General features: G+C 44.4%; 1 protein-coding gene across 8 annotated transcripts; it reads right to left on the reverse strand.

Annotated features, from left to right (window-relative positions):
• Positions 1 to 1,757: 1,757 nt before the first annotated feature.
• Positions 1,758 to 226,069, reverse strand: gdpd2 (glycerophosphodiester phosphodiesterase domain containing 2). 8 transcript variants are annotated; one of them, XM_068047952.1, is made up of 19 exons: positions 225,983 to 226,069; positions 204,008 to 204,159; positions 164,389 to 164,515; positions 131,234 to 131,381; positions 109,904 to 110,007; positions 85,024 to 85,117; positions 67,496 to 67,555; positions 64,901 to 64,999; positions 57,983 to 58,076; positions 56,529 to 56,609; positions 55,677 to 55,822; positions 54,429 to 54,511; positions 49,711 to 49,861; positions 48,636 to 48,860; positions 31,620 to 31,765; positions 29,857 to 30,004; positions 23,858 to 23,940; positions 20,694 to 20,719; positions 1,758 to 1,962 (listed from the first exon to the last, which is right to left on the reverse strand). In XM_068047952.1, exons 4-19 carry the CDS (start codon positions 131,339 to 131,341, stop codon positions 1,922 to 1,924), a joined length of 1,689 nt encoding a protein of 562 aa, XP_067904053.1. In that variant the 5' UTR covers positions 131,342 to 131,381; positions 164,389 to 164,515; positions 204,008 to 204,159; positions 225,983 to 226,069; the 3' UTR covers positions 1,758 to 1,921. The 8 variants fall into 8 exon arrangements, with proteins under 8 accessions (XP_067904053.1, XP_067904054.1, XP_067904051.1 ...); XM_068047953.1 differs by lacking the exons at positions 204,008 to 204,159; positions 225,983 to 226,069 and adding an exon at positions 208,969 to 209,038; XM_068047950.1 differs by lacking the exons at positions 164,389 to 164,515; positions 204,008 to 204,159; positions 225,983 to 226,069 and adding exons at positions 139,777 to 139,833; positions 148,383 to 148,569.
• Positions 226,070 to 288,358: the final 62,289 nt, after the last annotated feature.

Genomic DNA, 288,358 nt, shown 5'->3' on the forward strand with positions numbered 1-288,358 from the left:
CCGCATCTACCACCTCCGCTGGCAATGCGTTCCAGGTGCCCACCACCCTCTGCGTAAAGAACTTTCCACGCATATCCCCCCTAAACTTTTCCCCTTTCACTTTGAACTCGTGTCCTCTAGTAATTGAAACCCCCACTCTGGGAAAAAGCCTCTTGCTATCCACCCTGTCTATACCTCTCATGATTTTGTACACCTCAATCAGGTCCCCCCTCAACCTCCGTCTTTCTAATGAAAATAATCCTAATCTGCTCAACCTCTCTTCATAGCTAGCGCCCTCCATACCAGGCAACATCCTGGTGAACCTCCTCTGCACCCTCTCCAAAGCATCCACATCCTTTTGATAATGTGGCGACCAGAACTGTACGCAGTATTCCAAATGTGGCCGAACCAAAGTCCTATACAACTGTAACATGACCTGCCAACTCTTGTACTCAATGCCCCGTCCGATGAAGGAAAGCATGCCGTATGCCTTCTTGACCACTCTATTTACCTGCGTTGCCACCTTCAGGGAACAGTGGACCTGAACACCCAAATCTCTCTGGACATCAATTTTCCCCAGGACTTTTCCATTTACTGTATAGTTCACTCTTGAATTGGATCTTCCAAAATGCATCACCTCGCATTTGCCCTGATTGAACTCCATCTGCCATTTCTCTGCCCAACTCTCCAATCTATCTATATTCTGCTGTATTCTCTGACAGTCCCCTTCACTATCTGCTACTCCACCAATCTTAGTGTCGTCTGCAAATTTGCTAATCAGTCCACCTATACTTTCCTCCAAATCATTAATGTATATCACAAACAACAGTGGTCCCAGCACGGATCCCTGTGGAACACCACTGGTCACACGTCTCCATTTTGAGAAACTCCCTTCTACTGCTACTCTCTGTCTCCTGTTGCCCAGCACAATGGCCCCGATAATAAGGGGAGGTGGGAAGGAAGCGGAAGGGACATTTAGTGGCCAGAAAACCCATATATCTGTATAACCCACAATAAACTATTTTCAGGATGGAACAGCCTCTGGAGAGCAGGTTAGTTTTCCACCTCCCAACCTGCCTCCTTTAAAACTGAAAGTGGAGGTTGGTTGAAAGATAAATGTTGGCTGGTGCCCTAAGAGAACTTCCTGGTCTATTTTGACAAACTACTATGGGATCTTTTATGCCAACTAAGTAGGCAGAAGGAGCCTCAGTCTTCTCACTTGGACTAGGGTATACTGTCAGGCAGAGAGGTACCACTGAGTTGCGGATGCACTGTCAAACAGGAAAGCAGACTTTTAGAAAATTCGTTCTTGGGATGTGGGTATCACTGGCAAGGCTGGCATCCTTCCCTAATTGTCCTGAGAAGGTGGTGGTGTGCCGCCTTCTTGAACCACTGCAGTCCATGTGGTTCTTGTTATTCTTTTTAACAGTTTGATATTATTGATTGGGTTACCACTTCAGAGTCAACCATGAGGATTCAGCCATTGGCTAGGTTAGGGAATGCTGCCAAGGGGCAGGTGTAGTGGCTATATTATGGACACATATAAAGCAGGGAGGTACACAAATAGTGCTATCATGAAGGGAGGAGACTCAAGCTACATTGGGATGTGCTGCTAGGGAGGGATGCTGGTCCTGCTGGGTTGGCGCATACTTGTATGAGGGAGATGGAACTGAATAGCTGAGGGATCTTCTGTCAGGCAGGGAAGCAGGATCGAGATTTTAAGATTAAAAAATAACAACATGCATTTTATTATAAAAAAACCCACTCTGAGATGAGAGGCAGATATATTTAATTTATTTTTAAACAAAGTTTTCAAAAAATGTAGGAACAATTTTCCATTGACCTCGAACTTCAACCCTCAGAGGCCACTATCTAGTCCCTGTGACATCATGAAGTTAATGTAGTTTCATCAGTACAGAGAAATGCTACCTCCGAAGCTTAATCACAGAACAGCGTCCTCAGTATTTTCTTGCATCTGAACCCCTGCAATAGAGAAACAATAAAGACAATTTGAAAGGTTATAACGTTTTTTGACAGAAACCAAATATAACAGCTTAATTCTTACACTGGAGAAAGTTCTGGCTCATTCATTACTTGATGATGGATAAATAATTTGACAGTCATGAAGTCAAGGATGATGGCAGAGGTAAGATTGGCTGTTGTCAGAAAAGAAGCTGACTCCATTCCCACAGATATTGCAATCACTGTCCCTGGGTATGTCCTGTCCCACCAGCAGGACAGACCCAGCAGAGGTGGCGGCACAGTGGTATACAGTAGGGAGGGAGTTGCCCAGGGAGTCCTCAACATCGACTCCGGACCCCATGAAGTCTCATGGCATCAGGTCAAACATGGGCAAGGTAACCTCCTACTGATTACCACCTACCGCCCTCCCTCAGCTGATGACTCAGTACTCCACCATGTTGAACACCACTTGGAGGAAGCACTGAGGGTGGCAAGGGCACAAAATGTACTCTGGGTGGGGGACTTCAATGTCCATCACCAAGAGTGGCTCGGTAGCACCACTACTGACTGAGCTGGCCGAGTCCTAAAGGACATAGCTGCTAGACTGGGTCTGCGGCAGGTGGTGGGGAAACCAACACGAGGGAAAAACATACTTGACCTCGTCCTCACCAATCTGCCTGCTGCAGATGCTTCTGTCCATGACTGTATTGGTAGGAGTGACCACCGCACAGTCCTTGTGGAGACGAAGTCCCGCCTTCACATTCAGGATACCGTCCATCGTGTTGTGTGGCACTATCACCGTGCTAAATGGGATAGATTTCGAACAGATCTAGCAATGCAAAACTGGGCATCCATGAGGCGCTGTGGGCCATCAGCAGCAGCAGAATTGTACTCAACCACAATCTGTAACCTCATGGCCCGGCATATCCCCCACTCTACCATTACCATCAAGCCAGGAGACAAACCCTGGTTCAATGAAGAGTGCAGGAGGGCATGCCAGGAGCAGCACCAGGCATACCTCAAAATGAGGTGTCAACCTGGTGAAGCTACAACACAGGTCTATCTGCGTGATATCAAGAAACGACTGAAGGAACTGGGTACTGCAAAAGCAATGGGCCCTGACAATATTCCAGCAATAGTACTGAAGACCTGTGCTCCAGAACTAGCCGCGCCCCTAGCCAAGCTGTTCCAGTACAGCTACAACACTGGCATCTACCCTGCAATGTGGAAAATTGCCCAGGTATGTCCTGTACACAAAAAGCAGGACAAATCCAACCCGACCAATTACCGCCCCATCAGCCTACTCTCTATCATCAGTAAAGTGATGATGTCATCAACAGTGCCATCAAGCGGCACTTGCTTAGCAATAACCTGCTCAGTGACGCTCAGTTGGGGTTCCATCAGGGCCACTCAGCTCCTGACCTCATTATAACCTTGGTTAAAACATGGACAATTCAAATATATCTGGATTTTTAAAACAGCAACTAAGTTAAGGACTTATTAAAATCTACTTCAGCCTTTAAAGTGACCTGTACGAGGTTTATGTAAAAATACAATGTTCATCCTAACCACTTCATAAAATCCTACTTGCAAAAATTTAAAGGATGTGCACGATATACAATATTAGGCTGGATAAACTAACATCTAAACCTTTTTTTAAAAAAGGTTCTCAAGAGGTGAGGTGAGAGTGACTGCCCTTGACATCAACGCAGCATTTGACCGAGTATGGCATCAAGGAGCCCTAGCAAAACTGAGGTCAATGGGAATCGGGGGGAAAACCCTCCACTGGCTGGAGTCATACCTAGCGCAAAGGAAGATGGTTGTGGTTGTTGGAGGTCAATCATCTGAGCTCCAGGACATCACTGCAGGAGTTCCTCAGGGTAGTGTCCTAGGCCCAACCATCTTCAGCTGCTTCATCAATGACCTTCCTTCAATCATAAGGTCAGAAGTGGGGATGTTCGCTGATGATTGCACAATGTTCAGCACCATTCGTGACTCCTCAGATACTGAAGCAGTCCGTGTAGAAATGCAGCAAGACCTGGACAATATCCAGGCTTGGGCTCATAAGTGGCAAGTAACATTCGCGCCACACAAGTGCCAGGCAATGACCATCTCCAACAAGAGAGAATCTAACCATCTCCCCTTGACATTAAACAGCATTACCATCGCTGAATCCCCCACTATCAACATCCTAGGGGTTACCATTGACCAGAAACTGAACTGGAGTAGCCACATAAATACCGTGGCTACAAGAGCAGGTCAGATTCCAGGAATCCTGAGGCGAGTAACTCACCTCCTGACTCCCCAAAGCTTGTCCACCATCTACAAGGCACAACTCAGGAGTGTGATGGAATACTCTCCACTTGCCTGGATGGGTGCAGCTCCAACTACACTCAAGAAGCTCGACACCATCCAGAACAAAGCAGCCCGCTTGATTGGCACCCCATCTACAAACATTCACTCCCTCCACCACCGACGCACAGTGGCAGCAGTGTGTACCATCTACAAGATGCACTGCAGCAATGCACCAAAGCTCCTTAGACAGCACCTTCCAAACCCATGACCTCTACCAACTAGAAGGACAAGGGCAGCAAATACATGGGAACACCACCACCTGCAAGTTCCCCTCCAAGTCACACACCATCCTGACTTGGAACTATATTGCCGTTCCTTCACTGTCGCTGGGTCAAAATCCTGGAAATCCCTTCCTAACAGCACTGTGGGTGTACCTACCCCAAATGGACTGCAGCGGTTCAAGAAGGCAGCTCACCACCACCTTCTCAAGGGAATTAGGGATGGGCAATAAATGCTGGCCTGGCCAGCATCTTCCACATCCTATGAATGAATAAAAAAAAAATATCTGATGAACTATGAATTAAAGACAATTGTTGAGGACTAATTGAAGGCCTAATCTGGATGCTATAACCAGTCCATTAGAGAGAGCGACAGAAATAGCTCACTACAGAAGATTATTTCAACACTGTCCACATCCAATAGTGGCTCTGTGTGTCGTCCCCATTGCAAAGTTATGCAGCATACAGAAAACCACCATCATTTGGGAGACTCTTGGTGGGCTGCATTGCAGGATGCCAGCAGACTTGTTCAGAAATTGGAATCATTGTTTCAGCACTCAATGATCTGCTCAATGAAGGTTTTAGTTGACCCATCGATTTGATTGTAGTGCAGTTTGGCTGCTAAATGTGACTTCCTGAGAGGAGTCATCAGCCAAGTGCGCATGGGTCCCCATGTAACCATCTTCTCAAACTGTGCAGGGACGAAGAGTCGGGGATGGGTGAGGGGAGGCTGGAAGATGGCTGCAATATAAGACCATTATGGCAGCTTCCAGGAAAGCGGGCACAGACCTGCATGATGCACGGCTAGTGATCACACTCCAGTTCTACGTTATGGAGTGGAAGCCCTTGCGATTTATGAGGGCAGTGGGCTTGTGTGAGGAAGCAACATGGGTGCAGTCAATAGCAGTCTTTACTTGGTGGAACCTTGCAATCTGTGCAAAAAATGTTATCCTGCTGCTTTCAGTTATCCATTGAGGAAGTGATGAATCTGTTTGCTATAGTAAATTGGGCATCAATCACCTGCTAAAAGCAAGCATGAACTGTAGACTGACCAATGCTACTGATGTCCCCTGTAACAGACTGGAAGCAGCTGCAGGCAAATAAGTTCAGGGCTGCAGTAATTTGACTGTAACATTTGGCAGCTAGTTGTCGGTATTTTTGCAGGAGGTGACACAACTCCACCATATTCTCCCTAGAGAAGCAAAGCCTCCTTGTGCACTACTCCTCAAAGAACTGCAGGTATATTGCCCTGGGGTTATAAACTCTGTTGGGAGGGTAAGGATTCCTGCATGCATGACTCCTTCTATTTGGTCTACCTGCAGCTTTGTTTGATCCTTCCTCCTGCAGCTGCTGCCTCTTCTCCTTTTGCCAGAGTGAAATTCCCAGAAGGAAGCCCATGAGGAAAAAAGTGCATTGCTTCGAGCCTTCTTTAGAGTTCAGAATGTTCTCCAACTAAAAGCACTTTGAAATCATTCAAGTAGAAAAAATCACTATTTAATAAAGGCAAACTGTCCCCAATATTTCTAGTATTTTACAGACAAGCAGCTGAGGATCCCTTTAAATAAGGCTCAAAATGGCCAACTTTCAACTTGCACCACCCTTCTTTTGTGGGCAGATTAGGAACTAATGGTAGCCATTCATTCTGTGACAAAGAATGCATTAAGAAGATCATAACTACATCATCTGACACTCATTTAAATTTACTAATGAGGCCCACATCTGATTCTAATAGAACCTCTGGGTGTCCAAATTGAGTTTCACCTGAAAATTAGAATAAATGGACAACAAGTGGCAAGTAAAAGCTTTAATTCTACTTGTAATTTTGGTCCCACTACTGTACTTAATTTTAGGTGGAAATAGGGCAGTAGGGACACGAGAATTGCTCCACCAACTCTAATCACTGATTACCTTGCTGGCTCCTCTTCGCAGCTGGGTCACTCTTTAAAGTGTTCATCATGCTCATAATTTATCTGCTCAGTAAAATTTACTCAGCAGAGATATTATTAGCACAATAAGCACTTTCAAAAATGAACAACAGGCTTCCCAACTTCAAAGGTCAGCTAGCACTGTTGCAAAAACCAGAAAGGGGTAGATAGAGGGGAGAAGGGGCAGACCTATTAAAAGGAGCAAGTAATTATGAAAGGGTAAGGGCAGGAGGCTAAGGATAATGGTGATGAAGGGAGAAAGGGGAAGGATGAGGAACATCCTTAAGGTAATAATGAGGGAAGAGGGGGAAAGGAGAGAGGAATAAGGAAATAGTGAGGGATCCAAGGAGGTTAAGTTAACCTGTGAGGTTGGGAAGAGTGAAAAGGAGATCAGGAGCAACAGGAAGGGAAGAAGAAGAGGGAAATGGTGAGGAGAGACGAAAAGAGATGTGGTGAGGGAAGAGAGAGGCAACAGTAAGGGTAGAGGATGAGAGCTGTCAAGAAAACATGTTATGCCAAATGAGGATTTTTAATTCGTTGGTTGGAAACTTACATTAAACTTAAGAAAAGGAAAGCTGGAATATTACAGACAACTTTTACAAAGACTTGGCCACAGCTAAAAATGGCCACCACCCTTTGCATTTTAACACCTTGCACATTCCAAGGCATTAAAGTGGAGACACATGTCTGATTAGCCTACATCCAAAACAATGGCTTGCTCTAGTGATTGAACGGCCGGAGATTGCTTTCATTAGCAAGGCATTCAATGCCATCCTGGGACATTAACATTGAAAGGGCAAATCCCTCCAGGTGAAAACATTGATATCCTGAGGCCTGAGAGACTTAAATTCCTAAACTTGAATCTCATAAGAAGGTACCAGAGAATACACTGAGGCAGTCATGTGACAATCTGCCTATCTCTGTGAAAGCTGGGAGTTTCCCTTGGACAAGGCAGACAAGCCAGAGACTCAAACTATGCAGAAGCCAGAAGGGCTGTCTCTCTCTTTCTCTCCAGAAGGACTGATGGTGTATGTGAAACCTAACTGCTGGTTGCCAGATCCAAGCCAAAGACCCTGGGAAGGACATCCTCTGCTCAACTGTCTCTAAGAACAACTATCAACCCAGAACTTCAGGATTACAACCTCAGCCGGAGGACAACGGAATCACCCAATCCCACAGACTGTGTATTAACTTTTACTTGATCTGGACTGTAAACCAAACCAAACTATTCCTCATCACTCCATAATCTATTTGTGTGTGTGTGATTCTTGTGTGTGTGCGTGCCTAATCAGGTTTAGATTTTTAAGCATAATAAACTCACCTTTTTCTGGTTTAAACTCAAGAAAATCTGTCCAATTGTTCTTCTATGATCTCTACACATCACGGATAAAAGAGCTGAACTCCAGAGGTGAGGTAAGAGTGACTGCCCTTGACATCAAGGCAGCATTTGACCGAGTATGGCATCAAGGAGCCCTGGCAAAACTGAATTCAGTAGGAATCAGGGGGAGAACTCTCCGCTGGTTGGAGTCATACCTGGCACAAAGGAAGATGGCTGTGGTTGTTGGAGGTCAATCATCTGAGCCCCACGCCATTACTGCAGGAGTTCCTCAGGGTAGTATCCTAGGCCCAACCATCTTCAGCTGCTTCATCAATGACCTTCCCTCCATCATAAGGTCAAAAGTGGTGATGTTCGCTAATGACTGTACCATGTTCAGCACCATTTGCGACTCCTCAGATACTGAAGCAGCCTGTGTCTTTGTGCAGCAAGACCTGGACAACATCCAGGCTTGGGCTGATACGTGGCAAGTAACATTCGTGCCACACAAATGCCAGGCAATGACCATCTCAAACAAAAGAGAATCTAACCATCTCCCCTTGACATTCAACAGCATTACCATTGCTGAATGCCCCACCAACAACATCCTGGGGGGTCACCATTGACCAGAAGCTGAACTGGACCAGCCACATAAATGCTGTGACTACAAGAGCAGGTCAGAGGCTGGGAATCTGCAGCAAATACATACGAACATACGAATTGGGACCAGAAGTAGGCCATTTGTCCCCTCGAGCCTGCTCCACCATTCAATAAGATCATGGCTGATCTGTTTGTGTCTCGAATTCCACACTCTCATCTACTCCCAATAATCTTTCATTCCCTTGCCTAACAAGAATCTATCTACCTCTGCCGTAAAAATATTCAATGACCTGGCCTCCACCACCTTCTGAGGCAGAGAGTTCCAAAGTCGCACAACCCTCTGAGAGAAAAAATTCTCCTCATCTCTGTCCTAAAATGGTGACACATAATTTTAAAACAGTACCCCATAGGTCTGGACTCACCCACAAGAGGAAACATTCTTTCCACATCCATCTTGTCAAGACCGTTCAGGATCTTATATACTTCAATCAAGTCTTCCCTGACTCTTCTAAACTCCAGTGAAAACAAGCGCAGTCTGTCCAAACTTTCCTCATAAGACAACCTGCAACTCATCTCCTGACTCCCCACTGCTGGCCACCATCTACAAGGCACAAGTCAGGAGTGTGATGGAATACTCTCCATTTGCCTGGATGGGTGCAACTCCAAGAACACTCAAGAAGCTCAACACCATCCAGGACAAAGCAGCCCGCTTGATTGGCATCCCATCCACCACCTTCAACATTCACTCCCTCCACCATCGACACACACTGGCAGCAGTGTGTACGATCTACAAGATGCACTGCAGCAACTCACCAAGGCTCTTTAGACAGCACCTTCCAAACCAGCCACCTTTACCACCTAGAAGGACAAGGGCAGCAGATGCATGGGAACACCACCACCTGCAAGTTCCCCTCCAAGCCACACACCATCCTGACTTGGAACTATATCGCCGTTCCTTCACTGTCGCTGGGTCAAAATCCTGGAACTCCCTTCCTAACAGCACTGTTGGTATACCTACACCCCAAGGACAGCAGCGGTTCAAGTAGGCAGCTCACCACCACCTTCCCAAGGGCAAGTAGGGATGGGCAATAAATGTAGGCCTAGCCAGCAACACTCACATCCCATGAACAAATAAAAAAAATCAACAAAGGTACTGAGGTGGTAAACACATCCAATGTTTAAAGAAAGGAATAAACGCTGTTGCAGTCAAATAAAAGGAAGGATAAGACGGGAGCCTTGTGACCCCTCCTTACCTGGCCCTAACAGCGGGCAGAAGGGTTAATGCAAAAAAAAGGGTAAAGGGACAGAGAAAAATGAGGGGAGAGCAAAGCAGAAAGAAAGTAAAAGAACAGGCCAAGAGCAGAACAGCAAAGAGTGGAACGGCAAAATAATGCAAGAGGTGGATAGCAGAGATTGGGAGTGCCAATGGTAAGACACCGTAATAGGAACAGCAGAGAGAACTATATTATAGAGTCATAGAGTTATACAGCAAACCAGCCCACCGTAGGAACAGCAGAGAGAACTATATTATATCGAATTTACAGCTCAGAAACAAGGCATTTGTCCCAAATGGTCTAAGCCAGTGTTTATGTTCCACATGAACCTCCTCCTACTCCTCTTCATCTAATCCTATCAAAACATCTGTCTTCTGTTCCATTCTCCCTCATTCTTTTCAAGTTACCTCTTAAATGAATGGAAAAGAGTGACTGGCGAAGGGGTACAATGTAACAACAATTAAACAAAGCAAACAGTGGAGGCAAGGTTTGGAGATGTTGACGTAGTGGTAATATCACTGGACTAGTAATCCAGAGACCCAGCCTAATACTCTGGGGTCATGGGTTCAAATCCCATCACAGCAGCTAGTGGAACTTAAATTCAATTAATTAATTTTAAAAAATCAGTAATGGTGACCAGGACTACTGTCGATTGTTGTAAAAACCCATCCAGTTCACTAATGTCCTCCAGGGAAGGAAATCTGCTGTTCTTACCTGGTCTTGCCTACATGTCCCCTTTTGTTGCAGCAGCTTTTTCTGAAGCAGCGATAGTGCGAGCGAGCTGTCAGCTGGGAAGGTGAGTTTCAGTTTAAAATAACTTACCTTTTGTTTTCGGCAGACAAGGGGACTGCTGGGTAGGTAAACCTATATATTCGGGCAGTTGCTGAACCTGAAACACTACACATGTAGTGTCTCCCACCCATCCTCCTCCTCTAACCAAAAAAAAGGCCTCTTATGTGGAGGGTTTGGTAAGGTAAGGTTTTCCTTTTTTTTAAATCTCTGTTGTCAATTTAGTGCAGAGGGGATGGAAGCTAGGGCAGTTGCATGCTCCTCTTGCAGGATGTGGGAGGTGAGGGTCACCACTGGTGTCCTGTGAGAGGTGCACCCAACTCCAGCTCCTCGCAGACCGCGTTAGGGAACTGGAGCTGGAGCTGGATGAACTTCAGATCATTCAGGATGCTGAGGGGGTGATAGCGAGCAGTTATAGGGAAGTAGTGACACCTAAGTTACAGGATAAAGGTAGCTGGGTGACCGTCAGGGGAGGGAAAGGGAATAAGCGCATAGTGCAGGGATCCCCTGTGGCCGTTCCCCTCAATAATACGTATACTGTTTTGGATACGGTTGTGGGGGGGGACCTACCAGAGGAAAGCCACAGTGGCCAGGTCTCTGGCACTGAGCCTGGCTCAGTGGCTCAGAAGGGAAGGGGGGAGAATAGGAGAGCGATAGTGATAGGATTCAATGGTTAGAGGAACAGACAGGAGATTCTGTGGTCGCGAACGAGACTCCCGGATGGTATGTTGCCTTCCGGGTGCCAGGGTCAGGGATGTCTCGGATCGAGTCCACAGGATTCTTAAGGGGGAGGGGGAGCAGCCAGAGGTCGTGATACATATCGGTACCAATGACATAGCTAGGAAAAGGGATGAGGACCTGAAAAGCGAATATAGGGAGTTAGGTTGGAAGCTGAAAGGCAGGACAAGCAGAGTAGTAATCTCAGGATTGTTACCAGTGCCACGTGCTAGTGAGGCTAGAAACAGGGAGCGAGTGCAGCTGAACACGTGGCTACAGAACTGGTGTAGGAGGGAGGGATTCAGATATGTGGATCATTGGGATACCTTCTGGGGAAGGTGGGACCTGTACAAGAAGGACGGGTTGCATTTGAACTGGAGGGGCACCAATATCCTGGGCGGGAGGTTTGCTAGAGCTCTTCGGGAGGGTTTAAACTAGTTTGGCAGGGGGATGGGAACCAGAGCCACGGATCAGTGGATGGGGCAGCTGTTGAACAGGCAGATACCGAGTGCAGAGAGTCTGTGAGGAAGGTTAGACAGTTGACAGGGCAAAGTTGCAGCCAGTATGATGGGTTGAAGTGTGTCTATTTTAACGCAAGAAGTGTCAGGAATAAGGGTGATGAACTTCGAGCATGGATCAGTACTTGGAGCTACGAGGTTGTGGCCATTATGGAGACTTGGATATCACAGGGGCAGGAATGGATGTTGGATGTTCCGGGGTTTAGATGTTTCAAAGGAATAGGGAGGGAGGGAAAAGAGGTGGGGGAGTGGCATTGCTAATCAGGGATAGTATCACAGCTGCAGAAAGGGAGGTCGTCGAGGAGGGTTTGTCTACTGAGTCATTATGGGTGGAAGTCAGAAACAGGAAAGGAGCAGTCACTTTGTTGGGAGTTTTCTATAGACCCCCCAATAGCAACAGAGACATGGAGGAACAGATTGGGAGGCAGATTTTGGAAAAGTGCAGAAGTAACAGGGTTGTTGTCATGGGTGACTTCAACTTCCCTAATATTGATTGGAACCTCCTTAGTGCAAATAGTTTGGATGGAGCAGTTTTTGTCAGGTGTGTCCAGGAAGGTTTCCTGACTCAATATGTAGATAGGCCGACTAGAGTGGAGACTATGTTGGACTTGGTGCTTGGCAACGAACCAGGCCAGGTGGCAGATCTCTCGGTGGGAGAGCATTTCGGTGATAGTGATCACAACTCCCTGACCTTTACTATAGTCATGGAGAGGGACAGGAGCAGACGGAATGGGAAAATATTTAATTGGGGGAGGGGGAATTACAATGCTATTAGGCAGGAACTGGGGAGCATAAATTGGGAACAGATGTTCTCAGGGAAATGCACGACAGAAATGTGGAGGTTGTTTAGGGAGCACTTGCTGCGACTGCTGGATAGGTTTGTCCCAATCAGGCAGGGAAGGGATGGTAGGGTGAAGGAACCTTGGATGACAAGAGATGTGGAACAGCTAGTCAAGAGGAAGAAGGAAGCTTACTTAAGGTTGAGGAAGCAAGGATCAGACAGGGCTCTAGAGGGTTACAAGGTAGCCAGGAAGGAACTGAAGAATGGACTTAGGAGAGCTAGAAGGGGACATGAAAAAGTCTTGGCGGGTAGGATTAAGGAAAATCCCAAGGCGTTCTACACTTATGTGAAGAACAAGAGGATGGCCAGAGTGAGGGTAGGGCCGATCAGGGATAGTGGAGGGAACGTGCCTGGAGTCGGAGGAGGTAGGGGAGGTCCTAAATGAATACTTTGCTTCAGTATTCACTAGTGAGAGGGACCTGGTCGTTTGTGAGGACAGCGTGGAACAGGCTGATATGCTCAAACAGGTTGAGGTTAAGAGGGAGGATGTGCTGGAAATTTTGAATGATATGAGGACAGATAAGTCCCCGGGACCAGACGGGATATACCCAAGGATATTACGGGAAGCGAGGGAAGAGACTGTTGCGCCTTTGGCGATGATCTTTGCGTCTTCACTGTCCACTAGAGTAGTACCGGATGATTGGAGGGTGGCAAATGTTGTTCCCTTGTTCAAGAAAGGGAATAGGGATAACCCTGGGAATTATAGACCAGTCAGTCTTACGTCGGTAGTGGGCAAATTATTGGAGAGGATTCTGAGAGACAGGATTTATGATTATTTGGAAAAGCATGGTTTGATTAGAGACAGTCAGCATGGCTTTGTGAGCGGCAGGTCATGCCTCACAAGCCTTATTGAATTCTTTGAAGATGTGACAAAACACATTGATGAAGGAAGAGCAGTGGATGTGGTGTATATGGATTTTAGCAAGGCGTTTGATAAGGTTCCCCATGGTAGGCTCATTCAGAAAGTAAGGAGGCATGGGATTCAGGGAAAGTTGGCTGCCTGGATACAAAATTGGCTAGCCCATAGAAGTCAGAGGGTGGTAGTAGATGGAAAGTATTCAGCATGGAGCTCGGTGACCAGTGGTGTCCCACAAGGATCTGTTCTGGGACCTCTGCTCTTTGTGATTTTTATAAATGACTTGGATGAGGAAGTGGAAGGCTGGGTTAGCAAGTTTGCCGATGACACGAAGGTTGCTGGAGTTGTGGATAGTGTGGAAGGCTGTTGTAGGTTGCAACGGGACATTGACAGGATGCAGAGCTGGGCTGAGAAGTGACAGATGGAGTTCAACCTGGAAAAGTGTGAAGTGATTCATTTTGGAAGGTCGAATTTGAATGCGGAATACAGGCTTAAAGACAGGATTCTTGGTAGTGTGGAGGAACAGAGGGATCTTGGGGTCCATGTCCATAGATCGCTCAAAGTTGCCACCCAAGTTGATAGGGTTGTTAAGAAGGCGTATGGTGTGTTGGCTTTCATTAACGGGGGATTGAGTTTAAGAGCCGCGAGGTTATGCTGCAGCTCTATAAGGCCCTGGTTCGACCACACTTGGAATATTGTGTTCAGTTCTGGTTGCCTCATTATAGGAAGGATGTGGAAGCTTTGGAGAGGGTGCAGAGGAGATTTATCAGGATGCTGCCTGGACTGGAGGGCATGTCCTACGAAGAAAGATTGAGGGAGCTAGGGCTTTTCTCATTGGAGCGAAGAAGGATGAGAGGTGACTTGATAGAGGGGTACAAGATGATGAGAGGCATAGATAGAGTGGATAGTCAGAGACTTTTTCCCAGGATGGAAAGGGCTATCACCAGGGGGCATAATTTTAAGGTGATTGGAGGAAGGTTTCGGGGAGATGTCAGAGGTAGGTTCTTTACACAGAGAGTGGTGGGTGCGTGGAATGCGCTGCCAGCGGTGGTAGTAGAAGCAGATACGTTAGGGGCATTTAAGCGACTCTTGGATAGGTACATGGATGATAGTAGAATGAAGGGTAGGTAGTTAGTTTGATCTTAGAGTAGGTTAAAGTTTCGGCACAACATCGTGGGCCGAAGGGCCTGTACTGTGCTGTACTGTTCTATGTTCTATGTGATTCCAGACCCACAGCAATGTAGTTGACTCTTAACTGCCCTCTGAAATAGCCTAACAAGCCATTCAGTTGTACAAAACTACTACACAAAACGTTGAACAGGAATAAAACCGGACGGAACACCTGGCATTAACCTGCCTGTTGACCCTGCATACTAACATCTGGGGGCTTGTGCCAAAATTGGGAGAGCTGTCCCACAGACTGTTCAAGCAACAGCCTGCCAACGTCATCTCGCGGAAACATACCTTACATACAATGTCCCAGACACCACCATCACCATTATTGGGTATGTCCTGTCCCACGGCAGAACAGACTCACCAGAGGTGACAGCACAGTGATATACAGTCAGGAGGGAGTTGTCCTGGGAGTCCTCAACATTGCCTCCGAACCCCATGAAGTCTCACGGCATCAGGTCATACATGGGCAAGGAAACCTCCTGTTGATTACCACTTACTGCCCTCCCTCAGCTGATCAATCAGTACTCCTCCATGTTAACACCACTTTGAAGAAGCACTGAGGGTGGCAAGGGCACAGAATGTACTCTGGGTGGGGAACTTCAATGTCCATCACCAAGAGTGGCTTAGTAGCACTACTACTGACAGAGCTGACCAAGTCCTGAAGGACATAGCTGCTAGACTGGGTCTGCGACAGGTGGTGGGGGAACCAACAAGAGGGAAATAACTACTAGAACCTGTCCTTGCCAATCTACCTGTTCCATGACAGTTTTGGTAGGAGTGACCACCGCACAATCCTTGGAAAACAAAGTCCCGTCTTCACACTGAGGATACCTTCCAACGTGTTGTGTGGCACTACCAGCCTGCAAAATGGGATAGATTCAGAACAGATCTGGCAGCTCAAAACTGTGCATCCATACGGTGCTGTGGACGACCACCAGCAGCAGAATTGTATTCAACCACAATCTGTAACATGACCTGGTATATCACTCATTCTATCATTACCATCAAGCCTAGAGATCAGCCCTGGTTCAATGAAGCGTATAGGAGGGCCTGGCAGAAGCAGCACCAGGCATACCTAAAAATGAGGTGTCAACCTGGTGAAGCTACAACATAGGACTATATCCATGCCAAACAGCAGAAGCAGTATGCAACAGACAGAGCTAAGCAATCCCACAACCACATCCAGTTGCGAATGGTGGTGGACAATTAAACAACTAACAACAGGAGGCTCCACAAATATCCCCATCCTCAATGATGGGGGTTCGCAGCACATCAGTGCATAAGGAAAGGCTGAAGCATTTGCACCCATCTTCAGCCAGAAGTGCCGACTGAATGATCCATCTCGGTCTCCTCCTGAGGTCCCCAGCGTCACAAAGATGCCAGTCTTCAGCCAATTTGATTCAGTCCACGTGATATCAAGAAATGGCTGAAGACACTGGATACTGCAAAGGCTATGGGTCCTGATAACATCCCGGCTATAGTACTGAAGACTTGTGCTGCAGAACAAGCTGCACCCCTAGCCAAGTTGTTCCAGTACAGATACAGCACTGGCATCTACCCGACAATGTGGAAAATTTCCCAGGTATGTCCTGTCCACAAAAAGCAGGACAAATCCAATCCGGCCAATTACTACCCCATCAGTCTACTCTCGATCGTCAGCAAAGTGATGGAAGAAGTTGTCGACAGTGCTATCAAACGCCACTTAAACTGCAACAACCTGCTCACTGATGCTCAGTTTGGGTTCTTCCAGTGCCACTCAGCTCCCGACTCCATCACAGCCTTCATCCAAAAGTGGACAAAAGAGCTGAACTCCAGAGGTGAGCTGAGAGTGATTGCCCTTGATATCAAGGCAGCATTTGATTGAATGTGGTATCAAGCAGTCCTATCCAAATTGAAGTCAATGGGAATTGGGGGAAAACTCTCCACTGGTTGAAGTCATACGTAATACAAAGAAAGATGGTTGTGATTGTTGGAAGCCAGTCATCTCAGCCCCAAGTCAATGCTGCAGGAGTTCCTCAGGGTAGCGTCCTAGGCCCAACCATCTTCAGCTGCTTCATCAATGACCTTCCCTCCATCATAAGGTCAGAAGTGGGGATGTTCGCTGATGATTGTTCGATGTTCAGTACCATTCGCAACTCCTCAGATACTGAAGCTGTCCGTGTCCCTGTGCAGTAAGACCTGGACAACATCCAGGCTTGGGCTGATAAATGGCAAGCAACATTCGTGCCACACAAGTGCCAGGCAATGACCATCTCCAACAATATCCCTTTGTCATTCAAAGGCATTATCAACACAGAATCCCCCACTATCAACATCTTGGGGGTTACCATTGGCCAGAAATTGAACTGGAGCACCCAGATAAATACTATGGCTGCTAAAGCAGGTCAGAGGCTGGGAATTCTGCATCGAGTAATCCACCTCCTGACTCCCCAAAGGCGCTCCACCATTGACAAAGCACAAGTCAGGAGTGTGATGGAATACTCTCCACTTGCTTGGATGAGTGCTGCTCCAACAACACTCAGAAAGCTCAACACCATCCAGGAAAAAGCAGCCCATTTGATTGGCATTCCATCCACCACCTTAAATATTCACTCCCTCCACTGTGGCAGCAGTGTGTACCATATACAAGATGCATTGCAGCACCTCACCACGCCCCCTTCGATAGCACCATCCAAACCTGCAACCTCTTCCACCTAGAAGGACAAGGGCAGCAGACACATGGGAACATCCTCCTCTGCAAGTTCCCCTCCAAGCTACACATCATCCTGACTTGGAAATATATCGCCGTTCCTTCACTATCGTTGGATCAAAATCCTGGAACTCCCTCCTTAAGAGCACTGTGGGTACAGCCACACCAGATGGTCTGCAGTGGTTCAAGAAGGTGGCTCACCACCAACCTCTCAAGGGCAATTAGGGATGGGCACCAAATGCTGGCCTTGCCTGTCACACCCATATCCCATGAAGCGAATAAGAAAAAATGCAGTAAGGAAATAAAAACAGGAAAACAAAGATAACACAAACATGTAAGATAATATGTTCAATTACTTACAATGAGCAAGCAGCTAAAAATATAAAAAATATAACTTTTTAGACATTTAAATGGATTTTAACTTATCTAATTTTCGATTGGGATATGAGACTGCTGCCATATCAGCAAGTCGAAAAATCTAAAGGCAGAATCTTAGTACACAGCAAAATGCTGAAAATTATACTTTCGATTTTTTTTCCTGATGGGAGTTTTTAAAAATTCTTTCATGGTATGCGAGCGTCGCTGGCTATTATTGCCCTCCATAATTGCCCTTGAGAAGGTGGGGGTGAGCTGGAAAGATGGAAAGAGGAGGGAGGAGAGGGATAGGGCGAGGAGGTGGGAGGGGACAGGATGAGGAGAGTAGAAGAGAGGGAAAGGGATGGAGAGGAGGGGAAAGGAGAGTTGATGGGGAGAAGAGAGAGGAATGATGAAAGGGGAGAGATGGCAAAAGAGGAGAGAAGCTAAGGTGAGAAGAAAGATGGGGGAGGAGGGGAAGGATAGAGAAGGGGCAAGAACAGGGGGGAAACAGCAGAGGATACAGCAACGGGAGAAGTGAGAAAGAGAGGGGCTTAATGGTGGGGAGAAAAGATGGTAGGAGAGAGGCAGACTGGAAAAGTCACACTGAAGTAATGGGGAAGGAGCACACGCATTTGCCCCTTCTAGATGTGTGGGTGGAAGGGGATTGCCAGGTTGTTCATTTTTCTTCGGCAGTGGTTTTTGCTGGAGGGGGCGGGGAAACGACAAATTACTGTTTCATGGGGGAATGTGGAGATTGTGAGGATAGATGAATACTTCAGTGAAGGGGGTTTAAAATATCTGCCTTAGTGATGGAGGGGCAGCAATGGATTTCTACCTCAGCAACAGCATTGTTGAGGGGGGGGGGAGGGGGTTGGTGGAAACTCAACTAGTTTCTCCTCATGAAATGGTTTGTATTTCCCAATGTTCGACTTTTGACTGATAGACTGGTGCTTTGTCTATTGCATATTAGCTTTTTAGGTTGGTGTTTGGTTCAAGGCGTGGGTAATTTATCAGCCGATGGGAGAACTTCATTCAGAGCCTGTCATTGCAAAATTGAGCACTTTTAACACTTTCAGAATGGGCTATCATTTCTCCTGAAAAGTTTATTCATTGTTAGTGAGTACTGATTTTGTTCCACTTTCATGATATCTTGGCCTTGTTTTTTGAAATGCCACATTTGTCCATGTTTGCCAACTGGTTTCTTTCAGTTTGTTACAAAACTTACTTTTTGATTTTTTTTCCCCCTTAATACAGCAGATAATGTCAAGGAGTAATTTAATAAAGGGGTTCAAAATTATAAAGAATTTTGACAGAGTAAATAAGAAGAAACTGTTTCCACTGTAGAAGGGTCAGTAAGCAGAAGACACAGATTTAAGGTGATTGCAAAAGAACCAGAATTAAGGACATGGTTTTTACATAGAGTTTTATGATTTGAAATGCACTAACTGAAAGCATGATGGAAGTAGACTCAATAGTTTCAAAAGGGAATTGGATATATACTTGAAATGGAAAAATAGTTAGGGCTATGGGGAAAAAGCATGGGACTAATTGGATAGTTCTTTCAAAGAACCAGTATAGGCACAATAGGCTGAATGGCCTCCTTCTGTGCTGTATGATTCTATGATTTCTCTAATGTTCTATGTGTTTTGTATATGAAACAATTTTTCACATTTTTGTTTGTTTCATTATACCAAAGGTGATTTTCTATTTATATTTTGCTTCACATGGGCCAGTCATGTTACATTATGTCAACATTATGATCATAATATCACCGACAAGTGCAGTACTTTGAAATGTTGCCACCTTACAGCAGTTTCAATATATAATAAATAATGCTCAATGTGGGAATATTGAGTAGAGCTACAGGTTAAGATGACAAATTAATGTACCACCCAATGAACTCTTTTTATATGTCATACATGAGGCCACTGGGTTTCAGTGTTCACAGGAAAAACAACTGAATTACAGAATGTGACCTCAAAACACTTAATAATATCTTGAAATCTAATGTAACAAAAATGCATTTAGCTTATTCACTCGTCCTGATGCAGTGGTATTGGTCATAGGCCTTTCTTTATTCAGGGCTGTTTTTCAGATGTTAGTTGCTTTTTGAAGCTATCTTGTCAGCTTTTCCGAGTTTTGTAGGTTGGCACGCAGGAGGGCAATTGTTATGGGTGCTGAGATAGCCCTATTTCTATAGCCAACTCTTGCTCTTTCTTGCTCACAAGCAAAAGAAAACTCAAGGTAATGTGGACTATGAAGAGAAAGTCAAAAACAAGAGAAAAATCGGGATAAGATAAAAAAAGAATATATTGATGAAGCCCCTATGATGGGAAGAGCTTGCTGCTTTGGCTCTGGTACATGTTTCTGACATGAGATGATCATCAGGTATATAGCTTGTAACTGAAAAATCTCACATCTAGGATTTACCCAATGTTGCCAGTTATGTATAACCAAAATATACATAACACCATCAGAAATGCATTATTTTATGAGATGTGAATATGGTGCATTGTCATAGAATTCACCAGGCTTACAGGCTGGAATGCAATCAAAGTGTTTGCGGGGTGGTTTATATGATAAATAACAGATACCTGTGAGTGAATTATAGACTGGAATCTCATTGAACCATTTGGACAGATTTTATGTAGAATAACAGATACACAGGAGTGAGTTATAGGATGGATTGATATAATAGTTTATACATGGAGTAATGAATACTAGGGAGTGATTTGCAGGCTGAAATCTAATGAAGGATTTGGATAAAAGTAGATTCCATGATCCTGAATTTCCAATGGGGAAGTCATGCTTGAAAGGAGCACTCGTTTGACTTTCTGGCCTCTGCTACCTATGACCTTGGCTCCTTGTGGGAGAGTAGGAATGCAGAAATTACCCTATAGATTGATGGATGCTAGGGCTTGAACTACTGGCTGAAATCGTATCATGGGATTCTGATCACGTATGTATAAGATGGAATAATAAACACCCAGGAGTATTAAAGTGAAAGCTAACTGAGGAGCTTTCAATTTAGTAAATAGTAGGTATGAACACTGCCAGCATTATCATGCTGCATCATAGCCCACTGGCAATCTGTGCCATCCCACCACAAAAGATTATTTTACCTTCAGGTATTTCTCTGTGTTTTGACCTATGAAAAAGGAAACAGGTGTTAATCCTCCAACATTTAAACAATATCCATAGACATAAACCATGCAAGCTTTATACAAAGACAATAGCATAAACACATCCTCCACTCCTCATATTACTCAGCTTGAGTTTCAATAATTCTCTCAATGGATCAATGTGTAAATGCACCATATAAACTAGGAAAGTCCAGTGGCTGTACTGAGTAAATTAATTTCAAATGGAACTGTGGTAGGGATGCTAGAGTTGACCCAGCACGGAGTCAGAAAAGGAAAATCAGCCACATTTCCCACCTTTGTTCACTATCCAGTGATTGCTGCTAGAAAGTGGATGTTGGCTGAGATGCACAATATGATTGAACAACCTGCCAACACTCATTAGTTGTAATGGAAGATGGAGGGGTGTGGGTGGAGGACAGGACTGAGGCAACTCCTTTGGTGTTTTGAATCCACCAATGCAAAGAACATATTGAGGGATCTCACAGTTGCATTGTAAATTAGGAAACCACTGCACGTTGGTGTGGACTGTACAAAGACCTTGCATCCAATATCAGCCTGATGGGTGCAAGGATGCTTTGGAGGTCAGCAGTATCCTAGCTGAGCAGGATGTAGAAATTAAACATATGTGCCCTGAATCTCCATGGGGGTGGAGGGTGGTGGGAGGGGGGCATGTTCTCCAGATTACTTGCCATAACTTCCATGGGAGATCAGTGGAATGCCCAGACAAATGGCCATTTTTAGCCATTTTTCTGAGTTCTGCTGAACTTGCATGGACATTCCAGATGACAAAATCCAATTGTTTACAACTTCAGTCAGGAGTCAATGAGAACAGTGGCACCTTTGGGGTGGGGTGAGTTGGGGGGGGATGTCTATGTCCAGTTTCCTAATTCACTGTCTTGGAGGAAGTGTTTTTCAAGGATAGGAGCAGTACAGCAGAAAGAGGTGCAGGGTAACAGAGGGCATTTATATGGAATGTCCAGGACTGGTAGTCCCAGTATCTAGGAAATACATTCAATTGTATTCATTATTCTCCTATCAAGCTTTTCTCCAGATACTAATCCAGGTCTGATTTGAACTTGCTGATATGATCAACCTTCTTTGCTTCTCTTAGCGGTCTGTTCCATCCATTTGCCACCCTCTGTGCAAAGTAGTTAAATCTATTTGTACAGCATGTGCAATTGACTTTATTACTCTGAGGATAACTAAATGTCACTAGTCAGGGGCAGTAGCAGCTGTAATGCTTTCTTTTGCTAGGTTTAATATGTGATTTCTTTCCTTATAAACATCTGGGTTTTGTGACAGATGCAAACAACGACTAGGGTTCAAACCTCATTGCATTGAAACATATAGTGCTGGAACATTGTACAGGGTTTCCCACCTGTAATTGCTCACATCAATTCTCCTTCTAGTTCAATGGGTAAATGTGCTGCCTGTGATGGGCTGCATGGCCTCCTTCTGTGCTGTAAATTTTCAACGTTTCTATGTCTATGTTTTTACATAGTGTAGAACTGAACGGTACAGACCAGAAAGCTCCAGATCCGATTTCTGGTTTGTACTGAGTTTGTTGAATTCAGCTAGGGCAGCAAATATGACTCTATGGCATTTGGATTAAAACTCTATTTTGTTTGTTATTTAAAGATTCTGAAAAAAACTATTCTGTGATTTAGAAAATGCTGGCACAGTTGATGAGCAAATGGCCAAATCCTATGCCACTTAAACAAACAAGGAATTAACTGGCCAGATATACCACAGGGACACAAGAGGAATAGATGTTTGTGCTGTACCCAACTAAAGGTTTGTAATCTGTGAGAACAATTCAAGACAGACATAGATAGATTAGCAGAGTAGGCAGATAGATGGCAGATGCAGTTTTCTGAAATGTTAATTAGCACATTTTGGAAAAAAGAACATTGAAAACATATATCCTAAACTGTTAGACTTAACAGATTGGAAGAACAGAGAGATTTGGAGGTCCAGCTCTTCAAAGGTAGCAATGCAGGTAAAAAAGACCATAACAAAGACAAGAGGTATTTTATTTTTATTATATAGTGGTATTAAATGTAAAAGTAAGTAACCAATATTGATACTGGAAATCTCATAGCGGAGATTGTAGAAGAGACAACAGGGGAATGAATGGAAGACGGCAGACAGAAAAGTAGATTTTGAAGCATTAGTTTGCAGTGAAAAACAAAACCAAAAAAAGAAATTTGAAAAACTGGACTTTCAAAATCCCCAGTTGAGGTCCTGTAATGTTGCAATTTCGAGCTATGTATCCTGGCATTGAGAAGTGATTTGAATTTCACAATCTCAATGTTTAAGGTTCAATATAAACATTAATCATTCTTACAGAGACCTCTGGGAACACTCACTGGGCTGGATTTAATGGGCCCCCCCAGAGACGGGCTAGGAAGCAGGGCGAGCCCATAGAATTGCGATGGGAGGCAGCGGGGCGGGAAAGGCCGAAGTAGCCGTCCTGCCCAGAGGCCAACTAAGGCCCTTAAATGGCCTATTATTAGCCACTTAAGGGCCTCTTCCTGTCATCAACGGAATTAAGCCAGCGGCGGGGTGGGGGTGGGTGGGGGGGTGGCCACCCCCACGGGGGGAAGTTGCCCAGTGTAACCTCCCTCTGGGCTTGCGGGGGAGGGGGCGGGGGTTGCCTCCTTTGTGGCTCATCACCATCCCACCCGCCCCCGCCCCCCAGTCTCCACCATCACCAGGACCTGCTGGACTGGCCCCAGTGACCCCGCCTCACTTACCTTCTCTCTGTATCTCTAGTACTGGGCCTGGTCCCAGGCTTCCTGTAGTACTGGCAGTGGCCACCACTTCCAGTGACGCTGCCGATATTACTGAGCTGCTGGCCCTTTGTTGGCTGGCAGCTCTTGGAGGTGGGATCTGGCCTTAAAGGGATGGGGATCTGGGTGCTAGGTAGTTAAGTGCCTGAATGCCTTTGAATTGTGCCGGGGGCAGTGGGTGGGGAAGCGGGGGGAGGCTCCGAAATTCCAAGATGGAGGTTCCCTTCACCTTTTCAGCCCCATGGCAGAAGCACCACCGGCACAACTAAATCCAGCCCAGTGTTCTTGCTTACTGCCTCAAGGTTAACATTTCTAGTGTGGCTATAGGCTAGTAGAATTGTTATTCCTTACCTTTGTATAAGATATATTAGAACAATCAGCAGAAAAGATACAAGGTCAATGATTATCCATATTGCTAAATAGGTGTTAGGAGGCTGAAAACAAAATATGACAAAAGTAAACAGAAATTAATAAAATTTGCTTACAATTACTGTGACTGAGATCCTAGGAGAGAGCAAGAGCCCGTACTGGTCACAGTGGGATTGTAACAGTTGGTAATTATCAACGCCAACACTAAACAGCAAAGCTAATCTGGTTCCCAATTCTCTGGAGCTAATGGGAGGAGTCAGATGGATACTTGGTAAACATGATAATAGCAGGTAAATACTGAACACCCCAGAATAGATTTTTAACTCACCTTCCAGCTGTAAAATTGGCGGAACATTGTATAATGAGCAGATGATGCACAAGGCCATTTTTATGCCTGGATGGCAAGTTAAAAATCCAACCATCCATTTAAATATTAAACACTTCAGCTCTGATTTTGCAAACGCAATTAATTAGCTCTGAAGAGCTTTGGGACATGTTGTGTTCATGAAAGGGTGCATTATAAATGAAAGCTCTTTCTCTGTCTCTCTGTCTGGGTGGAATCCTACTGCCTACTAGTCTGGAGCAAGAGTGGGTCAATTTCTGGGTCACAAACCTGACTCTTGGATTAGCGGGTCTTCCAGTTGCTCTTTCCCAGAGCCAACCAATTAACAATCTGCTTCCCGGTTTGCCAACCAATTAGGGATAGTTGGAGGGATGATGCATCTCATGTAGGATCTCTATTTAAAGGGATCCTGGCAGCCCTCACAATGGTGCAGTGTGAATCACTCAATGTAAGGTAGAAAAGAGGAGGACAATGGATGGAAGGCGTAGAAAGGCTGCCTCTTTCACAGAGGTATTGCTGGAAGCAGTCAGGGCACGAAGAGAAGTCCTCTTTCCCGAAGATGGCAGGAGACCAGCCAGCCTCACCAAACAGGTTTGGCTTAAGGTTGCAGAGGAGGTAAGAAGCTAGAGTTTGGTGCAGGTGCAGAGGACGTGGATCCAACGCCATATACATTTCAATTACCTCATGAGGTTTGGCAAGGTGAGTGCCCTGCAACTCAGCTGGCAGCCATCACTCTCTCACCTCCTTAGCAGTCTTCTGCACATCAATTCTCTGAGCTGCACACTTTGCTGTCATACACTGTCCTTTCTTCCCAGGCTCCCCCTCAAGTTTCCATCTCAACAGGCAGAAATAACACTCACCCGCAACCTGGTATCCTCTTGCTCTACAAGCCCACACCCCCTCAGATGTCTTAATTCCATCCTCAGCAATCACTTAACTACTCACACTCATAACTCTGCCTTTTCTCTTTGCAGGAGAAGAGAATCCCACAATTCCCGGGAGAGGCAGGGAAACATCCTGGTCATGATGGAGGAGGATGCCCTGGAGATCGACAGCGTAGCAGCAGTGCCAGCCATTGCTGATGGAGAGATAGCGGGTGGCATAGAGACTTGGTGAAAGCATTAGATATCACAGTGCACTGAACTGTCACTCATGTTGATTCGATGTCACTAGTATTTTAGTGTTCATGATCTGCACTATGCCAAGTTGGAACCCAATTTCACCTACATGCAGCACTAAAGCCTGTCTTTCATCATTCGCAGGTGCATTGCCGGAGCTGGCACAGGCGCAGGAGTTGAGGAAGGAGGCACTGGATCCTCAGAGGAGGAGCATCATATGATTCATGCGTACCTTCCACCAGCACAGATACACACACCTCGGTGGGTCCAGCATCACAGATAGAAAGGTTGGCACAAGGTGAGGAGCACATCACATGAGCAGGAGCAGGTGCTGGAGGCAGGGACAGCTGTGGAGAGTCCCCGTCATAGGGATGAGAATACCTTATGCTGTGCTCCAATGGACACAAATGCTGAGCCTTGGGGTTCATACACTAAATGGGTACCGAAGAAGCAGCAGAGGGAAATACGTGGGCATCTGTCAGAATTTTCAGAGGCTGTGTGCACCCTTGTACAGAAGATGGAGGAGTCCATCTCTACAATGAGTGCCGTGATGGCTCAGGCATTTGCACTCATCACAACCTCTTTTGAAAGAGTGGCTAACCTCAAGGAGAATTGTATGTGGCAGACTAATGGGTGGATGCTGGCCCCACAACAATGGGCTGCACACTATGACTATGACTTTGTAAAGAATTGATAAAAGAATTGATGGTTGAACGCCACACTCAACTAAAGCCAGGTATTCATCCGTTCCTGGTTAGCAGCTGGGCTCTAAGAAGGAAGTTCTTAGTTGGGGTTCTTCTCAAGGCACCAGCAGGTCATGGCCCTCACCCTGGGCTGCTCTGACAGAGCCCCACTAACTGCATCCTGCCCAAAGGACCAGGATTATCCTTGCACAGATGCAGGTGGGGCCCTCAAAGGCTCAAAAACCCAGAGGACGTCCACCACTGGCTTCTCATGTGTCAGAGCAGGGGAACGAGCAGCCTGCCTCTGCTGAAGCCACAGGTAAGAGAAAAAGGATGTGAAAATGGTTTTGGTTACACAAAGGGAATTATTTGGATGATGTTTCTTTTAATGATGGCATGAATTTATGTGACCTGATAATTGCCATGGTGTAGTCTGTGCTCCATACCACATTGACCCTGTACAGGAAAATGCCAGTGAATGGCCTAAGACTCATTATTGAGGATGTAATGGGTGGTCGCCCGTCTGTATCAAGGAGATTTGTTGCAGGAAGGCGGGGGGATAGACGCTGTTGATTCCACAGGGGTCATGCTGGAATGAATACAATGTTGCATGCACAGACCTCAGCTGAAGCGTGCCTGGATGAGGGTCTTGTGGGCTTCTTGGGCATGTAGGTCTATGGCTGCAGGAATCATTGTACTTCAAGATGTTCGTGTTCCCCCTCCTCCTCCTCCTCATCCCCTTCCTCTGAGGATGCTGGATGCTCTCCACCTTCCTCTAGTGCCAGCTCCAGTCCTTTGTGCAGTGCCAAGTTATGCAGGGTGCAACACACCAATACTGTCCGGGATACCCTTGCTGGGCCGTATTTAAGGGTGCCCCCAGATTGATCGAGGCAACGGCACCTCGTTTTGAACAAGCTAATGCTTGCTCTATTGTGGCCCTGGTGGTAAGATGGCTCTGGTTGTACCTCTCCTTTGCCTCTGTGGTGGGGTTCCTTACTGGGGTCAGAAGCCAGGCTCTGAGCGGGTACCCCTTGTCCCGCAGAAGCCAACTGCTGAGACTGTCTGGTAGAGAGAAGAGCTGCGGTACCTGAGACTGTCAATACTTGGTGCACACTTTCAGTATCCTCTTGCAGTGGTCACATACCAGCTGCATGTTAAAGGAGTGGGACCCCTTCCGATTGACAAATATGCCTGGCTGTTCCGAGGGCACCTTGATTGCCACATGGATGCAGTCTACAAGCCCGGACCTGTGGAAATCCTGTAAGGGAGGCCAAGTCAACAGCCCTCTCGGTTTGACTGGCCACATCAGTCTCCAAAGTTAATGTCGTTAGAAGTCCTCGTAAACAATGCATCCATAACCTGACTGATGCAGTTGTGTGCTGCAGATTGTAATATCCTGGATATGTAAGCAGCTGAGCCCTGGACTGAACCGAATGCAAAGAAATTGAGGGTTGTGGTCACCTTGACAGCCATAGGCAATGGGTGGCCACCTGCTCCTTTTGGCCTTAGATCTTCTTCCAAGAGAATGCAGTAGTCTGCAACCACCTGTCACAAGAGCCACAACCTTCGAAAATTCTGCTGCTTTGTGAGGTTGAGGAAGTTGACCTTTGACCTATAGACCATGTGCTGAGGGTATATCACCTCCTTCTAAGTGCTGCCCTGCTTTCTATTATGTCCATGTGGCTGTGGAGAATGCTGCAGCTACTGTTCCTCCTGGAGTTGGTGTCCTTGCCGCTGTGGGTGCTGAGCTAGAGGACGCTGCACCTCCTCCTCAGTGGTGCACTCAGCTTCCGAATATGTGGACCCCATGCCATTGTGCAATCTCACAGGTGTTAAGGTGACTTGCCCCTCAGAGGTGTCCAAGGCATTTGAAATAATTGGCTCTCTGTTGCTGCCCCCACACAAAATTACTGAGTTTAGGGTGAAGGAACTGCTCCTGTCAATGCAAGCCTATGACTTTGGCTGACCTCAGGCTTGTTGGTTCACCCTTTATATTGCTGATATCAGGTCAGTTTCAGTCTTTAATGACTTCCTGCTGTGCACCCGTCTTCTCCAATGTGCTGAGTTACAGACATAGCTCGTGACCCATACGCTGTTGGGAAAGAGGAATTTCTTGCTGAAAATGGCTTTTAATTGCTTTTTTAAGTACCTCAATTGGCTTTGTGCCACAGCCACTGGGGTTCCATGCTGCATTTGCAACCTGCCCCTGGAAAAGCGGGCAGGAGGCAGGATCATGTCAGCATCCTGACCCAGTGTCATTTTCCGGAATTCTCCCACCTTGCTCACTCCCACACCCCCCTCCAATGTCCTGAGAAAATTTCCCCCTCCACTTCCAACAGTGCAGCTCTCACTCAGTACTGACCTAAAGCATTGCTTACAGCTGGCGTACATTGTAAAATCATACATCCAATTTTCTGAGAATTCTTTAAGGTTATAGTCATTCATGGATTCTAATTACCATGGTTCTAAGCACTGGTGTAAAGTGGAGCTAAACAGTTACACAGAGGGCCATCGACCTGAAACATTAACCCTATGTTTCACACTCCACAGGTGCTACCTGCTTTGCTGAGTACTTTCAACATTTTCTGGTTTTATTTCATTCTACACTACCTCTACTTTGCTGGTCATCAAAAAGGAACTCAGCGTGTTGTGCATTCTTTCACTTGTTCAAACTTTCATTTTGCTGCCTATGCATTAACAGTATCAGCACTGAGTTTTGCCAGGTACTTTTGCTCCCCAAACAAAGTTGTTAATGCATTCAAATGATTGCAATTGTTACTCACAACCTTGAGAGTTATTTACAGGTCCCATTCCCTCTGCTGAACTGTCAATGGCAGATCCAGTATGGACCAGGAGTTCAAGCATACTCGGTGAATGAAGCTAACGCAGCAAAATTAAGTGGGATCAGCACACCAATGGTTGGGCAGGTAATAGTAATGTACCATTTGAGTAACGACAGATGGAATATTTACCACAATGCTTGCTTATTGCTATCATACAAACATGGCGGCCCGAAATACGTGGGGCCTTTCTTTGGCAATTCATGTGTGATGGGGTACCCATTTTAAATTGTGCGTACAGGTTCATTTAAAATATTATTTTATTTAAAATATTGGAGTTGGTACACAGAAGGTGAGTCGGGGCACCCTGATGCCCTTCTAGGGTCAAAGAAAAACTTTCAGTAATGTTATTAATTTGCCCAGAAGCAATTTGTAGGTTTTATAATAATTGATCTCCTCTGGTAGCTTGGTCGCTATTCCAGAAGCATTTCCTCAGGCTTCAACAATTCTCATATCAGCTCTCACTGAGGCCTTTGGGAATGGAATGGGCAGACCTTCCCAGAGAGGCCTGGGACCTCCTTTAGATACAGCCTCTTGATGCCAGGGAGATGTTGAAGAGACAAGCCTAAGATCTACCCATCCCCTCTCCCTACTGAAATTAAAAAAATTTAACAATCTATATGGGGTGGAATCCCAGCATAACTGGACCCCACCCCAAATTCCTGCATCACTCCAGATAGAAATCTTGTTTCCTCCTTTATACGACGCAAAGAATTTCAGGGCAGGTATATTCATATCTGATCAGTTACCTATGAAACTCCATCACAGACACCATGTTTTGTCCTCAGGTGGTTGTCTTGAGAAAGACAAAAAGTTTCATTTTACTATGAAAAAGTTCAGAAAAATAATTTGCCTATTCCCTATATATATATCAAATAATTCAAGAATAAATGACGAAACATATAGTTTGAGCCAGGACCAACCTTGATCCATTACAGACCTCCCACCCTAGATCTAAAGGACCCATCATTTTTACTGGTTTAAAAGTCTCACTTACAATGTACCAGATAGGTTCCTGCATGTCTTTGAAGATATGACAGGCGTTGGTTGTGACAGAATTCACTCTGGCACACCACAGTGTGGAGAACAGCCAACGTTCATTGACAACATAAAGGTTTATGCTGATATTCTTCGCTGCATAGTTCCTGAAAGTACATAGCAATATGATAAAAAATTTTGATTAAATACTTCCAATAGATAACAAATTACTCTGGCTGAGAAGATCAGATCTTCAGTTCATGACAGAAATCCTCTGACCTTTGTTAGAATGAAAGTTTTTTTTCTAACGCCATCCTGTGGACAGGGTTAGAAATACAAAAGTTTCTGGCACTTAGCAAGACTTCCAGATTTATATAGGAACACAAAAGCTGCATTAGCTGCACTCCATCGTTCTGTCTCAATCTAAAGAGTCCAGGCAGAATACTAGAATACTAACAGCAAATCTTCTCTCATTCACCTTCTGTGCAACCCTCTCCAAGGCAGTGTCATTTCCTGATCCTTGTGTATGAAACTTCAAACACAAAGTTAACTGTGGCTCACTGAACTCGACTTCCACCAACTGGACTTTGGGAAATCCATAATGTGCCATTGATATCTTAGTACAATAGCACTGAAGTTCCTCTGGAGACTGTAAAGGGTGAATTGAGGAAGGGTTTACCTGTAAATACCTTTACAGCTTAGATAGTGCCACACCAATTGTATTGGGCTGGATTTTGCATTTAGCAGTGAAGCAATGGTACTCGTCACTAACCTCGAAGAAAGGTGCCCACAAAAATCTAGCAATCTCTGGCATGGATTTCCCTTTTCCGAACAGTAGTTTGAAATTGCGCCAAGTCAAGGGGATCTCCAGGTGTTCAGCAAGTGACACCAGCAAGCAAAGTAAGTATCCGATCACAGTGAAGTATTCTCACAGACAGTAAACCAGGAAGTAAAATGCACTGATTATCCTTTACAGTTAATTTAAATTTTCAGAAATGCAAATAAATGATTGGATTAAGATAGAAGCTAAAATATGATAAACAAACTTTAAAAATATTTTAAAATTATGGGAAATTATTTATCATAATGGAGAAATTTGACATTCTACAAATATAAAATTTATGGAGTTAGTACGCTGTTAACAACCGAGTCATACCTCATTCAACAAGGTGCAACTTTTTCAAGGATTTTTGCAGTGAGACCAACAGCATAAAAGTGGAATCTTTTGTCAATTTATTTATTGCTTGGGGATTCTGGGAGGACCTCAATAGTGCATCCTCCTGAGAAGTATAGAATTACTGACAGCAACTTCTGGATTTCTGCGTTTTCCTGAACATACACGGACTCCTGAAGTTATTGTCAGTTTCAGTGGAAACCTATCACTGCAAAATCTGGCCATTCAGTTTTGGGAGCAATTATACAAAATTGTATTCCTGTTGCACAGCATGATCATGTAAAATTTACATTCTATTCCGAAAGCATATATCAGGTATTCTGGCAGGTACTATCCACGATACTTTGTCCAGAACAAAAAATCATGGGGAGTGGCATTGAATTTCTGATATGTATGCTTGGATGTTGAGGTTCTGTGCTGGGAGCATTTCATAAAACTACCCTTATAGTACAATGGGCCACCACAAACTTCATTAATGCATCCCAAAGAAATGTATCAAACTGCAACATTTGCCATATTGGCTAGCACTCTTCTGTAATCTGTCTTTCTACATTTTCCAGTCAGGTTCTTGTTCGTAAGTGTGTTGTGGTATTTTCAAAGCAACTTACCTGATCTCCTCGAAGCTGATACTACTATAATGAAGGTTGATCGTGTGAATGTTGTTCCTTTGCAGTGTTTCTGGATCAAGTTTTACTCCCACAATCTGCTGGAAATCAGTGGGCGTGCTATTCTTATTGTTGGGCAGCCACAGGATCTACAAGGAACCAAGTGTACAAAGACTGTTCAGAAAGGAGCATATTTGCTCAATGTTCTGGTGCTTTACTTTTATCTATATGTCTGAGACTTTCAAGATATTTGAAGCTCCACCTCCTATATCCCACAGTTCTCCATTGTGTATCCTTCACACCTTCTGTGTCTCTTCTAAATTCCAGTCCCCAGTTTTTCCTCTATATCCTAATAGCTCCAGTATGTATCCACTATATTCAACTGTCCATCCATATGTATCCTTTATGAATCTCAGTTTCTGGCTATATTATGGATATCCATAAGTGGCATAATTTGAATCCTTCATGGTTAACCCATTTGCTAAAAAGTGACCTGATCTGACCCTTTGTTTTATTCCATGAAACAATAGTGACTTTTTAAACAGTTCCAGGTCCATCAACACAAACAACAACAACTTGCATTTACATAGTGGCCTTTAAACATAGAAACATAGAAGTAGTAAGTCATAATGTAGTAAGTCATGTCAGGGCGCTTCACAAGAGCATTATCAAATAAAAATTGACACCAAACCACATAAAATATTAATACAGATGGCAAAAGCTTGGTCAAAGAGGTAGATTTTAAGGAGCATCTTAAAGGAGTTGAGAAAAGTAGAGAGGTGGAGAGGTTTAGGGATGAAATTCCTGTTCTTAGGCTGAGGCAGCTGAAGGCATGCCTGCCAATGATGGAATGATTAAAATTGGGGATTTGAAAGAGGCCAGAATAGGCAGTATAGAGATCGTGAAGGGGTCTTGGGCTGGAAAGGGTTATTGAGACAGGGAGAGGCAGGACTGCAGAGGGATTCGAAAACAAGGATGAGAATTTTAAAATCATGCTAGAAGCTACAATTGAAAATTTGTATATGCACCCAAAACAGGTGGCAAGTCAGTGAACAATCTGTTCACACCGCTGGCCTTAGGTCCAAGCCAATTCAACACTAGGCCTCATTTGAACAAAATAGTTGAACTGCAGACGCATTTGGCAATGGCAGCGAGCCTGTGCTGGCAGCAGTCTCCAGTATTTTTGTGGAGCCAGAAAGACCACTCCTGACCCTTCGAGCTCCATAGAAATGTAACTTGAAAAATAATATTTGGTAAGTGTACCTCATGTCTGCTACGCACTGAAGTGTACACTAGTGCTCAATATCTAATTAAATGACCGGGTCTCCCTGACTGATTCACAGTGACCTTACAGAGAGCAGGAGAAAGATAGAGAGGAACTGAGCCAGTCCTCTGACTGTCTGAGTTGAAAATGTTCCTGTTGAGCTGCCAAACATATCACATTGAATGAAGTATTTCTGTCCTTTTATGCGGGGGGTTGTGGCACCTGTATGTCTGGTTCATCCAACTTCCTTGCTGGGCATAAGGAATAAAAAATATCCTATCACAATGGCAAGAACTACCGAGAATTAGATCTCGATGTCCTGCATTGTGAGATAATGTGGATACGTGGAAACTGATTCTATCCAACAGGTACAATGCACTTGCTACCTGTAATGATAAGGATAAAGACTGTCAGAAGGACAGCCAGAATGCAGATCATGGCACCTTGGAGCAGGAAGCTGTCCAAAGCAGGGAGGAGGAGGAGAAGCCTAATATGGTAGTTGTAGAGAATTCAATAATAAGGGTGACAGATAGCATCCTTTGTAAGCAGGTTCAAGAGTCCCACAGGGTATGTCGCTGACTTGGTGCCAGGGTGAGAGTCATCTCAAAGGCTTGAATATTGGAGAGGGAGGGAAAAGGATCCAGTCATTGTGATCCATGTTGGAGCCAACAACTTTGGGAAGAGTAGGCAAGAGGTCTTGTTTGGACAGTACCAGAAACAAGGAGCTAAATTTAAAAAAACAGGACCTCAAAGGTTAGAATCTCTGGATTATTAACTGAGCCACATGTAAATCATCGTAGGGATAAGAAAATTAGGGAGGTGAACACATGGCTAAAGGAGTGGTGTACAAAAGAGAGGTTCCATTTCATCGGACGTGGGCACCAGTATTGGGATAGGAAGGAACTGTTGGGACAGCCTCTACCTGAACTGGGCTAGGATGGAGTTCATAGCGGAAAGGATGAATAGGGCAGTCACAATGACTTTAAATTAGTAAGTGGGGGGCAGGGCTCAGGTGGAAAAAGTAGTATAGATAATAGATTGAAAACAAATGATGGGGAAGAGAGTAGACCAATGGTCAAAAATTGAGCTTTTAGGCACTACGGGTGAAGGAAAAACTAAAAGATGTAAAGTAATTAAACCGGAAGCGAAAAATGAGAAATGTGTGCATAAAACATTAGAGCAGAACGACAGTTTAAGGTGTGTGGCCCAAACAAGCATTTTTATGCAAATACATAGAATATAAGGAACAAACTGAATAAAGATCAGATTCAAATTCAACTGTTAAGTAAACATACCAGATTTTGATATTTTGCCCAGTAAAGACGTAAATTCCTACTTTTAAGATATGAACGTTACTCAATGTGGAATCTTTGAAATTGATTTTTCCTTTAACAAGTGAACAATGTGCTGCAAAATGGCCACTGAAGATTAGCTGACTTGGCCTGTATATTTGAACCGTCTCCCTGTCTTGAAAGGACAAAAGGATACATTCCAGACTAACAGGTGTCAATCACACCCATCCTGAAACCATCAAGAGTCATTCCTGAATTGAATGGGTTCTTCTGAAATAAAGAAGGTGTGAAGTAGCCACATTATAATGGGATCATACCCATCCAGCCATCAATGGATGGCCATGGATTCCACATCCTGGTCACACCAGGGAAGAAAAATCACGTAATATAAAAGCAAAATACTGCAGATGCTGGGAATCTGAAATAAAAACAAGAAATGCTGGAAATAATCAGCAGGTCTGGCAGCATCTGTGGAGAGAGAAGCAAAGTTAACATTTCAGGTCAGTGACCCTTCATCAGAACTCCATGTGTCAGCTACCAGAAATGCGAATGATGAATTGTATGCTTAAAAGGTAACCCTCTGGAGAGAGAAAGAAATCACAGCAACATCACAGAAAAGCAGTGCAGCGAGAGGTAATGGAAAGAGATGCAGCCAAAACAAGGAACCCTGCTGCTAATTCTACACTTCAACTTGGTGCAGCAGAAAACTGAAAGTGAACTCCACCTCCAGTCTGAAATCTTAACCACCAGAAATCTACAACACCTCAACAAGTCAAGACTACAAACAACCCAGGCGTGTATTTTTAAAAGAGACTGTTCTACTCAGAAGATTCAACAGGTTTACTGTAAACCACAAACACCTACCACACCTTGAACCCTTATCCTCTGCCTTCTATCTAGCTTCCCTTGAGTGCATGGGAGAGTGAATGCATGTGTGAGTGGTGTTGCAAACATTTCGGGGAATGAATATTCAATAAATAGTTAATCTTCTATTTTAAACCTACAAGGAAACCTGTTACTGTCTGTTTATTTGGCAAGTAAAACACTCAGGGGCTAACTCATTATTTTAAACAAACCACGATTGCAGTCAGTTGGGAGGTGAACAGTAGGAACCAGCCACACTCCTTACCACCTGGCCATAACAATAAGCTCTACAAGAAAGATAGGCAAAATGGTAGCGGGGGAGGAATAGCTTGACTGATAAAGGATGAAATCACTTAAATGACAAGAGAAGAGACTTACTGGGTAGAACTAAGAAATAGAAAAGCATGTAAGACTGTATTGGGAGTTGTTTACTGGCATCCTTCCCCCCATTGCAGCTGTGAAGTGGTAGATTGTAGAAACGAAGTGATTCCTGACACCCCAGTGGCCCGCTGATGTCATCAGAGTGCGCCAAGCTGCGCACATACGCAACTACATCTTGCCAGTACTAAGTGGAATGTGTGCGGGATGACATCATCATGCAGCACCAACGTCATCGTGTATCCACGCCTGGTCCATCTTGGCGCATGCGCGCTAAAGCATCATCGGGTATCCAGCCCCCCACTCGATTGGAGGAAGCGGCTGAATGGGAGACTTTGAAGCTGGAGCTCTCCACCCTCGGCAACTCGCTCCAGGCCTCGAAGCTTCCTCCCCACAGCCGGTCGCTCAAGGCCTTGCTGCTCGCACCCACCCCCCCCCCCCCCCCGCAACAACTCCCCTGGCCGAATGTTCCTCGCTTTCCACCACCCCGCTCCGCAGCCGTTCACTCCCCGCTTCCCCGCGTCCCCTCCCCAGCCGCTATCTCTAGGCAGTGCCACTTCCCTCCTCTCGACCACTCACTCCTACGTCACCCCTTGCAGCCTGCCTTGCTTCTTCGGACGGCGTGTGGAGACTGATCAAATGTGGCAGCAAGTGGTTGAGAGGAGGGAAGCAGTGTGGCTAGAGCTAGTGTCTGGAGAGGCTGGGGGGGGGCGGTGGTGCGCGGGGAGCGAGCGAGCAACCGGAGAACGGGGTGGTTCGAGCGGGGAACAATCGGCCAGGGGAGTGGGAGGGAGCAGCAAGGTCTGGAGTGAGTGGCTGGGTGGGGGGGGGGGGGGGCGTGAAGTGGTCAGTGGGGAGGAGGGGGAGAAAGCGAGTTGCCGAGGGGGGACAGCGGCCAGTGAGGTGGGAGCTAGTAGCTGCATTCAGGTGAAACCTGTCCTGGTCAGTCATATAAACAAATCACATAATGAATTGGCAGCACATTTTATACTCTGCCTGATTTTCGATTGGGATGACAATTCACTATCTTCCAATGGAAAGTCAATCATAAAATTCCTTTTGTATTTAATAGGATTACTGGAATATTAAATGGATCTGAGGATTACAGTTAATATCCTATAACAGCAAAGTAGCATATTACTGGGCTTCCATCCAACTTAATGTAAGGTTAGTTTGCTGGAATGAGCTAGGCATAAGCATTTCCTGTGATAAATTGAGCAGCGCCATCTTTAATCCTGGCAGCTTCCTGAACATTGCAGACACTTGCGTTCCAGTTGACGAACCTGCATTTGCGCATGTGCAAATACTGCGCCACCTAGTGGTTGTGTGGTCAGCAACCACAGCCTTGTAGAAATGCAGAAATTAGACAAGTTTGTAGCAAAGGTGAAGTGGTTTTAATGGGGGATTTTAACTTTCATATGGATGGGGAGAAGCAGACTAGCACATGTCAGAAAGGTAGTGAATTTCTTGAATGTGTCTGACATCATTTTCTGCAGCAATATGTTCTAGAACCAACAAGGGGCCATGGCATATTAGATTTAGTAATGAGTAATGAGACAGATTTAGTTAACTGCCTAACAGAGCATGAACATTTACCAAATAGTGATCATAATATGAATGAGTTTAAAGTAGTGTTTGAAAGGGAGAAACACGAAACAGCTACTAAGATTCTTGTTTTTGGGAAGGCTAACTTCAATGGGATGAGACAGGCACTGGACAAATCTGTTAATAGGAATATAGGAACATAGGAAGATAAGAACAGGAGTAGGCCATTCAGCCCCTCGAGCCTGTCCCGCCATTCAATGAGATCATGGCTGATCTGCGGCCTAACTCCATATACCTGCCTTTGGCCCATATCCCTTAATATCTTTGCTTAACAAAAATCTATCTATCACAGATTTAAAATTAACAACTGTTCTAGCTTTAACTGCTGTTTGTGGGAGAGAGTTCCAAACCTCTACCACCCTTTGCGTGAAGAAGTGCTTCCTAACATCTCTCCTGAATGGTCTGGTCCTAATCTTTAGACTATGCTCCCTAGTTTTAGAATCTCCAACCAGTGGAAATAGTTTATCTTTATCTAGCCTGTCTTTTCCTGTTAATATCTTGAAGACTTCCATCAGATCACCCCTTAACCTTCTGAATTCTAGCAAAAACAGGCCTAATTTGTGTAATCACTCCTCGTAACAACCCCTGGGTAGTCCAGGTATCATTCTTGTAAACCTACGTTGCACTCCCTCCAAGGCCAATATATCCTTCCTAAGGTGTGGTGCCCAGAACTGCTCACAGTACTCCAAGTGGGGTCTAACCAGGGTTTTGTACAGCTGCAGCATAACCTCTGTGTCTTTATACTCCAATCCTCCAGATATATGGGTAGAACAATGGAAGATCAGTGGGAGATATTCATAAAAGAATTTTGTGTGGTACAGAATCAGTTTATGTGTATAAAGGGCAAGAGTTTTACTTGCCAAAATGGACAGCCATGAACAATAAAAGAACATACGAATATACATACATACGAATTAGGAGCAGGAGTAGGCCACTCGGCCCCTCGAGCCTGCTCCGCCATTCAATAAGTTCATGGCTGAACTGATTGCTCCACATTTCCACCTGACCCGATAACCTTTCACTCCCTTGCTTATCAAGAATCTATCTACATCTGCCTTAAAAATATTCAAAGACTCTGCTTCCACTGCCTTTTGAGGAAGAGAATTCCAAAGACTCATGACACTCAGAGAAAAATTTCTCCTCATCTCTGTCTTAAATGGGTGACTCCTTATTTTTAAACAGTGACCCCTAGTTCTAGATTCTCCCACAAGGGGAAACATTCTTTTTTTTTTTAGAATATTACAGCGCAGTACAGGCCCTTCGGCCCTCGATGTTGCGCCGATCATCTGACCTACACTATTCCATTTACATCCATATGTCTATCCAATGACCACTTAAATGCCCTTAAAGTTGGCGAGTCTACTACTGTTGCAGGCAGGGCGTTCCACGCCCCTACTACTCTCTGCGTAAAGAAACTACCTCTGACATCTGTCCTATATCTTTCACCCCTCAACTTAAAGCTATGTCCCCTCGTGTTTGCCATTCTCATCCGAGGAAAAAGACTCTCACTATCCACCCTATCTAACCCTCTGATTATCTTGTATGTCTCTATTAAGTCACCTCTCCTCCTCCTTCTCTCTAACGAAAACAACCCCAAGTCCCTCAGCCTTTCCTCGTAAGACCTTCCTTCCATACCAGGCAACATCCTAGTAAATCTCCTCTGCACCCTTTCCAAAGCTTCGACATCCTTCCTATAATGCGGTGACCAGAACTGCACGCAATACTCCAGGTGCGGCCTCACCAGAGTTTTGTACAGCTGCATCATGACCCCGTGGCTCTGAAACTCGATCCCCCTACTAATAAAGGCTAACACACCATATGCCTTCTTAACAGCCCTATTAACCTGGGTAGCAACTTTCAGGGATTTATGCACCTGGACACCAAGATCTCTCTGTTCATCTACACTACCAAGAATCTTCCCATTAGCCCAGTACTCTGCATTGCTGTTACTCCTTCCAAAGTGAATCACCTCACACTTCTCCGCATTAAACTCCATTTGCCATCTCTCAGCCCAGCTCTGCAGCCTATCTATGTCCCTCTGTACCCGACAACACCCTTCGACACTATCCACAACTCCACCGACCTTCGTGTCATCCGCAAATTTACTAACCCACCCTTCTACACCCTCATCCAGGTCGTTTATAAAAATGACAAACAGCAGTGGCCCCAAAACAGAACCTTGCGGTACACCACTAGTAACTAAACTCCAGGATGAACATTTGCCATCAACCACCACCCTCTGTCTTCTTTCAGCTAGCCAATTTCTGATCCAAAGCTCTAAATCACCTTCAACCCCATACTTGCGTATTTTCTGCAATAGCCTACCGTGGGGAACCTTATCAAACGCCTTACTGAAATCCATATACACCACATCCACGGCTTTACCCTCATCCACCTGTTTGGTCACCTTCTCGAAAAACTCAATAAGGTTTGTGAGGCACGACCTACCTTTCACAAAACCGTGCTGACTATCGCAAATGAACTTATTCTTTTCAAGATGATTATAAATCCTGTCTCTTATAACCTTTTCCAACATTTTACCCACAACCGAAGTAAGGCTCACAGGTCTATAATTACCAGGGCTGTCTCTACTCCCCTTCTTGAACAAGGGGACAACATTTGCTATCCTCCAGTCCTCCGGCACTACTCCTGTCGACAATGACGACTTGAAGATCAACAACAACGGCTCTGCAATCTCCTCCCTGGCTTCCCAGAGAATCCTAGGATAAATCCCATCTGGCCCAGGGGACTTATCTATTTTCACTCTTTCCAAAATTGCTAACACCTCCTCCTTGTGAATCTCAATCCCATCTAGCCTAGTAGGCTGTATCTCAGTAATCTCCTCGGCAACATTTTCTTTCTCTACTGTAAATACTGACGAAAAATATTCATTTAACGCTTCCCCTATCTCCTCTGATTCCGCACACAACTTCCCACTACTATCCTTGATTGGCCCTGTTCTAACTCTTATCATTCGTTTATTCCTGATATACCTATAGAAAGCCTTAGGGTTTTCTTTGATCCTATCCGCCAATGACTTCTCGTGTCCTCTCCTTGCTCTTCTTAGCCCTCCCTTTAGATCCTTCCTGGCTAGCTTGTAACTCTCAAGCGCCCTAACTGAGCCTTCACGTCTCATCCTAACATAAGCCGCCCTCTTCCTCTTGACAAGCGCTTCAACTTCTTGAGTAAACCACGGCTCCCTTGCTCGACAACTTCCTCCCTGCCTGACAGGTACATACTTATCAAGGACACGCATTAGCTGCTCCTTGAATAAGCTCCACATTTCGTTTGTGCCCATCCCCTGCAGTTTCCTTCCCCATCCTACACATCCTAAATCTTGCCTAATCGCGTCATAATTTCCTTTCCCCCAGCTATAATTCTTGCCCTGTGGTATATACCTGTCCCTGCCCATCGCTAAGGTAAACCTAACCGAATTGTGATCACTATCGCCAAAGTGCTCACCTACATCTAAATCGAACACCTGGCCGGGTTCATTACCCAGTACCAAATCCAATGTGGCATCGCCCCTGGTTGGCCTGTCCACATACTGTGTCAGAAAACCCTCCTGCACACACTGGACAAAAACAGACCCATCTAAAGTACTCGAACTATAGTATTTCCAGTCAATATTTGGAAAGTTAAAGTCCCCCATAACCACTACCCTGTTACTCTCGCTCCTGTCGAGAATCATCTTCGCTATCCTTTCCTCTACATCTCTGGAACTATTCGGAGGTCTATAGAAAACTCCCAACAGGGTGACCTCTCCTCTCCTGTTTCTAACCTCGGCCCATACTACCTCAGTAGACGAGTCCTCAAACGTCCTTTCTGCCGCTGTAATACTTTCCTTGATTAACAATGCCACTCCCCCCCCTCTTTTACCCTCTTCTCTGTTCTTTCTGAAACATCTAAATCCCGGAACCTGCAACATCCATTCCTGCCCCTGCTCTACCCATGTCTCCGAAATGGCCACAACATCAGGATCCCAGGTACCAACCCATGCTGCAAGCTCACCCACCTTATTCCGGATGCTCCTGGCGTTGAAGTAGACACACTTTAAACCAAGTTCTTGCTTGCCAGTGCCCTCTTGCGTCCCTGTAACCTTATCCCCTACCTCACTACTCTCAACAGCCTGTACACTGGCACTGCAATTTAGGTTCCCATTCCCCTGCTGATTTAGTTTAAACCCCCCCGAAGAGCACTAACAAATCTCCCCCCCCAGGATATTGGTACCCCTCTGGTTCAGGTGAAGACCATCCTGTTTGTAGAGGTCCCACCTACCCCAGAAAGAGCCCCAATTATCCAGGAAACCAAAACCCTCCCTCCTACACCATCCCTGCAGCCACGTGTTCAACTCCTCTCTCTCCCTATTCCTCTCTTCGCTAGCACGTGGCACATTCTTTCCACATCCACCCTGTCAAGACCCCTCAGGATCATATATGTTTCAATCAAGTCACCTCTTACTCTTCTAAACTCCAGCAGATTCAAGCCTAGCCTGTCCAATCTTTCCTCATAAGACAGCCCGCCCATTCCAGGTCCTAGTCTAGTAAACCTTCTCTGTACTGCCTCCAACACATTTACATCCTTTCTTAAATAAGGAGACGAGTACTGTACACAGTAAGAGGTAAGAGACAACATAAAACTAAAAGAAAAAGCATACAAAAATGCAAAAAAAGCACAGATCCTGGTGAATGGGTAAGATACAAAGAACAACAAAGGTGTCAAAACAGATATTAAGAGCTGCGAAACGGGAGTATGAAAAAAATCTGCAAGGGATATCAAAATCAACACCAACAATTTTTACAGTTATATTAGGAAAAAGATGGTCAGAACCAACGTGAGCCCCTTGAAAGTTGATAATAGGGATATTGCCAATGAAAGTAAGGAAATGGCAGCACGTTGAACAATTTCTTTGTGTCAGTATTTACAACAGGTGAAGAGGTCAGCATGCCAGACATCCCAAGGAAATTAATTGAATCAGGGTTAGGAACTCAGCAAAATTAATGTAAGAAAAATAACAACAATGAAGAAATTAATGGCAAAGAGTGGCAAATCCCCAGGATCAAATAATTTCCATCCTATGGTTTTAAAGGAAGTAGGATCTAACATTGCAGATGCCTGAGCTATAATCTTCCAAAGTTCTGTCAATTCAGGAACCATTCCTCTGGAAAATTATGCATGTCACTCTGCTATTTAAGAATGGAAAGAGAGGAAAACCAGTTAGACCAGTTAGTCTAACATCTGTTGTTGGGAAATTGCTGGACTCTATAACTAAGGATAGAGTGACTGAACACCTTGAGAAATTTCAGCTGATCAGAGACAGCTAGCATGGATTTGTAAAGGTAAGTCATGCTTGGTGAACCTGATGGAATTTTTTGAAGCGGTGACTGAAGTAATGGACAGTGGAATGCTTATTGATGTTATTGATATGGATATTCAGAAGGCATTTGATAAAACCCCTCAGAAGGGATTGTTAACTAGAGCTGAAGCTCATGAAATTGAAGACAAATTATTGACCAGGTTAAGAAATTGGCTGAGGGGCAGGAGTCAGAGAGTAGGCATAATGGGTAGGTACTCTAATTGGCAAAATGTGACTAATGGTGACCACAAGGATCTGTGTTGATATTTCAACTGTTCACCATATTTATTAACAACTTAGATCATGGAATAGAAAGCCACATATCCAAATTTTGCTGATAACACAAAGATAGGTAGTATTGTAAGCAATGTAGATGGAATCATAAAATTACAGAGATATTGGTAAATAATGACAAAACTGTTGCAAATGGATTTCAGTGTAGGCAAATGTGAATTCAGCCACTTTGGACTAAAAGAAAAGAACAGGGTACTTTCAAAATGGTGAGAAGCTAGAAACAGTGGAGGTCCAAAGAGCCAGCACAATCATGATGGGCTGAATGGCCTCCTTCTGTGCTGTGTTACTTTATGATTTTTTTCAAAAGTAATGTTACATGCAGGAGTAAACAGTCTGTGTTGTCTGACTTGTCTGGTATATCACCCCAGGAATTTTTCTATCACCAGGATATGAACTGCTATGGCATGCTGTCTGTGTCTTTCCATTATTTCTTAATTAACATTCTAAATATTAGATGTTAAATTTACATCCTAAATGTACTGTTGTACTTCTGGGACTTAATTCTTTGTCAGCTGTATTAGCCTTTAAAACAATTTCAGTGCAGCAGCTTTTTCGGGAGCAGCGTGTGAGCGAGTGAGCAGCTGGGAAAGTCAGTTTGAAAGTAAATTTAATTTCCTTTTGTTTTTCGGCGGAGGCCAGGGGGCTGCTGGGTAAGTAAAACACTATATATTTGGGCGGTTTAAAATAACTTTCCTTTCAGTGCAGCAGCTTTTTCGGGAGCAGCGTGTGAGCGAGTGAGCAGCTGGGAAAGTCAGTTTGAAAGTAAATTTAATTTCCTTTTGTTTTTCGGCGGAGGCCAGGGGGCTGCTGGGTAAGTAAAACACTATATATTTGGGCGGTTTAAAATAACTTTCCTTTCAGTGCAGCAGCTTTTTCGGGAGCAGCGTGTGAGCGAGTGAGCAGCTGGGAAAGTCAGTTTGAAAGTAAATTTAATTTCCTTTTGTTTTTCGGCGGAGGCCAGGGGGCTGCTGGGTAAGTAAAACACTATATATTTGGGCGGTTTAAAATAACTTTCCTTTCAGTGCAGCAGCTTTTTCGGGAGCAGCGTGTGAGCGAGTGAGCAGCTGGGAAAGTCAGTTTGAAAGTAAATTTAATTTCCTTTTGTTTTTCGGCGGAGGCCAGGGGGCTGCTGGGTAAGTAAAACACTATATATTTGGGCGGTTTAAAATAACTTTCCTTTCAGTGCAGCAGCTTTTTCGGGAGCAGCGTGTGAGCGAGTGAGCAGCTGGGAAAGTCAGTTTGAAAGTAAATTTAATTTCCTTTTGTTTTTCGGCGGAGGCCAGGGGGCTGCTGGGTAAGTAAAACACTATATATTTGGGCGGTTTAAAATAACTTTCCTTTCAGTGCAGCAGCTTTTTCGGGAGCAGCGTGTGAGCGAGTGAGCAGCTGGGAAAGTCAGTTTGAAAGTAAATTTAATTTCCTTTTGTTTTTTGGCGGAGGCCAGGGGGCTGCTGGGTAAGTAAAACACTATATATTTGGGCGGTTTAAAATAACTTTCCTTTCAGTGCAGCAGCTTTTTCGGGAGCAGCGTGTGAGCGAGTGAGCAGCTGGGAAAGTCAGTTTGAAAGTAAATTTAATTTCCTTTTGTTTTTCGGCGGAGGCCAGGGGGCTGCTGGGTAAGTAAAACACTATATATTTGGGCGGTTTCTGAACCCGAGACACCACACTTGTAGTGTCTCCCACCCGCCCTCCTCCTCTAACCAAAAAAAAAGGACTTGGTGGGGTGTTTATAAGGTAAGGCTTTTTCGATTTCTCTGGTTTTATTGTGATTGGTAAAAACTTTTCGTTCCTTTTTCATTTAACTAAGTTTAAACTTAAGATTAAAAATGGCAGGAGATCTCAGACCCGTATCATGCTCCTCTTGCTCAATGTGGGAGCTCAGGGACATGGCTGATGACCCTGACTCCTTCACGTGCAGGAAGTGTGTCCAGCTGCAGCTCTTGTTAGACCGCATGACGGCTCTCGAGCTGCGGATGGACTCACTTTGGAGCATGCGCGATGCTGAGGAGGTCGTGGATAGCACGTTTAGTGAATTGGTCACACCGCAGATTAGGATTGCTGAGGGAGAAAGGGAATAGGTGACCAAAAGGCAGAGAAAGAGCAGGAAGGCAGCGCAGGAGTCCCCTGCGGTCATCTCCCTCCAAAACAAGTATACCGTTTTGGATACTGTTGAGGGAGATGGCTCACCAGGGGAAGGCAGCAGTAGCCAGGTCCATGGCACCGTGGCTGGCTCTGCTGTTCAGAAGGGCGGGAAAAAGAGTGGAAGGGCTATAGTCGTAGGGGATTCGATTGTAAGGGGAGTAGATAGGCGGTTCTGTGGTCGAAAACGAGGCTCCCGAATGGTATGTTGCCTCCCAGGTGCACGGGTCCGGGACGTCTCAGATCGGCTGCAGAACATTCTAAAGGGGGAGGGTGAACAGCCAGTTGTCATTGTGCACATAGGCACTAATGATATAGGTAAAAAACGGGATGAGGTCCTACAAGCAGAGTTTAGGGAGTTAGGAGCCAAGTTAAAAAGTAGGACCTCAGAGGTAGTAATCTCAGGATTACTACCAGTGCCATGTGATAGTCAGAGTAAAAATGAAAGAATAGTCAGGATGAATGCGTGGCTTGAGAGATGGTGCAGGAAGGAGGGGTTCAGATTTTTGGGACATTGGGACCGGTTCAGGGGGAGGTGGGACTATTACAAATTGGACGGTCTACACCTGGGCCGGACTGGAACCAATGTCCTTGGAGGTGCTTTTGCTAACGCTGTTGGGGAGGGTTTAAACTAATGTGGCAGGGGGATGGGAACCAATTGAGGTCAGTTGACAGTAAGGAGGTAGTAACAAAAGCCTGTAAGGAACTAGATAATGAAGTCAGTGTGACTAAGGGGAAGAGCAGGCAGGGAGCAGATGATGAATATAAAGGGACTGGTGGTCTGAGGTGCATTTGTTTCAATGCAAGAAGTGTAGTTGGTAAGGCAGATGAACTTAGGGCTTGGATTAGTCCCTGGGAGTATGATGTTATTGCTATTACTGAGACTTGGTTGAGGGAAGGGCATGATTGGCAACTAAATATCCCAGGATATCGATGCTTCAGGCGGGATAGAGAGGGAGGTAAAAGGGGTGGAGGAGTTGCATTACTGGTCAAAGAGGATATCACAGCTGTGCTGAAGGAGGGCACTATGGAGGACTCGAGCAGTGAGGCAATATGGACAGAACTCAGAAATAGGAAGGGTGCGGTAACAATGTTGGGGCTGTACTACAGGCCTCCCAACAGCGAGCGTGAGATAGAGGTACAAATATGTAAACAGATTATGGAAAGATGTAGGAGCAACAGGGTGGTGGTGATCGGAGATTTTAATTTTCCCAACATTGACTGGGATTCGCTTAATGTTAGAGGTCCAGATGGAGCAGAATTTGTAAGGAGCATCCAGGAGGGTTTTCTAGAGCAGTATGTAAATAGTCCAACTCGGGAAGGGGCCATACTGGACCTGGTGTTGGGGAATGAGCCCGGCCAGGTTGTTGAAGTTTCAGTAGGGGACTACTTTGGGAATAGTGATCACAATTCCGTAAGCTTTAAAATACTCATGGAGAAAGACGAGAGTGGTCCTCAAGGAAGAGTGCTAAATTGGGGGAAGGCCAACTATACCAAAATTCGGCAGGAGCTGGGAAATGTAGATTGGGAGCAGCTGTTTGAAGGTAAATCCACATGTGATATGTGGGAGGCTTTTAAAGAGAGGTTGATTAGCGTGCAGGAGAGACATGTTCCTGTGAAAATGAGGGATAGAAATGGCAAGATTAGGGAACCATGGATGACAGGTGAAATTGTGAGACTAGCTAAGAGGAAAAAGGAAGCATACATAAGGTCTAGGCGGCTGATGAAAGACGAAGCTTTGAAAGAATATCGGGAATGTAGGACCAATCTGAAACGAGGAATTAAGAGGGCTAAAAGGGGTCATGAAATATCTTTAGCAAACAGGGTTAAGGAAAATCCCAAAGCCTTTTATTCATATATAAGGAGAAAGAGGGTAACTAGAGAAAGGATTGGCCCACTAAAGGACAAAGGAGGAATGTTATGCTTGGACTCAGAGAAAATGGGTGAGATTCTAAACGAGTACTTTGCATCGGTATTCACCGAGGAGAGGGACATGACGGATGTTGAGGTTAGGAACAGATGTTTGATTACTCTAGGTCAAGTCGGCATAAGGAGGGAGGAAGTGTTGGGTATTCTAAAGGGCATTAAGGTGGACAAGTCCCCAGGTCCGGATGGGATCTATCCCAGGTTACTGAGGGAAGCGAGAGAGGAAATAGCTGGGGCCTTAACAGATATCTTTGCAGCATCCTTAAACACGGGTGAGGTCCCGGAGGACTGGAAAATTGCTAATGTTGTCCCCTTGTTTAAGAAGGGTAGCAGGGATAATCCAGGTAATTATAGACCGGTGAGCCTGACGTCAGTGGTAGGGAAGCTGCTGGAGAAGATACTGAGGGATAGGATCTATTCCCATTTGGAAGAAAATGGGCTCATCAGTGATAGGCAACATGGTTTTGTGCAGGGAAGGTCATGTCTTACCAACTTAATAGAATTCTTTGAGGAAGTGACAAAGTTGATTGATGAGGGAAGGGCTGTCGATGTCATATACATGGACTTCAGTAAGGCGTTTGATAAGGTTCCCCATGGCAGATGATGGAGAAAGTGAAGGCGCTTGGGGTCCAAGGTGTACTAGCTAGATGGATAAAGAACTGGCTGGGCAACAGGAGACAGAGAGTAGCAGTAGAAGGGAGTTTCTAAAAATGGAGACGTGTGACCAGTGGTGTTCCACAGGGATCCGTGCTGGGACCACTGTTTGTGATATACATTAATGATTTGGAGGAAAGTATAGGTGGACTGATTAGCAAATTTGCAGACGACACTAAGATTGGTGGAGTAGCAGATAGTGAAGGGGACTGTCAGAGAATACAGCAGAATATAGATAGATTGGAGAGTTGGGCAGAGAAATGGCAGATGGAGTTCAATCAGGGCAAATGCGAGGTGATGCATTTTGGAAGATCCAATTCAAGAGTGAACTATACAGTAAATGGAAAAGTCCTGGGGAAAATTGATGTCCAGAGAGATTTGGGTGTTCAGGTCCACTGTTCCCTGAAGGTGGCAACGCAGGTAAATAGAGTGGTCAAGAAGGCATACGGCATGCTTTCCTTCATCGGACGGGGCATTGAGTACAAGAGTTGGCAGGTCATGTTACAGTTGTATAGGACTTTGGTTCGGCCACATTTGGAATACTGCGTACAGTTCTGGTCGCCACATTATCAAAAGGATGTGGATGCTTTGGAGAGGGTGCAGAGGAGGTTCACCAGGATGTTGCCTGGTATGGAGGGCGCTAGCTATGAAGAGAGGTTGAGCAGATTAGGATTATTTTCATTAGAAAGACGGAGGTTGAGGGGGGACCTGATTGAGGTGTACAAAATCATGAGAGGTATAGACAGGGTGGATAGCAAGAGGCTTTTTCCCAGAGTGGGGGTTTCAATTACTAGAGGACACGAGTTCAAAGTGAAAGGGGAAAAGTTTAGGGGGGATATGCGTGGAAAGTTCTTTACGCAGAGGGTGGTGGGCACCTGGAACGCATTGCCAGCGGAGGTGGTAGATGCGGGCACGATGGCGTCTTTTAAGATGTATCTAGACAGATACATGAATGGGCAGGAAGAAAAGAGATACAGAACCTTAGAAAATAGGCGACATGATTAGAGAGAGGATCTGGATCAGCGCAGGCTTGGAGGGCCGAAGGGCCTGTTCCTGTGCTGTAATTATCTTTGTTCTTTGTTCTTTGTTCTTTAATATCATAAAATTAATTGAAACAAAATCCCATTCAGAGCAAGGAGTTACGAAAAACTGTGACAGAGCATTACAGAAATGATGATCTTATAATGCACAGGTTTTTAAAATTTCAATTATCTGTCATCTTTGAAAAGGAGACTCAATTTCCTTACCAGATTGTGATCAATCGAGGAATTCTGGATGGCTTCCACAACGACTTTGTCTGAAGTATTGTGATATGGATGAAATGTATTGTTTGGAGGTCGCAGGTCAAATATTATTTTTTTTTTTGTTCTGGCTGCAAGAGCCAGCAGCTCAGCCAGGGAACAAACACGCTGATTGGCAATTTTGATTTGTGATTCTATCGATAGCGACCTCACTGTGTTGTAGGGATCTTTCTAAAAGGAAGTGGAGCCAGAGAAAGAGACACACAAAGTCAGGCTGACCCTGAGAAATACGTTATTGTGACTAGACTATAGATAAATCAGCATATTCTGTTTAGTTGAGTCGAGCAGCACAGGAAGTTATAGAAGCTTTGAGATTTTTAATTGAAAATATTGCAGTAATAAATTTTATAGTCCCAAGGACAATGAAAACACCTATCACTTGCATTTAACGTTGATTTTCTTCTGACTTATCTGCTCATTAAAGTGAGAAATCTTACTGCTGCCAAATAAATAGTTTCTCATTTGAGGCACTCTGTCAGTATTGAGCACTCCAAAGTTAGGTGTGGCACAGGTTAGATGCAAAATAAAATTGCCTCAACACTATCCCATCCCAGATATAGCAGAGTTAGATGCAGAAAGAAGTTGCTTTAATTTTTAGACCCAACTTCAAAACAGTAACACATTCCAGTATGGCATTTCCATTTACCTTATCAGCCAACCTGTAGCCTTTCTGGCTGGGATTGCCACATTAGTGCCAAGTTAGGGGACCTTTATATTGTGGACCTAAGCCTACGAGAAACTGTACTGAAGCTGCTCTAAGTTCATTTATGACCTGTTGAGACAGGAGACTTTAAACATATCATTCACAGCTGGATTCAAACTCAGGGTCTTAAAGTTGCAAGGTTAATGTCTAACCTACCTGCTGTATATAGTCCCCAAAACTTATTTATTCTCTCATCTGCATCTTGTGAGCTCATTGGTTTTTATTTCCCACATGTGCCACAACTTTTCACAGAGCTTAGTAAGGAAACTGCTTTGATGTTAAAGAAAAAATAAACACATAAAGCTGTCATATCTTCACCTTCAAAAACCATTTTCCTGCATTGAGCTTCTGAATCTCCGCCCATGTAAAACTTGAGGCTTTAGTTTTAGCTTGCTTAGGAAAAGTCTCAGCTATGTTTGTTGTCCTTTCAAATGTGGAGTCATGCATTAAAAACGGGACTCCATCGGAACTAGGAAAAACAAAATGTAAGTTGTATCAATCTAGGTAATGGTATTCTTTAACAAATTATCAGACCACCCATGTTGTTGTTCATTGGTATTCTGCAGACCAATTTCAGTTGCATGTTTAACTATTAAGATAATCCCAATAATGTCACTGCTGTAGCATTCTCTGTGGTCTAAACAAGCACACCTAGGTCAACGTCAACACAAAATCAAGTAGAGGGCAATCATAGTTGTTTGTAAATTTCTGTTTCCATGCCAGAAGTAAGCTGGCCTTGATAGAATCAATCTTGTAGCTGAATAAAAGTGATTGTTTAACCACACCTAGTTGACGCCTGTGTCTAAATGTGAGGAGAAATAATGAAATGTGCATGTGCACTAAAATTTTCACAGAAATGCAACTGAGTCAACTCAGTTCATAGTAGAAATGCCTTGTGATGAGATGGGAACCCATCTGACACAATGCCCTGCCTCAAATGCAGTGGACAGGGCAGTGGTGGTGTACGGAGGTCCCCATACCACTGAGCAGGTGGAAAACCTGTACCTGATGGCACCAAAAGAGGGCACACAATGCCTGAAAGAGGCCAAAGAAGGGAAAAGCAGAAAAATCTCTAAAATCTTTCTAACAGACATGATTTCAATGACTTTTTTTATTCGTTCATGGGATGTGAGCATCACTGGCTAAGCCTGCATTTATTGTCCATCCCTACTCGCCCTTAAGAAGGTGATGGTGAGCTGCCTTCTTGATTCGCTGCAGTGCTTAAGGTGTAGGTACACCAATAGTGCTGTTAGGAAGGGAGTTTCAGGATTTTGACCCAGTGACAGTGAAGGAATGGAAGTATAGTTCCAAGTCAGGATGGTGTGTGGCTTGGAAGGGAACTTGCAGGTGGTGGTGTTCCCGTGCACCTGCTGCCCTTGTCCTTCCAGGTGGTAGAGGTCACGGGTTTTGAAGGTGCTGTTGAAGGAGCCTTGGTGAGTTGCTACAGTGCATCTTGTAGATGGTACACACTGCTGCCACTGTGCGATAGTGGTGGAGGGAGTGAATATTGAAGGTGGTGGATGGGGTGCCAATCAAGCAGGCTGCTTTGACCTGGATGTTTTTGAGTGTTATTGGAGCTGCACCCATCCAGGCATGTGAACAGTATTCCATCACACTCCTGACTTGTGCCTTGTAGATGGTGGACAGGCATTGGGGAGTCAGGAGGTGAGTTATTCGCCTCAGAATTCCCAGCCTTTGACCTGCTCTTGTAGCCACAGCATTTATGTGGCTGGTCCAGTTCAGTTTCTGGTCAATGGTGACACCAAGGATGTGGGGGATTCAGCGATGGTAATGCCATTGAACATCAAAGGGAGATGGTTAGATTCTCTCTCTTTGGAGATGGTCATTGCCTGGCACTTGTGTGGCACAAATGTTACTTGCCACTTATCAGCCCAAGCCTGGATGTTGTCTAGTCTTGCTGCATATGGAAATGGGCTGCTTCAGTATCTGAGGAGTTGTGAATGGTGCGGAACATTGTGCAATCATCAGCGAACATCCCCACTTCTGACCTAATGATGGAGGGAAGGTCATTGATGAAGCAGCGGAAGATGGTTGGGCCTAGGACACTACCTTGAGGAACTCCTGCAGTGATGTCCTGGGACTGAGATGATTGACCTCCGACAACCACAACCACCTTCCTTTGTGCTAGGTATGACTCCAACCAGCTGAGCGTTTTACCCTTGATTTCCATTGACTCCAATTTTTCTAGGGCTCCTTGATGCCATACTCAGTCAAATGCTGCCTTGATGTCGAGGGCAGTCACTCTCACTTCACCTCTGGAGTTCAGCTTTTTTATCCATGTTTGGACCAAGGCTGTAATGAGGTCAGGAGCTGAGTGGCCCTGGCTGAACCCAAACTGAGCTTCAGTGAGAAGGTTATTGTTAAGCAAGTGCCGCTTGATAGCACTGTTAACGAATCCTTCCAACACTTTGTTGATGATCGGGAGTAGACTGATAGGGCGGTAATTGGCCAGGTTGCATTTGTCCTGCTTTTTGTGCACAGGACATACCTGGACAATTTTCCACATCGTCGGGTAGATGCCAGTGTTGTAGCTGAACTGGAGCCATCTGGCTATGGACAGAGCTAGTTCTGGAGCATAGGTTTTCAGTACTATTGCCAGAATGTTGTCAGGGCCCATAGCCTTAGCAGTATCCAGTGCCTTTAGCCATTTCTCGATATCACTAAGCTGCTGAAGCCTTTCCTAGACACAGAACAGGGCCTATATTTGCACCGAGCAGGAGGAAGATCGACTGGACTGGAGTGTGACAATCTGAATTGCTAGCGTAGTCCAAGTAAGTCCCCAGATGCACTTCCAAAGTTGTATCCTGACATAATGGCCCAAAGTTTGGAATAAGAATAACACTGAGGCTATCAGCGCTCACCATTAGCATGGAGGAAATAGGACAGCAACTTCTAGCATCCGCATATATGCAGTTAAACATGGAAATCATGAATCTGATGTCCGATTAGCTCTCCTCCTCACCAAGCTTCACTACACCAGAACCCCACCAATAGATTCAGTGTAAAATACATGAAGGGCGTGAAGTTCTGATACTTAACCACTAGATACAAATTAAACTTGCCGGACAAAGTTAGGGCTGGTGTATTCAGATGTAAGTGAATTTTTAATGAGTGATAAGTCTTAATTACTGCCAAACAACCTCTCTGACCCTGAAAATTTAATTTTACAAATGTGGAGTCTCATTTCTTCATTGTTGGAGATTAAAAATTTTTTTAAAATTATAATAATGTTTAAAAACTTTTTCTTTTCTATATCTCTCTTAATCCCATGTTTTTGTCTCTCGATTTCACTTTCTGTACATGGATTTTACATTGGATTAAATATTCTGACTTATACTTCTTGGTTTAGATTCTGTAGGGGGAGCCAGAGGCAGCTTTGGAGACTGTTGGGTTGTCAAATTTGCACCAGAAGATAGTATGATATTTGCCTAATGTGTTGTCTCCTTGTGATTTTTCCGATTTAAATGATACTGGCAGAAAATGGCAAGTCTGATGGCTTCCTATCACTGACTGTGGAATTCCTGGAGACGGATGTCCCTGATCACCATGGGCATCAAGAGATCTGAGCTGCTCCCTTGATGCTGATGGTGGCTCCAGTGCTTCCCTGCTGCTTCTGCTGCTTGGGCCTCAGCATCGATCCCACTGGTCACACAGTGAGGGCTGCCGGCCTCCTTTGCAATGAGTTGTGCTGTCCTGAGCTCCCGCCCGACATCCCTAATTGGACGGTGAATGCACAGGTAGCCTATTAATTGGCTACTCTCCATAAAATTCAGTCGGCAGGCACGCTACGATGTCGGGAAGATTCCAGCCTGCGTGTGTCAGTGAGGATTCAGTTGAAGAGCTACACTGTTGCTTGCTCTGCCCACACAAGCCACAGTTTCCCTGCAGAGTGCTGCGCTGAAAAGGATCTCTAGTTATTGTAAGTTTCCGACCAAAAGACCACGAAAAGTCTGTGGGCAGTTGTAAGTCTAATGAACGGTGAGTGCTTTTCCTTTGCCAATGATCACAAAATCTGAGTCGATGAGGGTAGGAAGCAATTGCCCACCTCCTAAGCAAAATTTGGACATGAAGATGCACTTGGGAGAAAACTGTTGGATTCGCGGTTCCCCCAAGTTGTTTCTCACCTCACTGATATCCGACTGCAGGTTTCCCCTCAAACTAACCAATTGAAATATTAGCCTCTTATTTCCAGTATTATGTTCTTTAGTTTAGTGAGAAACCATGATGTTGGCTGAAAGGATTTTGAAAAAATATCTGGAGTAATTTCATTGTGTTTCCTTCCCTTTTTCTAACTGGTAGCTTTTGCTGACTGTTCATTGTTACTTGATTGTTTACACATGTCCTTAAGTAATTTTTCACCAGCAGTTTATCTGCCATTTTGTGTTTGATGATTTGTTGCTCTTTCATGGATGTGAAATTTGAATCAAACAGGTGGAAGCTTGATACAGAAATTTGTAAGTGTGATGCCCAAATCTTGCTGCTGTAGTGAGTTAGACAAGGTTTTGGATTTGGAATATTCTCCATCCCGATCCCAGTCATGGGCAGATTGAACCCCAAGGCATTGACACAAAAACTGTACCATGATGTATGGATTTTCCACCGTAAGGGGTTGAAATAGGGGATAGGGTCTCCTCCCAGGTCACTTGAATACATCAAGTAACAATATATTTGGGATGCAACACTGTTGACAAAGGCAACTGGGTTCCACACCAACCTGCATGAAAATGGAAGGTTGAGTAACTTCTGATGAAAAGTCACTGACCTCAAACACTAACTCTGTTTCTCTCTCCAGAGAGGCTGCCTGACCAGCTGAGTATTTCCAACATTTTTTGTTTATATTTCAGATTTCCAGCATTTACAGACTGAGTAACTTGCTTGATGGTGGTGGGGGTAGTTGGGGAGTGTCAGGATGATTGCACAAGGTCTATATAGTAAAAATTAGAAAATAATAAGATAAAATCTCTGAGACAACTCCAAGATATTTGTTGGTTAATAAAAGGCTGCTTGTCACATACCTGATCTGCACATCAGTTTCAAATGTAGATGCCTCACATTTCACAGTTTCCTCAAAAGACATCAAGGTGTTCTCTGGAGCCAACTAAAACAATATATAGAACAGTCACAATCTGTAATGCTCCTACATTGAGTGTCTGCATTAAACACCCTCAGGTCAGGTGCAGCATGGGTTTGAAGAAGAATAAATCTCAGTGTACACTATTCCATCAAAGCTCTTCCTGCACTGTCTCATTAAGCACTCTCAGGTCACCTACAGCAGGGGTTTAGATGGAGAATAAAATCCTCTCTGGACTATCCCATGGAACACACTCAGTCAAATATAGCACAAGTCAGGTGCAGGGTAAAGCTCCCTCAACACTACCCCATTAATCACTCCCAGATCAGGTACAGCATGAGGCAGGTGCAAGGTAAAGATTTTTCTGCACAACTCTTAAATGCATGATTTTCCACATCAAAAAGCTGTCAGGTAGACTGCAGGAAATTCTCTTAACTTCGTTTGTCCAACAAACCCAAATAGTGCAAAAACAATGGAGGGTTGTTAACTCTATCCGGCCAGTGGAAATTGGGCAAGTCAAGGTGAAAATGCCTTTGGGTTACTTATGTGCTAGAAAGCTGCCTGGATGCTGCTATTTTTGATTTTAATGAACACTTCTGGACAGGGAGCTAAGGTGCCCACCCAAAACTGGTGAGTTCTTATTCTCATGTGCTAATAGGGATTCCATTACATGTACCATACCAGATGGCAGATATTAATTGTATATTAATTGTGTTTAATTGTATGCAGGTTGTGGGAATTCACCTGAGCCCCTTACAAATCCTGGGAGGAGCTTGCTACCAATAGTTCAAAATGTTGAACAACTTGTCCATCAAGCTGCATTATGCTTTGAGTCCGAACGCCTTAATGATGAGGCAGAGTGGCAGTAGAGAAGGAAAGAAAAGGAAGCAAAGCCTGCACTCCAGAAGCCACTATCTCGTGGGATGTCCTGCTTTATGTGCCCAGAGATCTGCGGGTCGAGAATCAGCCTGTTTGGACACATGAAGACCCGTGGCAGAAACTGGTGACCTTGAGTAGACGTCATCTTCAAATTGAGGGACAGCTAATGACAATGAATGAGACAGACCAAAACTGTGGTTGTTGGGTTAGGAGGTGCATACTTCTATAGTGTAACTCTGTAAAGTTTGTAAAGATTGGCTCCAGTTCTATCCTTCACCAACTGGCAACCTGGAATAGAACAGCAGATACTCACCATGGGTGCTCCACGGTGCCCCATCATAGCTGGTCGTGGCGCCAGATTTTCCCTTTCAATAATACAAGGAGAGGAGATTGCAAGAGGAATGAAATAAAGAATTATCACCACTCCGAGATAGAATATGGGCATAATCATCTGGAAAACTGAAAACAAAAGTTTAAATTGGTGATATAGCCCCCATTCTAGAAATTCTGGCACTGTCACTGTATCCATTTCAGCAAACTGACAATCTGGCCCCAGTATTTATGGGGAAGTAGAGGCACTGGTGGTGGGGGGGGGTGGGGGGATTTAGCGAATCAGAGGTATGGATTTCCCAGAGGTCCTACCAAATTTAAGACCAGGACCTGATTAACATTTTTGAACTGCATTTCCTGGCCATGGACAGCCAGATTGAAAGCCTAACTGGCTGGCTGTCAAGTGGGTGGGCTTTCAGCACCGCTATAGCTGAGGAGTGGAGAGGAAAAAGGGAGGAAAAGATCATGGTTGAGGTGGATATTGGGGGAAGAGGGGAGGCGTGGAGATAACATGCATCAGGATGGACATTTCGGGGGGGAGCAGAGAAACCCTTTGAGATCGCGGGTAAGGATTGAGATCAGAGGCAGAGAGATCATGGATTTTTGTGGATATCGGGGGGAGGTGGGGGTGGGTGCCATTGAGATCATGGGTTGGGATGGACATGGTGGGTGGAGAAATTGTGGGTCACAGTAAATATCAGGAGGGGCCCGGAGAGATCAGTCGGAGGTGTGAGTTGCTGGGGGTGGTGGTCCAATCGACAGGTGAAGGAGGTTTGCTTGGGAGGGGCAGGGGCAAACACACCTGGTCCACAAGCAGTTCTGGAAAGGCACGTACCTGTTCGATCCAGCTGTTTTTTCATCTTTTCAGATGCCGGATTTCTTGATGCCTGGAAAAACTGGCCATTCAGCACTAAACCTGAAACACAGATAAAATCTTAGGCATGCAGCCTCATTAAAATTCTCCCAGTCCGCCTCCATTACAATCGGAAGTTGGGAGTCAGGTCTCCCATTTTTAAATTTTTAACCCACCCACCCTGGGGTTTCAAATTACCCCTTCTAACTCAAATCGTTATTGCTAGGCCTTGTCTCTGTTATTTGCTTTACTGGACTTTAGCATCATAAGAACATAAGAATTAGGAGCAGGAGTTGAGCATACAGTCTATCAAAGCTGCTGTGCCATTCAATAAGATCATGGCCGGACATCTAGATCAACTCCACTTTTCCGCCCTATCCCCATTTTGCTTGATTTCCTTAGTACCCAAAGATCTATCAATCTCAGTCTTGAATACATTCACCACTGACCATCCACAGACCCTTGTGGTACAGAATTCCAAAGAAACCCTCACAGTGAAGACATTTCTCCTCATCTCAGTCCTACATCCACTGATTCCCCATGAGAAATATTGTAACTTCATCCATACAGAACTTTGGAATCGTCAGGATAATTTTCCGACTTTGTGTTGTCGGCAGAAAGCTTCACCCACCAGGACCGCAAATGGAATATTCTGGCATGTGCAGTACACAATTTTCCAATTACTAATTAATTTAAAAGGGGAGTAGTGGTCCTGAGTTAGACAGTAAAAGGCTCAGGCCCAACTCCAGTGAATGGTGACTAGAATATTATCTCTAAATGCTGTGTTGATACCCAGTGAGGTAATTGTGTATGGACAGGGTGACCAAGGGTTCAGCGGTGGTAGTCCCACCTCTGAATCACAAGGGTTAGATTTGAATGCCACTCCAGAAAACTCCGTGAGTGGAAACCGCATTGCCATTAAATACTTTGTTGAGGTCCAGAGGGATTACTTGTATCCAGTAAGTGTGAATGGCTCCTCTCCCCTCCCAGTGCCTCCTCCCTTAAGGTTACATCGGGCTTTGCTGCCTTGGTTGTAACCCAAATAGGAAAAGGTACTTCAAAAATAAAAACCATGAGGAAGACATTAAAACACACATCAACTACTCATCCACTGTAGGCTCAAGAACCTCATGTCTGACTTGAATTAGGACCTGCTCAATGGAAAAACATAACTGCCAGATAAATTTAAATAGTTGAAAAATCACATGCAGCATGGACCTGAATTTTTGATATGCACTTCTAAAATGGCAAGACTCCCTGCCAGGAGTGCAAAGTTGGAAAATACCCATCACAGGAAATTTGGCAATGTATCTTCATCTAATATGGGACCTTTCGATTGTAACTTCTCATTTTAGAACCTTGACTCAAATACAGCTACTCACAGTCTTTTTACAGTGTCTGTTTGTCCCATTCTACTGTGTATATCTGTTACTCACTTCTTTTCTTTGATTGGAAAAATTGATCAATGACGAACCAAGCCACACTCGTCATAGTGATAACTACACCAATGTGGAGGAATGGAGCTGTTACCTGCATAAATAGAATACACCTTTAAATTCCAAAAATAAGAACTTAACTCAAAGCAAAAGCCAGTGAACTGGGTCTTCAGTTTTACAAACAGAGCAGTAATGGTAACATCTATCTGTAAACTTAGGTTACATATAGTTATGCTGAAATTAAAACTTGGAAGCTGTCTATGATGTCCTTGGGACTCAAATGAAGTTTAGCGGAGTTTAATATAAGGTATAAGGAAGAGACAGAGAGACAAAGACTACAGCAGATGAACATAAAGGCTTCTTCATTTATTATTCTGTCTTAGTTTCACTTTCTCTTTGCTAGCATGTTTGTTCGACAGCAGCCTCTAGAGTATACAATGCACAATACAATTGCAATTTCAAAGCACTACTCAGTCCATTCATCCCAAAAAGTAGTATATGTTTATGTATATTCTCCACACATAGCAGTCTTAATCCTATGTCCCCGTCCTGTTCCTATATCTCTTTATCACTCTTTCCTTCAAACAGCTATCAAAAATTCTGTAATGTTGACATGGGGTCTGCTTCAATCACAAATTCTGTTACAGCATTCCCCACCCTGATCTTGTGGGATTCCCTATAAATTAACAAATAGTTGAATCAAATATTTAGAAAAGATACGGGTATATGGGGCACAGATAGGCACTTCTGTGGACGTGAAAGAGACTCCAGGATGGTATGTTGCCTCCCTGGTGCCAGGGTCAAGGATGTCTCTGAACGGACAGGGAGCATTCTGAAGGGGGAGGGTGACCAGCCAGAGGTCGTGGTACACATTGGTACTAACGACATAGGCAGGAAGAGTGATGAAGTCCTGCAGGGGGAGTTCAGGGAGTTAGGTAGAAAGTTAAAAGACAGGACCTCTAGGGTTGTAATCTCGGGATTACTCCCTGTGCCACCTGCCAGTGAGGCTAGAAATAGGAAGATAGTGCAGCTAAACATGTGGCTGAACAGCTGGTGTAGGAGGGAGGGTCTCAGATATCTGGATCATTGGGATCTCTTCCGGGACAGGTGGGACCTGTACAAGAAGGACGGGTTGCATCTAAACTAGAGGGGCACAATGATCCTGGCTGTGAAGTTTGCTAGTGTCACTCGGGAGGGTTTAAACTAGTGTGGCAGGGGGTGGAAACCAGGGCAGTAGGACAGCAGGTGAAATAACTGAGGGGGAACTAGTAAATAAGGCCAGTAAGACGAAGAGGAAGAGCAGGCAGGGAGATGTTGCGGAGCACAGCGGGACTGGTGGTCTGAAGTGCATTTGTTTCAATGCGAGAAGTATAACAGGTAAGGCAGATGAACTTAGAGCTTGGATTAGTACTTGGAACTATGATGTTGTTGCTATTACAGAGACTTGGTTAAGGGAAGACAGGATTAGCAGCTAAATGTTCCAGGATTTAGAAGCTTCAGGCGGGATAGAGGGGGATGTAAAAGGGGTGGGGGGAGTTGCATTACTGGTTAAGGAGAATATCACAGCTGTACTGCGGGAGGACACCTTGGAGGGGGTCATGCAACGAGGCAATATGGGTAGAGCGCAGGAATAGGAAGGGTGCAGTCACGATGTTGGGGGTTTACTACAGGCCTCCCAACAGTCAGCAGGAGGTAGAGGAGCAGGTATGTAGACAGATTTTAGAAAGATGTAAAAGCAACAGGGTTGTAGTGGTGGGTGATTTTAACTTCCCCTATATTGACTGGGACTCACTTAGTGCTAGGGGCTTGGATGGGGCAGAATTTGTAAGGAGCATCCAGGAGGGCTTCTTGAAACAATATGTAGATAGTCCAACTAGGGAAGGGGCCGTACTGGACCTGGTATTGGGGAATGAGCCCGGCCAGGTGGTCGAAGTTTCAGTAGGGGAGCATTTTGGGAACAGTGACCATAATTCCGTAAGTTTTAAGGTATTTGTGGATAAAGATAAGACTAGTCCTCGGGTGAAGGTGCTAAATTGGGGGAAGGCTAAGTATAACAATATTAGGCAGGAACTGAAGAATTTAGATTGGGGGCAGCTGTTTGAGGGTAAATCAACATCTGACATGTGGGAGTCTTTCAAACGTCAGTTGATTACAATCCAGGACCGGCATGTTCCTGTGAGGAAGAAGGATAAGTTTAGCAAGTTTCGGGAACCTTGGATAATGAGGGATATTGTGAACCTAGTCAAAAAGAAAAAGGAAGCGTGCGTAAGGGCTAGAAGGCTGGGAATAGATGAAGCCCTTGAGGAATATAAAGAAAGTAGGAAGGAACTTAGGCAAGGAGTCAGGAGGACTAAAAGGGGTCATGAAAAGTCATTGGCAAACAGGATTAAGGAGAATCCCAAGGCTTTTTATACGTATATAAAGAGCAAGAGGGTAGCCAGGGAAAGGGTTGGTCCACTGAAGGACAGAGGAGGGAATCTATGCGTGGAGCCAGAAGAAATGGGCGAGGTACTAAATGAATACTTTGCATCAGTATTCACCAAAGAGAAGGACTTGGTGGATGATGAGTCTAGGGAAGGGAGTGTAGATAGTCTGGGTCAGGTCGTTATCAAAAAGGAGGATGTGTTGGGCGTCTTGCAAAGTATTAAGGCAGATAAGTCCCCAGAGTCTGATGGGATCTACCCCAGAATACTGAGGGAGACAAGGGAGGAAATTGCTGGGGCCTTGACAGAAATCTTTGTATCCTCATTGGCTACAGGTGAGGTCCCAGAGGACTGGAGAATAGCCAATGTTGTTCCTTTGTTTAAGAAGGGTAGCAAGGATAATCCAGGAAATTATAGGCCGGTGAGCCTTACGTCAGTGGTAGGGAAATTATTAGAGAGGATTCTTTGGGACAGGATTTACTCCCATTTGGAAACAAATGAACTTATTAGCGAGAGGCAGCATGGTTTTGTGAAGGGGAGGTCGTGTCTCACCAACTTGATTGAGTTTTTTGAGGAAGTGACGAAGATGATTGATGAAGGAAGGGCAGTGGATGTTGTCTACATGGACTTCAGTAAAGCCTTTGACAAGGTCCCTCATGGCAGACTGGTCCCAAAGGTGAAGTCACATGGGATCAGAGGGGAGCTGGCAAGATGGATACAGAACTGGCTCGGTCATAGAAGACAGAGGGTAGCAGTGGAAGGGTGCTTTTCTGAATGGAGGGCTGTGACCAGTGGTGTTCCGCCGGGATCAGTGCTGGGACCTTTGCTGTTTGTAGTATATATAAATGATTTGGAGGAAAATGTAGCTGGTCTGATTAGTAAGTTTGTGGACGACACAGAGGTTGGTGGAGTTGCGGATAGTGATGCGGATTGTCAGAGGATACAGCAGGATATAGATCGGTTGGAGACTTGGGCAGAGAAATGGCAGATGGAGTTTAATCCGGACAAATGTGAAGTAATGCATTTTGGAAGGTCTAATGCAGGTGGGAAGTAAATGGCAGAACCTTTAGGAGTATTGACAGGCAGAGAGATCTGGGCATACAGGTCCACAGGTCACTGAAAGTGGCAACACAGGTGGATAAGGTAGTCAAGAAGGCATACGGCATGCTTGCCTTCATCGGTTGGGGCATAGAGTATAAAAATTGGCAAGTCATGCTGCAGCTATATAGAACCTTAGTTAGACCACACTTGGAATATTGAGTGCAATTCTGGTCGCCACACTACCAGAAGGTTGTGGAGGCTTTGGAGAGGGTACAGAAGAGGTTTACCAGGATGTTGCCTGGTCTGGAGGGTATTAGCTATGAGGAGAGGTTGGATAAACTCGGATTGTTTTCACTGGAACGACGGAGGTGGAGGGGTGACATGATAGAGGTTTACAAAGTTATGAGTGGCATGGACAGAGTGGATAGTCAGAAGCTTTTCCCCAGGGTGGAAGAGTCAGTTGCTAGGGGAGATAGGTTTAAGGTGTGAGGTGCAAAGTTTAGAGGGGATGTGTGAGGCAAGTTCTTTACACAGAGGGTGGTGAGTGCCTGGAACTTGCTGCCGGGGGAGGTGGTGGAAGCAGGTACGATAGCGACGTTTAAGAGGAATCTTGACAAATACATGAATAGGATGGGAATAGAGGGATACGGTTTCCGGAAGTGCAGAAGGTTTTAGTTTAGGCAGGCATCAAGATCGGCGCAGGCTTGGAGGGCCGAATGGCCTGTTCCTGTGCTGTACTGTTCTTTGTTCTTTGCTCTTATTCATTGATGCCATTCTTTCAATGGGCAAGTGTGCTTGAAGGGAGCATGGTTTAGCATAATGGGCGATATGATGTTGTGGCTGTATCTCTGACCCATGCTTTTTTGAAGTGCTGGAAGTGCAGTGAATTTACCTCAAAGTTTATCAAACAACAACAATTTTCATTCATATAGTGCCTCTAATGTAGAAAAGCAGCCTCAGGTGCTGCCCGAAAATGTAATTAAAACAAAATGGGCAAAGAGCCAAAGAAGGAGATATTGGGAAGTATTAATAAAAGCTTGGTCAAAAAGGTGGATTCTAAGAAGGGCCTAAAACAGGTGAGAGGGCAGAAATTCCTCTGATAGTGCTTGAGCATGAAGTATTATCACGGCAGAATGTACAGAGGGAAATCGAATGGGGAGGATCGCACAGCGCTAATGGAGCATAGCTGATTTCTCATTGGACAGAATATAAAAAACAGCAAAGAATGACAAAAAGATTAATAAGGAGGGAAAAATTAGAGCATGAGAGAAAGCTAGCTAGAAATATAAAAACAGATAGTAAGAGTTTCTAGAGATATTTAAAAGAGTTGTCAAAATGAGCATTGGTCCTATAGAAAGTGAGTCTGGGGAATTAATAATGGAATATAAGGAGATGTCTTGCTGTAAATGAAGAAATGGTTTGCTGGTATTAGGAAGAAGGCAATGGTAAGTATTCTCGTCACTCTTGTGCGTATTTCTTCTTCATCAAGTATGGCACAAACCTAAGTTAGGAGTGTTGCACATGCTGCTTGGTATCATTCTTGCTGCAAAGCCCACCCCACAGGTTGCCATGCACCAGCTCAAATCAATTTTGTCTTTTGCACAGTCTATTTCATTATGCCAAAGTTGGATGACACACTTTTCTTGCAGGTGAGATTGCAGCCAATGAATAGCTAATAAAAGTTCAGGCTGCACTACTCCTGCTAGAGTGGAGTCACCAGCAAGAATGCAGTGGTTAGTACTTTTCTTTCAAGTTCCATTCCCCCAATCTTTCTTGTCATTCCAAAAACTAGGACTCGAATGCTTATTGCATTATGAAGGCATCCTGTATCATTCCTGGATAATGGCCTACGATGTGCAAAATGATGTTTAGATGTGGTCAGAGACTACGTGAGCATTAATTGAGTATCAATCCTTCCATTTCATGTTGGCCATGGGGTTGACACTTTACCCTTGAAGCATCCCTACCATCCTGTGAAAGTTCTGCCCCCAGTCCAACTGATACCTCTATTTCACAGGGAAATTGTTGAATACGTCATTTCTTGCTTGATGAAATATGTGCAATACACACTATCTAGTGTGGCAGATGTCCTCTTAGATAGCTTGAATAGATCCGGTAGCATGAAAGTTTCATGCTGTAGAAACCTTCATTTCTACAGGAAGAACCATCCCTGATCTAGATGTTATTTACAAGCCATCCTTAAACAGATGGCACGATTCTATCACATCCTGTCTTGTGAAGCTGAAATAGTAATGAATGGTTGCTTGACATACTGAGATATCTGTGGAGAGGTTTATAAATGGGAGTCCTGAGGTGGAGAAAGGTGTATCATAATGCCTAAGGTGTCACTACACCTGTAAATGGCAGATCCACATGATCTCTTACTTATCTCAATCTTGCAGAGCATTCAGAAATGGTGTGATGAAATTAAAGCAGCAATCAGGAATACTGAAAGAATGTTTTACTTGGAAAATATGAGTGCAAAAATGGGGGACTAACAAAATCAATTAATGTATGGAACAAAATACAGCAAGAGATAATTGAAAACTGAAAAAACCCACTATACAACAGAAAAGACCACCCCCTTTTGAGAAGTATATTGGAGCAGTCCAGGTTCTTGAATTCATCAGGCAGCCAGCTTTTTTGAGCAAAGCTTGCTCAATGGGTGGAGGTTGGCCCAATGACCTGAATTTAGAAGTGGGACATTTTAACAGGGTACTTAAACGTTGAAATAAGGCCACACGTGCTGTTAAGTAAAAAATGGTTTTATTCCATTTCAGCATAAGACACCCCCCCCCCCAACGGGCGGCACAGTGGCGCAGTGGTTAGCACCGCAGCCTCACAGCTCCAGGGACCCGGGTTCAATTCTGGGTACTGCCTGTGTGGAGTTTGCAAGTTCTCCCTGTGTCTGCGTGGGTTTTCTCCGGGTGCTCCGGTTTCCTCCCACAAGCCAAAAGACTTGCAGGTTGATAGGTAAATTGGCCATTATAAAATTGTCACTGGTATAGGTAGGTGGTAGGGAAATATAGGGACAGATGGGGATGATTGGTAGGAATATGGGATGAGCATAGGGTTAGTATAAATGGGTGGTTGATGGTCGGCACAGACTCGGTGGGCCGAAGGGCCTGTTTCAGTGCTGTATCTCTAATCTAATCTAATCTAATCAACTCCCTTCCAATCAGTTGTATGCCCAATTTTAGTCCCAAACCAACTTCCACTTGGCCCTATGTTGCCAGTGGGACACTGCAAAATCAGGGCTTAAGGTGTGAGAGCTCATGAGATGTATGTTATAACCTCTGTTCAATTCTCCTGGTGTGATTGAGGAAATTTCTGTTTAAAAATCTGACAGGGCTCTACTACTGCAGGCTTTATAGGAAGAAATGAAAATAGTGTTGTAAACTGCTTTAAAAAGTTTATAATTATCCAGGTCAGTTACATCACAGAGTAAACTTACTTGCAGTGACAGGCTTATGGTGTCCCATTCTTCCTTCCACTTTATTCTAATGACTATCATCAAAATTAGGATCAGCAGGACAGATATCAGAATGGCAACCTTGAGAGAATGAGAAATGATACACCAAATGACAGTATGACACTTAAAAAGAAAGCTGTTGCAGAATTATTGCAGGATTTCATGTTGTGCTACAGGACAAAGTCAGCAACTGCAGGTACAGGCAACACCTGGAGACCTGCAGTCTCAAGGCATTGTGTCTAGGATCACATTCCTTTGGTGTAAAACAAACTTAAGACATTAAATAGCACTCAGGCCACAAAGGAGATCATTTAAAAAACAGAAAATACAAATGCTTGACTTTCTTTAGGAAACTTTCCTAATCGTCTGCAACTTTTCACTGCCGAAGTATTCATACTGCTCTTCTCCAAAATTGATCTAGCTGTTCTCTTTTGCTCCGGTATGAATCCTACCTGGTTTTCTTTTACCCATTTTCTGCATTGTTTTTTCTTCCCTCTGGTAAGGTCCTGTCCAATTCCCTCTCAGCCCTTTCCTTAAGAAATGCTACCCATTCCCCTATCTCCCCTCCCCAGATGTTAGCTTGGTCTGTCTCCTCTCATCTCCCGGGTCTGACACTACGGGCTGGATTTTGTTTTCCCCCAGGCATCGGGTTCTGAGGTGGGGGGGGTCTGAAGGTGGCTCCAGTGGAGGCCCGCCATGGACCTCAATGCCGGGAGGGCCCGGCCTGATCCTTCTGGCAGTGGCAAGGCTCCGTGGCGGCCCCCCTGCCGCTGGGCGATGGGACTACACTTTAAATATGCAAATGATTAAAATTAATAAATTAACATAGACCTGTGATCTTGAGGGCCCGCCGCAATCTTCGGTGCCTTCAGATCCCTGTCCGGGGAAACGTGTGCCACACTGGTGGGGAGGAGGGAGGAGGTATATCTGTCAATGTGGGAGGTGGGGAGACGGGGTCAAATAAATGTAATGGGTGTCGGGAATGATGGGAAGGATTGAACCTTAAACTTTGTGCAGTTTGGGGGAGAAAGGTCAGATGTAAAAGGTAAGTGTTTTTTGGGAGGGAAGGGCAACTAGATAAGGCTCCTCCAGCTGTGCATATATACTTTTTAGTAAAGTTCTTATAAAACCCCACGTATTCTTTGGATGTTACTTGTATTCCTGTGAGTCTTACAATAGCTCACATACCAAAGGAACAAGTAATATTACAAGCATTATGCGCCCGTTTCTCCTGCAAGGACAAAAAAGAGAAACATAAGGCACTGCTGTCCTCTATGGCCAATGCCAGCTGCTCCAATTCTTTAGAAGTTACATGTATCAGTGCTGGCAGGTCCTCAGCAGTACTATGGCTCTGAGCCATTCTGAGGGGTCAGTAAGCGGCCTGTGAACACATCTTTCCCATATGCAGGAGCAGCATGCGCCCTGAGGATCCTCAGCTTGTGTGTCTGCTGGAAGGTGAATACCCAGAGACCTGATTTGAGGGTTGGGGTTAACACTCAACTTGCCAGGGTGTATCAGGCCATTGAAACTTTTCCTAAACTGGATCCAGATTCTTCTGACCACACTTCTGCCACTGACTATGGCAGTGATGCCCAGCCATGCCTGCTTGGTCTGGGAGGCATCCTCCTTCATACTTCCTTCCTCTCCCTCACGGCCTCCAACATGACCTCCAGGTTCACGTCTGAAAATCGAGGGGCTGCCTTGCTCGAGGATCCAGGCCTCTTTCTTTGCTGAGACATTCTGCACAATCAAAGGTGCTGAGATCTGTCAATCTGCAGTATCAGTACTCAAACGGCAGACACAGTAATGGCTGCCATGGTCAGTTTAAATCGGGCCTGTAGTTGAGTTGGCCTGCCTCCATTCCTGCCCCCGTGGCTGCTAATTGGCCGCCAAACCCATCTCCATATCAGTTAAGGGGTCATCGCTGTGAAACTCGGGGCCGATTACTGTTTCCCCTGTGGGCAGGTTCGGGACCCAGTAGTGGTCCCGACTTTCGTTTCCCACCTCCGCTGCGAAAATCCAGCCCTTTATCTCCCTCCAAATGATTCACATAATGCTAACACTCTATAATTTCTCCCTCAATTTACATTGGCAGTCTTCTCCCCATTTCCCTCCTAGTTCATACCATTGTTCTATTTCCTCCCTGCCCGCACTGCTACTGACAGTCGTATTTTTCTTTTCCTCAGCTCATCTTGGCACTCTCTCCTCTACCCTCCCTCAATGCTACTCCTAACTGCTCCATCGGTTCTGCTCTGTGCTCCACTACCACCATCAGCACCACTCCTGGTTCTCCTTCATCCCTGAGCACTGCTCCTGTTTCCTACCTGTTTTTGCTGCTGTTCCTGGGAATTAAATGCCACTGCGTACTGGTAAGAAATCCTCGATCTTTCAAAATTATTGAGAATTTGTGAGCATAGCATATAGTGTTCAGTTCCTTAAAGAGATAGTTGCAATTGAGAACCAGAAGTGGCGATGCTGCAGGAGCCAGAAATGGTGCTGAATTTTGTCCATGAATACCAAGCCAAAATGCTAACTTTTTGCATGAAAAGCAAACAGTCAGCATATATGTAATATTACCTTGTTAATCCAGTGTAAGTAAAGCGGTATTCTCAGAGCAAAGTGACATAATGCAAGTATCTGAAACAACAAAAGCAGTACAGCAATATCTTACTGAGAAATCAGCCTGCAACTATCTGATTCAATGCGACAATGAACAGGAAGGTCACCAATCAAAATCACCAATGAAATACAAGGACAATTACTGATGAGCAGTTTTTAACATTGGTTTCAGTTGCATGACATTAAGATGGCATTTTTTCTTCGGAGTGTATTATCTATATCCCGCTTTTCACAGTGTGTTTACTTCCTGTTGTTTATCAATGCGCCCACTTTAAAATTCTCTGTTGGAAGATTTTTCCTTGTCTATCCCATTGTTCCCCAGCATATGCTCCCATTTTGGATTTTCTGCATCCAACTGTTCCCACTTCTGTGTTCTACTGATCCCCACTGATTATCCTCTACATCTGGAGAAAAAATGCAAACGTACCCTAATTGGAGAGACAATATAACACAAAGGGTACAATTCTAAAGGGGGTGCCAGAGCAGAGGGACCGAGGTGTGTTTGTACATAAATCATTGAAGGTGGCAAGACAGGTTGAGAGAGCGGTTGATAAAGCGTACAGTATCCTGGGCTTTATTAATAGGGGATTAGAGTACAAGAGCAAGGAAGTTATGTTGAACTTGTATAAGACACTAGTTTGGCCTCAGCTGGAGTATTGCATCCAGTTCTAGGCACCGTGCTTTAGGAAAGACGTGAGGGCATTGGAGAGAGTACAGAAAAGATTGATGAGAATGCTCCCAGGGATGAGGAATTTCAGTTATAAAGATAGAATGGAGAAGTTAGGACCGTTTTCCTTGAACAGAAGGCTGGGAGGTGATTTGATAGAGGTATTCAAAATCATGAGGCGTCTGGACAGAGTAGATAGAGAGAAACTGTTCCCACTCGTGAAAGGATTGAGAACGAGAGGGCACATATTTAAAGTATTTGGTAAGAGAAGCAAAAGTGACATGAGGAAATACTTTTTCACGCAGCAAGTGGTTAAGGTCTGGAATGCGCTGTCTGAGAACGTGGTGGAGGCAGATTCAATTGAAGCATTCAAAAGGGAATTATATAGTTATATGAAAAGGAAGAATGTGCAGGGTTATGGGGCGGAGGCGGGGGAATGGAACTGAGGGAATTGCTCTTTCAGACAGCCAGTATGGACACGATGGGCTGAATGGCCTCCTTCTGCACTGTAACGATTCTGTGATTCTTGTGGTAAACTTCCGTTCAGGAGTGGAGAGCAGTCGGACCTGTGTGGAAACACCGAGAACCGGGAGCGGATAAATGCAGCTCGAGGCTCGGGGCCTTCACTTACCTTCAGGAGCGGAGAGCAGTCGGACGTCTTCCGGCGCGCCGGAGTTTTGAAAAAAAAAGCCAACAGTGACGTCATAGGAAAGCTGGAAGGTGATTGTTTGGTGAGTCACTGCTGTTAGGGAATAGCTCTAAATAGCTGGGTAAATATCTAAGGTAAGAAAGGTTTACAGTTTATTTCATATATAGTAAGTCGTTTTTTTTTAGGGAGTTCTGTAGTAAAAGGACCAGGGAAGAAGGGCCTTAGAGTAACTGATATTATTTGACATGAAGATCTTCCAAAAGGTTAATTTAAAGGGTTAAGTCATGGCAGGAGAGCTCAAAGCCGTGGTGTGCTCCTCGTGCTCCATGTCCGAAGCCGGAACATTTCCAGTGCCTGGGACCGGCATGTGTGCAGGAAGTATCTCCAGCTGCAGCTCCTGGAAGCCCGGGTTTCGGAGCTGGAACGGCAGCTGGGGACACTGTGGTGCATCCACGAGGCAGAGAGTATTGTGAATAGCACATTTAGAGAGGTGGTCACACCACAGGCTCAGACTCCACAAGCAGAAAGGGAATGGGTGACCACCAGGCAGAGCAAGAGGACTAGGCAGGCAGTTCAGGAATCTCCTGTGGCTATTCCCCTGCAAAACAGATATACTGCTTTGGATACTGTTGGGGGAAATGGCCTCTCAGGGGAAAGCAGCAACAGCCCAATTCGTTGCACCACGGTTGACTCTGCTGCACAGGGGAGGAGGAAAAAGTGTAGGAATACAATAGTTATAGGGGATTCAGTTGTAAGGGGAATAGATAGGCGTTTCTGTGGCCTCAAAAGAGACTCCAGGATGGTATGTTGCCTCCCTGGTGTTAGGGTCAAGGATGTCTCAGAGCGGTTACAGGACATTCTGAAGGGGGAGGGTGAACAGCCAGTGGTCGTGGTACACATTGGTACAAACAACATAGGTAAAAAAAAGGATGAGGTCCTCAAAGCAGAATATAGGGAGCTAGGAAGTAAGTTGAAAAGTACGACCTCAAAGGTAGTGATCACAGGATTACTACCAGTGCCACGTGCTAGTCAGAGTAGAAATAGCAGGATATATCGGATGAATACGTCGCTGAAGAGATGGTGTGAGGGGGAGGGTTTTAGATTCCTGGGACATTGGGACCGGTTCTGGGGGAGGTGGGACGAGTACAAACTGGACGGGTTATGCCTGGGCAGGACCGGGACTGATGTCCTAGGGGGAGTATTTGCTAGAGTGGTTGGGGAGGGTTTAAACTAAAATGGCAGGGGGGTGGGAACCTTTGCAAGGAGTCAGAGGAGGGGGGATCAAAGACAAGAACAAAAGACAGTAAGAGGAATAAGAAAAGTGATAGGCAGAGAAATCAAGGGCCAGAATCAAACAGGGCCACAGTGAAAAATAGTGGGAAGGGGACAAGTAATGTTAAAAAGACAAGCCTTAAGGCTTTGTGCCTTAACACGCGGAACATTCGCAATAAAGTGGATGAATTAATCACGGAAATAGATGTAAACGGGTAGATATAGTTGGGATTATGCAGACGTAGCTGCAAGGTGACCAGGGATGGGAAATGAACATCCAAGGGTATTCAGTATTTAGGAAGGACAGACAAAAAGCAAAAGGTGGTGGAGTTGCATTGCTGGTTAAAGAGGAAAGTAATGCAATAGTGAGGAAGGATATTAGCTCTGACGATGTGGAATCTGTATGGGTAGAGCTGAGAAACACTAAGGGGCAAAAAATGTTAATGGGGGTTGTATATAGACCCCCAAACTGTAGTGGTGATGTTGGGAATGGCATTAAACAGGAAATTAGAGATGCATGCGATAAAGGAACATCTGTAATTATGGGTGACTTTAATCTGCATATAGATTGAGTAAATCAAATTAGTCACAATACCGTAGAGGAGAACTTCTTGGAGTGTATACGGGATGGTTTTCTGGACCAATACGTCGAGGAACCAACTAGAGAACAGGCCATCCTAGACTGGGTATTGTGTGATGAGAGAGGAATAACTGACAATCTAGTGGTGCGAGACCCCTTGGGGATGAGCAACCATAATATGATCGAATTCTTCATCAAGATGGAGAGTGACGTAGTTGATTCTGAGACTAGGGTCCAGAATCTTAGTAAAGGAAACTACGAAGGTATGAGGTGTGAGTTGGCTATGTCGGGTTGGGAAATGTTACTTAAAGGGATGATGGTGGATAGGCAATAGCATAGAGCGCATGGATGAACTGCAACAATTATTTATCCCTGTCTGGCGCAAAAGTAAAACGGGAAAGGTAGCCAAACCATGGCTTACAAGGGAAATTAGAGATAGCATTAGATCCAAGGAAGGGGCATATAAATATGCCATAAAAAACAACAGACCTGCAGATTGGGAGCAGTTTAGAATTCAGCAAAGGAGGACCAAGGGATTGATTAAGAAGGGGAAAATAGAGTACGAGAGCAAGCTTGCGGGGAACATAAAAACTGACTGTATAAGTTTCTATAGGTATGTGAAGAGAAAAAGATTGGTGAAGACAAATGTAGGTCCCTTACAGTCAGAAACAGGGGAATTTATTATGGGGAACAAAGAAATGGCTGACCAACTAAATGCATACTTTGGTTCTGCCTTAACAAAGGAGGACACAAATATCATACCAGAAATGTTGGGGAACACAGGGCTTAGTGAGAGAGAGGAACTGAAGGAAATCAGTATTAGTAGAGAAATGGTGTTGGGGAAATTGATGGGATTGAAGGCCGATAAATCCCCATGGCCTGATGGTATGCATGCCAGAGTACTTAAGGAAGTGGCCCTAGAATTAGTGGATGTATTGGTGGTCATCTTCCAAGATTCTATAGACTCTGGAACAGTTCCTACAGATTGCAGAGTAGCTAATTTAACCCCACTATTTAAAAAGGGAGGTAGAGAAAAAGCAGGGAATTATAGACCAGTCAGCCTGACGTCGGTAGTGGGCAAAATTCTCAAGTCCATTATCAAAGATTTTATAGCAGAGCACTGGGAGAACAGTGGTAGAATTGGGCAGAGTCAGCATGGATTTGCAAAAGGGAAATCATGCTTGGCAAATCTACTAGAATTCTTCGAGGATGTAATTCGTAGAGTTGATGAGGGGGAGCCAGTGGATGTGGATTATTTGGACTTTCAGAAGGCTTTCGACAAAGTCCCACGTAAGAGATTAGCATGTAAAATTAAAGCTCATGCGATTGGGGGTAGTGGGGATAGAAAATTGGTTGGCAGACAGGAAACAAAGAGTAGGGATAAATGGGTCTTTTTCCGAATGGCAGGCAGTGACTAGTGGGGTACTGCAGGGATCGGTGCTAGGACCCCAGCTAGTCACAATATATATCAATGATTTAGATGAGAGAACTAAATGTAATATCTCCAAATTTGCAGATGACACAAAATTGGGTGGGAGGGTGAGTTGTGAGGAGGATGCAGAGGGGGTTCAGGGTGATTTGGACAAGTTGAGTGAGTGGGCTAATGCATGGCAGATGCAGTATAATGTGGATAAACGTGAGGTTATCCACTTTGGTAGCAAAAACAGGAAGGCAGATTATTATCTGAATGGCTATAAACTGAGGGAGGAGAATATGCAGCGAGACCTGGGTGTTCTCGTACACCAGTCGCTGAAGGTAAGCATGCAGGTGCAACAGCCGGTAAAAAAGGCAAATGGTATGTTGGCCTTCATAGCGAGAGAATTCGAGTACAGGAGCAGGGATGTCTTGCTGCAATTATATAGGGCCTTGGTGAGGCCACACCTGCAATATTGTGTGCAGTTTTGGTCTCCTTATCTGAGGAAGGATGTTCTTGCTATAGAGGGAGTGCAGCGAAGGTTTACCAGACTGATTCCTGGGATGGCGGGACTGACGTATGAGGAGAGATTGAGTTGGTTAGGATTATATTCGCTGGAGTTCAGAAGAGTGAGGGAGAATCTCATAGAAACCTATAAAATTCTAACAGGACTTGACAGGGTAGATGCAGGAAGGATGTTCCCGATGGTGGGGGCATCCAGAACCAGGGGTCATAGTCTAAGGATATGGGGTAAATCTTTCAGGACTGAGACGAGGAGAAATTTCTTCATCCTGAGAGTGGTGAGCCTGTCGAATTCGCTAACACAGAAAGCAGTCGAGGCCAAAACATTTATGTTTTCAAGAAGGAGTTAGATGTAGCTCTTGGGTCTAAAGGGATCGTGCGGTATGGGGCAAAATCGGGAACAGGTTACTGAGTTGGATGATCAGCCATGATCATAATGAATGGCGGAGCAGGCTCGAAGGGCCGAATATCCTACTCCTGCTCCTATTTTCTATGTTTCTATGTAAATTATGGAAATTATGGTTAAGAAGGCATATGGGATCCTGGGCTTTCTAAATAGAGGCATAGAGTACAAAGGCAAGGAACACTGGTTCTGCCTCAACTAGAATAATATATCCAATTCTGAGCACTGCACTTTAGGAAGGATGTGAATGTTTTAGAAAGAGTGCAGAAAAGATTTACAAGAATGGTTCCAAGGATGAGGGACTTCAGTTTCGTGGATAGATTGGAGAAGCTAGAGTTGTTCTCCTTAGAGGGGAGAAGTTTGAGGGGAGATTTGATAGAGCTGTTCAAAATCATGAGGCGTCTAGACAGAGTAGATAGGGAGAAACTGTTCTCATTAGCGAAAGGGATGAGAAACAGAGGATACCGATTTAAAGTGATTGGTAAAAGAACCAAAGACGACATGAGGAAAAACGTTTTTTTGCGTATCGAGTGGTTAGGATCTGGAAATGCACTGTCTAAGAGGTTAGTAGAGGCAGATTCACTCAGGGCTTTCAAAAGGAAATTAGATAAACACATGAAGGAAAAAAATTGCAGAACTAAGGGGAAAGGATGGGAAGTAATACAGCTAAATTGGTCTTGCAGAGAGCAAGCACGGACTCGACAGGCCAAATGGCCTCCTTCTGTGCTGTAATCATTCAATGATTCTATGATATTGGATAGGCCTGCTATCACAGCACCCTAGATAGTGTAAGTATACCATTAAAGTAAGGATATCAGAACTATGGAAAAGTTGCAGCCTAAATTCACTGGAATCAAACCATTGATGGGTGAGAGTAGATAGTTCTAATGAAAGATTTGAAAAGCTAGGGTTGTAATAACTTACTTTTTTGAGGTGAGATCCAATAGTCGTGTTTTAAATTTTGGAACAGTTTGAGAGATTAAGTAGTTATCTAGTACATATCCTCTATATCCTACCATTCCCCAGTGTGTGAACTCTATATCCTATTGTTCCTCAGTGTGCATCATCCACATCCCAATTCCCAAATGTCTATTCTCTATTTTCTATTGTTCTGTGTATCCTGTATATCCCAGTTCCCCACTTTGTATCCTCTATATACCTGTTACGCAGTGTGTATCCTGAGGGGTTGGATACCCCCTTCTTTATCCATATTGATCTTGTAATCCACATCTCATTGTTTCTTAATGTGTCCTCTATTGCCCACTATTGTTGGGTATGTATCATCTGTAACATCCCAGAATTATATTTATTATGTGCTGTGCAATAGGTTTGTTAAGGAAAAAGTGGAATTTTATAGGCTGCAAATAAATTGAGGGGTTTGGATGGTTTGTACATCGGATAATGAATCGCAAGGAGTGAATTACAGGCTATATTTAAGTAGATCAGATGGTTTACATGTATCTCTGTGGATCGGTGTATATTCATGACTGTTGCCAGTGGAAAAACATATGTTTTAGTACAATCCTGGTGGGTCAGTTTATTTATTATTTTCCAACTGCAAGGGTTCTGGTACAATTAAAGCCTGACAAACTTAGAGTCTCTTAGAATGTGATACATTTATTATCTGTGTCTTATTAAGTTCAGTGAGCATTGTGAATGAGGAAATGCTTCTGTGACTTCCTAAAATTCCCTGAATAGATTACATGTTCCATCCAGAATCTGTTTTCATGTCCAAACACATGTAAATTTGAAGTTCACAGGTGTTTTATAAATTGCTGCTAACATTGGACAAGGTTTTATTGACATTCTTTTGCTTCAACTGAAGAGAACTTCAATAATGAGGAGAAAGATTCCTAGGCAAGGGGTGAAGGGTTTGCTTACATAACAGGGAGTTAAATCCCCCAAAATTGACGTCAGGTTGGGATCTCGACATCTTCCCGCCCTCTTCCAGGTTTCTACGGTGGGGGAGGGGGATTAATGGTGAGTGGGGAACTCCCATGGATCTGTTGGGTAAGTAATTAAGGTAATTAAGAAGTCAATTAATAACTGTTTTAACCCTCAATACTGGATTTCTCACATCGTGGACCTTTTTCCCCCACACTGATAGCAACTTGCCAGGGTCACTGAGGCTAGTGCACAGTGGGAAGAGCTTCTGACAAGTGAGGAAGGCTTTGATCAGTGAAACTGAAGAGCTCCAGCCATGATGAGGTGAGAGGCTGCTGTTCAAAGCACTTCTTCTCTCAGAGGGCTATCACTGCCTGACAGGTGACTGTCAATTTCTGGGAAGGCACTTCACTTGTCTAGCACTTCACTCACTTTCAGCTGCACTTCCCTGCTGCCAGCCTTCAACATGGCATGGGATCAGCTTATGTAGCTGCACTTTGCACCTCTAATGAGGGGCAAGAGCAGAAGGAACACCATCACCATCAGCACCAGCAGCCTTCTCCCCATCCTCATGCCCCACCATAGTGCAGAGTACTTGGACACTAAGATCCAGCTGGAAGTAGGTGAGACCCCCCCAATACAAGGTCTATCGACAGACGATCAGCTCTCTTGACATATCTGAGCACCAGTGCCTCAAGAGGCTCAAGCTCTTACAGCAGGTTTCTGCTGACATCTGCAGTCTCCTGGAAAAAGACCTCCTTCCCAGGTGCATGTCACTGGAGGGCCAGCCCACCGCTGCCCTTCTGGGTCTCTGCCTGTTGCCAAGTTGCGTGCTCTCTTCTACAAGGAGAGAAAGCAGAGTCGCTTGAGTGTTCATAATGCCTTATATGGAGAGGAGGGAAGGACACCATTTGTGGAGGATGACCGGGTGCAAGAGGGCAATAGGCTGAGAGTGAGTGTGAGTGTTGGCTGCTCAGATGGTGATGTGAGGTGCCTGGAGAGAGAGGAATGAGTTTAGCTGAATGGTGTGTTGTCCTGAGGAGTACTGTGCAGGAGAATGTTGTGAAAGTCAGAGTGTGGGGCTTGGCACCTGAAAGTGTTATGTCACTCACTGGTCTTGCCCTCCTGGGATCCTGGATCCTCTTGGTGCACTGTTTCCAGTTTGCAGGGACCATACTTCAGCTGCTCACTTCCATCCATGCCTGCTTGATTGGAGAGGTTGTCCTCTTCCCCCTGTCCTTGGGAGAGCTGGCCTCACTGCTGTCCCTCAGATCCCACAGCAGGATTGTCAGGTAAGTGTGAGAGATCTGAGGAGCAGACTTCCCAGGTCTCCTATCCATTCCTGTGGTTGCTGCAGCCTCAAAAATCTAATTACTGGTGAGCGCTTGTAACCCATGTCACAGGCCCTTTAATTAGAAATCCTTTGGCAGATCCAGCACGTCATTCCTCCCTGATTGGTCAGGGAACCCGGAGGCGGGATGCTAATGCCGTAGCTCAGTGAAAGAGCTTTGGCAAAGCTGCCAATTAGTGAATCGGGTTCCCAACCCACAAATGTTCCCGCCATTCCAGAAGGGACTAAATGCAGAAGATTCTGCCCAATATGTCTTTCCACTGTTGCTGTACAATTTGTGGATATTATCTTGATTATATAATCATCTTGATGTAATTTATTTGGTTGAATTTTGTGGTCATCAAGTTGAGGAATGTTATTGGTGAAGAAAAGAACACTTCCCATTTCAGACACTTGGGGCAGAATTTTAACTGTCAAGGGTACACGGGCACAGGTGTGGGTGCAGGGTTAAATCCCTGAATAATGGTGTCAGGTCGGGAACCCGACATGATCTCATTCACTTTCAGGTTTGACCCAGGTGGGTTTGCAGGCAAGTGGGGAACCCCATGCAGCTGTCAGGAAAGTTATTAAAATATGCAAACAGGTAAGTAGTTTTGAATTTAACTCTATATTCTGACTTTAACAGGCAGTGTATGGGTTCCCAACCTGGGTCACTGAGCCGAGTGCACAGTGGGAAGTGAATGCTTAATGAAGTTGACGAGCTGGGAAGACTTTATAGACTGAAATAGCTAAACTTGTGGCCAGCCACAGTGAAAGGCTTGTGCTTTCAGGATTTGTTCTGAGAGCCTGAAATCACTACTTTGAGTTTCAATTTCAGTGTTCTGATGTTACTTTCAAGTGCTTTGGAGTATATTCACCTGCATCTCAACTTTCTTGCTGTCAGCCTTCATTACAGCATGGGAGCAACTTACGCAGCTGTAGCCTGGACCTCTGATGAGGAGCAGCAGGAGCAGCCACACCAAAATCAGCAGTACCAGGATCCATACCAACAGCTGCAGCAACAGCAGCAAGGACACCAGCAGTAGCAAAGATACCAACAGCAGCTGCTTTCTTTGCAGCCATATGCCACTCCACAAGATAGAGGAGATGGACAGAGAGCTCAAGCTCGAAGGAGGTGATACTGCAGCACAAGGCCTACAGACAGAGGGTTAGCTTGCTCAACATGACAGAGCAACAGTGCATCAGGAAGCTCAGGCTTTCATGCCAGGTCATTGCTGACATCTGCACCCTCCTGGAACAAGACCTCCTTCCAAGAGTACCAGGTGGGCACGCATTGTCAGTGGCCATCAAGGTCACCACAGCCTGGAATTTCTTTGCCTCCAGCTCCTTCCAGGGATCTGCTAGAGACATTTCCAGGACCTCTCACTCTGCTACCGATAAGTGCATCACCCAGGTCACCAATGGCTTGTTTTCCTAGGCCGCCAATTAAGTCCACTTTGCCACAGATGAGGCCAGTCAAACATAGAAGGCTGTTGGTTTTGCTGCAGTGGCTGGATTCCCACGGGTACAGAGACTCACTGATTACACACATGTGGCAATCATGGCACCCTCTGATCAGCCTGGAGTCGTCAATAATCACAAAGGAATCAGACGGTTCAAAGGGGAAGTGAAAAAACACATAAGAGAAGCAAAGAGACAGTATGAAACGAGACTGGCAGCTGACATAAAAGGGAACCTAAAAGTCCATTATCAGTATATAAATAGCAAAAGGGTGGTAAAAGGAGGAGTGGGGCCAATTAGGGACCTAAAAGTGGATTTATGCATGGAGTCACGGGACATGGCTGAGGTACTAAAGGAATACTTTGCATCTGTCTTTACCAAGGAACAAGATGCTGCCCAAGTCATGGTGAAACAGGAGGTGGTTGAGACACTGGGTGGGCTAAAAATTGATAAAGTGGAGGTACTAGATAGGCTGGCTGTACTTAAAAGTCGATAAGACACCAGGACCAGATGACATGCATCAAAGAAGACGGAGAGAAGGGTGGAATTTGCAGAAGCACTGGCCATAAGCTTTCAATCCTCCTTAGATACAGGGGTGGTGCCAGTTGACTAGAAAAGTGCAAATGTTACAACCTTGTTCAAAAATTGGTGTAAGGACAAACCCAGCCAGTCAGTTTAACCTCGGTGGTGGGAAAGCTTTTAGCTTTTAGAAATGATAATTTGGGACAAAATTAATAGTCATTGGGAGAAATGTGTATTAATTAAGGAAAGCCAGCACAAATTTGATAAGGGGAAATCATGGCTAACATATGCTTGAGGTTTTTGATCAGGTAGTGGAGAGGGTTGATGTGGTGTACATGGGCATTCAAAAGGCATTTGATAAAGTGCCACATAACAGGCTTGTCAGCAATGTTAGATAGAGCCCATGGAATAAAAGGAACAGTAGCGGCATGATACAAAATTGGCTGAGTGACAGGAAACAGCGAGTAGTGGTGAACGGTTATTTTGCAGACTAGAGGAAGTTAGATAGTGGGGTTCCCCAGGGGCTAGTGCTAGGACCCCTGCTTTTCTTGATATATATTAATGATCTAGACCTGGGGGTACAGGGCACAATTTCAAAATTTGCAGATGACACAAAACTTGGAAGTATTGTAAACTGTGAGGAGGCTAGCGATAAACTTCAAGAGGACATAGTCAGGCTGGTGGAATGGGCGGACAAGTGATAGATTGAATTTAATGCAGAGAAGTGTGAAGTGATTCATTTTGGTAGAAAAAATTATGAGAGGTAATATAAATTAAAGGGTACAGTTCTAAATGGGGTGCAGGAGCAGAGGGACCTGGAAATATATGTGTACAAATGAATAAAGGTTGCAGAGCAGGTTGAGAAAGCAGTTAATAAAGCATATGGGTTCCTGAGATTTATAAATAGGGGCATGGAGTACAAGAACAAATGAGTTATGATGAACTTGTATAAAACATTGGCTCAGCCTTGACTAGGAGTATTGTGTTCAGTTCTGTGTACCACACTTCCAGGAAGGATGTAAAGGAGAAGGTGCAGAAAAGATTCATGAGAATGGTTCCAGGGATGAGGAACTTCAGTTACCTGGATAATTTGGAGAAGTTGGGCCTGATCTCCTTGGAGAAGAGAAGATTAATAGGAGATTTGATAGAGGTGTTCAAAATCATGGGGTCGGACAGAGTAAATAAAGAGAAACTGTTTCCATTGACCGAAGGATCCAGAATCAGAGGACACCGATTGAAAGTGATTGGCAAAAGAACCAAAGGCGATATGAGGAAAAACGTTTTTTTACGCAGTAAGTGGTTAGGATCTGGAATGCTCTGCCTAAAAGTGTATTGGAGGCAAATTCAAATTGAGGCCTTCAAAATAGAATGGGACAATTACCTGAAGAGAAAAAGTTTGCAGGGCTTCGCGGAACAGGTCAGGGAGTGGGACTTGGTTAGTTGCTCTTGCAGTGAGCCAGCACAGACACAATGGGCCAAAAGGTCTCCTTCTGTGCTGTAGGCATTCTATGATTCCACTCCCTCAATGTCCACCAAGTAACTGCAAGAAGGTGGTCATGCATATATCGCTAGATAGCAAAGGAGCTGCTATGACTCATTCATTTTTGCGGCAATCACATCTCCAGCAGGGTTTCTCTCCTCCATGTAGTGCCAGCGGCTGGCTGCTGGGAAACCAGGGCTATCCTCTCAGGACCTGGCTGCTGACTCCTGTGAGGAACTCTACCAGTGAACCAGAAGAGAGATCCAATAGGAGCCACATCACCACCAGGGCAATCATAGATAAAGCAATTGGGTTGCTTAAAATGTGGTTCAGGTGCCTAGACGGATTTGGAGGCACCCTTCAGTATGCCCCATCAAGCGTCTGCAGGGTTGTTGTGGTCTGCTCTGCCCTTCACAACATTGTACTGCAGAGACAACTGGAGCTGCAGCAGGAGGAAGGCGCAGAACACCTGGCATTCTCCTCCTCCTCCGAGGAAGAGGACTTGGAGCCAGATGTGGCCATGGTGCCTGCAGTTGCACACTTGCTGCCAGAGAAGCCCAATGCAGACTCAGCAAGGCACGCTTCACTTAATATGTGGGCATAAAGCTATCTAAGTTTGTCATCAGAAACCCTGTGCCCCCCACACTCCCACAAGACACACCTCATTCCAACAGTCAACCATCACCATTTCCTCGAAAGGCTGGGCACACCATTCACCTGAAGGCTACTGTCCAGGGTAAATACAAATATACAAATTAGGAGCAGGAGTAGGCCACTCAGCCCTTCGAGCTTGCTCTGCCATTCAATAAGTTCATGGCTGAACTGATTATTCTATATTTCCACCTACCCCCAATAACCTTCCACCCCTTTGCTTATCAAGAATCTATCTACCTCTGCCTTAAAAATATTCAAAGACTCTGCTTCCACTGCCTTTTGAGGAAGAGAATTCCAAAGACTCACGACCCTTTGAGAGAAAAAATGTCTCCTCATCTCTGTATTAAAAGGGCGACCCCTTATTTTTAAACAGTGACCCTAGTTCTAGATTCTCCCACAAGGGGAAACATCTTTTCCACATCCACACTGTCAGGACCCCTCAGGATCTTATATGTTTCAATCAAGATGCCTCTTACTCTTCTAAATTCCAGTGGTACAAGTCTAGCCTGTCCAATCTTTCCTCATAAGACAGCCCACCCATTCCAGGTATTAGTCTCGTAAACCTTCTCTGTACTGCCTGCAATGTATTTATATCCTTCCTTAAGTGGAGACCAGTACTGTACACAGTGAGATGTGGTCTCACTAATGCCCTATACAGCTGAAGCATAACCTCCCTACTTTTGTGTTCAATTCCCCTCGCGATAATCAATAACATTCTATTAGCTTTCCTAATTACATGCTGTACCTGCATACAAACCTTTTGCATTTCATGCACTAGGACACCCAGATCCCTCTGCATCTCAGAGCTCTGCAATCTCTCACCATTTAGATAATATGCTTCTTTTTTATTCTTTCTGCCAAAGTGGACAATTTCCCACTTTCCCACGTTATAATCCATTTGCCATGTCTTTGCCCACTCACTTAACCTATCTATATCCCTTTGTCTTCTTCACAAGTTATTTTCCTACCTATCTTTGTGTCATCAGCAAATTTAGCAACCATACCTTCAGTCCCTTTATCTAAGTCATTTATGTAAATTGTAAAAAGTTGACCGCCTAGCACACCACTCATTACATCTTTCCAACCAGAAAATGACCCATTTATGCCTACTCTGTTTCCTGTTAGCTAACCAATCTTCTATCCATGCTAATATGTTACCCCCTACACCATGAGCTTTTATTTTCTGCAATAACCTTTGATGTGGCACCTTATCAAATGCCTTCTGGAAATCTAAATACAATACATCCACTGGTTCCCCTTTATCCAAAACACATGTAACTCCCTCAAAGAACTCCAATAAATTGGTTCAACATGATTTCCTTTACACAAAACCACGTTGACTCTGCCTGATTACCTGGAATTTTCTAAATGCCCTGCTATAATGTCTTTAATAATAGCTTCTAACATTTTCCCTCAGACAGATGTTAAGCTAACTGCAACAAAGTAGAGACCATTAAAATGACGGCCTGTAGTTTCCTGCTTTCTGTCTCCGTCCCTTTTTGAATAAAGGGGTTACATTCGCTATTTTCCAATCTAACGAAACCTTCCCAGAATCTAGGGAATTTTGGAAAATTAAAACTAACACATCAACTATCTCACTAGCCACCTCTTTTAACACCCTACGATGAAGTTCATCAGGACCCAGGGACTTGTCAGCCCGCACCTCCAACAATTTGTTCAGTACCACTTCCCTGGTGATTGTAATTTTTTTTGAGTTCCTCCGTCCCTTCCATTTCCTGACTTACAGCTAATACTGGGATGTTACTTGTATCCTCAATAGTGAAGACCGATGCAAAATATCTGTTCAATTCATCTGCCATCTCCTTATTATCCATTATTAATTCCCCAGACTCACTAAATGGGATATGCAACAAAGTAGAGACTATTAAAATAACGGGTTCAAATAAAATAAAGTCATTCATTCATTGAAATAAACATCATTATGACTCCATTAACATTGCTATACACACCCAAGTGAATCGCCTTGTGCAATTAATGTGCCTTTCTTATCTGCTTCCTCTTACTCCTATGTAGTGCAGCCCCTGTTGCTTTAGTTAAGCAGGAGGCAGGCTGCTCGCTCGCTTGCTCTGAGACATGAGATGTCCATGGAAGATGTCCTCTGGGTTTTGGATGCCCCACCTGCACCAGTTCAGGGGAAGACGAGGTCATCAGAGGAAGAGACAGCATGTGTGGCTCTGTCTGGGTGGAGAGGGGGCAAGGGATGAGAATTGGGGCAGTTGAGAAGAGTTCCCACTGCCATGAGCCCTTTCTAGATCTTCTTTTCATGGCCCACCTGTACTTTCCTACTAACTATGAGTGGAAGAGCAGTATGTCAGTGAGGCATCGAGCCACCAAAGCAAGGCTCTGCTGCATTCTGTGTAAAGTGGAAGTCAGAGTGTGCAAGCCATTGGCCTGGGACAGCATGCACTCGGTTGCCAGCCAAGTCAGATTCTCCAGGCAGGTGGCCACTCTTTGTATGGAGGTGGACATCAGCGCAAATACCTGAGACAGCATGGCACTCATGCTAGAGATGAACTCCTCCAATCTCTCTCCAAAAGTGTGCATGGTCTCTGGAAATGGTGACAGATGTGCACATATTTTTCACTGCTGCTCCACAAATTCCCTTTTCATGAATGACCCCCCCGAGGTTCGGCATCTACATCCAGCTGAGCAGAGCTTGGAGTGCCCTGTTCCCACTGATGGGGAGTCTCCACTGCTGTCCATCTCGAGTAGCTGCTCATATCTGATGTACCCCTCACCATGTGACAACCTAGCTATTTTTACCACATTACCCACCGAGGTGTGTGTATCTGTGCTGGTGGAGGGTGCGTATGCGTCATATGATGGTGCAGCCTCAGAGTGCTCGCCCTCCTCTGAGGACTCCTCGGCCTGGTCCTTCAGCAGCTCCTCTGTCACATACGAACATACCCATGAAGGACCCGTAGGAGATGAAACACATGGGTACTGCTGACATTGAGAAAGGGTGAAAACTCAACGTAGTGCATATCATGACAGCCCAGTTCGTGGTGACATCAATTCAACATAAGTGACTGTTAAGTGCCAAGTGGCAGTGCATCATCTAATTCTGTCACCAGGTCTCTGGGCCATCCCCATCTCTCTGGGACATCCCCATCGCTGACGCCTAGTGTTTGTGCTGCCCAGCTGATCTCCAGGGCATCCTCCTCCAATGCGGTCTGGATGGTTATGGCTGCAAGTCTACCCACAATTCTCCACCTCTCCCTGGAGTTGTGGGCTCTCTTCTCTTGCAGTGGTAAAGCAGAAAATTATGAGTCTGAGAAGTGGAATGTGTGCTCGGGATGGAATGAGAACATTTCTGGCAGGTGACTGTGAGGGCTGGTATGAGAGGGCAAAAGGCGAGGATGAGTGTGAGTGTTGTCCATTGAGATGGAGATTTGAGGAGGTGCCTGTAGAGAAAATATGGTGTTGAACTGCAAGGTGTGACAGTTAGAGGAATGCTATGCAGGAGAATGTTAGGGAGGTCAGACAGTGATGGATGCCATCTGGAAGTGGTCTGGCCCTCAAATTTCCAGACCAAATCAGGTTATTAAACTTTTCCAGCACTGAATCCAGTTCCTGGGCATTGCATTCCTCCTGCTGACATGACAGCCTCTGCTACTTCCAGCCATGTCTGCTTTATTTGGCTGGCTGGCCTCTTCCTCCCCTCCACAGGGAAAAAGGCTTTTCTCCTGGCCCTTACCGCCTCCAGCATGATCTCCAGGACAGAGCCAGAGAATCAAGGACGAGCCTTCCCACCTATTCCTTCCATTCCCTTGCTTTCAGATTGCTTCAGCACCAACCTTTTCTGTAGCCATTCAGACCCCTGCCAGGGTACCTTTAGATAGAGGGCCTTCATTCACAGAGTGTGGGTCGTCATCATGCCCACACTCTATGACTTGCCGGGAAATCTAGAAGTGGGATGAGTTAAACAGCCATTGCAAAGCCCGCCTCAAGTAGCAATGAGTTACTGACTCACTACTGGCCTCCCTACTGCACGCGGGTCAATTCTGCTGAGATTTCACTCTCAGTATCAGCATTAAACATTTACCAGCGGTAAATTACAGATTAGAAGCAGAGTTCAATTCCATCTATTGCCCCATCAAATACTCTCAAGTAATATGCAGCACAGAGTAGATGAAAAGTATAAATCTCTTTATATTGTTCCATTCAGCACTACCAAGTGAGGTAAATTATGGGTTAGGTGAGCCTACAGGACCCTTTATGCTGTCTTATCAAACACTTCTAGGTCAGGTATTACACAAGTTTCAGGCCAAGTAAAAGCTTCCTTTACACGACCAACAATATACCTCAGGCCCAACTTTAAAAGGTTGCACCAGTGTTCTATTTCCAAAACCAGCTATCTTTCACCCTCTCAAAATGAAATTGACAATTCTGTGCCAAACTGTAAGTCTTGTGATGTTCAGTTGGCCAATTTGCACCAAAATTTCCCAAATTCTATTCACATAAGATGTTGCAGCCAATAGACATCTAAGACTACCATGGGTTTAATTTGGGACAAATTTGAACTCAGGCTTCAAATTTTAACCCACTATATCACAGTGCCCCAGTAAATTTAATAACAAATAAGTCAATAACTTAAAATCAAATCTATAACTCATCAATACCTTACCATTAACAGGGACAAGTAGCTAAAGATGATTGCTGTCAATATTAGGAGAATCACTGACCAATCTAACCACCGATGCAGCTTTGCAAATAAATGCCTGTAATGGAACAGGAAGAGATTAGTCCTTGAACAGCCAATCCTTCATGTGTGATGCACATGTTGTACCTGGTAATTGTTCCAATTTGGTATGGTAAGGGTCAGATACAATGCAGTGCTCCTTCTATGTCACCCTTTTGGCTCCCTGATGCACTCGCAGGCATAGAATATTCAACTGAGTTGTATAAGGCTCAGACCAGAGACTTTTTGGAAGAAGGTAGATTATGAGGTCAAACAAAAAATAACTCCCAAGTGCTCAATTACCCCTTGCTGCTGTACTTTATGCCTTAATCAGGCTGGTTAGGGCTAGTTTGGAAGAGGCAATTTGTACAGACTCCCCCTGTTGTGAAATCATGAGGTTCTGGATACAAAGAATGAAAACAGGTTGTATTCATGATGTATATTTGAAATTGAATTTAATAGTGTTGGATCATATAAAACTCAACATAAAACGGCTGAAATAGTATTATTCAGAGGGATGGCAGGAGGGTGTTTCCCAGAGAAATACTGGAATCAAAAGAAAGATGCTGGAATGGTAGCTTGTAGAAGAACTCTGGAATGATACCTCACAGAGAGACAGTTAAAAAGCATTTTCCATAAAAGTGCTGAAATGGTATTTCCTAGAGAGATGCTAGAACTATTATGGCTTGGATTTTGCAGTCAGTTGTGAAGTGGCAGCATTCGCTGCTGACTGCACAAAGAAATCCGAATTTACCTGGTTTGTAGGCTGCAGCAGGATTGACACTTCTTGCTGCAGCATGGTCCAACGTCAAAAATATCAGCAAAGCCTAGCAATGTGGTGCATTATGACCATATGAATTAGGATCAGAAGTAGGCCATTCGGCCCCTCTAGCCTGCTTCACCATTCATTAAGATCATGGCTGATCTGTTTGTGTCTCGAATTCCACACTCCCATCTACCCCCAATAATCTTTGATTCCCTTGCCTAACAAGAATCTATCTACCTCCACCTTAAAATATTCCATGATCCCACCTCCACCATCTTCTGAGGCAGAGAATTCCAAAGTCACACAACACTCACAGAAAAAACTTCTCCTCATCCCTGTCCTAAAAGGGCAATCCCTAATTTTTAAACAGTGGCCCCTTGTTCCGGACTCACCCACAAGAGGAAGCATCCTTTTCACATCCACCTTATCAAGACCGTTCAGGATCTTATAGGAACATAGGAGCAGGAGTTGGCCATTCAGCCCATCGAGCCTGCTCTGCCATTCGACTCGATCATGGCTGATCATCCATTTCAATGCCTTTTTCCCACACTATCCTCATATTCCCTTATATCATTTGTATTTAGAAATCTGTCAATCTCTGTTTTACACATATTCAATGACTGAGCTTCCACAGCCCTCTGGGGTGGAGAATTCCAAAGATTCACAACTCTCTGAGTAAAGAAATTTCTCCTCATCTCTGTTTGAAGTAGCTTCCCCTTTATTTTGAAATTGTGTCCCCTGGTTCTAGACTCCCCAACCAGGGGAAGCATCTCACCTGCATCTACCCTGTCTATTTTGTAGGTTTCAATGAGATCACCTCTCGTTCTTCGAAACTCTAGAGAATACAGGCACAGTTTCCCCAATCTCTCTTCATAGGATAGTCCTGCCATCCTGAGGACAAGTTTGGTGAACCTTCGTTGCACTCCCTCTACGGCAATAATATCCTTCCTAAGTTAAGGGGCCCAAAACTGCACACAGTACTCCAGGTGCGGTCTAACCAAGGTTCTATACAATTGAAGCAAGACGTCACTACTCCTGTACTCAAATCCTCTTGCAATGAAGGCTAACATACCTTTAGCCTTCTTAATTGCTTGCTGCATCTGCATGTTAGCTTTCAGTGACTTATTGAACACCCAGGTCCCTTTGTACATCTACACTTTCTAATCTCTTACCATTTAGGAAATACTCTGCACATCTATTCCTCCTACCAAAGTGGATAACCTCACATTTTTCCACATTATATTCCATCTGCCACATTCTTGCCAACTCACTAAGTCTGTCCAAATCCTATTGAAGCTGCTTTGCATCTTCCTCACAACACACATTCGCCACTCACTCCCATGTTTGATTGTTCCCCGCTGCATTGCCCGAAGAAGCAAAGCGGGCCATGAGGGGTGATGTGAGAGTGAATGGCCGAGAGGAGGGAAGCGGAGCAGCCTGGAGCTAGCAGCTGGAGGGCTGGGGGGACACAGGGAATGTCGAGGCTGGGAGTGAGTGGCTGAGAGGGGGGAAGCGAGCCTGAAGCGAGTGGCAGAGGGGGGGAGAGTGGGTAGCTGAGGGGAGGAGGTGGGGGAAGGTGGCAGGGGTAGCGAGTGGCTGAGGGAAGGCAGCGGCATGGCGGGGAGTGAGCAGTCGAGCAGGGTGAAGCGGTGATTGAAGCAGGGAAGGTGGGAGGGAGTGGGGTACGGGTGAATGGAGACGACTACTGAGGGGTGCGTACGTCATTGCGCGGTGACGTCATGCAAGCGCACGCGCACATTCATACTGGCAAGCTGGAAAATGTTTGCATCACACTATTGACGTCTGCGATCGCTCTGTGCATGCTCTGTGTTGTCAGTATTCACTTTGTTTCTTTTATTTATTCGGGGGATGTAGGCGTCACTGGTTAGGCCAGCATTTATTGCTCATCCTTAATTTCCCTTGAGAAGGTGACGGTGAGCTGCCTTCTTGAACCGCTGCAGTTTTTGGCGTGTAGGTACACCCACAGTGCTGTTAGGAAGGGAATTCCAGGATTTTGCCCCAGCGACAGTGAAGGAAAGGCGATATGGCTCCAAGTCAGGATGGTGTCTGGCTTAGAGGGGAATTTGGAGGTGAGCGTTTTATGATGATTTTAAATACTGTTAAACATTTTGAGCACTTTTTAACTTTTTCGAGGGGCCCTGCTGTAATTATCAGCTCTAATTCCTTGCACAAAATATCTGTGCAAGTAATTGGTGAATTTAGGTTATTTGCCCACTATTTAGCAAATAGCCCAAATTCACCCACTGCTGGTCCCTGCCACTTTAAAGATCGGAATGGCGGGGCCAGCTTCATATGCTCCTCCAGAGCCCATTCAGGCACACTGCAACTTCCGGTTTCCAGCACCATTTTGGCTTGCAATATGGCAAACGTCTCAGCATTTTCCGCTATTGGGACGCCGCAAAATATAGGCCATTGTTACAAAATGCACTTGTTCATGGAATATGATTTTCCATCTTTTTGTTATGGTAACTTTGGATTAAAACCAAGCTCAGTTAAAGAAATGACCTAATCCTATAGGGAAGGAAATCTGCCACCCTTACCCGGTCTGGCCTACATGTGACTCCGGTCCCACCGCAATGTGGTTGACATTAAACTGTCCTTTGAACTGGCCGAACAGCCACTCAGTTGTACCAAACCACTACAGAAAAGTTGAAAAAGAATAAAACCGGACAGAACACCCGCGATCGACATAGGCACTGCAAACGACAACAGTACCCACTGCACGGACGACCCTGCAAAGCTCTCCTTACTAACATCTGAGAACTTGTGCCAAAATTGGGAGAGCTGTTCCACAGACTAGTCAACTGACAGCTTGACATAGTCATACTCACTGAATCATACCTTACAGTCAATGTTCCAGACTGTTCCAACACCATCCCTGGATATGTCCAGGACAGACCCACCAGAGGTGGCGGCACAGTGATATACAGTCCGGAGAAAGTTGCCCTGGGAATCCTCAACAGTGACTCTGGATCCCATGGAACCAGGTTAAACGTGGGCAAGGAAATCTCCTGCAGATTGTCATCTACTGCTCTCCCTCAGCTTATGAATCAGTATTCCTCCATGTTGAATATCACTTGGAAGAAGTACTGAGGGTAGCAAGGACAGAGAATGTACTCTGGGTATGGTCTTCAATGGCCATCACCAAGAGTAGTTCGGTAGCATCACTACTGACCAATGTGACCGAGATCTGAAGGACATATCTGCCAGACTGGACATGCAGCAGAAGGTGAGGGAACCAACAAGAGGGAAAAACCTGCTTGACCTTGCCTCACCAATCTACCTTTCACAGATACATCTATCCAGGTCAGTATTGGTAGGAGTGACCACCGCACAATCCTTGTGGAGACGAAGCCCCGTCTTCCCACCAAGGATACTGTCCATTGTGTTGCATGGCACTACCACTGTGCAAAATGGGATGATTCAGAACAGATATAGCTGCTCAAAACTAGGCATCCATGAGCCACTGTGGGTCATCAGCAGCAGCAGAACTATATTAAACCACAATCTGAACCTCACGGCCTGGTATATCACCCACTCTACCACTACCATCCACCCAGAGGTTCAACCTTGGTTCAATGAGGAGTGCAGGAGTACATGCCAGGAGCAGCACCAGGCCTACCTAAAAATGAGGTGCCAACTTGGTGAACCTACAACACAGGATTAACTGTATGCTATACAGCAGAAGCAGCATGCGATAGGCAGAGCTAAGCGATCCCATGACTTACGGATCAGATCAAGGCTCTGCAGTCCTGCCACATTCAACCATGAATGGTGGTGGACAATTAAACAACTAAGCGGAGGAGGAGGCTCCACAAACATTGACATCCTCAATGATGAGGGAGTCCAGCACAACAGTGCAAAAGTCAAGGCTGAAGCATCTGCAACCATCTTGAGCCAGAAGTGCCATGTGGATGATCCATCTCGGCTTCCTCCTGAGACCCCCAGCATCGCAGATGCCAGGCTTCAGCCAATTCAATTCACTCCATGTGATATCAAGAAGTTGCTGAAGGCACTAGATACAGCAAAGGCTATGGGCCCTGACAATATCCTGGCAGTAGTACTGAAGTATTGTGCTGCAGAACTAGCCATGACCCTAGCCAAGCTTTTCCAGTCCAGATACAACACTGCCATCTACCTGACAATATGGAAAATTGCCAAGAGATGTCCTGCCCACAAAAAGCAGGGCAAATCCAATCTGGCCAATTACTGCCACATCAGTCTACTGTCGATCATCAACAAAGTGATGGAAGATGTTATTGACAGTGCTATTAAGCGGCACTTACAGAGCAATAACCTGCTCATCGATGTTCAGTTTGACTTCCGCCAGGGCCTCTTGGCTCCAGATCTCATTACAACCATGGTCCAAACATGGTCAAAAGAATTGAATTCAAGAGGTGAGGTGAGAGTGACTGCCCTTGACGTCAAGGCAGCATTTGACAAAGTGTGGCATCAAGGAGTCCGAGCAAAATTGAAGTCAATGGGAATCAGAAGGAAAACGCTCCACTGGTTGGAGTTATACCTAGCACAAAGGAAGGTAGTTGTGGTTTTTGGAAGTCAAACATCTAAGCCACAGGACATCACTGTAGGCATTCCTTAGGGTAGTGTCCTATGCCCAACCATCTTCAGCTGCTTCATCAATGACCTTCCCTCCATCATAAGGTCAGAAGTGGTGATGTTTGCTGATAATTGTGCAGTGTTCAGTACCATTCGTGACTAGTCAGATACTGAAGCACTGTCCACATGCAGCAAGAACTGGATGACATTCAGGTTTAGACTGATAAGTGGCAAGTAACATTTGTGCCACAGGACAAGGGGCTAGCAAGCAGGACCTCAAAAGTAGTAATCTCCGATTGCTCCCAGTACCACGCGCACGTGAGTATCGATATAGGAGGATAGTGCAGATGAATGCGTGGCTGGAAAGATGGCGCAAGATGGAGGGTTTTGGAATCCTGGGGGACTGGGATCAGTTCTGGAGAAGATGGGACTAGTACAGGCTAGACGGGTTGCACCTGAACAGAGCTGGGACAAATCTCCTTGTGGGGCGATTTGCTAGTGCTATTGGGGAGGGTTTAAACTAACTTGGCAGGGGTGTGGGAACCAGGAGATAATAAGAAAGGAACACCAAAGAGAATTGGAAGAGACTGTTAGCACTAGCGTAGGAAATAGCAAAGTAGTAGATGGGGTCAGAGTGAGAGTGTTAGTGCTAGAGAAGGGACCAGTTCTGTATTACATGGGAGTGGACTGAGAAGGACGACGAGGAATGCAAAGACACGATTACAATGCGTGTGAGTGCTGCTTGTCTGCACTGAGTGTGAAGAAGGGAGTTTGGTAAGTGAGTGAATTTTAAGGGTTAATCTCTCAAGATTAGTTTTTGTTTGGTTTACATCTAGCAATTAATTGAAATTTCTATTTCAGTTAAGAGGTAAGTGAGGTTTCTTGCAGTTTTAAACAGGGGTATACTAATACTCTGAGAGCAGCTGAAGCTAGTTAATTAGGTAGCTAGCTTAAACTGGTTTCTGAGCGTTAGCAGAGCTCTAGAAGAGCTGACACAACATTGTTTTCAGAGTATAGATTGAGGGGACTGTCAGTGCTATTTCTCTGCACTGAGTGCGAGTGGATAGCACAGAGTGTGAAGAAGAAAGTTTGGTAAGTGAGGGGATTTGGGAAGGAGGGGAACTATAAATTAAAAGAAAATAAATTTGAATGCACAGAGTGTAAAGTGGGAGTTTGGTATGTGAGGAAGGGGCTCCTTTTTTTCTTACTTTCTTCTACCTTTTTTCAGCCTCCAGTAGCTGCCTCTCCCTTTGGTACAGGGGAAGCAGTTGATTGGTGAGTAACTGGTAAGTTATTTTACTTCTGATTGTAACAAAAAGCTTTTAAAGTTATGTTATGGCTGGTCAGCTCGGCCAGGTGGAATGTATGTCCTGTGGCATGTGGGAAGTCATGGATGCATCATGTATCCTAGACAAACACATCTGCAGGAAGTGACACTGGCTACAGAAGCTTGAGCTCTGGGTTTTGGAACTCGAGTGGCAGCTGGAGTCACTGTTCTGCATCTGTGAGGCAGAGGACTCTATGGATAGCACATTTAGGGAGGTGGTCACACTGCAGATGAGGAGCATGTAGGCAGATGGGGAATGGGTGACTGCCAGGCAGTTTAAGAGAACTTGGCAGGCAGTGCAGAAGTCCCCTGAGTCCACCTTGCTTGCTAATTGGTTTTCCATTTTGGATACTAGTGAGAGCAATGGTTCCTCGGGGTAGTGCAGCCAGAGAAAAGTCTGTGGCACCATGAGTGGCTCAGCTGCACAGGAGGGGAGGAAGAAGAGTGGAAGAGCAATAGTGATAGGGAATTTGATAGTCAGGGGATCAGACAGGCGTTTCAGTAAATGTGACTCCAGGATGGTGTGTTGCCTCCTTGGTGCCAGGGTCAAGGATGTCAGAGCAGCTGCAGGACATCCTTCTGGAGGAGTGTGAACAGCCAGAGGTCGTGGTCCACATTGCTACCAATGACATAGGTAGGAAAAAGGATAAGGTCCTGAAAGCAGATTTTAGAGAGTTAGGAAGGAAATTAAAAAGCAGGACCTCAAGAGCAGTAATCTCAGGATTACTCCCAGTGCCATGTGCTCGTGAGCTTAGGAATAGGAGGATTGATTGATTGATTGAACACATGTCTGGAGAATTGGTATAGGAGGGAGGGCATCAGATTTCTGAGGCATTGGGACCGGTTCTGGGGCAGGTGGGACCTGTACAAGGTGGACCTTCCAGGACCAGAACTAACATCCTCACAGGGAGATTTGCTAGTGCTGTTGGGGAGGGTTGAAACTAGCTTGTCAGGGGGGTGGGAACCTGAGGGGTAGCTCAAATTGGAAGGAAGTAAAGCTTGTAACAGGAGGTAGCAAAGTAGCAAGTGACATTAGAAGGCAGGTGAAACAAAGGCAAGCATCAACTAGGCTTAGAATGCAGAATGTCAAGAAGATAAGGTTAAGGGTACTCTACCTGAATGCATGCAGCATTTGCAACAAGGTAGATGACTTAAAGGCCCAAATGGAAGTAAATGGGTATGATCTAATTACCATAACAGAAACGTGGCTGCAAGGTGACCAAGACTGGGAACTGAATATTCAAGGATATTTGACATTTAGGAAGGAAAGGCAAAAAGGAAAAGAAGGTGGTGTTGTGCTGATAAGGGATTGGATCAGCACATTAGTGAGGGAGGATCTCCGATCAGAAGAACAAAATGTGGAATCTGTTAGCATGGAGCTAAGAAACCACAAGGGGCAGCAAACATTGGTAGAAGTTGTTCATAGGCCACCAAACAGTTGTGGTAGTGTGAGGCATGGCATTAGTCAGGAGATTAGAGAAGCATGTAGCATGGATACTACAGTAATCATGGGTGAATTCAATCAGTATATAGACTGGGTAAACCTAATAAGCACTAATGCTGTGGAGGAAGATTTTCTGGAGTGTTGGGGATGGTTTTCTAGAGCAGTTTGTCGAGGAACTGTCTAGATAACAGGCTATTTTAGATCTAATATGTAATGAGTAAGGGCGAATTAATAATCTTGTTGTAAAAGAACCTTTTAGGGATGAGATATGAAAGAATTTTACATTTATGTTTGAAAGTGAGGTAGTTCAATCTGAAGCCAGGGTGTTAAATTTGAACAAAAGAAATTATGAAGGTATGAGGGGCAAATTGATTGAGGTGAATCGGGAAAATACATTAAAAGGTATGACAGTACATAAGCAATGGATAGTCTTTAAAGAAATATTACATAATTTACAGCAACTATACATTCCTTCAAGTTACAAAAACCCCAAAAGTAAAGGCAGTCAACCATGGATAACAAAGGAAGTTAAGGATTGTATAAGATTAAAAGAAAAGGCCTATAAAGTTGCCAGAAATAGTAGCAAGCCTGAGGATTGGGAGGATTTTAGAATACAGCAAAGGATGACGAAGAAAGATAAAGAAAGAGATTATAGAATATGAATATAAGCTTGCAAAAATATAAAAACTGACTGTAAAAGCTTCTATAGGTACATAAAAAGGAAACATTTGGCTAAGACAAATGTAGATCCTTTACAGGCAGAGTCAGGAGTATTTATAATGGGGGAATAGAGAAATGGCAGAGAAGCTAAATGATTACTTTGCATCTGCCTTCACTGAGGGAGGGGGGGGGGGGGGGGGATGGAGAGGAATGAGAAATTGAAGAAAATTAGTCTTAGTAAGAAGTTTATATTGGAGAAATTAATGGGGCTGAAGGTTGATAAGTCCCCAGGACCTGATATTCTACATTCCAGAGTGTTGAAAGAGGTATCTATGGAGATAGTCAATGCATTGGTGATCACGTTCCAAAATTCTACAGACTCTGGAGTGGTTCCAGCAGATTGGAAGGTTGCAAATGTCACCCCACTATTTAAGAAGGGAGGGAGAGAGAAAACAGGGAATTTCAGACCTGTTAGCTTTACATCAGTCATTGGTAAAATGCTAGAATCTGTTCTAAAGGATGTGATCAATGGGAGGCTTTTAAAAGTGAGATAGGAAGAGTTCAGGGCTGGCATGTTCCTGTTAGATGGAAGGGCAAGGCTGGCAAGTTTAGGGAACTTTGGTTGACGAGGGATATTGAGGGTCTGGTCAGGACAAAGAAGGAGGTCTATGTCAGGTATAGGCAGCTGGGATCAAGCGAGTCCCTTGGAGTATAGGGGATGTAGGAGTACACTTGAGAAGGAAATTAGGAGGGTGAAAAGGGGCCATGAGATTTCCCTGGCAGATAAGATAAAGGAGAATCCTAAAAGATTCTATAAGTATATTAAGAGTAAAAGGGTAGCTAGGGAGAGAGTAGGTCCCCTTAAGGATCAGTGCGGTAATCTATGTGTGGCGCCACGGGAAATGGGCGAGGTCTTGAATGAATATTTCTCGTCTGTATTTACTATGGAAAAGATCATGGAAGCTAGTTCAAGGGAGGGAACAGCGATATCCTGGAGCATATCAACATTACAAAGGAGGAGGTGTTGGAGGCTTTGAAGCGCATTAAGGTGGATAAATCCCCAGGGCCTGACCAGGTATATCCTAGGATGCTGTGGGAAGCAAAGGAGAAGATTGCTGGGGCCCTGGCAGAGATTTTTGTATCATTGTTAGCCACGGGTGAGGTACCGGAAGACTGGAGGATAGCTAATGTAGTGCCTTTATTTAAGAAGGGCAGCAGGGATAAGCCAGGGAACTACAGGCCAGTGAGCCTTACATCAGTGGTGGGAAAGTTATTGGAAGTGATTCTGGGACAGGATTTATATGAATTTGGAAAGGCATGGTCTGATTAGGGAAAGTCAGCATGGCTTTGTGCGTGGGAAATCATGTCTCTCTCAAATTTGAGTTTTTCGAAGAGGTGACCAAGAGGATTGACAAGGGCAGGGTGATGGACGTTGTCTACATGGACTTTAGCAAGGCCTCTGACAAGGTCCCGTATGGTAGGCTGGTCCAGAAGGTTCGAACACATGGGATCCAAGGTGAGCTAGCAAATTGGATACAAAATTGGCTTGGTAATAGGAAGCAGAGGGTGGGAATGGAGGGTTGTTTTTCAGATTGGAGGTAGGTGACCAGTGGTGTGCCGCAGGGATCGGTGCTGGGCCCTCTGTTAGTCATGTATATTAATGATTTGGATGTGAATGTAGGGGGCATGATTAGTAAGTTTGCAGATGACACCAAAATTGGTGGTATAGTGGACAGTGAGGAAGGTTGTCTAAGGTTACAACAGGATATAGATCAACTGGGAAAGTGGGCAAGGGATTGGCAAATGGAATTTAACTCAGACAAGTGTGAAGTAATGCATTTTGGGAAGTTAAACCAGGGCAGGACATATACAGTGAATGGCAGGGCCCTGGGGAGTGTTGTTGAGCAGAGACCTTGGGGTGCAAGTGCATAGTTCCCTGAAAGTGGCAACACAGGTAGACAGGGTGGGGAAGAAGGTGTATGGCATGCTTGCCTTCATCGGCCGAGGCATTGAGTACAAGAGTTGGGATGTCATGTTACAGTTTACATAACGTTTGTTAGGCCGCATTTGGAGTACTGTGTGCAGTTCTGGTTGCTGCACTAAGGAAAGATGTGATTAAGCTAGAGAGGGTGCAGAAAAGATTCACAAGGATGTTGCCTGGTTTGGAGGGCTTGAGTTATAAAGAGAGATTGGATAGGCTCGGTCTGTTTATCCTGGAGCAAAGGAGGCTGAGAGGGAACATGATAGAGGTATATAAAATTGAGAGGCATAGATAGGGTAGATAGCCAGAGTCTGTTTCCCATGGTAGGGGTGACTAAAACTAGAGGGCATAGATTTAAGGTAAGGGAGGAGGTTTAAAGGGGATCAAAGGGGTAAATTTTTCACACAAAGAATAGTGGGTATCTGGAATGAGCTGCCAGAGGAGGTGGTGGAGGCAGGAACAGTAGCAACATTTAAGAAGCATCTGGACAGGTACTTGAATGAGCAAGGCATAGAGGGATATGGAATTAACGCAGGCAGGTGGTATAGATAGGCATTATGGTCAGCATGGATGTGATGGGCAGAAAGGACTGTTTCTATGCTGTACGACTCTATGACTCTATGACATTTGGATAATAATGGGCATGGTCAACATGGATTTATGAATGGCAAATCGATTATGAATTCGATGAACATGTTGGAGTTTTTTGAGGATATTATTAACAGAATTGGCAAAGGGGAGTTGGTGAACATGGTATACTTAGATTTTCAAAAGGCCTTTGATAAAGTCCCCCACAGGAAGTTGGTTAGCAAAATTAAAGCTCATGAGATAGGAGGTAATATACTGGCATGGATTAGGATTCGTTATCAGGCAGAAAACAGTAGGAATAAATGGATCATTCTCACGTTGGCAGGCTGTGACTAGTGGAGTACTGCAGGGATCAGTGCTTGGGCCCCAGTTGTTCACAATATATATCAATGATTTGGATGTGGGGACCAAATGTAATATTTCCAAGTTCGCGGATGACACAAAACAAGGTGGGAATGTGTTGAGGTAGGTGCAAAGTGGCTTCAAGGAGATTTGGAAAGACTTAGTGAGTTGGCAAGAATGTGGCAGATGGAATATAATGTGGAAAAATGTGAGGTTATCTACTTTGGTAGGAGGAGTAAATGAGCAGAGTATTTCTTAAATGGTAAGAGATTAGAAAGTGTAGATATACAAAGGGACTTGGTTACCCTTGTCAATAAGTCACTGAAAGCTAACGTGCAGATGCAGCAAGTAATTCAGAAGACTAATGGTATGCTTGCTTTTATTGCAAGAGGATTTGAGTGCAGGAGTAGTGAAGTCTTGCTTCAATTGTATAGAACCTTGGTTAGACCGCACCTGGAGTACTGTGTGCAGTTTTGGGTCCCTTACCTTAGGAAAGATATTATTGCCATAGAGGAAATGCAATGAAGGTTCACCAGACTTGTTCCTGGGATGGTGAGACTGTCCTTGAAGAGACTGGGGAAACTGCCTATATTCTCTAGAGTTTTGAAGAACGAGAGGTGATCTAATTGAAACCTACAAAATACTTAAAGGGATAGACAGGGTAGATGCAGGTAAGATATCTCTCTTGGTTGGGAAGTCTAGAACCAGAGGACAGTTTCAAAATAAAGGGGAAGCCACTGAGGACAGATGAGGAGAAATTTCTTTACTCAGAGGGTTGTGAATCTTTGGAATTTTCTCTTCCAGAGAGCTGTGGAAGCTCAGTCATTGAGTATGTTTAAAGCAGAGATTGACAGATTTCTGAATACAAATAACATAAGGGGATATGAGGATAGTGTGGCGGGGCGGGTGGTGGGTGGTGGGGGGCGGGGGAAGGCATTGAAGTGGATGATCATTCATGATCATATTGAATGGCAGAGCAGGCTTGATGGGCTGAATGGCCTACTCCTGCTCCTATGTTCCTATATTTCTATGTGTGTAAATGCATGTAAATTGTGTAAATTCTGGTGAATAAGGTTGGTGAGCTACAAACAGAAATAACAGTATGGGAATATGATGTAGTGGTAATAATGGAAACGTGGCTTAAAATGGCAGACTGGGCACTGAATATGCAAGGGTACAAAGTGTTCGGAGAAGGTAAAAAGGGAGGTTGTGTAACAGTCCTGATTAGGAAACACATTGCAGGGCTGGAAAGGAAGGATGTCCTTGAAGGGGCAAGGACAGAATTCACTTGGTTACAGTTGAGGAGCAAAAAGAGTATGATCACAGTACTAGGAGTATTCTATAGGCCTCCAAATAGTGAGTGAGATAGAGGAGCAAGTATGCAGGGAAACCAGAGATGTGTAAGAACTATACAGTTGTGATATTGCGGGACTTTAATTACCCAAATATCAATTGGGAAGATTTTAGAGTAAAGGGTAAGGAGGGGGGAGGAATTTTTCAAATGTGTTCAGGACACTTCCTTTCTCTGTATTTTCTCAGCCCAACTACAAAAGAGGCATTGCTGGATCTGGTGCTGGGAAATGAGGTGGACCAGTGTCTGTGGAGGAGCACTTCAGTAAGGGTGATCTTCGTATCATAAGTTTTAGACTAGTAATAGAGAAAAGCAAGGAACAAAATAAGGTAGAATATCCAGATTGAAAGAGGGCTAATTTCAATGCAATGAGAAGGGATCTAGCCAGGGTAGAATGGAACCAAAGACTGACAGGAAGAGCTGTATCGGAACAATGGTTTTTTTTTGAGGAAGAGATGCTTCAGGTACAGGCTAAGAACGTTCCAACAAGGGTGAAAGATAGGGGAACCAAGGATAGGGCAGCTTGGTTGACAAGGGAGATAGAGATTGGCAAAGTGAGAATATGGAAATAGAATGGCAGTCAACATAAGGGAACCCAAAGATCTTCTACAGGCATGTAAATAGTAAGCGGGTAGTAAGAGGTGGAGTGGGGCCTATTAGGGACAAAGTAGGTAATATATGCTTCGAGCCACTGGGCAAGGCTAATAAATTTAATGTGTACTTTGTATCAGTGTTCATTAAGGAAGTGGAGAGAGTAGAGGCAATGGATAGGATAAAAATTGAGGGGAGATTCTAAAGACTGGCAATGCTTGGGGTAGCTAAGTCACCTGGTCCAGATGATTTGCCTTGGGTTGCTAAAGGAAGTGGGGATGGAGATAGTGGAAGGGCTTGCCATGATCTTCCAATCTTCCCTGGATACGGGGGAGGTTCCAGAGGATTGGAGAGTGGCAAATGTGACACCCTTATTCAAGAAAGGGTGTAAGGACAGTCCTAGCAACTACAAGCCAGCTAGTTTAAAATTAGCGGTGGGTAAGGTTTTAGAAGCCATCAGGGAAAATATCAACAGGCTCCTAGAAGTTCGAGTTAATTAAGGATAGCCAGCATGGATTTTTAAAAAGCAGATCATGTTTGACTAATCTAATTGAACTTTTTGATGTAACAGAAGGTTGATGAAGGGAATGCGGTGGATGTTGTTTGTATGGATTTTAAGAAAGCATTTGATGAGGTACCACATGAGTGGTTAACAAAATTGAGGATCATGGAATAGGATGGTCAGTATCCAATTGAGTAAAAAAATGGCTTATGACAGAAAACAGTGAGTTGTCAGTAAATGGTTGTTTTTCAGACTGGAGGATGGTAGACCGTGTGTTCCCCAAGGGTCAGTGCTGCGACAGCTACTTTATTTTGTTATATATAAATGACTTAGACTTTGGAATACAAAATTTGTTGACAACATTAAACTTGAAGTACGGCAGTGAGGATGATGTGAACTGCCTGCAACAGGACATCGATAGGCTAGCAGAATGGGCAGAGAGGTGGCAGATGGAATTTAATTCTTACAAGTGAGGTGATGCATGTTAGCAGAAGGCATAGCGAGAGGCAATATATACTTAATGGCAGTGTTCTAAAGCATCTGCAGGAACAGAGGGACCTGGGAATGCATGTGCCTTGATCTTTGAAGGTGGTAGGACATATTGAGAGAGTAGTTAGTAAAGCGTATGGCATCTTGGGCTTCATAAATAAAAGAATTGAGTACAAGAGAGAATTTATGCTGAAGCTTTATAAAGGTCTGGTTAGACCCCAACTGAAGTATTGCACCAGTTCTGGTCACCACACTTCAGGAAGGATATGAGGGTCTTAAGAGGGTGCAGAGGAGATATACCAGAATGGTTCCAGGGATAGAGGATTTTAGTTACAAGCTTAGGTTGGAAAAGCTGGGTTTGTTCTCCTTAGAATAACAGAGATTGAGGTGAGATTTAATAGAAGTGTGCAAGATTATGACACACTTAGATAAGTTGGACAAGCAAAAACTGTTCACAACAAATGGTACAAGGACTAGGGAGACACATTGAAAGTTTTCTGCAAAAGATGCAGGAGGAATAGGAGGCCATACATTTTTATGCAACGGGGTGTAATGACCTGGAACATGCTGCCCACAAGGAGGGTGGAAGTGGAGTCGATCAATGACTTCAAGAGGAAGGTGGATGATCAACAGAGAGAAATAGATTTAGGGCTACAGGGATCAAGCAAAGGGAGTGGGATTGACTGCATAGTTCCATGGAGAGCCGGCATGGACTCGATAGGCTGAATGGCCTCCTTCTGTGCAGTAAATTATTTTGACTCTGACACAAGTGCCAGACAATGACCATTTCCAACAAGAGAGAATCTAACCATTTCTTTGACATTCAACAGTATTACTCTTGCTGAATTCCCAACTATCAACATCCTGGGGGTTACCATTGACCAGAAACTTAACTGGAGCAGCCATCTAAATCGGGTGGTTACACAGTCAGGCTGGGAATTCTGCAGCAAGTAACTCACCTCCTGACTCCCCAAAGCCTGGCCACCATTTACAAGGCAAAAGTCAGGAGTATGATGGAATACTCTCCATTTGCCTGGATGAGTGCAGCTGCAACAACACTCAAGAAGCTCAACACCATCCAGGCCAAAGCAGCCTGCTCGGCAATCTATCCACCACTGTGCAAAGTGGCAGCAGTGTATACCATCTAAAGATGCAATGCAGCAACTCGCCAAAGCTCCTTCGAAAGCACCTTCCAAACCTGTGACCTCTACCACTCAGAACAGCAAGGTCAGCTGACACATGTGAAATTCATCACCTGCAAGTTTCCCTCTAAATCACACACCATCCTAACTTGGAAATATCTTGCTGTTCCTTCACTGTTGCTGGGTCAAAATCCTGGAACTCCCTCCCTAACAGCACTATGGGTGCATTTACATCACATGGACTGCAAAGGTTCAAGAAGATGGCTCACCACCATCTTCTCAAGGCCACCTAGGGGTAGGTAACAAATGCTGGCCTTGCCAGTGATGCTCACATTCCATGAAAGAATAAAATAGTCTGGCTGATTCACATGAGAGGAACAAATGATTGATGCAGAAGGTGAGTTACTTGCAGCAGAATTCCCAGCCTCTAACCTGCTCTTGTAGCCACAGTATTTATATGGCTGGTCCAGTTGGGTTTCTGGTCAATGGTAACCTAAGGACATTGGTAGGGGATTCATTAATGGTAAGGCCAAAGAATGCCAAGGGGAGAAGATCAGATTCTCTTGTTGGAGATGATCATTGCCTGGCACTTGTGTGGTAAGAATGTTACTTGCCATATATCAGTCTTAAGCTAAATGTTGTCCAGGTTTTGCTCCATGCAGATATGGACTGCTTCATTATCTAAGGAGTTATTAATGGGACTGATCACTGCAATCATCAGCGAACATCCCCCCTTCTGACATGATGGTGAGAGCAACATTAATGAAGTAGCTGAAGATGGCTGGGCCTTGGACACTGCCCTGAGGAACTCCTGGGGGTTGAGATGATTGGTCTGCAACAACCACAACCATCTTCCTTCGTGCTCTGTATTAATCCAGCCTGTGGACGCCTTACCCCCGATTCCCATTGACTTCAATTTTACTAGGGCTCCTTGATGCCATACACATTCAAATGCTGCCTAAATATCAAGAGCTGTCACTCTAGCTTATTTCTGGAATTCAGCTCTTTTGTCCAAGTTTGGATCAATGCTATAATGCAGTCTGGTGCTTAGTAGTCCTGTTGGAACCCAGTCTGAGCAGCGATGAGCAGGTTATTACTGAGTAAATGCTGTTTGGTAACAGCATTGAAGATCCTTTCTATCACCTTGCTGCTGATTGGGTTTAAACTGATTGAATTTGCACTGCTTTTTGTGGACAGGGCATACCCAGGCAATTTTCCACAATGTCAGGTAGATGCCTATGATGTAGCTACACTGGAATTGCATGGCTAAGGTCACAGCTAGTTCAGGAGCACAAGTATTCAGCACTACAGCTGGGATGATGTCAGGGCCTGTAGCCTTTGCAATATCCAGTGACTTCAGCCATTTCTTGATACCATGTAAAGTGAATCAAATTGGCTGAAGACTCGCATCCCTGATACTGGGGATGTCAGGAGCAGGCCATTACGGATTATCATTCAGCAAATCTGGCTGAAAATGGTTGCAAACGTTTAAGCCTTGTCTTTAACACTAATGTGTTAGGCTCTCCCATCATTGAGGATGTTTGTGGAGCCTCCTCCTCCTGTTAATTGTTTAATTATCTACTACCATTCACAACTGGATATGGTAGCTTTGATATGGTCTGTTGGTTGTGGGATTGCTTAGCTCTGTCTATTGTATGCTGCTTCTGCTTTTTAGCATTCATGCAATCCTGTGTAGCTTCACCAGTGTGGTATCATTCTTATGTATGCCTGGTGCTGCTCCTGGCATGCTCTACTACACTCCTCATTGAACCAGGATTGGTCCCCTGGCTTGATGGTAATGGTAGAGTGGGAGATATGGCAAGGCCATGAGGTCACAGACTGTGGTGGAATAGAATTCTCCTGCTACTGCTAACTCACTGCTCCTCATGTATGCTCATTTTGAACTGCTAGATCTGTTCTGAATCTATCCCATTTAGTGCTGTTATGAAAGTGATTTTTTTTTGTTAAAATTATTTTAAAGGAATTTATAGTTAAACTGAATAAATGTTGGACCAGTTTTTTAAAGAGAAACATCAAGCAGGCACTGAAGGAATTAGATTGGCAACAATGTTACTGGTTGTCACATGACTCAAGCAAAAGATGGAATCGAAAACCTGGTAACAGGGGCAGAGAGGTGACAAGTGTCCCTTGATTGGACAAGCCCAGTTGCAGCAGAGCGCACCTGGGATGGACAGAAAACTCGCAAGCTTTTTGATTGTGATCAGTGTTTTACCTTCTGCAGTGAGCAGCTGATAAAGTCAAGTCTGCTGAAGTGTAAAAATAAGACCACAACCCAGCTCACTTTCCAGTATCTCTGAAAGACCGAGAAGTCCACTGTGTCAATTCATCGCATTTCCTGTCTTTGATGAAAGCCTGCTAAATTACTTTTCAACACTGCCTGAAAAGAACTGTTCTACTAGATCTGTGACTTGTCTACATGTATTCGGCAGTTAGAATGTATGCCAGTTTTGGAACAGCACATCTCATCTGCTGTTCTCTTCAAAAACGAGCAAGTAATCTCCCCAAGTTTTTTGTCTGTAACAGAGCTCTGAATTAAATAAATCCTTTCTTTTCCAGTTAACTGGCATATGAATGGGAGTATGAGGAGCTAAGGTAAAAAAGGAACTTTAAAATTTTTATTGTTGGGACTTTAAAGTTTTAATCCATTTATGCTTTACTTCATTACTAGTTAAGACTTGTTCTATAATAAACTGTTTTTTAAAAAAAAAACCTGGTTAGTGTGGTCTGGGAAAAATAGAGTATGTGATTGACTGTATCAGCAAGTGGGAACATTTAAAATGTATGTTATGACCTGTGGAGAAGTGGGACGAGAAGAAACAGTGCACTCCTCCCGCCTCGGTCATAGCAGTACGTTGGTAGAATCCATCCCATTTAGCACGTTGGTAGTTCCACACACCATAGAGGGTGTCCTCAGGGTGAAGACAGGACTTAGTCTCCACAAGGACAGTACTCTGGACATTCCTACCAATACTGTCATGGACAGATGCATCTAAGACAGGCAGATTGGTGAAGGTGTGGTCAGTTTAGTTTCTTTTCCTTTGGTTCTTTCACCATCTGCCGCAGGTCCAGCCTGACAGATATGTCCTTCAGCTCAGTCAGTATCAAGCCACCCTTGGTGATAGACTCTTGATTCCCCCATCCAGAGTACATTATGTCTTCCTCCAATTGGAGTTCAACATAGAGTACTGATTCATCTGTTGAGGGAGTATAGTAGGTGGTAATCAGCAGGAGATTTTCTTTCCCATGTTTCACCTGATGCCATGAGAGTTCATGAGGTCCAGAGTCAATGTTGAGGACTCCAAGGGCCACTCATCCCAACTATATACCACTGTGCTGCCATCTCTGAGGGATGGTGATGGAGGAATCCAGGACACTGGCTGTAAGCCTGATTCTGTGAGTATGACTGTCAGGATGTTGCTTGACTAATCTGGGACAGATCTCCTAATTTTGGCAGATATCCCCAGATGTTAGTGAGAAGGACATTCTAGGGTCGACTGGCAGAGTGTGCATTTCTGATCCATCTGCTTTTACTCTTGTTCAACGTTTCTGTAGCAGTTTAATACAATTGAGGGGGGCAGTTAAATGTCAACCACACATGTAGGCCAGATTGGGTAAGGACAACAGATTTCCTTCATTAAAGAATATTAATGAACCAGATGGGTTTTTCGGATAATCCAGTAGTTTCAGAATCATCATTGAGACTAGCTTTTCATTTTATTTCAGATTTATTTCATTGAATTTAAATTCCTCGGCTGCTGCAGTGGGATTTGAACTCTGGTTTCCATAGCATTAGTCAGACCTCTGGATTACTAGTCCAGTAAAATTACCACTATACCATTCCCTTATGGAAATAGGTTGTTTACCTTTGCTATTGTTTGTTTCTCTATTTAATGTTAATAATAAGGAACAAAAGAGCTACCATTATACTACTAGGTTTACTCTAAGCCACCGTGAAAAAGATGTAGAGGAGCAAATTTGCAGGGAATTTAGAGGTGGGAAAACTAGAGTACTATGGGGTACTTCAATTACCCTAATATAGACTGGGATAGTATAAGGGTAAAGCGAGGGAAGAGTTTCCAAAGTGTGTTTCCAGCCCAACAATGGAGACATTGCTGGATGTGGTTCTGGGGAACGAGGTGGATCAAGTATCAATTGGAGAACCTTTTAGGGAACAGTGATCATAATATCATAAGGTTTAGACTAACCAGGGAAAAAGACAAGGAGCCATCTAGGGTAAAAATGCTAGATTGGAGGAAGACAATTTTAGTGGGGAGAGAACCGATCTGTCCTAAGCAAACTGGAATCAAAGATTGGCAGGCAAAACTCTAACAGAACAATGGGCTGCCTTTAAAGAGAAGATAGTTTGGGTACAGTCAAAATACATTCCCACAAAGGGGAAAGGTTGGTCAAGCAAAGTAAGAACTCCATGGATGACAAGATAAAGAGTAAGTTGAAGCAACAAAAGGGTATGTATGACAGATGTCAGGTTGACAATCCAAGTGAGAACCAGACTCTCTGTTTTCTGCCAGCCAGCCAATCTTCTATCCTTACATAGAACATTAGAACATTACAGCGCAGTACAGGCCCTTCGGCCCTCGATGTTGCGCCGACCTGTGAAACCATCTGACCTACACTATTCCATTTTCATCCATATGTCTATCCAATGACCACTTAAATGCCCTTAAAGTTGGCGAGTCTACTACTGCTGCAGGCAGGGCGTTCCACGCCCTTACTACTCTCAGAGTAAAGAAACTACCTCTGACATCTGTCCTATATCTATCACCCCTCAACTTGAAGCTATGTCCCCTTGTGTTTGCCATCACCATCCGAGGAAAAAGATGCTCACTATCCACCCTATCTAACCCTCTGATTATCTTATATGTCTCTATTAAGTCACCTCTCCTCCTCCTTCTCTCCAACGAAAACAACCTCAAGTCCCTCAGCCTTTCCTCGTAAGACCTTCCCTCCATACCAGGCAACATCCTAGTAAATCTCCTCTGCACCCTTTCCATAGCTTCCACATCCTTCCTATAATGCGGTGACCAGAACTGCACGCAATACTCCAGGTGCGGTCTCACCAGAGTTTTGTACAGCTGCAGCATGACCTCGTGGCTCCGAAACTCGATCCCCCTACTAGTAAAAGCTAACACACCATATGCCTTCTTAACAGCCCTATTAACCTGGGTAGCAACCTTCAGGGATTTATGCACCTGGACACCAAGATCTCTCTGTTCATCTACACTACCAAGAATCTTCCCATTAGCCCAGTACTCTGCATTCCTGTTACTCCTTCCAAAGTGAATCACCTCGCACTTTTCCGCATTAAACTCCATTTGCCATCTCTCAGCCCAGCTCTGCAGCCTATCTATGTCCCTCTGTACCCTACAACATCCTTCGGCACTATCCACAACTCCACCGACCTTCGTGTCATCTGCAAATTTACTAACCCACCCTTTTACACCCTCTTCCAGGTCATTTATAAAAATGACAAACAGCAGTGGCCCCAAAACAGATCCTTGCGGTACACCACTAGTAACTAAACTCCAGGATGAACATTTGCCATCAACCACCACCCTCTGTCTTCTTTCAGCTAGCCAATTTCTGATCCAAAGCTCTAAATCACCTTCAACCCCATACGTCCGTATTTTCTGCAATAGCCTACCGTGGGGAACCTTATCAAACGCCTTACTGAAATCCATATACACCACATCCACTGCTTTACCCTCATCCACCTGTTTGGTCACCTTCTCGAAAAACTCAATAAGGTTTGTGAGGCACGACCTACCCGTCACAAAACCGTGCTGACTATCGCTAATGAACTTATTCTTTTCAAGATGATTATAAATCCTGTCTCTTATAACCTTTTCCAACATTTTACCCACAACCGAAGTAAGGCTCACAGGTCTATAATTACCAGGGCTGTCTCTACTCCCCTTCTTGAACAAGGGGACAACATTTGCTATCCTCCAGTCTTCCGGCACTATTCCTGTCGACAATGACGACATAAAGATCAAGGACAAAGGCTCTGCAATCTCCTCCCTAGCTTCCCAGAGAATCCTAGGGTAAATCCCATCTGGCCCAGGGGACTTATCTATTTTCACACTTTCCAAAATTGATAACACCTCCTTGTGAACCTCAATCCCATCTAGCCTAGTAGCCTGAATCTCAGTATTCTCCTCGACAACATTTTCTTTCACTACTGTAAATACTGACGCAAAATATTCATTTAACACTTCCCCTATCTCCTCTGATTCCACACACAACTTCCCACTACTATCCTTGATTGGCCCTAATCTAACTCTAGTCATTCTTTTATTCCTGATATACCTAGAGAAAGCCTTAGGGTTTTCCCTGATCCTATCCGCCAATGACTTCTCGTGTCCTCTCCTTGCTCTTCTTAGCTCTCCCTTTAGATCCTTCCTGGCTAGCTTGTAGCTCTCAAGCGCCCTAACTGAGCCTTCACGTCTCATCCTAACATAAGTCGCCTTCTTCCTCTTGACAAGCGCTTCAACTTCTTTAGTAAACCACGGCTCCCTCGCTCGACAACTTCCTCCCTGCCTCACAGGTACATACTTATCAAGGACACGCAGTAGCTGCTCCTTGAATAAGCTCCACATTTCGATTGTTCCCATCCCCTGCAGTTTCCTTCCCCATCCTCCGCATCCTAAATCTTGCCTAATCGCATCATAATTTCCTTTCCCCCAGCAATAATTTTTGCCCTGCGGTATATACCTGTCCCTGCCCATCGCTAAGGTAAACCTAACCGAATTGTGATCACTATCACCAAAGTGCTCACCTACATCTAAATCTAACACCTGGTCGGATTCATTTCCCAGTACCAAATCCAATGTGGCATCGCCCCTGGTTGGCCTGTCTACATACTGTGTCAGAAAACCCTCCTGCACACACTGGACAAAAACTGACCCATCTAAAGTACTCAAACTATAGTATTTCCAGTCGATATTTGGAAAGTTAAAGTCCCCCATAACAACTACCCTGTTACTCTCGCCCCTGTCGAGAATCATCTTCGCTATCCTTTCCTCTACATCTCTGGAACTATTTGGAGGTCTATAAAAGACTCCCAACAGGGTAACCTCACCTCTCCTGTTTCTAACCTCGGCCCATACTACCTCAGTAGACGAGTCCTCAAACGTCCTTTCTGTCGCTGTAATACTCTCCTTGATTAACAATGCCACACCCCCCCCTCTTTTACCATCTTCTCTGTTCTTACTGAAACATCTAAATCCCGGAACCTGCAACATCCATTCCTGCCCCTGCTCTACCCATGTCTCCGAAATGGCCACTACATCGAGATCCCAGGTACCAACCCATGCTGCAAGCTCACCCACCTTATTCCGGATGCTCCTGGCGTTGAATTATCTGACAAAATTAAGTCATTAGGGCAATTGTGGATTAATTAGGGGAAGCAAGCATGGATTTGTTCAAGGCAAATTGTGTTTAACTAACTTGGTTGAATTTTTTTAATGAGGTAATAGAGATGGTTGAGGGTAATATAGTTGCGGTGTATATGGACTTCCAAAAGGAGTTTGATAGTGTCACAATAGATTTGCCAGCAAAGTTGAAGCCTATGGATAAAAAAACAGCTGCAGCATAGATACGACATTGGCTGAGTGACAGGAAACAGAAGTGGTGAACGGTTGTCATTTGGACTGGAGGAAGGTATACTGTGGGGTTCCCCAGGGGTCAGTGCTAATACCACTTCTTTTCTTGAGAAATATTAATGAACTAGACTTGGGTTTATAGGGCACAATTTCAAAATTTGCAGATAACACAAAACTTAGAAGTTTTGTGAACTGTGAGGAGGATGGTGATAAACTGCAAGAGGACAAGTGGCAGCTGAAATTTAATGCAGAGAAATGTGAAGTGGTACATTTTGGTAGGAAGAATGAAGAGAGGCAATATAAAACTAAGGGTTCAATTCTAAAGGTGGTGCAGGAGCAGAGATCTGGGTGTATATGTGCACAAATCATTGAAGGTGGCAGGGCAGGTTGAGAAAGTGGTTAAAAAGGTGTATGGGATCTTGGGCTTTATAAATGGAGTACAAAAGCATTATAAAACCCTTATAAATCTTTGGTTTGGCCTCAACTGGAGTATTGTGTCCAATTCTGAGCACTAAAATTTAGGAAGGATATGAAGCCTTTTAGAAAGGGTGCAGAAAAGATTTACAGGAATAGTTCCATGGTTGAGGGAGGTCAATTACAGGGATAGATTAGAGAAGCTAGGGTTATTCTCCTTCGACATGTTCAAAATCATGAGTGGTCTAGACGGAGTAGATAAATGTTCCCATTGGTGGAAAGGTCAAAAACCAGAGGACACCGATTTGAAGGTGATTGTCAAAAGAATCAATGGCGACATGAGGAAAAACCTTTTTAATGCAACAAATTGATAGCATCTGGAATGTACTACCCGAGGGTGTGGTAGAGGCAGACATAATCAAGGCTTTGAAAAGGGAATTGGATAAGCACCTGAAGAGAAGATTTGCATGGCTTCGGGGAAAGGGTGGGGTGGTGGTACTTGCAGATAGCCAGCATAGACATGACTGGTTGAATGGCCTCCTTCTGTGCTGAAACCATTCTAGGATTCTAAATCTGGCAATCTGTAGTTCAAGTCATGATCTAAACATTTATTTTACTGCTTTCCAAAATCAAACCATTCACGTGGAAGCATTTGATAGTAACATATTGTTACAAAGATTTTGGATAGGCCCACTACAATTACCCAAAATTGGTTTGTAAAGGCACACTCCACTTTGATGGAAGTGAAGATTCAATTACAGGAATAGTCTTTGGGGTTGAGCAGGAGAAAAGAATCTGAGGTAAAAGCCCAAGAACTTTAATATGTGCACAAATCATTGAAGGTGGCAGGGCAGGTTGAGAAAGTGGTTAAAAAGGTGTATGGGATCTTGGGCTTTATAAATGGAGTACAAAAGCAAGAAAGTTATGACAAACCCTTATAAGGCAATCTCTCAGAAGGACACTAGCAGGTTATCTCCCAGAGAGACGCTGGAAACATTTCATACTTACTCATTTAAGTTGCTGTAGTCATTGCGCAGAGCCCACCAGCAGTAAAACCAGAAAACACTGATGCCAAAGGTACAGGACAGGATCAGATACCAGACACACTCCCTCTGCAATGACAGGATAGGGACTCTTAGACAAAGAAAGAAGCATTCTATTAGATGTGGAAAGACATGTGACTAGTTGGTTAATAGCTTGTCACCAGCTATTTTGTGTAGGTTTCAGATCCTCTTGAGCAATAAGCATGATAAAGCTCTGATATGCAGAATTTAATTTCATTTAATGTATACAAAATCTTCAATTTGAATCACACAATAAGTATATCAGGACTCTCTTCCACTGGAGAAACAAAAGGAAGACACTGGGGTAGAACATTGTCTGGACCCATTTTCAAGGTCTGGAATGCAGTCAAATGATAGCAGCACCTGTGTTCCCACCCACCAGTCACTTCTGGTGCACGCACATATGACAGAAAAAACACAGTGCCAAACTGCCCATGTAGTAGCACAAGAGTTACAGGTTGCTGCTAGTCCATCTCAGTACTTCTCTTCTATAAGAATCCCAGGAGGTTTTGGAGAAATGCAAATGCTGGGACTGCAGCCCAATCAACGGCAGATGAAGATATGGAACCGGGATTTAGGGTGAGTTTTGGTTGCCTCGCCGGGGGTAATTGGTCAGGCCCTGGTGAGGCAAGGGTGGTCGTTTGGGGGAAAGAGGCGGTATGTTGGGTCCTGGGGGTGGCACTTAATCAGGCATCTTGTGCCCAAATTTCAGGCCCCACCCCTGGGGTGCTGAGAGGCCACCAACTTTTACCAGGAGGCCTTTCCCAGCACAAGGATGCCCGCTTGCCGCGCACAAAATCTGCGTGAATGCAGGCGAATTGGCAACTTAAGGCCTTGTTTGGCCAGGGGCGGAGGGGGGTGTTTTTCTCCCCTCCTGCCCGACGTAAAGTGGGGTGGAGGCAGTAGCAGATTGGGAAGGCCACCTGGAGCCTCCTGCTCCATTTTACGCCACCATACCCCCCCCCCGCCCCCTCCACCCCCAGCCACCAACTGGCTCGTTGGGGTGGTGTAAAATTATGGCCTCCAGGTAAGCATGATGGAAAGACTCACTAGTATGAGGTGCCGGCTACACTCAGGAAAACCAGATCTGTTGACACCAAATAAAAACAGAAAATGCTGAAATACGCAGAAAATCAGGCCGATGGTCTGTTGACACTAGGTGAGTATGCAGGTTGTGTATGTTTATCACTGCATTCACGCTTCAACTTCTGCCATTTGAAAATTGTTTTTCTGATTGTACAAGATGACACTTGGATGTACAAGATGGCCCAATACCAACATGCAGAAAAGCCTTCATGGCCAAATGTGGATTTTTTTTTTTCTATTCTGTCATGGGATGTTAGCATCGCTGGAAAGGCCAACATTTGTTGCCCATCCCTAATTGCCCTTGAGAAGGTGGTGGTGAGCTGCCTTCTTGAACCGCAGCAGTCCATCTTGTGTAGGTACATCCACAGTGCTGTTAGAGAGGGAGGTCCAGGTTTGTGACTCAGTGACAGTGAAGGAACAGTGATGCAGTTCCAAGTCAAGATGGTGTGTGGCTTGGAGGGGATCTGGCAGTGGGTAGTGTTCCCATGTGTCTGCTATCCTTGTCCTACTTGGTGGTAGAGGTTGTGAGTTTCAACAGTGCTGTCCAAGGAGACTTGGCAAGTTGCTGCAGTGCATCATGCATATTGTACACACAGTTGCCACTGTGCAGTGGTGATGGAGGGAGTTACTAGAAGGCGGTGGATGGGGTGCCAATCAAGTGGGCTGCTTTGTTCTGGCTCGTGTCAAGCTTCTTGAGTGTTGGAGCTGCGCTCATCCAGGCAAGTAGGGTGTATTTCATCACACTCCTGACTTGTACATTGTAGATGGTGGACAGGCTTTGGGGAGGCAAGGATGTGAGTTACCTGCAGCAGAATTCCCAGCCTCTGACCTGCTTTTGTAGCCACAGTATTTATATGGCTGGCCCAGTTATGTTCCTGGTCAGTGGTAACCCCCAGAATGTTGTTGGTAGGGAATTTAGCAATGGCAATGCCGTTGAATGTCCAAGGAGATGGTTAGATTCTCTCTCTTGTTGGCGATGTTCATTACCTGGTACTTATCAGCCCAAGCCTGAATGTTGTCTAGGTCTTGCTGCATGTGGACATGGACTGCTTCACTATCAGGAGTCATGAATGGTAGTGAACACTGTGTAATCATTGAACATCCCCACTTCTGACCTTCGGATGGAGGGAGGTTATTGATGAAGCAGCTGAAGATGGTTGGGCATAAGACACTACCCTGAGGAACTCCTGCCGTGATGTTCTGGGGCTTAGCTGTTTGGCCTCCAACAACCACAACTATCTTCCTTTTATGCTTGGTATGACTCCAATCAGTGGAGAGATTTCCCCCTGATTCCCATTGATTTCAATTTTGCTAGGGCTCCTTGATGCCGTACTCTGTCAAATGCTGCCTTGATGTCAAAGGCAGTCACTTTCACCTCACCTCTTGAATTCAGCTCTTTTGTCTGTTTGGACGAAGGCTGTAATGAGGTCCAGAGCTGAGAGACCCTGGCGGAATCCAAACTGAACATTGGTGAGCAGGTTATTGCTGTGTAAGTGCTGCTTGATAGCACTGTCAATGATGCTTTCCATCACCTTTCCTGATCGACAGTAGACTGATGCGACGGTAACTGGCAAGATTGGATTTGTCTTGCGTTTTGTGGGCAGGACATACCAGGACAATTTTTCCATTTTGTTGTAGATGCCAAAGTTGTAGCTGGAACAGCTTGGCTAGGGACGCAGCTGGTTCTGGAGCAGAAATCTTCAGTACTACTGCCAGAATGTTGTCAGGGCCTATAGCCTTTACTGTATCCAGTGATTTCAGCTGTGGAGAGCTGGCATGGACGCGATGGGCTGAATGGCCTCCTGCTGTGCTGTAAACAACTATGACTCAATTTCTTTATCATGTGCAGTGAATCGAATTGGCTGAAGACTGGCATCTGTGATGCTGGAGAGCTCAGGAGGAGGCTGAGATGGATCATTCATTCAGCACTTCTGGCTGAAGATTGTTGTAAATGCTTCAGCCTTGTTTTTTGCACAAGTGCTGGGCTCCCCCCATCATTGAGGATGGGGATGTTTGTGGAGCCTCTTCCTCTGGTTAGTTTAATTGTACACCACAATCACGACTGGATCTGACAGGACTGCAGAGCTTTGATCTGATCTGTTGATTTGTGACATCGCTTAGCTCTGTCAATTGCATGCTGCTTCCACTACTTAGCATGCATGTAGTCCTGTATTTGCACTGCCAAATCTATTCTGAACCTATCCCATTGAGCATGGTGGTAGTTCCATACAACATGATGGACAGTATCTTGAGTCAGTCATTTACTGCATAGAAAGAGGCCATTTGGCTTGAGTTTATGCTGGGTCTCCACACAGCAATCCAGTCAGTCCCACTCCCCTGCTTGATTCCCACAGCCCTGCAAGTTTATTTACTTCAAGAGCTGATTCAATTTCCTTTTGAAATCATTGCTTCTGCTTCCACCACCCTCGTGAGCAGTGACTTCCAGATCATTACCACCTCTGTGTAAAAGATGTTCTTCCTCACATTCCCCCTGCATCTGTTGCCCAAAGACATATCTCCTCAAATGCACAAGTAACTCTGACAGAACTGGTTGACCCACATACATGGGTAACTGCTGGACTGTGCAACATGCCTTACGTGTAGCAAATCTCTGTCCAATCATTCTTCTGCAACTCATTCTAAAGCTTCCTAATAGCAAGAACTCCTTGAACACCCATCTGATCTGTGTAGGGCATTAAATTGAAAGCTCCCCTCAATAGTAGCATATTATAAAAAAAGTAAAATAGTTGAAAATTTAAGTGCAAAATAGTCAATGACTTACCCCAAATTTTTCAACCCCCAGGTACATAGCAGCAGAAAACTCCTCTTACTTTCTGCCATTTTATTTGACAGTATTTTATTTGCCTGTGGTGCATTATTATTTTCCTGAGATTACAAAACACTCAGAATTGAAGTAAAGTACTTCTAATTGATTCATGAATCTGGACAGAAAATGCATTATAACCTGATGTCTGAATCTTCATCAGCTTGCTGTGGTCATTGTGGATGAACAAAGATTGTTTGTTTCTGTAGCCACAAGATGGCCACTGTCCCTGAACAGGTGCCCAAATAACAGCTCAGTCAAATTATTTGGAACAGATAAACAGGTTTCTCAAGAAAGAATCAAGTTCATTCAATTCCAACATCCTACATGATTGATATTCTGGGCATCTTATATGACCACCTGGATTCAGATGACCAGTCAGTTTGAAGCTGTCGGGGTATGAGTCTAGTCAGAGGACACATTGGCAGTGAGTAGTCATATAATAGGCAAGCAAATATATTTCATTATTTATGTTGAGACTTTGTTATTGATATTTGGTGAAAATTAGTGAAAGTTTGTAATTGCTATAACTATACTATTAACACTGAATTCTGTTCTTCTACCTGATTTATGTTCAATACATTTGTCTGATAATTTATAGCCTGAGTAACTAAAGTGAGGAGATAATGTGGTAGTGAGCCTGAGTGTAGTGACAAGTGTTGCTTGTTTGGCCTTAGGTCTCCCTATACATTTACCTAGACACTAGGTATGGAAAAGGCATTCTTTGGTTCGCAAGCAAGATAAAATCTGTTTATGGGAGTGGTAAGTGGGCATTGAATTTGAGGAGAATATCCAGGGTATAAAACACAAAAACACTTACATTCCCTTATAATGCAGCTAAGCAGATTTAAAAGGAACGCCAGGAACACCAATGCACCCATGCAAAATGGCCTTCAGTGATAACATCTTTGCCCCTGATGCACGGACAATAATCAGGCAACGCAGTTTGCCCACCCATGTAGAACACACTTGATTTTACTAACACTGAAAATCATGGGGATCTATAACAGACATGTGATCTGCTCTACCAGATTACTACCCATGCGATGAAGATGAAAATTAGCCCTATTATACTCAAGAAGCAAACCATGAAAAATGCAGGATAAGAGCAAAACACTGTGGACACTAGAAATCAGAAATGAGATCAGAAAGTGTCGGAAATAGTCAGCAAGTCTGGCAGCATCTGTGGAGAGAGAAACAGAGTTAACGTTTCAGGTCTGTGACCCTTCATCAATCCTGATTGTCCTCAGCGAGGCCCTAAAAACTTACCTGTTTTCGGGCGCTGTCCTTCACCTTGCTTGCGATGGCTGGGTGTAGTCCCAGCAGTGGCCACTGCTCCCGGTAGTGCTGCTGGGACTAAGAGCTGCTGCCAGCAGCTCCATTCAGCATGGCATCCTGCCTCAAGGAGGTGGAAGTCCCGCCCAAAACCAATTAAGGAAATTGGGAGCGAAAATTCCCGGCCTGGCTCCCCAGGCCTGGCAGAGGCGGGCTTGATACAGAGTTTTCGGCCACTGGGAGGGACCTCCCGCCCAACAAAAAATTCCGACCTATGATTCTCCTGTTATTTTCCACGCCCCAGGTACATAGCAGCAGGAAACTACTCATTCTCCCATTTTATTTGATAGCTGCTTTATTTCTTTTTCTTTTAGTTGCAATAATTTCCCAATATGTTGTTTACTCTGTAGTATCCCTCATGAGGCAAGATCAGTTTAAATATTGGACTGAAAGGTATAGAATGAATTCATATAGACAGACAGATTCAGAATTTCAAAATGACAATGTCAATGATTTATGTATTTTTAAAAATTCTTTCATGGGATCGGATGTTACTGGAAGATGAGCATTTGTTGCCCATCCCTAATTACCCTTGAACTGAGTGGCTTGCTAGGCCATTTCAGAGGGCAGTTAAGAGTCACCCACACTGCTGTAGGTCTGGGGTCAGATGTCAGCCAGACCAGGTAAGGACAGCAGATTTCCTTCTCTGAAGGACATTAGTGAATCAGATGGGTTTTTATGATAATCAATGATAGTTTCTTGACACGATTACTGAAACTAGCTTTCAATTCCAGGTGTTTTAACCCATGTCCCCAGGAAATTAGCCTGAGCCTCTGGATTGTTAGTCCAGTGACTTTACCACGACACCACTGTCTCCCCCAGCTGCATACTACAGCAAGAAAACTATTAATGATTCATGTTAAGGCATAGCCATGTGTGTACACCGCACATGATAACTGGCACTTGATCAAGCATTTCATTTTACAAGAAAAATTCACACAGGTAAGAACACACCCACAACACAAACATATTTTTTCTGAAAGAAGAGGGAGAAAGCTATAGAATGTACAGTACTTACCAAGGCAAACCAATACATATTGTTTCCCACTGATGACAAGTCAAAATGACTGATGTAAACTGAACACAGAGAAGATTATTTGTATTTTTGGTGTACCTCAGGTAATTAAACCACCCACTCAATGTATCAGTGCAAATAATACCTGGCCAATTTGAGTCAACTGATAGCACTCTGCCAAAACAAGCCCTACCCAGAGTTGATCAAAGTGCAAAATATAAACTTCTTGCAATTTAAAGGGCATGTGTTGGCTCTAGGGCACTGAGCATTAAATTATAAATTAGTATTTTAAAGATCTCATTCAGATTACCCCTCAACCTTTTAAATTCAAAGTAGTACAAGTTATGTTTATGCATCCTGTCTTCATAATTTAACACTTTAAGCCCTGGTCTCATTCTGGTGAATCTGTGCGATACCTTTTGAGTTTATCTGAAGCATTCAACCCAGACCTGGTACAGCTCACTGTTTACATGTTTATTGGGTCTTACTAACTTTCAGGTATGGCATCCACAACTTGGGAATTCTAGTTATTCACACTCCGAGTTCCCTACATGCAGGTACCTGTCACTGAAATTGGTCACATTCTGCAGGGATGACTTATCTACAGGCCAGATACAGCAAGATATGAAATTATCAGGAATTTGGTGAGTGTGGAAATTCACTAGTAAGTTGTAGGTGAATAGAATAGAAATTAAAAGAAAAACTAAGAATGTTGTTGTTAAACTGAAATGTAACTTAGTTTTCTAAACATTTTTTAAAAATGCAAGTCAGTGGGAGTTATCAGTCAATTGGCTGCAGGTAGGCCCCTCTTAAGGTCAAAAGTTGATTAATCGCCTTTCTAAAAAGGATATATATTAGTGGGAAATCTACTGAGGCACAGCGCTTTAAGGAAATGGTAGCATAATGGTATAGTGGACTAGTAATCCAGAGGCATGGACTAATGCTCCAGATATATGGTGTGACGAGTGGAATGTACAGCCTGTGGCATGTGAAAAGTGATGGAAGCACCATGTGTCCTAGACAAACACATCTGCAGGAAGTGTCACCGGCTACAGAAGCTTGAGCTCTGGATTTCGGAACTCAGGTGGTGGCTGGAGTCACTATTGTGCATCTGCAAGGCAGAGGACTACGTGGATAGCACGTTCAGGGAGGTGGTCACACCACAGATTAGGACCATGCAGGCAAATAAGGAATGCCAGACAGTCTAAGAGAACCAGGCAGGTAGTGCAGGAGTCCCCTGATATGATGTCATTTGCTAATCAGTTTTCTATTTTGGATACTGGTGAGGGGGATGGTTCCTCAGAGGAGTGCAATCAGAGCCAAGTTTGTGGCACCACAGGTGGCTCAGCTGCATAGGAGGGGAGGAAGAAGAGTGGAAGAGCAGTAGTGATCGGGAATTCATTAAGGGAAACAGACAGACGTTTCTGCAGCAGTAAGCATGGCTCCAGGATGGTGTGTTGCCTCCCCAGTGCCAGAGTCAAGGATGTCATGGAGTAGCTGCAGGACATTCTTCTGGGGGAGGGTGAACAGCCAGAAGTCGTGGTCCATATTGGTACCAGTGACATAGGTCGGAAGGGGGATGAGGTCCTGAAAGCAGATTTTAGGGAACTAGAAAGGAGTTTAAAATGCAGGGCTTCAAAAGGAGTAATCTGAGGATTATTCCCAGTCCCACGTGCAAGTGAGCATAGGTATAGGAGAATTGAGTGACCGAACACATGGCTGGGGAACTGGTGTAGGTGGGATGGCATCAGATTTCTGAGACATTGGGACCAGTTCTGAGGCAGGTGGGTCCTGTACAAAATGGACGAGTTGCATCTTAGCAGGGCTGGGCCGAATATCCTCGCAGGGTGATTTGCTGGTGCTGTTGGAGAGTGTTTAAACTAAACTGTCAGGGGGATGATAACCTGAGTGGGAGCTCAGATTGGAGGAAAGCAAAACTGATAACTTGTCATGGCTGTGAGAACCAGCAGCAAGTATCAGAGGAATACCAAGGTGCACAGAATACTGGGGGAGCTAGCACGAGAGTAGCGAGTACTATGTTATTTAGTGGGGGTCAGAGTAAGGGAGGAAGTAATAAAGTCTGAATCAGGGTTAATGTGCATGTATGTGAATACAGCGAGTGTGGTTAATAAGACTGGTGAGGTACAGGCGCAGACAGGCATGCGGAAATATGATGTTGTGGCTATAACAGAGATCTGGCTCCAAGAAGGGCAAGATTGGGTGTTAAATATTCCTGGATACAAGGAGTTCAGGAAAGATAGGAAAGGGGGAAAAGGGAAAAAGGGGGAGGGGTGGCAGTATTGATTTAAGGTGAGCATTGCAGTGCTGGAGAAAAAGGATGTCCCAGAGGGGTCGATGACAGAATCAATTTGGCTAGAGCGAAGGAACAAAAAAGGTGCGATTACATTGTTCGGTATTGTCTATAGGCCACCAACTAGTTGGAAGGATGTGGTGGATTAAATTTGCAAGGAAATCGCAGAGGAGTGCAAAAATTATAGGGTTGTTATAACAGGGGACTTTAATTATCCAAACATAGACTGGGATAGTAGTAGTGTAAAGAGCAGTGAGGGGCAAGAGGTCCAAGAGTGTGTTCAAGGAAATTTTCTACAACAGTATGTTGCTAGTCCAATGAGAAAGGAGGCACTGCTGGACCTGGTTCTGGAGAATGAGGTGGGTCAAATGGATCAAGTATCAGTAGCAGAACATTTAGGGGATAGTGATCATTGTATCATAAAGTTTAGGCTGACTATGGAAAAGGACAAAGAGCAATCCAGGTTAAGAATAATTAACTGGGGGAAGGCCAACTTCAATGGGGTAAGAATGGAGCTGGGGCAAATAAATTGGAGTCAAAAACTGGCAGGAAAACTGGCAGATAAACAATGGGCTACCTTCAAAGAAGAGAGAGCTCGAGCACAGTAAAGGTATGTTCCCTCAAAGGGGAAAAGTAGGGCAAACAAATCCAGAGCTCTCTGGATGACAAAAAAGGTAGCGATTAAGATAAAGAAGAAAAAGTGTGCTTATGACAGATGCCAGTTAGAAAATACTGTTGAGAACCAGGCTGAATATAGGAGGTTCAGAGGGGACGTGAAAAAGCAAATAAGAGAAGCAAAGAGAGAGCATGAAAAGAGACTGGCAGCTAGCATTAAAGGAAATCCCAAAGTTTTCTATCGGCATATAAATAGTAAAAGGATGGTAAAAGGAGGAGTGGTGGTGATTAGGGACCAGAAAGGAGTTTCACACATGGAAGCAGAGGGCATAGCTGAGGTATTAAGTGAATACTTTGCATCTATCTTTACCAAGGAAGAAGATGCAACCCAGGCAATGTTGAAAGAGGAGTTAAGTCCGACATTAGGGTTTAAAATTGATAAAGAAGAAGTATTAGATAGGCTGTCTGTACTTAAAGTGGATACAACATCAGGACCAGATGAGATGCATCCAAGGATACTGAGGGAAGTGAGGGTGGAAATCGCAGAGGCACTGGCCATAATTTTTCAGTTTTCCTCAGGCTCAGGGGTGGTGCCAGAGGACTGGAGAATTGTAAACATTACACCTTTGTTCAAAACAAAGTGATTCCTGGCCACTGATGTCATCAGGTTGCGCCAAGGTGCGCACAGGCACAGACGGGCTCCTGCCCTGTGTTCCGACTTGCCAGGACTGGTTAGCGCATGCGCCGATTATGTCTTCGCGTGACGTGAGCATCTTTGGGCAACGCGCCTGGTTGGCCTCTGCACATGCGCTTTACGCGTACAGCAAAGCAACGCTAACTGGTATACCCTCATGTGTCAAGCTCAGCTCCCCCCCCCCACCCCCAACCACTCGCTGCTCCCTCCGGCTGCTCCGCTCCCCCCTCACTGTTCTCTTCAGCTGCTCCGCTCCCCAGTCCCCGTCCCACCCCGTTCCCGCCCGCTCCGCTTCCCCGTCCCTGGCCCGCTCGCGCTCTCCACCCCGCCATTGTGTGCTGCCATGTGTTTAGGTTGGGTTGCCTTTGGGTGATTATTTGAGCAGCGCTATCTTTAGTCCTGGCAGCTGCCTGAAGTCGCAAACTGTGACATTTTAGTGGCATATGCTGCATTTGCGCATGTGCCACTGCAGTGCCACCTGGTGGTAGCATTGTCAGCAAACGCAGCCTGTTCAAAAAGGGTGTAAAGATAAGCTCAGCAACTACAGGCCAGTCAGTTTAACTTCGGTGGTGGGAAAACGTCTAGAAAAGATAATTCGGGACAAAATCAATAGTTACATGGACAAGTGCGAGTTAAGTAAGGAAAGCCAGCATGAATTTCTTAAGGGAAATCATGTTTAACTAACTTGCTGGAGATTTTTGAGGAGGTAACAGAGGGTTGATGAGGGTAGTGCTGTTGATGTGGTGTACATGGACTTTCAAAAGGCGTTTGATACAGTGCCACACAACAGACTAGTCCTTTATGTCCACTAATGTCCTTTATGGAAACAAGTCTGGCTTACCTGTGATCCAGACACAAAGCAATGTAGTTGACTCTTAACTGCCCTCTGAAATACCCTAGCAAGCCATTCAGTTGTATCAAACCACTACAGAATAACAATAAAAAAATGAATCCAGACAGACCACCCGGCATTGACTTTGGCACCGGAAATGGGAAAGGCACAGCCTGCCCAGTTGACCTTGTAAAGTCCTCCTCACGAACATCTGGGGACTTGTGCCAAAATTGAGAAAGCTGTCTCACAGACTAATTAAGTAACAGCCTGACATAGCCATACTCACAGAATCATAACTTACAGCCAATGTCCCAGACTCCTCCATCACCATTCCTGGGTATGTCCTGACCCACTGGTAAAATAGACCCACCAGAGGTGGTGGCAATGTAGTAACTCATGGAATAAAAAAGATGGTATCAACTTGGATACAAAATTGACTGAGTGACAGGAAACAAAGAGTAGTGGTTAATGGATGGTTTTCAGGCTGGAGGAAGGTTTGTAGTGGAGTTCCCTAGTGATCAGTGTTGGGACCTTTACTTTTCCTGATATATGTGAATGACCGAGAACTTGCTGTACAGGCCACAATTTCTTGGAAGCATTGTGAACTCTGAGGAGGATAGTGTAGAACTTCAAAAGGACATAGACAAGTTGGTGGAATGGCAGACAGGTGGCAGATAAAGTTCAATGCAGAGAAATGTGAAGTGATTGATTTTGGTAGGAAGAACATGGAGAGACAATATAGAATAAAGGATACAATTCTAAAGTGGGTGCAGGAGCAGAGGGACCTAGGTTTATATGTGTATAAGTCATTGAAGGACAGGTTGAGAGAGTGCTTAGTAAAGCATACAGTATCCTGGACTTTATTAATAGGGGCATAGAGTACAAGAGCAAGGAAGTTAGGTTGAACTTATATAAGACACTAGTGCGGCCTCAGTATTGCGTCCAGTTCTGGGTGCTGCACTTTAGAGAAGACGTGAGGGACTTGGCGAGAGAACAGAAAAGATTGAAGAGAATAGTTCCAGGGATGAGGAATTTCAGTTAGGAAGATAGATTGCAGAAGTTAGGACTGTTTTCCTTGGGGAAGAGAAGGCTGAGAGGTGATTTGATAGAGGTATTCAAAATCATGAAGGGTCTGGACAGAGTAGATAGAAAGAAACTGTTCCCACTTGTGAAAGGATCAAGAACGAGAGGGCACAGATTTAAAGTAATTGGTAAGAGAAGCGAAAGTGACATGAGGAAAAACTTTTTCACGCAGCGAGTAGTTAAGGTCTGGAATGCACTGCCTGAGAACATGGTGGAGGCAAGTTCAATTGAAGCATTCAAAGGGAATTAGACAGTTAAATGAAAAGGAAGAATATGCAGGGTTATGGGGAGAAGGCAGGGGAATGGAACTGCTCTTTCAGAGAGCCAGTGCAGACACGATGGGCTGAATGGCCTCCTTCTGCACTATAACGATTCTGTGATATTTGAGTTCAAATCTCACCATTGAAGCTGGGGAATTTAAATTCAATTAGTTAATAAATCTGGAATTAAAAAACTAGCCTCTGTAATGATGATTATGAAACTACTGGATAGTTGTAAAAACCCATCTAGTTCACTAATGTCCTTTCTGGAAGCAAATCTGCTATCCTTATTCAGTCTGGCTTACATGTGAACCAGACCCACAGCAGTGTACTTGACTCTTAACTGCCCTCTGAAATTAACTAGCAAGCCATTCAGTTGTATCAAACCACTACAGAAAATAGTAATAGAATAAAGGCTGTGTTTGCTGACTACCCAGCCACTAGGTGGCGCTGCACTGATACATGCAGAAAAGCAGCCTGTTCAACTTAAACAACTTAAACGTCACAGTCAGTGATGTTCAGGCAGCTGCCAGGACTAAAGATGGCGCTGCTCAAATAATCACACAAAGGCAACGTAAACACATGGCAGCACACAATGGTCGGCGAGATCGGCTGGCTGGGGAATGGCCGGAGAGATCGGCTTGCTGGGGAATGGCCGGAGAGATCGGCTGGCTGGGGAATAGCTGGAGAGAGAGGGCGGGTGGGGGGGAACGGCCAGAGAGGGTGGACGGGCAGGGGGATGGGGGGAAACGGCCGGAGAGGGCGGGCGGTGTGGAGGGGCGGGGGTGGGGGGTGAATGGCTGGAGAGAGCGGGCGGGCAGAATGTATGGAGAGGGAGGGTGGGTGGGGAGGGGAATGGCCGGAAAGCACGGGGGAGGGGGCGGGAGGGGGGAAATTGCCGGAGAGAGCAGGCAGGGAGGCAGGAGAAGTGCACCTTCCGCCACCAAGGTCTTCGGCCGCTCTCTCCCCGCTTCCCCCCGCTGTCTCCCACACACCCCGCTCTCTCCCCCACACCCCGCTCTCTCCCCCACACCTCGCTCTCTCCCCGCTTCTCCACTTGCTCTCTCTCCCGCATTACGCGATGGCGTCATCTGGGCATGCATGTACCAGTCCTGGCAATTTAGGTGATGTCGTCATCCGCTCATGCGTCAACTGGTCCTGGCAATGCGGCATGCAGCGCACGCACAGACAGCAGGTGCCCGTTTGCGCATGTGCGCAGGTTGGTGCAGTCGAATGACGTCCCCGCCGGCTGCGTCGTCAAGAATCACCTGTAGAATAAATCCAGACGGACCACCCGGCATTGACCACGGCACCGGAAGTGAGAAAGGCACAGTCTGCCCAGTTGACCATGTAAAGTCCTCCTCACTAACATCTGGGGACTTGTGCCAAAATTGAGACAGCTGTCCCACAGACTAGTTAAGTAACAGCCTGACATAGCCGTACTCACAGAATCATAACCTACAGCCAATGTCTGAGACTCCTCTATCACCATTCTTGGGTATGTCCTGACCCACCGGCAGAATAGACCCACCAGAGGTGGCAGCACTGTGGTATACAGTCGGGAGGGAGTGGCCCTGGGAGTCCTCAACATTGACTCCGGACCCCATGAAGTTCATGGCATAAGGTCAAACATAGGCAAGGAAACCTCCTGCTGATTATCACCTACCGCTCTCCCACAGCTGATGCATCAGTGCTCCTCCATGTTGAACATCACTTGGAAGAAGCACTGAGGGTAGCAAGGGCACAGAAGGTACTCTGGGTGGGGACTTCAATGTCCATCACCAAGAGTCATTCAGTAGCACCACGACTGACTGAGCTGGCTGAGTCCCGAAGAGCATACGTCAGATTGGGCCTGTGGCAGGTGGTGAGAAAACCAACATGAGGGGAAAACCTACTTGACCATGTTCTCACCAATCTACTGTCGCACTTGCATCTGTCCATGGTGGTATTGGTAGAAGCGCACAGTTCTGGTGGAGACAAGGCCCCATCTTCAGTCTGAGGACATCCTTCATCTTGTTGTGTGGCACTACCACTGTGCTAAATGGGATAGATTCAGAACAGCTGAGGCATAGAATATAAGAGCAGGGAGGTTATGATGGAGCTGCATAAAACGCTGGTTAGGCCGCAGCTGGAGTACTATGTACAGTTCTGGTAACCACACTATAGGAAGGATGTGATTGCAATGGAGAGGGTGCAGAGGAGATTCACCAGGATATTGCCTGGGCTGGAGCATTTCAGTTATGAAGAGAGACTGGATAGGCTAGGGTTGTTTTCCTTGGAGCGCAGAAGGCTGAGGGGGGACCTGATTGAGGTATACAAAATTGTGAAGGGCATTGATAGGTTAGATAGGAAGAAACTTTTTCCCTTAGCGGAGAGGTCAATAACAAGGGACATAGATTTAAGGTAGGGGGCAGGAGGTTTAGAGGGGAGTTGAGGAAAATTTTTTATCCAGAGGGTGGTTGGAATCTGGAACACACTGCCTGAAGGGGTGGTAAAGGTAGGAACCCTCACAATATTTAAGAAGTATTTAGATGAGCACTTGAAACGCCATAACATACAAGGCTACGGGCCAACTGCGGGGAAGTGGGATTAGTTTTGGATGGGTGCTTGATGGTCAGCGCAGGCGCGTTGGGCCGAAGGGCTTGTTTCTGTGCTGTAAAACTCTATGACTCTATGACAGTTCTAGCAGCTCAAAACTGGGTATCAATAAGATGCTGTGCCCCTTCAGCAGCAGCTGTATTCAACAAAAATCTGCAACCTCTTGGCCTGGCATATCCCTCACTCTACCATTACCATCAAGTCAAAGGACCAACACTGCTTCAATGAGGAGTGTAGGAAAGCATGCCAGGTGCAGCACCAGGCATATCTAAAAATGAGAAATAAAAACAAGAAATGCTGGAATCACTCAGCAGGTCTGGCAGCATCTGTGGAAAGAGAAGCAGAGTTAACGTTTCGGGTCAGTGACCCTTCTTCGGAACTGACAAATGTTAGAAAAGTCACAGATTATAAGCAAGTGAGGTGGGGGTGGGGCAAGAGATAACAAAGGAGAAGGTGTAGATTGGACCAGGCCACATAGCTGACCAAAAGGTCATGGAGCAAAGGCAAACAATATGTTAATGGTGTGTTGAAAGACAAAGCATTAGTACAGATTAGGTATAAATACACTGAATATTGAACAGCAGCAAGTGCAAAGCTGAAAAAAAACAGTGGGTAAGCAAACTGAACAAACTAAGATGAAATGAAATAAATGCAAAAAAAAATTGTAAAAAATGTAAAAAAGAATGTAAAAACAAGGAAGAAAAAAATAACTAAAAATGAAAGTAAAATGGGGGGCTGTCATGCTCTGAAATTATTGAACTCAATGTTCAGTCCGGCAGGCTGTAGTGTGCCTAATTGGTAGATGAGATGCTGTTCCTCGAGCTTGCGTTGATGTTCACTGGAACACTGCAGCAAGCCCAGGACAGAGATGTGAGCATGAGAGCAGGGGGGGAGTGTTGAAATGGCAAGCAACCGGAAGCTCAGGGTCCTGCTTGCGGACTGAGCGGAGATGTTCCGCAAAGCGGTCACCCAGTCTGCGCTTGGTCTCCCCAATGTAGAGGAGACCACACTCTGAGCAGCGAATACAGTATACTACATTGAAAGAAGTACAAGTAAATCGCTGCTTCACCTGAAAGGAGTGTTTGGGGCCTGGGATAGTGAGGAGAGAGGAGGTAAATGGGCAGGTATTACACCTCCTGCGATTGCAGAGGAAGATGCCCTGGGACGGGGATGAGGTGGTGGGGGTAATGGAGGAGTGGACCAGGGTGTCGCGGAGGGAACGATCCCTTCGGAATGCTGACAGGGGAAGGGAGGGGAAGATGCGACTGGTAGTGGCATCACGCTGGAGGTGGCGAAAATGGCGGAGGATGATCCTTTGGATATGGAGGCTGGTGGGATGAAAAGTGAGGACAAGGGGAACCCTGAATCGGTTCTGGGAGGGAGGGGAAGGGGTGAGGGTAGAGGTGCGGGGAATGGGTCGGACACGTTTGAGGGCCCTGTCAACCACAGTGGGGGGAAATCCTCGGTTGAGGAAAAAGGAGGTCATATCAGAAGCACCGTCATGGAAGGTAGCATCATCAGAGCAGATGCGTCGGACACGGAGAAACTGGGAGAATGGAATGGAGTCCTTACAGGAGGTAGGGTGTGAAGAAGTGTAGTCGAGGTAGCTGTGGGAGTTGGTGGATGGGGACTGGTTGGGCCTCTATTCCAGGAAGAAGCGGAGAGCCCTCAAACCATCCTGGTGGGGGATGGAGGTGTCGAGCGATTGGACGTCCATAGTGAAGAGGAGGCGGTTGGGACCAGGAAACTGGAAATTGTCAAAATGACGTAGGGCGTCAGAAGAGTCACGGATGTAGGTGGGAAGAGATTGGACCAGCAGAGAAAAGATAGAGTCAAGATAGGAAGAAATAAGTTCAGTGGGGCAGGAGCAGGCTGACACAATGGGTCTGCCGGGACAGTCCCGTTTGTGGATTTTGGGAAGGAGGTAGAAGCGGGCTGTCCGGGGTTGTGGGACTATGAGGTTGGAAGCTGTAGAGGGAAGATCTCCAGAGGAGATGAGGTCAGTGACAGTCCTTTGGACGGTGGCTTGATGTTTGGTGGTGGGGTCATGGTCCAGAGGGAGGTAGGAAGAGGTGTCTGTGAGTTGGCGTTGAGCTTCTGCAAGGTAGAGGTCGGTACGCCATACAACAACAGCACCACCCTTGTCTGCAGGTTTGATGACCAAGTCGGGGTTAGACTTGAGAGAATGGAGTGCCTCAAGTTCAGAGGGGGACAGGTTAGAGTGAGTGAGGGGGGCAGAGAAATTGAGACGACCAATGTTGAGACGACTAAAAATGAGATGCTGACTTGGTGAAGCTACAGTACAGGGCTACATGCATGCTAGGCAGCGGAAGCAGCATGCTATAGACAGAGCTAAGTGATCCCACAACCAACGGATCAGATCTAAGCTCTGCAGTCCTGCCACATCCAGTCGTGAATGGTGGTGGACAATTAAACAACTAACTGGAGGAGAAGGCTCCACAAACATCTCCATCCTAATGATGGGGGAGCCCAGCACATCAGTGCAAAAGACAAGGCTGAAGTATTAGTAACCATCTTCAGTCAGAAGTGCTGAGTGGATGATCCATCTTGGCCTCCTCCTGATGTCCCCAGTATCACAGATGCTGGTGTTCACCCAATTTGATTGACTTCATGTGATATCAAGAAAGAGCTGAAGGCACTGGAGACAGAAAAGGCTACAGGCCCTGACAACATCCTGGCTATAGTACTGAAGGCTTGTGCTCCAGAACTAGATGTGCGTCCTAGCCAAGTTATTCTAGTACAACAACAACACTAGCATTTATCCGACAATGTGGAAAATTGCCCAATTATGTCCTGCCCTCAAAAAACAGGATAAATCCGATCTGGCCAATTACCACCCCATAAGTCTACTCTCAATCATCAGCAAAGTGATGGAAGGTATTGTCAACAAGGCTATCAAGTGGAACTTACTCAACAATGACCTGCCCATCAATGTTCAGTTTGGATTTGGCCAGGGCTATTCAGCTCCAGACCTTATTACAGCCTTGGTCCAAACGTGAACGGAAGAGCTGAATTCCAAAGGTGAGGTGCAAGTGACTGCCCTAGAGATCAAGGGACCTTTTGATCAACTGTAGCATCATGGATCTCTGGCAAAATTGGAGTCAATGGGAATTGGGGGGAATCTCTCCACTGGTTGGAGTCATACCTAGCACAAATGTAGATTGTTGTGGTTGTAGGGGACAATCTCAGCTTTCAGACATCGCTGCAGGAGTTCCTCAGGGTAGTGTCCTAGACCCAACCATCTTCAGCTGATTTATCAATGACCTTCCCTCCATCATAAAGTCATAATTGTGGATGATCGTTGATGATTGCACAGTGTTCAGTACCATTTGTGACTCCACAAATACTGAAGGAGTCTGTGCCCGCATGCAGCAAGACCTGGACAACATTCTGGCTTGGGCTGATATGTGGCAAGTAACATTTGCACCACACAAGTGCCAGGCAATGACCATTTCCAACAAGAGAGAATCTAACCATATGCCCTTGACATTTAGCAGCAATACCATTGCTAAATCCCCCACCATCAACATCCTGAGGGTTACTATTTACCAGATGCTTAAGTGGACCAGCCATATAAATACTGTGGCTACAATAGTAGGTCAGAGTCTGGGAATTCTGTAGCAAATAACTCACCTCCTGACTCTCAAAGCCTGTCCACCACAGCATGAGTCTGGAGTGTGATGGCATACTCTCCACTTGCCTAGATAAGTGAAGCTCCAACAAAACTCAAGAAGCTCAACACCATTCAGGACAAAGCAGGCTGCTTGATCGGCACCCCATCCACCACCTTAAACATTCACTCCCTCCACCACTGGCACACAGTGGTAGCAGTGTGTACCATCTACATTTTTCCAGAGGTAGAATGGGGGTACAGCAGGAATACCCTCCCGCAAGTGGCAGGTAGGCAAATGAGCTTGCATGGAGGTGGCCTCCTGCCGGCAGACCCCTGGTGTGGGGGGTGGGGGGCTGTGCTCTAGGTAGGCTTTGAGGCCCTCCCTGCCTGCCTGGCTTCAGTTGTAGCTGCAGGCCGCACTGTAAAGGGGCTCCCCCCTCCACACCGGTGGCCCGGCTACTCATTCCATTTTTAACTTGAAACTTTAAAAAGTTGGGCAGAGGGCACCTCAAAATGGAGGTTCCCTTTGTCTCACTTACTTGAAAAGGTTGTCTCTGTGGTGAAGTAGTGGAGAAAGACATTATGCTAAATGTTATGAGATCTCCAGCTTTGGGGTTGTGGCAGGGGGGCTCGGAAAATTCTGCGCCATGATCCCCGCACTGAGAAGGCCCTGCCGCATTTTAGCAGCAGCGGCAAGGCCTTGCTGCGGCCCCCCGCCGCCGAGCAGCGGGGCCTTCATTTAAATATGTTAACAAAGGTTAATGCATGCAAATAAACTTACCTGGTCCCGACGGCAGTCCCACACCAATATTCCCGCTGCTGGTCACACCTCACGCGCCTTCGAAACCTGGCTTGGAGTTCCGAGGCGTGACATTGGTGGGGAGGGGGAAGGTGTGGAAATTTCAGGGCGGTGGGGGGGGGGGTGGCATGGGGGGAGTGGTGAAAACCACTCTGATTGGTTGCGGGGATGGTGGGAAGGGGTTAACAGTCAAAGGGAATCAAGTTCAGGCGGGGGATAGGTCGTGAGTGAAAACTCACTTTTTTGAGGGGGGATAGGACAACAAATCTATTGATTGTTCATTGCGCGGTGTGGGAGAGGGGATTGGGAATGTTAATAAAATTTTATTTCACTGTTTTCACAACCCTGTCTTTTTAAATATTTCAATGGCACTGAAGGGCTTGAAGCCCTTTACAAATGGCGCCGGCGCCTGCGCGGTATCACCGGACACGTTGCTGGGGATGGAACAGCTTCCCCCTCTACGTCATCGGGGGCAGCTGCTCCACTCCCTCCATTTAAATGAGCCCCAGCGCGAAATATCGCGCGGGCTTACTGACGGCGCACCTGTGCCTGAAGGCCGCCAACTTCAAAGCACTCTGCCGCAATGTGCAAGCGCTAATAGAATTCAGCCCATTGTGTCGATTCCCCAACATGTCCTGCCTCCTCCCACCTCTCCTGGAGGGAGCTTCTGTATGGTGATGGCAACCCGCCCGAGAGTGGAGGGAAGCCAATTAAGCTTGTTAATTGGGCAATTAGCAGCAATTTTCCAAGGGCAATGCAATTTTGATAGCGTGTCGCATGGACCCCACGATGTTTCAGAACCTCGACTACTCAGAGAAGGAGGCTAAACAGCGGGAGGTTGGAATGGCATGAAAATAAGATGCAATCTCACCATTTAATAATGCAGCAATGATCCTGATAGCAGCAGTGAAGTGGTAGAATGTATTTATTCAGAGATTAAAGAGGCGTGTAGCAAAAGCAAAATTATTTTAATGGAACACTTTAATTTTCATATAAATTGTTATGAGCAGAGTAGCTCAAGTCAGAAAGATAGTGAATTTCTTGAGTGCATTCAAGATAGTTTTCTGGAGCAATATGTTCCAAAGAGAGCAGGCCATATTAGTTTTAGTAATCGGTAATGAGCTAGATTTAGTAATCTAACAGTAAGGGTACATTTATCTAACAGTGATCATAAAAAGATTGAATTCAATGTTAGGTTTGAAAAGGAGAAACTTAACACCATTACTAAGATTGGTAAGGATAATTTTAACGGGATGAAACAGAGACTGATGATAGCAAAGTGGTCAAAACTGTTATCAGGTAAAACTACAGGAGGTGTTTAAAAAAGCATTTAGTTTAATACATGACCAGTATATGCAAAGTCATGGTTAAATCACATCTGGAGTACTATGTAACGTTCTGGGTAATTCCCTTTGGAAAGTATATAACCGGTCTTGGAAGGAGCACAGGTCAAATTCACCAGAATGTTACCACGGCTCAAACGGTTAGTTTATGAGGAGAAATTACATAAACTAGGCTTGTATTCCATGGAATAAAGAAGGTTAGGGGTGATTTGATTAAGGCTTTATAATTTTGAAAGGAATTGATAGGTTAGATAGAGAAAAATTGTTTCTGCTCGTGGGAGTCTAGAACAAGGGAACATAAACTTAAAATCAGAGCAAGGCCATTCAGAAAGGAAATTAGGAAATACTTCTTCATGCAAAAGGTGGTAGAAGTGTGGAACTCTCTCCCACAAAAAGCAGTAGATGCTACCTCAATTAATAATTTTAAATCTGAGATGGGTGGATTTTTTGCTCGCCAAGTGCTTAAAGAGATATGGAGCCAAGGCGGGTGGATAGAATTTGGATGCAGATCAACCATGATCTCATTGAATAGGTTGACAGACTTGAGAAGCTGAAAGGCATACTCCTTTTCCTATGTTCTGTTGTAACTCAACTAGGATCCAATGTGAGAACAACAATACAAACTTGGGAAACAACAGGAAAAATCAATGAGCAACAGCAGTTGGTGCAGCAAGGCTTGGAAATTCTTCAAACAGAATGCACCTTTCAGGGGAAGAATGAGGCATGCAACTTGCATAAGAAGAATAATTACAGATAATGCAAACTACACTTTGTACTAAAACCATAAAGTGGCTGCCTTCTATTAACTAGGCAGTAATTGTCCTCTGGAGAACTCAGGAAATTACCTTTCTGTTGGGTTGTGGTGGATACTTTTTCCATTGGCAACCATAAATGCCAGTAATACAAGTCAAGCAAAGATTCTTCAACTGAAGTCGTGTCCGCCTTTCCATCATCAAACAATCTCTCTAGTTCTCAGGTATTAACTGCACTTTCCTAAGAAAAAAAAGAAAATTAAATAAATAATGAGACCTATCAGAACAAAATATTTCCACAATCTCTGTAATGGAATAGAATGATTATGCCCCATTCACTGTTCCTGATGTTGCAACCTTCCATATCAGCACTTCTGATATGTTTTCCTTTTCCCTCAACTGAAGAATTCCCCCATCATGACTAAAAGAGCCCTCGACCATGTCTGTCCCATTTCCCGCACTTCTACTCTCACCCCTTCCCCTCACTCCCAGATAGTATTCCGCTTGTCCACACCTTTCACACCACCAGCTTCCGTATTCAATGGATCATCCTTTGCTATTTCTGCCACCTCCAGCGTAATCCCACCATCAAATGCATCTTCCCCTCCCCTTCCTTTTCAGCATTCTGAAGGGACCACTCCCTCTGCAACACCCTGGTCCACTTCTCAGTCATCCCCAATGCCCACTTCCCTTCCTATGGCACCTTTCCATGCAAGCGCAGGAGATCCTCTATCCTCACCATCCAAGACCCCAAACACTTCTTCCAAGTAAAACAGCGATTTACTTGTACTTCATTCAATTTAGTATACTCTATTCGCTGCTCACAATGCGTTCTGCTCTACATTAGCAAGATCAAATGCAGACTAGGTGACAACTTGATGAAAAACCTCTGTTCAGTCTACAAGCATGACCCTTTATAATTCTCTACCTTGCTCTCATACTTTATGTCCTTGGCCTCCTGCAATGTTCCAATGGAACTCAACATAAGCTCAAGGAACAGCACCTTATCTTTCGGTTAGGCACTTTACAGCCTTTTGGACTCAATATTAAGTTCAACTATTTCAGACCATGATCTCTGCCTCCATTTTGTTTCCTTTTTTCTTTGCAGGTTTCAGTTTTACTCTTGTTTTCCTCCCCCTTTTTTTGCTTTCAAATGGCAGCTGTTCAGCATTCTACCACTCACACTTCCTCTAGACACATATTTTGTTTCTTTTCTTATCCTATTACCACTCCCTTTGGCCCTGCACCAAAATTCTTTTGTCATTTTATCTCCTGTCTTTCATCCTATCACAGCCCTTCCCTTTTATTCTTTTTCTACCCTCCCCCCATTCAGTTGCTTAAAACCTATTACATTTCTAACTTTTCCCAGTTTTGATGAAAGGTCATTGACCTGTTTCTCTCTACAGAGATGCTGTCTGACCTTCTGAGTATTTCCAGCAATTTCTGTTTTTATTTCCAGCATCCGCAATATTATCCTTTTTGCAAACTTTTCTCAATTAGCTACAGTGGGTAAGGGCTGTGCCCAACACTTGAATTGGTACTTCACAGCAGACAGATACAGTAGTTCCCAAATTTGATCTGTGCCATGTTTCATGGGTTCCATTTAAAAAATGAGAAAACGTGAAGAATATACTCATTGCTGTGCTTCTGATAGTTGTTCATTTGCAACCTTGTACATGGATCTGGAGTAACTGCATTTAGTTGGTTAGTGACCTTGCTTTATTTATCTGGCATCAGTGGAGTGCCTTAGGTTGCAGGAAGATATAGACGGGATGGTCAAATGGGCAGAAAAGTGGCAGATGGAATTTAACGCTGAAATGTGTGAGGTGATCCACTTTGGAAGGAGTAATGTGACACGGAAGTATTCAATGAATGGCCTGACACTGGGAAGTTCCGAGGAACAAAGGGACCTTGGCGTGTTTGTCCATAGATCTCTGAGGGCAGAAGGGCAGGTTAATAGGGTGGTGAAAAAGTCATATGGGACACTTGCCTTTATCAATCGAGGCATAGATTACAAAAGCAGGGAGGTCATGTTGGAATTGTACAGAACTTTGGTCAGGCCACAGCTGGAGTATTGTGTGCAATTCTGGTCGCCACATTATAGGAAGGATGTGATTGCATTGGAGGGGTGCAGAGGCGATTCACCAGGATGTTGCCTGGGATGGAACATTTAAGCTATGAAGAGAGGTTGGATAGGCTTGGGTTGTTTTCGCTGGAGCAGAGAAGACTGAGGGGTGACCTGATCGAGGTGTACAAGATTATGAGGGGCATGGACAGGGTGGATAAGGAGCAGCTGTTCCCCTTAGTTGAAGGGTCAGTTACGAGGGGTCACAAGTTTAAGGTGAGGGGCGGGAGGTTTAAGGGGGACTTGAGGAAGAACTTTTTTACCCAGAGGGTGGTGATGGTCTGGAATGCCCTGCCTGGGAGGGTGGTAGAGGCAGGTTGCCTCACATCCTTTAAAAAGTACCTGGATGAGCACTTGGCACGTCATAACATTCAAGGCTATGGGCCAAGTGCTGGCAAATGGGATTAGGTAGACAGGTCAGGTGTTTTAATGCATTGGTGCAGACTCGATGGGCTGAAGGGCCTCTTCTGCACTGTATTATTCTGTGATTCAGTTCTTTTACAAGACAGTGACATTTAGCCTCAATTAGGGTCATTGTCCTTTGGTGTAACTCCTTGCGGAATACATTCTCTCTACTCTTCAGCATCAAAGAAAACCAATTTGCACCCATGTGTCCACTGTGCTGAAGTGAACAAATTAATATGCTTTTCTGCTGTACAAATTTTCCCAATATTTTAAGCTACAGCCCTTTAAGAGCTGCAGCCTGACAGGAATTTGCACTCCCCAGCCAAGTGACCGACAGGTCAAACTCATTGGACAAACTATGCTTCAGCCTGTGGTCTGTTCAGAATAGGAACAGGTCTTATTTTGCAACTTTCCTCCCCTCACCCCACACACACATTGCGTGCACAGGTGTCCCCGCCCTAAGGCCATGTGCAGTTCCAGTTATTCTAGAATTGTAGAATTAGGGCATGTCAATAATAAATTAATGTTGAGATGATTTCAGACATCCTGTAAATACTTGACTAAACATGCCATGTCTGGCAGATTCTTCCTATGTGGTAAATAACATCAGGAAAGAGCCTTTCATGTGTGAATCATAGAAATCTTCAGATTTCACAATGTAATTTTTCATCAGTGGGAGCAGGAAAATGCAAATATTCATATAAATTTAGCTTCTGGGTTTTTGTTTCAAAAAACAATTGGCAACAAAATTGGCTTACCCAATGGTTCAGCTAGTCACTGCCTTAACCAGCTAAACCATACAGATTATATGGACCCCAATTTTGATCCTTGGTGTGTGCTGAGTTAGCTAATGTTAGCTGCGGAGATAATAGGAAATTTAATTTGGCTTCATCTACCCTGCATAGGGAGGGGCAAAGTTAGTGAGGGTTTCTCTCCTGATCACTTGCATCACTACTGCTGGAAAATGGGTGGGGACTGGATTGGTCTTGTTGATAGATGAATAGCCTGGGCACACTCACAGATCCAAAATAAAGAATGGCCCCTTGGCTCTTACTGGATGGCAATCAATGCTTATGGAGTTGCGGAATCAGAGAAATTGAGTACCTCCAAGATTGGAGGCAAGAAAATTGGAGGAAAATAAATCACTAAAACAGTTTTCAGTGTATATATCAGGTTCTCTAGCAGTGACAGATTTGCACGGGGAGGTATATGTACAGCTATATACAAATAGATAGCATTACATGAGGACAGGAATAGTATTAATTTTTGGGTGGTGGTTAGAGACTGAGCAAGGAAAACTTGGCAATGTTGTTCACTGGGAAGAGAATGTGCCTGTGTTAGCTGGTGATCTAAAATGTACCGTACAAGTAAAAATAAATCAAAACTCAAAGACAGTGAGCATTTACTGTCACCAGGTATTGCTCAAAGGAACTGCCTGACTTATTATCTCCAGCTTTTTCTGTTTTTGATTTGGATAGATGCTACACTTACTGTGGTAGACTTGACTATGGAGCACCCGTGCCTCTGAGTCATGGGTTTCAGACTTACTCCAAAGACTTGAGCGCATAGTCTCATCTGACAGTGCAGCACTGAGGAAGTGCTGCACTGTCAGAGATGATTTGACCAGATTTTGTGGCACCGGCACTGAACCAGAAAGGCAAGGGGAACCCCGCTTCGGCCTTTTCGAGCACACCCTGGCACGATCTTATGTTGTTCCGTCACATAAGTGCTGGCAGCTCAGTAGTATTGGCAGCGCCACAGGGAGCAGTGACCGCTGCCGGAACTGCAGAGGCCTTGGACCCAGGTCCACCTCTGGACAGCTGGACTCAGGTAAGAGAGGCGGTGTCACCGGGGCCAGTCCAGAAGGCCTTGGTGAGGTGGGGTGAGAGGGTGGTTGTTATGTGCAGGGACAGGGGGGAGTCCAGGGAGGTGGAGTTTTTCCTGGCAGGATCCTCCACTGGCCACAGATTGCCCACGGAGGAGGGATCCCGCCCAAACCCACAGGGAGGGTGTCTCGTATTACTGGGCCTCTCTGCTTGGCAGAGGCACCCCCCGTCACAGGTTATATCCCAGCGGCAGGGGGAAGAGGCCCTAAAGTGGCTGCTAATAGGCCACTTAAGGGCCTCTATTGGCCTCTGGGCAGAAAAGCCCTCGTCAGGCAATCTCGCCCCTGACAAAATCGCTTGGCGACGGGCCCTCTGCCTACTGCCTCCCCCACCCTCCCCGCCTCCTGTCGCAATTCTATGGGCCGCTCCGCCTCCAACCCTGTCCCGGGGTTGGTTGGGGGGGGGCCATAAAATCCAGCCCATCCGATATCATTCAGATGAGATATTAAACCAAGATTCCAGTGGCACTATTTGAAGATGAGGAGTTTTCCTGATCTTTGGGCCAATATTTATCTCTCAACCATCATCAATAAAACAGATTCTCTGGTCATTTATCTCATTGCTGTTTGTGAGCCCTTGCTATGTGCAAATTGTGTGCCATATTTTCCTACATTATAACTGTGACTACACTTCAAAATTACTTCATTGGCCGTATAGAGTATTGGGACATTATGAATGTGTATGTGTATGTATAAAACACCAGGATGTAGATGAAAGAATTTCAGGCTTGCCAACCATTTCCATACTACTGCCAATCTGCTTTCCTTCATCAAGGGATACCATTCCTCCAAGCTGGAAACTCTGACCTGGCCAATCAGTGTGCAGTCCTAGTCCTCTAAGGACATTGTTGCCTTGACAGGATGCAGAGTTGAGCAGAAAAGATAATTTTGAGTATCAGGAAATTTATTATGTGGAAAGATAAGGATCTGTTTTCTTTGGAAAAGGGAATGTTTTGAAGTGACCATATTTAAAGTTTTTAAGAATAATGAAAACAATTGATAGAATTGAATGTGACCTGTGTGGCATTGAATGTGGCTTGTTTGATACTTGAGCTAGGCAATGAATGCAGTTTGAGTAGCTTTTCAGTCAGGCAATGAAATTTGGAGGCCATTAGTAACATTAAATATTTTAGTAAGCATAAAGAGGATGAAACTTATGTTTATAGAGATCAGCAGTATAAAGAGTACATTAATCCATTGTTCATTCTCACTATATATTGGTTCTGGTGTGTAGATTCAACTGGTCATATCTATGCACAAGGATTGTTCATCAAGTTTGCATGCATACATGTGTGTGTGTGTGTATATATATATATATCAGAAGTTCCCATCACAATGCCTTACCTGCTGTTGCGAAAGCAGCTTACTGTTGTGAAGCTTTGTCATAGAAGACTGGGAATGAGACATAAAGCAGTGCTGTGCAGAGGTGTGCCAGATTTAAAGTACGAAACATACACCAACATCTGCCTTTTGGTGAGTTTCAAGAATAGCATTTGGAAGGTAAAACTGAGAGCATCAACAAGAGACTGACACAGACCTATTCAGAAGGCTATTACATTTTTTGATTCTTTCGTCCCAAATATGCCAACCAAGAAAACTACACTCAGGCATAGGAGGAGAAAAATGTTTTTTCAGGAACTCATTGTTTTCACTTTTAAATGACAATAATGAATTCATGTATATTGCATGTTTCAATAGTCTCTACTTTGTGACAGCTAACTTAATTATTTACCAAACTACTTTATGTGCATCCCCTCTAGTTATCTCTATTCATCGCAAATTACTGAACCAATCTGATCCGATCCAATCTATCCATCATTTTAAACATCTCAATCCTATCCCCTCTAATTTTCCTCTGGCATTTCTTCAAAGTAAATAGTTATCGCTCTTGGAGCCAAGAATATAACGGGGGGGGGGGGGGAGGGGGGGGGGTGGGGGGGGGGGTGCGTACTAGTGTATGCTGAATCTACCCACTCTTTTAGTTTTGAAGACTAAGATCCTTGCAACAAAAGTGCGAGTTAACATGACAGGCTCAGAGAACTGAGTATTTTTACTCTAGAAAAGCATAGACTTCAGGGTGACGTGATCGAAGTAGTTAAAATGAAGAATGGACTAGTCTGCATCCATATGGATTAATTATTTGAATTCGATAAGTTAGAGAGAACAAGTGAGAATGCACTTAAGTTACACAAGAATAGATCTTGGTTAGATCGCAGGTAGTGTTTATTTCACAGACAGTCATTGACCTTTGGAAAAAGTTGCCTATTTATGGAGTGAGTGTGGATTTGCTTCAAAAGTTCAAAAGGGAGCAGATAAGTACCTGAAGGATGCTGATATCGCTGTATAAAAAGGTGGGTGTTAATCTGTTAATTGTGTGTCAATTGTTCAATTATATGCAGGTGGAGGGTGTTAATTAGGGTCTTAGTTAAGCTGTTATAAGCAGACATTTACTGAGCCTGGTGGAGGTTTTTGGGTGAGGAGCTACATGTTTGTAATCCTTTTACTCTGTACAATAAATGTGAAACTGAGTATAAATAGGCTGCAGCATTATCCTTCCACAACAAGTTTTCTGAAATTTAACAGTGGGTAGAATGTTGTCTCCAAGAACTCATTTTTGATTGCCTTAGGGATTGGAGAGGAATGCCCCAGAATTTTTATTTCCACCAAATGGCCTGGTTTAAAAAAAATCTTTTTTTGCCCCTCGCAGGACATTACATCCCTGTTACTATTTGGGAAACACAACTGAATGGAGCAGACTCGATGGACCAGTTGGTCTTTTTCTGTCTGTCTTTTCATATGTTTGTGTTTGTAAGGCAATGTGGGCTGCCACCTTCAGATGGAGATCATTAAGCTTTGTCACATTTACTATAATGAGGGGATTTTTATGTGACTGCATTATGAGTGATTCATTTTAACACTGAAGCCTAAAAATTACTGATGGCAATGTTAGCAGATGAGCACTTATGCATCTGCATAGCATTCCTCTTCTGTAATTTTAATAGAGGCATCAACCAGTTTTAAATAAATGAGACAAAACTGCAGGCAGGAATGTCAGACAAATATCACTAACAGTAATTTCGAGACTGAAAAAAGTTTACTGATATAGTAAGAGTCAGGAAAGAAGTCTATTATATTATTAATAAATTACTATAATGCATATGAATCATTGTTATAGATTCTGCTTAGTGTGGTCAATATTTTCTGATATGGAGTATTATACATATCAGAAAATATTTACTGCCACATAAAAAGTCAGCTCCAAAATTTTGGAAAATGTACCAAATAAAAGGTCAAAAAATAATATTTGTATGGAAAAATATTCCCTGTGGGCGGCACAGTGGCGCAGTGGTTAGCACCGCAGCCTCACAGCTCCAGCGACCCGGGTTCAATTCTGGGTACTTCCTGTGTGGAGTTTGCAAGTTCTCCCTGTGTCTGCGTGGGTTTCCTCCGGGTGCTCCGGTTTCCTCCCACATGCCAAATGACTTGCTGGTTGATAGGTTAATTGGTCATTATAAATTGCCCCTAGTATAAGTAGGTGGTAGGGAACTATAGGGACAGGCGGGGATGTGGTAGGAATATGGGTTTAATGTAGGATAAGTATAAATGGGTGGTTGATGGTCGGCACAGACTCGGTGGGCCGAAGGGCCTGTTTCAGTGCTGTATCTCTAAACTAAATTAAGGACAGTATATTTGCTTTTAAGATTGCCGCTACACCATTAGTTGGAGACTATCTGGATAACTAAGAGCACTAAGGCTAGATATCATTTTGGTCATGCTTCTCTGCATGGTCTCTCGATAAACACAGCCAATTTTTAGCAGTATTGTAAAATTGGGTAGGGTGTAAAACAGGCTGCTGATTCATTATTGTCCAATTTGCTCTACTGCCTAAGACGAATTTCACCCCCCTCCAACCTCCTTAATCTTTTAGGTACCCTGCAGCTCTCTGGTCCTAACATTGACTGCAGACATTTTCAATCTTCTTTTAATTTTATACCTGACTACCAGATTTTCATGTTTTGTATTTTCCCCATCTCTCTCATTTTCTCCCAGTTTGTTAGCCATTCACAATTCCTTTGTTTCCTAATGTCTTAATATTTCTGTCTATTACTTAACTGAGATGTATCTTTCATTCCATGGATGCTTTCTCTCTGTGTTTGTTTGATCTATGCCTAAAGTTTTAGCACACCTTTTTTCTAAACTTGTAAAATTTTAATTTCTCACATTGCATCATCTGGACCGTCCACTCCAAAGAAATCTCTATGGATGTTGTCTATCCATCTACTGAAAATGAGAAAAAGATGGACATAAGTAGAAAGAGAGAGCACATTTTTGTGGTATGGAAATTCCTGACACATACTTCATGCAAATGAAAATAATTATTTTTCAATGTCTCTGTGGTGAGTTATTTTTGCACTGTTAGCCCATGGGATAAACAGAAATTATGCAGGAACAAGATCAGGCAGATTATTGAGCTCCTGTTGTCTATCACTTGATCTGCTTTGTTTCTTTTGTAGTTCACTTATATCCAAAACCTAATATCTACTTCAACCCTCAGGCTTGCAGCTCACTGGCTGCATACTCATACCTTACAGCCTGATCTTTTGAAGACTTTCAAGCCTACAGCCAAATCATTAACCAGTCTTTCTCTTTTCAGTTGCTGATGGACCTTCATTTCTACTACTTTTTATTTTTATTTCAGATTTCCAGCATTTATAGTTTCTTCCTTTTATCATGCCTGCCAATTGGTCTGGAATAATATAATACTGAATTTTCTGTTATGAGCCAAATCGCAGATGAAGCTTTACAGCTTTACTCAGCATGCTGGGTTAGGGAGGAAAAGATCATAAGAGTTTTCCAATCCTTTATTCCAGTAATTCCTGCTTGTGTGTGTGTATGTACGCTGAATAGCCTGATACACACCTACTAGGTTGACATATTGTTACGACCGAGGTGCGAAGCGTACACTGTCTTTTCTAGTTCCACTTCTCCACAGGTCACAACATATATCTAAATATTTACCCAGCCACCGATGCAGTCAATCAAATACTCTACTCTTTATCCCTGAATAAAATTAACAGTTTATTATAAAACAAGACTTAACCAGTAACGAAACAAAGCATTAACACACAGATTGAAATATGAACGTTCCCTTTGTAGCTTAGCCCCTCACATACAGACACACACAAACACACACACACACACACCGGTTAACCGAAAAATAGAGATTTTCTGTTTAGAGCTCTGTTATAAAAAAAGGCAAAAAAGAATACTTTTGCCAAATACTTGCTAACTCTTGAAGAAAAAAGAGAAGATATGGAAAGACGTCAGTTGTCCCTTTTTGGTTTGGCATCCCAAATACGCGTAGACGGCTGTCACTGGGATCTTTCTACAACAGTTCTTTTCAGGCGACGCTGAAGATCAGTTTGGCAGGTTTCCCAGGAGAAATGAAGCGTCAGGGGTTTCTGGCAGGCTTTTCAGGAGAAATACAGCATCAGTTTCTCTATTTCTTACACTTGATTCTCAGGAAGTTCTCAAAGAGATGGAAGAGGGTGAGCTGATGGTGACTGCTCTCAGCTGGTTTTCTCCAACTACCTTCAAAATAGTTCAGACTCCAACACGCTGTCCATAGTGAAACCAAAAACAATATCTCAAGAGTCAAGCCTCCTGACCTCTATAAATCTTGACCAGTCACTTCTCTGTAAACATCTTCTCCAAGTCAAAAAGCTCTTGCTGGGTATTTATCTGAAGACAGGTGACTTCCAGTAATGGTTTTATTTTACAAACCAAGACCAAAAGACCTTCCGATGACCCCAGTGAAAAAAAAATCCATGGAATCCTTTTCATTTTTCCCAAATGAAACAATGTCCATAATTCTAAAATACATGAGTCCTCAAAAAAAAATGAACAAAAAATATAGAAGCACTGTCATAACAATATGAAGAAGGAAGACTAGTGGTACCTGTGGAATTGAACTCCAGTGAATGTTAATGCCAGCAGCAGAGAAAGACAGAGGAGAGAAAAGTGGCAGAATGAAGGAGGAAAAAGGATCACAAACCTTGCTTTTGTCACCTCGAATTATGGAATGATACAGCATAGAAAGAGGCCAATTGGCCCGCTGTGCCTGTGTTGGTTGTTTGATACAGCTATCCCATTAGTTCCACTCCCATGCTCTTTCCATTGAGCCCTGTAAAATTTCCTCTTCAAGTACTTATTCACTTCACTTTTGAAAGTTACTACTGAATCTGCTTCTAGCATTCTTTCAGGCAGTAGATTCCTGATCACAATAACTTGTTGCATGAAAATTTGGAGAGGCTAGTCAAGCAACAGCCTGACGTAGCTATACTTACAGAATCATACCCTACGGCCAATGCTCCAGACTCCTCCATCACCATTCCTGGGTATGTTCTGTCCCACCGGCAGGGGAGACTCACCAGCGATGGCAGCACAGTGGTATATAGTCAGGAAGGAGTGGCTCTGGGAGTCCCCAACGTTGACTCCAGACTCCATGAAGTTTCATGGCCTCAGGTCAAACATAGGCAAGGAAACTTGCTGCTAATTACCACCTACTGCTCTCCCTCAGCTGATGAATCAGTGCTCCTCCATATAGAACACCACTTGGAAGAAGCACTGAGGGTAGCAAGGGCACAAAATGCACTCTGGGTGGGGACTTCAAAGTCCATTATGTAGACTGGCTCAGTAGCACCACCACTGACCAAGCTGAATGAGTCCCAAAGGACATAACTGCCAGACTGGGCCTGAGGCGGATGGTTAGAGAACCAACACGAGGGAAAAACCTACTTGACCTTGTCTTCACCAACCTACCTGCCACAGATGCATCTGTCCATGACAGCATTGATAGGAGTAACCACTGCACAATCCTTTTGGAGACAAAGTCCCATCATTACACAAGGACACCCTCCATCTTTTCTTGTGGCACTACCATTGCACTAAATAGGATAGATTCAGAATAGATCTAACAACTCAAAACTGGGCATCCATGAGATGCTGTGAGCCATTAACAGGAGCAGAATTGTACAGCAACACAAACAGTAACTTCATGGCCTGGTATATTCCTTATTCTACCATTACCATAAAGCCAGGGGATCAAACGCTCTGCAGTCCTGCCACATCCAGTTGTGTGTAGTAGTGGAAAATTAAACAGCTAATGAGAGAAGAAGCTCCATCAACAGATCCATCCTTAATGATGGCTGAGCCCAGCACATGAATGCAGAAGACAAGACTGAAGCATTTGCAATTATCTTCAGCCAGAAAGGCTGAGTGGATGATCCATCTTAGCCTCCTCCTGAGGTCCCCACCATCACAGAAGTCTGTCTTCAGCCAATTTGATTCATTCCATATGATATCAAGAAACAGTTGAGCACACTGTATAAAGAAAAGCCTGCGGGGTCCCAATAACATTCCAGCTGTAGTGCTGAAGACCTGGCCACCAGTACTAGATGTGCCCCTAGCCAAGCTGTTCCAGTACAGCTACAACACTGGCATGTACCCCATAAAGTGCAAATTGTCTAGATATATCCTGCCCACAAAAAGCAGGACAAAGCCAATCCGGCCAATTACTGCCCCATCTATGCTCAATCATCAGCAAAATAATGGAAGGTGTCATCGACAGTGCTATCAAGTGGCACTTATTCACCACTAACCTGCTCAACAATGCTCAGTTTGGGTTATGCCAGGATCACTTGGCTCTACACCTCATTAAAGCCTTGGTCCAAACATGGAAAATAGTGTTGAATGCCAGAGGTGAGGTGAGAGTGACTGCCCTTGACATCAAGGCAGCATTTGGACAACTGCGCATCGAGGAGCCAGAGTAAAATAGAAGTCAAGGAGTATCAGTGGGAAAACTCTCCACTGGTTGGAGTCATATCTAGCTCAAAAGAAGATGGTTGTGGTTGTTGGAGGCCAATCATCTCAGCCTCAGGACATTGCTGCAGGAGTTTCTCAGAGTAGTGTTCCAGGCCCAACCACTTTCAGGTGCTTCATCAGTGACCTTCTCTCCATTATGGGGTCAGTAGTAGAGATGTTTGCTGATGATTGCACAATGTTCAGTTCCATTCGCTACTCCTCTGATAAGGAAGCAATCCATGCCCATATTCAGCAAGCCCTGGACAACATTCAGGTTTGGACTAATAAGTGGCAAGTAACATCAGCGCTACACAAGTGCCAGGCAATGACCACCTCTAACCACCTCCTCTTGGCATTCAATGGCATTACGAATGCCAAACTCTCACCATCTTTATCTTGGGGATCACCACCGGTGCAGTTAAGTTTCTGGTCAGACACAAATGCTGTAGCTGCAAGAGCAGGTTGGGTATTCTGCAGCGAGTGACTCACCTCCTGATTCTGCAAAGCATTTCCACTATTCACAATCAGGAATATGATGTAATACTCTCCAATTGCCTGGCTGAGAGCAGCTCCAACAACACTCATAAAGCTTGACGCCATCCACAACAAAGCAGCTCGCTTGATTGGCAACCTATCTACCACCATAAATATTCACTCCCTCCACCACTGGTGCATTGTGGCTGCAGTATGTATTATCTACAAGATGCACTGCAGCAACTTACCAAGGCTTCTTCTACAGCACTTTTCAAATCCACAACCTCTACTGTCTGGAAGAACATGGAAGCAGGCACATGGGAACACTACCACCTGCAAGTTTCCCTCCAAGTCACACTAAGCTGATCTGGAAATATATTGCCATTCCTTCAACATCACTGGGTCAAAATCCTGGAATTCATTATTTAACAACACTGTGGGAGTACCTACACAATACAGACTGCAGTGGATCAAGAAGGCAGATCACCACCACCATCTCAAGGGCAATTAGGGACGGGCAATAAATGCTGGCCTTACTAGCAACACTCACATCCCGTGAACAAATTAAAACAAGAGAAAAACATTTCCTCAAGTCACCTCTGGTTCTTTTGTCAGTCACCTGAAATCTGTCTTCTCTGCCACTGTAAATAGTTTCGCCTTATTTACTCTTTCAAAATCATTCATGATTTTGAACACTCCTATCAAATCCCTTTGAATCTTCACTGCTCGGAGGAAAACAACTCCAGCTTCTTCAGTCTCTTCACAGAGCTGAAGTCCCCCATCCTTGGTATCATTCCAGTAAATCTCTTCAGTACCTTCTGTGAGGCTTTGGCATCTTTCATAAAGTGTGGTACCCAAAATTGAACACAATACTCCAGCTGAAGCCTAAGAAGTGTTTTGTAAAGGTCTAGCATAACTTCCTTGCTTTTCCACTCTATGCCCCTATTAATAAAGCTAAGGATCCCAAACGCTTTTTAAACAGCCTTCTCAACTTGTCCTTCCAATTTCAAGGACTTGTGTACATACACTCCCAGGTATCTCTGTCCCTGCACTCACTTTAAAATTGCACCATTTATTTTATATTGCCTCTCCTCATTCTTCCTACCAAAATGTATCATTTCACATTTCTCCAAGTTAAATTTCATCTACCATGTTTCAGCCCATTTCACCTGTATATCTAGCTCCTCCTGAAATCTGTTATTACCCTCTTTATTGTTTACTACATTTCCAAGTTTCATGTCACCTGCAAGCTTTGAAATTATGACTTGTATACTCAAGTCTAGGCTGTTAATGTATCAAAAAGAGAAGTGGTCCTAATATTGCTGCCTAGGGAACACCACTGAATCCTTCCTTCCTGTCTGAAAAACAACTGTTCACCACTATTCTTACCTTTCTGTTTCTTAGTCAAATATGTACCCACACTACAGATGTCCCTTTAATTCCATGATCTTTAATTTTGCTAACAGATCTATTGTGTGGTACTTTATCAAACATCTTTTGAAAGTCCAGATAAACAATGTCAACTGCACTACCCTCATCAACCCTCTGTTATTGTGTCAAAGAACTCGATTAGATTAGTCAAACACGATTTGCCTTTAACAAATTACTGCTGTCTTTAATTTAATAGCCTAAACTTTTCTAAGTGCTAATTAATCTTGTCCCATATTATTGTCTTGAAAAGTTGTCTGTTCCATGCACATCTAACTTGGCACTGAGCAACAATAAAGTTACATAATGGGAATAGTAACATATATGAGAAAAGGACGATGGCAGGGTTAGGTATTGCTGATGCTATATAATTCTATATTAATGACTTGGACAAAGAGACCAAGGATAATGTTTCCAAGTTTGCTAACGATACAAACTAGGTTGGAATGTAAGATGCGAGGAGGACACAAAGAGGCTGCGAAGAGATAAACAGGTTAAGTGAGTGGTTATTCAGTCTATTAGTAAGAATAGAAAGCAGAATATTTTTTAAAAGTGAAACTTTTAACTGTTGATGTTCAGAGAAACTTGGGTGTCAAGTTTACAAGAAACACAGAAAGTTAGCATGCAGGTACAACAAGCAATTAGGAAGGTAAATGGCATGTTGCCTTTTATAGCAAGGGGACTGGAGTACAAAAACAAGGAAGTCTTGTTACAATTGTATAAGGCTTTGGTGAGACCACACCTAGAGTACTGTGCACAGTTTTGGTCTCCATATTTAAAGAAGTATATACTTGCCTTGGAAGCAAGGTTCACTAGATTGGTTCCTCGGATGAGAGGATTGTCCTATGTTGAGAGGCTGAGAAAATTGGGCCCATACTCTCTGGAGTTGAGAAGAATGAGAGGTGATCTCATTGAAACATAGAAGATTCTGAAGGGCTTGACAGGATAGACACTGAAAGGATGTTCCCCCTGGCCGGGGAATTGAGAACACTGGGGATAAGGGGGCGATTGTCTAGGACTGAGATGTGAAGAAATTTCAACACTCAGAGAATTGTGAATCTTTGGAATTCTCTACCCTAGTGATTATTGGATGCTTCATCATTGAGTATATTCAAGGCTGGGATAGATAGATTATTGATTTCTCCGGGAATCAAGGGATATGGGGAGCAGGTGGGAAAGTGGAGTTGAGGCAGAAGATCAGCTATGATCATATTGAATGGTAGAGCAGGCTCGAGGGGCCATATAGTCAACTCCTGCTCCTATTTCTTATGTTCTATATTGATTATATAATTATTTATTGTATCATTATTGTATTTCGCAAATCTGTATGCTTTCTTTGGTGTCTATCTGTGTCACAAACTTCCTGGCAAGTCCTGAGGTACTATGATGACAACATGAGGGTAGTCAATCACATCTTGCACCAAATGGAAGCCTGCCATTGATGCAAACCTCAAGGTTATGCATTTTGACTGTTGTCATCCATGAGAAATGGCATGTATTAATTTGCCTTGGCAAATAGTGCACTGGTTACTTGTTTGATGCACTTGAGGACAACCAACTGGAAAATCCTTGAGATGTCTCCAGTAGCAACCTGTAACGATCCTGAGGCATAGAAGTTCAGGGCAGCAGTAACCTTTACAATCACTGGCATGACATGATCCCCTGGTCCAGCAGGCAGCAGGTTTTCCCACATGAGGCTGTACAGGTCAGCAACAAACTGAATGAACAAGTATAGTCTCTTCTGTCACTCAACAAAGATACCATGTTGGCTAGTTATGGCCTTCTGTGAGCAGACTCCCTCATCTACTGTCTTCTGAGAGATCCAATTGTAGCTCCCCTTGCATGTTAAGAGCTCTGCTGCTGTTGTTGCTGCTCTTCATCCTCCACCCAGTACAGTGCAGCTACCAGCACTGCCCATCCTAAACCTTTACTGCTTATTAAGGATGAGTAACCAAAAGTCTGTTAAAGTCAAAGCACCAAAAATTTGGTAAGTGTGCAATCTCTCCAACTTCAACAAGCTCAGTTGCACGCAGATACAACTGATCTAAGTGCCTAAAAAGATTTCGCCAATGGATTGGGGGATGGGCAAGAATGTCATTTTTTTCAGTGAAGATAACATTGCAATCTACAGATTTGTGTACTCTCTGTACCTTCTGTGTCATAAACTTTCAGGACTATCTTTGTCCTATATGGTGGTCATTGCTCTTCTGCAGTTCGCTCTTGTTCCTATTAAGAACTAAACATACCATCCTAGATACGTTCTCACATCCTCTCTGTATTAAAATCAAGACTCATCACACATCTACTTTAACTCCCTCTATGGCTTTGATTTCCTGCAATGTGCTGCTTGTGAGTGCTGCTGTGCACTGGGAGCGTGGAATCAGCCTTTGTATCTTTATTTAAATATATGTTTCTTTTCACAGTTATCTTAGTACTCCAGGCAGTTGCTGACTTCGCTTGGATTTCTTCCAATAGCTGAGTATGCATGGATTCCTTACAATGTTACTGATTTGTTTACTGGATTCAGTTTGTTAAAATCATCAAGCTTGTGCTTAAATCTTTAGTTCATGTTTTCTACGTTCCTCTCTTCAACAACCTCCTAAATAGCACAGAACAAGATGACTCCACCATAGGCGAGTCCACTGTAGAAATGAAAATTTCTATAATGGGCAGCCAATCTGCGTCATCAGTTTTACCCTTGAATGGTAAATTCAAAATCTACCCATTGTAATCCTGTTAACAGCATTTACAATACTAACTTTCCTTTACCCTTTGTGTGCGCTACATATATAGGAACTGACACTGAGACATGCACAGACCTTTTCAGTATCAGACGTTGGGTAAACCATTCCCTTTCTATATAGAACACAAACTACATCTGTAAGAGTTGACAAATGTACATAAGCTCAACAATTCTAGTTGGGAGTGAGTCATGAGTCATCGGTAATTATCAGTGTTACATATGCACAGCAGCTGTGAAAGTCACAGAAGCAATATCTGATGTGGGTGAGTTGTTATAAACAACAATAATACTGCAAAAATCAAATAAGAGAGATACCTACCACAAGGAAATAGGATTTATTCCAAATCATCAACACCAGAAGAAACTCACTCAGGATCCTAAAATGACACAGAAATTTCTGACCAGCACAGAGCAGATCTTCTGACTATAAACAGAAAGTTTAGTGCTTGCCTGTTTGCTCAGTAGATGAGAAACATTGAAATTTTTAATTGAGTCCGAGATCCACCCTCCTTCCTCTTGTGCTATGAATGGATTAAAGTTTGAGGATGATAGACTGATTGTTGAAACTGTGCCAATCTTCCTGTGCAGAACTGAGAGAACATGTCTGCACTAACCCTTTCATTGCCACTATTCTGTGAACCAGCTGCTCCCATGAGAATGTTAAAATGGACAGTAAATCACTGGTCCACTTTATAAAAGACCTATTTGGAGATCAAGGCCTAGAAATTTGATCGCAAATGAAAACAAGCATGCAGGGGGAGGGGTGGTCAAATTAGTGCTGGATGCCTGTTATGCTCCACTGGTCCGGCACTGACACAGTCCACCACCTGTATCCACTGCATTAAAAAAGTTCCTCATCTTCTTCCTGGTTCTTTGTCAATTATCTTAAATAATGCCCTCTGACTACTAACCTACCTGGCAGTGGAAACAGTTTCTCCTTATTTACCCTATCCAAACCCTTCATATTTTTGTGTGAGTCATCCAGCAAGGCATTGAGACCATGCATTCAATCTCAGAGCAAGTGCTTAGTTCTATGAACACTGCAATGGGGCTCACAATGGTGCAGGCTCTGGTAACCGCTTTGACAGCTTCACTGGGAGCTCAAACAGTTGACATTGTGGCTCTCTGGTCCAGCATCTCATCAGTCTTTCAGTCCATGAAGGAGAGCATGGATAGGAATGTGTAGTGCATGGATTGAGGCTTCCAGAGCATCACTGTATTCCTTCACCTTGTTCTCACACAGATCAAAGGCAATGCAGAGACAAAGCCACATGACAGTGGCATTGGATCCATGGGAGAGGCTCATGCTGAGCTGAAGACTTTTCCCATTTGGTGGTAATGGTGGTCACTGCAGTTCACATCAGTTTATTTTGGAATACCTTTTACATTTCCTGAAGGAAGACTTTATTTTGATTATGTACAATAAAAAGAGAGTTGCATTGAATAGCAACGGATCATATCTCTCATGTACAGTGAATTACTTTGAAGCAGATTATGTGGACTACAGAAATGAAATGAATGACCAGTTTATCTGTTTTTGTCATGGTACTTGAAGGATAAATGGTCAGCAGGACAACTCTGCTGTTCTGAACACCTAGATGGGATTCTGTTTAAACTTGCACTCCTTCAGTTCTGTACTGAAGTTTATGTGCTTTTATTCTAAAGTGGGTTTGATTCCCACTTCTACAATCTAAGTTCCATATCAAAGATCACAGAATCACAGAATAATACAGTGCAGGGAGACCCTTTGGCCCATCAAGTCTGCACCGATGCATTAAAGACACCTGACCTGTCTACCTAATCCCATTTGCCAGCACTTGGCCCATAGCCTTGAATGTTATGACGTGCCAAGTGCTCATCCAAGTACTTTTTAAAGGATGTGAGGCAACCTGCCTCTACCACCCTCCCAGGCAGTGAATTCCAGACTGTCACCACCCTCTGGGTAAAAATGTTCTTCCTCAAATCCCCCTTAAACCTCCCGCCCCTCGCCTTAAACTTGTGTCCCCTAGTAACTGACCCTTCAACTAAGGGGAACAGCTGCTCCCTATCCACCCTGTCCATGCCCCTCATAATCTTGTACACCTTGATCAGGTCACCCCTCAGTCTCCTCTGCTCCAACGATAACAACCCAAGCCTATCCAACCTCTCTTCATAGCTTAAATGTTCCATCCCAGGCACCATCCTGGTGAATCGCCTCTGCACCCTCTCCAGTGCAATCACATCCTTCCTAAAATGTGGTGATCAGAATTGCACACAGTACTCCAGCTGTGGTCTTACCAAAGCTCTATACAACTCCAACATGACCTCCCTGCTTTTGTAATCTATGCCTCGATTGATAAAGGCAAGTATCCCCTATGCCTTTTTCACCACCCTATTAACCTACCCTTCTGCCCTCAGAGATCTATGGACAAACACGCCAAGGTCCCTTTGTTCCTCGGAACTTCCCAGTGTCAGGCCATTCATTGAATACTTCCGTGTCACATTACTCCTTCCAAAGTGTATAACCTCACACTTTTCAGGGTTAAAATCCATCTGCCACTTTTCTGCCCATTTGACCATCCCGTCTATATCTTCCTGTAACCCAAGACACTCAACCTCACTGTTAACCACTCGGCCAATCTTTGTGTCATCCGCGAACTTACTGATCCTACCCCCCACATAGTTATCTATGTTGTTTATATAAATGACAAACAATAGGGGACCCAGCACAGATCCTTGTGGTATGACACTGGACACTGGCTTCCAGTCACTAAAACAGCCGTCTGTCATCACTCTCTGTCTCCTACAGCTAAGCCAATTTTGAATCCACCTTATCAAGTTACCCTGTATCCCATGTGCATTTGATTTCTTGATAAGTCTCCCATGTGGGACCTTGCCAAAGGCTTTGCTGAAATCCATGTAAACTACATCAACTGCACTACCCTCATCGACACACCTGGTCACATGCTCAAAAAATTCAATCAAATTTGTTAGGCATGACCTCCCTCTGACAAAGCCATGCTGACTATTCCTAATCAAATTTTGCCTCTCCAAGTGGAGTTAGATTCTCTCCTTCAGAATTTTCTCCAATAGTTTCCCTACCACTGATGTGAGACTCACTGGTCTATAGTTCCCTGGCTTATCTCTACAACCTTTCTTAAATAGTGGGACCACATTAGCTGTTCTCCAGTCCTCTGGCACCTCCCCAGTGGCCAGAGAGGAACTAAAAATTTGGGTCAGAGCCCCTGCAATCTCCACCCTCGCCTCCCACGGCATCCTGGGACACAAATCGTCCGGACCTGGAGGTTTGTCCACTTTTAAGCCTGCCAAAACCTCCAATACCTTGTCACTCCCTATGACAATTTGCTCAAGAGCCTCACAGTCTCTCTCTCTGAGTTCCATATCTACTTCTTCATTCTCTTGGGTGAAGACAGATGTGAAGATAGTGGCGCCTTTCTGAATATATCCAAAAGCACCATTTTGTTTTACACTGAACGTCTCTCTACGAAAATGATGATTGATCTATCATGGGTTTAGGGATACTCCAGATGATTCTGTTTGTGAGGATGAAAGTCTGAATTAAATGTGGAGATCACTGATTTGGAATGGGAGATTATCATTCATGCAACCACTAGGATTTCATCAAATCATTTTTATGAGAAGATTGAGGATTTTTTTGTATCATTAGTTTTGTCTTGAGATCTTGATGTGTTGGCCATTGCTGGTATCAATTAACTTCATTCCCAGACAACTTTTTTGCATATTGAAAATACTGGTGCCTTGGATTTCAATTTGGGCCATTCCATTGACCTTTCGTTTGAAACACATTGTTGTATCCTTGCCTTGTGGCACCTTGTTGGGTTAACTGGCTTTACAATCAGAGATGATTAAGGACAGACTGTAATGATGCCGTGGTAAAATTACCTGAAAGAGCACCAAGCATTGTAGGATACAAATGGAAATCTGTAAAAAGTAAACTTAAAACAAATATGAAGAAAAAATAATTAAAGAATAATAAATATTTGGAACAATCTAATAAGCAATATAATAGAGCCAAAAACACAGGTCATATGCAAAATACAACTAAATGTCTTGATGGGAGAGTTAAAGGGTGCAAAATTCATATCCATAGCTAGAAGGGTGCTTGCGCAAGTGTTCCTTGCTTGTGCAATCATCCCCTGCTTGCGCCAGAAGCAAATGAACTGGTGCTATCCTGATGCTACACAGACCAACCAACTGATAGATGCCCATTGTCTTAATTTGGATGACACATACAATGATTTTGTAAGTCACGCACTAAAGATGAAGCATTCAACTGTAAGAGTGGCCCAGCCCTAACATTATTTAAAGGGCTAGGTACCCAACTTTCAGGTGAGGTGAATTTGAAGAACTTTGCCTATTGTAAGGTTGCTGGAAGTAATCTGGAGTGTTTTTGGAGTCGGTTTCTGAGAGCTTGTGCTTATAGTCAGGGAGGGCAGAGGAATACCTGACCTAGATATGGGAACTTTGGTGGCAGTGCCTCTTTGTCTACAACATGACCAAGAAATAGAGCAGAGACTGCAGAGAGAGGTAGCTCTTGTGAAGAGAGAGGACGAGGAGGTACAAGGAGGTATCAGCTACTCAGAGTTCAAAATTTCATAATTAATTCTGATTAATCATGAGTAATGAGCCTTAACAGTTTGATTGCCATGTTAGATAAGTATTGTTTTACCATCACAACTATTACCTCAACAGATCACTTCCATTCTCTGTGACCCTCTCTTTTGTAGTATACTAAATCTCCTGATTAGAAGTCTGTCTCAAAAGACTCGGTCTTTTACAATGCTTCAGTGCTCTCAGAATTTTCTCAGAGATTTCAGCCTTGATGAAAGCTTGTCTCTCCGCTTATAAAGCATTTAAATGTACAGAAAAAAATGAACTAATTGAACATATAACCTTCTAGTACAGGATTATTGCAAAGAACAGAAGGCAATTTGGGATTTCACTCATAAACGAATTGACAGGGACTATACCCTCCAACCACCTGGATTGATTCTTTGCATGAACTGCCCATGCCAGTGTAGTTGTCAATCTGCAGTTTGGTCGATCAGCTAAAACTTTATGCAGCATTTCATCAATCATCACATGATTCCTTTCACAAAATCCATGGCTGAAAGGATTTTCAGCGATGGTATGCATCACTATGATATTCATATTTTCGACAGCACCTTCCAAACCGGTGACCTCTACCACCAAGAAGGACAAGGGCAGCAGATGCATGGGAACATCACCACCTGCAAGTTCCCCTCCAAGCCACACACCATCCTGTTTTGGAACTATATTGCCATTCCTTCACTGTCGCTGGGTCAAAATCCTGGAACTCCCTTCCTAACCGCACTGTGGGTGTACCTATCCAACATGGACTGCAGCGGTTCAAGAAGGCAGCTCACCACCACCTTCTCAAGGGCAATTAGAGATGGGCAATAAATGCTGGCCTAGCCAGCAATGCCCACATCCCCCGAATGAATAAAATAAATTCACACATGTCTCTGAACTCGTCATTGGCAAATTCTCCTCCATTATCAGTCAGAAACTTCGCTGGTGTCCCAAGTTTGGTCCCTGACCATTTCTCCGTGATTTTGTCCATAATAACCCTTTTGTTCTTACTATATATTATTGTAGAAATACTAAAGCTGGTCACTAAGTCTACAAAATGCAGAATTAAAATATTTTTGACTTTGTCCCATACCTTTGATCCATAGCAATCATCTGGTTAATGTCACACATCAATGGAAGGCTTACAATAGGATGTGGCAGTGTCCTCTGATACTTTTTACAGATTTCATAATTCTCACTAATCTCTTTTGTTAGCTGCCTATACTCTTCATCAACCACGCCATCATTCTTTAGCAGGATTTTTAATCTTTGAAAAGTAGGGTGAGCAAATTGTCTGTGTAATTTTAAGACAATTTGCTATTTTTCTCTCACTGATTCTTATCACCCGATGCCATTAATACTTCTCCAACATTCTGATGAGTAACATCAGGTTTTGTTAAAGGGATACAATAATGTTCTGACTAGGTAAACTGCAGATCAACTCCAAAATCATTGCCTTATCATGCTCCATGCCAAGTTTCATTTGGGCCTTTTTCATAGAAGGTTTATTCAACAGCATAGGTACCTCACTAGAGACTACATCAGTACTTATAAAGCAGCTTACTCCAGCTTTTTTTTACATAGAAATAAAACTTTCTTTGGTGACCTCAATGTATTGTCATCACCAAACCTAAAACAAATATTACTTTTATATTCCTTAACCTTGCATTGATCCTCACTATTTATTGAATCAAGATAACATTTTAACCAATCTGCCCCACATAATGTTGAAGTACCAGTACCGTCTAGTACTGCACAGTTAAAGGAATCGACGGCTAACACATTCATCACAGGACTATCACTCCTTGTGACCAGTATAATTTGTTCGGACTCATCAATAGCTTCATCCTCTTTCTCAAACTCTCTTTGTCATCTGTCATTTCGAGGACCTTGCCTCTTTGCTTTGGGCAGTTTTCTACGTAATACTTTGAATCACCCCTGAAGCACCTATTAACTGTTCCTGGGCATTCCTGGGATTCATTCATCCATTATTTTCATTCTAATTTTGTCTTTTGCTGTAACGGCCTGATACGCTAAAGACGTATTCATCCTCACTCCGCCAGGCTTTAATCCTTCTGTTGTATTGACGCCTGCGTATCTGGGTCATGATGACATCTGGTAATCATTAAGTCTTCCATTCTTTGTGTCACCACAAATATTTCAACTGTTGCATGAAGGCTGAAGGAAATAACTATTTCCCCAGAAATTTTTTTAAGGCAGCAGACATCTGATCTCATAGGGTCTCTTTCTCTGTAAACTGGACACCAGTTAGAATGAGTTGCCTGTCCATATGAGACACCTTAGCACAGTCCAGTGATTTAATTGCTTGCACTGATCCAGGGATTCCCAGATTGAATTTTGTCAATCTTTTATACAATCTGTTAAAGTCCATGATATATTCTTTAATAGGATGTTCATCTGTTTTCCAAAGTCTGTCAAATTCTGACCATGCCTCATATGCATGTAACAGATTGTCTTTCCTGTAGATTACATCTAAGAACTCTAATAGAAGGTTCAAACCCTCATCATTATCCAACTGACAGGCATCCAGTTCAGAAAATACTTTACTTCTGATTTTACATCTTGTCGGTGTAGTATAATATAATATAGGATTGTTACTGGGCAGAGTACGTAAATAGACTGTGAGCATCATCACAGGAAGTGATGTAATAGAATCTGTACAGAACTCGTGTAGAGTGCAAGTGGAAGCCTTAGCTGCAAAACATGTGTAAATAAACTCCTGTTACTTTAACCGTCAGACTCTTCGATATTCTGTACTAAGCCTTAATAGTTATCTGAATATTATATGGTGGCAGTGGTAAACTGAAGAAAAGATGGAAAAATCATTGTCCTTACTGGAAAACCTCAAAAAAGTAGCAGGACAGAATCAAGCCAAGGCGTGGCCAAAATGGGTCTAGAGGTTTGCAAGGTATCATACTGCACGAGTCTCTTGCAGAAGCCAGACAAGGAGCAGGTCAATACACTATTTGCATTATACACTATGTATGCGTGGGGGAGTGTACAGTCGACATCCTCATTACTCAAGGCATAGATGAAGAGAAGGCTACATATGAAGAAGTCATTAAGGCACCCAAGACTTACTTTAATGGAAGGAAAAATGTAATTGCTGAGCATGCCAAATTTAATAAGCATACCCCGCAGAAAGGGGAGAGCATTGATTCATTTATTAATGATTTATATAAACTCATTGAGGATTGCAAATACGGCAGCTTACGGGAAGAGCTGATTAGAGACAGGATTGTGGTCGTTGTAGTAGACAATGCCCTTTCGGATCATCTACAGCCGAGGGATGATCTCACATTAACGAAAGCGATTCAGTCGCGCGGGCAGGCAGAGATTAGAACGTTTAACCGATTCGTTGTTCGAGGGGACAGGGAAAGTCCGATCTCGAGAGTAGTAGACTCCACTGAAAACGTAAAGAAAATGAAAGGGAAAATGGCGGTCAAAGACAGGAAATGTGGGAAGAGCATCTAGAGGCAGCAGCAACTAATTGCAGTAGGTATGGCTGAGTGAGGCCCCGGCAAGAAAACTGCCCAGCCAGAGTAGTGTAGTTAAAACAGAAAGTACTGGAAATACTCAGCAGGTCTGGCAGCATCTGTGGAGAAAGAAGCACAGTTAACATTTCAGGTCAGTGACTTTTCATCAGAACTGAACTATTCTGATGAAAGGTCACAGACCTGAAATGTTAACTCTGCTTCTCTCTCCACAGATGCTGCCAGACCTGCTGAATATTTCCAGTACTTTCTGTTTTTATTTCAGATTTCCAGCATCCACAGTATTTTGCTTTTATTTCAGAGAAGCAGGGTGTTTCTTATGCAAAATGAGGGGACACTTTCAGTCACTGTGTCACAGTAAAAAACAGTGCTGGAAAAAAATTAAATGGAAATCCAGAGTAAATAAAAAAGTTAATGGAGTACAGGATGTACAAAGTGTTGAAATACCTTTTTTAGGGGAAATGCAAGGAACAAGTGAGAATTGCTGGACGGCAGAAATTCTCATGGAAGGTAACAAGACTAATTTTCAACTGGACACTGGAGCAGCAGTTTCAGTACTATCAGACACAGAACCATGGCTGAAAAAGAAATGTTTCAAACCAAGAGGTAAAAAATTATATGGGCCGGGGGGCATCAAGTTAAAGGTAACAGGAGAGTTGAAAACAATATTGAGTTACCGGGGAAAAGAAATTCCTGTGACCTATTTGGAATCAAAAATCTAAATTGTTCACTCCTAAGCAGAAAGTCTTGCATAAACTGACAACTAATATGTAGAGTAGAAGAGCTCAAATGTACAGAAAAGCAGCCTAGAGATTTTAGAGCTGAATTTCCAAAATTATTTAGAGGACTGGGGAAGTTAAAAACAGCATACCACATCACACTGAGAAAAGCTGCAGAGCCAGTGTGTTTGTACACACCTTGGAAAGGTCCACATCCACTAACAGAGAAAGGTAAAAACAAAATAAAATTAATGACAAAACAAGGCGTCATTTCACCTGGAACAAAACCTACAGGATGGTGCTCAGGTATGGTTCCAGTGAAGAAACCTAATGAATCCATTCGAACTTGTGTTGACCTCACACAACTGAATAAGGCAGTGCCATCAGTACAAAGAACAAAGAACAGTACAGCACAGGAACAGGCCATTCGGCCCTCCAAGCCTGCGCCGATCTTGATGCCTGCCTAAACTAAAACCTTCTGCACTTCCGGGGTCCGTATCCCTCTATTCCCATCCTATTCATGTATTTGTCAAGATGCCTGTTAAACGTCTCTATGGTACCTGCTTCCACCACCTCCCCCGGCAACAAGTTCCAGGCACTCACCACCCTCTGTGTAAAGAACTTGCCTCGCACATCCCCTCTAAACTTTGCCCCCCCCCCCACCTTAAACCTATGTCCCCTAGTAACAGACTCTTCCAACCTGGGAAAAAGCTTCTGACTATCCACTCTGTCCATGCCGCTTATAACTTTGTAAACCTCTATCATGTCGCCCCTCTACCTCCGTCGTTCCAGTGAAAACAATCCGAGTTTATCCAACCTCTCCTCATAGCTAATGCCCTCCAGACCAGGCAACATCCTAGTAAACCTCTTTTGTACCCTCTCCAAAGCCTCCACGTCCTTCTGGTAGTGTGGCGACCAGAATTGCACTCAATATTCTAAGTGTGGCCTAACTAAGGTTCTGTACAGCTGCAGCATGACTTGCCAATTTTCATACTCTATGCCCCGACCGATGAAGGCAAGCATGCCGTATGCCTTCTTGACTAACTTATCCACCCGCGTTGCCACTTTCAGTGACCTGTGGACCTGTATGCCCAGATCTCTCTGCCTGTCAATACTCCTAAGGGTTCTGCCATTTACTGTATACTTCCCACCTGCATTAGACCTTCCAAAATGCATTACCTCACATTTGTCGGGATTAAACCCCATCTGCCATTTCTCCGCCCAAGTTTCCAACCGATCGATATCCTGCTGTATCCTCTGACAATCCTCATCACTGTCTGCAACTCCACCAACCTTTGTGTCGTCCGCAAACTTACTAATCAGACCAGCTACATTTTCCTCCAAATCATTTATATATACTACAAACAGCAAAGGCCCCAGCACTGATCCCTGCGGAACACCACTAGTCACATCCCTCCATTCAGAAAAGCACGCTTCCACTGCTACCCTCTGTCTTCGATGACCGAGCCAGTTCTGTATCCATCTTGCCAGCTCACCTCTGATCTGGTGTGACTTCACCTTTTGTATCAGTCTGACATGAGGGACCTTGTCAAAGCCTTTACTGAAGTCCATATAGATAACATCCACTGCCCTTCCTTCATCAATCATCTTTGTCACTTCCTCAAAAAACTCAATCAAATTAGTGAGACATGACCTCCCCTTCACAACACCATGCTGCCTCTTGCTAATAAGTCCATTTGTTTCCAAATGGGAGTAAATCCTGTCCCGAAGAATCCTCTCTAATAATTTCCCTACCACTGACGTAAGGCTCACTGGCCTATAATTTCCTGGATTATCCTTGCTACCCTTCTTAAACAAAGGAACAACATTGGCTATTCTCCAGTCCTCTGGGATCTCACCTGTAGCCAATGAGGAAGCAAAGATTTCTGTCAAGGCCCCAGCAACTTCTTCCCTTGCCTCCCTCAGCATTCTGGGGTAGATCCCATCAGGCCCTGGGGACTTATCTACCTTAATGCTTTGCAAGACACCCAACACCTCCTCCTTTTTGATAATGAGATGACCCAGACTATCTACACTCCCTTCCCTAGGCTCATCATCCACCAAGTCCCTCTCCTTGGTGAATACTGATGCAAAGTACTCATTTAGTACCTCGCCCATTTCCTCTGGCTCCACACATAGATTCCCTTCTCTGTCCTTGAGTGGGCCAACCCTTTCCCTGGTTACCCTCTTGCTCTTTATATACGTATAAAAAGCCTTGGGATTTTCCTTAATCCTGTTTTCCAATGACTTCTCATAACCCCTTGTTGCCCTCCTGACTCCTTGCTTAAGTTCCTTCCTACTGTCTTTATATTCCTCAAGGGATTCGTCTGTTCCTAGCCTTCCAGCCCTTACGAACGCTTCCTTTTTCTTTTTGACGAGGCTCACAATATCCCGCATTATCCAAGGTTCCCGAAACTTGCCAAACTTATCCTTCTTCCTCACAGGAACATGCTGGTCCTGGATTCTAATCAACTGACGTTTGAAAGACTCCCACATGTCAGATGTTGATTTACCCTCAAACAGCCGCCCCCAATTTAAATTCTTCAGTTCCTGCCTAATATTGTTATAATTAGCCTTCCCCCAATTTAGCACCTTCACCCAAGGACTACTCTTATCCTTATAAGACAAGAGTTTGGCAAAGCCAGGGAAAAGCACAATTTTCACCAAATTGGACACTAACAGTGGATTTTGGCAAGTACCATGGATGAGGAATCTAAGCTCTTATCAACATTTATAACATCATTTTGTTTTAACAGATTACCATTCAGAATTCTGTCAGCACTGGAAATCTTTCAAAGCACGATGTTGAGAATCCTGGAAGGATTAGAAGGGATCATCTGCCACATGGATGACGTATTAATCCATGGAGCCAATCAGAAGGAACACATTCAAGAGTGAGTGCAGTAATACGGACATTGGAAGAAGCAGGTCTCACATTGAACAAGAAATGTGCTTTTTCACAGCCAATGGTAAGATTTCTTGGACATGTAATTGATTGGTCCAGTATTGGAGCAGATCCATAAAAGACAAAAGTGATAAAGGGCTTCCCAGAGCCTAAAAACATTACAGAGCTTCAAAGGCTTATGGGAATGGTGAATCAAATAGGCAAATTTCTACCGAATTTAGCCATGATCAACGAGCCATTACGACAGTTATTGGAAAACGACAATGTTTGGTGTTGGAAAGAAGCCTAACCAGAATCCTCTGAGAAAATCGAGAACATGCTAGGATCATAAGAAGTGTTAGCTACCCACCATCGTAGCACCATCAAGGGGATTTGGAGTGGTCCTATTTCAAGTGCAGAGAGATGAGAGATGCAGACCTGTATGTTTTGATTCTTGGTCGTTAACAGAAATGAAGCAGTGATAGGCAGTCATGGAAAGGGAAGTGTTGGCAGCAACTTGGGCATGTGAAACATTTTCAGATAATGCCTTAGGATTTCAATTCAAAACTGAAACAGATTATAAACTGTTGGTTACTCTATTAAATACAAAGGAACTTGCGAAATTACCTCCAAGAGTATAGAGGTTTAGAATAAGACTGATGAGATTTGATGAGAAAACTGAATATGTTCCAGGGAAACAGCAGATCACAGCAGACATTTTATCATGTATTTCATCAGCAGGACCTGAAGAAGAAGATATTTTGTTTCCTGAAGAAGTGTAAGTTTTTGCTTTGACGATGACAACAACATCACCTGCTACAGCTCAGAAACTGAGTGAGATCAGGGATGTGGAGAAAACAGACCAAGTATGTGCAGTAATCAGGGAATATTTCTTGAATATGTGTACATGTGTACATGTCACATAACCCTGTTCTAAGGCAGTATTACAAACAGAGGTGTCATCTACGCATTGCTGATGAGTTGTTGGCCTACAATGAGAGATGAGATGTTAGTTATTAGTTCTTAGAGATCTTGGAGAGATTATACCAAGGACATTTGGGAATAACAAAGTGTAGAGCCAGGGCAAGACATTCAGTATTGTGGCCTGGTATATCGAAAGAAATTGAAGAGAATGATATCACTTGTGCTATCAATCATCATGAGATGAAAGAACTACTTCAGAATGGGTCGCTCCCATGCACATTGTTAATGGGAAGAAGGTTGAGGACCCAACTTCCTACACTCCCAACCCTATATTTTCTGGAATAAAAGCAAAATACTGCGGATGCTGGAAATCTGAAATAAAAACAGAAAGTGCTGGAAATACTCAGCAGGTCTAACAGCATCTGTGCAGAGAGAAGTAGAGTTAACATTTCAGGTCTGTGACCTTTCATCAGAACTGGCAAATGTTAGAAATGTAATAGGTTTTAAGCCAGTGAAGTGGGAGTTGGGGGGTAGAGAACAAAAAGGAAGGGGTGTAATAGGGCAGAGGGCAGGAGAGACTAAATGACAAAGATGTCATGGGACAAAGGCAAAGGGAGTGCTAATGGTGTGGTGAAAGTCAAAGATAATTGAGCAGAAATGACAGAAATGAGCTGTTCAATATTCTGTCATTAACACTCTCTCTGGGAATCTGGGAATGAGAGTTCACGCTGCCTGAGTACCTCAATATCCAGGGCAGTCTGTGGATCAGCGCAAGATGAGTTAAAACAGCTTTCTGCTGAGCATTCAGAGATGACAAAGGCACACCCAGCCCAGCCAACCAAGCAAAGTCTTCCTTACTAACATCTGGAGACTTGTGCCAAAATTGGGAGAGCTGTCCCACAGACAAGTCAAGCAACTGTCTGACATTGGCATAGTCACATAATCATACTTTTCAGCTAGTGCCCTAGGTTCATTCATCTCCATCCCTGGATATGTCCTGTCCCACTAGCAGGACAGACCTACCAAAAGTGGTGGCACAGCTGAATACAGTTGGGAGGGAGTGGCACCGGACGTTCTCAACATTGATTCTGGACCTCATGAAATCTCATGGCAATAGGTCAAATATGGCCAAGGAAACCTCTGGCCGATTACCCCCTACTGCCCACCCTCAGCTGATGAATGAGGACTCCTCCATGCTGAACACCACTTGGAAGATGCACTGAGGGAAGCAAGGGCACAGAATGCACTCTATGTGGGGGAATTCAATTTCCATCACCAAGGGTGGCTAGGTAGCACCACTATTGCCCAGGCTGGCCGTCCTGAAGGACATAGCTGCCGGACTGGGCATTTGGAAGGTGGTGAGAGAACCAACATGAGGGGAAAACCTACTTGACCTCGTCCTCACCAATCTACCTGTCGTGGGTTCATCTGATCATGACAGATAGGATGGTAGCAGTGACCCGCGCACAGAGTTTGTGAAGACAAAGTCCTGTCTTCATACTGAGAATACCTGTTATTGTGTTGTTTGGAACTACAACCGTGCCAAATGGGCATCCATGTGGGTCATTAGCAGCAGAACATTTGTATTTCACCACAATCTGTAACCTCATGGCCTGGCATATCCCTCACTCTACCACTACCTTCAAGCCAGGGGACCAGCCCTGGTTCAATGAAAAGTGTGGAAGAGCATGCCAGGAGCAGCACCAAGCGTACCTGAAAATGAGGTGCCAATCTGTTAAATCTGCAAAAGAAGACTACACATATATTAAAAAGTGGAAGCCACATGCTAGAGACAAAGCTAAGCAATTCCATACCCGACGGATCAGATCAAAGTTCTGCAGTCCTGCTGCATCCAGTCATGAATGGTGGTGGATAATTAAACAACTAATGGAGGAGGAAGCTCCTGGATGATCCCGATCTTCTTGAGTGTTGTTGGAGCTGCACTCATTCAGGCAAGCGGAGATCATTCCACTTTGTGACTCTAGCCAATGGAGAGTTTTCCACCTGTTTCATATTGACTTCAATTTTACTCAGGTTCCTTGAGGCCACTCTTGGCCAAATTCTGCCTTGATATCAAAGACAGTCATTCTCACCTCACCTCTGGAATTCAGCTCATTTTTCATGTTTGGACTAAGACGGTAATAAGGTCTGGAGGCAAGTGGTCCTGGCAGTACCCGAACTGAACGTCGGTGAGCAGGTTATTAGTGAGTAAGTACTGTCTCCGATACCTTCCAATACTTTGCTGATTGAGTATAGACTGAAGGGATGGTAATTGGCCAGAATGGACTTGTCCTGCTTTTTGTGGACAAGACATACCTGGGTAATTTTTCACTTTGTAGATGCCAGTGTCGTACTAGAACAGCTTGGCTAGAGGCACAACTAGTTCTGGAGCACAAGTCTTAAGCACTTCAGCTGGGATGTTGCTGAGGCTCATAGTCTGCATGGAGTGAATCGAATTGGCTGAAGACTGGCTTTAATGATGGTAGAGACCTCAGAAGGAGGCCGAGATGGATCATCCACTCTGCACTTCTGGTCAAAGATGATTGAAAATGCTTCAGCCTTGTATTTAACACTCATTTTCTGGGCTCTGCAAGAAAAGGGGCAACACGGAGATCTCAGTGTCGGTTTCCCCTGAAGTCGAGACCCCCACCGCCAGCATAAAATTCTCCATATGTCTGGAGGACCTCCTGTGTCCCACTATGGAGAGCAGACATCTCTCCTTTCCACCTCTCTCCCCAAGGCCTCAAGTACATTGTCTGAAAACCTTGGTGTACATTCTCTTGCATGTTAAGCTGTTGCTCTAAGTATCACAGCTCTGATTCAGTTTTGCAAAAAGCTCCACCATTTGCTGCAGTCACAATGCACCACCTCTTTAAGAGGTGCAGGCTGCCTTTAAGTAGCACCAGACATGATATCAGGCATATGCAGCCAATGAACAGTGTGAGTAGCACTATCTACATGCAGAAATCATTTAAAAGAGCCAGCAGCATATATTTACAGTGCTGTCTGCAACACAGTGAATGGGTGTGGATCCCTGGACTTGTTTTCAGATCTTTTCCATGTTCTCCCCCCATGTTTTCTAGGAGTTGTTGAATGGCAACCTCTTATATATCATACAAACAGTTACTAAAACCTATTACTATTTATTGGCTAGTGCTGGTGAAAGCTCACACCCACAATGCTGTTTGTTGGATTTTGCTGTGCACAAGTTGGCTGCTGTGTTTCCTACAGTGACTACACTTCAAAAGTACTTCATTGTGTCACACTGACGAGAAGTGCAGCAACGAAAATATAGAACCAAACTGAAGAATTATAAAAATTAGAACAATTGTAAAAAGACTGGTACATTTGCTTTCAACAAAATGGAGGACAGGTCACCTGACCCATACCACCATCTGCACTAAAATACATATCTACGTCTACTGGAACTAAAACCAATTAACCTCATCTACATGGAAATGAGTCAGCTTATCACACATGGATGTGAGCTATGTATAAAATGAACTAAACAAAGACAGTCCTAGACTCTATGTCTCCAGCTACCCTTCATCACAATAGAGTTTGAACAACCCTCAAATTATCAAAATGGGGCCATCAAAAGCTATTATATAGCCCATTAGGAACTGAAACCTAATGTCACATAGTCTAAACTAACACTCATGAGTTCACCTTTAAAGGTAATCGTATTTCAAGAACAGAAGAGTCTTTCCCAGTTCACAGCATCAGTCATCAACATCAGGTCTGGTCTCCAACCATACGGTTAACATCGAAAGCCATCTTGAATTCCAGCATAAGGCTGTGAAAGAGAGAGGGAAAGATCAGTTCCAGCTAACATTTGACTCCGGCTGAAACAAGTTGAAAGCCAACTGCAGCAGAGAAAAGACAGTGTCTTTGAAACAACACCTCCACCAGTGAAAACTGAACTAAGAAAATCGGCACCATCTGCAAACTGAAGCGCTAGAAGTCTTCAGCAACCCAGCAAATACAAGACAACCAGCAAAAGGCCTGCAACTTTAAAACTCACCTTCTGAGAGCACCCACAGATATCTCCTGTAACAACAGACTTTTACACCTTGAACTCTTAACACCTCTTACCCTGTACCTTCTATCTCTTCTTGAGTGTGCTTGTGAGAATGAATGCGTGCATGGGTGATGTTGCAAACATTTCGGATGATGAATATTGTTCAATAAATATTTAATCTTCTGTTTTAAATTTATGAGAAAACCTGTCATTATTTGTTTATTTGGCCAACAAAACACAAGGGCTGAAACAATAATTTAAAATAACACTGTCAGTGTCAGTTCAGAGGTGAACAGTGGAAACCATCTATGCCATCACCCACCTGGCCAAACAATTGGTTATAAAGCACTTTGGGATGTCCAATGCAAGTCTTTCTTTCTTTTAAATCCTGTTTATTTCCAACTTTCCCTATTTTTATTATTTAAATTTCCTGTTTTACTTTCTAGAAAAAGTTACTGGGAACTGTCTAATTTTATGTTTTTAACTGACAAGTACCATTTTTGAGAAAGGGCTTCCACCAGAAAAGCTAGCTTATCTTTTTCTCTTACAAGTGCTGACTGTCCTGCTATTTCCAGTTTCTACTCAACACTGGCATTGGCACTTTGACTGTAAAGATATCTTGGGCTGAATCATCTATGCCCGCCGCCGGTGAAAAAAAAAACGTCGGCCTGTGCTTCGACTGCGGCAATCTTCCATGCGGCAGCTCATTTAAATAGCAGGGGTGGGCTACCTTCCCCCCCCCCCCCCAATCACATGGAGAGGGCTGGCTGTCGATCAGTGGAAATGGCGTCAGCTCCCTGTGTGCAGGCGCAAACGCCATTTTTAAAGGGCTGTCAGCCCTACCAGGAAATTTAAATATTTAAAGATAAAGAAAATAAAAATAAATAAAGACATTACTTCCGCCCCTCTCCCACACCCCCAATAACAGGTAAATTAATTATTTGCCCTCTCCCTCCCGAAAACACTTACCTTGTCCGTCTGACCTCCCCCCCACCCCCTCCAAATTGCATTATCAACCCTTACCACCATCCCCTATACCCATGATGTTACTTTGACCCCATTCACCCACTTCCTGCATTGATAAGCTTACCTCCTCCCCTCTCTCCACCAATGTGACACCTCATTTCCCCTGGCAGGGATCCGAAGGCGCAGGAGTACCAGCCACTGGGCCAAAGATCGCAGCAGGATATGAGGCGGCGGCGTAAGTATCATGTATGCATTCATTTTAATTAATTTAAGTATTGAAATAGGGGTCCCATCGCCGAGCGGGCATCGCTGGCAATATCAAGCCGGGCCCTCCTGGCGCGGGGTGCGTGGCGGCCCTCTCCCGGAGGCATCTTCAGGCCCTGCCGCCACGGACCCCAATGCCTGGGGGAGAAATAAATCCAGCCCTTTTAGGTGGGACTTCACAAAGGTACGAAAGTGGGAGATTTTTTTCTCCTGTTCTTGTGGTCAAGGCTAAGGTTGCATCCTTGCACTGACAATACTTTTTATTCTTATGACAGGCCAAGTAGCAGAAAGTCAAGCAGCTGGAAAAGTTATTAAAAATACAGATATGGCATTCTAGAATTTCTAACTGTAATCCTAACGAAGGAGACTCAAGATGATAAAATCTAGAGCTGAAAACTACTTCACATAAAAGAACCGGAAGGTACTGAAATAACTTCACGTTTTTTTAACATTCAGAATGGCTTTCCTTGGTGGTTTAATTAGCAATGGCACTACACAGTTTGGAATTGAGACAGTGAGACAAAGAAAGTCACAGGTTCCATAAGCCAAGTTAGCTGATTTGAACTGGAGTAACAGAAGGCAAATTACAATCGGCCTTTTGAAATTGGGTTATGAAACTAAAAAAAACAACCAGGGTTCCTGCTCCTGATTACTATCCAGAGATGATTTATTTGTGAGTGTATTGAGGGGTTCAGCTGTCAATGTCATATCTTTCACAGTTGAATAGCCTGCGACACTCACTGTCTGGGTTTATATGTGTAGCTGCTGGGCATTATCCATAAAGTTGCAGTCTAGCAAGAGTCAGCACCTTCAGGAAAGAATGAGAAAATAGTAGGAATGGGAATAACAGTCAAAATAAAATGGAATTGATATAGTGGTGACAAAAGCAGAGCTTTGCCATGCTTTAAACTGTAAAATTGTCTCTATCAGCTGTTTTGTTTGCCTTTGTCAGGAGAAAGACAATATACTAACTGCCCATAAGTACATTTACAAAGGAGGACATCTAACCCAGTTTGTTCCCTCAGTGAAAATGTTCGCCCATATCTATTAATTAAGTGACATGAAAAGGTTCCTAATGTCTATAAAGCATTAAATGCATACAGAACTTACAGATGCCTGTCAGGCATATTTGGGTTGCTATTGGAATCAAGCTATTTGGGGGGAGATGGTGGTGTAGTGGTAATGCCACTGAACTAGTAATCCAGAGGCCCACGCCAATGCCCTGGGGATATGAGTTCAAATCTTGCCATACCAGCTGGTGGAATTTAAATTCAATTAATGAATAAGTTTAATTAATTAAAAAAAACTGGAATTGAAAGCTAGTCTCAGTAATAGTGTCATGAAACTATCATCAAGTGTCATAAAAACCCATCTGGTTCACTAGTGTCCTTTAGGGAAAGCAATCTGCCATCCTTACCTAGTCTGGTCTACATGTGACTCCAGGCCCAGGGCAATGTGGTTGACTCTTAATTGCCCTCTGAAATGGTCTAGCAAGCTACTCAGTTGTCAAGGGCAATTAGGGATGGGCAAAAAATGCTGGTCTTGCCAGCAATGCTCACATCCCATGAAAGAATTAAAAAAAATACAAGCCAGACATCAAAAGAAAATGATACCAACATACTGCCAAGGGCCTGCTGTTTATCTTCTTGGATTATAAAATTGATAACATGTTTGCATGTCTAGAGGGGAAAGGTGATTTTTACTTGGGATATTCTTCAAAGAAACCAGGCTCCATTTCAAAGAAGTGAACAAGGATATCTGGACAGCAGACTAAGGATTTTAGCTTGCAGATCTCAGTTTGTCTGCCTGTATCTACATTGTGGCTGTCAGGGGGCCACCATGAAGCTAAAGCACCCAGGCCCAGAGCCAACTTTCCAATTGATTCAAATTCAGCTCATTCCTCTTGAGAAACTTAACTGTCCTCCCGTTATTCAGCCATACAAACTTTTCCTTTTTTTGGTGAACACTACCAGCATAATTGAAGTTAATCCTGCTGTTCATTTCTGATAAAACTGCACTGACAGGCAACAAACCAGAGGCCAAAATTATATTCATCAGAGACTCAATTAAAAGAATCTGAAGCTGGTGTGCATTATATGGCCAACTTGAACAAAATTAATTCAAGTATATAACCATGTTCATCTTATTTAAATAAGTTGAGTGAGAGATACCTGGACATCAGTGCTTGCTCACAATAGAAGGCAGGAAGATATAAAAACTAGGAACAATCACAAAGGAAAGCTAAATTGCTGTCACCCAATAATTAAACTGTGTACCAACCTGCCGCTTTGCATATCCTCTAGCTGAGATTAGCAACATCTAATGCCAAGTTTCCATAGACATCTGTTATCCAGGCACCCTTTTAGTATTAGGCAAGAAAATGTGGAAAGCGTCATTACAACACTCTGCACTAGACAGGAACATCTGATCTCTTGGGACAGGAGGAAAACCAGATGAAAACACATAGTTTTTGGGTGGGTGGTGGGCATGGAATCTGGGAAATTCCTCCCTAACCACCTTTGGCAATCAAAACTAGTTCAGGAGATCTCTCTGGCCTGATAATTATATGCAGTACATACTTTTTGTGCAAAGTGATCTCTGCTCCAGCCTGAAATAGATCCAGCTCATGTTTGAAGGAATTTAGTGAATTAGTGTCTACTGTACAAGCCGGTAACCTGTTCCAGAGGTCCATTATTCTACAGCAAATGAGCCACCTCCTGACACCTAACCTACATCTGAGCATGTACAACAGAAAACTGTGACCCCCCCAGTCCACCATAACCTATTTAAATTAGAACAGATGTCTAGTCAAACATAATTGTTACAGATAGAATTGAGAAAGAACTGTCCATAATCAGTGTTTGACAAGGAAGATGTCTGTGTTTCTTAACCCCTGTGTTATGACCAGATGAGAAAGAGGTCTAGGGTTCCCTTTCAGCCTTCACCTGGTCTACTGTAACAGGGTTGAATTTTTAAACACACCATGTTTTCAGCTCCCCTTGGTGAGTCCTTTTTCACCGCTTTCCAATTATAAGGTAAAGAAACCAGCAGAACAGGTTTTCTCAGGTTGAAAGAAGAAAAGTGAAATTTTATTAAACTTAAACTTGAACTCTAATTCGGTTGACGCCTATGGATATAGAACACGCCCACGCTAGCATGCATATGTGATATGCACATGCAAATGGAGACAGAAAAGAACAGAAGAAAAATAAAGTGGAAAGGTTTGAGGCAATGTCTGAAGAGTTGTCGTTACGATTCTTTGAGCTCACTGTAGAGTCCTTAATTGTAGGTAGATCTTGCTTTTCGTTGGGGCCAGTATTCTTCTTAAACCTTGTTCGCTGTAGAAGACTTTTCTCTCTTGGGGTTCATGTGTCTTCAGGCTTGTGAGAAAGCGATGGGAGCAGACAGGAAAGAGATCTTCTCAGTCCAGGGGCAAACAGACTTTCGGCCCAAACTGTTTGTACAAATTCAAAAAACTCAGGTTGCCCAGCAGGTTAGTCATGTGACTAGCTGGTTTGACCATGTCCGTTTGTGTATACGGTCATCTTAGCAGTCAGCCTGGAATGTGAGCTCCCCCACCTTCAATGTCCAGGGATCAAAAGTCCATTTTGGGTTGAATGTCAGGGAATAGCTGCTTTGTCCTTCCAAACACTGTCTGTCGATATGCAAACGTCTCTTCCAGCCACGGCTGATCTGTTCAACAAGTCCTTCCCTCACTCCAGTAACAGTTTAAAATCAATGTTCATGACAAAATTAATGTGCCTCATTCTTGGCAGCTGGGGGCTTAGCATGCCACCTGAGTGCATGGCCAAGTTGAATAACCAATAGCATGCTTTTCATGGGTTTAAATAAAGAGGATTATTTTTATTCACGTGTTCAATCCAAAAGTCTAACGCTACACTCACTCACCACTCACACACACGCTCAAGAAAGCCACTAAAAGGATAGTGCACCTATACAAATTGCAAAGGAATAGTTCATAAGTCATGTGATTTGGCTCATTTTGGGGAAAGGCAAGTGTTGTGGGCCCGTGAAGAAGTGAAGATTTCATTCCTGAAGTGTAGTTAGGTGGATTCGATAGTTGGAGTTGTATGTCGAAGTCTGTGCAGGATTCTCTTGAAGATTTGTAGCAGGTCATGATGTTAGTTGCTTGTAGTCTTATTATCAGGAGGTCGGTTTACTGTACTGGTGGACTTGAAAACGAACAGACTTGGAGATTTTAAGATGTTACAGCTTTCAGTTATTTTAAGGCACCAATCAGTCTGCCTTGTCTGCTTGCTGCTTTTTCCTGCAGTCTGTATTTTAAAAGATTTTTAAAAGATCAACATAGCTGCTTCACCATGTGACTTCTCATAGTTCCTTTTCCAAATATGGTAGCAGTCTAGGTTGATTAGCCCCATCCTGGTTTATTGTCGAATAACATTCAATCTGAGGAGGGTAAAAACAATCACCTTCTTTGTTTCAAGAGAAACCTATCCAATTCAGGAATGTCTCCCGATGGTTTCAGGATGGGTGTTGATGACACCTCTTAGTCTGCAAGGCATCCTTTTGTCCTTTAGAAACAGTGAGTCAGTTTTTGCACATGCAGGCTGAAGGTCAGCTGACCTTTGGTGGCATCTTTGCAGCCCATGTCCACTTTTAATATACATTGTGGTTCATTTAAAACAAAAGGAAAATTCAGTTTCAGAAGATGCTATGCTGAATATAGTCCACGCTTAAAATTATGAATAGGACCTGCCTCTACAGGGCATGACACAATCTATTCCTTTCATCATCTTATAAAGTTCAATTAGATCACCATGTCTATGCTTCTCTAAAGTGTACAGTCCCAGCTCTTTTAGATTACCTTGATAACTAAAATGCCTCAAACTAGGAATAAATCTACAGACCCTCCTCTGCACCCATACCAAAGCCTCAATATCAACCACCATGTCAGAAAACCAAAACAGGACATAGTATCCGAACTAAGGCCTGACCATGGTTTTGTACAAGGAAAAAAATGTATGCTTTGTCTTGTAGTTAATTGTCGTATAAATGCAACTCAACACCCTATTCACTCTGGCTATCACTTCCAAGCATTGCTCATGAACCTTTAAAATTTCTGCACTAGAACTTCCAGATCTCTTTCCTTCTCCACCTCCTTTAATGCTTTTCCCTGAAGGTTGCTTGTCTGTCAGCATTCACCCTACCCACATGCATAACATGCCATCTTTCCAAGTTAAACATCATTTGCCAATCACAAGTGCAATCCCCACTGCATTAAGATTAACCTGAAATTGTTCAGCATCGTTTGCAGTCCTAACACTCGCACAAATCGTCGTATCATCTGCCAACTTGCAGATTGTGCCCCAACTCCTACATCTGGATCATTAATAAAAATAGTAAAGAGCAAAGGTCCTAACACTGACCCCTGTGGGACACCCCTGGTGACCAGTCTCCAAACAGATCCAAATCCATCAGTAGGCACTTTCTGCCTTCCAGCCAGTGCCCAATCCAGCTCAATATATTACCACTAATACCAGAGGCTTCAATCTAGTTGAGTAGCCTCTTATGCAGTACCTTGTCAAAAGCTTTTTGGAAGTCTCAGCAGACAATGCCAACTGGGGGGCTTCCTTCATTTATTATCTTAGTGACAGCTTCAAAAAATATAATCAAATTTGTAAGACATGGCTTCCTTCTTTTGAAGCCAAGTTGGGTGTTCCTAATATGTTCCTCTTTATCTAAGTATTCATATATTGCATCCCTAATGATTACTGGAGAATCTTCCCTATTAATTATGTCAAACTGATGGGCCTAGATTTTTTTAGATTTTTAGATTTTTTAGATTTAGAGATACAGCACTGAAACAGGCCCTTCGGCCCACCGAGTCTGTGCCGACCATTAACCACCCATCTATACTAATCCTGCACTAATCCCATATTCCTACCACATCCTCACCTGTCCCTATATTCCCCTACCACCTACCTATACTATTGGCAATTTATAATGACCAATTCACCTATCAACCTGCAAGTCTTTTGGCTGTGGGAGGAAACCGGAGCACCTGGAGGAAACCCACGCAGACACAGGGAGAACTTGCAAACTCCACACAGGCAGTACCCAGATTTGAACCCGGGTCACTGGAGCTGTGAGGCTGCGGTGCTAACCACTGCGCCACTGGGCCTAGAGTTGCCTGGGTCCATCTTATCTCCTATTTTAAAGATTGAGACTACAGTGGCCTCCTTTGAGTCTAACTGAACTGTCCCAAAGTACAGTGAACTATCAAAGATAGGGGCAAGGGGCTCACACAAGCATGTGTCCCATCTTCCTGACGACTCTCAGGTATTGGGTGGATATCCTCTGGACTGTTTACTCTATCTATTGATAGTTATTTGCATTTTGGGTTGCACAAGTGTAAAATTCTGGGACTGTTTCCCTTTTCCTCTTAACACCATAGAAACAGACACACATTGAATGTTATGGCGAAGTAAACCAATCCTATCATTTTTTAGATTCTTTAAAACATTGAGGCTTCAGGCAAAGTGAGTTTGGAAAAACAGAAAAGTATTTTTTCCAGGGAACTATGATTGAGAAAGTTTTGTCAAAGTGAGCAAATGCATAATAGTAGCTTTTTTGTTGGAGTGTTTGCTTGATTCTTTCACCCCTCTGTGCAGAACCATCAGAGAAGGATTATGGATACTCCAAAGGCTAAAAATGAAAGGCGACTATTGCATTGCAGGGATTCTGATATGTGTACGTTCAGAGTTCTTTTGGAAAGGGAGGTGTCGTATAAAATTGAAGAAGTTTTTTCCCTCAAACAGGAAATTACAAAACACCCAAAGAGGTGGAAGATTTAAAATATTTATTGAATTTTAATGTTTGTTTTGATAATTCAATTCTCCATTTTGTTAGTACACTTTATTTTTCTTTTAATTTGTAAAATCACTTTTCAGTTTTGAGTGTAATAGGCAATTCCCTATAGCTGAGGACACTTCTCAATCTGGCAGCATCTTTTCCGATCTATCCATGTCGACGACTTCAGTAATTATGAACTAACCTAAAGGATAAGGAGGATCAAGGTTGCAACTGATGTAACTTTCAAACAAACTACAGCAAGACCAGAGGTGAAAAAGATAACTAACACAGCCATAATAATTGGAAGTTTTATTGTCTGATATGCTAATAATGTGCTGTCCAAAGGGAGGCCATTTAGCAAGCCTGTATCAAGGATGTAGATATCAGTATGAATGGTTTGCTGATGGGGCAGTTTAAGGATATTGTGATTGCTTAGCCATTCTGATATAATATACAGCCAATTTGTCCTTCTCAAGGACAGAAACCAAAGAATGATATATATAAACTTAAGAAGAAATGAGCTAAGGTTATGTCCTCTGGTTTGTTGCTGTCCATGCAAGGTTATCAGAAAGAAACAGCAGGATCACTGGCTTCAATGATGTTGGCACTGTTTACCAGAAAGGAAATCCTGGTGTGTCCGGATAACTGGAGGACAATTACTGGGAAAGGAAAGGTTTTCAGAAGGGAATGTTTTCATCTATTAGATTTCTTTTAAACTCAAAAACATTTAAATGAACTTATTAATGGAAACAGCAGAAATTCTGGAAGAACTGTGTCATTATTCAAGTTTGACAGCGATTTCAAATAAAAATCCTGAAGTTAAATATGTCAATTTTAACAGTCAGAACTCATCCATATAATTCTGGCAGACACTGAACCAGCGTTCACAGGAATTCATCAATTGGGGCGATGGGAAATCTGGCAGTTTTTCTGTGGAGCCAAGCAGGTGTTGGAAGTTAAATGGGTGGAGAGCTGGGCAGAGGTGAGGTGCAGTTGAGTGGGAGAGGTTGGAAAAAACATGTGTGGAGTCCAGAGCAGCACTCATGCTCCTCGTGGCCCAAGAAAAATCACAAAAACACAAAAGACTCACCTAGTTTTGATGGGCTGACTGGACTCCTTCCATGCCGTAATGACTCTGTGACTGGTTTTGAAGCGGCCTGCAGCAGTTCCTTTAAGGAACATTGGTTAGGCCCTTCTATGTCTGAAACCAATGGATGGAGTATTCCTGGTGCATGCTCCATATATTGGTATCTGAAATTTGCATAATTAACAGCCCTGCCCACCTGTTTTGGGAGAGCTCTACTTGCATGTTTTCCAAAGTTGCACCAAGCCAGACACTGGCAGCTATGCCAGTCCCGCACCGGTTAGATGCTGCTGCCCGCCCCCATGTCCTGCAAAAGAAGGGAAGTGTGTCAGCGAGTGTGGTGCAATGTGTTTGTGTGATGTGCCTGTCACAGTTGAATAGCTGGTAGTGCATGCAAGCTGTGAGCTGCAAATGTGAGGCTTGCCACAGTGCTAAGTGTGTGAGGGTGGGCTAAGGCTATGAATGTGAGGTATGAGTTGAGACTGTTGGTAGGTGATTGAATGGGGTATGTTGAAAGGAGCAGAGTATGAGATTAGTGGATCATTTGTAAGAATATGGCATTCGCTGACCTTGACCACTCATTTGAGGTCATTGAAAATTTTGCGCTCTGCATCGAGGTCCTTGGAGCTAGATTTACCGCAAAGGCTATCTGCTCCCACTGCATTCGTAGTGTCTGTCTGGAAGGCCTCCTAGCTCCCTGAGAGAAGAGAGCCTCTCTCCTCCTGTCTACCTCCTGCACCAAGACCTCCAGTGCTGCATTGGAGAACCTTGGGGCACACGCTCTGGCCTGTTGCACCATTTCCACTCCTCTTTCTGCTCATAAATTCTTCTTCAATCAGTTGCAGCACCTGCTGTAACCGAAACGCACCTTGCCCTTAAGAGGTCTAGGCTGCTTCTAAGTAGTGCAGGCTAGCTTCAAGTGGTACGAGCATTGCTGAGGTTTGCAGTCACTCAGTAACATCATAGAATGGGACTGTACGCCACTATCATTTAAATTAGCAGGCAGCACAAAGTTTGCATGTTGCCTGCATCGCTACGAATGGGTGTGGGTTAAATCATGCATCGCGTTCCCTGTGCCTGTTTTCTGGTCTTATCCAATTTTTCCCCTTAATGGGCTGAATTTTATTGGGGTGCTGCGCTCCGCGGCGGCACCCTTTGAACCCGGCGGTGCACCCGCATTCGCCAGCCACTGCCGAGCGGCTCATTTCCATAGAGGCCACGCGCCGCCCCCCCCCCCATATTACGCGGGGAGAGGTGGGACATTCGGCTCAGCGAGAGTTTTGACAGTTGTGCAGCAGGTGCTGGGGCTTTATTTTAAGTGCCCCAGCACCTGCTTCCTAACAGCTTTCAAAGAATACTTACCTGACTGCTTGAAGAGTGGGGGTGCTGTCAATCTGGCAGCAAAGCAGAAAGTGCTGCAGAAATCCAGCAGGTCAGGCAGCATCTGTGGAGAAGCAAGAGTTAACTTGTCCAAGTTCACAGACCTGAAAGTTAACTCTGCTTCTCTCTCCACAGATGCTGCCTGACTTGCTGAGTGACCCACGCACTTTCCGCTTTGCTGTGTCCCAGTGTCCTGTGAAGTTGTGATCCTCTTCTCCCACTCAAGTGTAACATTCCTTCTTGTAGGCGTGCCACACCTGGTTGAATAATCGTACATTTGCACATTCCAGGACGTGAGACTTAAATAGACCATAAAAGGTATTACAGAGGTTTACAGAGAATACACTGAAACAAATGGGAATGCACAGGTGTCACAGCAATGTAAATAGGTCTTACACTAAATGTTCCTCACCAGCATGTGGGTCCTTTTCTCTGTGCAAATGATGTGTGCCAGCATGTAGCGCCAATGTCACATCCCTTTGCACCGTTGGCCATTCAGGAGAGCCAATGTATGCAATAACATCACTGCCATGCCACCATTACTCATGAGCGTCTCCACGGATGCAGTGACATGGACATTGGCTCAGTCAGCTGCTGCCTCTAATGGTTTACACAGGGATGCTGTAGATGTGGACTGGTGCACAGCAGGTGAGCGAGGGTGATGTGTGGCTTGCAGAGCTCATGTCAGCTCCTATGGAGCAGACAGCCTTTCTCTGATAAGCCACTTCCGTACATCCCTACCTCACTGTTAGCCCTGCGTGCCGAGCCTGGGTGCTATCTGCCCTCCCATGTGTCTTTCATGTTGTAGGTCCTCAGCGTCCTCATAGTACGAGAAGGAATCCTTTGACATCTCTCCTCATCATGCCAGGCCTGGCCCCTATTGGGTGCGTAGTTGTGCAGAGCAGCAAAGAAAGGAGCTGGCCTTTTCAGCCTGTAGTACAGGGCATCACCCTATCCATACAGGCATTGGAGGCGCTCTTTAAGCATACCGATCTCCTGCTCAATGGTGGCTCATGTAGCTCAGTGGCTGGCGTTGTATCTCTCCTCTGCAACAGTGGTGTGGTCTCTCACTGGTGTCGGAAGCCATGTCTGCAAAGGATAGCCCTTATCTCCAAGAAGCCACCCCTCCATCTGAGCCAGTTCAGTGAACAGCAGTGGCAGCCAGGACTGGCGCAAGACCCAGGTGTCGTTGCAGCTGCCTGAGAAGCAGTCACACATTCACTGCAAGCATCTGCGATGATCACATACCAACTTCACCTGGACTGAGAGGGATCCTTTAATGTGACGTCTGCAGGTGGTAGCCTGGTGGGAGGCATGATGACCACATGAGTGCAGTCTATGAACATTATAATCTATGGTTCTCTGGCAATGGTGCCAGAACTAATGGCCCTCTGGGCCTGGCTGTGAGAGTCCGTCCTGAAGCGGACATCCTCACTGGCCCTCCGGTGCAGGGCATTGGTGACCTTTCTGATGCAGCGGTGCACTGCTGACTGTGTGACCCCACAAGGTCTCTGGTGGATCCCTAAAAAGCTGCAGAGGTGTCAGACTTGAGAACCGCTGCCAGTATGAAGAACAAAGCATGGGATGTTCACCAGAGCCCATGGGCTGCAGGTCATCCTTGAGCATGGCACAGAGACATGTCACCGCCCTCTCTAAATGCGCAATCGCCTCTGACACTCATGTGGACATCCGGTGGCATGTCATGTGGGGCCAGTAGATGCAGGCAAACCTAATAGTGAGCTCCCCTTGGGGGCTGCTGCTCATGACCGGGGGCCTCTACGTGGATCGCAACTACCTGTTGATATTGCCTCTTGCGCATACCGATCCTCATGATCAGAGGATCACACAATGTAGGATGAGCCATATCTATTTCCATGTGATAAATAAAGTTGAACCCTTCAATTATTCTAAGGTTCCTAACAGGGCAGGGATTGGTGTTGATGGGTACATCAGCTGCTTTCCTGGATCAACTATGTGGTATGCCATGGCATTGCCCATTCTGGCCAACATTCAGCGTGGCACAACATGACCACATCAAGATCCTACCAACTGAATTGATTGCCCCCACCATCCATAAAACCTTAATGCTCCTGCCCTTTCTGGCACCCTCCCAACACACAGGGTGCCTACTGTGCCACTTCTCCCTCACAAACACAGAGTGTACACTGCTAACGGAGGGACGGTACACAGTACCTCCTTTCATGCCAGCAGAGCTTTCCCACCAGTAATCCCAGACCCCTGCCCTTTAAGAATGCAGAGTGAGACCCCTGTATATCCCCCCTCCCTCCTCCCTTTAAGAATGCAGTGAGACCCCTGTAATGTCCCCCTCCCCCCTCCCTTCCAGTATGCATTGAGACTCCTGTAATGCCCCCTCCCTCCTCACTTTAAGAATGCAGAGTGAGACCCTTGTAATGCCCCCTCCCTCCTCCCTTTAAGAATACAGAGTGAGACCCCTGTAATCCCCCCTCCCTCCTCCCTTTAAGAATGCAGAGTAAGACCCCTGTTATGTCCCCCTCTCTCCTCCCTTCCAGTATGCAGAGTGAGACCCCTGTAATGTCCCCCTCCCTCCTGCCTTCCAGTATGCAGAGTGAGACCCCTGTAATGCCCCCTCCCTCCTCCCTTTAAGAATGCAGAGTGACCCCTGTAATGCCCCCTCCCTCCCCCCTTTAAGAATGCAGAGTGAGACCCCTGTAATGTCCCCCTCTCTCCTCCCTTCCAGTATGCAGACTGAGACCCCTGTAATGTCCCCCTCTCTCCTCCCTTCCAGTATGCATTGAGACCCCTGTAATGTCCCCCTCCCTCCTGCCTTCCAGTATGCATTGAGACACCTATAATGTCCCCCTCCCCCCTCCCTTCCAGTATGCAGAGTGAGACCCCTGTAATGTCCCCCTCTCTCCTCCCTTCCAGTATGCATTGAGACCCCTGTAATGTCCCCCTCCCTCCTGCCTTCCAGTATGCAGTGAGACCCCTGTAATGCCCCCTCCCTCCTCCCTTTAAGAACGCAGAGTGACCCCTGTAATGCCCCCCCTCCCCTCCCTTCCCGTATGCAGAGTGAGACCCCTGTAATGCCCCCTCCCTTTAAGAATGCAGAGTGACCCCTGTAATGCCCCCTCCCTCCTCCCTTCCAGTATGCAGAGTGAGACCCCTGTAATGCCCCCCTCCCTTTAAGAATGCAGAGTGAGACCCCTGTAATGCCCCCCTCCCTCCTCCCTTCCAGTATGCATTGAGACACCTGTAATGCCCCCCTCCCTCCTCTCTTCAAGAATGCAGAGTGAGACCCCTGTAATGCCCCCCTCCCTCCTCCCTTCCAGTATGCATTGAGACACCTGTAATGTCCCCCTCCCTCCTGCCTTCCAGTATGCAGAGTGAGACCCCTGTAATGTCCCCCTCCCCTCTCCCTTCCAGTATGCATTGAGACTCCTGTAATGCCCCCTCCCTCCTCCCTTTAAGAATGCAGAGTGAGACCCCCGTAATGTCCCCTCCCTCCTCCCTTCCAGTATGCATTGAGACTCCTGTAATGCCCCCTCCCTCCTCCCTTTAAGAATGCAGAGTGAGACCCCTGTAATGCCCCCCCTCCCTTCTCCCTTCCAGTATGCAGAGTGAGACCTCTGTAATGTCCCCCTCTCTCCTCCCTTCCAGTATGCATTGCGACACCTGTAATGTCCCCCTCCCCCCTCCCTTCCAGTATGCATTGAGACACCTGTAATGTCCCCCTCCCTCCTCCCTTCCAGGATGCATTGAGACACCTGTAATGTCCCCCTCCCTCCTGCCTTCCAGTATGCAGAGTGAGACCCCTGTAATGCCCCCCTCCCTCCTCCCTTTAAGAATGTAGAGTGAGACCCCTGTAATGCCCCCCTCACTCCTCCCTTTAAGAATGTAGAGTGAGACCCCTGTAATGCCCCCTCTCTCTTCCCTTTAAGAATGCAGAGTGAGACCCCTGTAATGCACCCCCCTCCCTTTAGATATGCAGAGACCCCTGAAAACCTTCTGCCTCTGTGGACCCGCGGCTTTTCCAATCGTGAACGGGACGGCAAGTGACGGCCATCCATTCATCGAAAAATCCGTACGTGTCAGTGGAGAGGTGGTAGCTGCATAATCAGCAAAGGTAAGTACCATTTACCATATGCTAATTGTGGTGCCACTGCCATGTGGCAGGGGGCTGCACCGAGGTCCCACCACCACCGATAATATGCGGCGGGCCCTTCGTGACATTGCAGGTCGAGGCGGCCCTCTCCCCGCAGCATTTTACCGGCCCCCACTCCGCGACCTGTAGCATTGAGAGGCCAGTAAAAGTCAGCCTCAATGTCTCTGCCATTTCCTTCTACACCATTACAGTTTCTGCTTCTAAGGGACCCATGTTTATTTTGCTAATCTCTTCCTTTTTATATAACTATAGAATCTTTTACAATCTAATTTTGTTTCTTGCTAGTTCACTCTCATAATCCTATTTTCTCTTTCTTTATCAATTTGCAGAATTTGAAAGTTTGCCCAATTTAGTGCTCTTTTTGGCAACATTATAAGCCTTTTCCTTTTATTTAATACGATCTTTAACATCTCTTGTTCACCACAGTTGGACTATTTTTCCAATGGAATTTCTATTCCTTAAGGGAATGTGCATTCATTATGAATTACAAATTAATTCTTTAAATGCATGCCATTGCTTATCTACCATCATATCTTTTAATCTTGTTTCCCAATCTACCTTAGCCACTCACCTTCATACTTATATAGTTTGATTTGTTCAGATTTAAGACCCTAGGTTCATACTGAACTAAATCACTCTCAAACGCAATATAAAATTAACCCTGTCTCATTGTACGAGATCTAAACTAGCCTTTTTCCTAGTTGCTCCTCGACATACTGATCTGAAAAACTATCTTGAGTGGATTCCATGAACTTGACCTCCACACGATTACTGCAAACGTGGTTTTCCCAGTCCATATGAAGATTAAAGTTCCCCATGATTACCAAATTACTGCTATTACATGTGTCTCTAATTTCCAGATTTATACTCTGCCCAACACTACAACTACTGTTAGGGAGCCTAGAAAGTATTCCTACCTGTATTTTCCACCCCTTGGTATTTCAAACTGATTCTACATTTTGATTTTTTGAGCTAATATCCTTTCTCTCTACTGTCTTTATCTCATCCTTAATTATCAGGGCTACCCCTCCTCCTTTTCCATTTTGCTTATCTCTTCTAAAAGCCAAGTAGCTGGAATACTTAATTCCCAACCTTGGTCACTCTGCAACCATGTCTCTGTAATGTCTTTTAGATCAAACTCATTTATTTCTGTCTGTGCTATTAATTCATCTATTTTATTGTGAATGCTTCATGCATTCAGATCTAATGTCTTCAGTTTGAACTTCTTTCTATTTTTCCCTGATGTCACCTTATTCACTAATGCCCCATTACCTTTGTTAAGCCATCTGTCCCTTCCTGACACATTCTGCTTATTTTTACCCAAATCACTAATCTGCACTACAGCCTTGACATAACTCTTACTGCTTTTGAATTTACCACTTCCTGAATTCTCCCAACCACCCTGCCCCCACCCCACATTAGATTAAAGCTCTACCTACCATTTTTAGATTAGGTTAGATTAGAGATACAGCACTGAAACAGGCCCTTCGGCCCACCGAGTCTGTGCCGACCATCAACCACCCATTTATACGAATCCTACACTAATCCCATATTGCTACCAAACATCCTCACCTGTCCCTATATTTCCCTACCACCTACCTATACTAGTGACAATTTATAATGGCCAATTTACCTATCAACCTGCAAGTCTTTTGGCAGGAAACCGGAGCACCCGGAGAAAACCCACGCAGACACAGGGAGAACTTGCAAACTCCACACAGGCAGTACCCAGAATCGAACCCGGGTCCCTGGAGCTGTGAGGCTGCAGTGCTAACCACTGCGCCACTGTGCCGCCCATTCTAGTTAGTCGATTCATCAGTGCACTTATTTATTCATTCGTGGGTTGTGGGCATCGCTTGCGGGGCCAGCATTTATTGCCCATCCCTAATTTCCCTTGAGAAGATGGTGGTGAGCTGCCTTCTTGAACCGCTGCAGTCCTCAGGGTGTAAGTACACCCACAGTGCTGTTAGGAAGGGAGTTCCAAGATTTTGTCAGTGAAGGAACATTGATATTGTTCCAAGTCAGAATGGTGCGTGCCTTGGAGGGGAACTTGCAGCTGGTGGTGTTACCATGCATCTGCTGCCCTTGCCCTTCTAGATGGTAGAAATCGCAGGTTTGGAAGGTGCTGTCGAAGGAGCCTTGGTGAGTTGATGCAGTGCATCTTGTATATGGTACACACTGCTGCCACTGCATCAGTGGTGGAGCGAATGAATGCTGAGGGTGGTGGGTGCCAATCAAGCGGGCTGCTCTTGTCCTGGATGGTGTCGAGCTTCCTGAGTGTTGTTGGAGCTGCACCCATCCAGGCAAGTGAAGAGTATTCCATCACACTCCTGACTTGTGCCTTGTAGATGGTGGACAGGCACTGGGGAGTCAGGAGGTGAGTTACCTGCCATAGAATTCCCAGCCTCTGACCTGCTCTTGTAGCCACAGCATTTATGTGGCTGGTCCACTTCAGTTTCTGGTCAATGGTAACCCCCCTCAGGATGTTGATAGTGGGGATTCAGCGATGGCAATGCCATGAACATCAAGGGAAGATAGCTAGATTCTCTCTTGTTTGAGATGGTCATTGCCTGGCACTTGTGTGGCGCAAATGTTACTTGCCACTTATCAGCCCAAGCCTGGATATTGTCCAGGTTTTGCTGCATATGGACATGGGCTGCTTTAGTATCTGAGAAGTTGCGAATAGTTTTGGAACATTGTGTAATCATCAGCAAACATCCCCACTTCTGACCTTATGATTGAAGGGAGGTCATTGATGAAACAGCTGAAGATGGTTGGGCCTAGGACACTACCCTAAGGAAATCCTGCTGTGATGTCCTGGGACTGAGATGATTGACCTCCAACAACCACAACCATCTTCCTTTGTGCTAGGTATGACTCCAACCAGCGGTGAGTTTTCTGCGATACCCATTCACTCCAGTTTTGCTAGGGCTCCTTGATGCCATACTCAGTCAAATGCTGCCTTGATGTCGAGGGCAGTCATTCTCACCTCACCTCTGGAGTTCAGCTCTTTTTTTTATTTGTTTGTGGGATGTGGTGATTGCTAACTCGGCCTGCATTTATTGCCCATCCCTAATTGTCCTTGAATTGAGTGATTTGCTAGGCCATTTCAGAGGGCATTTGAGAGTCAACCCTGTGGGTCTGGAGTTGCATGTAGGCCAGACCAGGTAAGGATCGTGGATTTCCTTCCCTTAATGGCATTAGTGATGGTTTTTTACAACAATCGACAATGGTTTCATGGTCACCATTAGACAAGCTTTTTTAAATTTAATTAATTGAATTGAATTAATTTAAATTCAAATTTCACCATCTGCAATGGCTCTGGATTACCAGTCCAGTGACTACGCCACCACCTTCCCATGTTTGGATAAATGAGGTCAGGAGCTGAGTGGCCCTGGCGAAACCCAAACTGAATGTCAGTGAGCAGGTTATTGCTGAGCAACTGCTGTTTGATAGCACTATCAATGACCCCTTCCATCACTTTGCTGATGATTGAGAGTAGACTGATGGGACAGTAATTGGCTGGGTTGGATTTGTCCTGCTTTTTGTGCACAGGACATATCTGGGCAATTTTCCACATTGCCGGGTAAATGCCAATGTTGTAGCTGTACTGGAACAACTTGGCTAGGGGCGTGGCTAGTTCTGGAGCACAAGTCTTCAGTCCATGATCAGCCATGATCTTGTTGAATGGCGAAGCAGGCTCGAGGGGCCGAGTGGCCTACTCCTGCTCCTAATTCGTATGTACTATTGCTGGAATGTTGTCAGGGCCCATAGTTTTTGCAGTATCCAGTGGCTTTCAGCCATTTCTTCATATCACATGGAGTGAATTGGATTGGCTAAAAACTGGCATCTGTGATGCTGGGGACCTCAAGAGGAGGCTGAGATGGATCATCAACTCGGCACTTCTGGCTGAAGATGGATGCAAATGCTGTTGCTTGACTAGTCCAATTTCTCTCCCAGTTTTAGCACAAGCCCCCAGATGTTAGTGAGGAGGACTTTGCAGGGTCGACAGGCAGGCTGGGTTGTGGTTTCCAGTGCCTAGGTCAATGCCGGGTGGTCCATCTGGTTTCATTCCTTTTCTTAGACTTTGAAGCGGTTTGTTACAACTGAGTGAGTGGCTTGCTGGGCCATTTCAGAGGGCCTTTAAGAGTCAACCACATTGCTGTCGGTCTGGAGTCACATGTAGGTAAGGTAAGGAAGGTAAGGTAAGACCAGGTAAGGACGGCAGATTTCCTTCCCTGAACGGCATTAGTGAACCAGAGGGCTTTTTACAAAAATCGACAATGATTTCATGGTCAACACTAGACTCACTTTTTAATTCCAGATTTATTAATTGAAGTCAAATTCCACCATCTGCCCTGGTGGGGTTCGAACCCATGTCCCCACAGCATTAGCCTGGGGCTCTGGGTTACTAATCTAGTGACATTACCATCACGCCACTGCCTTCCCGCATTGTACCAGCCCAGTTTAAGTGGAGCCCATCACAACGGAACAGCTTACTCTTCCCTAGTACTTCAGTGCCCCATGACTCAAAGCCCTGCCTCTCACACCACCAACAACAGCAACAACAACTTGTAGTTATGTAGCGTCTTTAATGTAATAAAATGTCACAAAGCACTTCACATGAGCAAAATTTAACACTGAGCCATATTTATGATGATACATAACCAAAAGCTTGGTCAAACAGGTAGGTTTTAAGGAGCCAGCATGGATTTGTAAAAAGGTAGATCTTGTTTTTCTAATCTAAATGAATTTTTTGATGAACAGAGAAGGTTGATGAAGGAATTGCAGTGCATGTTATGTATATGGACTTTAACAAAGTACCACATAAAAAACTGGTTAAGAAAATCAAGGCTCATCGAATAGGAGGGTCAGTGTTAGCTTGGATAACTGAATGGCTTAAGAACAGAAAACAGCGAGTTGTGTTAAATGGTTGTTTTTCAGACTGCAGGTTGGTAGAAGTGGTGTTCCCCAAGGGGCAGTGCTCGGACCACTGCTTTTTTGATATATTTTACATATATATATTCCCCGTACCGGCTTTGGTAGTTCATGGAGGCCTGCCTTCTTGCCTTGCCCCACGCTTGAGGAGTGGTGACCCTCAAGCTATACATCATCAACTGTCTCTCTAATGGGGAGAGATATCTATTATATATAAAAAAATGACTTGCACATTGGAACAAAAAGTAAAATTTCAAAATTTGCTGATGATACAAAACTTGGAGGTGTGGCAAACAATGAGGGTGTTATCAATCGACTGCAACCCGACATAGATAGGCTAATAGAATGGGCAGACAGGTGGTGGGTGGAATTTAATACAGACGTGTAAGGTGATACTTTTTGGCAGAAGGGACAGGGAGAGGCAATATATACTTAATGCACAGTTCTAAAGAAAAGCAGGGACAGAGGGACCTGGGGGTTCATGTGCATAGATCTTTGAAGGTGGCAAAACATATTGAGAGACTGGTTAGCAAAGCATATGGGATCTTTCGGCTTCATACATTGAGGTATTGAGTACAAAAGCAGGGAAGTTATGCTGAACCTTTATAAAGCTCTGGTTACGCCACAACTAGAATACTGCATTCAGTTCTGGTCACCACAGTTTAAGGAGGTTGTGGAGGTCCTTGAGAGGATGCAGAGGGGATTTACCAGAATGGTTCCAGGATTGAGGGATTTTAGCTACAAGGTTAGGTTGGAGGAGCTGGTGTAGTTCTCCTTGAAGCAAAGGAGGTTGAGGAGAGATTTGATAGAGGTGTACATGGTTATGACAGGTTTGCATAAGTTATACAAAGAAAAGCTGTTTCCACTAGCTGATGGTACAAAGACTAGGGGATAGAGATTTAAGTTTTGAGCAAGAGATACAGGAGGGATGTGATGAAAACATTTTTTACACAGCGAGTGGTAATGACCTGGAACTCGCTGTTGATGAGGGTGGTGGATGAAGAGATGTTCAATGATTTCAAAAGGAATTTGGATAGGCACTTGAGAGAACTAGACTTGCAGGGCTATGGGGATAGAGCATGGGAATGGGACTGTGGTTTACCCTATAGAGGGCCAGCATGCCCTCGATGGGCCGAATGGCCTCCTTCCAGGCTGTAATGACTCTATGATTTGTTCTTGGGATGTAGACATCGCTGGCAAGTCCAGTATTTATTGCCCATCGTAACTGCCCTTGAGAAGGTGGTGGTGAGCCACCTTCTTGAACTGCTGCTGTGTGGCCTATGTATACCCGTAATGTTGTTAGCTGGGGAGTTCCAGGATTTTGACCCAGTGATAATAATGGAACGGTGATTTATTTCCAAGCCAGGTTGGTGTATGACTTGGCGGGAACTTTCAGGTGTGGTGTTCCCACGAGCCGCTGCCCTTGTTTTTCTAAGTGATGGAGATTGCAGGTTTGGATGATGCTGTTGAGGAAGCCTTGGCGAGTTGCTGCAGTGCATCTAGTGGATGGTATGCACTGAAGCCACGGTGTTCCAGTGGTGGAGTTAGTGAATGTTCAATCTTGTGGATGGGGTGCCAACCAAGCCGGTTGCTTTTTTCAGATAATTTTGAGCTTCTTGAGTATTGCTGGGGCTGCACTCATTCAGGCAAGTGGAGAGTATTCCATGATACTCCCAACTTCTACCTTCTGGATAGTGGAAAGGCTTTGGGGAGTCAAGAGGTGACCTACTTTCTGTAGAATACCCAGCCTCTGACATGCTCTTGTAACTACAGTATTGATGTGGCTCATCAAGTTGAGTTTCTGTCAATGGTGACCCTCAGGATATTGATGGTCGGGAATTCTAAATATCAAGTGGAGGTGGTTAGATTCTCTCTCATTGGAGATGATCATTGCCTGCCACTTGTGTGGTGCCAATGTTACTTCCAACTTATCAGCACAAGCCTGAATACTGTCCATGTCTTGCTACATATGGGCACAAACTGCTTCATTATCTGAGGAGTTGCAGATGGAAATGAACATTGTGCAATCTTCAGCGAACATCCCCATTTCTAACTTCAGATGGAGGGAAGATCATTGAAGAAGCAGCAAAAAGTAGTTGGATCTAGGCCTCTGGCCTGAGGAACTTCTGCCATGATGCCCTGGGACTGAGATGATTGGCCTCCAACAACCACAACCATCTTGCTTTCTGCTAGGTATGACTCCAGCCAATGGAGAATTTCTACCCTGATTCCTATTGACTTCAATTTTACTCGGATTCCTTGATGTCACACACGGTCAAATGCTGTCTTGATATCAAGGGCAGTCACTCTCACCTCAACTCTCGAATTAAGTTGTTATGCCCATGTTTGCACCACGGCTGTAATGAGGCTGGAGCCAAGTGGTCCTGGCAGAATACTAATTAAGCATTGTTGAGCAGTTAATTGGTAAGTGCTACTTGATAGCACTGTCTATGGCTTTTCCATCACTACTTTGCTAATGATTGAGAGTAGACTGATGGGGCGATAATTGGCCAGATTGGATTATTCCTGTTTTTTGTGGATAGGACATAGCTGGGCAATTTTCCACTTTGTTGGGTTATGCTCTTGTTGCTGCTGTGCTGGAACAGCTTGACTAAGAGCGTGGCTAGTTCTGGAGCACAAATCTTCAGCTTTACAGTTGGATGCCAGGGCCCACAGCCTTTGCTGTATCCAGTATGCTTGGCTGTTTTTCCATATCATGCAGAGTGAATCAATTTGGCTGTGGTATCTGTGATGGTTGGGACCTCAGGAGGAGGCCGAGATGGATCATCGACTCGGTACTTCTGGCTGGTGATGGTTGCAAACACTTCAGCCTAGTCGTTTACAGATCACGTATAATCTTCTTACCAAATTCTTTCAGCGAAGCTATGCATTCCTCTTCCATGTTTGCACCCTAAAATTTCTCCTTTTGCAACATTGTTACCTCTGGCTATTTAAGTTTATCTTAAATAGTTTTACATCTGGTGTACTTTCACCACACTTCAGACCAGACACTGTAAAATGTGTACACTTTGTAACAGTGGGAAAACAATTATAAAAAGAGAAAGCCAATGACTGACCTGGTGTCTGAAGTTTACAAGCAGGTATAAATACTCTGTGGTTGACCTCAAGAGATCACAGCCAGCTACAATTAGATGGATTTGCCTATTTAGACCGCATCCCCACAGAGAGCAGTCGACCTGTAGCCTTAAAAGGTACAGCCTGGATTAGTAGCTAAATTTATTGATACAGCACTGAAACAGGCCCTTCGGCCCACCAAGTCTGTGCCAACCAAGAACCACCCATTTATACTAACCCTACAGTAATCCCATATTCCCTACCACCTACCTACACAAGGGGCAATTTACCATAGCTAATTTACCTATCACCTACAAGTCTTTGGCAGTGGGAGGAAACCAGAGCACCCGGCGAAAACCCATGCGGTCATAGGGAGAACTTGCAAACTCCGCACAGGCAGTACCCAGAATTGAACCCGGGTCCCTAGAGCTGTGAGGCTGCAGTGCTAACCACTGCGCCGCCCAACTGTGTTCCAGATTATCGATAAAGAAAGCAACAGGGGATCAGCTGGTCTCCTTACATATTTATATATCCACATGCATGTTTGAGTGCAACAATCTCAATACCCGATGCACCGACGACTGTCACTATCAAAGTGACAAATTCAGTGTAATTGATGCCCGAGGCCAGTGTAAGTCTGGCTGCTACAGTTTTAAGATGATTAACATATTCTATTTTACTTCAGGAATAAAATAAATTGACCCGATTTCCTCCTGCAGCTTTATGCAATAATTCATTGTGCAACTTACATTTCAATCAAACATCCAATCTCCTTTATCACAAGACTCATTCAGTTTGCTGTCCTGGGGACTTTTTATTATAATCAGAATTAGTTACATTTCCCTTTGTTGAAATAAGATCTCTGTGTCGTACTGCAAAACTCTCAGGCAATCATTTAAATTTAAATTTAATTTCATACATATTCATTTAAGCTACAAAATTATCTATTACTAAATGTTGCAGCTGAAATTATGGCTTAAACATTCTAATTCTGGAACAATTGTCGTACAATTTGTGCTGCTAATCACAGGTGGTGTCAACCGTTTTTTTATTGAAAATGAATCAATTGAAAAGCTCAAGTTGGACAATTTGGCTCTGTAGTGTTCCTGGATTCGATGCTATGAGAGCCGGGAGGGGCTAAAAATGGTGGTGGATCCACTCCCGGCCAATTCTGGTGTGGCCCATGTCGATCACCAAACTTGAAAAGGTGACAGAGCAGGCGTGCTGTGCATGTGCCGCAAGTATGTAGACTGGACAGATTGCGACATCACCTAATGTTGATTTGGTGCCCGACCTGCCGCGTGGACGCACAGATCCTGTTAAAACCTTTTCTTGAACACTCACAGCTGAACATGCCGCACAAGGGATCACCCCCACCCACACGCCGCCCCCCCCCCACCCCACAACTAGAGCTTGTTCAAAGGCATCAGCATGGGACTTTCAGGTCAGGCGCTTTTGACTTTTTTTTGCTGCTTCAGAGTGTGCAGAGGTCCTGTATACTGTGTTGTTGGAGGAACTCTAACAAGTTGTTGGAGTCAGAATGAAGTGGTGAGACACCCTCGCAAGGAGTTGAGAGTGTAGTTTGAAGCAATGTTCCCCCTAATTGCTCTTTGCCTTATGCAGCGCGTTTGTTGCACTGCGTGGTTCCTTTAAGATTGCCATGTGGCCACACATGCACACATCTTAAAGGGATCACTTCTGTGTATGGCCTTTTTGTCCTCTGCATGGTAAGTTCTGGACCGCGGCGCAACCGTGCACCTATGCAGCCTTTTTTCTGTTCCTGGGATGTGGGCGTCGCTGGCTATTGCCCATCCCTAATTGCACTTAAGAAGGTGGTGGTGAGCTGCTTTCTTGAACCACTGCAATTCATGTGGGATAAGTATCCCACAGTGCTGTTAGGAAGGGAGTTCCAGGATTTTGACCCAGCGACAGTGAAGGAACAGTGATATAGTTCCAAGTCAGGTTGGTGTGTGACTTGGAGGGGAACCTGCAGGTGGTGGTGTTCCCATGCATTTAGATTAGATTAGATTAGATTAGAGATACAGCACTGAAACAGGCCCTTCGGCCCACCGAGTCTGTGCCGAACATCAACCACCCATTTATACTAATCCTACACTAATCCCATATTCCTACCAAACATCCCCACCTGTCCCTATATTTCCCTACCACCTACCTATACTAGTGACAATTTATAATGGCCAATTTACCTATCAACCTGCAAGTCTTTTTGGCTTGTGGGAGGAAACCGGAGCACCCGGAGAAAACCCACGCAGACACAGGGAGAACTTGCAAACTCCACACAGGCAGTACCCGGAATCGAACCCGGGTCCCTGGAGCTGTGAGGCTGCGGTGCTAACCACTGCTGCCCTTGTCCTACTAGTTGGTGGAGGTCGCGGGTTTGGAAGGTGCTATCTAAGGAGCCTTGGTACGTTGCTGCAGTGCATCTTGTAGATGGCACACACTGTTGCCACTGTGCGTCAGTGGTGGAGGGAGTGCATGTTTGGAGATGGGGTGCCAATCAAGCAGGTTGCTTTGTCCTGGATGGTGTCAAGCTTCTTGAGTGTTGCTGGAGCTGCACCCATCCAGGCAAGTGGAGAGTATTCCATCACACTCCTGACTTGTGCCTTGTAGATGGTGGTCAGGCTTTGGGGAGTCAGGAGGTGAGTTGGTGCATTGCTGCAGTGCATCTTGTAGATGGTACACACTGCTGCCACTGTGCATTGGTGGTGGAGGGAGTAAATGTTGAAGGTAGTGGATGGGGTGCTAATCAAGTGGGCTGCTTTGACCTGGATGGTGTTGAGCTTCTTGAGTGTTGTCGGAGCTGCACCCATCCAGGCAAGTGGACAGTATTCCATCACACTCCTCGCTGCAGGATTCCTAGCCTCTGACCTGCTCTTGTAGCTATGGTATTTATATGGCTAGTCCAGTTCAGGTGCTGGTCATTGGAACCCCTAGGATATTGATAGTGGGGGATTGAGCGATCATAATGCCATTGAATGTCAAGGGGAGATGGTTAGATTCTCTCTTGTTTGAGATGGTCATTACCTGGCACTTGTGTGGCACAAATGTTACTTGCCACTTATCAGCCCAAGCCTGGATATTGTCCAGGTCTTGCTGCATTTCCACACAGCCTGCTTCATTATCTGAGGAGTTGCGAATGGTGCTGAACATTGTGCAATCATCAGTGAACATCCGCACTTCTGACCTTATGATTGACGGAAGGTCATTGATGAAGCAGCTGAAGATGGTTGGGCCTAGGACACTATCCTGAGGAACTCCTGCACTGATGTCCTGGAGCTCAGATGACTGACCTCCAACAACACAACCATCTTCCTTTGTGTAGGTATGACTCCAACCAGCGAAGAGTTTTCCCCCTGATTCCCATTGACTTCAGTTTTGCTAGGGCTCCTTGATGCTATACTCGGTCAAATGCTGCCTTAATGTCTAGGGCTCTCACCTCACCTCTTGAGTTCAGTTCTTTTGTCCATATTTGAACCAAGGCTGTAATGAGGTCAGGAGCTGAATGGCCCTGGCGGAACCCAAACTGAGCGTCACTGAGCAGGTTATTGCTAAGCAAGTGCTGCTTGATAGCACTGTCGACAATACCTTCCGTCACTTTACTGATGATTGAGAGTAGGCTGATGGGGTGGTAATTGGCCTGGTTGGATTTGTCCTACTTTTTGTGTACAGGACATACCTGGGCAATTTTCCACATTGCAGAGTAGATGCCAGTGTTGTAACTGAACTGGAACAGCTTGGCTAGGGGCGCAGCTAGTCCTGGAGCACAGGTCTTCAGTACTATTCAGTACTAGCTTAGAGGGAACATTGCTTTGAAGGCCTCTGAGCAGAAAGCTTAGCTGTCACTCATGCAGCCTGTAGTTGCAATCCCTCAAGGGCTGCAGTATGATAGGGAGATGGAGCACAGGCAGCAGAGAGGGAAAGCTATGCCCAGATGGAGGAGGAGGTGGGCTCTGAATAGAAGTCAGTACCCACCTAGGGTATTCAGAGAGCACTTTTCCTACCTCCAACTCAGCCAGAAGCAGTGCCTGAGGGGGCTATAATTCACCAAGGAGGTGGTCACTTAACTTTGCTACCTCTTCAACTGGGACTGCAGCCACAGATCAGGGCTAGGAAGGAGCTGTGAGTGGCTGTCAAGGTCATCGTGGACCTCAATTTCTATGCTTCAGGATCCTTCCAGGCTTCAGCTAGCAACACTGACATCTCACAGTTCACACTGCAGCACTACATCTGGGAGGTTACCAAGACGCTGTACGCAAGGAGAGGGGCTTTAATGTCTTCTCGCTAAGCAGAGAGAAGCAGGAGGAACAGGCACGTAGGTTTGTCAGGGTAGCAGGATTCCTGAAAAGGAGGAGGATGAGGAAGAGAGGAGCCTCCGTGCCATCATTGCTCCGGATGGGCTATCCATGAGTGGCTCATCAGACTCTGGTTTTCCTGCAAACATCCGCACATCACTGTTGCTCCACAATTCCCCACCTTTCTGAAGTCTCGGGGATTTTTTCAACATGCTGGTAAGTTTGAAGTGATATCATCTTGATCTCTGCTCCACACCGTTCAAATTCAACCGATGGCCCTTTGCTTGGAACAGCAGCCTGGGACTCCTGGCTACTTTGTTCAGACAGGAATTTCTGCTGCTCTTGGCTGCTTTTTGAAGTAATCTAGTCACAGAATAAGCTTCCTGATCTTAGACTCAGTAAGTGTTGGCTGCCTCACGTAGGTCACATGTACAACTCTAGGCACTGAGAACTAATGAGTTATTACAGCCTGTGTCCAACAACTTGCCCTGATAAGGAGGGGATAGTTAAGGAACTTAAGGGGGGTGGGGTGCAATTGGTGTTGTTAGCGGGCCTGAGGATAGTTGGTGTTTATTGTGGGGCTGGGAGCAGTTAGTGTTTGTTCGGGGGTTGGGGGTTAGTTAGTGTTTGTTGGAGGGCTGGGGACATTTGGTATTTTTTGGGACGGGATGGGGTTAGTTGGTGTTTGTGGGGAGGTTGGGGCAGCTAGTGTTTTTTGAGGGGTTCGGGGGGGTAACTAGTGTGTGTTGGGGGTCAGGAGTAAATGTTTTGGGCGTATTTGGAGGGTCATATATTTGTGGGAGGCATTTGAAGGAGAAGGAGTGAGTGTTTGGGGAGGCTCAGGTGTAAATGTTTTGAATCATTATATTTTCCTCCATCTGGAAGAGTTCTGATGGAATGTGTGGTGATTCTGGTCTATTTTGGGTGCTGTTGAAAGGCAAAGTCTGCTAGGCATGCTACTTGTAAATCTCAGTGCTTCAATCAACTAAACTACTGTTGAGGATATTATGTAGGCTTTTCAGTCTTCACCATTCACTGAGTAATGATAAGTAGAGTCCAGAAATGCCACATTCAGCCCCTTGAACCACAGGGTTTCAGCAGGCCGATTGATACATACACACGAATTAGGAGCAGGAATAGGCCACTCGGCCCCTCGAGCCTGCTCAGCCATTCAATAAGTTCATGACTGAACTGATTACTCCACATTTCCACCTACCCACAATAACCTTTCACCCACTTGCATATCAAGAATCTATCTACCTCTGCCTTAAAAATATTCAAAGACTATGCTTGCGTTGGAGGAAGAGAGTTCCAAAGACTCAGGACCCTCTGAGAGAAAAGATTTCTCCTCATCTCTGTCTTAAATGGGCGACCCCTAATTTTTAAACAGTGACGCCTAGTTCTAGATTCTCCCACAAGAGGAAACATCCTTTCCACATCCACCCTGTCAAGACCCCTCAGGATCTTATATGTTTCACATTCAGTTTGAGGGTGAGAAATTTGGGTTTGAAACTAGTGTCTTAAATAAAGACAATTACAAAGGTACGAAGCCAGAGTTGGCTAAAGTGGACTCAGAAAATAGGCGAAGACGGTAGATAAGTAGTGGCAGACATTTAAGGAGATATTTTATGACTCTTACCAAAGATATATTCCATTGAGAAAGAAAGACTCTATGGGAAGGATGCACCATCCATGGCTAACATCCTTAGAGGATGAGACTGGGGAATTAATAATGTGAAACAAGGAAATGGCAGAGACTTTGAACAAGTATTTTGTATCTGTCTTTAGAAGACACAAAGAACATCCCAAGAATAGTAGAAAATCAGTAGGCAAAAGGGATGTTAAGGGAACTTAAAACAATCACGATCCCTAGAGAAAAGGTACTAGGAAAACTAATGGTCTTCAAAGAAGTGGCTGCAGAGATAATGGTTGAATTTTGTTGCACCGGCCGGGCTCCTAGCGCCGGGCTGAAAAAGTGAGGGGAACCGTGCCTCGGCCCTTTGGAGGCCCCCGGCACAATTTAACAGCACTCAGGTACTTAAGTGCCTGGCGCCAGGATCTCGCCTCCCAGCACTGCCGACCAATTAGAAGGCCGGCAGCTCAGTAGTATTGGCAGCACCATTGGGAGCAGTGACCGCTGCTGGTAATACAAGAAGCCTTGGATCCAGGCCCAGACCGGTAGGACCCAGTGAGGGGAGGGGAGAGGCCACAGATGGTCCACGGAAGAGGGACCCCACCCAAGCCTGCAAGAGAGGTTGCCTCGTTTTACTGGGCGACCGCCCAATGTGATGGAGGACCCCTGCTGCTGGTTAAATCCCAGCAGTGGCAGGAAGAGACCTCTGAGTGGCCAGTAATAGGCCACCTCAGGGCCTCAAGTGGCCTCTGGGCAGGAAGGCTGTCGTCGGCCCACCCCCAACTAAATTCCCATGTGACAGGAAGAACACGGGCCCTACGCCCCAGCCCCCCACCTCCCGTCCATCTCTGGGGGGGCCCATTAAATTCAGCCTAGTGGATGCATTGGTTAGAATCTTCCAAATTCCCGTAATTCCGGATCGGAAAACTGCAAAAGTAACCTCTGTTCCACAAAGGAGCGAGACAGAAAGTAGGAAACTATAGGCCAGTTAGCCTAACATCTATCATTGGGAAAATGCTAGAATCCATTATTAAGGAAATAGTGGCAGGTCATTTAGAAAATCATAATGTAATCAGGCAGTCAACATGGTTTTATGAAAGGGAAATTTTGTTTGACAAATTTATTAAGAGTTCTTTGAAGATATGACAAGCAGGGTGGACGAAGAGGAACCAGTAGATGTGGTGTATTTGGATTTCCAAAAGGCATTCAATAAGGTACCACATAAAAAGTTACTACGCAAGATAAGACCTCATGGTTTGTGGGTAATATATTAGCATGGCTAGAGGATTGGCTAACTAACAGGAAACAGAGAGTTAGGATAAATGGGGCATTTTCAGGTTGGCAAACTAACTTGTGGAGTACCAAAGGGATAGGTACTGGGGCCTCAACTATTTACAATCTATATTAATGACTTGGATGAAGGGACCAAGTGTATTGTAGCCAAATTTGTGGATGATACAAAGATAGGTGGGAAAGCAAGTTGTGAGGAGAACACAGTGTCACCAAAGAGATATAGATAGGTTGGCAGATCGAGTATAATGTGGGAAAATGTGAAGTTGTCCACTTTGGTGAGAAGAATAGAAAAGCAAAATATTATTTAAATAGAGAGACTGCTGCATGCTGCGGTAGAGAGGGTGTCCTCGTACATGAATCTCAAAAAGTTAGCATGCAGGTACAACATGTAATTAGGAACGCAATGGAATGTTGGCATTTATTGCAAGGGGGATGGAGTATAAAAGTAAGGAAGTGTTGCAACAGATGTACAGGACATTGGTGAGACTGCACCTAGAGTACTGTGTACAGTTTTGGTCTCTACTTAAGGACGGATATACTTGCTTTGGGAGCAATTCAGAGAAGGTTCACTAGGCCGATTTCTGGGTTGAAAGGGTTGTCTTATGAAGAAAAGTTGAGCAGGTTAGACCTATACTCATTGGAGTTTAGAAGAATGAGAGGTGATCTTATAGAAACATATATGATTCTGAGGGGGCTTGACAGGGTATATCCTGAAATGATGTTTCTCCTCGTGGGGGAATGTAGAACAGTTTCAGAATAAGGGGTCTCCCTTTTAAAATGGAGATGAGGAGGAATTTTTTCTCTCACAGGGTCATTAATCTTTGAAATTCTCTTCCCCAGAGGGCAGTGGAGTCTGTCATTGAATATATTCAAGGCTGAGTTAGACAGATTTTTGATCTACAAGGGAATCAAAGGTTATGGGGAGCAGACAGGAAAGTGGAGTTAAGGCGTCAATCAGATCAGCCATGATCCTATTGAATGGCAGAGTAAGCTTGAGGGGCCGAATGGCCTACTCCTGCTCCTATTTCCTATGATCTTATTATCAATGATCTGAATGGCTCCCTGGCTCTTGTGGTAGGCCCACCCTGCTCTTGTTGTGATGGTGGAGGTGAGTGGGTGGTGTGCCATCAGCCACATAGAGAGCCTCAGCCAGCCGCTGGTTCCTCAAGGAGGCCTGAAGAGGATAGACACGGCCGACTGGCACAGGATGAATTCATTGCAGCTGCTACCATAATGGTTGGCATTCACTGAAATGAGGATATTGGCAAGGTGATGCATCAACTGCACAGTTATGGAATGGAAGCCCTTGCAGTTTCTTTACCTCTCCCCATTGACATGGGAGGCTTGCAGAACCACATGTGTGCAGTCAACAGAGGCCTGCATGATCTGGACTCCCGCTCCTTGGTGAAGCTCCGTGCCCTTTCATCCTGCTTGTCCCTCCCCAGCAAAAAGAGGATGAATTGCTTTTGTCTGGAGTAGTTGGCCTCTGTGGCCTCCTGGATGCTACGATGGATGGCATACTGGGAAATGTTGCTGATGTCGCCTGCTCCCACCTGGAAGGACATAAAAATTGAGGGTGACAGTGATCTTCATGGCTATTGGCAGGGCTGTCTGTGCACTGCTGTAGGCTTCAGGTTGGTTTGAAGGAGGAGGCACAGTTCAGTGACCAGGTCCTTGTTGAGTCTGAGTTGCCAAAGGAACTGCTCCTGGGTCAGATATAGGTACAAGAAGTGCTCTTGAAAAACGCTTGTTAGGTATGGCCTTCTGTATAGAACCCTCCTCCTCCCTCTTTGCAGGGCTTTGCCTCTCTGCAGTCTCTGCTCCATTTTCTGGTCATGTTGCAGACTAAGAGGCATTGGTACACTCCCTCCGTACCTGGGCCAGATATTTCTCTGTCCTTCCTGTTGGTAAGCACCAGCTCTCAAAAACCAACTTCAAACACACAGCACAGTACTTCCACAAACTCAGTCTCAGCTGATGTTACGACCAGGTGAGAAAGGTGTCGAAAGGTCAGTTACTATCTTCACCTGGTCTTATTGTAACAGGGTTTAATTTTAAACACACTGTGTTTTGAGCTCCCCCTTTGTGAATTCTTGTTCACAGCTTTCCAATTATAAGGCAAAGAAATGAACACAAACAGGCTTTCTTTGGTTTAAAGAAAGGTGAAATTTATTAAACCTACTTAAAGTCTAATACAGTTCACGCCTACGAATATATGATGCGCCCATGCTAGCATGCACATGTGATATACACATGCAGATAGGGACAGAAAAGAGAAGAAAAGATAAAGTGGAACAGTTTGAGGCAATATCTTGTTACTGTGTATACCGCTCACGGTATAGTCCCTTTGTAGGTAATTCTTGCGTTTTGTTGGGGCCCAGTATTCTGCTTAAACCTTGGTCATGTAGGAAACATTTCACTCTTTGAGGTTCACGTGTCTTCACAAGATTCAGTTCCCTGAGAGATGAGCAGGCAGACAGGAGAGGAGGTAATACTTGCTTCAGGAGCACATGGGTTCAAATTCTGTTTTTCCAGTTTAAAATTCCCAGCAGGTGGTCACGTGACTGACTGGTTTGACCAGGTCTCTTCTGTGTGTTGGGGCGGGGGCTGGTTCCTTTGTCTCAACACCGTCTGGAACTATGCAAATGTCCTTCCAGCCAGGGGCTTGCAATTTTAAGTTTTAATGTTCATGTGGTGAAATCATGTGTGCCTCAGTCTTGGCAGGTGGGGGGGGACACCTCCAAACCCAGGGGAATGAAATGCGATTTGAAGAAAACGGCGCATTTCATTACAGAGTTTGAGAGAAATATAAGATACAGAAAGAAAACCATGCATTTCTCTCATTCATTCACCAATCTTAAAGCTTATTAAAACTGGTCTGTTCTGGGTACCAGGGCTGCTATAATTTTCCTTTTTTTTCAGGAGAGTTAGTAGGGGCGGGCCTATGCTGAACTCTGAGTCATGCAAAGACTTTTTACTCTGAACGTGGGGGAGGATTCTTTGTTACTTTTCCCTTTGTTTTCTGGGTCACTCCTACCTGCAGGTATTTGTGCAGACTTAACTGCATTCTCCTGTGACACTTTGACTAGGTGAGGCATCACCTTCACGTTCTCTGCCCCCTAGAGGTCTCTCTTTGACTCTGCCGGTTCCTGTAAATGCTGTTAGCAACTCTGGTGGGGTGCTTCTAGAGTCTGCATTTACATAGGAGGATGTGGGGTCTAACTTTTCACATTTTTCGGGGTTGGTTGACCGGACAGTAGGGGTTCTCATACAGGATTTTCCCCGGACTTCCTTGAACCTGCCCTTTTGGTCACTTTTTCCCCTTCTCGTTCTAGACTTTTGCCAGCCGTGTGCCTGCCTGTCCCCTTTTGTTCTCAGCGGAGGTCCCTTATAGTTCACAAGCCCTCTGCTGGAGGGTCCTCCGAACACCAGTACAGGACTTAGGGGTGCAGATTTCACTGTAGGTTGGGGGTTTCCCCTCAACCTGGCACATGTGGCAACTCCTGCAGTACTCCACCACATGTTTGTGGAGTTTTGGCCAGTCAAACTGCTGTCTTATCCCGATTTTGGTCTTTCGTATACCGGCATGTACAGCCACTGTAGTCTCATGGGCCCTTCTTAATATTTCTCCCCGATACCTCTGCGGCACCACTAACTGGTGAACTACTGTCCACTCCTTGCCCTCAGGTCTGTGAGGAGAACTCCATTTCCTCATCAGTACCTCATTCTTTAAATAGTAGCAGTCAGGGACTCCCTCTGCTTCACTTTCAGACAGGGCAGTCTGTGCTAACTCTTGCAATACTGGGTCAGCTCGCTGAGCCTCAGCTAGGGAAAATCCATTTTAATTCATTGCCTGTGTCTCCTAACCTTCCAAAGGAAGTCTTGGACAGGCAGACCTCATGGTCATTTGCCTGCAGTGCCAATACAGTCTCCTGCGGGGGAGCTGGTTTGATCATGGTCTGACCCACTACACACTCGGAAACTGCAGGAGACCGTTTCCTGCCACCTCTGACCTCTTGCGGTCTTTCCTTCATTACTGGGGGGGCTACCACATTCACCCCTGCCAGATCATTACCTAGGAGCAGGTCAACCCCATCCACAGGCAGACTAGGGACAATCCCTACAGTCATTGGTACCGAAACTAGGTCACACTTCAGGTGCACCCGGTGTACTGGTACAGGCATACACTGCCCTCCAATACCATTCACTACCATTCTAGTGTTCACTGCATTCTCTGGGAGAAAGGTCAGGCCTTTTCCCAGTAAAAGGGATCTAGTGGCCCCTGTGTCCCTGAGAATTACTATGAGCTTGCTTGGCCTACTCAAGGGATATGGGGTTACTTTCCCTTCAAACACAAAACCCTGATAACCTTCAGGAATCCTATTAAATTTTCCTGCACTGACTGTAGTAAGCTTCCTGGGTTGCACACTTACTGCAGTTAAAGCCACAGCTTGTTCTGTGTTTTCCATCAGGGTCCCATCTTCACTGAGCGGGTGTGCCCTGATTAACCCTACCGGTTTCCCCTTTAGTTTCCAGCAGTCAGCTTTTAAATGTCCTGCTTTATTGCAATGGAAGCTCTTCCTCACAGCACCTTCCTTTTTGGCTGGAGGGGGACCCCCTGTGCCTCCTGCTTTCCTTTCTCTTCCAGGACTGCCTGGAACACCTTCCAACCCTTTGTCCTTTTCGGATTTGTGGGGGCAATCAGGAAAGGTTCTCCCCTGGGAAACCAACTTATAAATTAAAGTAAATTCATCAGCCAGAACGGGCTGCTTGCCGCGCTCCCTGAACCCGTTGCTCCTCTAAATAGGTTTTTCTTGAGAATGGGAGAGAGTTTTAAAATTTATCTCACAGAATTACTTCTCTGAGAGCCTCATAGCTGAGTTGTATTTTTAAAGCCCTCAGCCACTGGTCAAAAACCAGCTGCTTACTTCTTTCAAACTCCAGATAAGTTTGATTAGCTTGCTTCTTGAAGGTTCTAAACTGTAGGCGATAGGCTTTGGGTGCTAATTCATATGCCCCGAGGATAGCATTTTTGGTCAGTTCATAATTTGATGAACTCTCACCTGGCAGCAAGGAATAAACCTCTTGGGCTTATCCAGTTAGTTTGCTTTGCAGTAAAAGAGACCAGGTCTCAGCTGGCCATTTTAGCTGCCTTGCCAGTTTCTCGAAGGACACGAAAAACACTTCCACATCTTCCTCATTGAATTTTGGAAATAATTGAGCGAGTTTTAGCAACTTGGACCCAGTCCTGAATTGTGCTCCTCCATATTGGCCATGCTTTCACTAGGGTTACTCTGTCGCCCCCTAGTTAACTCAAGCCGCTTCAGCTCTCTCTCTTTCCTTCTCTTGTCTTTCTTTCTCTTCACGTTCCTTTTAGAAGGCTCTCTCTTTCTCCCAATCCTGTCTCTCTCTCTTTTTCCCTTTCCTCAAATTCAAGTTTCCTTTGTTCCAATTGTATCTTTGCTAACAATACCCTGTCGGATTCTGTTTCAAACACTGCTTCTGCTTCTTCTGATTCAAGGGAAAAATGGTTGGCCACTAGCCTTAGGAGTTCAGACCACCTAGCCTTACCACATACAGTGATCCCACACTGCTCAGCCATTTTTCTCAACTCCTCCATAGACAGTGCTTTTAACTTATCCCAAGTTACTTCACTCTGGCTTGAAGAGCTACTCGCTTCAGTTGCAGACATGTTAGTATTCAATCACATACAACCACAAGATATTGATATTTTGCTCCTTTTAATTGGGAACAATTTAGCTTCCCACTTCCAATTCCACTCGTTCGTCTGTGGGTAAAATTCCTGACGCTAGTACCCAATTTCTGTTACGACTAGGCGAGAAAGGTGTCTAAGGGTCAGTTACTTACTATCTTCACCTGGTCTTATTGTAACAGGGTTTAATTTTAAACACACTGTGTTTTGAGCTCCCCCTTTGTGAATTCTTGTTCACAGCTTTCCAATTATAAGGCAAAGAAATGAGCACAAGCAGGCTCTCTTTGGTTCAAAGAAGAAAAGTGAAATTTATTAAAATTACTTAAACTCTTAATACGGTTCATGCCCACGGATATATGACGCGCCCACGCTAGCGTGCACATGTGATATACACATGCAGATGGGGACAGAAAAGAGAAGAAAAGATAAAGTGGAACAGTTTGAGGCAATATCTTGTTACTGTGCGACGCTCACGGTATAGCCCTTTTGTAGGTAATTCTTGCCTTTCATTGGGGCTCAGTATTCTACTTAAACCTTGTTCATGTAGGAAACTTTTCTCTCTTTGAGGTTCATGTGTCTTCACAAGATTCAGTTCCCTGAGAGATGAGCAGGCAGACAGGAGAGGAGGTAATTCTAGCTTCAGTTCCAGGAGCACACGGCGTTCTGAGTTCAAATTCTGTTTTACCAGTTTAAAATTCCCCTAGTTGGCCAGCAGGTGGTCACGTGACCAACCGGGTTGACCAGGTCTCTTCTGTGTATTGGGGCGGGGGCTGGTTCCTTTGTCTCAACACCGTCTGGTACTATGCAAATGTCCTTCCAGCAGGGGCTTGCAATTTTAAGTTTTAATGTTCATCTGGCAAAATCATGTGTGCCTCAGTCATGGCAGGTGGGGGTGTTTGCCTGACACTGAAATAAGTGAAAAGTATGTCATCTGCATCTTGTTGACTGATCTTTTAAATAGAGCAGGAGCAGGACCCATCTTGCAGCTGAATGATTGTTTGATTTTTGTTGAGTAACATGTGAATTTGTTGAATGGCCTTGCATGGTCCAAATTTAGATAATGGATGTCATATCAGCCGGTAGGTCTGGGTGACGTAATGATCTCACCAGTTTTTTTGCTGGCAGCACTCACAGAGCACCCTTTTCGAATGGTGTGCTAGATGGGCTGCACCTGAAGCAGCCGGCATTGCAGCACACACCTGCATTCAGCCTCAGTGGCGCTACTGATCCAAATTTCGCACCCTCCATGTGAAAATACTACTCCTATCTTTTCAAATTGTTCTTCCAGTGATAATCCGGTTTCCAATTGTGAGCAAACTGATTCACCAACAAATGGCAGCAATCTTTCACTATTTACCCTCTCAGAACTTTTTGAAAAAATCTACATTAATGATTTAGACGTGAATATAGGAGGTATGATCAGTATGTTTGCAGATGACACGAAGATTGGTGATGGTCGTAAATAGTGAGGAGGAAAGCCTTAGATTACAGGACGATATAGATGGGCTGGTAAGATGGGCGGAGCAGTGGCAAATGGAATTTAATTCTGTGAAGTGTGAGGTGATGCATTTTGGGAGGACTAACAAGGCAAGGGAATATACAACGGATGGTAGGACCCTAGGAAGTACATAGTGTCAGAGGGATCTTGGTATACTTGTCTGTAGATCACTGAAGGCAGCAGCACAGGTAGATAAGGTGGTTAGGAAGGCATATGGGATACTTGCCTTTATTAGCCAAGGCATAGAATATATGAACAGGGAGGTTATGATGGAACTGTATAAAATGCTAGTGAGGTCACAGCTGGAGTACTGTATACAGTTCTGGTCGCCACATTGTAGGAAGGATGTGATTGCACTGGAGAGGGTGCAGAGGAGATTCACCAGGATGTTGCCTGGGCTGGAGCATTTCAGCTATGAAGAGAGACTGGAAAGACTAGGGTTGTTTTCCTTAGAGCAGAGAAGGCTGAGGGGGGACCTGATTGAGGAATACAAAATTATGAGGGGCATTGATAGGTTAGATAGGAAGAAACTTTTTCCCTTAGCGGAGGGGTCAATAATCAAGGGGCATAGATTTAAGGTAAGGGGCAGGAGGTTTAGAGGGGATTTGAGGAAAAAGTTTTTCACCCAGAGGGTGATTGGAATCTCGAACGCACTGCCTGAAGGCAGGATTCACAACATTTAGATGAGCACTTGAAACACCATAGCATACAAGGCTACAGGCCAAGTGCTAGAAAATGGGATTAGAATAGTTAGGTGCTTGATGGCCGGCACAGACAGGATGGGCCGAAGGGCCTGCTTCTGTGCTGTATAACTCTATGACTCTATAATTTGCTCCATCTATACCTTTCTCTGTTCCTATTTTTCACCTCTTTCTTTGTAACTATTACCTCTCGTTCCTCACATCATTCTAATGACTATTTGCTGTGCCTTTTCCATTGTTCTGACCTTTTCCCTATAAGAGGGCGCTCAGAGATCCACATATTCCAATTGATGTCTTGTACTAAGTCAACATCACTTGCTCACCCCCTTGTTTTTTATTCAATGCTCTTATGTAAAACCCAGAACTCTATATGCCAATTTTATAGCTTTATCTACCTTCACTCTTAATTTTAAAGAATTTTGTAGCTGGATCTTTACGCTGCCTATATTGGGCAGCACAGTGCCTGTTTTTTTAGGTGCTATACAGCCTCATAATACTCGAAAATTGGGTACGAGTTGGGGGTACACTTCTGATGGGAACTGCGAAAGATGCTGTCTTGGTAAAGGGGTTTACGCTCGCATGCCTAGTGACCACCAGCAACATGTAGAGCAATGAGATGATGACGTAAATCAATAAGCAATGCTGATTTGAAGCCACTCATGTCATTTTCCAACTCCACACTCAAGACAATACTCTCTCTTAACTTTGCACAGCTGTACATGTTGTTTAGCAGAATGCAGGAACCCCACAAGTGCTATTTAAATGGATCATGGCCTATGAAAAGGTTAGTTGCTAGATCATTGCTTCTAGCTGCTGGTGCAATTGTACACATTTTAGGAACTTTCGTATACATGGTCAAATTCTGAATAGTTTCAGGGCTGGTGTTGAAGTACTTTTTTGTTGATTTAAAAGTTTGGGCTGAAACAAGTTGCTTCTAAGCATAGATGGCCTGGTAGGGCTTCCTCTGGCAATTGAACATGACTGGGAGAATGAAGAGAGGTCAAGCAGAGCAGGACAAGCTGCCAGAAGAGGGAGGAAGTAGAGGAGAAGGAAGAAGTGCAACAGGAGGAGGAAGGGAGGCTTCAATGCAGACAGCCCTATTCTACACAGGCTCTTCATGATCAGATTATTCATGAGCGATACTAGTAACCTCAACCGCACCTCCCCAGCCAACAGTAGTCCCACACTCCTTACCTTTCCTCTATCACTTACCATCACATCATTCTCTTTCTGACAACATAAAAATAAAGACCATCAGAAAATGTAAATTCCAATCCAGTTTTATAAATTCACTCATTAAATATGCATACAAAATGAAACTAATCAACTTTCTGCATTCTCTTAGTGTCTTCTGTGTGCCTTTATCTTTCCTAGTGCTCCTATGAGGTGTGGCTGTAGTGGCTGCAGCATGGTAAATGGAAGACTGCTAACCTTCAATTAAGCACTCAGATGTTTGGTGGAAGCTTTGTGCTGCATTCGAAGCTGTGAGATCATCCATCAGACCTGCATCACGGTGGGTTCCTGCTGAACGAGACCACCCGTATCATGTTTGAAAGGATGGACCCCAAGGTCTGTGCAAAGCCCTGTGCCAAGAAAGAGGGAAATATGTCAGTGAGTGGTCACTAGCAGCCCTGAAGGGTATCAGCATTCCTAATCCTGCATCTCTCTTCCCACCTCTCCCTCATCCCACAATCTCAATTGGCTCACAAGATGCAGATGATGTAAGCATTTATTTCTTACTTTCTCCTCTCTGCTCACCACAAGCAGAATGGGAAGCTAGGTAAGGGTGGAGGGGTAGCATTGTTAATAAAGGATGGCATTGGTGGAATAGTTAGAGATGACCTTGGTTTGGGAGATCAGGATGTAGAATCAGTTTGGGTGGAAATGAGGAATATTAGGGGAAAGAAGTCATTAGTGGGGGTGGTCTACAGGCCCCCTAACGGTAACCACAATGTAGCATGAAGTATGCAAGAAGAAATATTGGGTGCATGTGATGAAGGGACAGCAATAATCATGGGTGATTTTAATCTACATATAAACTGGAAAAATCAGATTGGCAATAGTAGCCTGGATGAGAAGTTCATAGAATGCTTTTGAGATAGGCGGCACAGTGGCGCAGTGGTTAGCACCGCAGCCTCACAGCTCCAGCGACCCGGGTTCGATTCTGGGTACTGCCTGTGCGGAGTTTGCAAGTTCTCCATGTCTGCGTGGGTTTCCGCCGGGTGGTCCGGTTTCCTCCCACCTCCAAAGACTTGCAGGTTGATAGGTAAATTGGCCATTGTAAATTGCCCCTAGTGCAGGTAGGTGGTAGGAGAATGGTGGGGATGTGATAGAGAATATGGGGTTAATGTAGGATTAGTATAAATGGGTGGTTGTTGGTCGGCACAGACTCAGTGGGCTGAAGGGCCTGTTTCAGTGCTGTATCTCTAAATAAAATAATAAAATAGTTTCTTACAGCAGCACGTTCTGGAACCAACCAGAGAGCAGGTTATATCAGACTTGATATTGTGTAATGTGACAGGATTAATTAATGTCTCAGAGTAAAAGCACCTCCAGGTGGCAGCGACCACAATATGATTGAATTTTACATCTAGTTTGAAAGTGAGCAGAGTGGGTCCAAGACTATAATTTTAAACATAAATAAGGGCAACTATGTGAGCATGAAAGCTGAGCTAACTGAAGTGAACTGGGCTACTAGGCTAGGGGGATAGATCAATAGCGAAGCAGTGGCAGACATTTAAGGGAATATTTCAGAATACTCAGAATAAGTATATTCCTACAATAAAGAAAAATTCTAAGGGTAGGACCCACCATCCATGGTTAACTAAAGCTATGGAAAGCATCAAAAAAGGAAAAAGCATATAATTGCACAAAGATGAAAGACAGGTCAGATGATTGGTCAGAATATAAAAAACGGCAGAGAATGACTAAAAGGTTAATCAGCAGAAAGAAATTAAAGTATGAGAGGTAGCTAGCTAGAAGTGTAAAAACGGATAGTAAGAGTTTCTACACGCATTTAAAAAGGAAAAGAGTATGTAAAGTGAGTGTTGGTCCTCTAGTGAGTGAGAATGGGGAGTTAAAAGTAGATAATAAGGAAATGGCGGATGAAATTAACAAATATTTTGCTTCTGTCTTCACTATAGAGGATACAAAAAACATTCCAGTAACAGCTGTAAATAAGGAGGTGGAAAGAAGAGAGGAACTTGGTGAAATTACAATCACCAGGGAAGCAGTGCTGAGCAAACTGATGGAGCTGCAGGTTGACAAGTCCCCGGGTCCTGACAGACTTCATCCTAGGGTCCTAAATGAGGTGGCTAATGAGGTATTAGATGCGTTGCTGTTAATTTTTAAAAATTCGCTGGGTTCTGGAAATGTTTCATCAGACTGAAGAGTAGCAAATATAACCTGTCTATTCAAGAAGGTGGGGGGAGGCAGAAAACAGGTAACTATAGGCCAGTTAGCTTGAAGTCCGTTCTGGCGAAGGTGTTAGAATTGATCATTAAGGAGGTTATAGCTGGAAACTTAGAAAAACTCAAGGTAATTGGGAATAGTCAGCATGGTTTTGTGAAAGGGAAATCATGTTTAACCGATTTATTGGAGTTCTTTGAAGGAGTAACATGCGCTGTGGATAAAGGGGAGCCAGCTGACATACTGTACTTGGATTTACAGAAGGCATCTGACAAGGTGCCACATAAAAGGTTATTCTGCAAAGTAGGAGTTCATGGTATAGGGCTTAACATATTAGAAGGAGGAGAGGTGACTTAATAGAGACATATAAGATAATCAGAGGGTTAGATAGGGTGGATAGTGAGAGTCTTTTTCCTCGGATGGTGATGGCAAACACGAGGGGACATAGCTTTAAGTTGAGGGGTGATAGATATAGGACAGATGTCAGAGGTAGTTTCTTTACTCAGAGAGTAGTAGGGGCGTGGAACGCCCTGCCTGCAACAGTAGTAGACTTGCCAACTTTAAGGGCATTTAAGTGGTCATTGGATAGACATATGGATGAAAATGGAATAGTTTAGGTCAGATGGTTTCACAGGTCGGCGCAACATCGAGGGCCGAAGGACCTGTACTGCGCTGTAATGTTCTATGTTCTATGTAAGGATAGAAGATTGGCTGGCTGGCAGAAAACAGAGAGTATACATAAATGGATCCTTTTCTGAGTGGCAGGATGTGACGAGTGGAGTCCCGCAGGAGTCTGTGCTGGGGCCTCAAATTTTTACAATTTATATCAATGACTTAAATGACGGGAGTGATGGCATGGTAGCTAAATTTGCAGATGACACAAAGATAGGTAGGAAAGTATGTTGTGAAGAGGACATAAGGAGGTTGTAGACCGATATAGATAGGTTGAGTGAGTGGGCAAAAATCTGGCAGATGGAGTATAATGTAGGAAAAAGTGAAGTTGTTCACTTTGACAGGAAGAATAAAAGTATTACTTAAACAGAGAATGACTGCAGAGTTCCGGGGTGCAGAGGGATCTAGGTGTTGTGGTGCATGAGTCACAAATAGTATGCAGGTACAGCAAGTAGTAAAGAAGGCTAATGGAATGCTATCCTTTATTACGAGAGGAATTGAAAATAAAAGTAAGAATGTTATGCTTCAGTTATACAGGGCATTGATGAGACTACATCTCGAATACTGTGTGCAGTTTTGTTCTCCTTATTTAAGGAAGAATGTAAATGCATTGGAGACGGTTCAGAGGATGTTTACTAGATTGATATCTGGAATGAGTAGGTTGTTTTATGAGGAAAGCTTGTACAGACTGGGCTTGTTTTCACTGGAGTTTACAAGAGTGAGGGGGAGACATGATTGTAGTTTATAAGATCCTGAACCATCTTGACAAGGTGGATGTGGAAATGATATTTCCTCTTGTGGATAAGTCCAGAATTAGAGGTTGTCCTTTTAGGACAGAGATGAGGAGAAATTTTTTCTCTCAGAGGGTTGTGCGACTTTGGAACTCTCTGCCTCAGAAAATGGTGCAGGCGGGGTCATTGAATATTTTTAAGGCAGCGGTAGATAGATTCTTGTTAGGCAAGGGAATTAAAGGTTATTGGGGGTAGATGGGAGTGTGGAATTCGAAACACAAACAGATCAGTCATGATCTTATTGAATGGCGGAGCAGGCTAGAGGGGCCGAATGGCCTACTTCTGCTCCTAATTCGTATATTCATATGTCATGGAATATGTTTGGGTGATATGGCTGTCATGCTTAAATAGTTCCCTGTGCGTGAAAGCTCTGAATTGTGAATGGGAGGCTTGCAACAGTCCTAAGTGCGTGAGGGTGAGGTAAACCACATGAATTGAAGGATTGAGTACTGAATGATAGAGATTGTTGGTAGGTGGGTGATGGGGTGTCATGAATTGAGCAGTGGATGAGACTGGTGTCACATTTGGTAGGATATGTCATTTGAAGACAGAACTCACATATTAATTCAGTAAACTTCTTCCTGCACTGTATTTATGTTCTTGGCGCCATGCTCCTGGAATTGACCTTCATTGCTACACCTTTCCACTGTCCGATGAGCATATGTTTCGACGGATTCTTGCCCTCCTCTGTCTGTTGCTTTCTGCCTCTTGTACCAAAGCCATCCAGTGCATTATCAGAAAACTGTAGTGCATGTTCTCTCACAGGTTGAGCCACCTTGACAAAAATCTTAAAAAGCACTTCCAGCAGCTACAATGCACCTCCTTTCTAAGAGGTGCAGACTACCTATAAGTTGTGCTAGCCACTCACGATATTGACCACCTATGCACCACCCACCACCGCACCCACCCCCCACCCCCAGCTGATGCATGCAACCAATGAACAGTGCAGGCAGTGCTGGCTGCACACAGCAATCATGGAAATCAACAGGCAGCACAAATTTAACATTTTGCCTGCAGTGCAATGCAGGGGATTAATCGTGCACCGTGAATCCCATGCCCATTTTCAGCTTATCCAATTTAATTCCCTATATTTTTCCACTGTTAAGAATCTTATTTTTATTATTCTTTTCTCTAAAGTGTAATACTTCATATTTTTCTACAATGAACTCTGTAGGTCACTGGCCTCTTACATTTTTCTGCTTACGATGGCAAATGATTGACTGCTTCTACCAAGTTAAGAAATCTTATCGTAAACTATTTGTGTATCAGCCCCATTAGGTTGAGTAATGTTTGTATGTGTACCTTTTAATAGGAATAGGAACAGGCCATTCAGGCCTTCAACCTTGTTCTGCCATTCAATTACATCATGGCTGATCTGTACCTCAACTTGATCGACCCAACTTTGTTCCATATTGCTGGATACCCTTACGTAACAAATATTTTTCGATTTCAATTCTGACAATTTCAATTGACCCAGCATACACAGCTTTTCAGGGGAGAGAATTCCAGATATTCACTAACCTTTGTGCGCAGAAGTATTCAATGACTTGTGTACCTGTACGCTCAAGTTCTTGGTTTCTCACCATTAAAGAAAATATTCTGATTTGTCCTTCTCAGTTTCAGAGTGGATGACCTCACACTTCCTCACATTGTACTTCATCTGCCACAGTTTTCCCTATTAATTTTGCCTGTCTTTGTTCCTTTGTAACTTCCTGTTCCCTAGTTAAGAAGTAAGGCAAGTGTAAAACCATGGCCTGGATATTTAACTCCATAGTGTGTGTCTTTTGACCCTGAAAGATTCCCCACCTAAATGCTGATTAGCACGCTTGGCTTCCAGTCAGCCGGTCAGCAATCAATAGCAGGCTGCAAGACCTAATCCCTGACCCCGGAGAGGGGAAGTGCCCAATCCTTGGGGATTTGTACAGATGGGGACGGGGGGGAGGAGGGGAGCAGTGGGGTCTGATGATTGGGGAGCTTGGGGGGGGGGGGGGGCGGTGGGTGGGTGGAAGCACTCCTGGCTCACAAGGAGTGCTATAAAGGCACTTATCTTCTCCTGAAGGTGTCGTCACCTCGCTGCAGCCGCTGGATTTCTCAGAGGCCTGGGAAACCTGGCCACCCACAGTAAAATCTGCAAAGCTAGTTCAAACAAAGGCTTTCGTCCTCATTAACATATTTAAAATGCTAGCCCACCTCCTTGTTCCACCTCAGAAAAACCCAAAAGTTAGTAGGTTGGAGTTGGCTTCCCAACAAGTTCAGAGTTTTTCTGCATTTAACCCCCACCTGCTCCCAATCCTACACATTTGATCACACCCACCCACCCCTGTCACCAGGTTACTACAGATTTTTTAGTCTAACATTAGTCTGGGAATGTCACCAAACCTGTCATCAGAGACAGAGTGACTGAGCACTTGGACAAATACATGACCGGTGGAACTTACAGGTGGTCGTGCTCCCATGCATCTGCTGCCCTTGTCCTTCTAGGTGGCAGAGGTTTCGGGTTTGGAAGGGGCTGTCGAAGGAACCTTGGCCACTGAAGTGAAGAGGTGTCAATCAATTGGTCTGTTTTGTCCTGGATGGTGTTGAGATACATTCATCCAGGTGTGGAGAATATCCAATCACACTCCTGACTTGTTCCTTGCAGATAGTGAATAGGTTTGGGGAGTTCTGAGGTGAATTATTCCCCACAGAATTCCCAATCTCTGTCCTGCTGTTGTAGACACAGTATTTATATAGAATCATAGAAATTTACAGTGTGGAAGGAGACCATTAGGTTCATTATGTCCGCGCCGGGTGACAAGCAGCCATCCCGCCTAATCCCACTTTCCAGTTCTTGGTCCGTATCCTTGTAGGTTACAGCACTTCAAGTGCATTTCCAAGTACATTTTAATTGTTATGAGGGTTTCTGCCTCTACCACCCTTTCAGGCTGTGATTTCCACATCCCCACCACTCTCTGGGTGAAAACAATTTCCCCTCAAACCTCCTCTAGACCTCCTATCTCTTACCCTAAATCTATGCCTCTGGTTTTGGACCCCTCAATCAAGGGAAACAGGGCCTTCCTATCCACTCTATCTAGATCCCTCATAATTTTATACACTTCAATTAGGTTGCCCCTCAGCCTCCTCTGTTCCAAAGAAAACAACCTTAGCCTATCTAATCTTTCCTCATAACTAAAATTTTCCAGTCCAGGCAACATCCTCTTAAATCTCCTCTGTACCCTCTCTAGTGCAATAATCCTATAGCAGTGACCAGAACTGCACGTAGTACTTCAGCTGTGGCCTAACTAGTGTTTTGTACAGTTCCAGCATAACTTCCCAGTTCTTATATTCAATGCCTTAGCTAATAAAGGCAAGCATCCCATATGACTTCTTGACCACCTTATCTACTTGTCCAGCCACCTTCAGGGATCTGTGGACATGCACTCCAAGGTCCCTTTGTTTGTCTACAATTCTCAGTATCCAACGTTTATTGTGTATTCCCTTGCTTTGTTAGCCTTCACCAAATGAATTATCTGACACTCTCCCGGATTGAACACAATTTGCCACTCTTCCGCCCACCTCACTAGTCCATTGATATCTTCCTGCAGTCTGCAGCTTTCTTCATTATCAACCACACAGCCAATTTGTGTATAGTCTGCAAACTTCTTAACCACACCCCCTACATTCAAGTCCAAATCATTGATACATATGACAAAAAGCAAGGGATCTAGTACAGCGCCCTGCAGAACCTCAATGGAAACAGCTTTCCAGTCACAAAAACACCCATCGACCATTACCCTTTGCTTCCTGCCTCTGAGCCAATTTTAGATCCAACTTGCCACTTTGCTTTGGATCCCATGGGCTTTTATTTATGACCAGTCTGCCATGTAGGACCTTGTCAAAAGGCTTGCTAAAATTCATATACCATATCAATTTCACTCTCTTCATAGACCCTCCTTGTTACCCACCCAAAAATTTTTTAATCATGTTAGTTAGACATGACTTTCCCTTAACAAATCCATGCTGACTCTCCTTGATTAATGTGTATTTTTAAATTTATCCTGCCCCTCAGAACATTTTCCAATCATTTCCCCCCCCACTGAGGTTAGGCTAACTAGTCTGTAATTACTTGGTCTATCCCTTTCTGCCTTTTTAAATAATGATGCAATGTTAGCTGTCCTCTAATCCTCTGGCACCACACTTGTAGCTAGAGAGGATTGGAAAATGATGGTCAGAGTCTCTGCCATCTCTTCTCTTAACATCCGAGGATACATTTCATCTGGACTTGGGGATTTATCCACTTTCAAAGATATCAAACTCCTTTATACTTCCTCTCTCACCATATGCAAAGATGGTCAGTCAGCTGGAATATGCAAAGATGGTCAGTCAACAGGCAGGATTTCACAGAATCACAGAGTGGTTACAGTGCAGAAGGAGGCCATTTGGCCCATCATGTCTGCACTGGCTCTCTGAATGAGCAATTCACCTAGTGCCACTCCCCCACCTTCTCCTCGTTGCCCTGCACATTCTTCCTTTTCAGGTAACAGTCTAATTCCCTTTTGAATGCTTCAATTGAATCTGCCTCCACCATACTTTCAGGCAGTGCATTCCAGACCTTAACCACTCGCTGCTTGAAAAAGTTTTTCCTCGTATCGCTTTTGCTTCTTTTATCAATTACTTTAAATCTGTGCTCTCTCATTCACAATCCTTTCACAAATGGACAGTTTCTTCCGATCTACTTTGTCCAGACCTCTCATGATTTTGAATACCTCGATCAAATCTCCTCTCAGCCTTCTCTTCCCCAAGGAAAACAGTCCTAACTTCTCCAATATATCTTCATTACTGAAGTTTCTAATCCTGGAACCATTCTTGTTAATCTTTTCTACACCCTTTTATTACGACCGACCACTCAAGTCAAAGCCCCCAATCAAAATATACGATTCTGATTGTGGTGGGAGAAACGCACTGTTAATTCAATCCTGGCCCTCCACAGATCGCCTAACATATCATTTTTAAACTTTCCAAATTAAAGAAAGGCCCAGCCAAATTGTACCATCTATTAACCCCCGAATGAAGTTAACCAAACTAGGTGTCTTTAAATCAACAAATTAACTGTTTAATTAGAAAAACTAAATTCTTAAACACTACTAAGATATAAACAAAATTTAAAATAGAAAAAATTTGAGTCCTTGCAGATTTACGTTCCTGCCAGATGTGGAACAGTCCAAGGTTGCTTGAAGTCCTCACTGCCGTCCGATGGGGAAAAAAAGTTTCTAGAACAGTCCATTGTCTAATTCAGTAGTTGAAATTGTTGCTCCTTCTCCAGCGATGAATTTCAACAATTAACAACTGGCAAACACTTTTTGATGAATCAATTTGGCTTTAGAATTTTTGAGGGGTAGAAGAGTGTCACAGTCTAATGTAACAATGTCAGCCCACTAAAAGCTGAAAATGGAGATATTGTCATTGATAATGGGGAAATGGCAGATATGTTAAACAATTACTTTGCCTCAGTATTTACAGTTGAAAAGGAGGATAACTTGCCGGAAGTTCTACCTTATGGGTAGAATTGAGGAACAGAAAACGGTCTAAACTGTAATAGATGTTGTGTATAGATCCACCGGTAGCAGTTCTGAGGTGTTAGATTGTATAAATGCACAAATTAGGCAAGTGTGTAACAAATGCAGAGTAGTATTAATGGGGGATTTTAACTTACACATAGATTGGGAGAGGCAGACTAGTACCTGTCAGAAAGATAGTGAATTTCTGGAATGTGTCTGGGATAGTTTCCTACAGCAATATGTCCTAGATGTAACAAGGGGACAGGCAATATTAGATTTAGTTATGAGTAATGAGCCAAATTTAATTAGTAGCCTAACTATGCGTGTACATTTATCAAATAGTGATCACAACATGATCAAATTCAAGGTAGCATTTGAAAGTGAAAAGCATGAATCAGCTACCAGAATTTTAGACTTGGGTAAGGCTGACTTTACCGGGATGAGACAGAGACTGTCCACGGTAAACTGGGTAGATCTGTTAATGGGTCAAATGACTGAAGAACACTGGAGAATATTTAAAGAAACATTTAACGAAATACAGAGCGAGTATATACCCCTGAGAGGAAAAAGCTCCACTTCACAGAAAAAACAGCCATGGACAACTAAAGAGATTAGGGATAGCATAAAGCAAAAAAAAAGGGCTTACAAAAATGCAAAACGCAGCACAGATCCGGCCGAATGGGATTGATACAAAGACCAGCAAAGTGGCACAAAGCAGCTTATAAGAGCTACTAAAAGAGATTATGAAAGGAAACTTGCAAGGGACATCAAAATCAATAAGCTAAAGAGACTTAAGGCATTACAGGTAGGTGGTGGCGTAGCTGGACTAGTAACCCAGAGACCCAGGGTATTGATCTGGGGACATGGGTTTGAATCCCACCACAGCAGAAGGTGGAATTTGAATTTATAGGGGGAGATGGTGGTGTAGTGGTAATGTCACTGAACTAGTAAGCCAAAGGCCAGGCTAATGAGCTGGGGACAGGGGTTCAAATCCCACCACGGCAGATGGTGGAATTTAGAATGGACGGCACAGTGGCAGAGTGGTTAGCACCGCAGCCTCACAGCTCCAGGGATCCGGGTTCGATTCTGGGTACTGCCTATGCGGAATTTGCAAGTTCTCCCTGTGACAGTGTGGGTTTTCGCCTGGTGCTCTGGTTTCCTCCCACAGCCAAAGACTTGCAGGTTGAGAGGTAAATTGCCCCTAGTGTAGGTAGGTGGTAGGGAATATGGGATTACTGTAGGGTTAATATAAATGGGTGGTTCTTGGTTGGCACAGACTCGGTGGGCCGAAGGGCCTGTTTCAGTGCTGTATCTCTAAATAAATATTAGAAATGTGAAAGGTTTTAAGCAAGAAAAAGGGGGGAGGGGGGGGGGCAAGAGATAACAAAGGAGAATCCCAAAGCCTTTTATTCATATATAAGGAGAAAGAGGGTAACTAGAGAAAGGATTGGCCCACTAAAGGACAAAGGAGGAATGTTATGCTTGGACTCAGAGAAAATGGGTGAGATTCTAAACGAGTACTTTGCATCGGTATTCACCGAGGAGAGGGACATGACGGATGTTGAGGTTAGGAACAGATGTTTGATTACTCTAGGTCAAGTCGGCATAAGGAGGGAGGAAGTGTTGGGTATTCTAACGGGCATTAAGGTGGACAAGTCCCCAGGTCCGGATGGGATCTATCCCAGGTTACTGAGGGAAGCGAGAGAGGAAATAGCTGGGGCCTTAACAGATATCTTTGCAGCATCCTTAAACACGGGTGAGGTCCCGGAGGACTGGAGAATTGCTAATGTTGTCCCCTTGTTTAAGAAGGGTAGCAGGGATAATCCAGGTAATTATAGACCGGTGAGCCTGACGTCAGTGGTAGGGAAGCTGCTGGAGAAGATACTGAGGGATAGGATCTATTCCCATTTGGAAGAAAATGGGCTCATCAGTGATAGGCAACATGGTTTTGTGCAGGGAAGGTCATGTCTTACCAACTTAATAGAATTCTTTGAGGAAGTGACAAAGTTGATTGATGAGGGAAGGGCTGTCGATGTCATATACATGGACTTCAGTAAGGCGTTTGATAAGGTTCCCCATGGCAGGCTGATGGAGAAAGTGAAGGCGCTTGGGGTCCAAGGTGTACTAGCTAGATGGATAAAGAACTGGCTGGGCAACAGGAGACAGAGAGTAGCAGTAGAAGGGAGTTTCTCAAAATGGAGACGTGTGACCAGTGGTGTTCCACAGGGATCCGTGCTGGGACCACTGTTGTTTGTGATATACATTAATGATTTGGAGGAAAGTATAGGTGGACTGATTAGCAAATTTGCAGACGACACTAAGATTGGTGGAGTAGCAGATAGTGAAGGGGACTGTCAGAGAATACAGCAGAATATAGATAGATTGGAGAGTTGGGCAGAGAAATGGCAGATGGAGTTCAATCAGGGCAAATGCGAGGTGATGCATTTTGGAAGATCCAATTCAAGAGTGAACTATACAGTAAATGGAAAAGTCCTGGGGAAAATTGATGTCCAGAGAGATTTGGGTGTTCAGGTCCACTGTTCCCTGAAGGTGGCAACGCAGGTAAATAGAGTGGTCAAGAAGGCATACGGCATGCTTTCCTTCATCGGACGGGGCATTGAGTACAAGAGTTGGCAGGTCATGTTACAGTTGTATAGGACTTTGGTTCGGCCACATTTGGAATACTGCGTACAGTTCTGGTCGCCACATTATCAAAAGGATGTGGATGCTTTGGAGAGGGTGCAGAGGAGGTTCACCAGGATGTTGCCTGGTATGGAGGGCGCTAGCTATGAAGAGAGGTTGAGCAGATTAGGATTATTTTCATTAGAAAGACGGAGGTTGAGGGGGGACCTGATTGAGGTGTACAAAATCATGAGAGGTATAGACAGGGTGGATAGCAAGAGGCTTTTTCCCAGAGTGGGGGTTTCAATTACTAGAGGACACGAGTTCAAAGTGAAAGGGGAAAAGTTTAGGGGGGATATGCGTGGAAAGTTCTTTACGCAGAGGGTGGTGGGCACCTGGAACGCATTGCCAGCGGAGGTGGTAGATGCGGGCACGATGGAGTCTTTTAAGATGTATCTAGACAGATACATGAATGGGCAGGAAGAAAAGAGATACAGAACCTTAGAAAATAGGCGACATGTTTAGAGAGAGGATCTGGATCGGCGCAGGCTTGGAGGGCCGAAGGGCCTGTTCCTGTGCTGTAATTATCTTTGTTCTTTGTTCTTTGTTCTTTGAGAACGTGTAGATAGGACGAGGTCACGGAGGATAACAGAAACTGTTCCTATTAGGGCGGCACAGTGGCGCAGTGGTTAGCACCGCAGCCTCACAGCTCCAGCGACCCGGGTTCAATTCCGGGTACTGCCTTTGTGGAGTTTGCAAGTTCTCCCTGTGTCTGCGTGGGTTTCCTCCGGTTGCTCCGGTTTCCTCCCACATGCCAAAGACTTGCAGGTTGATAGGTAAATTGGCCATTATAAATTGCCCCTAGTATAGGTAGGTGGTAGGGAAATATAGGGACAGGTGGGGATGTGGTAGGAACATGGAATTAGTGTAGGATTAGTATAAATGTGTGGTTGATGGTCGGCACAGACTCGGTGGGCCGAAGGGCCTGTTTCAGTGCTGTATCTCTAAACTAAACTGAAATAAAGGGAAAGCGGGTGGTCAAGAGCAATGTAGGCCCACTAAAAGATGAAAATGGAGATATTGTCTTTGATAATGGAGAAATGGCAGACATGTTAAACAATTACTTTGCCTCAGTATTTACAGTTGAAAAGGAGGATAACTTGCCGGAAGTCCCGAAAAAATTAATAACCGATAGGGGACAGGGACTTAATACAATTAACGTAAGTAAATCATCAGTAACAAGGAAATTAATGGAACTAAAAAGTGAGAAATCCCCAGGACCTGATGGTTTCCATCCGAAGGTGTTAAAGGAAGTAGGGGAGCACATTGTAGATGCCCTAACTATAGTCTGTCAGAGTTCCCTAGATTCAGGAGTGGTCCCTCTGGATTGGAAAGTTGCACATGTCACTCCACTTTTTAAGAAGGGTGAAAGGGGGAACCAAGGAAATTACAGACCAGTTAGCCTGACATTTGTGGCGGGGAAGTTGCTGAAGTCTATAATCAAGGATAGAGTGACTGAACACCTTGAAAAATTTCAGTTAATCAGGGACAGCCAGCATGGATTCATGACAGGAAGGTCATGCCTTACAAATCTCATTGAATTTTTTGAAGAGGTGACTAAGGTAGTGGATAGGGGAATGTCTATGGATGTTATTTATATGGACTTCCAGAAGGCATTTGATAAAGTCCCATATAAGAGACTGTTAACTAAGGTAGAAGCCCATGGCGTTGAGGGCAAATTATTGACATGATTAGAAAGCTGGTTGAGTGGTAGGTGACAGAGAGTGGGGATAATGGGTAAGTACTCCGATTGGCAGGATGTAACTAGTGGTGTCCCACAGGGATCTGTGTTGGGGCCTCAATTATTCACATTATTCATTAACGATATGGATGATGGCATAGTAAGTCATATATCCAAATTTGCTGATGATACAAAATTAGGCGGCATTGTAGACAGTCTAGATGATAGCATAAAATTGCAAAGAGATATTGACAGACTAGGTGAGTGGGCAAAACCGTGGCAGATGGATTTCAATGCGGGCAAGTGTGAGGTTATCCATTTTGGACCAAAAAAGGATAGAGCAGGGTACTTTCTAAATGGGAAGAGGTTAAGTACAGTGGATGTCCAAAGAGACTTGGGGGTTCAGGTGCATAGATCTTTAAAATGCCACGAGCAAATAAGAATGGACTCCTCTGGTGTCTCTATTCTAACTTAGGGCGGCACAGTGGCGCAGTGGTTAGCACTGCAGCCTCACAGCTGCAGGGACCCGGGTTCAATTCTGGGTACTGCCTGTGTGGAGTTTGCAAGTTCTCCCTGTGTCTGCGTGGGTTTTCTCCGGGTGCTCCGGTTTCCTCCCACAAGCCAAAAGACTTGCAGGTTGGTAGGTAAATTGGCCATTATAAATTGTCACTAGTATAGGTAGGTGGTAGGGAAATATAGGGACAGGTGGGGATGTTTGGTAGGAATATGGGATTAGTGTAGGATTAGTATAAATGGGTGGTTGATGGTCGGCACAGACTCGGTGGGCCGAAGGGCCTGTTTCAGTGCTGTATCTCTAATCTAATCTAATCTAATCAAGTGCAGAAAATAATCAAAAAGGATAATGGAATGCTAGCCTTTATATCTAGAGGATTGGAGTATAAACACACAGAGGTTATACTGCAGCTGTACAAAACCCTGGTTAGACCCCACTTGGAGTACTGTGAGCAGTTCTGAACACCACACCTTAGGAAGGATATAGTGGCCTTGGAGGGAGTGCATCGTCGGTTTACAAGAATGATACCTGGACTACAGGGGTTAAGTTACGAGGAGAGATTACACAAATTAGGCCTGTTTTTGCTAGAATTTAGAAGGTTAAGGGGTGATCTGCTCGAAGTCTTCAAGATATTAACAGGAAAAGACAGGCTAGATAAAGATAAACTATTTCCACTGGTTGGAGATTCTAAAACGAGGGAGCATAGTCTAAAAATTAGGACCAGACCGTTCAGGAGAGATCTTAGGAAGCATTTCTTCACGCAAAGGGTGGTAGAGGTTTGGAACTCTCTCCCACAAACAGCAGTTGAAGTTAGAACAGTAGTTAATTTTAAATCTGAGAATGATAGATTTTTGTTAAGCAAAGATATTAAGGGATATGAGCCAAGGCAGATATATGGAGTTAGGCCACGGATCAGCCATGATCTCATTGAATGGTGGGACAGGCTCGAGGGGCTGAATGGCCTAATCCTGTTCCTATCTTCCTATGTTCCCTACCACCGAAGTTAAACTGACTGGCCTGTAGTTGCTGGGTTTATCTTCACACCGTTTTTTGAACAAGGGTGTAGTGTTTGCAATTCTCCAGTCCTCTGGCACCACCCCTGAGTCTAAGGAAGACTGAAAAATTATGGCCAGTGCCTCTGCGATTTCCACCCTCACTTCCCTTAGTATCCTTGGATGCAACTCATCTGGCCCTGGTGCATTATCCACTTTAAGTACAGACAGCCTATCTAATATGTCCTCCTTATCAATTTTAAATAATTCTAATGTCTGAATCATTCATCAATTAATCATTGCCTAAGTTGCATCTTCTTCCTTGGTAGCAAGACTTCCCTACTTTTATATTCCATCCCCCGATTTGAAAGCTTTCAAGCTGGAATGGTGAGAGAGAGAGAGAGGGACCCCCATTTAGGGTCTGCTCATGTCAGAGTCCAGTTGCTTCTCCTCTGCTGCAGAGAAAACAGCAGCTTAAAACCTCAGATAGGAGGGGCTTGTCACATGACAGTCACTCAGTGATGTAAACATCGCAGTTGGCAGTATTTCTTCATCTTGCTGATAGAACAGGTAGCTCATTTAAACTTCCTGGGGACTTAGCAAACATTTCGTCTTTCTCCTCACAAGCATTGCAGTGTAGGATATAGTGTTGCAAATTAGGTGATATCTTAAGCTGAACGGATGATTTTGTTGGCAGCGTGTCTTTTAAAAAAATATAAATTCAGATCTCCAGTCAGTGGATTAAAGAAAATTATTAAAAAAACACATTGGTGTAAATTATTCATAAGCAAAAGCCTGCTGTATTTATACTAGCAAAAATTGTAAAGACCTGAGTCAGCCCCTGCTGACCAGATAACCAGTTCTAACTAGGCACCTAATTAACTAACTGTGCAGCTGCCACTAGCAGGCAGCCTGTTTACCACTGCTTAAGACTGTGAAAGAAACTACAAGTTAAAGTTAAAGTTAAGTTAAATGCTAAATACAAAACTTGATTAGATTTTAGAAAGGGATCAACCCTTAAAATTCTCTCACTCACCAAATTCCACGAGTTAAGTACGAACGCTGGTCGAGCTGGGTTTCTGGTCAATAGTAACCCCCATGGGGGATTTAGCAATGGTAATGTCACTAAATGCCAAGGTCAGATGGTTAGATTCTGTCTCGTTGGAGATGGTCATTGTCTGGCACTTGTGGAGCGTGAATGTTACTTACCACTTGTAAGTCCAATCCTGAATGTTGTCCAGGTCTTGCTGCATGTGTTCAAGGACTGCTTCAGTATCTGAGGAGTTGTGAAGGATATTGAACATTGTGCATCAGTGAACATCCCCACTTCTGACTTGTGATGGAGCAAAGGTCATTGATGAAACAGCTGAAGATGGTTGGGCCTAGGATACCACCCTGAGGAGCTCCTTCAGCAATGTCCTGGGGCTGAGATGATTTGCCTCCATCAACCACAGCGTTCTTCCTTTGTGCTTGGTATGACTCCAACCAGTGGAGAGTTTTTCCTGATTCCCACTGACTTCAATTTCACCGGAGTTTCTTGATGCCACACTTGGTCAAATGGTGGCTTGATGTCATGGGCAGTCACAACTCATTTCTGGAATTCAGCTCTTTTGTCCATGTTTGGACCAAGGCTACAATATTTGCACAGGACATTCCTGGGCAATTTTCCACATTGTCAAGTAGATGTCAGTGTTGTAGCTGTACTGAAGCAGCTTGGCTAGGGGCACAGCTAGTTCAGGAGCACAAGTCTGCATTATTACAGCTGGGATGTTGTCAGGACCCATAGCCTTTGCAGTATCCAGTGACTTCAGCCATTTCTTGATATCACATGGAGTGAATTAGATTGGCTGAAACGGTTATCTGTGATGGTGGGGACCTCAGGAGGAGGCCGAAGTGGATCATATGCTTGGTACCTGTGGCTGAAGATGGTTGAAAATTCTTCAGCCTTGTCTTTTTCAATGATGTGCTGGGCTCAGTCATCATTTAGGATGGGAATGTGTGTAGAGACTTCTCCTCGCATTCGTTATTGTCCATAACCATTTATGACTCAATGTGGCAGGACTGTTGGTTGTGGGATTGCTTAGCTGTCTATAGCATGCCGCTTCTGATGTCTAGCATACATGTAATTCTGTGTTGCGGCTTCACCAGGTTGGCATCTCATTTTCAGGTATGCCTGCTGCTGCTCCTGGCATGCTTTCCTCCTGCACTCCTCATGGAAACAGGGTTGGTCCCCTGGCTTGTTGGTAATGGGAGAGTGAGGGATATGCTAGGCCATGAGGGTTACAGATTGTAATTGAATATAATTCTGCTGCTGATCGATCACAGCGCCTCATGAATGCCCAGTTTTGAGCTACCAGCTCTGTTCTGAATCCTTCCCATTCAGCACAATGGTAGTGCCACACAACATGATGGCGGGTGTTCTCAGTGTGAAGAAGGGACTTTGTCTCCACAAGGATTGTGTGGTGGTCCAGTACCAATACTACCATGGACAGATGCATCTGTGACAGGTAGATTGGTGAGGATGAGGTCAAGTAGGCTTTTCCCTATTATTGGTTCTGTCACCACCTGTCGCATGCCCAGTTTGACCTTCAGGAGTCGGCCAGCTCAAACAGCAGTTGCGCTACCGAGTCACTCATGGTGATGGATTGAAGTCACCCACCTAGAGTCCGTTCTGCACCCTTGCCACCCTCGGTGCATCTTCCAAGTGGAGTACAATATTGAGGACCACTGATTCATCAGCTAAGTGAGGGCACATTGTGGTAATCAGCAGGTAGTTTCCTAGCCCATGTTTCATCTGATGCCATGAGACTTCATGGAGTCTGCAGTTATTGTTGAGGACTCCAGGGCCATTCCCTCACAACTGTATGCCACTGTGCTGCCACCTCTGGTGCGTCTGTCCTGCTGGTGGGACAGGACGTACCCAGGAATAGTGATGGAGGAGTCTGGGACATTGGGTGTGAAGTATGATTTGGTGAATATGGCGATGTCAGGCTATTGCTTGACTAGACTGCCAGACAGCTCTCCCAATTTTGGCACAAGACCCCAGGTATTAGTGAGGAGAACTTTGCAGGGTCATCTGAGCAGGGTGTGCCTTTGGCGCTTCCGATACATAGGTCGATGCCAGGTGGACCATCTGCTTTTATTCTTATTTGACTTTTCTGCAGTGGTTTGATACAACTGAATGGTTTGTCAGGCCATTTCAGAGGGCAGTTAAGAGTCAACCATATTGCAGTGGGTCTGGAATCACATAGACCAGAATGGCTAAGGACGGCAGATTTTCTTCCCTCAAGGACAATACTGAGCCAGATGGGTTTTTAAGCCAAGCCGGTAGGTTCATGATCAGCATTACTGAGGCTAGATTTTTATTCCAGACTTTATTAATTATTTTAATTTAAATTCCCCCAGCTGCCATGGTGGGATTTGAACTCCTGTCTTTGGAGCATTAGGCCAGGCCTCTGGATTACTAGCCCAACATTACCATTTCTTGCCCCACCCCCACCTCACTTGCTTATAACCTGTGACATTTTTAATATTTGTCAGTTCCGAAGAAGGGTCACTGACCCGAAACGTTAACTCTGCTTCTCTTTCCACAGATGCTGCCAGACCTGCTGAGTGGTTCCAGCATTTCTTGTTTTTATTTTAGATTTCCAGCATCTGCAGTATTTTGCTTTTATATTAACATTACCATTATGTACCTTCCCCTTAAAAATACTTGAAATATACTTGAAAAGGAGAAATTTGCAGGGCTATGGGGAAAGAGCAGGAGAGTGCGACTAATTGCTCTTTCAAACAGCTGGCAGAATCATGATGGGCCAAATGGTCTCTGTGCTGAATGATTCTACAATATTAACGTCTTGAAAGAAGGAATAGGAGTTGTGTATCCAACATTGGAGATGGCACTAAGATAGGAGATAAAGTAACAAATGTCTTGGAGGAATGTTTGTATGTGTATTATTTAGCCAATGCCTTGAAGCATGCTTTCTTCAAGTTACTGTTACATTGGCACTACCAGTATGCCTGTTTCACCCATGCTATTACCCCTGTAATCATCAAGAGTGCCAAGCCTGCTATACTTTCAGCACTGCACGAACTGCTTTGCCTGTGCTGGGACGAGGGAGCAGTACCACAGGACATGCGCGATGCCAATATCATCACCCTCTATAAGAACAAGGGTGACCGCAACAACTACCGTGGAATCTCCCTGCCCAGCATAGTGGGGAAAGTCTTCGCTCGTGTCGCTTTAAACAGGCTCCAGAAGCTGGCTGAGCATGCCTATCCTGTGGCACAGTGTGGCTTTCGAGCAAAGAGATCCACCATTGACATGCTGTTCTCCCTTCACCAGCTACAGGAGAAATGCCATGAACAACAGATGCCCCTCTACCTTGCTTTCATTGATCTCACCAAAGCCTTTGACCTCGTCAGCAGACGTGGTCTCTTCAGACTACTAGAAAAGATTGGATGCCCACCAAAGCTACTAAGTATCATCACCTCATTCCATGACAATATGAAAGGCACAATTCAGCCTTATCAGACTCCTTTCCAATCCTGTGTTCTCGCACCTACACTGTTTGGGATCTTCTTCTCCCTGCTGCTCTCACATGTGTTCAAGTCTTCAGAAGAAGGAATTTTCCTCCACACAAGATCAGGGGGCAGGTTGTTCAACCTTGCCCGTCTAAAAGCGAAGACCAAAGTACGGAAAGTCCTCATCAGGGAACTCCTCTTTGCTGACGATGCTGCATTAACATCTCACACTGAAGAGTGTCTGCAGAGACTCATCGACAGGTTTGCAGCTGCCTGCAACGAATTTGGCCTAACCATCAGCCTCAAGAAAACGAACATCATGGGACAGGACGTCAGAAATGCTCCATCCATCAATATCGGCGACCACACTCTGGAAGTGGTTCAAGAGTTCACCTACCTCGGCTCAACTATCACCAGTAACCTGTCTCTAGATGCAGAAATCAACAAGCGCATGGGAAAGGCTTCCACTGCTATGTCCAGACTGGCCAAGAGAGTGTGGGAAAATGGCACACTGACACAGAACGCAAAAGTCCAAGTGTATCAAGGCTGTGTCCTCAGTACCTTGCTCTACGGCAGCGAGGCCTGGACAACGTACGTCAGCCAAGAGCGACGTCTCAATTCATTCCATCTTTGCTGCCTCCGGAGAATCCTTGGCATCAGGTGGCAGGACCGTATCTCCAACACAGAAGTCCTCGAGGCGGCCAATGTCCCCAGCATATACACCCTACTAAGCCAGCGGCGCCTGAGATGGCTTGGCCATGTGAGCCACATGGAAGATGGCAGGATCCCCAAGGACACATTGTACAGCGAGCTCGTCACTGGTATCAGACATACCGGCCGTCCTTGTCTCCGCTTTAAAGACATCTGCAAACGCGACATGAAGTCCTGTGACATTGATCACAAGTCGTGGGAGTCAGTTGCCAACGATCGCCAGAGCTGGCGGGCAACCATAAAGGCGGGGCTAAAGCGTGGCGAGTTGAAGAGACTTAGCAGTTGGCAGGAAAAAAGACAGAAGCGCAAGGAGAGAGCCAACTATGTAACAGCCCCGACAACCAATTTTATCTGCAGCACCTGTGGAAGAGTCTGTCACTCTAGAACTGGCCTTGATAGCCACTCCAGGCGCTGCTTCACAAACCACTGACCACCTCCAGGTGCTTACCCATTGTCTCTCGAGACAAGGAGGCCAAAGAAGAAGAAAAAAAGATTTGTCTGAAAACTAATTTGCAGTCTTAACTTCTGCAATGTATTGTCAAAATTTTGAAATCTGGCTAAATTTTTTTGCATTCTTTGCTGACGATGCTGCTTTAACATCTCACACTGAAGAATGCCTGCAGAGTCTCATCGACAGGTTTGCGTCTGCCTGCAATGAATTTGGCCTAACCATCAGCCTCAAGAAAACGAACATCATGGGGCAGGATGTCAGAAATGCTCCATCCATCAATATTGGCGACCACGCTCTGGAAGTGGTTCAAGAGTTCACCTACCTAGGCTCAACTATCACCAGTAACCTGTCTCTAGATGCAGAAATCAACAAGCGCATGGGTAAGGCTTCCACTGCTATGTCCAGACTGGCCAAGAGAGTGTGGGAAAATGGCGCACTGACACGGAACACAAAAGTCCGAGTGTATCAGGCCTGTGTCCTCAGTACCTTGCTCTACGGCAGCGAGGCCTGGACAACGTATGCCAGCCAAGAGCGACGTCTCAATTCATTCCATCTTCGCTGCCTTCGGAGAATACTTGGCATCAGGTGGCAGGACTATATCTCCAACACAGAAGTCCTTGAAGCGGCCAACACCCCCAGCTTATACACACTACTGAGTCAGCGGCGCTTGAGATGGCTTGGCCATGTGAGCCGCATGGAAGATGGCAGGATCCCCAAAGACACATTGTACAGCGAGCTCGCCACTGGTATCAGACCCACCGGCCGTCCATGTCTCCGTTATAAAGACGTCTGCAAACGCGACATGAAATCGTGTGACATTGATCACAAGTCGTGGGAGTCAGTTGCCAGCATTCGCCAGAGCTGGCGGGCAGCCATAAAGACAGGGCTAAATTGTGGCGAGTCGAAGAGACTTAGTAGTTGGCAGGAAAAAAGACAGAGGCGCAAGGGGAGAGCCAACTGTGCAACAGCCCCGACAAACAAATTTCTCTGCAGCACCTGTGGAAGAGCCTGTCACTCTAGAATTGGCCTTTATAGCCACTCCAGGCGCTGCTTCACAAACCACTGACCACCTCCAGGCGCGTATCCATTGTCTCTCGAGATAAGGAGGCCCAAAGAAACTCGTTTACATTTTTGTTTCTAATGCTTTTTGTGTAAGTTTCCATAATTCTGATTCTCCAAAAACAATAATGTTTTTACCATTATAAGTTTCACACGGATATTGTAGTAGTAAAGATAATTGTCTGTTTCGCTATCCAATGGTCTTACTGAAACTACATTCTCACATCTACTTTTTCATTAAACTTCGTATTTGGGAAGTAAGATCTGGCCTCAAGGAATAGATGTACAGCCGAATAGGGGAACAAACATCACTGGAGAGGAAAGGCACGATGAGAGTTCAAGTCTTACAATATAAGAATGGAAAATGCAGCATGAAACACGCGGTACCTGCAAAGTTTGCAAGTGGAGGAGCCGAATTTCCTGTCAATCAGTCTCGTGGTGCCCAACGGGCCACGAGCCGGGTCACGACCTCCGCCATTCGGACGGAGGCATGACGTCACTGACATACTCAATCATCCGCTCCCTATTGGCCAATTTGTTCAAACGTTTCCTTCCCGCCTTTAAGGCGATTGGCCATTCATATGGCGAGAGCTGATTGGACGGTATTAATAGCCTTGGGCAGTTCCTGGGCGAAGGGAACGCGGTAAAATAAATATCTGACCTTTACTCCACCCCTTTGTGCTGTACAATTCCATAGATCCCACCCCACCTGGTTTAAAAGTAGTTATACAATTCGGCATTTAAAAAAAAAAATTACGTGATGTGAAACCTTTTTTGGTGCTGAGCAACCATTCTGCTAAGATGTGGAGGTATTTTTGACAAAATTAAGAAAAAAGTGGGAGATGCTTAATCAAAAAGTTAAAAATGCCTCTATAGACCAAGTCTAAAAGGCGAAGTGGTTAACAAAGAACTGCAAACTTTAGTAAATGGTGGGAAATCATTAACTGAAAGTGGAAAAATACCTGCAGAGCCTTAAGACCAACATAAAAACCGTGCTGGAAATATGCAGCAGGTCTGGCAGCAGCTGTGCAGAGAGAAATGGAGTTAACGTTTCAAGTCAGTGATCTTTTATGAAAGGGTGCTGTGGACCCCCTGCTGAGAACTCCTGTGTTACATGACATTACAGCTGATGCTTGCTCTAACTTTGAGATGGATCTATGACATGCCCTTCTGTAGCTTCCCCTGATCATATATTGATTAGTCATTACAATCAAAATGGAAACTGCTGGCCTCAAGCATATGTGGAGAGATAAACTGTTTGCATTTCAGATTAGTGATCTAAAAATTTCAATTTACTCACCACCCATAGCCTTTTGTGGAAGAGAAAACTAGATTTCCACTCCCTTTCTGTGAAAAATGGTTTCCCGATTTCTCTCCTAAATGGTTTAGCTCTAATTAAAGATTAATTTCTCCCCCCCCCACCGAAGTATTTTGGAGCCCCCTGAGATAATTCCCAGCATTTCATTAGCCTTTTGATGACTTTGTACCTGTGCACATGTTTTCAATGAAGTCTATTGAAACAAAAGATGGGTTTCTCCTCAACCTTCTACATTGTTCTAATGAAGCTCAATGTAAGCTCGAGGAACAGCACCTTGTCTTTCAATTAAACACTTTACAGCCTTCTGGACATGTACTGAGTTCAACAATTTCAGATCATAACCACTGCCCCCATTTTTTCAGACAGCAGCTGTTGGCAATGATTCTTCTGTTGCCATTTACACCTTCTCTAGATCCATCATTTTGTTTCTTTACCGTCCCATTAATATTCCTTTTTGCTTTGCACAACCATCCTTTTGTTATTTAATCTCTCCTGCTTGCCACCCTTTCACAGACCTTCCCTTTTGTTCTCTCCTCTCCTCATCCACCCACCTTTTTCCCTGCCATTACACAAGCTTAAAAGCCAGTTCTGATGAAAGATTATTGACCTGAAACGTTGGGCAAAATTTTACCAAAAGGCAAGTGGCGGGACCTTGGGTGGCATATTATTGGTGCCAGTCAATTAAGAGGTTGCTGCCAGGAGTGCTGTCCAATTGAGGATGGCGTTCCTTTTCCCAGAGCTGCTAGCCCAATCAAAGGTTGCCACTGCTGAGGCTACAGCAAGAAGCAGAGGGCGCATCTATGCTAAGGTGCCATCAAAGGCAAGGTTTTAAAAAAATTTACCATGCTGGGGCCAGACAGGCAGGCCCTGGCAATCGCTAAGGTGGGGTGCACCTTCCAGTGTGGCATCGTAGCTGTGGCAGCTGCCGTTGCCACCGGGGGACCCCTCCGTGCACCCCCACCCCCAGGAAGCTGCTGGAAGGGAGAGGGCCAATCCGCTTAATTGAGCTGCCATCCTGCTGAGGTTCCTGCCGCTGGTAATATCCTGTTGTGGCAGGAAGGTGTCTGGCTCCCCTTCGGATGGCATTTTACTAGGCCTCCTGCCTCCAACCCTGTCCAGAGGGCTAGTAAAATTCATCCTGTTAACTCTGTTTCTCTCTTCACAGAAGCTGCCTGACGTGCTGAGTATTTTCAGTATTTTTTATTTCAAATTTCCAGCATCCAGATTATTTTTCTTTTTTAAGAAATAAAATATGGGTTATGACTGATCAGTTTATGATATTTAAACAAAGTAAATTTAAATTTCCCTGCTGCCGTGGTGGATTTCAACTCATGTCTCCACATCATTAGTCCAGGCCTTGAGATTATTAGTCCAATAATGTAGCTACTATGCTACTGTACCACAATATGTGTACAAAGCAAGCCACGTTTTTCTGTGCAAATCAATCCATCTTGTTCTCAGTCGAAGGGAGAGAGCAGCAGGAAAGAGCCCAGTCTGTCTATTCCAAAGTGTTTATGGTGTCATAGGTGGCACCTGTGCTAATCTGCATCACAATCTGATACCTTCATAAGAACATAAGAAATAGGAGCACGAGTAGACCATTTGTCAGCTCTGCCATTCAATAAGATCTTGACTGATCTGACCGTGGCCTCAACTCCACCTTCCTGCCTGCCCCCCATAATCCTTGATTCCTTTGTAGATTAAAAATCTGTCTATAATTCAGCCTTGGAATATATTCAATGACTCAGCCTCCACTGCTCTCTTGGTAGAGAACTCCAGAAATTAATGGCTATCTGAGAGAAGAAATTCATTCTCATCTCTGTCTTAATTGGGAGACCCTTATTCTGAAACTGTGCTCCCGGGTTTTAGATTCTCCCATGAGGGGAAACATCCCTGCAGCATTTAACCTGCCAAGCCCCGTCAGAATCGTATGTGTTTCAATAAGATCACCTCTCAATCTTCTAAACCCCATGAGTGTAGAACCTGCTCAACCTTTCCTCATAAGACAACCCCTTCATCCCAGAAATCAGCCTAGTGAACCATTTCTGAACTGCTTCCAATGCAAATATATTCCTCCTTAAATAAGGAGACCAAAACTGTACATAGTATTCTAGGTGTGGTCTCACCAGTGTACAGTTGTAGCAAGACTTCCATACTTTTATACTCCATCCCCCTTGCAATAAATGCCAACATGCCATTTACCTTCCTAATTACCTGCTTTACCTGTATACTAACTTTTTGTGATTGATGAACGAGGACACCCAGATCCCTTTTCCTAAATTGGAAGAGATTCCAAAATCGCCAGATCACGAGTAAGTAATCCAACTTGTTAATTCATATTACCCAGGGCTATCCATGATTTCTCTGTCTTGTCAGGATCTCCACTCCCTCCAATGTTTGAAGGGGACAACAGTATGTACTTTTGGCTCTTTGTCACTTGGGCTGGCCATGCTCCTATGGTTCATGTCACCATTTCAGAACTCCCACACAGCAGTAGTGATACAATACAGTGAAGCCCATGCCTCTACCTGGGTTAAAGTGGAATACAAGTACAATAGTTGAGAGGGGAAGTGAAGAGGAGCATAAGACTGGCAAAGAAAGAATATGAGAATACAATGGGAGTGACAATAAAAATGAACCCAAAAATCTTTTCCTGGCATGTAAATAGTAAGCAGGTAGTAAGAGGTGGGGTAGAACCTATTAGGGACAAAGAGGGTGATATATGCTTAGAGGCGCAAGGCTAGATTGCTTAATGAGTACTTTGTATTGGTGTTTACTAAGAGGATGCTGATAGAATATTGGTAGAAGCGGAGATGGTAGAGGTAATGGATAGGGTGAATATTGAGAGGCAGAAGGTACTGGAAAGGCTGGCTATGCTTAGAGTGATAAGTCAACTGGTCTGGATGGCTTGCATCTAAGGTTGCTAAAAGAAGTTGGGGGAAGAGATAATGGAAGGGCTTACCATAATCTTCCAGTCTTCCCTTGATACTGTGCTGTTCCCCAAGGGCCAGTGCTAGGACCACTAATTTTTTTGATATATATATTGACTTAGATATTAGAATAAAGAGTAACATTTCAAAATGTGCCCATGATACCAAATTTGAAGGAGTGGCAGTGAGGATGATACCAGTTGACTCTGTCATGCAGGCTCCCACCTGCCAAGAATGAGACACATTAATTTCGCCATATGAACATTGATTTTTAAACTGTTACTGGAGTAAGGAAAGAACTTGCTTAAAAAAAAAACAGACCCTTGACTGGAAAGACATTTGCATAGAAATAGACAGTACTTGTAAAGGACAAAAGGGCCACTCCCTGCTCCAATTTAATCCACAATGGACTTTTGATTGCCAGACATTGAAGGTGGAGAAGCTAGCATTCCAGTTTGACTGCTAAGATGCTCCCAATACACGTAAGAGACCTGGTCAAACCAGTCAGTCACGTGACCACCTGCTGGCCAACTAGGGGAGTTTTAAATTGGAGAAACAGTGTTTGAAGGCAGAAAGTTGTTTGCTTCTGGACTGGAAAAGACCTCTCCTGTCTGCTTCCATTTCTTTCTCACGGAACTGAAGACCCATTGAAGACACATGAACCCCAAGAGAGAAAAGTCTCCTACAGTGAACAAAGTTTCAGAAGAATACTGGGCCCCAAGGAAAAGCAAGACTACCTGCAATCAAGGACTCTACAGCGAGCTCGAAACACAGTAACAAACCCCCTTTCAGAGATTGCCTCAAATCTTTTCACTTTATTTTTCTTCTGCTCTTTTCTGTCCCTGTTTGCATGTGTGTATTGCGTGTGCCTGCTAGCGTTGCTGCGTTGTGTAGCTATAGGCATTAACCGAATTAGAGTTTAAGTTTTAATAAATTTCACTTTCCTTCTTTAAACCTAAGAAAGGCTGATGGTGCTAATTTCTTTGCCTTATAATTGGAAAGCGGTGAACAAAGATTCACCAAAGGAGGAGCTCAAAATACAGTGTGTTTAAAAACTAAATCCTGTTACAGTAAGACCAGGTGAAGGCTGAAAGAGACCCTTAGACACCTTTCTCACCTGGTTGTAACAACTGCAACAGAACATAGGCTAGCAGAATGGGCAGACAAGTGACAACTGGAATTTAATACAGAGAAGTGTGAGGTGATGTGCTTTGATAGAAGGGTTGGGGAGAGACTTAATGGCACAGTTCTAAAAAGTGTGCAGAGACAGAGGGACCTGGTGGTTCATGTGCATTAATCTTTGAGGGTTGCAAGATATATTGAGAGAGTGGTCAGCATAGCACGTGAAGTCTTGGGCTTCATAAATATAAGTATTGAGTACAAAAGCAGGGACGTTGTGCTTAACCTTGATAAAGCTCTGGTTTTGATAGAGATGCACAAGATTATGATTGGTTTAGATAAGGTAGGCAAAGAAAAGCTATTCTCATTAGCTGATGGTACAAGGACTAGGGGATATAGGTTTTGGACAAGAGATGCAGGGCGAATGTGAGAAAGAACTTATTTAAGCAGTGAGTGGTATTGACCCGGAACTCGCTGCCTATGAGGATGGTGGAAGCGGAGATGATGAATGATTTCAAAAGGAAATTAGATGGGCCTTGAGAGAAATAAACTTGCAGGGCTACGGAGATAGAGCGGGGAATGGGACTGGCTGGATTGCTGTATGGAGAGCTGGCATAGACTCGATGGGCTGAATGGCCACCTCCGATGATGTAAATGACTCTATGACTCAATGAACACAAGTTGCTCTATACTTCTACAGTGGCTATGATTGTCTGCATCACCAGTAAATGAAAAAAATTTAGATTTGGGCTGCAATGAATCAATAAATTTATAGAGCAGGAGGCCCCTACTCTTCATTTATTCAGTGATTTTTTTTTTTGTGAATCAGTGGGAATACAAACAAGTTAATAAAATAAAGTAACACACTTAACAAATCAGAAAATTAATGAAGCACCAGACACCAGTGAATTAATAAATTCATAGATTAGTGAGCACTACAGCAACTCAATCACAAGCACTAGTAATTAATAATCCTTATTTTGTTTCTGCCTGAAGGCCTGGAGGCCATTAACTGATTTTTGCTGATTTCACCATCAGTTTACATGTCAATGTTTTCAGTGTTTTAATGTAAACTAAAATGCTTCAATATTCGAGCTAAAAAGCAAGCTCTTTGCTTGCTAGGGTAGGACTGTGTTGCAAAGTTAATGCAATGAGTTTGAGGATTCCTGTTTAAGAATTCTGTGAAAGCTTGGCTCTGAGGGAGAGGTTTGAGGAGTTCGACTTAGGGTTGGGGCCAGGAGTCATTGTGGGTCAGGGGTCAGAGATTGCAGTATGGCAGCCATGAGACCCAAGGTAATAGGTTTGAGCCCAGCATGATGCCGCCGTGGTAAGATAGCCTGCTGTTCAAATTGGATTGGTCAGAAAGCAAGCAAGGTAGGTCGGGAGCTGGTAGATTGTAACTCAAGATCCAAAGTTAGGTACCTACAAATGGGTTGGGTGGGGTGGGTGAGTTAAAAGACCTGCTGATGGACTGGAGGGTCCTTGGTGATCCACTTATCAGGTGAAAAACCTGAAAATTGGGATTAAATACCTGATAAAGGAGATAAATAGCTGGAAAGCAGGTCTGCCCACTGCTGGTTGGAGGTCTACTAATGCCTACCAGGAAAAATTATGATTCAGGAGGTAAGGATATGTGAATAGGAGGCATGTGGCCTATGCAAAATCTTTAATGATGGACAGATAGTAATAGCATATAAAGGAGTGAGTTAGAAGCCACAACCTCATAAAAGATTTTAATTATTTATGTACTGAGTGATGATACCTGAGAATAAATTACAGGCAGGAATCTAACTGAGTAGTTTGGAGATTTTATATATAGATTAGCCGATGCATTTATGGGCTATCATGTATACTTGTGTAAAAATCAATCTTGTATAAAACTTAACCCATAACGTTAGGCCAAAAAATCTTAAATTTTTTCTATATCTTGCATAAAAGGTGACTTTAACTTTCAGAGCTCAGACAGAACATTCTAATCATGCATTAGCATAAAAACCCAAACGTTCAGCTAGGTTCTCTGCGTTTTTTCAATATGGTGCCAAGGAAGAACAAAAAGTACATCGCAGTTTAAACTAAAAGTCGTTGCATGTGCAGAGAAGGCAAATAATTGTGCGGCAGCAAGAGAATTCAAGGTATCAGAAGAATGTCAGATTGAAGAAAGCTCCTCACACCACTCATGAAGATGCCAAAGAATAAAATTGCCAACAAGGGAAAGCTGAGCAAGTGGCTGCAATTAGATGGTAAAGTTACAAAATGGATCAGTGAACTTTGCCAGAATGGATACATATTTTCCTGTGCATCCATCTGACTATACCCTGTCTGCATGGTAGCTATTATTTTGTTCATAGAAGTTCAAAAATATGACATATGTAAAAGTCTACCCTCCCAAATTTTAGTCTCAAATTCGACTTTTACATCAATATATAAAAATCCTTTACTTTATGCCCTGCAGCTCTCGTCAATTTTACAGTATATAAAAATCCTTTACCTCTTCTTGTCTCGCAGGTCTTGTTGATTTATGTACTAATATGTTAAATCCACTGGTTAAAAGAAATACGTATACACACTTCACCCACTGTGGAGGTGGGAAATTAATGAGGTGTGATTTATCTCTGCAGATCACAGAGATGCTGTGGAAAAATACATTCAGGCAGTGTGGCATGGCGGAACATTTGCTGAACAGCTTTATCCAAAGTAATTTGGATCTAGCATATTTGTAATATTTAAATAAATACCTCTGGTTTTGTCATTGTATTGTTTAGATTGTTGAGTGACAGGATTTCTTTCTGTAGCATTAGTGGAACAGAGTAGGATCCATTAATACATTTTCTAGGCAATTTGACCGTGACGCCTCACTACCTCCCATCACAGTACCTTGTATTACTGCCAACACCTGACGTGTTTCACATGTTAAGCCATCGGCAACAACCCAACTTGCGCAGAGGCCACCAGGAGCTGATCTGCAAACACTGAGGAAGGAGAGGCTGATTTGGAACAGCACTGTGGATAATAACATTAATCCTAAAGAGTCTGGAATTTTAATGGTTATTGCTTGACTAAGAGTGCAGTAGACAATAAATATAACAGAATATTAGGAGAAACTGGAAAATCTCTGTACTTGACTTTCAAAGCCAATTTTTGAAGAATAGTATTCTTTCACTGGGTGGCATGGTTCTTTGTGTGGGTCAACTCTTACTCTCACTGTCAGTATTCATCTCAAGTGCTTGCATAATCAACACTTGACCTATCACTTCTCAGGACCATGTTGTAAGCAGTAATAGATAAAATGCCAGGATGATTTGGAAGGATCAGTCAAAGCAGTCACTCAAGTCCAGAGGGATTGGTGGAGTGGTTTGTATTTTTTTTGCAATGTCAGGAAACAAATTAATTATATGCTTCTGCATGCACATGGGTTAGATTACATAACTCAGGTGTGTTAACAGTTTCCTCACACAGCACCATTACACAATTGTATTTAAACACAGCTACCTCCAATTTTGTGAAATGCCCCATTTACATTCACGATTACAATGTCACCTCACAACAACTTATCAAGTAATGTGGTTTGGTTGAGAGACAGCATGCTAAAGCAGAGTAAAAGTTAGTATTCACAGAATCAGTTTCGAAGAAAACATGTATTGTGTAAATTCTTTTATGTTTTATTCCAATTTTCTTCTTTCCTGAAGCTGCTGACGTCTTGCAGTAGTCTTTCACAAGACTAGATAACATTTGGTATCTCACTCAAGTAGCTATTTTTCATGTGTGAGCCAAGGGAATGAATGTTGACGGGCTATTTGACCATGAAAATCTAAAATCAGATGAGAAATGAGGCTTTACAAGAGGGTCATATAGGGTGGACTCTGAATTCTACAGTCCAGTCTGATCCTGTTCTTAGCGAAAGTTCACACAGGAATAATTTGATATCCCACAAAATTTGAAATTCTGGTTGAGTTTCTGCCTTCCCAGTGCAGGGGCACTAACTCAACTGTATTGCCCCAACCGCTGTTTCAACTGAGATTAGCTAGCTAAGTTAATGCTGGAACCAAATTTGGGACTTCTGATTAGTGTTGCATCAGGTAGTACCTTTATCCATAGGCCATTAGGGAACCCGATGTAACTGTTTTTTCCTTGTTTTTGGTATCTCTGAATAGCGATTAGAAGCAGGAAACCTGGTGATTTTTTCCCCCTCACCTCGGAGATGAAAGGTCACACAGCTAACTTAATAGCAAATTGAACAAATTCCCTGGAAATTGATGATAAAATACTCTGTCTCATGCATTTGTGACTGCAGGTGGCTATTTAATCAACAACAACTTGTATTTATATAGTATCTTTAATAAAACGTCCCAAGGCAATTCACAGATGTGATTAAATAAAAGGACACTGAGCCACATAATGAGATATTGAAGCAGATGACCAAAAGCTTGGCCAACGAGGTAGGTTTTAAGGTGTGTCTTAAAGGAGGAAAGTGAGTTGGAGAGGTTTAGGGAGGGAATTCCAGAGCTGAGGGTCTTGGCAGCTGCAGGCTGCCAATGCTAATCTGGAGATGTAGACATTTGTTAGTTCATGGTTTGTCCAATGAGTGATGCTACAGTTGGAATAAATTGCTGAAAGAATTCCAATTCTAGTTCACTTTCTGATAACACAAATCTATGACTCAGAATCCCAATCTGATTCTGAACTCTGGATAATAATCTCCCTAGGGCCATGTGCTGCAGTATGTCAGTAGCATAGGCAGTGACTCCCCAGTATTGTACATTCCAATAAAGCAACAGTGAAGCAACAGAGGAAGAGTAATTAACATCAGCCAGATTTAAGACAGGGATTCCAAGGTTGGATCTGTATCTGTATTTTGGGAACTTGCAATCTGCTAGGCTCTGAAGTGGAGACCATGAAACGCGAGGGAAGAAAATCTGCATCTCTCCAGGCCAAAGGATAGGTTTGGGCTCAGCTGTGATGTTTTAGATTAGATTAGATTAGAGATACAGCACTGAAACAGGCCCTTCGGCCCACCGAGTCTGTGCCGAACGTCAACCACCCATTTATACTAATCCTACACTAATCCCATATTCCTACCAAACATCCCCACCTGTCCCTATATTTCCCTACCACCTACCTATACTAGTGACAATTTATAATGGCCAATTTACCTATCAACCTGCAAGTCTTTTGGATTGTGGGAGGAAACCGGAGCACCCGGAGAAAACCCACGCAGACACAGGGAGAACTTGCAAACTCCACACAGGCAGTACCCGGAATCGAACCCGGGTCCCTGGAGCTGTGAGGCTGCAGTGCTAACCACTGCGCCACTGTGCCGCTAAATTACCTGCCGACATAATCTAGGCTCACATATAGTGAATGCATATTCTCACAGAATAGAGGGAGAGGCTGGGGCATGTTTAGGGTGTACAATCAATGCCTGCTGTTGCTGGTGGTGATAATACACTGGTATTGGTTACCTGGCACCATCTATCCAGTTATACTACTTGTCAATCTGCAGACAGTTTCAGGCCATTAAGTAATTGTCTGAGTGTATTGCAACATTCTGTCAGACTGCAAGAAAATACTCTCTGCCTGTGCAACACACACTGCTGTCTCTGATCACATATGCTGTTTTTGAAATTTGTTCATCTGTTCTGCTTCTCTCTATGGCAGCACTGCAATCAGCAGAGGGTGCAAGGACTGTTACAACACTGGATTCTTTATAAAAATCTTTAATCACAATATCCTGCAGTTTTGTTTGCATGAATTCTATTTTCTGTGTTTTACATTAGCACTTTTGAACTCTCAGACTATTCTTGTCTTTGGGATTTAATATCCTCTGGTAGTGCAACATTTAATGTATTTGTGTAAGATTACTTTGTGTCATATTTATGCAAGAGTTATTAACATGCCACTTGGGTAGAAAAACTTTTGTGGAACTTGCAGCACCTGACACAGGAGGGAGCGATTAAACAGGACTAACCCTCCAACGTGAAATCACCTATTCCAAGAGCCTACTGGCCAATCTCCAATACCTGAGTGACTATCACCTTTTCATTGTTCTGGTTTGAGCATTCCACACATACGTGCCTTATTACCACATTGTGGTTCATAGGATCACAGGAAATAGGAGCAGGAGTAGGTCATTCAGCCTGTCGAACCCGCTGCTCCATTCAAACAGATCATGGCTGATCATCTACCTCTACGCCATTTTTCCTCAATATCACCATATCCCTTGATGTCGTTAGTATTCAGAAATCTATCTATCTCTGTCCTGAACATGCTCAGTGATTGAGCTTCCACTGCCCTTTGGGGTAGAGAATTCCACAGATTCACCACCCTCTGAGTAAAAATAATACTCCTCATCTCAGTCTTAATTGGCCCGCCCCTTATTCTGCCATTGACCCCTTGTTCTAGACTCACGAGCCAGATGAAACATCCTATCCACATTCACCCTATCACGCCCTGTAAGAATTTTTAAGTTTCAATGAGATCATCTCTTATTCTCCGAAACTCTAGAGAATACAGGCCCAGTTTCTGCAATCGCTCCTCATAAGACAATCCCACCATCCCAGGGATTAGTCTGGAGAACCTCTGTTGCACTCCCTCTATGGTAAGTATATCCTTCCTTAGATAAAGAAACCAAAAATGTACACAATACTCCAGGTGTGGCATATTTGGATTTTCAGAAGACTTTTGATAAGGTCCCATACAGGAGGTTAGTTTACAAAATGAGAGCACATGGGATTGGGGGTAATACACTGCAATGGATTGAGAATTGGTTAACAGACAAAAAGCAGAGAGAAGGAAGAAATGGTCAATCTCAGGATGGCAGGCTGTTACTAATGGGGTACCACAAGGATCACTCCAGGTGTGGTCTCAGCAAGGCTTTCTACAATTGAAGCAATACATCTTTACTCCTGTACTCAAATGCCCTTGCAATGAAGGTAAACATATCATTTGCCTTCTTAATTGCTTGCTGCACCTGCATACTAGCTTTTAGTGACTTATGAACAAGGACACCCAGGTCTCTTTGGACATCAACACTTCCCAACCTCTCACCTTTTAAGAAATACTGTGCCTTTCTGCTTTTTCTACCAATGTGGATCACTTCACACTTATTCATATTATATTACAAAATCATGAGAGGTATAGACAGGGTGGATAGCAAGAAGCTTTTTCCCAGAGTGGGGGATTCAATTACAAGGGGACACGAGTTCAAATTGAAAGGGGAAAAGTTTAGGGGGGATATGCGTGGAAAGTTCTTTACGCAGAGGGTGGTGGGTGCATGGAACGCATTACCAGCGGAGGTGGTAGACGCAGGCACGATAGCGTCTTTTAAGATGTATCCAGACAGATACATGAATGGGCAGGAAGTAAAGAGATACAGACCCTTAGAAAATAGGCGACAGGTTTAGATAGAGGATTTGGATCGGCGTAGGCTTGGAGGGCCGAAGGGCCTGTTCCTGTGCTGTAATTTTCTTTGTTCTTTGTTCTTTGTTCTTTATTCCATTTGCAATGTTCTTGCCCATTCACTTAGCCTGTCCAAATCCCCTTGAAGCCTCCTTGCATCCTCCTCACAACTTACATTCCCTCCTAGTTTTGTGTCATCTGCAAATTTGGAAATATTACATTTTGTCCCCATATCCAAATCCTTTATATAGATTGTAAACAGCTGTGGCCCAAGCACTGATCCTTGTGGTACCCCACTAGTAACAGCCTGCCATCTTGAGATTGACCCATTTCTTCCTTCTCTCTGCTTTTTGTCTGTTAACCAATTCTCAATCCATTGCAGTGTATTACCCCCAATCCCATGTGCTCTCATTTTGTTAACTAACCTACTGTATGGGACCTTATCAAAAGTCTTCTGAAAATCCAAATATGGCACATCCAATGGTTCTCCTTTATCTATGCTACAAGTAATATCCTCAAAAAAACCTCCAACAGGTTTGTCGAACATTAATTCCCTTTCACATGTTGTCTGTGCCCAATCATATCATTATTTTCCAAGTGTCCAGTTATCTCATCCGTTATAATAGATTCTAACATTTTCCCAACTACTGACATCAAGCTAACAGGTCTGTAGTTCTCCGTTTTCTCTCTCGCTCCCTTCTTAAATCATGGGGTTACATTTGCCAGTTTCCAGTCTGCAGGAACCCTTCCAGAATCTATAGAATTTTGAAAGATAACCAACAATGCATCCACTATCTCTATAGCCACCTCCTTCAATACTCTGGGATGTTGCTCATCTGGATTTATCAACTTCCAATCCAATTAATTTTTCAAGTAATACCTCTTTATTGATACTAATTATTTTCAGTTCCTCATTTTTACAAGTCTTCCTTTATGTTTCTAGCTACCTTACATTCATGATCTCTTTTCCCTTTCTTTATAAGTTTCTTGTTGGACTCTAAATTGCTCCCAAGCCTTGGGCTTATCACTTTTTCTGGCAACTATATAAGCCATTTCTTTTGACCTGATGAAATCCTTAACTTCTTTTGTTAGCCACGGTTGATTCACCTTTCCTGTTGGAATTTTGTGTCTTAGAGGAATGTATATTTGTTGTAAACCGTGTCTCTCTCTTGGCATTCCTTTGCGGACGAAGATTTTGGGAAGGTTGTACTCATCAGTTGCAGGCCCGCTGGTGGCTAGTCAGGTCTAATCCGTTACCGACAGATTCTCCCACAGTGGGTACAAGTGAAGGTGTAGTCACTGTTGGGGGCAATTGGAACTATCTTTCTCCTCCTTTTCTCTTTCATGCTGGTTTTTCGATCAGTCTCAAAGGTGTCTGTAGCCCTCCTGATGTAGCATCTCCAGGCATCACGATCTATGGCCTGCGCTTCCCACTGGCGATGGTCGATGTGCCACACAGAGAGGGACCTCTTCAGGGAGTCCTTGAAATGTTTGCATGTGGCCCCTCTGTTCCTTTTATCCGTGGGCAGCTCTCCATACATCACGATCTTGGGCAGGAAACTGTCGTTCGTCTGGGCAACGTGACCTGCCCAACGCAGTTGGCTTTGCAGAAGATTGGCCTCAATGCTGGTGATGTTGGCTGTTTCCAGGACTTCAATGTTTGTGATGCAGTCTTGCCAGCGGATCTTGAGGATACCGCGCAGGCAGAGCTGATGGAAGCGCTCTAGAAGGCATACATGACTCGCCGCTATACAGAAAGGGGGTGAAAGGGGATGTACACTTTGAGTTTGGTCTGTGCTCTGAGGCTGTGGTTGCTCCACACACGTTTGTGCAGTCTGCCGAATGTTCTGTTTGCTTTTGAAAGCCTATTGTCCACTTCTTTGTCTATGGTGGCATCAAATGAGATGACGCTCCCCAAATAAGTAAATCGCTTAACAGCATTCAGCTCACTTCCCTCGATGACAATGCTTGGTGGCCTATATTCTTATTGGGGTGCAGGCTGATGCAGGACTTCAGTTTTCTTTAAACTGATTTTTAGTCTGAAGAGTTGTGCCACCTCGGAAAAATGTGTTATACGTTGCAGGTCTGACTGACTGTGGGCCAGTAGAGCATAGTCATCAGCGAAAAGAAGTTCACGGATGAGTTTTAGTTGTGTTTTTGTGTGAGCCTGAAGATGCCTGAGGTTGAACAGACCTCCACAGTCCGGAAACTCCCTCGTTAAGGTCTTCCATTGTCTGCTGCAGTATCATGCTGAATAAGATGGTGAATAGGGTTGGGGTCAGCACACATCCCTGCTTCACACCATTGGAGATACAGAAAGGACTCGAGAGGTCGCTGTTTTGCTTGACTTGTCCGTACTGATTTTCATGAAACTGCTTCACTATGGCCAGGAACCTGAGTGGGCATCTGAGTTTTCCAAGGATTTTCCAAAGTCCATCTCTGCTCACTGTGTCGAATGCCTTGGTGGGGTCTACAAAGTGACGTACAGGCCTTTGTTTTGCTCATGACACTTTTCTTGTAATTGAGTGCAAATACCATGTGTTGGTGCCTCTGTTTGCTCTGAAACCACACTGGCTCTCTGGGAGCTCTTCTTTCGCAATGGTAGGCACAAGCCTGTTCAGAAGTATTCTAGCCAGTATCTTCTCAGCAATAGAAAAGAGGGTGATCCCATGGTAGTTGCAGCAGTCTGATTTTTTTCCTTTGTTTTTGTACAAGGTGATGATAACGGCATCATGAACATCCTGTGGAATCCTGCCCTGTTCCCAGCAGGCTGTGAAAAATTCATGGAGCTTGGTGTATAGGGCAGGGCCACCATTCTTCAAGGCTTCAGGTGGAATTCAATCGGCTCCAGGCCTTTGTTGTTCTTCCTCTGGTTGATAGCGGTCACAGTTTCCTCCAGAGTTGGGCTCTCATCCAGTTCTTCTTTGACAGGCTGTTGTTGGATGCGATTGATGGCAGTATCATGGACTGTGCACTTGCTGCTGAAGAGAGTTTCAAGGTGCTCCAACCAACAATCCAGGACTGACTCCTTGTTGGTGTGTAGGGTCTTGCCAACGGCACTCCTCAGGGGGTTTTGGGTTAGATGTGCTGGTCCAGAGACAGATTTTAGTGCTTCATAGAAACTTCTTATGTTGCCAGTATCAGTGTACAGTTGAGTTTTTCTGCAAGTGCGCTTTTTGGACACATTTTGGATGTTCCTCAGCTTACATTGAAGGATGTTGCATGCTTGATGGTAGGCTGCCTTTTTCTCTTGGCTGGCCGGCTGAGCCAGGCGAGCCTGATGAACTGACCTTTTTTATTCTTAGCAGATCTTGAATTTCCTTGTCATTTTCATCAAACCAGTCCCTATTTTTCTTGGTGCTGGGTCCGATGACCTCTTCGGAACTATCCAGTACTGCAGCTTTGATGTGTTCCCAGAGTTCTACTGGAGTGGAATCAGGAGTGAGATCAGGATGTTCCAATCTAGTCTGTAAGGTTGCTTGACATCTATCTCTGCAAGATGAGGTTTGCGGGTTGCTGACTCGAAATTTCTTTGATGGGTTGTCTCCAGGCCTGTTCTTGGGCTTAGGCTTGAAGTGGAAGTTCAGCTTTGAACGAACGAGCAGGTGGTCTGTATAACAATCAGTACTGGGCATGACTCTAGTATGCAGGATGTCCTTTAGGTCACACTGGCACACCAAGATATAATTTATCAGCTGCCAGTGTTTAGAGTGAGGATGCATCCATGTGGTCTTGAAGCAATCCTTTTGTTGAAAGAAGGTGTTGGTTATGGACAGCTGCTTTTCTGCACAGTTCCAAGAGTAAACGTCTGTTTCATTACAGTTTTCAACTCCATGGTTTCCGAGCAGTTCCTTCCATGCCTGGCTGTCATGGCCCATTCTAGCATTGAAATTGCCAAGGATGACAATTTTGTCCTTGGGAGGGGTATTCTTGATGTGTTCATGGAGATCTGTGTAGAACTTATCTTTGTCAATTGGGTTAGTCTTCAGTGTTGGGGCAAAAATGCTGATGAGGGTTGCATGCTGCTGGTCTTGGAGGGGCAGGTGCAGGGACATGATGCATTTGGAATGGCCGATTGGCAAACTTGAAAGTTTAGTGGCGATATTCTTCTTCACCATGAAGCCTACACCGAAGAGACATTGTTCACCTTGAGGTCTACCTGACCAATAGAGGGTGTAGTCAATGTTGTATTCTATTAAGCTGCCTGGCTCTGAGAAGCGGACCTCACTCAGGGCTGCTATATCAATGTCTAGTCTGGCTAGCTCATGGGCCACCATGGCTGAGCGCCGTTGAGGGTGGCTGTTGTCACCAGAGTCAAGCATTGTTCTTACGTTCCAGCAGGTGAGTTTCAGAATTTTTTTTCTTTTCCCGACTTTTGAAGCGAGGTTAGGAGTTTGCATTGCCTTCTCTGTCGTAGTTTGACCGCATTAAGAGATGCCCGTTGAACGCGGCAAGCCAACAGGGTGGTAGGGAGACGAGTATTTGTTTAGCCCACCTTTTCTGGGTCCCTCTCCAATTTCAGCAGTGCTGTCCTTCAAAAAGGCTGCTTGGTCACTCAGGGTGCGACCGGGTGATGATGTCTTCTCTAGATTATCATCAAAATGAACAATATCCTGAGCCGCCTGCATGCAGGATTGGAACTGTGGCTGCCAGTGCCATCTTGCACCTGCAGTTTTTGCCCCTTTCCCATCGCTACAGGACTAACTTGTTCAGTTATGGTTGGAGTTGATGGATTTCCTTCCTGTCTGTGCAGTGGTGCATGAAGGTAGAGTACAGTTTGCGCTGACTGACCCCATCCTTTAAGTCTGGCGCTCATCTATCATGGCCCAGTGTACTGGGATGGGGCAACGAGTACACCAAGGCGTAGGTTTGGATTCAGAGTTTTCCTCTCCTATGTGGGCTTCCGACTAAGGCATGAAGGGACCCTCCTTCCCTTGGTATTTATCCATAGCTGGTATACCAACAATCGTAGTCCACGCAATATAGTCCAGAGCATGCTGGTCATTGAGCTAATTGGAATCCTTCCGCCCTGGCCGTTACCAGTAACAAGAAAGAAATCTGCCCAGGTGGTGTCATGTAAACTATATGTCATGAAGCCCCCCCACCTGCCAAGAATGAGGCATATTAATTTTGTCACATGAACATTAATTTTAAACTGTTGCTGGAGTGAAGAGATGACTTGTTTAAAGAGATCAGCAATGGCTGGAAAATATTTGCATACTCAGAGACAGTCGCCCAGAAAAACGCGATTAGAACTGCTCACTGATTCAATTAACTGAGATTGGTCTGGGCAATGGTGATCCACATCTTGTCAGTGTAAAAGACAGCACTACCCCACCCCCTCCCCCACACTGAGAGCTTTGGAATCCACCAACGCAGGAGTTTGTTAAAGAAGAGAGTCACATGTCTAACCTTTTGGCCCAGGTCTGGTTTTGAACTGCTCACAGGACAGCTTGAGTCAGACTGCAGATTGCAACTAAACTTGGAACAAGAGCCTCTCTCCTGTCTTGCTCTCTCTCTTTCGCTAATCTCCAGATCCACTGCAGTCACTTAAGCCTCAAGAGAGAAAAGACTCCTACATCGAAACAGGGTTTAGAATGTGCACTGAGCCCCAATGAAACGGCAAGACTTAATGGCAACCAAAGACTCTACATTGAACTCAAAGAAACCCAGCTATTGCCTCAAACTTTTTCCCTTTATTCTTTCTACTTTTTCTGTCTCTATCTCCGTGTGTGTTTATCGCGTATGCATGCTAGCATGGTCGCATTGCGTATTCATAGTTGTTAGCCGAATTAGAGTTTAAGATTAATAAACTTCCACCTTTCTTGTTTAAATCTAAGAAAACCTGTCTGATTGATTTCTTTGCCTCACAATTGGAAAGCAGTGAACAAGGATTCACTGAGGGGGAGCTAAAAACACGGTGTTTTTAAAATTAAATCCTGTTGTGGTTAAACCAGGCAAAGGCTGAGAGGGAACCTCTAGACCCCTTTCTCACCTGGTCTTAGCAGAAATTTGGGGGCTAGCATTGGTGGTTTGGCCTACAGACAAACGAGAGAAATTGGAAGTGGGAAGCCAAATTGATCCCAATCAAAAAGAGAAAAGATTTCAGTACAGGTTTTCTTGTGGTTTTATGAAGTAACTTGGGATAAGTTAAAAGCACTGACTATGGAGGAGTTGAGGAAAATGGCTGAGCAGTGTGGGATCACTGTCTGTGCCAAGGCTAGAAAGTCTGAACTCCTAAGACTAGTGGCTAACCATTTTTCCCTTGAATCTGTTGAAGCAGAGACAGGGTTAATGATAGACTCTGACAGGATATTGCCAGCAAACATACAATTGGAACAGAGGAAACTTGAATTAGAAGACAGGAGAAAGAAAGAGAGACCGGAGAAAGAGAGAGATAGGAGAGAGAAAGAGATAGAACCTTCCAGAAAGAATGCAAAGAGCAAGAGCTGAGGTGACTTGAGTTAACTAGGGGGTGACAGAGTAACCCCAGTGAAAGCATGGCCAATATGGAGGACTGTAATTCAGGACTGGTTACAGAATTGTTAAAACTTTCCCAATTGATCCCAATATTCAATGAGGGTGACTTGGAAGCAATTTTTGTGTCTTTTGAAAAACTGGCAAGGCAGTAAAAGTGACCAGCTGAGGCTTGGACTCTCCACTACAAAGCAAGCCAACTGGAAAAGCCCATGAGGTTTATTCCCTATTGCCAGATGAGAGTTCATCCAATTATGAACTGACAAAAAATGTTATACTCGGAGCATATGAGTTAGTACCGGAAGCCTATCACCAAAAGTTTAGAACCTTCAAGAAGCAAGCTGATCAAACTTACCTGGAGTTTGAGAGATGTAAGCAGCTGGCTTTTGACCAGTGGCTGAGGGCTCTTAAAGTGCTGCTCAGCTATGAAAATCTCAGAGAGGTAATTTTGATAGAGGAATTTATAAACTTTGTCCCACTCTCCATAAAGATACATACAGAGGAACAGAAGGTTCATAGAGCCCAGCAAGCTGTAGTTCTGGCTGATGAGTTTACTTTAATCTGTAAGTCGGTTTCCCAGGGGAAAACCCTTCCTAGTCACCCCCACAAATCTGAAAAGGACAAAGGGTGGGAAGGTGACAGAAGCCCAAGCAGTCCTGGGACGGAAAAAAAGGCAGGAGACACAGGGGACCCTCCTCTAGCCAAAAAGGAAGGTGCTGTAAAGAGGATTGAGATCTGGAAACCTGTGTGCTTCCATTGTAATAAAGCAGGGCATCTAAGAGCTGACTGCTGGAAACTAAAGGGAAAACCTGTAGGGTTAATCAGGGCACACCTGCGCAGTGAAGGACAAGGGACCCTGATGGAAAGCACAGCAGAATAAGCTGTGGCTTTAACTGCAGTAAGAGTAAGACCCAGGAAGCTGACTGCGGCAAGTGCAGGAAAATTTAATAGGATTCCTGAGGATTATCAGGGTTTTGTGTCTGAAGGGAGAGTAACCCCATACCCCTCGAGTGGGCTAATCAAGCCCATAGTAATTCTCAGGGACACAGGGGCCACTAGATCCCTTTTACTGGGAAAAGGCATGATCTTTCCCCCAGAGAGTACAGTAATCACCAATATGGTGGTGAATGGTATTGGAGGGCAGGGGTATGCCTGTACCTTACCAGCAGATGCACTTGGAGTGCGACCTAGTTTCGGGACTAGTAACCATAGGGATTGTCCCAAGTTTGCCTGTGGATGGGGTTGACCTGCTCCTAAGTAATGATCTGGCGGAGACGAAGGTGATAGCTTCCCCAAGAGTGAAAGAGAGACTGCAGGAGGCCAGAGAGACAGGGAAGTGGCAGAAGACGGTCCTCTGCAGTTTCCCTGAATATATAGTGAATCAGGTCTGAACAAACCAGTTCCCCCAGAGGAGACTGAATTGGCACTGCAGACAGATGACCATGAGGTCTGTCTGTCTGAGACTTTCTTTGGAAAATTAGAAGTCTCAGGGAATGAGTTAAATGGATCTTCCCCAGCTGAGGCTCAGCAAGCTGACCTAATACTGACAGAGTTAGCACAGGCTGCCCAGTCTGAAATTGAAGGAGAGGGAGTCCCTGATTGCTACTATCCAAAGAATGAGATACTGATGAGGAAGTGGAGTTCTCCTCACAGACCTGAGGGCAAGGAGTGGACAGTGATTCACCAGGTAGTGGTGACGCAGAGGTACTGAGGAGAAATATTAAGAATGGCCCATGAGATTTCAGTGGCTGTACATGTTGGTATAAGTAAAACCAAAGCCCACATAAGACAACAGTTTGACTGGCCACAACTCCACAAAGATGTGGTGGAGTACTGTAGGAGTTGCCACATGTGCCAGGCTGAGGGGAAGCTCCAACCGACAGTGAAATCTGCACCCCTATGTCCTGCAGCAGAGGGCTTGTGAACTGTAAGGGACCCCTGCTGAAAACAAAAGGGGACAGGCAGGCTCAAGGTTGGCAAAAGGTTAGAAAGGAAAGGAAAAAAGGAACCAAGAGGGCAGGTTAAAGGAAGTCCGTGAGGAATCCCAGATGAAAACCCCTATTGTCCGGTCAGCCAACCCTGAAATGTTTGAAAAATTAGACCCCACATCCTCCTAGTAAATTCAGACACCAGAAGCACCCCACCAGAGTTGCTGACAGCATTTATAGGAACCTGCAGGGGCAAAGAAAGTCCTCAAGAAGGCAGAGAAACCGTGAGGGTGATGCCTCAACTAGTCAAAGTGCCGCAAGGGAGTACAGTAGAATCTGGACAAATACCTGCAAGCAGGAGTGTTCCAGAGTACAAAGGGAAGATTAACAAGGATAAAAGCAAAATACTGCGGATGCTGGAAATCTGAAACAAAAACAAGAAATGCTGGATTCACTCAGCAGGTCTGGCAGCATCTGTGGAAAGAGAAGCAGAGTTAACGTTTCGGGTCAGTGACCCTTCTTCGGAAGATTAACAAGGAATTTGCCCCCACAGCTAAGGGAAAAGGGAACCAACCATACCCTGCATGACTCATCAAAGCACTGAAAGAGAGTTCAGAGTGGTTCCATCCACTGCCGCCACCCATGAGAAGAACTCCACCCTAGGGCTAATTAGATCTAACCCTCCCCCTGCAGACCGCAACCGGAACAAAGACACCATAGGCAGTCCTGGAAATGTGCAAACTGAAAAACTTCTCCAAAAACCACATGTTTATTGGGATGCCAAAAAGGGCATTTTAAAGCAGCACTGCTACCAAGGAAAGATAGGCTGTAACAATTGTTAGGATTTCTGAATGAATGAGAGAGATGCATGTGTGTTTTCTTATACCTACTCTTCTCTCTAATCCCTTTTAATGAAATGCTCTTTTACAAAAATTGTTTTTCATTCCGCTGGCTGTTGTCACATGAACATTAATTTTAAACTGTTGCTGGAGTGAAGAGATGACTTGTTTAAAGAGATCAGCAATGGCTGGAAAGCATTTGCATACTAAGAGACAGTCGGCTAGGAGAAGGCAATGGGAACTGCTCACTGATTCAATTAAATGAGATTGTCTGGGCAATGGTGATCCACATCTTGTCGGTGTAAAAGACAGCACTACACCCCATCCCCCACCCCGCCGTCATCGAGAGCTTTGGAATCCACCAACGCAGGAGTTTGTTAAAAAAGAGAATCACATGACTAACCTTCTGGTCCAGGTCTTGTTTTGAACTGCTCACAGGACAGCTTGAGTCAGACTGCAGGTTGCAACTGAACTTGGAACAAGAGCCTCTCTCTTTCACTAATCTCCGGATCCACTGCAGTCACTTAAACCTCAAGAGACAAAAGACTCCTACATCGAAACAGGGTTTAGAATATGCACTGAGCCCCAATGAAACGGCAAGACTTAACGGCAACCAAAGACTCTACATCGAACTCAAAGGATTGTAGATAGAAACCCAGCTATTACCTCAAACTTTTCCCCTTTATTCTTCCTACTTTTTCTGTCTCTATCTGCGTGTGTGTTTATCACGTATGTGTGTTAGCGTGGTCACATCATGTATTTGTAGTTGTTAACCGAATTAGAGTTTAAGATTTATAAACTTCCACCTTTCTTGTTTAATTTATTTATTTAGAGATAGAGCACTGAAACAGGCCCTTCGACCCACCAGGTCTGTGCCGACCAACAACCACCCATTTATACTAATCCTACATTAACCCCATATTCCCTACCACATCCCACCATTCTCCTACCAACTACCTACACTAGGGATAATTTACAATGGCCAATTTACTTATCAACCTGTAAATGTTTGGCTGTGGGAGGAAACCAGAGCAGCCAGCAGAAACCCACATGGTCACAGGGAGAACTTGCAAACTCCGCACAGGCAGTACCCAGAACTGAACCCGGGTTGCTGCAGCTGTGAGACTGCAGTGCTAACCATTGTGCTGCCCTAAGCTAGTGCCCAATGTGGGGCCGAGGAAAACCTGTCTGATTGATTTCTTTGCCTACAATTGGAAAACAGTGAACAAGGATTCACTGAGGAGAAGCTAAAAACAGTGTTTTTAATATTAAATCCTGTTATGGTTAAACCATGCAAAGGCTGAGCGGAAACCCCACACTCCTTTCTCAACTGGTTGTAACATGTGTAATACCTCTTTAAATACTAGCCATTGTCTGTCTACCATCAAATCTTTTAATGTATTTTTCCCAATCCACCGTAGTCAACGAGCCCCTCATATCTTCATAGTTTCCTTTGTTCAGATTTAAGACCCTAGTTTCAGAATGAACTATATCTCTTTCAAACTTAATGTAGAATTCTGTCATATTGTGGCCACTATTTCCTAATGTCTCCTTTACAACAAGGTTATTAATTAGCTCTTTCTTATTGCATAATACTAAATCTAAAATAGCCTGATCCCTAGTTGGTTCTTCAATATACTGCTCTAGAAACCCATCTCGTACACACTCCTGGAATTCATCCTCCACAGCATTAGTACTAATTAGGTTTACCCAATCTATATGAAGTTGTCCATTATTACTGTATTGCCCATGCTACAGTCCGCTGCCTCTCCGCTCCCCCAAGTAATTATGGACCTTGAGCCTCATGCTGGATTTATACTCTCACTCTCTGGTGTGATTCATCCCAGATCTGCTGCCTCTCCGCTCTCCCAAGTAAGTGTGGCCTTAAACCTCAGGCTGGATTTATACTCTCACTCTCCACTGCGATTCTTTCCAGGTCCACTACTTCTCCGTTCTGCCAGGTAAGTTTCTTGTGAGAGGTGAAGGCTAAATGGTTTCGCTGCTGGATCATGAAAACTGTGGGCAAAACTTTCAACTTTGACAGTGTTACGACCAGGTGAGAAAGTGGTCTGGGGTTCCCTCTCAGCCTTTGCCTGGTTTAACTGTAACAGGATTTAATTTTAAAAACAGTGTTTTTAGCTCCCCCTCAGTGAATCCTTGTTCACTGCTCTCCAATTGTAAGGCAAAGAAATCAATCAGACAGGTTTTCTTAGATTTAAACAAGAAAGGTGCAAGTTTACGAACTTTAAACTCTAATTTGGTTAATGACTACGAATACTCGACACGACCACACTAGCATGCATACGCGATAAACACACACGCAGTTAGAGATAGAAAAGGAGAAAGAATAAAGAGGAAAAGTTTGAGGCAATAGCTGGAGTTTATTTATGGTCCTTTGAGTTCAATGTAGAGTCTTTGATTGCTGGTAATTCTTGCTGTTTCATTGGGGCCCAGTGCAGGTGTTAAAACTTGTTTAGATGTAGGAGTCTTTTCTCTCTTGAGGTTTAAATGACTTCAGTGGATCCGGAGATTCATGAGAGAGAGAGAGAGAGAGCTAACGAGGAGAGAGGCTGTCTTCCAAGTTCAGTTGAAATCTGACCCAAACTGTCCTGTGAGCAGTTAAAAACCCAAAACCTGGGCCAGCAGATTAGCCATGTGACTAGTTGTTTTTATAAACAAACTCCTGCGTTTGTGGATTCTCCATCTTAGCAGACACCCTGGAATGCTGGCTTTCTGACAAATTCAATGTCTGGTGATCAAAATCCCCTTTTGGGTTAATGGGATCAGGGAGCAGTTCTCTCATTTGCATGTCTCTTAGTATGCAAATGTTTTCCAGCTCCTGCTGATCTCTCCAGCAATAGTTTAAAATCAATGTTCATGTGACAAAATTAACATGCCTCATTCTTGGCAGGTGGTGTCTTCATAACAGCAGTAACTGAACAGCCCCCTGTCGTGCACCCCTGCTGGAGGTACAAGTTTTGGTCTGTATGAGTAGGTTGCTCTACATTCTCTTTGTTGTAATGAAACTCACAGAACATAGGATGGAAAAAGGGACACTTTGCAGTTGAAGTAATGATTCAATATCTACCATGTAAAGAAACGTGCGATGTGAACTCCTAATAGAAGGATGAGACTGATTTGAAATCTCACCATTTGAAGAGGAATTATTCTGGATAATGCACATCCCAGTACTTGGTGTTGTGTTTTTCCAATCGTCATACGGAACCTGGCATGTGGGGAAGCCAGTGGAATTTATGCAGGGACTTTCGAAGAGCCCAGTGAGTGAGAGCATTCTGTATTGATTATTAGGCTTTTCTAAGGAATCTGGAGAGCATGACTATATAGCTGTATTTGTACCTCTCACAAAGACATCTGAGTGAAAGAAGATCCTGTAGCATTTATTCAACATCTCACAGATTAATAAATACTGTGCAGTACTTCTATGTTATAAACACAGGATACAGTGCATTGTCTATATTAAAAATACAGTGAAACAGTGGACCAAAAACAGGCTGGCTTCTCGTTACTATGATTGTAATGCAGCCAGTGCTAATTATGCCATCAAGTGGCGGCATGCTTGAGCATGAGGTTCAAAATTGTGAGAGGCTCGCATGACTTAAAGCTAACTTGCACTACTTAAAGCCAACCTGCACCCCTTGAAGAGGACGTGCATTTTTTGACTGGATGAGTGATGGAAGTTGCTGGGGAAGAGTTTCTGAGCAGGAAGAATGTGGAAAAATACTCAACAAGGCAGACAGCGTGCTCCAAGATTCTCAGATGCAGCAATGGAGGCCTTGGTGCAGGACGGGAGAGTTGCTCTATCCCAGTGGCTCTCAAACTTTTGTGGCTTAAGAACCCCCTTTCAAATGGATTTGTAATCACTGATACCCCCTTCTAAATTATAATAATATATGCAAGACATTAATCCCACAGCATGTGATATAACTCCAGACGAGTCCAAAGACCCTGACCAGTTTCTTTAAATACTTTATATTTTGAATCAGATATTTTCCTACCGTCTCAGCTACTGCAGCTAAATCTTTTGCTGCTATTCATGCCCATCAGAAAGGTATTATGGAAAAATACTTAAAAAAAAAATCTTGTTCAAGTGCAGTGACGCAAGTGAGGAGGTGCTCATGGAAGCAATTGGCACTCAATGGTTTGCTTACGATTATGAGCAATAACCCAGAGGCTCATGGCAGCAACTGTTGTGATTATCATCCAATTGCCACACGACATTTCTGCCTGCCGCTATTTGCTTTTGTTTCGTTGACCCTCTGGAAAGTCTCTACGGACCCTAGTTTGAGAATGATTGCTCTATCCACAGGGGACCAGGAGGCCCTCCAAAAGGCACAGCAAAAGCAGTAGGAGCAGAGAGCCGTCATGGTAAATGCCAGCAGTGTAGCTTCGATGATATAGATTTAATGCTACAAGAGGTTCAATGACCTCACACGAGCGGTAAAGATGTGAATACATCTTCAAATGCCACATCCTTACAAATAAACCACTAGCTTTACACGCTACTCAATTCACCACCATCCCTTTACTTATCTACCAAACATCTCTGTTGAATATGATTCGAACCTTACATTCATAGCTTCACCTCATCCTCACATACTGAACACTGCTGCCACACTCTCACGCACATCTTGCATCTGACACACTCTGCTAGCTCATCAATAATGACTGCCAGATCACCTAAACACATTGTACCACACTCACTGACCCACTTCCCTCTCTCTTGCAGGACAGGTGACACACAACCTCAGGTAGCAGCACCTAACTGGCAGGGAACAGGCATGAAACAGTGCTCACCGTCATTGAATTGGCCATGAATGAGTCCATGGTCAGCAGTGGAGTTGAAAGGATGGAAGATGAAGGTATGTTTAATCCTAATCCCTTTTACATTTCACGCCTCGTCTTCCTACAGTGTCTTCTGATTTACAAGCTGGCAGATCATCTAAGCATGCACTTCTTGCTTTCTCCTCTTCTCCTCCCCCCACTAAACTAACGCTACCTTTGTGCCTTTCTCCTTTCAGATACCCAAGAACTGCAAATTGACCCGGCAGTGGTTCAGAAACAAAAATAGAAGAAGAAGAAGAGACTAATGAAACACCATCACTTGCTCTCACACTCACAGCCGCCAGCTTAGATACAGACACTGTGCGTACTTTAGAGGGTAGCTTAGAGTTGGGCGCCACAGGTGGTGAATCACTGGTCATGAGTGGTCTGCAGCCAGAGCAAGGGTACGCAGTTGCCAGCTGGCTGGAGGACGAGGTAGTACATGTGTTCTGTTGCAGATGTCTCAGATGAGGACATCGATGGGCCAGCCAACAGGAAAAAGCTGATGGGTATGCACTCAGATATGCTTGCTGCATTGGCAGGCCTGCCAGAAAGCCTGCTGTCATTGTCAAGGTACACAGAATAGTCCGCTACGCACTTGGCACAAGTCTTTGTCCAGAGCTTGGATCTCGTCTTATCATGGACTCAACCATAATCCAGCATCTGATGACCAATATCTCAGCTTCCCTTGCAGCACAAACAGAAGCCATCCAAAGTCTGGCTGCTGCAGTGGAAGCTCAGATTGCAGTTAATGCAAGCTCAGCTTGTTGCAATGCACAGTTACACTGCTGCAATCATAGCTGTAGACATTAGTGTGCAAAGAGGCTTCCAGGGTCTCAAGCAGTCCAGCAATCTGTCTTCCAACACATTGCTGGAATTACTGAAGCATTGCCCCATGGGAGTGGTAGTGGCACAGTGGAGCGTGCTCAGGCTGACAGTGTTCATCCTCCCATTACTGCTACTCTGCTTGTGCCCTTGCTGCTGCCTGTCAGCTAGTCAACCCAGGCTGCTGCAGCACATGCCTAGGAGGTGGAGTCCAAAGCCGGGCCTCCTAGGAACAGAGCTTTGCGAGGTTGCCCTGCAAGACCATCTGTAATCTCACCCACTGAAAGTCTGCAGCCTTCCGCCAGCCATGTTCTTGCCACTGAAGTAGCAATCAATAGGAAGCACTAGGCCAGGCATAGACACACTGAAGACAGACACGAAGTGTGAGTAGTTGACTTTTGTATGGAATATTAGATGGTTTGATAAAGTTGTTTGGAATATTTGTTTTGTGGTGTTTTTATTTCAGCATTGTAGCCAAGAGGACTCTGTGATGGTCAGTAACAGAGGGAGGCCAAGGTATGGGGCAGCTCAACATTAAGAGAATGGAAGCCTTCCCAGTTGCAGTTCATTTCTGAATTTACATGCGGCGTCCACAAAGCAATGGTGCCCTGCACCATGGGCAAGCCAGTTATCCTGGCAAAGCTGCATGTCATGTCAGTGGCCAGTATATTGTATATGTAGAATAGGGGATCTCCTATGAATTGTAGAGGATACAGTTCTTTTTGGATATCCTGCGTGCAGATTTTGAATTAGAAAATAAGGTTTTGCAGCATCAGGAAAAAGTTACTTTAAAAAAAAAATCTATCCACCATCAGGAAAAAGTTTTTTTTAATTAAATCTAACCACCAGTATAGGCTTCATTTGGTTCTCTTCATTTGGTTTTTCAAATCCTCTCTGGCCACAAGAGAATGTGGTACCATTATTCAAGAAGGGTAATAGGGATAAACCAGGTAATTACAGGCCAGTGAGTCTAACATCAGTGGTAGGGAAACTATTGGAAAAAATTCTGAGGGACAGGATTAATCTCCACTTGGAGAGGCAGGGCTTAATCAAAGATAGTCAGCATGGTTTTGTCAGGGGGAGATCATGCCTTACAAATTTGTTTGAATTTTTCGAGGAGCTGACCATGTGTGTCGATCAGGGTAAAGCAGTTGATGTAGTCTACATGGACTTCAGTAAGGCTTTTGATGAGGTCCTGCATGGGAGATTGGTCAAGAAGGTGGGATCCAGGGCAATTTGGCAAATTGGATCCAAACTTGGCTTAGTGGCAGGAGGCAGAGGGTGATGGTCGAGGGTTGTTTTTTTGATTGGAAGCCTGTGACCAGTGGTGTACCACAGGGTTCGGTGCTGGGATCCTTGCCATTTATAGTGTACATCAATGATTTGACGTGAATATAGGAGGTATGATCAGTAAGTTCGCAGATGACATGAAAATTGGTGGTGTAAATAGTGAGGAGGAAATCCTTAGATTATAGGATGTTATAGATGGGCTGGTAAGATGGGCAGAGCAGTGGCAAATGGAATTTAATCCTGAGAAGTGTGAAATTATGCATTTTGGGAGGACTAACAAGGCAAGGGAATATACAATGGATGGTAGGACCCTAGGAAGTACAGGGGGTCCGACGGACCTTGGTGTACTTGTCCATAGATCACTGAAGATGTAGATAAGGTGATTAGGAAGGCATATGGGATACTTGCCTTTATTAGCCGAGGCATAGAATATAAGAGCAGGGAGGTTATGATAGAGCTGTATAAAATGCTAGTCAGACCACAGCTGGTGCACTGTGTACATTTCTGGTCGCCACACTATAGGGATAGAATTGAAAAGGAGGGAAGATATGCTCAACCTGTATCGAACCTTGGCTCGGCCACCCTTGGAGTACTGCGTGCAGTTCAGGTTACCATACTATAGAAAGAATATAAAGGCACTAGGGAGGGTTCAGAGAAGATTTACATGGATGATACCAGAAATGCCTGGGTATACATATCAGGAAAGGATTGGCAGGCTGACTCTGTTTTCTCTTGAAAAAGGGCTGAGGGAAGACCTAATAGAGGTCTTGATAGAGTTGATACAGAATGTTTCCTCTTGTGGGGAACAGCATAACTAGGAGCCATCAATATAAGATAGTCACCAAGGAATCCAGTAGGGAATTCAGAAAAATCTTCTTTACCCAAAGTGTGGTGAGAATCTGGAATTTGCTACCACAGGAAGTGGCTGAAGCAAATAGTATAGCTGCATTTAAGGGGAAGCTAGCCAAGTATATGAGGGAGAAGGGAATAGAGGATTACAATGATAGATTTAGATGAGGAAAGATAGCAGGAGGCTCAAGTGGAACATAAATGCCTGCATGGAATGTTTGGGCCGAATGGCCCTGTTTCTGTGCCTTATATCCTATGTAAAAGTGTGTTATGGTTTTTCAAATCCAGCCTACACTGCGAGATAAGAGCCTTCTCTTCCTTTGTGAAAAATTGCAGTGGACATGGGCCCATAGCAACAAAAAACTTGCAATAAATTCAGCACTAATTAGACCTAAGTTGGAAATCTCACCCAGGAAGTTAATGATTGGTTGGTCAAATAGCAAAGTGTCACAGTGTAGTGGTGCTTTACTGAGGTTGAAGCTGAGGCACATTGGTGGAGAACAGTACAGGAAGATTTACACTGCAATTAACCTGTCCTATACTTGGCTGGGTGTGCTTGATTGGATACTCCAGAGGAGCTTTAGTCTGCATCTAATCTGTGCTGTGTTTGATCGAGAGTGCATAATGCTGGCATTAGAGGGATAATTTCCTGAATTGAAGCATTGAAGGATAGTCTTAATGCAAAAGGCTTAAAGGGGGCAGAATTCTCAAAGTGCATAAAGGAGAGCTTTTTGAGCCATCATGTAGAAAGTCCTACAAGAGAAGGGGCAGCACTGGACCGAATCTTAGGGAACAAAGCTGGACAAGTGGTGTAAGTGTCAATGGGGGAGCATTTCAGGATAGTGACCATAATTCTGTAAAATTTAAGGTAGTTATGGAAAAGGACCAAGGTGGACTGGAAATAAAGGTACTGAATTGGGGGAAGGCCGATTTCAATATGATAACACAGAATCTGGCCAAAGTGGACAGGGAGCAGCTACTTGTAGGAAAGTCTATATCAGAACAGTGGGAGTCATTCAAAAAGGAAATAATAACAGTTCAGGGTTAACATGTTCCCGTAAAGGTGAAGAGTAGGACCAATATGTCCAGGGAACCCTGCATCTCAAGGGATATAGAGGATTGGATAAGGAAAAAAAGGAGGCTTATGGCAGATTCAGAGGGCTGAAAACAACGGAGGCCCCAGAGGAGTATAGAAAGTGTAGGGGGTATTTAAAAAAAGTAATTAGGAGAGCGAAGAAGGGGCATGAAAAAACACTGTTGGGCAAGATAAAGGAAAATCCCAAGGTGCTTTATAAGTATATTAAGGGCAAGAGGATAACCAGGGAAAGAGTAGGGCCCATTAAGGACCAAAGTGGCAATCTGTGTGTGGAGCCGGAGGATGTAGTTGAGATTTTAAAAGATTATTTTTTGTCTGTGTTCACTATGGAGAAGGGTGATGTAGGTGTAGAGATCAGGGAGGGGGTTTGTGATATACTTGAACAAATTAGCATTGAAAGGGAGGAGGTATTAACGGTTTTAGTGGGCTTAAAAGTGGATAAATCCCCAGGCCCAGACGTGATGTATCCCAGGCTGCTATGTGAGGCAAGGGAGGACATTGCAGGGGCTCTGACACAAATTTTCAAATCCTCTCTGGCCACAGGAGAAGTGCCAGGGGACTGGAGGACAGTGAACGTGGTACCATTATTCAAGAAGGGTAATAGGGATAAACCAGGTAATTACAGGCCAGTGAGTCTAACATCAGTGGTAGGGAAACTATTGGAAAAAATTCTGAGGGACAGGATTAATCTCCACTTGGAGAGGCAGGGATTAATCAAGAATAGTCAGCATGGCTTTGTCAGGGGGAGATCATGTCTTACAAATTTGATTGAATTTTTCGAGGAGCTATCTAGGTGTGTAGATGAGGGCAAAGCAGTTGATGTAGTCTACATGGACTTCAGTAAGGCTTTTGATGAGGTCCTGCATGGGAGATTGGTCAAGAAGGTAAGAGCCTATGGGGTCCAGGGCAATTTGGCAAATTGGATCCAAAATTGACTTAGTGGCAGGAGGCAGAGGGTGATGGTCGAGGATTGTTTTTTTGATTGGAAGCCTGTGACCAGTGGTGTACCGCAGGGATCGGTGCTGGGACCCTTGCTGTTTGTAGTGTGCAGCAATGATTTGACGAGAATATAGGAGGTACGATCAGTAAGTTCGCAGATGACACAAAAATCGGTGGTGTCGTAAATAGTGAGGAGGAAAGCCTTAGATTACAGGACAATGTAGATGGGCTGGTAAGATGGATGGAGCAGTGACAAATGGAATTTAATCCTGAGAAGTGTGAGGTGATGCATTTTGGGAGGACTAACAAGTCAAGAATATACAATGGATGGTAGGACCCTAGGAGGTACAGAGGGTCAGAGGGACCTTGGTATACTTGTCCATAGATCACCGAAGGCAGCAGCACAGGTAGATAAGGTGATTAGGAAGGCATATGGGATACTTGCCTTTATTAGCCGAGGCATAGAATATAAGAGCAGGGAGGTTATGATGAATCCGTACAAAACTCTAGTTAGGCCACAGCTGGAGTACCATGTACAGTTCTGGTCGCCACACTATAGGAAGGATGTGATTGCACTGGAGAGAGTGCAGTCGAGATTCACCAGGATGTTGCCTGGGCTGGAGCATTTCAGCTATGAAGAGAGACTGGATTGGCTAGGGTTGTTTTCCTCAGAGCAGAGAAGGCTGAGGTGGGATCTGATTGAGGAATGAAAAATTATGAGGAGCATTGATAGGTTAGATAGGTAGAAACCTTTTCCCTTAGCGGAGGTGTCATTAACCAGGGGGTAGAGATTTAGGGTAATTCACAGACGCTCCAACTTCTTCTCCCCACAATGATATAAGTATAAAAGAAGTGGAAAAGGTTATGCCTTGTTGAATATGGTGTAACTGGGATTTTGACGGCATACTAGGCCATAACTACTGCTGAAATCCTCTCTGGTCCTGAAAAGATTATTTTATATTTGTGGTATGCAGAATTTCTAAATGAAAGAAATTCCATAGCTTTTAATATAATTATTTCTTTTTTTAAAGTTTGATATTTCAGCTTCTACCTTATTTCCTGGTGTATGTCCTAAACTTTCTTTCGCTTTCTGTAAAATTTATAAAAAAGTGAATGATAAACAGTGCTTTTACTTCATGGTTTGCTGTCTAAGAGTTCTTCAATGTGATTGGCTGCTCAGCCTGCTTAATGACATCACTATCACTGGGCACCTGGAGATGTCATTGGAAAAAATGAAATCCATGCCACAAGATCGGTAGATCTTTGTGCACAACTTTCTTTGAGCGGAGTCACTGTTGACCACAAAATCTAGACCATTATTTATGCTGTGCTGTATTTGACCTGTGACTGCTTGATGGGATAATGTAGAGGCACTTTACTCTGCATCAAATTTTGCACTGGATGCAAAAGTCAAACAATTTTCATTCATGTCATTTATCTTGCATTGACTGACGGGGTGATTGCAAAGTAAAATATATTGTAAGTACTGTAATTACTAGCTAAATAATGTCAGTGAGATTATGGTTGACATTCTTATGTCTGACTCTTTCAGTGTGCAATAGCAGGCATTACATGGAAGAGGTAGACTAATGAGGTTAAAGAGTAGGGCTGTGTAAATGGAGATACCATTGAGCCATTTCCTGGGACAGCTGATTCCCAGATGGATGGGGTCAATTGAGAACCTGTTGAACCTGTGATGAGTGTTGAAACAATGGAGTTCCTAGAATTAGAACTCAGGGATAAGAGGGAAATCCATCAGTGGATCATCAGCAGACTTCTAGTATTGGTGAAACTATATAGAAAGGGGATCTTTTCCTAAGTGATTACAGATGTTTTAACTCGTGTAGATTTTTGAAAGCTTGTGAATAATTTCAAGCAGAGGAAAGCACTGTCTACATTGTTCTACCTAGTACATGGAGGTCAGGTATGGGAAAGAATGAATAATGAGTAAGGCACCCCCAGGTCAGGTACACCACAGGTTAGATGCACAGTAAAACTCCCAAGATTATGTCCTGACTAGGTGCCTTAATCCTGGCACTGGAACGAAATGTTTCGCATTTAGATTTCTGCACACATTCCCATTGAAACAGCCTCATTGAAAGCTTTGAATCGACAATAACCTAAGAAGGCGAAAGAATTTTAGCTTTCCATTCTTCTTCTCCTTCTTCTTCTTTGGCCTCCTTGTCTCGAGAGACAATGGGTAAGCACCTAGAGGTGTCAGTGGTTTGTGGAGCAGCGCCTGGAGTGGCTAAAAAGGTCAATTCTAGGTTGTCGGGGCTGTTACCTTGCGTTTCTGTCTTTTCTCCTGCCAACTGCTAAGTCTCTTCGACTCGCCACTCTTTAGTCCCGCCTTTATGGCTGTCCGCCAGCTCTGGCGATCACTGGCAACTGACTCCCACGACTTGTGATCAATGTCACAGGACTTCATGGCGTGTTTGCAGATGTCTTTAAAGCGGAGACATGGACAGCCGATGGGTCTGATAGCAGTGACGAGCTCGCTGTACAATGTGTCCTTGGGGATCCTGCCATCTTCCGTGCGGCTCACATGGCCAAGCCATCTCAAACGCCGCTGGCTCAATAGGGTGTATATGCTGGGGATGTTGGCCGCCTCGAGGACTTCTGCGTTGGAGATACGATCCTGCCACCTGATGCCAAGGATTCTCCGGAGGCAGCAAAGATGGAATGAGTTGAGACGTCGCTCTTGGCTGACGTACGTTGGCCAGGCCTCGCTGCCGTAGAGCAAGATACTGAGGACACAGGCTTGAAACACTCGGACTTTTGTGTTCCGTGTCAGTGCGCCATTTTCCCACACCCTCTTGGCCAGTCTGGACATAGCAGCAGACGCCTTTCCCATGTGCTTGATGATTTCTGCATCAAGAGACAGGTTACTGGTGATAGTTGAGCCTAGGTAGGTGAACTCTTGAACCACTTCCAGAGCGTGGTCGCTGATATTGATGGATGGAGCATTTCTGACCTCCTGTCCCATGATGTTCGTTTTCTTGAGGCTGTTGGTTAGGCCAAATTCGTTGCAGGCAGCTGCAATCTTGTTGATGAGCCTCTGCAGGCACTCTTCTATGTGGGATGTTAATGCAGCATCGTCAGCAAAGAGGAGTTCCCTGATCAGGACCTTCTGTACTTTGGTCTTCGCTCTAAGACGGGCAAGGTTGAACAACCTGCCATCTGATCTTGTGTGGAGGAAAATTCCTTCTTCTGAAGACTTGAACACATGAGAGAGCAGCAGTGAGAAGAAAATCCCAAACAGTGTAGGTGCGAGAACACAGCCCTGTTTCATGCCACTCAGGATAGGAAAGGACTCTGATGAGGCACCGCTATGCTGAATTGTGCCTTTCATATTGTCATGGAGCAAGGTGATGATACTTAGTAGCTTTAGTGGACATCCGATCTTTGCTAGTAGTCTGAAGAGACCATGTCTGCTGATGAGGTCAAAGGCTTTGGTGAGATCTATGAAGGCAACACAGAGGGGCATCTGTTGTTCACGGCATTTCTCCTGTAGCTGGCGAAGGGAGAACAGCATGTCAGTGGTGGATCTCTTTGCTCGAAAGCCGCACTGTGCCTCACGGTAGACATGCTCGGCCAGCTTCTGGAGCCTGTTTAAAGCGACTCGAGCGAAGACTTTCCCCACTATGCTGAGCAGGGAGATTCCACGGTAGTTGTTGCAGTCACCGCGGTCACCCTTGTTATTATAGAGAGTGATGATATTGGCATCGCACATGTCCTGTGGTACTGCTCCCTCATCCCAGCACAGGCAAAGCAGCTGAGAGTATAGCAGGCTTGGCACCCTTGATTATTTCAGGGATAATGCCATCCTTTCCAGGGGCTTCCATTAGGCACGTCATTAGTCACATCAGTTTTTAAGTCTTCAAGATTTCTTTAACTATTGTTAGCTTTATAGATTGGAATGTAACAGAGTACAGAACAATTAAAGGTAACTTGGGCCATAAAGCCCACTAATATTCCAACAGTGTACACTGTCCTTAACTTTTCCCAATTTATTTACTTTCTTCAGTGACAGGAACCAGAAGTAAAACTGGCAGAAAAATAGAATTTTGTGAATATTTTCCCTTCGTTCCCCCAAAAATATTGAACTGAAATTCCAAGACCTCAATCTAATAACATGTCATGAAGACCCCACCTGCCAAGAATGAGGCATATTAATTTCATCATATGAACATTAATTTTAAACTGTTGCTGGAATGAAGAAATTACTTTTTTAAAGACATCAGCAGTGGCTGAAAAACATTTGCATCCTAAGAGACAGTGCCTGGAGACTATAGAATGGCTCCCTGGTCCAATTATCCCAAATGGATTTTGATCACCATACATTGCATGCGTCAGAAAGCCAGCATTTCAGGGTGTCTGATAAGATGGAGAATCCACAAACGCAGGAGTTTGTTAAAACAGCTAGTCACATAACTAACATGCTGGCCCAGGTTTTTGGCTTTGAACTGCTCACAGGACAGTTTGAGTCAGATTGCAACTGACCTTTGAAGAAGCGAGCCTCTCTCCTGGCTAGCTCTCTCTCTCTCTCTCTCTCTCTCTCTCTAACTAATCTCCGGATCCACTGAAGTCACTTAAACCTCAAGAGTGAAAAGACTCCAACATCGAAACAAGTTTTAAAGTGTGCACTGGGCCCTACGAAATGGCAAGACTTACCGGCAATCAAAGACTTCCCCACTGGGGATGCTCTATGGGCCAGAGATTTTCCATGGAGGAGGCACCCCCTCTCCCCCTCCAAGCCTGCAGGTAGGCTCCCTTATTTTAAAGGGTGCCCTCTCCATGTGGTGGAGGCTCCCCCCCTTGCCACTGGTTTAATTCCAGCAGTGGAGGATAGAGGCTCTTAAGTGGCTAGTGAATGGTAAAACTGTGGCAAATGGATTTCAATGTAGGGAAATGTGAGGTCATTCACCTTGGTACTTTATAAATGGTGAACAGCTAGAAGCAGTGGAAGTCCAAACAGACGTGGGGGTCCAGGTTACATAGACCATTAAAATGTCATGAACATGTCCAGGAAATAATCACAAAGGCAAATGGATAATGGTCTTTATATATACAGGACAAGAATCCAAGATGGTAGAAGTTATGCTCCAGCTCTGGTTAAACTACACCTGGAGTACTGTGGGAAATTTTGGGAACCACACCTTAGGAAGGATATATTGGCCTTGGAGGGAGTGCAGCATGGATTTATCAGAATGATCCTGAACTCCCAGAGTTAAATTATGAGGAGAGATTACACAACTAGGGTTGTATTCTGTGGGGATGAGAAGATAAAGGGGTGATTTGATCTAAGTTTTCAAGATATTAAGGGAAACAGATAGGGTAAATAGAAATTATTTCTGCTGGTTGGGGAGTCTAGGACCAGGGGACATAATCTAAAAATTAAGAACCAGATCTTTTAGGAGTGAAATTAGGAAACACTTCTACACACAATGGGCTGGATCTTTTTCTTCCCCAAGCGTCATGTTCCGTGGTGGGTAGGGCCTGAAGATGGCTCCAGATGAGGCCCGCCACAGACCTCGATGCCGTGAGGTCCCAGCCAGATCCTTCAGGCAGCGGCGAGGCTATGTGGCGGCCCACCTGCTGCTGGGTGACGGGACCACAATTAAAATATTCAAATCAATAAAATGAATGAATTAACATACACTTACCTGCAATCTTGAGGGCCTGCCGTGATGTTTGGCATGGCGGCCGGCATTTCCGCCCTTCAAATCCCCGTCCGGAGAAAGGTGGCGCCTCACTGGTGGGGAGGGGGGAGGAGATAAGATTTTCAGTGTGGTGGGGGGAGGGGGGTACGGGGTCAAATAACCATAATGGGTGTAGGGAAAGGGTTGAACTGGAAAATCTGTGCAGTTTGGGGGTGGGTAAAGGTCGGATGTTAAAGTTAAGTGTTTTGAGGGGGAAAGGGCAAATAGTTAATGCAATTGTTATGGCGGCGGTGGGTGGGGGCGGGGGGTAGGAAAGGGGCGTGAGAAATGTATTTAATTTTGGGGGTCTGTCTTTAACAATTTAAATTAGATGGCAGGGCTGGATGCCCTTTAAAAGTTGTGCCAGCACCTGTGCACAGTCAGTTGACGCCATTGCCGGAGACGGACAGCTCGACCCTCAATGACATGTGGGCCACCCTGGCTATTTAAATGAGCCGCCGTGCTTAAGATCTTGGCTGCGGGCTGCCATTTTTTGTGCTCGCTGCCAAGATTGGTGGCGGGCTCTTAAAATCGAGCCCAAAGAGTGGTAGAAGTTTGGGACTCTTCTGCAAACAGTAATTGATGCTTGATCAGTTGTTAATATTAAATCTGCGATTTCGCGGGGAGGTTCACTAGTGTGGTTGGGGAGGATTTAAACTAAATTGGCAGGGGCTGGGCACTAGCATGTAGAAATTGAAAAGAGGCATAAGGTACTTAAAGTGAGAGTATTGGACAGCACTAGAGAAGGGAATATTTCCGTATTAGGAAGCAATAGACTGAGAAGGGCTATGAGGAATGCAAAGACAGGATTACAATGCATATATGTAAACACACAAAATGTGGGGAATAAGGTTGGTGAGCTGCAAGCACAAATAGCAGTATGGGATTATGATGTAGTCGCAATAACGGAACCATGGCTTAAAAATGGTGAGGACTGGGCACTTAATATACAAGGATATAAACTGTTCAGAAAAGATAGAGAAGGGAAAAAGGGAAGTGAAGTGGCAGTACTGATGAGGGAAGACCTTGTCGTGTTGGAAAGAAGGGATGTCCTTGTGGGGGCAAAGACAGAATCCATTTAGTTAGAGTTGAGGAGCAAAAAGGATATGATCACGCTACTAGGGGTATTCTAGTGGCTTTCAAATAGTGAGAGAGAGATGGAGGAGCAAATGTGCAGGGAAATCACAGAGATGTGCAAGAACTATAGAGCTTAAAATTGGGGAACTTTGGTCACCCAAATATTGATTGGGATAACGTTAGACGAAAGAGAAAGGAGGGGGAGGAATTTCTGGATTGCGTTCAGGAAAACTTCCTTGATGAGTATGTTCTTGGCCCAACTGGAAAGGAGGCATTTCTGGAGCTGGTGCTGGGTAATGAGGTGGGCCAAGTGAAGCAAGGAGCGATATAAGTTGGAACTGCTAGATTGGAAGAGGGCTAATCTCAATGCAGTGACAAGGGATCTAGCCAGCATAACATGGAACCAAAGACTGACAGGTAAAACCGTAACAGAACAATGGGTCATCTTTAAGGAAGAGATGCTGCCGATACAGGCTAGGTACATTCCTACTAGGGCGAAAGGTAGGGGAACCAAAAACAGGGCTGCTTGGATGACAACGCAGATAGAGATTCTGATGAAACTAAAAAAAGAGGGTGTATGATGCATGGCAGGTGAATTCTTCAAGTGAGAGCTAGGCCAAATACAATAAATTGAGAGGAAAGCAAGTCTGGCAAAGAGAGAATCTGAGAACAGAATGGCAGTCAACATAAAAGTGAACCCAAAAATCTTTTGCAGGCATGTAAATAGTAAGCAGGTAGTAGGTGGTGGAATGGGGCCTATTAGGGACAAAGAGGGTAATATATGCTTGGAGGCACAGAGCAAGGCTAGAATACTTAGAGTACTTTGTAGCGGTGTTTACTGAGGAAGAGGAATCTGACAAAATATCGGTACAGGCAGAGAGAGTAGAGGCAATGGATAACGTAAAAATTGAGAGTGAGGAGGTACTGGAAAGGTTGGCTATGCTTAGGGTCAATAAATCATCTGGTCGGATGGAAGTGGGGGTGGAGATAGCAGAAGGGCTTGCCATAATCTTCCAATCTTCACTATATATGGAGGAGGTGCCAGAGGGTTGGAGAGTGACAAATATGACACCCTTATTCAAAAAAGGGTGTAAGGACAGTCCTAGTAACTAGTTTAACATCAGTCGTAGGTAAGGTTTTAGAAACAATAATCAGGGCAAAAAATCAACAGGCACTTTGAGAGGTTTGAATTAATTAAGGATAGCCAGCAAGGATTTGTAAAAAGCAGATCATGCTTGACTAATCCAATTGAATTTTTTGATGAAGTAAAAGAGAAAGTTCATGAAGGAAATCCAGAGGATGTTGTCTGTATAGATTTTAAGAAATTGTTTGATAAAGTACAACATAAAAGGCTGGTTAACAAAATTGAGGCTCATGGAATAGGAGGGTCCATGTCCAATTGGATAAAAAATTAGCTCAAGGACAGAAAACAGCGAATTGTAGTAAATAGTTGTTTTTCAGACTGGAAGATGGTAGACAGTTGTGTTCCCCAAGGGTCAGTGCTGGGACTACTGCTTTTTTTGCTAGATATAAATGACTTGGATCTTTGAATACAGAGTAGAATTTCAAAATTTGCCAATGATACCAAAATTGGAGTAGTGGCAAACAGTGAGAATCATACAAACTGCCTGCAACAGGACATAGATAGGCTAGCAGAATGGGAAGACAAGTGGCAGATGGAATTTAATACAGACAAGTGTGAGGTAATGCATTTTGGCAGAAGGGATAGGGTGAGGCAATATATACTTAATGGTGCAGTTCTAGAGAGTGTGCAGGAACAGAGGGACGTGGGGGTGCATGTACATGGATCTTTGAAGGTGGCAGGACATATTGAGAGAATAGTTAGTAAAGCATATGGAATCTTGGGCTTCATAAATAAAAGCATTGTGTATAAAAGAAGGGAATTTATGCTGAACCTTTATAAAGCTTTGCTTAGACCCCAACTAGAGTATTGTGTCCAGTTCTGGTCAGCACACCTTATGAAAGATATGAGAGTCCTTGAGAGGATGCAGAGGAGATTTACCAGAATGATTCCAGGGATGGGGGATTTTGGTTATAAGGTTAGTTTGGAGAAGCTGGGGATGCTCTCCCTGGAGCAAAGAAGATTGAGGGGAGATTTGATAGAGGTGTACAAGATTATGACAGGCTTAGATAAGTTGGACAAGGAAAAGCTGTTCCCATTCGCTATTGGTACAAGAACTAGGGGACACAGATTGAAGCTTTTGGGCAAGAGATGCAGGGGGAATGTGAAGAAGAACTTTTTTACACAATGAGTGCTAATGATCGGGAACTAGCTGCACACGAGGGTGGGGGATGCAGAGATGATGAATGATTTCAAAAGGAAATTGGATGGGCACTTGAAAGAAATAAACTTGCAGGGCTACCGAGATCAAGTTGGGGAGCGGGACTGACTGGATTGCTCTGTGGAAAGACGGCATGGATTTGATGTGCCGAATGGCCTCCTTCTATGCCGTAAATGAATCTAATAGATTTTTGTTAACCAAAGATATTAAGGGATATGTGGCAAAGGTGGGTATGTGGACTTATGTGGCAGATCAGCCATGATCTCATTGAATGGTGGAACAAGCTCAGGAGGCTAAATGGCCTACTCCTGTCCCTACATTCCTATTTCCAGCATCCACAGCATTTTGCCTTTGATTTAAGGATGTCTGTTTTCAATCAAATGTCAGTGCTCTCACTGAATAATGAACTTAAATCATCTGTTGTCGAGAAGTTGGTTGATGCTCATTGTATTGACATTGATTTTGGTAAGGTATTTGATATTTGATGAATTTTGCAGCAAATAAGAGGAAAAATTGTTTCAAAGGACAGAACATTGATCAAAAATGGGTGGACATTTTCAAATGAATACCACAGAGTGAAAACAGCCATTAATGACTTAGATTTGGAACAAAAAATGGAACTGATTAAGTGAACGTCTTGTGAAATTGAGTTACAAGTGCAACCAAACGATAATACATCTTGCGTTGACTTTTATAAATTTATGAAGAAGTTTCTGAAGCCATCAAGAAACCAACTTAAGAACAGATTTAAGAAAGAAACCATGAGCAAAGACATTCAACTCTTATGAGGTAAATTCAACAACATTTACAAATGGTATGCTAAGATCATGTGATCAAGAATCACATGATCAAATGCCATGTGATTGAACACCTATGATAAAATGATATATAATCAAATAAGGGATATGTTCAAGCAACATTGGCAACCCTATGCACAATCTACTCCATCTAAGTTTGACCAGTTCCATTCCACAGATGGCAGTACACCATTAAATCCTGCTTTTCACTAAACATCTTGGAGAAATTTTCAAGAATGTTAGTGCTGGTTAGTGAAGCACATCCTGCATCATATTTTGTGTACAGATCAGGAACTTCCAGATTCCCAGATCAGATACAGCAGAGTAAAACTCCTTACACTGTCCTCAAACACTTCCAGGTCCAGCAAAGTAAAACTCTCAAATAATAAAATAAAAGCAAAATACTGCGGATGCTGAAAATCTGAAATAAAAACAGAAAATGCTGGAAACACTCAGCAGGTCTGGCAGCATCTGTGGAGAGAGAAACAGAGTTAACTCTCTCAACGCTGTCCACAAACACTCCGAGGTCAAGTATAGCAGAAGAAATTCGCACCTATTTTGCCCCAACAATATACCTTAGCTTCAATCTTTGAAGAGCACTCCCACTGCACCTTTTTTTCCCCAGTATCTCCTTTGTTTCTCTATTCCAGTAAAAAGGAAGTTGTGAATGGAAAAGCCCTGGATCAATTTGAGGGGCTGGAAATGCAATTGGCGGCACCTCCCCTGCTGCTTTGTTGTGTTACCGACTCCATCTCAAATCCCAGCAATGGAATCATTTAAATATTAGGAATGGGTACCCTACACCTGTAGGGGTGCAACAGAGATATCCATCCTACTGAAGTGATAGAGAAGGGCACCTAAGACGTAACCTTAGGTGTAACCTTGACTCTGGTTCAGTGACTCACAGTTGAATCTAAAGGTTATGAGTTCAAGTCTGACACCAGGACTTGAGCACATAATGTAGGCAGACACTTCAGTGCAGTACTGAGGGAATGCTTTAGTATCAGAGGTGCTGTCTTTTGGATGAGGTGTTAACCCATTTGACGCTGCAGATGAATGTAAAATATCCGATGGCATTATTCAAAGAAAAGCAGGGGAGTTTTCCTGGTGTCTTGGCCAAAATTGATCTCTCAACCAACGCCATTGCAAATAGATTAACTGATTATTATCTATATTGGTGGCACCTTACTGAATGCAAATTGCCTGCCACGATTCCCTGCATTACAACAGTGAGAAAACTTTTTTTTAAATTCCATTGGCTGGAATATACTTTGGGTCATCTGAAGTCATGAAAAATGCTATATAACGGCAAGTTCTTTCTTTCTGAGCTTAGGTACAGAAGACAGTCCCTAACTTGGCACAAATTGTCAAACTCAATGAATGGCCACAAAGACATCTGGTGTGCGTGACATGAAAATGTCACTCTGGTGCGATGTGAGTATTTCTACTATGGTCTGCACAGCTTTCAATATATAGACTCCCTTGGAAGACATCAGTGTGCATGTCAATCACAAAGGTTAACTGTTCTTTAACTGGCCAACTGTTATGTGATACCAGCAGTACATCATGCAGGTCTGTACCCATTATCCTTTAAGCTGCCATGCTGCCTTCATACTGCAGCAGCCTCCCATCTCTCCATTCCATTGACCCCACTTATCAAGGCAGGCTGCTTGAGCTCAAGGGCTAACGTTGCACACATGGTTCATGATTCATCTGCAAAACCCATGAATGCTGGCAGAAATGCAATACTACCAGGTCCATTTATCCTTGAACAAAGATTTTGCTGTCCTGACGGGTATGGAGGTGCGCTGCAATAAAGTCCACGAGTAGTGTCCTATGTCATACTAATTTGCTGTATGTTGTATAATTTTGCTCTGCAATGAGGTTAACACTTGGAACCATCAGTGGAGGGGAGCCTTGAGCACAAAGAGGAGAACAACTCAAAAGACACTGAGAATCGCAAGGAAGGTTCCAAAATGCCTGCAACCAGAGTCTTTAGGTGGTAATTCATTGATGAGCACTTCACGTGCTTTCCCTGCACTAACAGTATTGCCCAACATCTGTCCCAATACTTCCACTTTCCAAACAATTACATCAGACCAAAAACCAACATTGCAGTCGCACCAGATACTCCTTCGACAGCACCTTCCAAACCCACGGCCTCTACTACCTAGAAAGACAAGGGCAGCAGAATATCACCACCTGAAAGATCACCTCCAAGCCACACACCATCCTGACTTGGAACTATATCACCGTTCTTTCACTGTCGCTAGGTCAAAATTCTGGAACTCCCTCCCTAACAGCACTGTGGGTGTACCTACACCACATGGGCTGTAGTGGGTCAAGAAGGCAGCTCATCACCGCCTTCTCAAGGGAAATTAGGGATGAGCAATAAATGCTGACCTCGTTACCGATGGCAACATCCCATGAAAGAATAAGAAAAAACTCTGCACACCAAGATTTGGGAAAACATTTTGTAATTTCTGAACTCCTCTGATAAATCATAATATTAATACAAACCCTGGTGTAAACTCATAGTGCCTGCTTAACATGCTCTTAGGTAATCTAGTACTGCCTTGAGAAGTTCCCCCAGTGGCTACTGCATGGAAGATGGAAAGCTGCTGTGGCTCAGATGAGGGCTCTTAAGATGTTTGTGGGCAGTGACCTCTAGAAGTTAGGGCTTAACTTGGTCCATCTGTAGGCTGCAACACTTTGGCAGCTGTCAGGCAATCTGGTCCACATGTGTTGCTGACTGCAGGATGGGCATTGATTGAAGGAATGGTGGGGAACAGGCATTCTCTCCTCTTGCCCCTTCTATTGCATCACTCCCATGGGGGATGGGATGGATGATCTACAGCACTCATCAATCTGTGTGAGAGCAGATTGCAGGAAATCTATGACACAACTGAACCCCCTATTCATTTGGTCCCCAGCCTTTTGAAGGAAGAGGAGATGGTGCAGCCAGAGCCTGCATGACACCAGTATGGGCATCTCTGAGAGATGCTTCAACTGGTATTATGGACTACTGCATGAAGGACCTAGCTACAATATCCAAGGAAGTCACCACATGCCTCCCTGTTGACTCATACTTGCTGCTTGACCTTGTGTAATTAAAAGCCCTGGGCTGCTTATCTCTAGGTTGAAAGACAAATAAAAATGGGGTGGGCGATGCATGCTGTCAGGGTGACAATCAGAGCGGATTGGCTCTTCTGAATGCTTGCTTGTCCTTTGCTTCCTGTTGCTCTGAGTCAATTGAAGGAGGAGAAGAGGAACAGGGATTATATCAACAAAAAGAACAACAAACTGCATTTATATAGCACCTTTAATGCATCAAAATGTTTTGAGGTGCTTCTCGGAAATGTAATCAGGACACTGGACACTGAGATAAAGAAGGAGATATTAGGAGGAGTGTAAAAAGCTTGGCCAAAAAGGTGGGTTTTAAGGGTCTTAAAGGAGGAAAGGGAGGTAGAGAGACAGAAAGATTTAGGGAGGGAATTCCAAAATGTGGGCCTCAGCAGTTGAAGGCACAGCCACTAAAGGTGGGGCAAATGAAATGGAAAATATACTAGATGCCAGATTCAGAAGAATGAAAAGTTCTGGGCGCGCTGGGATGCCTTACAGCTGCAGGGAACTTCTCTTACTTTTCCCATCCTGGTTAGGTCATGAAGTTTCTTCTAAGCAATACCCAATTTTCAGGGTATTGTTAAGGTAGCACCTACAGCCAATGCAATTTACCTCCACTGCGTTCTAATCATTATTCTAGAGGGTCTTTTGCTCTATGTGCCATGCAGCTTTCCATGCTTTTATCTCTTCCTGAACTGCATTCAACTCTGTAGCAATCGATGATCTTTGGGCATTGGTCCCATGCAGACATTGTCAATTCTCTGCCCTTAATATTGACAGGCATCGTGTGCTTTTATGCTTCTTCAAGAGTTAATATCTTGTGAATTTCCATCCCTGTCCCTCGGTTGAAGTGGTCAATCCCTGATGGATTTCCTTTATGAGCTATTGCTCCAGCTGCCATAAGGATGCACATGTGGGGCAGCTGGAAGTGATTGCCTGCCACACCTCCGCTGGTGGAACAGACTACTGAAAAATCCAGGCTGAGTTGTTGAATCCTTTAAAAAGCGTGCCAGATGAACACTAAAATGAAGGCAAGAAAAATAATCAGCTTAAGCCTCAGAGGTTTCTTTTTCATTCATGAGATGTGAGCATTGCTGGCAAGAACAGCATTATTGCTCATCCCTAATTGCCCTTGAGAAGGTGGTGGTGAGCCACCTTCTTGAACCACTGCAATCCATGTGGTGTAGGTACACCCACAATGCTGTTAGGGAGGGAGTTCCAGGATTTTGACCCAGCGAAAGTGAAGGAGCGGTGATGTACTTCCAAGTCAGGATGGTGTGTGACTTGGAGGGGAACTTACAGGTAGAGTAAACATGTTCCCACAAAGAAAAAGGGTGAGATGGCCAAATCTAGAGCCCCATGGATGTCAGGAAGCCTACAGGGTAAGATAAGGCAGAAAAGGAAAGCTTATATCCGACACCAAAAACTCAATACTACAGAAAGCCGAGAGGAATATAGAAAGTGGAGGGATGAAATCAAAAAGGAAATCAGGAAAGCAAAGAGAGGGCATGAAAGGCTATTGGCAAGCAAAATCAAGGTGAACCCAAAGATGTTTTATCAATACATTAAGAATAAGAGGATAACTAAGGAGAGATTAGGGCCCAAAAAGGACCAAAGAGGTAACTTTTGTGTAGAGGCGGAAGATGTTGGTATGGTTCTTAATGAATACTTTTACATCTGTCTTCACAAAAGAGGGGATGATGCAGATATTGTAGTTAAGGAGGAGTATGAAGTATTGGATGTGATAAACATAGGGAGAGTGGAAGTATTAATGGGATTAGCATCCTTGAAAGTTGATAAACCACCAGGGTCAGATGAAATGTACCCTAGGCTGTTAAAAGAAGCAAGAGAGGAAATTGCAGAAGGTCTGACCACCATTTTCCAGTCCTCATTCATTGCAGGTGTGCTGCCGAAAGATTGGAGAACTGCTAACATTGTGCCTCTGTTTAAAAGAGAGAAAAGGATAGACCAAATAATTACAGGCCAGTCAGTCTAACCTTAGTAGTGGGCACATTATTGGAATCTATTCTGAGAGACAGGATAAAATGTCACTTAGAAAGGCACAGGTTAATCAAGGATAGTCAGCATGGATTTGTTCAGGGAAGATCTTGTTTGACCAACTTGATTGAATTTTTTGAACAAGTAACAAGGAAGATAGATGAGGGTAGTGCAGTTGATGTGGTCTACATGGATTTTAGCAAGGCTTCTGACAAGGTCCAACATGGCAGACTGGTTAAAAAAATAAAATCCCATGGGATCCAGGGAAATGCAGCAAGGTGGATACAAAATTGGCTCAGTGGCAGGAAACAAAGGGTAATTGTTGACGGGCATTTTAGTGACTGGAGGGCTGTTTCCAGCGGCATTCCGCAGGGCTCAGTACTGGGTCCCCTGCTTTTTGTGGTATATATTAACGATTTGCATGTAAATATAGGAGGCATGATCAAGAAGTTTGCAGACGACACAAAGATTGGCTGTGTGGTAGATAGCGAGGAGGATATCTGTAAGCTGCAGGAAGATATTGATGGTCTGGTCAGATGGGCAGAAAAGTGGCAAATGGAATTCAACTGGAGAAGTGTGAGGTGATGCATTTGGGGAAGTCAAACAAGGCAAAGGAATACACAATTAATGGGAAGATACTGAGAAATGTAGAGGAAGTGAGGGACCTCGGAGTGAATGTCCACAGATCCCTGACATTAGCAGGACAGGTCTATAAGGTGGTTAAGAAGGCATATGGAATCCTTTCCTTTATTAACCAAGGTATAGAATATAAGAGCAGGGAGGTTATGCTGGAACTATATAACTCAATGGTTAGGCCAGAACTTGAGTACTGCGTGCAGTTCTGGTCACTTCATTACAGAAAGGATGAAATTGCACTAGAGAGGGTACAGAGGAGATTTACGAGGATGTCTCCAGGACTGGAAAAATTCAGCTATGAGGAAAGATTAGATAGTCTGGGGTTGTTCTCCTTGGAACAGAGAAGGCTGAGGGGAGATCTGATTGAAATGTACAAAATTTTGAGGGGCCTGGATAGAGTGGAGGTGAAGGGTCTATTCACCTTAGCAGAGAGGTCAGTGATGAGGGGGCATAGATTTAACGTGATTGGTAGAAAAATTAGAGGGGAGATGAAGAAAAACTTTTTCACCCAGATGGTGGTGTGGGTCTGGAGCTCACTGCCTGAAAGGGTAGTTGAGGCAGAAACCCTCAACTCATTCAAAAGGAGTCTGGATATGCACCTCAAGTGCCATAATCTGCAGGGCTATGGATCAAATGCTGGAAGATGGGATTAGAATGGGTGGTTCGTTTCTCGGCCAGTACAGACACAATAGGCCTCTTTCTGTGCCTTAAACTTTCGATGATTCTGTGATTCTATGTGATGTTCCCATGCATCTGCTGTCCCTGTTTTTCTAGGTGGGGCAGGTCACAGGATTATAAGGTGCTGTCGAAGTAGCCTTGGTGATTTACTGCAGTGCATCTTGTATATGGTTCACACTGCTGCCACTGTGTGCAGGTGGTGGAGGGAGTGAATGTTTAAGGTGGTGGATGGGATGTTGATCAAGTGGGCTGCTTTGGCCTGGATGTCGAGCTTCTTGAGTTTTGTTGGAGCTTCACTCATCCAGGCAAGTGAAGAATATTCTATCACACTCCTGACTTGTGCCTTGTGAAAGGTGGACAGGCTTTGGGAGTCAGGAGATGAGTTACTCGCCACAGAACTTTCAGTCTGTGACCTGTTGTTGTAGCCACAGTATTGATATAGCTGGTCCAGTTAAGTTTCTGGTCAATGGCAACCCCCACGATGTTGATGGTGGGGGGATTCAGCAATGGTAGTGCCGTTGGACATCAAGGGGAGATGGTTAGATTCTCTCTAGTAGGAGATGGTCATTGCCTGGAATTTTTGTGGCCCGAATGTTACTTTCAATTTACCAGCACAAGCCTGAATGTTGTCCAGGTCTTCTTACATGTGGGCAGGAACTGCTTCAGTATCTGAGGAATTGTGAATGGTACTGAACACTGTACAATCATCTGTGAACAACCCCACTTCAGACCTTATGTTGGAGGGAACTCCTGCAGTGATGACCTGGGCCTGAGATGATTGGCTTCCAACAATCATAACCATCTTTATCTGTGCTAGATATGACTCCAATCAGTGGAGAGTTTTCCCCAATTCCCATTGACAAAATTTTGCTAAGGCTCCGCGATGCCACATTTGGTCAAATGCTGCTTTGATGTCAAGGGCAGTCGCTCTCACCTCACCTCTTTAATTCAGCTTTTTTGTCGATGTTTGAACCAAGGCTGTGATGATGTCAGGAGCTGAGTAGCTCTGGCAGAACCCATACTGAGCATCAGAGAGCAGGTTATTGATAAGTAAGTACTGCTTGATAGGACTGTCAATGCCACCTTCCATCCCTTTGATGGTGATTGAGATTAGACTGATGGAATGGAAATTGACTGGATTGGGTTTGTCCTTTTATGGACAGGACATACCTGGACAATTTTCCACATTGTCGGGAGATGCCAGTGTTGTAACTGTACTGGAACAGCTTGGCTACGGGCACAGCTAATTCTGGAGCACAGATTTTAAGTACTACAGCTGGGATATTAGGAACATAAGAAATAAGAGCAGGAGTAGGCCATTTGGCTCCTTAAGCCTGCTCCGCCATTCAACTAGATCATGTTGATCTTCCACCTAAATGCCATTTTCCTGCAATATCCCCACATCCCTCAATATCTTTAATATCTAGAAATCTATCGACCTCTGACTTGAATATACTCAATGACTGAGCCTCCACAGCCGTCTGGGGTAGAGAATTCCAAAGATTCAGCGCCCTCTGAGTGAAGAAATTCCTCCTCATCTCAGTCCTAAATGGCCTACCAAATGGGGATGGGGGGAGCAGGGCAAATACTTTGTATTGGCTGAGGGGATGGTGGGAAGGTGTTAAAGGGCAAAGGTAACAAGGTTGAGGGGTGGGGGGAAATATTGCAGGGGTTTGATGGCAGCTGCTCCACACGGGCGGATCGCCGACTTCAAAGTGCTGCAAAATTCAGCCAAAAGTATTTGTTTACTTTCTCTGCCCTTTCCTTATTCCTCATTATAAATTCTCCTGTCTCAACCTGTTGTCAGGTCCTCCAGCCTTTGCTGTATCCAGTGCCCTCAAAGGGGCTTGTCTTAGTGCTAACATGGGAAGAGGTGGCGTAGTGACACATCTGATGGCAAAAGCTATGATATCACAAATCCTTTCAAAGGGATCTTGTTCATCGCATGAATTTCTATCCCCAACAATAATGAGTGTGCGGCAGTTGAAACTTTGTATTGCTTGCTTATTGTGTAATATGCCCTGTGGTGATTGAATATCTTTAATTCAGGTGTATCTAAGAGGGAACACTAAAACGAGAAGAGTTAGATGCTGTACAAGTCCATCATTTTCCATTTTTATTTCAAGTTCCCAATGTTCTCTTTTTTTATTCCTTTTCAATCTTCATTGTTCTATTTGCTCTGGAGTGAAATGGAGGTAGTTCAGCTTTCACTGATTCAGAGCCAAAGAATCTGTAAGTATATGGACATGAATTCTGAGCTGGCAGGATATGAGGTTGATTTGCAACCCATTCATTTAAGTGGAGATTTCCTTTTAGATGAGTCAATACCTTGGTTGTCGGACTGTGTTTATATCTGAGAGTCATATACAGTAGCATTGCGATTACATTCAATGAAATATTGGATCCATAAAATAAATTTTAAAAAGCTAGCTTTAGATTCCACTGGACTCTGTCTTTGACCAAGGTCAAAATAATATATGCTGTTGTCATTATTTATGTGCCCATGAATCTTTTTGGTGACATGACTCACCAGCACACCTTCTCTGTTGTGGGAGGGTCTGGGACAGAGACAATCCAAGGTTACTAAGAATAGTTAGATCATCCAGCAAAAAGTATGAGTTAATTAGATTAAGTTGATTTGTATTAGATATTTATCTCCAGAGGTCCTCAATGACGCAGTTGGTAAATTTAAGACAGAAACAGAAAATATTAGGAACACTCAGCAAGTCAGTCAGCATCTTTGGAGAGACTAGATAAATTAACATTTCGGGTTTCAATGCTTTATCAGAACTTGACAAAGGGTCCACACCTTTAACTTTCACTACAAGGGGTGGAAAGTGAGAAGGTCACCCAAAGCTGATGTTGTGAGACATGAACTGTTTTGAGCCACATGCCTCATTACCATAGCTGTTTGTGTTACTTGTACTTTTAATTGACAGCTCACCCACTGGGTGGGTGGGGAATCCTGCAGGCCTTCCATGATTTAAAGGAAACCTGTACCTACCTCTTAAAGGGAACGTTTTGCTTAAGGCTGCCTTTTCTACGGCTTGAACTGTTAAATTTCTGGAAAATGACTGCTGCAAATGCTTATGCTTCTCTGATGGTAATGAACAGGTTCTTGTGGTGGAGGTAACCAGGAGGAAGGAGACCCTCTCGCTCTCAGATGGAAGCAGACTGCCATGACAATATTACAACAACAGTAGGTAGAGATTGTTGAGCAAGCCAGTGCCAGAAGAATGACTCCTAGGAATTGGCAGCAGTATCAGAAAGAAATTCAATGACTTAACCAGATCTGCTATTATAATGCTCCCATTCACAGCTCTTACTCTTTGCACAGCACTGCACCTTTCTACTGTAGTCACAGTCCTAACATGCCTTTCTTTCCCCACTTAACATCTCCTTTTCCAATCACAACAGCACACTTCAATTCATCTCCTATGTTTCCACTTGCACACTCTGCACCTGCTATTGCCCTCATGATTACTAGGCCCTTTTCCCCAAAGCTGCTGCTTTTTTTCTCAGCATGCACGTTATGCTAAACTGCTACAGACATCACGTTATGCTAAGCTGCCACAAACATCTTAAGATCGCTTCAGCAGAGCACACACTAACACATTCCTGCTCTTTACAGGAGAAGCTGGCACACCACAAGAACCGGAAGATGACCACTAGCTGTACAGATCCTCACATCAGTGGAGGTGACCGAAGGTGTCAAGGGCAAAGGGAGAGCATGAAGCATGGCAGATGGCAAGGTGGAAATACATTCCATAGGGTGTTTGGCCATCTTCCCCTCCTTTTTTCTTGAGACTGACCTCTCTCCCTCACATTTTACATGACAACCCGGTGGTGTATAGAACTGATGCTATCTGCCACTGCTTTCCCTTACCACTGTGTTCCAAACATTGTTCCTTTGCCCTCTTTCCAGGCCTATCACATCCCGGGCCAAACTGCGGTAGAGGAAGAGGAGGGCACCCTTACATAAGATGCACTGTCCCTCTCTCTAACCCTTGCAAGCATCAGCTCAGGAATTGGCACCCACATACTATACGGAATGTTTTGCAGGGATCTGCACTGATCATCCATTTGCATTGAGTGCAAATGAGCAGGAGCAAAGGAATGGCAAGGGTACAGAGTTTATGATGGGAGCCAAAGATAAAGGAGGGAGTCAAGTGAGGTGGTGGGGAGCCACATCTGGGTATCATTAGTGTACATGCAGCAGCTGACCCCACATCTATGAATGATGTCACCAAGGGGCATCATGTAAATGAGGGGCGGCAGGATGGATCCTGAACTGTCTTCAAAGGTAATAATGATGTGTGTGGGAAGAGAAACTATTGATTGAGATGGTCTGGCTAGGATGGGATTGGTGAGAGTGGAGCTGGTCTCCCAGGATGCTACAAGGCCAGATCATAAATATCATTATCGTGTATTGCCTTTATACACACCCCAGAGGACAGCAATCCATGAGGGCAGTCCCACTAAGCTGGACAATGGAGGAGAGATGTCAGAGGAGGATGGTGTGGTTGGCTGTATCAAACCTGAGAGAAATAGACTTGCAGGGCTATGGGTGCCGGAATTTTATGTCCCCCTAAGGAGCGGGCTGGTGGTGGGGCAGGGCGTAAAATGGAGTGGGAGGCTTGATGGGCCCTTGCTGACCCGTTTCCACCTCTGCCGCCATTTTACATGGGGCAGCGACAGCAAGGAACGGCCTGCCCGCCCCAGGCCATTCAAGGCCCTTAAGTGGCAGCGATTTAGGGGCCTCTGCCCGCCACTACGGGAATTTTACTGTTGGCAGGCAGGTGGCCCAGACCTGACAAAAGCACCTGACAAAAGTCTTCTGTTGGCCTGGGGGTGGGGGGGGGGGGGTGGCGGCGGCTCCCGATCGGACACCCTGTGCCCGGCAGAGGGCTGCCCCCGATGCCCCAACTACCTCCAACGCTCAATACGCCTTTCCCTCCCCCTCCCTAGTCAACCCCCCTTGTCTCGCCGGGGCCCGACTGATCACCCCTGCGAGGCCCCAAAAACATACCTCTTTTCTGGGCTGTCCGTCTTCTTCATCTTGAAGCTGGGTGTAGTCCCAGCAGTGCCCCCGCTCTTGCAGCTCCATTAGGCGGGACTTCCTGCCTCAATGACATGGAAGTCTGGCCTAAGACCAATTAAGGGCCTGGGAACTGTAAAATTCGGTCTGGATCCCCAGGTCTGGCACAGGCGAGATCACCACCAACCTTTCAGTTGGTGGAAAACTCCCATCTGAAAAGGGAAAAATTCCGGCTGGGGATTGAGCCGAGGAGTGGGACAGACTGCATAGCTCTGTGGTGGGCCGACATGGACTAAATGGACTGAATGGCCTTCTTCTGTAACTTTATGAAAGGGGAAAGGATGGCATTGGTCACAGCTCTCTGGAGGGAGAGTTCGTGTCTTAGCCCTGCCACAGAGAACAAAGCTGATGACTTAGAGGGCCCAGTCTATAAAATAACAATAACTTTGTAACAGCAATTGCACAGTGTATTGGACAAATTGCCAAGAATAGTTACAGAATATCCATTTTGTGTGAAAATAAACTCGCATGTATTCTGGGATTTTCTTGCAACCATCTTATTTATTGCAAAGGCACGATTTACACGACACATCCATATTTTTAGGCCTGTCCTTTTCAAAAACTTAGGAATTGCATCTATCCAAGTCATTTTCCTAAATTTAAAGGTATGAGTTACGTACTAGATTTTATAGCAGTTCAGCAAAAGAATGTCCAGTTTTATCTCCAATGCACTTTGATTCATTTTTATACGTTTTGATAGTAGTAACTATTGAAACAGAAAGGTGTCATGTTAATTGAACTTTATTTCAAATGAAGCCAAAAAAAGCTTTTTGAAGATTCCTAGTTTTATCAATTAGTATAAATGGAAAATAACATTTTCTACAGGAAAATTTTCACCTCTTTGTTTCTAAGATGCATCAGTCAATTTAAATCCGAAACAAAAGCTGCGTGGCATCCACAGCTTAGAAACAAGCAAACGTCTGCAAAGATATGGTATCCCTTAGCAACTGATCAGGCCTCATTGTAACCAAAACTTGTTATTTCACCAACCATGCTTTAATGAAAGATGTATTATTCATTAAGAAATGTCAAGAGCTCTGTATTTGTTAGCTCCCTCCAAGTTCACCACCAAGTGATACACCATCCTGACTTGGAAATATATCACAGTTTCTTCATCGTCAAAATCTTGGCTCTCCCTCCCACCAGCACTGTGGGAGTACCTTCACCACGTGGACTGAAGTGGTTCAAGAAGGCGGCTTACCACCACCTTGTCAAGGGCAATCAAGAATGGGGAATAAATGCTGGCCTTGCCAGCAATGCCCCCATGCCATGAATGAATAAAAAAAATGCTATTGCCGTCAACACTGTGAGATTGGGTTCCAATTGGAGCATCAGAATGGAAATCTTAGGAAGAGGAAAAAGATTAAATTATGAAAGTGTCACTCTCTAACCTCAACACCCTCATTGTTGGGACTAAGCTTTGTAGAATTTCATTCCACTGCAGCTGAGATTTATATTAATGCCTTCAACACCACAGGATAATATTGATGTTTATGCAAAATAATCATAGTTTCTAGCCTATGAATCATTCCCAGGTACCTCTTATGCTATGTATAAACCACCTCAATCCCTTGGTTGGGTTCCAGTCTGTAATGTTTCTGACAAACCTGTTATTCGATACAGCAATCCTATGTACTCCTCACAGGTCAGAAAAACAAGGACTGTGCTGTATGATTTTCTGGTGCATATTTCTGTTGTATGAAACTTCACGTCAAGAAATAGAGGTAGAAAATGTAGCTTTAGATTTTACCCTCTCAATGAATCTGTTATTGACCTTCTCAATTAGAGTACTGCCTGTAACTTGCTCTCAGGTGTCTCTCTGTTCTATATATAGACCACCTGAAGCTCTTGAATAGATTCCAGCCTGTAACTCACTTGCAATTAACTTGGCATTGCAATGCTATCATACTTTTCTCTTGTGTTTTCATATATTGATAGCAGGAGATTGCCATATCTGTCATTGAAAAATGAGCTGAGCCATTCACTGGGTCTTCAGAATCCAATGCCTTTAAACAACTGCTTTGAATAGATTTTCTGCAAAGGATGAAGCTTTGCCAGTATTTCTGGGAAAGCTGGAAAAGTAGTTGTTGAAGCTATGGAGTCATTAAAATTATGAAGACCAATAGCTATACCAAAACAAAACATTTTACTTCACTACTCCAAAAGATTCAGTTGTTGATTTGACAAATGGTTACATGATTGATACCAATCTACAAATAATCCTTACACAAAATCCTGCTGCCTGTGTTGTGTGTGTGGTTAAATATTCTACTGCCATGTCGAGGTGTTTCCCCATGGCTGCAGTTTGGGATGACTGTGGTGCGTGGGTTACCTCGAGGAGCTGGAGCTATTAAGGACCCCACTGAGAGACTCAGCTTTGGCTGGGACGGTCTGGCAGTCTAGATGAGAGCTTGGCAGGGAAGCAGGAGTGCTGTTCTCCTGAAAGACTGGTGTAGCTGGTGCTGGTGCTACCCACGGAGCTAATGTCACTCTCAGGAGGCTGAGCCTCAAAACACTCCCAATACACTGAGGAAATAAAGTGCATATTTTCTGAGGTTCTTGGAGATTCTGTCTATGCTCTCCTTCTGACTTTGTAAGCCAGAGGAAATGCTAGATCCCAGAGCCTAGAAGGCAGCAGTCTGAGCTCCCATAGAAGCTGTAAGAACTGTCAACAAAGGATACATCGCTGTGCGGCACCTTGAGGTGTTCAGAGAGCTGACCACTCATTCCATGTTTGAATGTATAGTCTTGGTGCCATCTGTGAAGGCAGCACACAAATTGGAACTGGACTCCTCCATGCTCTCTGTTTTTGTGCACAAGATCGCTGGCAAGCAGCCCAGTGGACTTAGAAAGTACGGATACTTTGCCATCAATCTTGATGTACGGTGGGTAAATTTGGACAAGGGAACAGAGGGTTTCCATCATATGTGGAATTGAACCCAGCAATTAGTGGGCTGAATTTTACATTACTGCCGCTGAAATACAGCGGCGGGCGTAAACTATGGTAAATTATTTAAATGGCTGGGGCGGACCACCCCGCCACCAAACCCCGCCCCCCACCCCCCCCCGATGACATGGAGGGGGCGGGCGGTCCATCCCCAGCAACAGTGTCAGGTGCCATTGCACAGGTGCCAACGCCATTTTTAAAGGGCTTCCAGCCCTTCCATCTAGTTTAAATTTTTGAAGAAATAGACATTTTTAATATAGTTAAAACATTTAAAGAATTGCTTCTAACCCCTCTCCCACCATCTCTCCCCCCCCCCCCGCCCCCCACCCACCCCCCCAACATAACCATGCAGCTCATTTCTTGCCCTCTCCACTCACTAAATTCTTACCTTGGGGTAGGCGGTGGCGTAGCGGTATAATCACTGGACCAGAAACCCAGGGTATTTTTCTGGGGACATGGGTTCGAATCCCACCACAGCAGAAGGTGGAATTTGAATTTAATTAATAAATCTGGAGTTCAAAAAGCTAGTCTAATGATGGCCATGAAACCATTGCCGATTTTTGTAAAAACCCATCTGGTTCACTAATGTCCTTTAGAGAAGGAAATCTGCTGTCCTTACCTGGTCTGGCCTACATGTGACTCCAGACCCACAGCAATGTGGTTAACTCTTACAGGCCCTCTGAAATGGCCTAGCAAGCCACTCAGTTGTACATAACCGCTACAAAGTCAATAAAAAGGAATGAAACCGGACGGACCACCCGGCATCGACCTAGGCACCGGAAACGACATCGGCAAACCCAGCCCTGTCGACCCTGCAAAGTCCTCCTTACTAACATCTGGGGGCTTGTGCCAAAGTTGAGAGAGCTGTCCCACAGACTAGACAAGCAACAGCCTGACATAGTCATACTCACGGAATCATATCTTATAGACAATGTCCCAGACACTGCCATCACCATCCCCGGGTATGTCCTGTCCCACCGGCAGGACAGACCCAGCAGAGGTGGCGGCACAGTGGTATACAGTAGGGAGGGAGTTGCCCTGGGAGTCCTCAACATTGACTCCGGACCCCATGAAGTCTCATGGCATCAGGTCAAACATGGGCAAGGTAACCTCCTACTGCCCTCCCTCAGCTGATGAGTCAGTGCTCCTCCATGTTGAACAGCACTTGGAGGAAGGACTGAGGGTGGCAAGGGCACAAAATATACTCTGGGTGGAGGATTTCAATGTCCATCACCAAGAGTGGCTCGGTAGCACCACTACTGACCGAGCTGGCCGAGTCCTAAAGGATATAGCTGCTAGACTGGGTCTGCGGCAGGTGGTGAGGGAACCAACACGAGGGAAAAACATACTTGACCTCGTCCTCACCAATCTACCCGCCGCAGATGCTTCTGTCCATGACTGTATTGGTAAGAGTGACCACCGCACAGTTCTTGTGGAGACGAAGTACCGCCTTCACATTGAAGATACCCTCCATCATCTTGTGTGGCACTACCACTGTGCTAAAAGGGATAGATTTCGAACAGATCAAGCAATGCAAAACTGGGCATCCATGAGGCGCTGTGGGCCATCAGCAGCAGCAGAATTGTACTCAACCACAATCTGTAACCTCATGGCCCGGCATATCCCCTACTCTACCGTTACTATCAAGCCAGGAGACCAACCCTGGTTCAATGAAGAGTGCAGGAGGGCATGCCAGGAGCAGCACCAGGCATACCTCAAAGTGAGGTGTCAACCTGGTGAAGCTACAAGACAGGACTATCTGCGTGCCAAACTGCGTAAGCAGCATGCAATAGACAGAGCTTAGCGATCCCATAACCAATGGATCAGATCTAAGCTCAGCAGTCCTGCCACATCCAGCCGTGAATGGTGGTGGACAATTAAACAACTAACTGGAGGAGGTAGCTCCACAAATATCCCCATCCTCAATGATGGGGGAGCCCAGCACATCAGTGCAAAAGATAAGAATGAAGCATTTGCAACAATCTTCAGCCAGAAGTGCCGGGTTGATGATCCATCTCGGCCTCCTACTGAAGTCCCGAGCATCACAGATGGGCCCTGACAATATTCCGGCAATAGTACTAAAGACCTGTGCTCCAGAACTTGCCGTGCCCCTAGCCAAGCTGTTCCAGTACAGCTACAACACTGGCATCGACCCTGCAATGTGGAAAATTACCCAGGTATGTCCTGTACACAAAAAGCGGGACAAGTCCAACCCGGCCAATTACCGCCCCATCAGCCTACTCTCAATCATCAGTAAAGTGATGGAAGGTGTCATCAACAGTGCCATCAAGCGGCACTTGCTTAGCAATAAGTTGCTCAGTGACGCTCAGTTTGGGTTCTGTCAGGGCCACTCAGCTCCATTACAACCTTGGTTAAAACATGGACAAAAGAGCTGAACTCAAGAGGTGAGGTGAGAGTGACTGCACTTGACATCAAGGCAGCATTTGACCGAGTATGGCATCAAGGAGCCCTAGCAAAACTGAGGTCAATGAGAATCGGGGGAAAACCCTCCGCTGGCTGGAGTCATACCTAGCGCAAAGGAAGATGGTTGTGGTTGTTGGAGGTCAATCATCTGAGCTCCAGGACATCGCTGCAGGAGTTCCTCAGGGTAGTGTCCTAGGCCCAACTATCTTCAGCTGCTTCATCAATGACCTACCTTCAATCATAAGGTCAGAAGTGGGGATGTTCGCTGATGATTGCACAATGTTCAGCACCATTCGTGACTCCTCAGATATTGAAGCAGTCCGTGTAGAAATGCAGCACGACCTGGACAATATCCAGGCTTGGGCTGATAAGTGGCAAGTAACATTCGCGCCGCACAAGTACCAGGCAATGACCATCTCCAACAAGAGAGAATCTAACCATCTCCCCTTGACATTCAATGGCATTACCATCACTGAAACCCCCACTATCAATATCCTAGGGGCTACCATTGACCAGAATCTGAACTGGAGTAGCCATATGAATACCGTGGCAACAAGAGCACATCAGAGGCTAGGAATCCTGAGACGAGTAACTCACCTCCTGACTCCCCAAAGCCTGTCCACCATCTACAAGGCACAAGTCAGGAGTGTGATGGAATACTCTGCACTTGCCTGGATGGGTGCAGCTCCAACAACACTCAAGAATCTCGGCACCATCCAGGACAAAGCAGCCCGCTTGATTGGCACCACATCTACAAACATTCACTCCCTCCACCACCAACGCACATTGGCAGCAGTGTGTACCATCTACAAGATGCACTGCAGCAATGCACCAAGACTCCTTAGACAGCACCTTCCAAACCCGCGACCTCTACCAACTAGAAGGACAAGGGCAGCAAATGCATGGGAACACCACCACCTACAAGTTCCCCTCCAAGTCACACACCATCCTGACTTGGAACTACATCGCTGTTCCTTCATTGTCGCTGGGTCAAAATCCTGGCACTCCTTTCCTAACAGCACTATGGGTGTACCTACCCCAAATGGACTGCAGCGGTTCAAGAAGGCTGCTCACCACCACCTTCTCAAGGGCAATTAGGGATGGGCAATAAATGCTGGCCTAGCCATCGATGCCCACATCCCTGAATGAATTTTAAAATAAACCTTGTGTACCTGACCTTCCGCCCACCCCCGCCCCAAAGTTTATCAACTTTTAACTTCAAATCCTTCCCACCATCCCCTCCACCAATCAGGTTAGTTTGATCCCCCTCCCCCCCCCCCACCCACACTGAAATACTTACCTGCTCCCTCCCCCCACCAGTGTCTCACCGAGGATCTCCGAATGAGGATCCGAAGGCACGGGAGTGCCGGCCGCCGGAATGAATATCGCACAGGGACCAATGGCAGGAGCGGGTAAGTATTTAATTCACTATTGTTAATAAATTTACATATTTAAATTTTGACCTTGCTGCTGAGCGCCAGGGGGACCGTCACGAGACCTCACTTCTGCTGGCAATATGGGACCAGTGGCGAGACCCACGGCAAGCCTCTTCCGGAGGCATTTTCCGCCTCCCGCCGCCACGGCCTCCGACGTCGGAGAGTCTATAAAATTCGTCCCAGTGTCTTCAAATGAGATGAAAAGGGAAGAAAGAAGAGGAGAAAATGAAGGAAATTAAAGCATTAAGTATGAATTACTTTGCTACAGCTTCCTCTGTGATGTATGTACCAGCATTGTCTGCGATCAGATTAGCTTCAGGTTCAGCAGGCATCCCTGGGTTCTGTCAAATTCTGCACATATATGCAAATATCCATTAAAATGTAAATACCCAAGCTTTCAACTTCAAATTTTGGATTTGTGTTACCGTTCCATCTGTTTTTACGCTGATCCAACTGAACCTAAAATACACTTTTAATAATTATTGCCCAACAGTGTTCTGCCTCACTCTTTTATTACTGTTTTTGGCGATTTCTATTAAATGCTTACCAATGTCACAATGAGAATGGGCGAATCAGGGTAAAGATTGTTCATTAGGTTTCTGTAAGATTTATTCCGGAGTGCAAGGGTTCTTCAATGTAACTGCATGCAATAAGCTTTTTATTCAGCAAGGTAAAGGTTACTCATTTGCACCTGAATGGAATGGCTATTTATTCAACAGGGTATAAAAATTATTTCATGTGTCGTTGTTTGAAATTACTGCTTATTCAGCAGGGTAAGAATTACTCAGTGTCTCTGTTTGGAGTTGCTGTTTATTCAGCAGAATAGGGGTTACAGTATCTTCCTTGTTTGAATGCTGTGTGTAAATATGTACATCAGAATAACCTTGCTGTTCAATGCAGTTTCCCATGGGTATTTAGATTACAGAATATTGGGCAAGCCTCAGGGTGATCTGTGCATCTCTGTAACTACAAATAAATAGAAAATAATATGTAGCAAGTGACGCAAATACAGACAGCAAAAAGATTTTGACAAAGCTAAGAAACCTCAGATTGAAATCTCCTGCTCATCTTAATCATTTTCATGAATTGTTAGTGAAATTACATCTTTGATTAATATTCTTTCTCCAAGATAATGAATAGAATACAGCTGTGCTAATATCAATGATTAAAATGTGAAGCAATGGAAATTCTGCTTAACCACCAAAGATCGGTTTCTTGTTCTAATGTTGTATGAGATTAACAAGGCTCTAAGTTTGGCACTACCCAGTCAGTGCCTGCATCCAGATATTCAGTCAATTGAAGTAGCAGTCAAAGGAGGTAATTATAAATAATTGGCCCTGACATTCCATTGATTTGGTAGGACATAAACTGGGAAGGGGTCAGAATTTGTGCAGGAGAGAGTTTTTCACTCAATTTATGTTCTGCTCTAAATTTTACCAAAAGTAAGAGGGGTTGTAAGATGTGCCCACGCTGCTAAGCATGCAAATGGTGGGCTTGTGCTCGGATGAAATCCACCTGGCCAAACTTTTGTCCCTTCCAGCTCAAAGAAAAGCTCATCTAACATATCACTTTAAAACAAGACTGTTGTAAAACAGTAGTTAAGGAAGGCTGATGTTGCATTCTTAATGGCGAAATGTTGTGCTTCACTGTGTTAGATAAAAACTCGTAACTTTACTTTGGATTAATCATGTCTTTTTTTAAATTTTTACTTTTGAGGCCCCCAACTCCATTTGAAATTCTCCCTCAAGACAATTTTTTTTGGGGGGGAAATTTCCATTAGGTTGCAGTAAGGGTTTTTTTTAAATGGGGATTCTACTCTATATGGATGGTGGTGTCCTTTCCACTCGATTTTGGGATAGACACATGACAGACTGCTTCTCTGAATTTGGAATCTTGACAATCCTGGCCTTCTGACTTTCTTCCAACTATGAAGCTATCTGAGGGGTATAAGCAGAGAACTTTGTGGTGCTGCTATCATGAGGAAAGGTAGAAACTTTGGAGCCATGGGATTTGGATATTAGTAACTACGAATCAGTGCGATGAGTGACCTTGTGAAATTACGAATATCTCTTAATTCATAAGACATTGTATGCTGAATATCCTGCAATCCCTCCAAAACAGTGTTCCAAAGATTTTTGAATTGAGTATGGTGTATGCTGCCCCCTCCATTTTGTCACTCAGGGCCTGAATGCCAGCAGTCAAAATCTGAACATAGGAGAAGATATCCTGCTTGAGGGCCTGTGTGTATGCTGAGATTCTAGGAGCAGCCATTCACACTAGCTTGGACTGTATTGCAGAGAAGTCCACTCTGAAAGTGCTATGAAGGATGACATTAGATGGAACTGCTGTCCTTGCCATCTGCTGCACATTTTTTGAGAGGCTTCATGATGACTTGTGAGTGTGATACTCTGTTAGCATCCTTCTTTGCATGAAAGGGCCCCTGAGATTTTCATCCGCACCCTTTTGATTTAAGGGCTTCTGTATGCGTTGTGCATCATCCAGTATCCACTTGCGATCTAAACTAACTATATTACCCAAGTGAGCCTATATGGACTAGTGAGTGCAAGTGATAGGGTGTATGACGTTATGGGTGAGTTTCTGCATATGAACGTTCCTTCATTTGGGTAATTTCTGGCCCTGCCTCTTTCTTTCTTTCAGCTTCTGTGGAAACACAAATACAGACAAGCACTGAATTTT

This window comes from Heterodontus francisci, chromosome 15 (genome assembly GCF_036365525.1).
Source record: "Heterodontus francisci isolate sHetFra1 chromosome 15, sHetFra1.hap1, whole genome shotgun sequence".
In the NCBI taxonomy this organism is placed as follows: domain Eukaryota; kingdom Metazoa; phylum Chordata; class Chondrichthyes; order Heterodontiformes; family Heterodontidae; genus Heterodontus; species Heterodontus francisci.

What these genes read in the sequence shown, in the direction of transcription:
- gdpd2 (XM_068047952.1), bottom strand. Translation starts at nt 131,341, where the DNA reads ATGATGGAAAGGCGGACACGACTTCAGTTGAAGAATCTTTGCTTGACT. An exon ending in GAAACTGATGTGCAGATCAG is followed by an intron (nt 49,862 to 54,428) that starts GTATGTGACAAG and finishes TGTTTTTCCTAG; the next exon opens with TTCCGATGGAGTCCCGTTTT. An exon ending in CAGGAAAATGGTTTTTGAAG is followed by an intron (nt 48,861 to 49,710) that starts GTGAAGATATGA and finishes ACTTCCTTTTAG; the next exon opens with AAAGATCCCTACAACACAGT.